Source organism: Toxorhynchites rutilus, chromosome 2 (assembly GCF_029784135.1).
Source record: "Toxorhynchites rutilus septentrionalis strain SRP chromosome 2, ASM2978413v1, whole genome shotgun sequence".
In the NCBI taxonomy this organism is placed as follows: domain Eukaryota; kingdom Metazoa; phylum Arthropoda; class Insecta; order Diptera; family Culicidae; genus Toxorhynchites; species Toxorhynchites rutilus.
The window spans coordinates 177,171,404-177,459,761 of NC_073745.1; the positions used below are offsets into that span (position 1 = coordinate 177,171,404).

The following is a 288,358-nucleotide window of genomic DNA, read 5'->3' on the forward strand; positions in this document are numbered from 1 at the left end:
GAAATCCGCATATATGTCGAGCACTTTTGGATAGTGGCTCACAAATCAATTTCATTTCTGAATCGCTGCTCAATAAACTTGGAGTACATGTGGAAGAGACGAATATATTAGTCACCGGAGTTAGCAACATCAAATCCAAAGTTCAGCATAAGGCTTGCATTCAAGTACTATCAAGGTTTAACAACTTCAGAATAGAATTGGATTGTTTGGTATCGCGTAAAGTCACTGGAATTCTGCCAACTTACGAGATTGATGTCGCTTTGTGGAACATTCCGTCAGAAATGCAATTGGCCGACCCTTCATTCTACAAACCTGGACAAATAGATTTGCTAATCGGAATGGAGTGGTTCGATGATCTCATTAAACCCGGACGTGTGAAGCGTTCAGAAAAATTACCAGCTTTGATAGACTCAGAATTTGGATGGCTTATTGGTGGAAAAGTTTATAGTGACTTTGTATCTGGTTTAATCGTTCATTCGCATACCGCAACACTATCTAAAGAGCCATGTGGTCAACAAATCCAACGTTATCGGAAATTTGATAGCGTGGCATTTGAGCAATGTGTGCCAACCGAGGCTGTACAGTGCGAAGCTCACTCTCAGTCTACATTGCGTCGCAACTTTCAAGGTTATGATATGGTTCAACTACCGTCGCAGAAGACATATAGACAGCTAAAAGATTCTATGCATAGAGTTCTAAAGAAATACAAGCTATACAAGCAACAGGAAGGCCAACAACAATATGATAAGTTCATAGAAGAGTTTGTACGCTCAGAACACTTTTATGAAATAAATGAGAAACCAGGTGCAAGTAGGATTCTAAAGTGGCAACTTTGCAAGCAAAAGTTAAATTTCGAATGATAAAAATAAAAACTTATGTACTATCATGAGATGCTAGGAGTAATAAACGCAAGCGAAAAACTAGAGCAAAAGAATGGACATCCTTTCCCTCAAGTGCGCCTCATTGGGAGGCCAAAATTTAAAGTATCAAAGTATCAGAATCACATTTATCAATCAACTCAATCAAGAATGATGTAATTTACTAATTTTTAGATCAAATCGAGGTAATTTGGAATTCAAGACCCCTATTTTTCTATTGTTCTGACTCAAAGACCCAGAAGTTTTGATACCCCTAGACACATGATAATTGGCAGGCCTCTAATAATCATAACCGAATTCTCTTTCAAAGACTTTCCCATAAATCGATCGTACCAATGGCAACGCATCCAGCAGCTGAGACAGTATTTCTAGAATCGCTGATCTCATGAATACTTGGTAGAGCTTCAATCTCGAGCAAATTAGTCTGAGAAGAAGATCACGTGGCAATATTTACAGTCGTCCTCTTAAAAGAAGGCAAGGTTCCAACTCAACAATGGAAGATAGGCCGAGTTGTTCGAACCTACCCTGGTTCTGATGGCCTAGTTCGAGATGTGGATGTACGTGTTGGTGATACTACATACAAAAGACCGATCCATAAGCTAGCGCCGCTACCCATTTTGGACAACGCATTGATTGAGGACAAGGATCAACAAAGTAACTTTCCTTCTACCGTGGGTGTATGTTCAGTCCACCGCTCAGCGCAGCGCACTGAATGTACGATCGACAGGATGGCGGAGGAAGTAAAGCAACGAGAGGACAACGAGCGCAAGAATACAACCAAAGGAAATAAAATTCAACCACCAGCATGAACCCCACCCGTGGGCGCGTGGGAGCGGCACACAGCGAAAGAAGAGTGCATTGCGAGCGCAAGCAACCTGCTCTCAGTGCAGAGAGAAGACTTCTATTTCAACCGCCAAAGGAAGAGGTTTATTTCACGTGCTAAAACATTGAAGCAAGAAACTAAAAAGAATGTTTGAACTTGTTAAATATTGTAAATTTGGTGTAAATAAAATGTGTACAAAGGATTAAGTGACTTATTTGCTACCAACCGATTAATCCCTCATTCGGTCCGTGGTATAGTTTTTGGTTTTGGATTGGTCCTTAACAGGACCAAAGAAGCGAATGGAATTTTCCATTTGCTTCGCATCGCACGCGGCACTGGGCCGCTCGGAATCATTTCCGTGGAAACGCATTCTCTCCTAAGTAGCATAACTGCTACTTTGGTTGAGATTGCCATATTCGTTGACCTTGCGTGTCAGCCGCATGGGCGGCTGTGGAAAAGTTTGGTTCGAACACGCACAAACATGATCGCAGCAAAATACAGTCCACTGCTTGGTGAAACAACAGTGACGACATTGAAAATTCCGAGGTAAATGATGAATCATTCGAAATAGTAAGAAAATATATCATTGATATCTAACTTTGGGCCTGATTTTTAAATATACTTCACGATGAAAACGAAATGAATTGTATCTGTGCGATTTTAGCCACCAAAAAACCAGCCAATTCGGAGATGCTTTATGCTTTGTCCGCGGAGCACACGTCTTGCCCACACCGCTGACAGAATGCCGAAGGGCGAGAGCTCGTGCTGTGTAAGGGTAAGGTGACATTGTCTCGGAGTACCCAGCAAACATTAAATCGCATAACAAGCGTATATATAACATCATATGCCCTAAAATTTGGTTAGCATATAATGCGCCTAACTGGCATATGCATGCAAAAGTGGAGGCCATACCCAGCAAACATTAAATCGCATAACAAGCGTATATATAACATCATATGCCTTAAAATTTGGTTGGCATATAATGCGCCTAACTGGCATATGCATGCAAAAGTGGAGGCCATATACATACATGGCAAATGCTTACCGAATTTGTTTGGATGAATATGCAACTTTGACCGGCTATAATAGCGATTATGTTGAAATTGAATTGCGATCTAATATGAATATATTCATGAATTGTCAAAGCACCAAATTAGACTTTTGCCATACTCATATACGATTTATTACAGACATAGAAAAAAACAAATGGCGCAAAATATTTTCGTGAAATGTTTATTATAGCCTCACGAATCGCCATTTTTATATATGAGTATTTATGTTTGTAGAAATTATAATTGTTTGATTGACTTGTGTTGGGAGTGGAATATGAATGTTTAAAATGCCACAGATTGATGTTTGGTGAAAACTGCTCCGATGTGAGTTCCAACTCCGGTCGTCTGGATTATCATCCACCAGCTATCTCGCGCGGCTACCTGAAATTTAATTCAACAGCGGTTAAAAGTTTCGAGTGCATCAGCATTTCATTGACATTTCAATATGATGTAATATATTCTTTATTAGGATCTAATATGATTTACTGTTTCATGATTTTCTTCAGCATGCAACACGATTTACTGCAGTACTGAATCGATTTAAATTATACGCTTATACGACACACAAACTACATCAGCGTAGTATACGCATATGATGCGGATTAATTATATTTTACGACAATATACATAATAAAATTGATGTTTATTATACCGAATTGCAACTTAATTTGATAATGGTATATAAAATCGAGTTTTTACATTTTATGCGATTTCAAATATACACGATACATACTTTGATTGATATTATATGCGATTCTGATTTATTCGGATTTCTTGTAAGACTTGGCACGTGCAAAATTATACGATTTAATGTTTGCTGGGTATACATACATGGCAAATGCTTACCGAATTTGTTTGGATGAATATGCAACTTTGACCGGCTATAATAGCGATTATGTTGGAATTGAATTGCGATCTAAGATGAATATATTCATGAATTGTCAAAGCACCAAATACAACTTTCGTCATACTCCTATACGATTTATTGCAGACATAGAAAAAAACAAATGGCGCAATATATTTTCGTGAAATGTTTATTACAACCTCACGAATCGCCATTTTTATATATGAATATTTATGTTCGTAGAAATAATAATTGTTTGATTGACTTGTGTTGGGAGTGGAATATGAATGTTTAAAATGCCACAGATTGATGTTTGGTGAAAACTGCTCCGATGTGGGTTCGATCTCCGGTCGTCTGGATTACCATCCACCAGCAATCTCGCGCGGCTACCTGAAATTTAATTCAACAGCGGTTAAAACTTTCGAGTGCATCAGCATTTCATTGACATTTCAATATGATGTAATATGTTCTTTATTAGGATCTAATGTGATTTACTGTTTCATGATTTTCTTCAGCATGCAACACGATTTACTAAAGTATTGAATCGATCTAAATTATACGCTTATACGACACACAAACTGCATCAGCGTAATATACGCATATGATGCGGATTAAATATATGTTACGACAATGTACATCATAAAATTGATGTTTATTATACCGAATTGTGACTTAATTTAATAATGATATATAAAATCGAGTTTTCACATTTTATGCGATTTCAAATATACACGATACATACTTTGATTGATATTATATGTGATTATGATTTATTCGGATTTCTTGTAAGACTTGGCACGTGCAAAATTATACGATTTAATGTTTGCTGGGTACGCACGAAAATTTGATTGTACGAATAGAAACAAACAATTGTTCGATAGAAGCTGACGAATTCGAACAAAGCAAGGGGGAAGCAATGTAACCACACCAATACAACTCAATGTGGTTGTTTACTTTCACTATTGCATACAATTCGTACGACCACTTTTCTGCATCCAGTGTCACCGCCGCCTAATTCGGTTGGACGATGCAGGGTTGGAGCAAACCGCAAAGTGGGCGAAGTATGGGCGGCAGGGCTGCGTCGCATAGGCACGGTATCTATAAAAGGGAAGACAACACATTGCGAGCGAAATACATTGGATGTAAAGCCGGGTTCAGACGGTGCGAGCAAGCATACGAGTCGGTCTAGTCAGTTACTGCAGTGCAGCTACTCACACCGTGTGAACACATCATGCCAGTTATTGTCATGTGTGATCCGGCGTGCGAGCTACTTCAAAGTTTTTTGAATTTACTCGCACTCGCATGCTTCAAAACGTCAAAAACAGAATTTAGCGTTCGAATCAGGGATGCCAAATGTAAAGAAATGTCTCTATTTTTAAGATATTTGAAAATATGCGAAGATATTTATAGACTTGAAAATTATTGGAAAAACAAATAAAACCCTCATAGTTTCTTAACGAAATCATTGTTATTCTGTTTTGCACGCTGGCGGGGCACGCTTTCTTTTTGAGATAGTTTTCTGGAGAATGTCTAATATAGAATCATTATCAGGCACAATTTTCATTCAAAATTCACTCACAACTTGCGAAAAAAAGTAAGGTTCTAAGAAACAGAATACATATTCGATTTAAAAAAGTACATTTTCATTCATTATTTTAATTTTTGACGCGTGTGAATAAAATTTTAAAAAGTCTTCTAGACTATCATTTAAAGCATCACATACTTCCGGAATTATCTTAGCTATGGATGCTTTCGAGATTCTAAAAAATATCGACAACAATCTGAACAATATTCCAGAAGAAAGGCATATCAATGTCATTTATATTATCACTCTTGCAGGTACAGCATCCTTCATGAGTGTATCTTGGCGTTGTATTTGTGGAGCAATTAAATTCAACAGTTTTTCCACTTGTTCAGGTGTTATTCTCAACACTGCTCTGTAATCTCTATAAAATTGTGTAATGATACATTCAACTGAAAACCTAAGATGAAAACTACCAATAAAGAAGTCGATTTCGGACCAATCATTTGACAAATTCGGACCTGATTGCTGTTTCTGACTATTTGATGGACATTTGAAAAATCGCCTGGCATCCCAGGTAAACCCGTGCCGTAGTATCTAGTTTCTCGCCAGCAGCTCACACTATGTGAACGGACAAGGCGAGTCAACCAATTGTCAAGCGAGTCCACCGGGTCAGTAGCTGCTCATTGTCAAGTCAGCTACTAGCAACGTATAAATGGGCCTTGATGGTGGTGTGGTGTCCAGGGTTGCCAACTATAATTTGAAAAAATTAGGAAGAATGAAAACAAAAATCAGGATAAATCAGGATAGCTCATATTGGGTTGTCCGAAAAGTTAATGTCGTTTTTTGGGAAAACAAAAACATCATTTTCAAGCAAAGCATTACAATTTAATGTCATATTCCTAGTTCTGTTTAACAATCTTTCGCCATGTTTCACATAGCTAAAATATTCTATCCTCCATGTATCCACATGTTTGCTTCCTCGTCGAAAACTGCTGCGAGCCATACATGTAAAAAACTGGTTGCATGGTAGTAGCTCATAATACAGAATTCATCCCAACTCCCACCAGAAACAGAGTATATCTTGCTTCGGGCGAAAACCGGATAAGTAAAAGAATTAATAAGCATAGTATAAATCCTCGCATCAGCGGATATGCTAGTGTTTCGCCTGATTTTTTTATTTTTTTATGAAGACATTATGAAATATTTGAAGACATTTCAGTATGCTAACGTACGTGGTACGAATGTATTCAACAACAAAGCGACTTTCATTACAAATTCTGAAAAATTCTGAAAATGAAGTGGTCTTCATACATATTGTTTCTAGAAGACATTAGCTCATTTGCGCTTGAGAATTCGAATGATTGTGACATTGTATTTCTATTATTTTGGGTCTATATTATACAATAGATTAACCTAGATTTTTCAAACGATCACTTCACAAATCGAAGGAATTCTGATTACATACCGTCTCACTAATTAGTTTTATGGAAATGTTTTGAATTACAATAAAAAGTTCAAAGCTTAAATAAACTAATTGATTTCCGTTTTCGTGGAATAACTGGGGCTATATTCACTCAGTGAACGGTTTATCAAGCCAATTATCATTTCTAAACTCATAAAATTCAGTTCGCAGTTGCGCAATATATCCTTTGTTCAAATTTATTGAAATAAATTTAAAAACCTCAAGGTAAGTTTAATAACAAGCGCTATATAACCCCATTTAGAATAAACATCGAAAAAAATATCAAACTTTGTCCAAAAGTAAGTTATGAATTTTAGTTTCCTCCGTTATGATGATGAAGATATTCGAAGACATTTTTTCGTACCATGTGAAGACATTTGAAAAAATCACCTAGCATCCCTGTTTAGCGCTCGAATCAGGGATGCCAAACGTAAAAAAATGTTTCTATTTTTGAGATATTTGGAAATATGCGAAGATATTTATAGACTTGAAAATTATTGGAAAAACAAATAAAACCCTCATTATTTCTGAACGAAATCGTTGTTATTTTGTTTTGCACGTTGGCGGGGCACGTTTTCTCTTTGAGATAGTTTTCTTGAGAATCTTTACTTATCAGGCACAATTTTCATTCAAAATTCACTCACAACTATCAATAAAATTATTGTTCTAAGAAACAGAATACATATTCGATTTAAAAAAGTACGTTTCCATTCATTATTTAAATTTTTGACTCGTATTTATTCCACCTGCAAATCTACTATCATTTTCAATTCACAAATTGGTACACGAAGCTGCTGGCAAGGCGAAATAAATAAAATAAAAAAAATCTTTCAGACTGCCATTTATAGCATCACATACTTCCGGAATTATCGTAGCTATAGATGCTTTAGAGATTCTCAAAAATATCGCCAACATTCGGAACGATATTCCAGAAGAAAGGCACATCAATGTCATTTTTCAATTCCTTTTTTTGCATCCAATTCCTGGCCCAAATCCTTTTGCTTTTCTGCTTTTTTGGATAGAACCTCCAGTTCGAAGAAATTCAGCACGAAATATTTTAATACACGGTCAGCGTGTATTTCGCGATAGTATTATATAATGATAAATGCAACTGAAAACTGCCAATAGAGAAATCGATTTCGGATCGATCATCTGTCAAATTCGAACCTGATTACCGTTTCTGACTATTTGATGGACATCAGAAAAATCACCTGGCATCCCTGGTAAGCCCATGCTGTAGTATCTAATTTCTCGCCAGCAGCTCACACTGTGTGAACGGACAAGGCGAGTCAACCAATTGTCAAGCGAGTTCACCGGTCCAGTAGCTGCTCACTGTCAAGTCAGCTACTAGCAACGTATAAATGGGCCTTAAAGGCCCATTTATACGTTGCTAGTAGCTGACTTCACAACGAGCAGCTACTGACCCGGTGAACTCGCTTGACAAATGGTTGACTCGCCTTGTCCGTTCACACAATGTGAGCTGCTGACAAGAAACTAGATACTAAGTACGGGTTTACCAGAGATGCCAGACGATTTTTCAAATGTCCATCAAATAGTCAGAAACAGCAATCAGGTCCGAATTTGACAGATGATTGATCCGAAATCAACTTATTTATTGGCTGTTTTCGGCTTAGGTTTTCAGTTGAATTTATCATTACACAATTTTAAATTTTATCGCGAGACACACGCTGGCCGTGTTTACAAATACTTTGTGCTGAATTTCTTTGAACTGAGGGTACTATCCGAAAAAAGCAGAAAGAAAAAAGGATTCGGGCCAGGAATTGGATGCAAAGAAAAGGAGTAACAAATACAATACTGGAGTAACTCCACGATGATGATCCCCGAGAGTACAGAGCAGTGTTGGAAATAACACCTGAAAAAGTGAAAAAACTGTTGGATTTAATTGCTCCACAAATACAACGCCAATATACACTCATGAGTGAAACTAGAAATGATGTGCCTTTCTTCTGGAATATGGAATATATATCAGATTATTGTCGCTATTTTTTAGAACCTCGAAAGCATCCATAGCTCAATTAATTCCGAAAGTATGTGGTGCTACAAATGGCAGTCTAAAAGATTTTTCAAAATTTGATTTACTTCGCGTTGACAGCAGCTTCGTGTACCAATTTGTGAAATGAAAATGATAGTAGATTCGCCGGAGGAATAAATACGTCTCAAAAACTAAAATAATGAATGAAAATATACTTTTTTTCAAATCGAATATGTATTCTGTTTCTTAGAACAATACTTTTTTTTGCAAGTTGTGAGTGAATTTTGAATGAAAATTGTGCCCGATGATGATTTTATATTTAGATTCCCAATAAAACTGTCTCAATAAGAAAACGTGCCCCGCCAGTGTGCCAAACAAAATAACAACGATTCCGTTTAGAAACTATTAGGGTTTTATTTGTTTTTCCAATATTTTTCAAGTCTATAAATATCTTCGCATATTTTCAAATATCTTAAAAATAGAGACATTTGTTTACATTTGGCATCCCTGATTCGAACGCTAAATTCTGTTTTTTGACGTTTTGAGGGATGCGAGTGCGAGTAAATTCAAAAAACTTTGAAGTAGCTCGCACGCCGAATCACACATGACACTAACTGGCATGATGTGTTCACACGGTGTGAGTAGCTGCACTGCAGTAACTGACTAGATCGACTCGTATGCTTACTCGCACCGTCTGAACCCGGCTTAAGGCTAGGCGCAAATTGAGAAGCGTATAGCGCTTGTAAGCGAACGCGAGTCTACCAACACGACTCATACGTGCCACGAACGTAGCGTGGTGAAGCGCATATTGAGTCGCAGTTTGGTGTAAATAACATGCCACTCGCATACAATGACTGATTAACACAGAGTTGCGCGATATATTTATTTACTAACACAATCACCCGACCAGTACAGCCATACAGTGTCAAACCCACGGCGCTATATGATTGTTCACCAACACAACTACCACAACCGGCATGACCAGCACGAGAAACTGTGGTTCAGCCACAGCGTCGCGCGAGTCGTGACTCACGAGCGCTCCACCATCTCGCGTCATTTGGCCAATCTGCGCGGTTCTATCTGTTTTCATTAGCCACAAAAACAGGCGCTATATCGCGCCAAGTTGCTCGCACTATATGCGTCTCAATTTGCACCTTGCCTAATAGGAGGATCACATTCACCCTCCACACATCACCACTCTTTCGAAAAAAAAAACGAAACTCAGGGATAAATAGTTAATTATGTTGTCAAATACATGATCAAATATGTGTGCCATATCATTCCGTTCTTTCGTCACAGTATACTTACGAGGGTCGAATCGTGATCGCACAAGTCTGACGTTCAACAACGACTGTCTCGCCTAATTCAAAACGACATTGGCGAGCTCTCCACCTTGCGTCTTTTCGAGCCTTTGCGTCGGTTTTTGGGTTTCGATCCCTCGGGTCGAGCGAATTATCATCGAAAGTTATTTTTTTCACAGCAAATCAGGGAACACTCATCTGCATTTCCGTTACCTCTGGCGTATACTTTTAACGGAATGCGCAGCAGCGTTATATGCATGAATTGCCGCGTTCAATTCCTCCCGGTAGTTTATTCCACTTGCAGACACTGTGATCATGATTTTTTTCCCTTAGCTTCCGCGAGTTCTACACAATGCTTCCTGAGCGGGATTCTCAACCAACCAATAGCAGATGTCAAAACCCGATTGTCGGAGTTCCTGGGTTTTTCCTGTTAATCCTGACATAGAGGCGAACAGATTCGGCGGATTGCGATATCCGGTCTTTCCGCCTAGAGCTTTAATCGGGAATAGAAGTGCGCGTTGTGTAGAATTCAAAATTGTAATTGTTCCTTGTGGTTTTTGTATTGCATAGTTTAACAGAAAAAGTTTTGTTCTTGGTTGTAACCGTTCGGTTTCATAATTGGATGATTACTCAACATATATACCCAATAGACACACTAAAGCTACCACACACCACACTGTGAATAGTGCATCAGCATGTCAGCCCCCTGCTCATTGGCTCCGAAAAGCTAGGCTGGTTTGAGCTATTGTGTCTCCCCGTTTAAATGTTCTACACAATGCTTTATGAGCAGGGTTCTCAACCATAAGCAGATGTCAAAACCCGACTGTCGGAGTTGGGTTTTTCCTGTTCATCCTGACAGAGACAGACTCGGTGGATTGCGATATCCGGTCTTTCTGTCTAGAGCTTTAATCGGGAGTAGAAGTGCGCGTCGTGTGAAATTCAAAATAGTAATTGTTCTTTGTACTTTTTATAGTTATTAGTTTCAATAGTAGAAGTTTCGTTCTAGGTATAAAATATGTGATAATCTATGTGTTTCATGATAGATACCTACCTCAGAAATTATATGAGGTATTCGCCCGCAACTTGAAAAGAAAAAAAATTATATATAAAACGGGTGGGTAATGTCGGGGACATAACCGGAGTGACGTAGGACTATACAAAGGGGACAGCTTTTGTTAAATATATATTTTAAATATATTGTTTTATTTTGAATACGTGAATACCTATACCTGAATACCTATACGTGAATACCTATCTACCTGAAAAATGGATTAGTTTACTGTTTACTCTTTATGAATATGTTGATGGTTCTGAAAAGAACCTTTGGTGTTGTGTTTTTGTTATCACTCGATATTCCAATCTTGTTCGGTTAAACCTTCCTGTTTAGCTATTGCGTTTGCCACTCGCCACAGCTTTCACAGTTGGAAAATTTCTTCCCATCCAGCTTGTGACATGTTGTTCAGTAAATTACATTTAATGCGACGTGCCGGAGAAACACTTTGCCACTCACTGAAACTAATTGTTGCCTTGATGAGCGCCGAACCGAAGCTGCTCTGTTCTTGATGCGGGTTTTCTGATTGTCGTAAGCAGCTTTGCAAGCCAACTCGAGCACTCCGACGGCCGAAACTCTATAATCGCTGTTAGGTATACTGGTGCTCCGGCACCAATCCGTTCGGCCTAGTTACCCTTGCGGAGCAATCAGTGAATGCGACCAACAGGGAACTGGAGACCTGCACGGTTCGAGTGAGACTTTGTCTTTCCCTTAACTTGTCCTCCTTTGTTACGTCCACGATGCCGATGCCGTATAACCACACGGGTTTGCGGTTTGAAAGAAAATAAGATATTTTTTTGGCGAATATACTCTTTTTTGGCGATATACTCTAGCGGTACACACTCACAGGATAGAGACAAATCGGCAGACTCAGCCAGAGGGGCGAGTCCAACGAGACGAACGAATGAGCGTTAAAAGGGAGCGATGGCAAAAAAATACATTCATTACGATTTGTTCGCTCGTTGGATTCACATGCAGGCTAAAAAGGGTCCTTTTCAGGATCACAAAATTATCTTCAATCTAAAGAGTTTATTGTTTTGTTATCACTCGATATCCCCATCTTGTTCGGCTAAACCTTTCTGTTTAGCTATTGCATTTGCCACTCGCCACAGCTTTCACAGTAGGAAAATTTCTTCCCATCCAGCTTGTGACATATTTTACAGTAAATTACATTCAATGCGACGTGCCGAAGCGCCACTCAGTGTCGCATTGGAGGCGATTTCAACCTGTAATTGAACATTTACGATAACAGTGGTACAGTGTCGACTTTCAATGTGGGGTCATAATTTGGATCTCGATGTTTACAAAAATGTCCAACTAAATAAGTCGCATTACATGTCCGTCCAATTAGCTAAATGTCGAACTATTTGTAAATTAATGTACTTTCAATCTGGAAACAATTTAAAAATTAGTGAAAATTGAATAACCAGGAAAGTCCCCAACTATCAATAAGCTCAGAACAACTGCCAAATTCACATACTCATCAGATCCTGGCAAACAAATTATGAAAAAAATCAATTTGTGTTTTATTATTATTTTGGATAATGTTTTAGAAAGCATTGAACTGTATCTCCTAAACTCTCTTTTGGAAGGTTTAATGGAAAAAAAACCATTTCGAACGCCCTCGATGCCGCCTTGTTCTGGATTTGCCACCAAAGCAGTTTGTATAAAGAACAAACTTTTTGCTTCTGCTACCTGATGCCGTTTTGCGATTGCGTTTGCCACTCGCCAGTCGCTGCAACTGCCTGTTGTTGTTTTGATGTGTTCTGTTCTGAATGCGGTTTTTCTTATCATCGCGAGCAGCTCTACCAGCCAACTCGAACACTTCGGCGGCCAAAACTATATAACGCCGGCTAGGTGGACTGGTGCACTGGTACTAACGCGCTCGGCCTAGCTACCCTTGCGGGGAACTCCAGATCAACACGGTTCGAGCGGGATTTTGCCTTTCCCTTCACTTTTCCTCCTTTACCATGTCCAGACATGGCTGCTTGGGTTGGTTTGTTGATGTGTTGTGTTGTGAAACAATTTAAAAATTAGTGAAAATTGAATAATCAGGAAAGTCCCCAACTATCAATAAGCTCAGAACAACTGCCAAATTCACATACTCATCAGATCCTGGCAAACAAATTATGAAAAAATCAATTTGTGTTTTATTATTATTTTGGATAATGTTTTAGAAAGCATTTAACTGTATCTCCTAAACTCTTTTTTGGAAGGTTTAATGGCCCTGAAAAGCGCCTTGTTTTATGGAATGGTTCCAATTTAGAAAACTTAGTACTCGTGGTTTGGAAAAAAAACCATTTCGAACGCCCTCGATGCCGCCTTGTTCTGGATTTGCCACCAAAGCAGTTTGTATAAAGAACAAACTTTTTTCTTCTGCTACCTGATGCCGTTTTGCGATTGCGTTTGCCACTCGCCACTCGCTGCAACTGCCTGTTGTTGTCTTGATGTGTTCTGTTCTGAATGCGGTTTTTCTTATCATCGCGAGCAGCTCTACCAGCCAACTCGATCACTTCGGCGGCCGAAACTATATAACGCCGGCTAGGTGGACTGGTGCACTGGTACTAACGCGCTCGGCCTAGCTACCCTTGCGGGGAACTCCAGATCAACACGGTTCGAGCGGGATTTTGCCTTTCCCTTCACTTTTCCTCCTTTACCATGTCCAGACATGGCTGCTTGGGTTGGTTTGTTGATGTGTTGTGATGCGAACCGATGTGGTGTACGGTTTGAATGAGAATGATCGTTACGGCAGCGGAGCGGGGATTTTTAAGCTGACTGGCTGGCTCGAGAATTACGCTTGTGTGAGACTGCGACCAATGTTTCGTTCATTTTTCCTTTTTCCTTTCCAATCGTGCTTCATTCTATTTCGCTGCTGCTCTGGTTGCCCGTTTTGGTCGGTACGATTTGAGGAGCACAAAATGGACCAATCAAAAATGGGCACATAGTGCATTTTGACAATGCTTGATATTTCACAATTATTCAATTATTTATCTCAAGAAAAATGAAATGTTATTCGTTATGATAGATGCGTAGATATATTTCCTATCAATTGATGCAAAAACCTTTGCGATCTATTGAGAAATGCTCGAGTTATAAGCGTTCCAAATCTTGCATTTTTTCCTACTTGTTCAGCGCCTGGATTTCCATTTCACTCCCTATATCTTCCGGTTAGACGTAGTCCTACTTCAAAAAAACAGGAAGTGGGTTATATCTATGGTATAACCGCAAGGGTGACGTAGGACTCTCGTTGATATAGAGATCATTTGTATGAAGTTGAATCTGAATTCATTCTGAATGAATGAATATTTGGAGAACTTCGAAAACGAGAGCGTTACGTTGGAGGCACAAGGTTTTATGCATCCAATATTGGATACGGAAATATCCTACTGATGGGGAAGAATAATCTTCAGAAGCTATCCTGTTGATTGCGATTGATTGAAAAACCACAAAACCAAATGTATTTGGTCACAGTGTTACATGGATAGAAAACATTCAATTAAACTCTTTCACATGAATATATTTTGAAAATTCCCAGAGGAACTGGCAGATTATTTTCAGTAACGATTAGATATTTCCACATTTTCCTCGATACTGGAAGCCCACCAGTGGTTAATGCCAACTCGATAACCACCTGTTAATAGCACTTGATTGAAACATATTTGGTCACAGTGTTACATGGATAGAAAACATTCAATTAAACTCTTTCACATGAATATATTTTGAAAATTCCCAAAGGAACTGGCAGATTATTTTCAGTAACGATTAGTTATTTCCACATTTTCCTCGATACTGGAAGCCCACCAGTGGTTAATGCCAACTCGATAACCACCTGTTAATAGCACTTGATTGAAACATATTTGGTCACAGTGTTACATGGATAGAAAACATTCAATTAAACTCTTTCACATGAATATATTTTGAAAATTCCCAGAGGAACTGGCAGATTATTTTCAGTAACGATTAGTTATTTCCACATTTTCCTCGATACTGGAAGCCCACCAGTGGTTAATGCCAACTCGATAACCACCTGTTAATAGCACTTGATTGAAAAACATATTTGGTCACAGTGTTACATGGATAGAAAACATTCAATTAAACTCTTTCACATGAATATATTTTGAAAATTCCCAGAGGAACTGGCAGATTATTTTCAGTAACGATTAGATATTTCCACATTTTCCTCGATACTGGAAGCCCACCAGTGGTTAATGCCAACTCGATAACCACCTGTTAATAGCACTTGATTGAAACATATTTGGTCACAGTGTTACATGGATAGAAAACATTCAATTAAACTCTTTCACATGAATATATTTTGAAAAATCCCAAAGGAACTGGCAGATTATTTTCAGTAACGATTAAATATTTCCACATTTTCCTCGATACTGGAAGCCCACCAGTGGTTAATGCCAACTCGATAACCACCTGTTAATAGCACTTGATTGAAACATATTTGGTCACAGTGTAACATGGATAGAAAACATTCAATTAAACTCTTTCACATGAATATATTTTGAAAATTCCCAAAGGAACTGGCAGATTATTTTCAGTAACGATTAGATATTTCCACATTTTCCTCGATACTGGAAGCCCACCAGTGGTTAATGCCAACTCGATAACCACCTGTTAATAGCACTTGATTGAAACATATTTGGTCACAGTGTTACATGGATAGAAAACATTCAATTAAACTCTTTCACATGAATATATTTTGAAAATTCCCAAAGGAACTGGCAGATTATTTTCCAGCAATGATTAGATCTTTCCGGAACTTTCTCGATGCTGAATGGCATCCTAACGGAAAGAGTTCTGCGCGTGTATGTGTCGATCCTTCGCCGTCCACCTCCTCCAGCACGTTAGGCAACGATGTTGTCTTGTCGATGTCCTCACGAAAAATGAATGTGTCTCACCACCAGAATATCGCTTAAGTATGCTTTTTGTGTGTGATTGAACCGAGAGAAGGTGTGGTTTACGATGGCAATTTGGAAGGCAAACTAGAGGGGAATGAACTCTCTGAGCTCGGAACTTTCGGCGACTGAGCAATAATCGATTGCGGGCGCATACAATATTGGATACGGAAATATCCTACTGATGGGGAAGAATAATCTTCTGAAGCTATCCTGTTAATTGCGATTGATTGAAAAACCACAAAACCAAGTGTTTTTGGTCACAGTGTTACATGGATAGAAAACATTCAATTAAACTCTTTCACATGAATATATTTTGAAAATTCCCAGAGGAACTGGCAGATTATTTTCAGTAACGATTAGATATTTCCACATTTTCCTCGATACTGGAAGCCCACCAGTGGTTAATGCCAACTCGATAACCACCTGTTAATAGCACTTGATTGAAACATATTTGGTCACAGTGTTACATGGATAGAAAACATTCAATTAAACTCTTTCACATGAATATATTTTGAAAATTCCCAAAGGAACTGGCAGATTATTTTCAATAACGATTAGATATTTCCACATTTTCCTCGATACTGGAAGCCCACCAGTGGTTGATGCCAACTCGATAACCACCTGTTAATAACCGCGCGTGTATGTGTGTTTAGCGATGTCTTCCCAGGGAACCGTTTGTGGCATCACTCTCCTCCTGATAGATTCCCTTCTGGCCAAGGGTGCACAAACAGGCTCTTGGTGACACCGTTCATCCGCGCTTTCATGATAAATAAAGAGCTTCACCGCAACAGCGACAACATGCTCCAATCGCTGTTCAATTAGAACTGAGTGGATTTCCGAGCGCCGCTCGCTTATATACCGATTGGTGATTTCAATAGCCTGTTTTGAAAGCAATTTTAAGACTATTGAAACAAGTTTTTGGATCAAAAAGTAACAAGTATAGAACGCGTAGACATTTTATCTTTCGAATGAAGTGTTTATCATACCATTTCGTTCAGTTGTTTAGGAGCTATTAACGCTCAAAATCTCGGTCTCCGGCGTAACGCTTTCGTTTTCGAAACTTTGATTTTACACCCCGGTATAGAAATGAAAGACGTAGTCCTACGTCAAAAATACTTACCAGTGTAACGCAAACGTACCTGAAAATGTGTTTAAAAACCTCAAAGGTAGAATATTTAATAGAAAAGGTAAAAGAAGAGTACATTGAGCATGTGGTCAGCATATAGCGGAAGTTCGATCCATTTTGCCTAAGCTCACATGAACCGACAGTGGGACATGGCAGTTGTAACAAAAAATGTTTCCAAAAGAATACATTTTGCTATATACCATAACGAAAATTTCTTCAATGTGTAAGTTATCTTCCCTGACGAAAACAAGTTCAATTTGGATAGTCCTGATGGTTTCAACGGGTACTGGTGTGATTTACGGAAGAAGGAACAGTATTTTTCAACCAGGAATTTTGGTGGAGGCTCGTGCACATCATTCAAGGATTACACAAATGTTCTGGAATCATCTCTCCTACTGTTTTTGCGTGGATATCGTCACAAAAAAAATTCACATTCCAACAAAACAATGCTTCTATTCATACCAGCAAGTAAGCTAAGCAATGGATGAGGGGTAGAAACCAAATTTTTGGACTGGCCAGCTCGCTCTCCAGACTTGAATCCTGTTGAAAATATTAGGGGGGATCCTTGTACGCAGAATCTGCACTGAGGGAAAATGGTATACCACGATTGAAGAACTCGAGGTCGCAATTTCGGAAAAATGGAAAAATATCGAGAAATCCGTTCAGCAGAAATTGGTAAATTACCCTTATTCCGGTTCACGATCGGATTTGAAATTAGCACAATGTTGCATTGCGTAACCCGAACGAGATCGACTTGTGCATTCTAAAACCCATCCAAAATTCAAACCCAATCGACATATGCAAAAGTGGCAACATTGTCTTGACGCGAAACAAACGTCAAAATATTTCGAAATAATGTGCGATTCACATAGAACGTTACGGAAAGAACGTCCACGTTCCGTCACCGTCTCCACCAATTCACACATGCAATCTATGCTTGCAGCAGCACCGTCACGTCCAATGTCAAACGAATGATTTATTTAATGTTCATGATGTCGTATTCGATGAACGGTCGCTGACGCGTCGTTACGTTGCCGGTTTAGGTGAATATTTTCATAAGAATTGCATGGCAGAATAATTGACGCAACGTGGCACGACGGGACGTGGCGTGGATGTTGTATGTGAATCACCCTTAATTCGTTCGTATTCGTGAAGCGATTTACTCCCTATTATAATGGCGGGTTTACATTAGAGAGATCTATAGCTATAGATGGATTCATTCACGTGAAAATAGGTGTAAACGGGTGAGAATAAATATGATACACTTATTCGAGGTACAGGCAAACCTGTTTTTGTGCGGTCCATTTCCGTGTGATTCCCCGTTTGTGCGACTCTTTTTGTGCAATTTAGTTATGAAATCGAGTCTTGAATCACACAATCTAATCGCACAAATAATAATATCGCACCTAAACAGTCACATAAATGAGAAATCACACGAAAAGCAACCGCACAAAAACAAGTTTCCCTGTATATATAACTTGAATAAATTCAGCATATGTAAACGTTTGTGAATCTCTCACTGGTGAGAAATCACTAAAGTTGGATGCAGTTCTACTTCAGGTGAAAATATGAATTTATATTTATTAAAGAAGCTCACGCTAATGTAAACGGTTGATGCGATTTCTATAAATCGCATCATATTTCTTCACATGAATATATCACTAGTGGGGTGGGTTTAGAACCCAACAAGATGCCAGAATGCTGTTTTAAATTGTTGAAATATGAATGAAAATTATCGCTTGGTGTTGTTCAAATATTTTGAACACGTATTTCTCACCCTAACTTAAACATTTCTTATAATTTTCCTAGCATTGGCCGGACTTGCGTACTCTGGAACCATTCCAAGAGGAGTGCAAGCAGTGACGAATGTATCGAAGAAATACAGAAATGCATTGCACATCAGCGCATAGTCAAACCACAAAAGTACTGAGCAAGAAGAATTAAGTGCGATTCACATACAACATCCACGTCACGTTCACGTCCCGGCACGTCACGTTACGTCAGTTATTCTACCATGCAATTATTATGAACACATTCACATACACCGGCAACGTAACGACCCGTCAGCATACGTTCAACGAAAACGACCGGCAGGATTTGTAGAAAAGAATAATTGACGGAGACGGACGGCTCGTTTGGTTTTTGTCTGGGCTTTGTGTCACGGCTTTTATTTTGATTTTGGTTGTACAGTAATTTACATCTAATTCGACATTTAGCTAATTGGACAGACCTGTGATGCAACACGTTTAATTAGATATTTTACCTCTAATTGGACATTTTTGTAAACATTGAGTTCGGGGCACAAATTATAGCCCAACTTTGAAAGTCGCCACCTGTCGCAAATGTCCAATTACTGGTCAAAATTGCCTCCAATGCGACACTCAATGGTGCCTCGGCATGTCGCATTATAAGTAACATACTGTACTTTTTATGGCAACATATCTCTTAGTTCCAAATTTCGGAGTGAAAATCATTCGCGCCTAGCTGAGAGAAATAGTCTATATATTATTAGTGTTGAATAAGGGTCGGACTATGGGGTTCAAGCATTTTAATTCAATGATTTTCATTGATTTTTTTAAAATTTAGGACTGATTCTAGGCATGCTGATTCGAAAGAGGGCATTGTAATTTAAAATTGTTGTAGATGGCGACACCATGAATAACATTAAATAAATCATTAGTTTGACATTTGACGTGACGGGTTGGTGGAAGTATTGACTGCATGTGTGAATTGGTGGAGACGTTGACGGAACGTAGACGTTCTTCTCCGTAACGTTCTATGTGAATCGCACATTAATCGTTAAGAATAAATACACACACTCAACCCCAATAAAAAGTTGTCAAGAAATAGAAATGTTCATTTTTTACTTTCAAGGTGAATACCATTAAAGCTGAATGTGACCGGAACTGCGTGTTGTCCTTCTTTTATAGGAAAAACTGAAGTTATATTTGAAAATTCGTTTTTTACATCTTAGGCTGTCAAAAAAGTCCTGCGGTATTTCCGCGAGGTGTCGTTGTAAGCGCGTAGTTCTAGTTGTATTCATTGTATCGAGTCATACTATAGCTTGTTGGAAAGGTATTTTTGCGCGCTATAATATAGTCCTAGACAGTGTTTTGTTTGGTTAAGTCGTTCGTGAGTTATAGTGTCGCAAATATGGAGCAAAATAAAGAGAAAATCCGACATATTTTACAGTACTACTATGACAAAGGCAAAAATGCATCTCAAGCTGCCAATAAAATTTGTGCAGTTTATGAACCCGATACAGTTTCCATTTCCACCGCACAACGATGGTTTCAACGTTTTCGTTCTGGTGTAGAGGTCGTCGAAGATGCGCCACGTTCCGAAAGGCATGTCGTCGAAAATTGTGACAAAATCGCTGAATTAGCCGAAAAAGACCGGCATAGTAGCAGCCAAGAGCTGGGGATAAGTCATCAAACCGTTATAAACCATTTGAAGAAGCTTAGATTCACAAAGAAGCTCGATGTATGGGTGCCACACACGTTGACGCAAAAAAACATCTTTGACCGTATCGACGCATGTGAATCTGTGCTGAATCGCAACAAAATCGACCCGTTTCTGAAGCGGATGGTGACTGGCGATGAAAAGTGGGTCACTTACGACAACGTGAAGCGCAAACGGTCGTGGTCGAAGCCCGCTGAAGCGGCTCAGACGGTGGCCAAGCCCTCATTAACGGCCAGGAAGCTGTGTGTTTGGTGGGATTGTCAAGGAATAATCTATTATGAGCTGCTTCCCTATGGCCAAACGCTCAATTCGGACCTGTACTGCCAACAACTGGACCGCTTGAAGGTAGCACTCATGAAGAAGAGGCCATCTTTGATAAACAGAGGCCGCATTGTCTTCCATCAGGACAACGCCAGGCCACACACTTCTTTGGTGACGCGCCAGAAGCTCCGGGAGCTCGGAGACTCACATCAGACTCACACAGTACAGAGAGCACAAATAAAGAATCATATATGTGTCAGAGAGCGAACGGTGTTAACGTCTGTGCTTTGTGATCCTGATTGACGCTCTTCTATACTACATTGGCGACGAGGATTATAATGGAGAATTCTTTGGGTAAGCAAAAAAAAACGGCATTGTAGGAAAATAGAATTGCCAGAGAAATAAGTTGATGATGGTCAGCAAGGACAGTTTATAATCTGTGGAAAAAAATGAGTGAATAATAAATTCGGACCTAGACCAGGCGCTTGAATGCGGATGAAAAACAGGAAGTGGGTTATATCTATGGTATAACCGCAAGGGTGACGTAGGACTATCGTTAATTTAGAGATCATTTGTTTGAAGTTGAATCTGAATTCATTCTGAATGAATGAATATTTGGGGGACTTCGAAAACGAGAGCGTTACGTTGGAGGGAAAAGGTTTTATGCATCCAATATTGGATACGGAATTATCCTACTGATGGGGAAGAATAATCTTCAGAAGCTATCCTGTTAATTGCGATTGATTGAAAAATCGCAAAACCAAATGTATTTGGTCACAGTGTTACATGGATAGAAAACATTAAAATAAACTCTTTCACATGAATGTAATTTTAAATTCCCAGAGGAACTGGCAGATTATTTTCAGTAACGATTAAATATTTCCACATTTTCCTCGATACTGGAAGCCCACCAGTGGTTAATGCTAACTCGATAACCATCTGTTAATAGCACTTGATTGAAACATATTTGGTCACAGTGTTACATGGATAGAAAACATTCAAATAAACTCGTTCACATGAATGTATTTTTAAATTCTCAGAGGAACTGGCAGATTATTTTCCGGATCTTTCTCGATGCTAAATGGCATCCAAACGGAAAGAATTCCGCGCGTGTATGTGTGTGTGTAGCGGCCGCTTCGAGATCTTCCCGGGGAACCGTTTGTGTCATCACTCTCCTCCTGATGGATTCCCTTCTGGCCTAAGGTGCACAAACAGGCTCTTGGTGACACCGTTCATCCGCGCTTTCATGATAAACGAAGAGCTTCACCACAACAGCGACAACATGCTCCAATCGCTGTTCAATTTGAACTGAGTGGATTTCCGAGCGGCGCTCGCTTATATACCGATTGGTGATTTCAATAGCCTGTTTTGAAAGCAATTTTAAGACTATTGAACAAGTTTTTGGATCAGAAAGTAACAAGTATAGAACGCGTAGACATTTTATCTTTCGAATGAAGTGTTTATCATACCATTTCATTCAGTTGTTTAAGAGCTATTAACGCTCAAAATCTCGGTCTCCGGCGTAACGCTTTCGTTTTCGAAACTTTGATTTTACACCCCGGTATAGAAAAGAAAGACGTAGTCCTACGTCGAAAAAAAATGGCTGATTCTATTCTGCTACGAGCAGGTTGGATTTTGAATTGAAATAGATCAGATGCTTAAATGCGGAGAACAAAAATTTGACTGATTCTATTCTGCTGCGAGCAGGTGTGAGTTTTCTGAAATAAATCAGATGCTTAAATGCGGTTAAAAAGACGGGTGGGTAATGTCGGGGACATAACCGGAGTGACGTAGGACTATACAAAGGGGACAGCTTTTGTTAAATATATATTTTAAATATATTGTTTTATTTTCTTCTCCTACGTGAATACCTACCTAGCTACCTGAAAAATTGATTAGTTTACTGTTTACTCTTTATGAATATGTTGATGGTTCTGAAAAGAACCTTTGGTGTTGTGTTTTTGTTATCACTCGATATTCCCATCTTGTTCGGTTAAACCTTCCTGTTTAGCTATTGCGTTTGCCACTCGCCACAGCTTTCACAGTTGGAAAATTTCTTCCCATCCAGCTTGTGACATGTTGTTCAGTAAATTACATTTAATGCGACGTGCCGGAGAAACACTTTGCCACTCACTGAAACTAATTGTTGCCTTGATGAGCGCCGAACCGAAGCTGCTCTGTTCTTGATGCGGGTTTTCTGATTGTCGTGAGTAGCTTTGCAAGCCAACTCGAGCACTCCGACGGCCGAAACTCTATAATCCCTGTTAGGTATACTGGTGCTCCGGCACCAATCCGTTCGGCCTAGTTACCCTTGCGGAGCAATCAGTGAATTCGACCAACAGGGAACTGGAGACCTGCACGGTTCGAGTGAGACTTTGCCTTTCCCTTAACTTGTCCTCCTTTGTTACGTCCACGATGCCGATGCCGTACAACCACACGGTTTGAAAGAAAATAAGATATTTTTTGGGGTCCGCGTGTTTTATACTCTAGCGGTACACACTCACAGGATAGAGACAAATCGGCAGACTCAGCCAGAGGGGCGAGTCCAAAGAGACGAACGAATGAGCGTTAAAAGGGAGCGATGGCAAAAAAATACATTCATTACGATTTATTCGCTCGTTGGATTCACATGCATGCTAAAATGGGTCCTTTTCAGGATCTTCAATCTAAAGAGAGTATTATTTTGTTATCACTCGATATCCCCATCTTGTTCGGCTAAACCTTTCTGTTTAGCGATTGCATTTGTCACTCGCCACAGCTTTCACAGTTGGAAAATTTCTTCCCATCCAGCTTGTGACATATTTTACAGTAAATTACATTCAATGGCACGTCGCATTACCACCACTCAGTATCGGATTGGAGGTAATTTTAACCTGTAATTGAACATTTGCGATGACAGTGGTACAGTGTCGACTTTCAATGTGGGGTCATAATTTGGACCCCGAACTCTATGTTTACAAAAATGTCCAACTAAATATGTCGCATCACAGGTCCGTCCAATTGGCTAAATGTCGAGATAAGTGTAAATTACTGTACTTTCAATCTAGAAGCAATTTAAGAATTGGTGAAAATCAATAAGCTCAGAACAACTGCCAAATTCACATACTCATCATATCCTGGCAAACAAATTATGAAAAAATCAATTTGTGTTTTATTATTATTTTGGATATTGTTTTAGAACGCATTGAACTGTATTTCCTAAACTCTTTTTTGGAAGGTTTAGTGGCCCTGAAAAGCGCCTTGTTTTATGGAATGGTTCCAATTTAGAAAACTTAGTAATCGTGGTTTTGAAAAAAACCATTTCGAACGCCCTCGATGCCGCCTTGTTCTGGATTTGCCACCAAAGCAGTTTGTATAAAAAACAAACTTTTTTCTTCTGCTACCTGATGTCGTTTTGCAATTGCGTTTGCCACTCGCCGCTCGCTGCCTGTCTGTTGTCTTGAGGTCCACCGAACCGTGTTCTGTTCCGAATGCGGGTTTTCTTATCCTCGCGAGCAGCTTTGCCAGTTAACTCGATCACTTCGGCGGCCGAAACTATATAACGCCGGCTAGGTGGACTGGTACTAACGCGCTTGGCCTAGCTACCCTTGCGGGGAACTCCAGATCAACACGGTTCGAGCGGGATTTTGCCTTTCCCTTCACTTTTCCTCCTTTACCATGTCCAGACATGGCTGCTTGGGTTGGTTTGTTGAGGTGTTGTGATGCGAACTGATGTGGTGTACGGTTTGAATGAGAATGATCGTTACGGCAGCGGAGCGGGGATTTTTAAGCTGACTGGCTGGCTCGAGAGTTACGCATGTGTGAGACTGCGACCAATGTTTCGTTCATTTTTTTCTTTTTCCTTTCCAATCGTGCTTCATTGTATTTCGCTGCTGCTCTGGTTGCCCGTTTTAGTCGGTACGATTTGAGGAGCACAAAATGCACCAATCAAAAATGGGCACATAGTGCATTTTGGCAATGCTTGATATTTCACAACTTTTCAATTATTTATCTCAAGAAAAATTAAATGTTATTCGTTATGATAGATGCGTAGATATATTTCCTATCAATTGATGCAAAAACCTTTGCGATCTATTGAGAAATGCTCGAGTTATAAGCGTTCCAAATCTTGCATTTTTTCCTACTTGTTCAGTGCCTAGATTTCTATTTCACCCCCTATATCTTCCGGTTAGACGTAGTCCTACGTCAAAAGAAATTCGACTGATAGCAGATTGCGAAAGAAAAAACAAACGAATTGAGGTTAGAGATTCGGTGATATTTTCTTCTCGGTTGCACATTTTTAGATGAACATAATTGGTTGAATCGTACGATACGAAGAAGTAGTTATATTCACCACTGGTCAAATATCATCCAACTTTAGATGAACACAATTATTCCATTCTTCACGTCAGAGGTGGTGAATACAAGTGTTGATTGATTTAATACATTTTTTTAGACGAACAAAAGTGTCTGACCAGTGGAGGAAAATACCAGTTCAACTGAGTTTGTTTTGTTTTATCGCGAAGATACAATTAGTTGCAGGTTGAACTGAAACGAAAATGTGCAGAAATGAATGAGAGAAAAAAATGAACGTGTTTGTGTTATTTGTAACTTGCAGATATGATCCGGACATTGGGATTGCAGCTGCAATCGTTCCAATACGAATCACATTCTGATGATGTTGGAATCGAGTGGCGCAAATGGCTGCGATCATTTGAGACGATGATTCGTGCAAGTCGGATCAGCGATGACGAATGGAAACGAGATTTATTGCTCCACTACGCTGGTGCTAGTGTTCAGCAGTTGTTTGAGACGCTGATTTGAAACGGTGGCGCAGCAGGAGAAATCATTCTCAAACGATGGTATCGATAGCAAATCCAAACTACCAGTCGATGAAGTGAATAAAATCGATATAGCAGCAAATAGCAGAAGTCGATTTTCTGCAGGATTGCGCATCGAATGTCATCGATGTGGATTTTATGGACATCTAGCAAGAGTGTCTGTTTGTTTGTTTGTCTAACAAAAGTGTCCTGCAAAAGGAAAGGCTTGCAACAAATGTGGCGGTCGTGATCATTTCGCTCGAAAATGTCGGAAGCGGAAATCTTCTGGAACATCCGCTATTAAGTGCGATGGGGAGCGCTCAGAAAAACCTGATGTAGACAATGGTCGAGGGCGTTAAAACGATAACGTAGTTAAGCACATAGTTGAGGAATCGCCAGATTACGTGTTTAATGTGACGACAGCTGACAACGAAGGTGATATGAGATGCGAGATCGGAGGTATTTCAACTTCCGCAGTAATCGACTCAGGCTCCAAGTACAATTTGCTTAGCGAATCGATGTGGACGTTGTTGAAATCAAAAAACAGGAAGTGGGTTACATCTGTGGTAGAACCGCAAGGTTGACGTAGGGCTATCGTTGATTTAGTGATCATTTGTTCGATGTTGCATCTGAATCCATTGTGAATGAATGAAGGAATATTTGGGAGACTTCGAAAACGAGAGCGTTATGTTGGAGGCACAAGGTTTTATGTATCCAATATTGTATACGAAAATATTCTATTAATGGGGAATAATAATCTTTAGAAGATTTCCTGTTAATTGCACTTGATTGAAAAATCACAAAGCGAAATGCATTGAGAAAACATTAAAATAAACTCTTGAATGTAATTTTCAATTCCAAGGGGAATTGGCAGATTATTTTTCAGCAACGATGGCATTTTTCCGGATTCTTCCACCAGTGGTTCAACTCGATAACCACCAAACTAAATAAGTTGCGCGCGTGTATGTGTGTGTGGCGGGACCAATTTTCGATGCTGGTACTCTCTTGGTCGCCTTTTCTTCTCCGCCTGATGGATTCCTTTTTGGCCTTAAGGGGGCTTTACACGCAACGATAACTCGTAACAATTCATTGAACGATTTATCGCTCCAACAAATCGAAAGAGTAGAGCACTGTTTACACGCTACGCTAAATTGTAACGATTTCTTGTCAAATGTCACCCTACATCGACCCCTTAGCCTTACTTACGTCTTGTTGTGTTACTGCATCCACATCACTCATTGTGTTTCTACTAGGTCTTGCAAAGTCCTGGTCGTTCAAGAAATGAAGAAGGTCGAAATACCACAAACTAGGTTTGTATATATCATCCACACCAGCCCCAGATTTCTCCGAACTCTTAACTTTCGAAAGTTCTTTCTTGTAAACCGTACGCAACGCGTTAATTTTTTTTACGACAGTGTTCCTATCTGCCGACGGATCAAACTCCTTGAACTTTTTAACTAGCTCAATATAAGCTAAGTCTTTTTTGTTCCTGTCGGAGTATTCTTTGCTCTCAACGAGCCACAAACAGGTAAAACTTCTATAAAGTTCTATAAAATCAATTAAGAACTCACGAGGTGTTTGTTTACTTGCATTTTCTGCCATGATTACCTACAACACTCACGAAACAACCCTACAATACAAACACCTCAGCGCAAAAACAGAATGGACACTGAGTGAAATCGTAGCGATGAATTGGTGCAACTGTTTACACGTTCCACATGTCGTTACGATTCCCAGAAATTGATGCCGGCCGGCATCAACCATCCACTCCAACTCCAATCCCAATAAATCGCTACAATCTCCCGTTTACACACAACGATAAATTGTAACAATCTGATCGTTACGATAAATTGCTACAACGTATCGTTGCGTGTAAAGCCCCCTTTAGGGGGAATTTTAACTATGCCGAAGTAAAAATCGGCCCTTCTGCACTCCCTCACAGCGCTTTCATGATGAACGAAGTTAGCTTTACCACAACAGCGACAATATGCTCCAATCGCTATTCAATTATATTTGAGTGGATTTCCGAGCGGCGCTCGCTTATATACCGATTGGTGATTTCTATAGCCTGTTTTGAAAGCAATTTTAGGGCTATTGAAACAAGTTTTTGGATCAAAAGGTAACAAGTATATAACGCGTAGACATTTTATCTATCGAATGAAGTGTTTATCATACCATTTCGTTCAGTTGTTTAGGAGCTATTAACGCTCAAAATCTCGGTCTCCGGCGTAACGCTTTCGTTTTCGAAACATTGATTTTACACCCCGGTATAGAAATGAAAGACGTAGTCCTACGTCAAAAGGTTACTGTAATACAACAGACACGAGAAGTATCGAAGGTTTTTAAAGCGTATGGCGGTCAGGAATTGCCGGTGCTGGGTGCATTTACGACTACAATCAAGCTCGGTAATGAGAGTAGATCAGCCGAATTTTATGTGATCAAGGGAAGCGGCAAAATACTAATTGGTCGTGACACAGCTACATCAATGGGCGTTTTGAAAATCAGTACGACAGTGAATAAGGTTGATGCAGAGGAGTCAACTATGCGTTTAGCAACTATCAAGGATATAATCGTCGATATTCCAATCAAAGCTAATGTTGTACCGGTGATCCAGCCGTATCGACGCATTCCAGTAGCTTTGGAGAAGCTTGTCGATATGAAGATCGATGAATTACAAGCTCAAGGTGTCATCGAGAAAGTCAATGAACCATCGAAATGGGTGTCTCCGGTTGTCGTCGTGCTCAAAGGTGACGATGTACGTATTTGCGTAGATATGCGACGGGCAAACGAGGCGGTTGATAGGGAGAACTATCCGCTCCCAACGATCGAGGATTTCCTCCCATGTCTCGCCAAAGCGAAGGTTTTTTCAAGATTAGACTTAAAGAACGCCTTTCATCAGGTGAGCTAAATTTCATTTATAGATGCGTCTCATCTTTATTATTCTGAATCGATTAGATCGATGATGTGAATTGATTTTTGTTAATGAATTCTAATATTATTCTATTTTGTTTGAAATGTATCGATTCTAGATCGAATGACTTATAATAACTTGTCAGTTTGCTAGCGCCATTGATAGTATGATTAAACGATTTAAACGATATATGCAATGTCAAATTTCATTTTAGGTCGAAATATCCCAGCATTCTCGAGCAATAACAACATTTATCACACGTAGAGGTTTATATCGGTATACTCGTTTGATGTTTGGCATCAACTGCGCTCCGGAGTTGTTCCAGAATGTTGGGAACATGGACATCCCTAACAACCGGTATCAACATCAACACTGCTGAGCTCACTGGTGGCAGCTAAGCTGTCACCCGTAGATGCGCGCAACAGCATAATAGAGAGTGCAAGTCCGTCATCGTTCAATGTAGATAGTATGTTTTTAGTCCGTTCAGTAATATAGTTTTAATTTGTTATGTTTACGTCCGTCGTGTTTTATTTGTACATCATGTACACGGCCACCCCGAAACCGCGATCGTAAAAGTGGCGACGAGGAAAACGGAAAAAAATTGAGAACATTTTGCGCGAGTGAGTGAGGGTTTTTCACTATAGGGAAGAAGAGGAAAATTACCGACGACGGTATGTTTTCGCCCGAGAGTGACCTGCAACAACAGTCAGTGTCGGGAAATGGATTGCAACAGGATCCAGCAGTGCAAAATCAGCAACAGCAGCCGCAGCTACCGACATTCATTCGTCCACAGATGTTTCCGCCAACACAACCTCAACCTAACCTCCCGCAACAGCAGCAGCAACAACAACAAAATCTCACGTCGATCGATGCAATTTTTGCAACAAATGCAACAGCAAATGCAGCAGCAGATGCAACAGTCATTGCAACAGCAGATGCAGCAACAATTTCAAGCGCAGGTACAGCAGCAGCAAGCATTTTTGAAGCAGCAAGAGCAGATGTTTCGAGCGGTGATGTCGGCCATCAATGTTCAGGTGCCGACGAACCCGGAGCAGATACTTGATTCGCTGGCGAGCAATATCATCGAATTCCGGTACGATCCGGATCAACACATTACATTTGCTGGATGGTACGTGCGATACCAGGATTTGTTTGCGAAAGATGCCGTTCGACTCGACGATGAAGCAAAGGTGAGATTGTTGCTGAGAAAACTGGGGCCGTCAGAGCACGAGCGATATACCAGCTATATCCTACCGAAAAGCCCCAACGAAGTGAAGTTCGACGACACGGTGAGTAAGCTGAAGAGTTTATTCGGCATCCCAGAATCCGTGATCAGCAAACGGTATGGTGCTTGCAAGTCACGAAGCAAGCCACCGAAGACTACAAAACGTTCGCATGCCGGGTGAACAAGCTGTGTGTCGAATTTGAACTGGGGAAGCTTTCGGAGGACCAGTTCAAATGCATCGTGTTTGTATGTGGACTGAAGGCAGAAAGCGATGCGGAAGTCAGGACCAGGTTGCTGAGCAGAATCGAGGAGCGGAACGACATTACGTTGGAGCAGATTTCCGATGAATGTCAACGTCTTCTGAACCTTAGGCACGATACGGCGATGATAGAGGCAGCGTCTTCGTCAACAGCAGTGCAGGCAGTTAGACGAAAGCAGTTCGATGGGAAGCATTCCCGCGCAGGACGGGGATCGCCAGAGTCAAGATCTTCAAATCAGCGGGGTGCCGGTCCAGCAGCGCCTTGTTGGAACTGTGGTGCAATGCATTATTCGAGAGACTGTCCTTTCATCAGACATCGGTGCAAAGATTGCGGTCAAGTGGGCCACAAAGATGGGTATTGCGCTAGTGCCAAGAAGGTGAAGTCTCCAGGCAAGCGCCACCCATCCAAGCTGATGATAACGAGAAGTGTGCAAGTAAAGAACGTTCGAAAGCGAAGGAGATTTGTGAAGGCGGAAGTAAACGGCCGGCAGATCAGTCTTCAACTCGACACTGCCTCGGACATCAGCGTCATTTCCGAGCAGACATGGAGGCAGATTGGAATGCCAACAACAGGCCCTGCGACAGTCCAAGCTGCCACAGCCTCGGGCAAGCCCTTGAAGCTAGAATTCGAATGCTTATGTGAAGTTGTGATCAAGGGGGAGAGGCGTCATGGTCGATTCTTTGTGGTTAAGCAGAAACTCAATCTGCTTGGACTGGATCTAATCGACACGTTCAACCTCGGATCGTTGCCTATGGATCAGTTTTGTAATCAAATCAACATCTATCCAACATCAATCAGCGCGCTCCAAGCAGCTTTTCCGGTATTCAGCGACGATCCAGGGTTGTGCTCGAAGGTGAAGGTGAAGTTCACGTTGAAGGAAGGTAAATCCCCAGTGTTTCGTCCGAAGCGACCAGTGGCTTATGCCATGTGCAACACAGTCGACACAGAGTTGGATCGACTTGAACGAGCCAACATTATTACACCGGTCGATTTCTCGGAGTGGGCAGCCCCAATCGTCGTTGTTCGCAAGGCAAGTGGCGCGATCCGTATATGTGGGGACTACTCTACAGGCCTCAATGACGCTCTGCAGCCGCATCAGTACCCACTTCCTCTGCCGCAGGACATTTTCGCTAGGCTGGCGAACTGCAACGTCTACAGCCAGATCGACCTCTCAGATGCGTTCTTGCAGGTTGAGGTGGACGAAAGTTGTCGCGAGTTGCTCACAATCAACACACATCGAGGTCTATCGTTTCGTCCAGCAAGGATGGCCGCAGTCAAAAACAGCCATTCGAGATCGTTCACTTCAGCAGTTCTTCGATCGGAGTGGTTCACTGTCTACGGTTCAAGGGTGCGTGATGTTTGCTGAACGTTTAGTGATCCCGAGCGAGTTTCGGGCGCGTTGCCTACAACATCTTCATCGAGGTCATCCTGGCATCCAGCGCATGAAGGCGATCGCGCGCAGCTTCGTCTACTGGCCGTCGATTCACTAGTGCCGATTTTGCACAGTTTTGTCTTGAGAACGGTGTCGACCACGTGACAACCGCACCGTTTCATCCGCAATCCAACGGGCAAGCTGAACGGTTCGTAGACACATTCAAGCGAGCGATCAAGAAGATTCGAGAGGGAAGAGGACCAATCCAGAACGCTTTGGATATTTTTCTGATGACTTATCGAACAACACCAAACGTGTCAGCACCAGAAGGCAAATCTCCGTCCGAAGTTATGTTTGGGCGCAGAATTCGTACCAGTTTAGACTTACTTCGTCTACCAGCTGTTCGGGAAACAATTAGTGAAACTGTTCCGAGGTCGTTCAAGAAAGGTGATGCGATCTACGCCAAGGTGCACTCCAAGAACTCATGGAGATGGGCACCAGGGGTCATTCTAGAGCGGGTTGGACAGGTGATGTTCAACGTGTGGATTGAGAGTAGCCGGATGATTCGTTCACATATCAACCAGCTTCGAAGCCGAACAGAATCTGGCGCCAAAACTTCTAGCTCGATGCCTTCCAAGGTGGATACATGTCAGTTGCCTCTGGACATCTTGCTGCGAGCATGGAACCTGCACAAGCCGAGCCAATCACAATCAACGGGTCCGTCTACACCACCAGTACCATTGCCGCAAGCCGAGCCGGTTGCATCAACGCCGTTCATGCTCACAACTCCGGCTGAACATTCAACACCATTGAAGAGCTTGCCATCCACGCCAATTTCACCAAGCTTAGTCTGGGTTACACCAGAATCAACAACAGATAGTCGTCAGCCTTCTTCCACCATGCCTACATCCAAATCTGTAGTTCCTTTGTCCCCTGCAACGACTGCTCTATCATCCAGACCTACTGAAGTGGAAACAGCTCGTCGCTCTTCACGTCGGCAAAGACCGCCGATAAGGTTTGACCCGTACCAGCTGTATTAAGAGGGGAGATGTTGGGAACATGGACATCCCTAACAACCGGTATCAACATCAACACTGCTGAGCTCACTGGTGGCAGCTAAGCTGTCACCCGTAGATGCGCGCAACAGCATAATAGAGAGTGCAAGTCCGTCATCGTTCAATGTAGATAGTATGTTGTTGTTGTTTCTTTGTTTTTAAGAGGCTTTAAACTTTGCAGTTCATTCGCCTCTATAGTATGTTTTTAGTCCGTTCAGTAATATAGTTTTAATTTGTTATGTTTACGTCCGTCGTGTTTTATTATTTGTACATCATGTACACGGCCACCCCGAAACCGCGAACGTAAAACAGAAAATCATGGAACTGATCTTGAGCGAATGTGATGGATGCATAAATTTTATCGACGATGTGATTGTTCATGGGGCCGATCGACAAGAACATGACACAAGATTAGATAAGGTACGTCGGAAACTACGTGAGATGAACATTGTATTGAACAACGCTAAATGTGTCTACGGAGTTTCTGAGCTGAAATTCTTGGGGCATATTTTATCTGCAAATGGTATCAAACCCGATACAGATAAACTTGAATCCATTCGAAATTTCCGAAGACCGAAAACTGCAGAAGAAACGCGAAGTTTTTTGGGATTAGTCAACTACGTAGGCAAGTTCATTCCTAATTTGGCGACCCTTACAGATCCTCTCCGACAACTTACAAAACAACAAAACAAATTTGTTTGGAGCCGGGAGCATCAGCTCGCATTCCAAGAATTAAAGAGACACATGATGAACCCTATGACATTAGGCTATTTTGATGTGGATGACCGCACTCAATTGATTGCGGATGCTAGTCCCGTTGGATTGGGTGCTGTTTTAATCCAGATCAACAAGCAAGTTCCAAGAGTGATTTCGTACGCGAGTAGAAGTTTATCCGATGTCGAAAGGCGGTATGCACAGATTGAGAAGGAGGCACTAGCATTAGTCTGGGCAGTTGAAAGATTCCATTTTTATTTATACGGTCGTTCATTCGACCTGATTACTGACCACAAACCTTTGGAGACCATTTTTGGCCCTAGATCAAAGCCCTGCGCTAGGATCGAGAGATGGGTGGTTCGGTTGCAAGCTTACAAAGGAAAGGTTATTTACCGTCCAGGAAAATCGAACATCGCCAACCCTCCTTCTCGACTAGTTGTTCAACCTGAATCAGATACTAAAGCGTTTGAAGATTTCACGGAACATTATGTGCAGTGGGTGGCCACAAATGCTGCTCCTGTTGCGCTGAAAATATCCGAGATTGAGCAGGAATCAATGGTAGACAAAGCAATTCAAGCGGTTAGAATTGGTTTACAGCAGGACGTATGGACTGAAGATGCATCGTCATATAAACCATTTGCTACTGAGCTATGTTTTTCGGGAAAGATTTTACTACGAGGAACTCGTATGGTCATTCCTAAGAAGTTCAGGTTCCGGACTCTTGAATTGGCCCATAAAGGACATCCAGGAATGTCACTCATGAAGCAAAGATTACGCGCAAAGGTATGGTGGCCAAAATTAGACATGCAAGTCGAAAAATACGTCAGAAACTGCCGGGAATGCATGCTTGTGGCAGCTCCAACAGCGCCAGAGCCTTTAAAACGACGAGAGCTACCATCAGAACCCTGGCAACACGTGGCTATGGATTACCTCGGACCTCTTCCTTCTGGACATTATCTATTAGTGGTAGTAGATTATTTCAGCAGATATATTGAAGTGGAAATTTTGAAGAAGATAGACTCTAACGAAACAATTAAGCGGTTGATCACGATCTTTGCACGGTTCGGTTTGCCAGTGTCCATTACATCTGATAACGGTCCGCAATTTACCAGCGAGGAATTCCGCGATTATTGTCGATCAAACAACATCATGTTGATAACCACGACCCCATATTGGCCACAACAAAATGGAGAAGTAGAGAGGCAAAATAGGTCAATACTAAAAAGGCTATCCATAAGCCAGGCTACAAAAGTTGACTGGGTGAATGAACTCAATAAATATCTCCTAACTCCACATTCAACAACCGGGAAAACACCATCGGAAATGCTCTTTGGTTACAATATACGCGATAAAGTCCCATCCATTACCCAGCCAAAAGCTGTTGATGAAGAGGTAGTAGATCGAGATAAAGAGAAAAAGGAGAAAGGAAAACAGTATGCTGATACGCGGCGGAATGCTAAGCCTATTCATATATCTGCAGGAGACAAAGTCTTAGTGAAGAATATGGCAAAATCCAACAAGCTAACACCAAGCTTTGAACCAGAGATATTTAGAGTTGTTGAGCGGAAAGGCGGAGATGTACAAGCTTTGTCAGAAGAATCTGGAACAACCTATCGTAAACATGTGTCACACTTACAGCGAATTGACGAAGAATACGACAAATCACCGAGTACGGGAATAGATACGAGCGGGCTGAATCGTATCGCATCGCGCGGCATAGGTAGTAAGAGGACGGCAGAGTGCGAAGATCATGATGCAGCTGATTCGGGATCCAGAACTAAACGAGCAGCGCGTCAACCGATGTACCTGCAGGATTACGTGTAAGATTATTAGTAAAAAAAAAGAGGAAAGTGGTGTAGTATCGTAACACTGTAAATGTAACGCATAACGGATATCGACTTCGGTGTCTAGCACATCAGACTCACACAGTACAGAGAGCACAAATAAAGAATCATATATGTGTCAGAGAGCGAACGGTGTTAACGTCTGTTCTTTGTGATCCTGATTGACGCTCTTCTATACTACAACTACCACCTGTTTTTGTCCATGGCGAACGAGCTAGATAGTCAGAAGTTAGCCACAAAAGAGGCCTGTGAAAATTGGCTATCCGAGTTTTTTGCCAATAAGGAAGCGAGCTTCTATAACAGGGGTATTATGAAGTTGGCATCTCGTTGGGAACAAGTCATCGAACAAAACGGCGCATATTTGACTTAAAACAGATGATTGTAACTAATTTTATGAACAAATGAAAATTCAAAAAAAATACCGCAGGACTTTTTTAACAGCCTAATATTAAACTTGTAGAATGTTATCAATTAATGGACTTAACTGAAGCTAATTCTTCAAAAGTACCAATTTAGCATAGCGCTTTGCGGCCTTCTGTCTCGTTAATTCAGCCCTGATTCCTTCAATATTTTCTGAGCTGCTTCCATATTAGTACCTTCCAGTCGTACAGCCAGTGGTGCTTTGAGTCCGATCGTTTTGGAAGCATTACCAATTCCGTTCGCAATGGTGGCACAGTTTACAATCCCATCGAAAACATTCACCAAAGTCGGTTTTACGTTTTGACCTGAGGTTAAAATTTGGAACGGCTTTAATACTTGCTCCTCCTTCACATTACCACATCACATCACATTATCGGATTGTGAAATCCAATCGCCGATCGTGAACCGGAATAGAGGTGATTATTCCCTAAGACAAGACCAGACAACTGGCTTCTTACTCTTCTTCGTCGTCCAAAAACGAAGCCATGACATGAAGATGCCAGAGCTGCCAAATATTATAAAATATCGGATTTTTCAAATTTCTATTTTAATGAATCGTAACATTTGGTTGGTGCGAATTCAATGATTATTGCATATTTTCAAATAGACAATCTCAAAAATATGCTTTAAAAGGATAAAATAAGTCTTTTAAATACCCATATCTATAATATAATCGTTTCCAAAACAAATTTGGGATTTTTTTTTAGCAAATAAATCTAATCTGACAACCGTTACAGCGTTATGCAGATTCTCATTGTCTGAACCAAAACATTCTATCTTATTATATGAGCAGGAATACAACCAAAACAACGTTAGGAAGCCATTTTATTTATACAAAACGTAATTCAAAAATAAAAATGAAGTGTAAAGCCTTAAATTGTGAGCGAAGGACGGATACTCATCCTGAGTATAAATTTTATCGGTTCCCTCAAGACAAAAATATTCGGAAAGAATGGATTCGATTTTGCGTGAACAGTGAATTAGAAGTTCCATTCTTTGAAATCAAATCAAGCACAAGAATATGTAGCGTAAGTATTAAAAACTAATTCTAAAACATATCCTAATACTAGTATATATACAGGCTCATTTTGTTGATGGGAAATACAATGAAAATGGAGTTACGAAAATTCCGACCTTAGCTGCATCCGCGAATGAGGAATGGGAAGAGATACAAAGTATTGAGAACAATTATGATTTGGTTGACGTATATGAAGGAGATAAACAATTACAGGAAGAAATATTTCGTTTGAAACATCAAATTTCCAAGCTTAAAAGGTAGTGTGTCAAAAAATATGTTATTTTCTAATATTTTATATTGATGTAACCGTTAATAGAATTGTAAAACAATGGAAGAAAAAATGCGGATATCTGACCTCGAGAATTCGTGGAAAACAACCCTTGAAGAAGCTTTTCAGAGAAGATCAAATTAAGCTATTAACAGGAGAGGTTAAAAAAGTGAAACATTGGTCCAATGAAACGATTACGGAAAATTTACAAATTCGGTTTGCATGTCAAGGTGGATACGACAAGCTTATTCAAAAAGGCTTCCCGTTCCCATCCACGAGGACTCTACTACGCCAAATTGAAGGAGTTCGTTTCAGTCCTGGTATGTAATTATAATCATATGTCTCATCGCATGTTAATATATGAAATGATATTTTGTAGGTATTCTTGAAGATATATTCGAGCTGCTACAACATAAAGTCTCCACAATGTCGGTTGAAGAAAAGGACTGCGGATTGGTTCTAGACGAAATGAGCATAGACGAGGCAAATGAGTTTTGCCAAAATACGAAGCAGTTTGTTGGAACAACAACGCTTCCTATGTCCCAAACTTTAGCCTGTAAAGCTTTGGTATTCATGCTAGTTGGAATCGCAGCGCGCTGGAAACAGGTGGAGTACACCGGCAACTCTATACAAAAAGAGTTTTTGAAGAATGCTGTATTGTCTGCAGTTTCAAGAGCAGAGGGAATCAGTTTGCGTGTCCATTTTATAACAACAGATTCCGGGTCCGAAAACCAGCGCATGTGGAAGGATTTGGGGATCGATATTCGTCGCAAAAATGAGACATTAAATGCTGCGATACCTCATCCAAACGCTGAGAACAGAATGCTAGAGATCATACCCGATCCCGTACACGTATTTAAAAATACAGTACATGGCTGGTTGAACAATGTCTACCTGAAAGTTCCGGATTGGTATGTTCGTGAAAAAAAGCTAACATCCAATATTGTTCATCGAGACCATTTAACCACAATCGTGAACTCCGAAATAAACAACACGTTGCGGCTTTGTCACAGACTAACGGCCTCGGATGTGTGCTTTGACAACAGAACATCTTCAATAGATAAAATGAAAGTATGCAACGCAACAAAATATTGCAACAGGACGGTGGCTGCAGCATTGAAGTTTCATGCGGAAATACGAGAATTACCGGAGCTTCTTACTACCGCATGCTTCATAGAAGACTTTGCTCGATGGTTCGAGCTTATCAATAATAGGGCAGAAGAAAAAGTATTTTGTTTGAATGATCCTATGAAATATGACGAGGATATCGCTCATCTGAAGACCATGGTGCGGTTAATGTATGATCTCCAAGTAGGACACGGACATTGGAAACCATGGCAAACAAGTGTAATCGTTTGCACGAATGCAATTGTGAGGTTGACAGATCGGCTTTTGCATGAAGGACACCCACAAATATTTACATCGCGGTTCGTCCAAGATTGTCTGGAGAGTCTTTTCTCATTGATTCGTGCAAAGCAACGACGCCCAACTCCATTGCAATTCAGCAATAACTTGAAAATTGTGACTCTTTCGCAATACATGACCGTAGTACCGAATGCTTCGTATACAGCCGATACACAACAACATCTTATTGGATTGATAGATTTGCTATCAAAGCGGCGTGAAGAATGTTCAGCCCAGAAATTGATGGACAATGAAGCAGCATCGACATCATATCGAATTTCAGCTTCATCTAATTCTAGTGATAATGTGGATGATATGAATATTGAATTCGACTATGAGTACACCGTCGATGAAGCGAAAACTTTTCTCGACAGAACAGAACAAAATTCGTTGTTCTATATAGCTGGTTTCATCATCAACAAAATTATTCAGCGGGAAAGAACATGTCAGCAGTGTAACAAGAGATTGGTAGTCAGCAAAACACAACCTAGATTGTATCAACCGTCTCTTTTTTCATATTTGCGAGCTACAGCTTCTAACTCTCCCATCTGCATAGTGAATGATGAGACTTTTAATTTCTTCTTAGCAATGGAAATTCTATTCCGAAATATGAAATCGCATTTGGAACCTAACGAAGCTGATTTGCCGAAGAAAATGGCAGGAGAAATGTATGTTTTGCCATCCACTTTATTCCATTGTGAAAAAACAAGGAATGACATTATAAAAAAATTTATATCTTTTCGTTTAAAAAGCGGAGAAAACAAAAAGATAGGTGGGTAATGTCGGGGACATAACCGGAGTGACGTAGGACTATACAAAGGGGACAGCTTTTGCTAAATATATATTTTAAATATATTGTATTCTTTTCTTCTCCTACGTAAATACCTACCTATCTACCTGAAAAATGGATTAGTTTACTGTTTACTCTTTATGAACATGTTGGGGGTTCTGAAAAGAACCTTTGTTGTGTTTTTGCTTTTTTTTACAAACTTTCTCAATTTTTTCTCACTATCTCATAGTTGATTCTTGATTTTTTTTTCTGAAGGCTTTGTACTTATTAAATGTTCAACGCCAGGCATCTTTTGGCGTATGTACATATCGTACAATCAAAATGATGGCTGTGATAGGGAATGCATAGGTGGTCATCAGCTCATTCACTGTTTTGCCACCCAACTCGATCACTTCGGCGGCCGAAACTATATAACGGCGGCTAGGTGGACTGGTGCACTGGTACTAACGCGCTCGGCCTAGCTACCCTTGCGGAGCAATTGGCGAATACACCTACGCGGAACTAAAGACCAACACGTTTCGAGCGGGATTTTATCTTTCCCTTCACTTTTCCTCCTTTCTCATGTCCAGACATGGCTGCTTGTGTTAGTTTGTTGATGTGATGTGATGCGAAACGATGTGGTGTACGGTTTGGATGAGAATGATCGTTACGGCAGCGGAGCGGGGATTTTGAAGCTGGCTGGCTCGAGAATTACGCATGTGTGAGACTGCGACCAATGTTTCGTTCATTTTTTTTCTTTTTCCTTCCCAATCGTGCTTCATTCTATTTCGCTGCTGCTCTGGTTGCCCGTTTTGGTCGGTACGATTTGAGGAGCACAAAATGGACCAATCAAAAATGGGCACATAGTGCATTTGGACAATGCTTGATATTTCACAATTATTCAATTGTTTATCTCAAGAAAAATGAAATGTTATTCGTTATGATAGATGCGTAGATATATTTCCTATCAATTGATGCAAACACCTTTACGATTTATTGAGAAATGCTCGAGTTATAAGCGTTCCAAATCTTGCATTTTTTCCTACTTGTTCAGTGCCTAGATTTTCATTTCACCCCCTATATCTTCCGGTTAGACGTAGTCCTACGTCAAAAATACATTCATTACGATTTGTTCGCTCGTTGGATTCACATGCAGGCTAAAAAGGGTCCTTTTCAGGATCACAAAATTATTTTCAATCTAAAGAGTTTATTGTTTTGTTATCACTCGATATCCCCATCTTGTTCGGCTAAACCTTGCTGTTTAGCGATTTGTTGCCACTCGCCACAGCTTTCACAGTTGGAAAATTTCTTCCCATCCAGCTTTGTGACATGTTGTACAGTAAATTACATTCAATGCGACGTGCCGAAGCGCCACTCAGTGTCGTATTGGAGGCGATTTTAACCTGTAATTGAACATTTGCGATAACAGTGGTACAGTGTCGACTTTCAATGTGGGGTCATAATTTGGATCTCTATGTTTACAAAAATGTCCAACTAAATAAGTCGCATTACATGTCCGTCCAATTAGCTAAATGTCGAACTATCGAACTAAATGTCCCCAACTATCAATAAGCTCAGAACAAATGCCAAATTCACATACTCATCAGATCCTGGCAAACAAATTATGAAAAAATCAATTTGTGTTTTATTATTATTTTGGATAATGTTTTAGAAAGCATTGAACTGTATTTCCTAAACTCTTTTTTGGAAGGTTTAATGGCCCTGAAAAGCGCCTTGTTTTATGGAATGGTTCCAATTTAGAAAACTTTGTACTCGTGATTTTGAAAAAAAACCATTTCGAACGCCCTCGATGCCGCCTTGTTCTGGATTTGCCACCAAAGCAGAACAAACACAAACACAAAGAACAAACTTTGTTCTTCTGCTACCTGCTGCCGTTTTGCGATTGCGTTTGCCATTCGCCACTCGCTGCAACTGCCTGTTGTTGTCTTGATGTCCACCGAACTGAATGTGTTCTGTTCTGAATGCGGTTTTTCTAGGTGGATTGGTGCACTGGTACTAACGCGCTCGGCCTAGCTACCCTTGCGGGGAACTCCAGATCAACACGAGCGGGAACTCCAGATCAAGGTTCGAGCGGGATTTTGCCTTTCCCTTCATTTTCCTCCTTTACCATGTCCAGACATGGCTGCTAGGGTTGGTTTGTTGATGTGTTGTGATGCGAACCGATGTGGTGTACGGTTTGAATGAGAATGACCGTTACGGCAGCGGAGCGGGGATTTTTAAGCTGACTGGCTGGCTCGAGAATTACGCATGTGTGAGACTGCGACCAATGTTTCGTTCATTTTTTTTCTTTTTCCTTTCCAATCGTGCTTCATTCTATTTCGCTGCTGCTCTGGTTGCCCGTTTTGGTCGGTACGATTTGAGGAGCACAAAATGGACCAATCAAAAATGGGCACATAGTGCATTTTGACAATGCTTGATATTTCACAATTATTCAATTATTTATCTCAAGAAAAATGAAATGTTATTCATTATGATAGATGCGTAGATATATTTCCTATCAATTGATGCAAAAACCTTTGCGATCTATTGAGAAATGCTCGAGTTATAAGCGTTCCAAATCTTGCATTTTTTCCTACTTGTTCAGTGCCTAGATTTCCATTTCACCCCCTATATCTTCCGGTTAGACGTAGTCCTACGTCAAAAAAAAACAAGGAAACGAAAATTTGATAGCAGGAGCATGGCATGGTAGAAATAAAATATATTAGTATCAGAAACCAAATAGATTATTATTAAACTAAACTTATGTCCATTTCCATTTTAGTGTTGTCCGAAAACTCATTTTTTCCACTTTTTCCCAAAAATGACTTTTTCAAAAAATCATAACTTTTGAACCTCTGAACCGATTCAGATGATCAATAAATCTAATTGAAGCCAATGAGGTAGATTTTTAATAGAAAAAATATTGAAAAAAGTATTGAGTAAGAGGGTTCTAGAGAGGTGTTTTTTTCGTTTTAGAGTCATTATTTTGTAAATTTAACATGTTTTAAGTCTTCGTTCAATATTCTTATGTGACTAGACTAGACCTATGCGACTAGAATCCTATCTTTCCGGTAAGTGTGATATTTTTTCAAAAAAGATTGGCTTATTGGCTTCAATTTAATATGTCGATCATCTCAATAAGTTCAGTAGTTCAAATGTAATAAATTTTTGCAAAAAATTATTTTTAGATAAGAGTGGAAAAATGATTTTACGGACGACCGGTTAACTTTGAAAAGTCACTCAAAAACACAAAAAAGCCTATCTGATATCGAGATATGTTATGTAATAAATCCTCAGCTTTCAAGAAAAAACATAAAATATAAAAACATAAAAACAAAAAACATAAAAATAACAAAAAACAACTACAATCAATAGTTACGAAAACAAAATTCGATTTCTTGGCAAGCCTAATATTTTTCCAAAAAAGATTAATTGGCTTCAATTTGATATATCGATCATCTAAATCGGTTCAGTGATTCAAAAGTTATGAATTTTTAAAAAAGGCACTTTTAGGAAAAAGTTGAAAAAAAAGATTTTTCGGACCACCCTAAAATAAGAAAAGGTCACCCTAACGAAAAAATAAAAAATACGGGTCTAATATTTTGCAATAAAGAAAGAAACTACCACTTTTCATGGAAATCTGAGGAGCACTATATCGGTTTGACATGAAATGGATGTATATATATATATATATATATATATATATATATATATATATATATATATATATATATATATATATATATATATATATATATATATATATATATATAAATTTTTCAATTCAATCAAAATATAGTAACAAAATAATTAGGTAAAACGTGTATACAATTCCTTCACATTTCCTCTAAACTAAGTATCGTAATATCAATTAAATTCATTTTTTTTCTAAATTCAATACAAACCCAACGTAATTTATTTTTATTGGCAACACTGGAAAAATCGACTTTGTTTACAAAATTTATCGAAATCGACCAATCAGAAATCAGAACGACTGACAGAAATTTGGTCCGTATCTGACAGAAATTTGGTCCGTAAAAGACCCCCTATTGTCTGATCTTATCTTAGATTATTCCAACACGGATTCTCAAGGTTGTTAGTTGAAATGGCAAGATTACCAATTATTGACATGTAAAACAGCCTATCAGTTTTGAATTTTTCATTGATAATACTTATGAATTTTGAAGCGGTCTTATACATACTGGACAGCTGAAATTATCATATTTAAGCAAAATAAATAAACAACTCTTTTGAGCGGAATTGACGTTAAGTATACTTTATTCTAAGCAGTCTACAATGTTTGAATGTATCTTGTTGAAATTTTGTTTGTGTTGCAACGAAATAGAATCAGGGTGGTCTTATAGAAGTTGGACATAGTGTATATTCGAGATGTAAAATGAAAGGTGGGAAGATTTTTAAATCTGTGACGTCACAGATTTTGTTTATGTATGCTACTTTTCTTATAATAGTCCACTACATAGGAAAAGTGTTGTTATTAAAAGTAAAAATAAGCAGATGAAATGAACAAATTAGTATTTTTTCTTAAACCAATGCTAGCGTTCAAAATCATAGGGGCCCAACTGAAATTTTAGTATTGTTAAGGTGTTCTAGACGGCGCCAGTGGTTGTATGGTTAGCGTAACAGCCTCACAATCCGATCGGCCTGGGTTCAATCCCAGCTGGCGTCGTTGGGATTTTCTGAGGCGAAAAATCTCTGGTTACGTCTTCCTTCGGAGCGGAAGTAAAAGAAGTTGGCCCGGCTCATGAGTTGTTGAGTCTGATAGGTAGGAACAGGTGGAGTCGCCTCCCTGATGTCGGTGATTGGCACTAAAGTGGCGGAAATAGGCCGACGAAAAATAAGCGAAGATAAAAAAAAAAAAAAGGTGTTCTAAACTTTATTTCAATATTATTTTACTTCTCGTTACATCGACCAAAAACGTAAATGAACAAAGTCAGAGTTACAAAATCGTTTTTTCGTTTGGCGGAAAACATTTTACAGCGCATGAGAAAAAAGGAGCAAGTTTTTTTCCGCGTAAAATGCACTTGAAAAATAAATTGAATAGACTCCATATGACCTAAATTGAGACGAAAAGTTGTCTGCTTCCGTCCTAGTTTTAGACGAATGAAGTGTTCAGCACCCTAATTGTGGAAAAAGGAATTACAATTGCTAACAAGAGATAAACTACCATGAAGATGCTCTAAAATCCAAAGATAGTAAAAATTAGAATACTAATTCTGATATAAGAAGAAATAACAAAAATGATACATTTTGGTTCGTGACATGTTCTGTTTATTTTTCAAATGATGAATGTAACGCGAAAAATATTTTTTGGAAATATGTAATTATTTTCTGTATATCCTCTTTCAACGTTATTCGTTGACACATTCAATTTTGTACAATTTGAGTAACTGACTGTTATGCCTGATATGTGAACTTCTTATCTTCCTGGCTACTAATACGATCAAAGTTTAACACAAGCAAAACCCGTGAATCTTCCCACCTTCTATTTTTCATCTAGGTGTATATTAGCATCAATGATGCAATGATGCCATCACAAGTGACGTTTTCAGTTAGCCCTAAGTAAGCTTTAGTAACGCTTATTTATAGCTGTAACTAAAGCCGCTCTTTAACCCTATATCTCGCCTTTTTAGCATTATATCCACCCTATATTGGTTTATAGAGCGTAATAAGCAATTATTCAGTATTCTATATGTGGATAAAGTGCTGATTTAAGATCATTTATTAGTGTTTACTGGTTACATGGACATGTCGCCTTTTTCGGTGTAAAAATATTCCCATTGTTCGAATATTCAATTTTGTGTTATTAATAGTACCAATTACCGAAGCTGCAGTCCATAATGTGAGCGGTAAGATGATGATTGTTGCGTGGATGTAGTAGCTAGAATAACACACAAAGATGGTCAGTTTAGGGTCCTGAGTGTAATGGTTTCGGATATCGATGGATTCACTAACTAACTTGTGTTAATCCTTTGTCCGTGCTTATAGCTGTAATGGCGGTAACCGAATGATCCCCCTTTTCGCTCTTCTCTCACCTTGTTCAGAGCCAATCATCAGACTCTCTCCCATTGCCTGTCCACCAAAGTCTCTTCAACCGCACGAGGGGTGTGCCACTACATCCCCCTCGACACTTCTTCAATTAATGTGACATATAGCTTTCAAACCAAGATGGCTCTTTCCGCTGCCGCTTAGACTTTACCCGATCATCGATGGATCCACTAGTAGAATTCGATTCATTAGAAAATTCACTCTCTATGTTCCTGTTGGTGTCATTTGCAGTTGCTGTCTCGGGGCTGTCGATCTTCTTCACGTGTGCTGTATTCCTTTCCGGTAGTTAACGATTTCACAGTTATATCTGCCCCGCGTTTACTCAGTACTATAAACTCCTCGTTAATATAGTCAGTGCTGAGTTTGTTGTCCTTCTTCATCCTTTTAAGTAACACGAAATCTCCCACAGAAATGTCTCCTATTCTCGCACGTAGTTTATTGTCACTATACTCCCTCCCTTTCTCTTTCTGGATTCTATCACGATCTCTCATCGCTCAAATTAGAGTACGCCAATCGAGGGAGCTTCGTACGAATTTTTCGGCCAAACATCATTTCGTCTCGGTCCGGTTTGTAGAGTGAATCGGAGCGCGATACGTTAGTAGAAACCTTTGAAGCTCGATCTTCCAATCTTGTCCAAGTTCCTGAGAGAGTCGTAGTCGTTTGAGTATTGTTCGATTCTGCCGCTCTACTTCCCCGTTCATCTGATACCAGTAAGGTACGGTGTTAATGAGCTTAATACCATTGCTTTGACAAAATGCGGAAAATACTTCACAATCTCCACTTAACTGAGAAGCGTTATCGGCAGTGAGAGTAGCAGGAGTCCCAAAACGACTGAATGTTGTTCTTAGTTCATTGATTGTACTCTCCGCTGTGATACTGCTCATCTCACATACTTCAAAGTACCTACTGTAATAATTTATCACTACGAGCAGAAACTGTCCTTCAGGAAGTGGCCCTAGGAAGTCTATTGCGACATCTTCCCACGGTCCAGACGGTAAATCACGACGAACCATAGGTTCAGGAACTCCAGGAGCAGAAACTAGTGTACATCCCCTGCACTTCTTTACATACGCTTCAACATTTTTATCCATTTTGGGCCACCAAACAGATGCACGTAAGTGAATTTTCATCATTTGTGTTCCCGGATGACCTTCGTGCGCTAAACACAATACCTTCTCTCGCAGACATTCAGGAACAACGATCCGATTTCCACGCATTAAAATATTTCCGACCTGGAACAGTTCCTGGGCAATAACGCGATATTCTATTGGAAGCTCAAATAAACGATCGCAAGCAATAGTCTCTAGAAGTTTCTGTAATTCATCATCTTGTCTGGATGCAATCTCAATTTCTTCCCATCGTATGGCGGCATTATCAGCTGCTGCACTAGCAATTTCGTTAACGTAAAGCTCTTCCGAATAATCGAAAGGCGTTGGCTTCAAAGTGGACAATCATGAAAGTACGTCTGCTACTTTTTTTTCTCCTGGTATATGCTTAACTTTATAATCGAAAGCTTGTATTCGTAATACCCACCTTTCTATACGGGCGCATGGTTTTGAACGTGGGGCAAATAGAAATTGTAATGCTTTACAGTCTGTCACTTAGACAAACATTTTACCAAGAAGATACATCTGAAATCTTTCAACTCCCCAAACTGCCGCCAACGCCTCCTTTTCCGTCTGGCAGTACCGTTTTTCAGTTTTAGTAAGAGATTTAGGTGCATAGGATATTACGTGTTCATCATATTCATTAGTTCGAACCAGTATAGCCCCTAAGGCAGTGAGACTTGCATCTACAATCACTGATGTATTATGTTCAGTATTAAAATATCCTAGGCTCGCGGTATTCTAAAGTGCTTCCTTGATTGCATCGAAAGATTTTTGGTGCTCAGATTTCCATTAAAAATTCACTGACTTTTCTTTAAGCTTCCTTAGAGGTTCATCTAATGTCGCTAAATTTTCGATAAATTTGTTAATATAGTTTGCAAGCCCTAGAATGCTTTTAACTTCAGCGGAATTCATCGGACATCGAAAAGATACCAATGATTCTGTTTTAGATGGCGAAGGTCGAATGCCGTTTGCGGAAATTACGTGACCAAGAAATTGGACTTCAGGTGCGCCAATCACACATTTCTCGTGTTTCAGAACTACACCTTGATTTTTCAAACGTTCATACACCATGTTCAATCGAGTATTATGCTGCTCCGAATCATTTATATCTACATATATGTCATCTAAATAACATACTGTACCTTCACTTCCGGCTAGTATCTCTTCCATCACTTTTTTGAATACTTCGGGGGCTGATACTAACCGGAATGGGAGTCTTTTGAACCTAAAAAGGCCACGACTCGTGATAAACGTGGTGATACTTCAATGATGTCCTGTGCTAACAATTGGTCTAATTTCAGGTTCACAGCAGTCTCATAGGGAAGTTGAACGCGACGAACTGGCTGGAATACTGGTTTGAATGCGGGGTCCATGTGGATTTGAACCTGCACATCTTTAATTTTACCAAAAAACATACTCTGCTGCTCTTTATTCAGCTGATTTACTTCTACTCCAATCTTCAGAACACCAAGCGCCTTCGCAGTAGCATCTCCCAAGATACAGCGTTCTCCTTCATCTTCATTGGCGACAAAAATGTCGCCAATTCACGTTTTCGTTGAACTTTAATCTCGGCGCAGAATGAACCCATAATATGCAAGGGTACGCGGCTTCCAAATGCTTTGATCACTGCACGGCACCCTTTCTGCATCTGTTGAACCTTTATTTCTTACTGCTTAAGTTTCTTCCACGCTGATGAGTGAATGAAGTTCACGTCCGATCCGGAATCCATAAGCATATTTAATTGAACACCACCAACCGTGCAAGCAAGAACGTTTGATTCGTTCCCGAAGTGGAATCAGTAATGTATTCTTATATTTAAACCTGAAATTTCGTCCTGCGATCGATCTACAACAGAATGCACGCTTGTCTCCAAGTCATCATGTTTAACAAAACGTACCTGCTTCGTCTTTGAACCGGAGGCCGCTGATCTTGATGAGGATCGCTTCCGGCATACAGCCTCAAAATGACCCGGTTTGTTGCATCGACATGTCTGATTGCGGGCCTTGCATTCCGTAGATGTAGCTAGGTGTCCTTTGATGCCACAGTTGAAGCATGTTATCTATGGTTTTACGATTGAATTCTTTTAAGTTACGATTCATACCTTCGCGAGCCTCTACTCGAAACACCTTTTCTGATAATTGTTCCTTCTCATTAAGGGAAGACAGATCAATAACCTGTTGTTCCACTCCTTCCACCATGGCACCCATTCCTTCTATTTCCGCCAAACTAACGTCCTTCTGTAAGATTCGACGCCACAACTCTCCCGAAGCACAGCCTTCCACAATCACGTCAATCATGAAAACTTCCGTCAATACTTCACGAACATCTGCATTATATTTTTCCAGTCCGCAATCAGCTAGTTGTTGTCTAATACGGAGAACAAAATGAGCAAACCCTTCGTGCTTTTCCTGGCGAATTATTCGCAAGCGACAACGTTCCAGAATGTACTGCCGACGGTAATTTGTCAACGTCAGGTAAGTTTTCGTACACCCGTTGTAGCTGCTTTCCTACGAAATGCAACAGCTTGGCTCTCATCTTCTTCTGGTCGGTAACATCGTACGCATCAAAATAAATTCCTAGCGAAGACTTCAAGCTCTTTCATTCCTTTGCCAGTTGATTCCTCCCTAATTCCTCGCATCGAAAAGGAGGGATCGGGCGAGTTTCGTCAATCTGTGAATAATTGAACATATCGTAAATAGAAATACTAGAAATGTCACCGACCAATAAACATTTGGTAACATCGAATGTATATATAATGTCTACGCAGTATGTTTCTCAGAACGCACGTCACATAATTTCGAGCTTCTCAAAGCTACGTTTTTTTAACTCAACCATATATAATTTCGTATCATTTTATACGAAAACCCAACAAGCCGGCTTGCGATCACAATTCGTATAGACCGATTGCAATGTTATCCTGTATTCGTAAATTGTTAGAGAAAATGATTCTACTCCGTTTGGACAAGTGGGTCGAAACTAACAATTTGCTGTGAAATACGCAGTTTGGCTTCCGCCGAGGTAAAGGGACGAATGATTGTCTCGCGCTGCTATTTTCTGAAATCCAAATCGCATTTGCTCGCAAACAACAAATGGCTTCCGTTTTTATCGATATCAAAGGGGCATTTGATTCAGTTTCCATGGAAATTCTCTCAGAGAAGCTTCACAATCGTGGACTTTCACCAATTCTCAATAATTTACTGTACAATTTACTGTCAGAAAAGCACATGATTTTCTTTCATGGCAGCTTGAAATCTTCTCGTTACAGTTTTATGATCCTACCGCAAGGCTCCTGCCTAAGTACAGTTTTTACGTCAATGGTATGTATGATTGTCTAACTAGAGACTGCACGCTGAGACAACTTGCAGACGATGGAGTCATTTCCATCACGGTTACTAATCCCGTGGTTCTGCAAAAGTAGTTGCAAGATACCCTGAACAATCTGTTCACGTGGGCCCTTAAGCTGGGTATCGAATTCTCTAAGGAGAAAACTGAAATGGTCGTTTTCTCTAGGAAGCACGAACCCGCCCAATTCCAGCTTCACCTATCCGGCAAAACGATCATGCACTATAAGTTTTTCAAATACCTGGCTGTATATTTTGATTCTAAATGTACCTGGGGAAGACACATTGTGTATCTGAAACAGAAATGCCAGCAAAGAATCAATTTTCTCCAAAAAATTACCGGAACATGGTGGGGTGCCCATCCAGGAGACCTCATTAAGTTGTACAAAACAACTTCCGATCAGCCGCCAGGATTCATATTCTCAAGCTGGAGAGGATACAATATCGTTGCTTGCGTATAGCCATGGGGTGTTTGCATTCGACACATACGATGAGTCTCGAAGTCTTGGCAGGAGTAACCCCACTTAATCTTCGGTTCGCAGAATTATCCTACAGATTTCTCATCCGTTGCAAGATCATGAATCCATTGGTGATCGATAACTTCGAAAATCTACTCCAACTGACTCCTCAGTCAAGTTTTGTCTTTATATCATGAGTACCATACCCACGACGTGCACCCTTCACCAGGCATCTCCAACCAAGTTTGCTTCCAATACTTTTGCAATTCTTCTGTCATTTTTGATCTGTCCATGCGACAAAAAATCCATGGAATCCCAGATCACCTACGCTCCGATTCTATTCCGCCAATATTTTCGGCAGAATATGGGAATGTTAGATCTGATAAAATGTTCTTTACTGACGGTTCATACATAAACGGGTCCACTGGCTTCGGCATCTTCAATGAAAATTCCAGTGCCTCTTTCAAACTCAAAGATCCATGTGATTGTGGCGATGGCTACCACGACATCGAGCATGTTGTCTGGTCGTGTATCCGGTTCCATGCTGCCCGCTCTCAGCTCTCCAGAGCATTGAGCACAAGGCAGACAATCGGATATCCCCGTCCGGGATATCTTAGGTAGCCGTGATCCTGATCGTCTGCTCCATCTATACCTGTTCCTCAGAAACGCCGATGTCAAAGTTTAATGATGTTTCCTTCGTTGTGTCCCTGTTTCATATCCCTCCTATCCGATCTATAAACTTTTACTTAGTCGCGGCAATACATACACAAACTCTTTACAGATACACGGGCCGAAGGTTGTGCAGTCCACTGATGATTCAACAAGAGCCAAAGGTTGTACCGCTCATGACAACTCTACACGAGCTGATGATTGCGCCGGCTAGTGATCATTCTAACCTGGATTCCTCGAGTCGAGAAAGACACACCACGCTAGATATGGGGTACAGACTAGGGGGGCGTTGCTGATTAACGGTCAGCTGCATCCCAATAGGAAGTATCCCATGTCTGGCACACGTACAGAGCACTGAAGACTGCAACATCCCAATTATGAGAACACTTGTAATACTAACCTCGAGCCAACCGCGAGTAATCGGTTACATATTACTAACATACAATGTACTGGAGAAAAGGTAATGAAGATGGTAGAGTTTCGAGCGACATAGCATGCGCTGCCATAACTATTCCTCAAATAGTGACGTCAGTCGTTGTGTTTATCTTTGATTGCTCACCGCATCCATGTGAAAATGCTATTTTCAGGAAGTAGTTTATCAATTAAAAACGTAAAATGTATTAGTGTTTCCGCTGAATATAAGGCTAATGTGATAGCGTGCAGTGAACATTTGTGAAATCACGTCGGAAAAAAACGGATAATAGTGATATTTCCATGTGCCATTTTCACTCCCCCACGTTCATAGAAACAAACGAATTTTCATCATTTTTACGTTATGAAGTGGATGTATCGAAGGCTCTCAGTGTCGGTGTGTATGATGTGAGATAATAATCGCCAATTATTCAAAATTTCGCCGAAAATGTTACTGCTTTCGAGAACTAAGCATACGACAGCTCTCTAGACCTTTTTACCATATAAATAATCGAAATAAGCCACGATACAATTGTTATTTGTTAAAAAACCAACAGTTGAATAATTTCATGAGAATTTTGGCTCAAATTATCATGCAACCGTGAGTACTTTCAACATTGTTTTGTATCTTCCATATAAATTTCATATTGAATGCAAATAATTACGACACGATATTTTGCTTGCCAATACAGATATACTTCGCCTACTGCTCCACCTCTATATGTACCTCATTGACTAACATAATTGTAAGCAAACATTGTCAAAATATTGAACTCCCAGCCCCGTTATGGGCACCTTACACGATCAAACTGTTTGACAATAAGTGTCTTCAATATCGTGACAGCTAGGCTTTCGACATCCGATCTAACCTCAATCAATATTTTGCCACCTTACACGGTCAATATCGCCCTCAACCCGAGACATCGAAAATATCCGCGATGGCTAGTGGCGACATTCGTGTTTGGGATCCAAACTATTCTCCATCAGATTAGAAGGCTAAAAGGCAATTTTCAATTGGTAAAATTTGAATGAAAATATCTACTTGGTATTATTTAATTAGTTGAAGCGCGTAGTCCTAACTCTAACTTAACCTATTTTCTATGAATTTTCAGATATTCCTACTAAAATTTATTATTTTTATATAACGTCAGTTTCAGATACAATTTTTGTATGGGATTTTCTCACCACTTGCAGAAAAAAAGTGATTTGCATTCACATAGAATACTAATTGATTTGGAAAAGTTAATTTTCATTAATAATTTACACTTTAAAACTCGTTTTTCCTTCTCAAAAACACATCATAATACTCGCTTCACAAATACAGACTGATCCTTTCAGTTTCAGGGATGCCAGATTATTTTAGATTGCGAAAATATAAAATATATTATCTGCAAGCAAATGTTTTTATTCGATAAATAAGACTATGACAGTAGAACCCTGATTATCTGTATCTGTATCTGTACCTCGATTATCTGTATCTGTATCTATTTCTGTATTGATAAAATATAGTTTCTATGTTTAAATATCATCCCGACTATTCGTGGATAATCGGGATTCTACTGTAACTTCAATTAACACGTGATTTTTTTTCACCTGTGATTTTCCCAGATCTTCTCATTCTCCAAATTTTATAGCGGAGTGTGAAGAAACACACAACTTAGACCCCGCTCGCTAGCGCAAAGAATGACATTCACTCTCTCACCATCACATTGTCAGTTTACTTTGAGGTTTCGATTTGTATCGCGAAAAGTACTGTATTTTGCTATTTTAGGTACAGTAATTTACATTTAATGCGACATTTTTCTAATTGGGCAGACCTGTATGCGACACGTTTAGTTAGACATTTTAGTAAACATCGAGTTCAGGCCCAAATTATGGCCCCACATTGAAATTCGCCGCCAGACGTCGACGCTGTACCACTCTCATCTTCAATGTCCAATTACAGGTCAAATCGCCTCCAATGCGACACTGAGTGGTTCCTCGGCATGTCGCATTAAATGTAAATTACTGTATCAGTTTTCCAAACCAAAAGCTTTCATTTATGATTCCTACAATTTCAGAAGTTTATAAATTTTAATTGCAATCGCAAAAAAGACTAACAAACATTAAATGTCCGCTTGCAAATCTGGCAACTCAGTCTGGAAGTCCGTGAGGTAAAACGTCATCATCATGCATCCATATGAGATGTCACGATATTGATGCCCGAAAATCAGAAAATCCGGATTTCTGCGTTGTCGGCCATGTTCAGCTGTCATTATGCTCTCAAATGTCATCATATTGTCAATAAATTTGACCGTGTAAGGTCCGCTTTATGGACATCTTACACGATCAACCGGATTGACAATAAGTGTCTTCAATATCGTGACAGCTAGGCTTTCAACATCTGATCTAACCTCAATCAATATTTTTCCACCTTACACGGTCAATATCGCCCTCAACCCGAGACAACGAAAATATCCGCGATGGCTAGTGGCGACATTTGAGTTTGGGATCCAAACTATTCTCTATCAGATTAGAAGGCTAAAAGGCAATTTTCAATTGGTAAAATTTGAATGAAAATATCTACTTGGTATTATTCAATTAGTTGAAGCGCGTAGTCCTAACCTTAACTTAACCTATTTCCCCTGAATTTTCAGATATTCCTACTAAAATGTATTATTATAATATAACGTAAATTTCAGACATTATTTTTGTATGAGATTTTCTCACCACTTGCAGGAAAAAAGTGATTTGCATTCACATAGAATACTAATTTGATTCGTAAAAGTTAATTTTCATTCATAATTTACACTTTAGAATTCGGTTTTTCTTCTCAAAAATACATCATAATACTCGTTTCACAAATACAGACTGTTCCTTTCAGTTTCAGAGATGCCAGATTATTTTAGTTTGCGAAAATATATGCAGGTTATTTTATCTGCAAGCAAATGTTTTTATTCCATAAATGAGACTATGACAGTAGAACCCCGATTATCCGCGAGCGGGTGATCCGCCCTGCGGATTATTCGTGACTGCGAGTTCCATAGTAAATCAATAGGCCTTTCCGGAATTTGTTAGTGAGTGGTAGGCCCATGCTCTTTTGTTGTGGTCATGGCTTTTACATTATTTAGCCACTGGTGTACACGACCTTATAGATGGATAGTTGATTGATTTCTGTATTGATAGAACATAGTTTTTATGTTGAAACATCTCTTTTCGTGTTTGCATTTTTTTATCCTTTAATGGGTCATCCGCGATTTTCTTTAATCGCGGTGAGTTTGCCCTACTATTCCGCGGATAATCGGGATTCTACTGTAGCTTGAATTAACACATGATGTTTTTTCGTCTGTGATTTTCCCAGATCTTCTCATTCTCCAAATTTTATAGCGGAGTTCGAAGAAACACACAACCCGCTCACTAGCGCAAAGAATGACCGAGTTCAACGTTAAAAAATTCCTAAAACGTTGTTAAGTTTCATCCACTCTCTCACCATCACATTGTCAGTTTACTTTGAAGTTTTGATTTGTATCGTGAAAAGTACCGTATTTAGCTATTCAAAGTATCGGTTTTCCAAACCAAAAGCTTCCATTTATGATTCCTACAATTTCAGTAGTTTATAAATTTTAATTGCAATCGCAAAAAAGACTAACAAAAATTAAATGTGCGCTTGCATATCTGGCAACTCAGTCTGGAAGTCCGTGAGGTAAAACGTCAACATCATGCATCCATATGAAATGTCACGATATTGATGCTCGAGAATCAGAAGCGGACCTTACACGGTCAACTTTATTGACAATATGATGACATTTGAGAGCATAATGACAGCTGAACATGGCCGACGACGCAGAAATCCGGATTTTCTGATTTTCGAGCATCAATATCGTGACATTTCATATAGATGCATGATGTTGACGTTTTACCTCACGGACTTCCAGACTGAGTTGCCAGATATGCAAGCGCACATTTAATTTTTGTTAGTTTTTTTTGCGATTGCAATTAAAATTTATAAACTACTGAAATTGTAGGAATCATAAATGGAAGCTTTTGGTTTGGAAAACCGATACTTTGAATAGCAAAATACGGTACTTTTCACGATACAAATCAAAACTTCAAAGTAAACTGACAATGTGATGGTGAGAGAGTGGATGAAACTTAACAACGTTTTAGGAATTTTTTAACGTTGAACTCGGTCATTCTTTGCGCTAGTGAGCGGGTTGTGTGTTTCTTCACACTCCGCTAAAAAATTTGGAGAATGAGAAGAACTGGGAAAATCACAGATGAAAAAACATCATGTGTTAATTCAAGCTACAGTAGGATCCGGATTATCCGCGGAATAGTCGGGCAAACTCACCGCGATTAACGAAAATCGCGGATGACCCATTAAAGGACAAAAAAATGCAAACACGAAAAGAGATGTTTCAACATAAAAACTATGTTCTATCAATACAAAAATCAATCAACTATCCATCTATAAGGTCGTGTACACCAGTGGCTAAATAATGTAAAAGCCATGACCACAAAAAAAGAGCATGGGCCTACCACTCACTAACAAATTCCGGAAAGGCCTATTGATTTACTATGGAACTCGCAGTCACGAATAATCCGCAGGGCGGATCACCCGCTCGCGGATAATCGGGGTTCTACTGTCATAGTCTCATTTATGGAATAAAAACATTTGCTTGCAGATAAAATAACTTGCATATATTTTCGCAAACTAAAATAATCTGGCATCTCTGAAACTGAAAGGAACAGTCTGTATTTGTGAAACGAGTATTATGATGTATTTTTGAGAAGAAAAACCGAATTCTAAAGTGTAAATTATGAATGAAAATTAACTTTTACGAATCAAATTAGTATTCTATGTGAATGCAAATCACTTTTTTTCTACAAGTGGTGAGAAAATCCCATACAAAAATTATGTCTGAAATTGACGTTATATTATAATAATACATTTTAGAAGGAATATCTGAAAATTCAGAAGAAGTAGGTTAAGTTAAGATTAGGACTACGCGCTTCAACTAATTGAATAATACCAAGTAGATATTTTCATTCAACTTTCACCAATGGAAAATTGCCTTTTAGCCTTCTAATCTGATAGAGAATAGTTTGGATCCCAAACTCGAATGTCGCCACTAGCCATCGCGGATATTTTCGTTGTCTCGGGTTGAGGGTGATATTGACCGTGTAAGGTGGAAAAATATTGATTGAGGTTAGATCAGATGTTGAAAGCCTAGCTGTCACGATATTGAAGACACTTATTGTCAATCCGGTTGATCGTGTAAGGTGCCCAAGAAAATCCGGATTTCTGCGTCGTCGGCCATGTGCAGCTGTCATTATGCTCCCAAATGTCATCATATTGTCAATAAAGTTGACCGTGTAAGGTCCGCTTAAGGTCCGCTTTAAGTGCGATTCACATACAACATACACGTCACGTTCACGTCCCGTCACGTCACGATACGTCAATGATTCTACCATGCAATTCCCATGAAAACATTCACATACACCAGCAACGTAACGACCCGTCAGCATACGTTCAACGAAAACGACCGGCAGGATTTGTAGAAAAGAATAATTGACGGAGACGGACGGTTTTTGTCTGGGCTTTGTGTCTCGGCTTTTGTTTTGATTTGGTTGTACAGTAATTTACATTTAAATCGACATTGAGCTAATTTAACCGATCTGTGATGCAACACGTTTAATTAGACATTTTTACCTCTAATTGGACATTTTTGTAAATATTGAATTCGGGGCCCAAATTATGGCCCCACATTGAAAGTCGCTAACAGTCGCGAATGGCCGATTACTGATCAAAATCGACTCCAATACGACACTGAGTGGTGCCTCAGCATATCGCATTATAAGTAACTTACTGTACTTTTTATGCCAATATATCGCTTAGCTCCAAATTTCGGAGTGAAAATCATTCGCGACTAGTTGAGAGAATTATTCTATTTATTATTATTGTTGAATAAGGGTCGGACTACGGGGTTTAAGCATTTAAATAATTGAATTCAATGATTCTCATTGAATTTTCCAAAATTCGAAACTGATTTTAGGCATGCTGATTTGAAAGAGTGCATTGCAATTCAAAATTGTTGTAGGTGGCGACACCATGAATAAAATCAATTGAATCATTCGTTTGGCATTTGACGTGACGGTGCTGGTGGAAGCATTGACTGCATGTTTGAATTGGTGGAGACATTGACGGAACGTAGACGTTCTTCTCCGTAACGTGCTATGTGAATCGCACATTAGGCTGTCGCCATATGAGCCTTAATACACTGAGAGAAATCATTAGTAATTATTACTAATTTTTTGGTACATGTTACCAATTCCCGAGTGATTTTCTACCCTACTAATCATTGGTACATTCTACGAAAACAGATTGGTAGGTTTATATGTCAAACGAAACTACGATCCGGACTGTACTACTGGTCCAGTGTTGGATCAATGAAGGTGATTTGACGGTTCAATAAAGGGCGTTTGTTGATTAACCTTTGGAACGATATCAGTAGAAATGTTGTTTCTCAATTGTAAGAGTTAATCATCAGGGTTAAAATAATATTTTTTTCCTTTTTGTTTTATTTAAAATCCTGTGTTTGATAACATGTTATTTTAATATAATATTTCACTAATAATTTATTCTATATACAATTTCAATAGTTCTACAATAAAAAAAATATGAAATATGAAAACAACAATAATTCTCGTCGCAATAACTCCTTCTACTGCATCACTGTCTCTAGAGAATGGGGCGCTGATTAGCAGGAAGTCGATGACACCAGTACCCAGTACTCTTAGTTCGTATTTATTCCTCTCGTGCTCTGAAGAAGAAAAGAAATATTGATATATTAATGGTATTAAAAATATAAATTTAAGATTTACAGATTGTGTCTACTTACGATCTTGTCGTGGATATTTATGAAGAAAACGATTACGTCTCCGACCAGGTATCGCCTACCGAAATCTTCGACCCTGCGCAGGTGTAGTTTACTTGCCCATTTAATTGTGACGCTCTGGAATGCCCCAGAGTTCGAAGAAGGGGGTTCATATAAACTTACATTTGAACTTTTTCGGCAACCATCTATGTGATTTGCTCTTGGTGAGGCAGTGGAAATGTGTCTTCAGTAGGAATTTGGGGCTTGTTTTCTTGTAACAGAACGACTACATTGGATTGAGGGGTCGTGATTGGTCGTATTGAACAATCGGATTCGATATTTGTGCTCATGCTTATATTGTAGCCATCAAAAGCACACGATGGATCATCATTCCCCAACATCGTTTCGGAATTGCAGTCCTGCTGAAACAAAAAAAAACTAATTCAAACAGATTGTTAACAAAAAACTACTTTTACAAACCCTCATCAGTCCCACAGTCCGTACCTCAAACTAAAAGTATGTCTTTCTTGACATAACAGCATACGTCTTCTCCACTAGGTGCGTTCTGATGGTTGCGAAGTTCTGTCTGAATGCTTCCGCCGCAAGGGGCTCATTCGTCTCACCAGTTTGTTGGTCCGAATTGTATCCATAGATCAACAGCTTTCTGATAGTCGCCATAGCCGTATATGCTGTACGGAACTGAATGGGAGCTACGATGGTTTTCGTTGTCTTTGTTTAACTTTGTTGAATTCGCTCTTTGTCTCACAAGTTGTGAGTGCTCTCGACCAGCAGATCGCCGAATTCTTCCATGAGCTGCTCGTCGAAGCTAAGTTGTCAATTTTATTTTGGTTTCCGCGTTTCTGTCTGCGATATTGAACCCTAAATATCGCAGACAGAAACGCGGAAACCAAAATAAAATTGACAACTTAGCTTCGACGAGCAGCTCATCACCGGAAAAAAAAATTCCAGTAAGATTAAAATCAAACATGCATTGGCTCTCCATTGAACATAAACCGTATCACCGAGACGCTGAGATCTAGCGTGCAATTCCATTCCTTTTGCGATGAATAGTTTTGCCACGTCCGGAATCATGAGTATGCAAATTATTACCAACGTCATTTTCGCCCCATTTTTACATCCTCAACATATTCAGCAGTATTGGTCCAATTAATTTGCAAACGCGGTGTCATGTTTGTCCGTTATGGTCCATAGTAATTTCAAAGTAACACTTCTGGTACACCCCAGATTCCTCAACACGATGAACGAGGATATTAGGATTACCGACCAACCATACCGACCATTACCAACGCACAGTGAACACAACACATACAAAATCATCGGAGCACGATTATGGTTCTCGAGAGGCGAGATATTTACAAATCGATCCGGAGTCCTTACTAGATGCTTGCGTTCCAAGATGGGGGATGAGCCAATTAAAATGATTTGAGTTAGCAAACTGAGTTTTCCTTGATGACAACCGCTAGTAGTTGGAACAGATATCCGGATATCGACTCCCAACTTTTTCATCATTAGCCAGAAGGAAATCATGAAACCTAGTGACGATATGACATTGATTTTGTCGATGCTTTCCAGTATCAAATTCAACACTCTCCTCCTGGAACAGATCCTGATGATTGTACAGAGCACGTAGTCGGTTCTGACGTTCTTCGTGTTCCATGTCATTCTCCGGTTGAGAAAAGCAGTTGATTGGATCTTCCTGACACATCATTATCACGCAGAGGTTATCAGTTTGTAGAAAAAACGAATGACGACACTTTTCCTAGAGAGTTTCGATACATCTGGAAAACGAATGAAAAGATGATCGAAAAATCTACTTTCGTTCATCGGAAGGCCATACTTTGTAAATTTTATGAGCAAATGACTATACTTGCGGTAGCGTAGCTTGCTCCTCCTTCATTGATTCTTGCCTGCACCTGAGCCTGATAGGGATTTTCGATGCTCCAGTGAAGAAACAGAAGAGCTATTCATGCTGGAATCAGCTGCACTTGTTGATTCGCTGGTCGCTGCCGTTGGTCGACGAAAAGATACGCTCATTTGATACCGTTTGCACGGACCGATGGTGGATCGTTATTGGTTCTTCCTTTCCCTAGTTTGTATCGCCAAATATTAGCATCGAATCATGGCTGTTGTAAAATGTTCGTTTACGATTGATCGCAATTGGAAATGCTTCTATCAGTAGTAGAATAGAAGAAACGTCGTCCAAAATGAGTATATTTCGGAATATCTAGAATTTACCAACATAGAGAAAACATTAGATAAGAACGGAAACATAACAAAAACAAATGCTTACCTCCGAATTGCTTCGCTTCCACAAAAAAATGGCGATTACGAAGTGCGCACTTCACAGTCGCTAGGAATGAAAACATTGAAGGTTACAAATGGCATGAAGTAAAATGTACGAATCTCTGGTAGGGATGTACATTACATCTGACATCAGTTTTACCGGATTTTGGTAATATGTACAAAAAATTTGTACATTTTACCAATGTTTCAACTACTAAAGATTTGGTAGCTTCATTTACTAATGTTTGTCTCCAGTGTAAAAATATATATTTTGGATAAAAAAAAATATATATAAAGTTCCTCAGAACAAAACATTCTCAAATTATTTTCCTATCGAAATGGTACTGGGCTCCTCAGAGCATATACTTCTCGAAGTATGTATAATTCCTCAGAACAAATTAGTACTCCTCAGAGTAATTCATAACCTCACGCATAACTGAAATCCATTGTTTCTCGAAGCAATTTTCCTCATGATACTTCACTCAGTTCCCAGTTCCTCAGAACTCTATACTCCTCGGAGTCACAAAACCTACCCATTTTTTAACATACATTTCGTAACATAATTTCACCACAACTGATCAACATATCACGCTAAATTATTTTATAAGCAATAAAGCACATTCGTAACGGAATAACCTCTTATCCAAGCAAAATAGAGTTACGCCCCGCAAGCCTTTTTCTTTTTGACGTAGGACTACATCTTTCATTTCTATACCGGGGTGTAAAACCAAAGTTTCGAGAACGAAAGCGTTACGCTGGAGACCGAGATTTTGAGCGTTAATAGCTCTTAAACAACTGAACGAAATGGTATGATAAACACTTCATTCGAAAGATAAAATGTCTACGCGTCATATACTTGTTACTTTTTGATCCAAAAACTTGTTTCAATAGTCTTAAAATTGCTTTCAAAACAGGCTATTGAAATCACCAATCGGTATATAAGCGAGCGCCGCTCGTAAACCCACTCAGCTATGATTGAACAGCGATTGGAGCATGTTGTCGCTGTTGTTGTGAAGCTAATTTCGTTTATCATGAAAACGCTGATGAACGGTGTCACCAAGAGCCTGTTTGTGCACCTAAGGCCAAAAGGGAATCCATCAGGAGGAGAGTGATGCCACGGTTCCGCTTGAAACATCGGAGCAGCCGCCACACACACACACACACACACATACACGCGCGGAATTCTCGTTGCTATCATCGTTGCTGAAAAATAATCTGCCAGTTCCCCTGGGAGTTGAAAAATACATTCATGCGAAAGAGTTTATTTTAATGTTTTCTATCCATATAACACTGCAACCAAATACATTTGGTTTTGTTATTTTTCAATCAATCGCAATTAACAGGAAAGCTTCTGAATATTTTTTTTCCCCATCAGTGGAAATTTTCGTATCCAATATTGGATGCATAACCTGAAAAACGGAAAATGTTTCACATCGCGAAAATCAAGTCATTTTCAAGCGATTATTTGCTTTCTACTCATATAATGCTGCGACCAAATACATTTCGTTTTGGATTTTTTCAATCAAGTGCGATCAACGTAAGACCATGTCTTTTGGCAATTTATTAGAGGTGCAATGAATCTTTAGGAATTCCTGCTCTACGTGCACTGGCAAACAATGTTTACTCAACAATTTCTCAAACGAGAAATGGGTGTTGTGAGAAAGGATTAGCGAACGCGAAAACGACAAACGGGAGAAAGATACGTTTGGAGGTTGAAGGAAATTGGCAGAAAACTTCTTCATTCTATCATTCAAATAATGTGATTCATACCACATCGTTTTGCCAGAAAAAGATTATTAATGTTCAAAGGAGGAATCGAGTCCTCCGAGGAAATTACCCAGCGCAAATTAGAGTCGACTATCGATTGCGGCATTCGTACACAAATAATTTTATAATGCAGTTTCACCAAAGTGATTTCTTCGGATATATTCACTACATCATGTCATGTATTTCATATTCTTCATTAAGAAATCCATATCCATGGCACCTATCGGTAACGAATTATTATCGAAACCACGATTTTCGCTAAATGCTCCTTTCAGTTCGGCCTGTAAAAAACTTTTCTGTACTCTAATCCATCAAATTTGGAGCCCTGCAAAGGGCCGTTGATTATATGCTAAGCTAATATAGCACGCTCTCCTCGGATACGATGGGCCAGCTGGATGTCCTTGGGCATGATGTGACGCGTTTTGCATGGATAGCACACAAATTGGTATCTTCGAATAAGCCTCCTGCAGCGTCATAGCCGCGGAACTTTGGAAGCGCAAGTCGGTTTTGAAGTCCTGAGCAATTCCACGATCCAAATGCTGCAAAGGTAGCTGCGGATCAGCAATTCGATCGACTTCTGATAGCGATGAATTTCACGCAAAGTTCCCGGTCGATAGCGATGTGGCTTCTCCACCTATCCTGCTACTGGTGCGCTTATCCGAGCTGACTTCGTGTGCCTTACCACCAAATGACTAACGAGCTGTCTGCGAAAGACTAACGAGCTCGAGTCCTCACGGTGCGAGAGTAGAGTAAGAAATGAACGAAAGCAAAGGAAGCGTCATTTTATAAACCATAAAAGTATAGAATCTAAATCCCACCCTTATTATATTCGTGAGTATACAGTAAGCTTATATAATAAAGAGGGTGGGGTTTACATTCGATTCTTTTATGTTTTATAAAATGACACTTCCCTTGCTTTCGTTCATTTCTTACTCTACTCTCGCACCGTGAGGACTCGTTTCATCGGGACTAAGCAGACAGCTCGTTAGTCCTTCGGTGGTAAGGCACCACGAAAGCAGCTCGGATAAGCGTACCAGTAGCAGGATAGGTGGAGAAGCCACATCGCTATCGACCGGGAACTTTGCGTGAAATTCATCGCTATCGGAAGTCGGCCGAATTGCTGATCCGCAAGCTACCTTTGCAGCTTTTGGTTCGTGGAATTGCTCAGGACTTCAAAACCGACTTGCGCTTCCAAAGTTCCGCGGTTATGACGCTGCAGGAGGCTTATTCGAAGATACAAATTTGTGTGCTATCAACGTAAAACGCGTCACATCATGCCCAAGGACATTCAGCTGGCCCGTCGAATCCAAGGAGAGGGTGCTATATTAGCTTAGCATATAATCAACGGCCCTTTTCAGGGCTCCAAATTTGATGGATTAGAGTTCAGAAAAGTTTTTTGCAGGCCAAACTGAAATGAGAATTTTTGTTTGGATGCCATACAGCATCGAGAAAATTCCGGAAAGATCTAATCGTTGCTGAAAAATAATCAGCCAGTTCCCTGGGAATTGAAGAATACATCCATGCGAAAGAGTTTATTTTAATGTTTTCTAATTATATGGCGAACACAGCGACCAAATACATTTGATTTCGTAATTTTTCAATCAAGTGTAATTAGCTGGAAAGCTTCTGAAGATTATTCTTTCCCATCAGTAGGATATTTTCGTATCCAATAATGGATGCATAACATGAAAAACGGAAAATGTTTCGTATCGCCAAAATTATATAATTTTCAATCGATTATTGCTCAGTCGCCGAAATTTTCATACTCAGAGAGTTCATTCTCCTCTAGTTTGCCTTCCAAATTGCCATCGTAAACCACACCTTCTCTCGATTCAATCACGCACGAAAAGCATACTGAAATGATATTCTGGTGGTGAAACCCATTCATTTTTCGTGAGGCGTCGTGCACAAATTACGTAACGCGATAAGGGGGGAGGGGTTAGATGTTGCGTTACTTTCTGTTTATTAGGGATAGGAAATTGCGTTACGAAAGTGGGGGGGAGGTTCAAAATCCGGATTTTTGCGTTACGTAATTTGTGCACGACGCCTGAGGACATCGACAAGACAACATCGTTACTGAACGAGCTGAACGGCGAGGGATCGAGGTATTCATTACCTGGCTTGACCTGACCTGAAATGCAATCAGTTTGTTTTAACTGTGAGGGAGCGCAGAAAAGCCGATCGATCAGAAGGAGAAGAGAAGGTGACCAAGAGAGTATCAGCATCGAAATACGGTTCCTCGGGAAGACATAGAAGCAGCTGCCACACACACACATACACGCGCGCAACTCTTTTCGTTTGCTGGTTATCGAGAGGAAACCTGGAAAGAAATGATCGTTGCTGAAAAATAATCTGCCAGTTCCCCTTGGAATTGAAAATTACATTCAAGCGAGTTTATTTTAATGTTTTCTATCCATATAATACTGCGACCACATACATTTGGTTTTGTGATTTGTCAATCAAGTGCAGTTAACAGGAAAGCTTCTGAAGATTATTCTTCAGAACAAGGTTTTTTGTATCCAATATTGGATGCATAAAACCTTGAGTCTTCAAAGTAACACTCTCGTTTTTGAAGTCACTCAAATATTTATTTATTCATTCATTCAGGATGGATTTAGATTCAACATCAAACAAATGATCTCTAAATCAACGATAGTCCTACGTCACCCTTGCGGTTATACCATAGATATAACCCACTTCCTGTTTTTTTTCAACACTTTTTTTCTCCATATTTTCACAAAAATATGCGTCAGTATACGTTTACTTACTAATTTTTCCATTATCCTCGTCGCCAGATGTAATGGTTTCGGATATCGATGGATTCACTAACTAACTATATTCTGGTTTAAATATACTTTTGACGTAGGACTACGTCTTTCATTTCTATACCGGGGTGTAAAATCAAAGTTTCGAAAACGAAAGCGTTACGCCGGAGACCGAGATTTTGAGCGTTAATAGCTCCTAAACAACTGAACGAAATGGTATGATAAACACTTCATTCGAAAGATAAAATGTCTACGCGTTATATACTTGTTACTTTTTGATCCAAAAACTTGTTTCAATAGTCTTAAAATTGCTTTCAAAACAGGCTATTGAAATCACCAATCGGTATATAAGCGAGCGGCGCTCGGAAATCCACTCACTTCTAATTGAACAGCGATTGGAGCATGTTGTCGCTGTTGCGGTGAAGCTCTTTATTTATCATGAAAGCGCGGATGAACGGTGTCACCAAGAGCCTGTTTGTGCACCCTAGGCCAGAAGGGAATCTATCAGGAGGAGAGTGATGCCACAAACGATTCCCTGGGAAGACATCGCTACACACACATACACGCGCGGCTATTAACAGGTGTTTATCGAGTTGGCATTAACCACTGGTGGGCTTCCAGTATCGAGGAAAATGTGGAAATATCTAATCGTTACTGAAAATAATCTGCCAGTTCCTTTGGGAATTTTCAAAATATATTCATGTGAAAGAGTTTATTTAAATGTTTTCTATCCATGTAACACTGTGACCAAATATTTTTCAATCAAGTACTATTAAAAGGTGGTTATCGAGTTAGTATTAACCACTGGTGGGCTTCCAGTATCGAGGAAAATGTGGAAATATCTAATCGTTACTGAAAATAGTCTGCCAGTTCCTTTGGGAATTTTCAAAATATATTCATGTGAAAGAGTTTAATTGAATGTTTTCTATCCATGTAACACTGTGACCAAATATATTTCAATCAAGTGCTATTAACAGGTGGTTATCGAGTTGGCATTAACCACTGGTGGGCTTCCAGTATCAAGGAAAATGTGGAAATAACTAATCGTTACTGAAAATAATCTGCCAGTTCCTTTGGGAATTTTCAAAATATATTCATGTGAAAGAATTTAATTGAATGTTTTCTATCCATGTAACACTGTGACCAAATATGTTTCAATCAAGTGCTATTAACAGGTGGTTATCGAGTTGGCATTAACCACTGGTGGGCTTCCAGTATCGAGGAAAATGTGGAAATATCTAATCGTTACTGAAAATAATCTGCCAGTTCCTTTGGGAATTTTCAAAATATATTCATGTTAAAGAGTTTATTTGAATGTTTTCTTTCCATGTAACACTGTGATCAAATACATTTGGTTTTGTGGTTTTTCAATCAATCGCAATTAACAGGATAGCTTCAGAAGATTATTCTTCCCCATCAGTAGGATATTTCCGTATCCAATATTGTATGCGCCCGCAATCGATTATTGCTCAGTCGCCGAAAGTTCCGAGCTCAGAGAGTTCATTCCCCTCTAGTTTGCCTTCCAAATTGCCATCGTAAACCACACCTTCTCTCGATTCAATCACACACAAAAAGCATACTTAAGCGATATTCTGGTGGTGAGACACATTCATTTTTCGTGAGGACATCGACAAGACAACATCGTTGCCTAACGTGCTGGAGGAGGTGGACGGCGAAGGATCGACACATACACGCGCAGAACTCTTTCCGTTAGGATGCCATTCAGCATCGAGAAAGTTCCGGAAAGATCTAATCATTGCTGGAAAATAATCTGCCAGTTCCTTTGGGAATTTTCAAAATATATTCATGTGAAAGAGTTTATTTGAATGTTTTCTATCCATGTAACACTGTGACCAAATATTTTTCAATCAAGTACTATTAAAATGTGGTTATCGAGTTAGTATTAACCACTGGTGGGCTTCCAGTATCGAGGAAAATGTGGAAATATCTAATCGTTACTGAAAATAGTCTGCCAGTTCCTTTGGGAATTTTCAAAATATATTCATGTGAAAGAGTTTAATTGAATGTTTTCTATCCATGTAACACTGTGACCAAATATATTTCAATCAAGTGCTATTAACAGGTGGTTATCGAGTTGGCATTAACCACTGGTGGGCTTCCAGTATCAAGGAAAATGTGGAAATAACTAATCGTTACTGAAAATAATCTGCCAGTTCCTTTGGGAATTTTCAAAATATATTCATGTGAAAGAATTTAATTGAATGTTTTCTATCCATGTAACACTGTGACCAAATATGTTTCAATCAAGTGCTATTAACAGGTGGTTATCGAGTTGGCATTAACCACTGGTGGGCTTCCAGTATCGAGGAAAATGTGGAAATATCTAATCGTTACTGAAAATAATCTGCCAGTTCCTTTGGGAATTTTCAAAATATATTCATGTGAAAGAGTTTATTTGAATGTTTTCTTTCCATGTAACACTGTGACCAAATATTTTTCAATCAAGTACTATTAAAAGGTGGTTATCGAGTTAGTATTAACCACTGGTGGGCTTCCAGTATCGAGGAAAATGTGGAAATATCTAATCGTTGCTGGAAAATAATCTGCCAGTTCCCCTTGGAATTGAAAATTACATTCAAGCGAAAGGGTTTATTTTAATGTTTTCTATCCATAAAATATCCATATATAACATTTGGGTTTGTGATTTGTCAATCAAGTACAGTTAGCAGGTTAGCTTCTGAAGATTATTCTTCAGAACAAGGTTTTTCGTATCCTATATTGGATGCATAAAACCTTGTGCCTCCAACGTAACGCTCTCGATTTCGAAGTCCCCCAAATATTCATTTATTCATTCATTCAGAATGGATTTATATTCAACTTCGAACAAATGATCTCTAAATCAACGATAGTCCTACGTCACCCTTGCGGTTATACCATAGATATAACCCACTTCCTGTTTTATTTTCACAAACTTGTGTTAATCCTTTGTCCGTGCTTATAGCTGAAATGGCGGTAACTAGAGATGGGCAAACCGTTCACGAACGGTACGAACGAACTTGTTCGCCGAAAAGAGTGAACGAACGGTCGTTCTTTTTCAAAGAACGGTAGTTCTCCCCACAAACTGATTGCGAGCGAACGGTTTGTGAACGAACTGATTCCGAAAGAACGGTTTGCGAGTGAACTGTTTGAGAGTGAACTGATGGAGAGTGAACTGCTTGTGAACGAACTGTTTGCGAGTGAACTGTATGGGAAAGAACTGATTGAGAGTGAACTGTTTGGGAACGAACTGTTTGAGAACGAAGTGTTTGCGGGCGAACTGTTTGCGAACGAACTAGTGCAGCAGAACTGATTTGCGCTGGACGGAATGAACAAATATAACGAGAACGCTTGTAAAGAAAATAAAACGATATTGTCATGATGAGCAAAATGCATCTAACGCAGGGTTTATTTTGTTAATGTATACTCAATTTTGTGTTAAAAATTAAATTAGATTTTCGTAGTTTTAAAAGCAAAAATATATATTTTCAATTACATGTATTCTTTCAATTCCGCCTAACATTCATATATTTCGTGATTATCAGAAAAAAATCTGGGGGAAGCTGGGGCGATTCATGGATTAGGTAATTTTATAGTGAGGGTATGTTGAGAAAAAAGTTTTTTCGTGGCTTTCAATTCATTGATTGGCCTATTGCGTGTACGTGTTATTGTGATTATTTGTATGATTGATTGTTAGTGAAAATCGCTGTTGATTTTTTTCCCTGAATGAACATTATGAAATATGTAATCTTACATGGAACCAGTGTGTTGTTCAAAAAGAGAATATGAAAAATTGCACATATTTTGTGCGGATCAAATTATTACATAAATACCATACGTACACTATCCAATCCAACGATATCAATTAATAGCTGTCTATTGATGTTGGGTTCCAGCCAACATTCTATGTTGTTCTTAATACTTATGACAGACATACAGCTGTACTACCGTTGTACGTGTACAGCGTTGTACAGGTACCATCGTAGCATGACAGACATACTTTGGTTGTACATTGCAGACATTGCAGACAGACATACGTCCCTGGTATAATACCGCTGAACGAAAGAACGGTTCAAAAGAACTGATTCACGTAGATGAACGGTTAGTGAGTGAACCGTTCATCAAAGTGAACTGTTTTGCCCATCTCTAGCGGTAACCGAATGATCTCCCTTTTCGCTCTTCTCTCACCTTGTTCAGAGCCATTCATCAGACTCTCTCTCCCATTGCCTGTCTACCAAAGTCTCTTCAACCGCACGAGGGGTGTGCCACTACACTGAGTTATAAGCTCATGATTGATCGCTCAGTAGCAGACACGCAACCAATTAGGCTACGAAGACCTCCTTGATAACTTAACCTGTTTTGAGCTGTGCAATTCTCGGAAGGAATTCAACTCCCAGCACATACACGTATACACGTGGCTTAAAATATAAACGAGAGTATTTCGTCATCCATCAACATTTTTGTGAACGAATTGACTCCTTCATAATGAGTGCTTCGTATATTCATGCAGATAGACAGATAGACGAACTCATAGCTCAAGTGAAATTCTTGTTCATTGTTGGATCCAGTGAACTCCTCGTTGCCGTCAGAAGAAAACGAATTTAGCATCTAAAGTTATTTATGCTAATCACTAGATTTAGTACTAATTTCTTGCACTGATTTGACTGATGAATAAAATAGAAAACATTTATCAATTTTTTACATTATTAATAAATTACCGATGGATTAAATTTTATGGATTCAATTTTTTACATTATTAATAAATAACCGATGGATTAAATTTACCGCATATACGGATTTTTTTTTTTTTTTCCCAAAATATATTTTTTATTAAGGCACATGTGGCGTTAGCCTGACGGGGCCGGGAGTCCAATATTTTGACATATTTTGTCTTACAACTATGTTAGTAATATGTAACCGATTACTCGCGGTTGGCTCGAGGTTAGTATTACAAGTGTTCTCATAATTGGTATGTTGCAGTCTTCGATGCTCTATACGTGTGCCCGACACGGGCTACTTCCTATTGGGATGCAGCTGACCATTAATCAGCAACGCTCCCTAGTCTGTACCCCATATCTAGCGTGGTGCGTCTTTCTCGACTCGAGGAATCCAGGATAGAATGGTCACTAGCCGGCGCAATCATCAGTTCGCGTAGAGTTGTCATGAGCGGTACAACCTTTGGCTCTTGTTGAATGATCAGTGGACTGCACAACCTTTGGCCCGTGCATCTGTAAAGAGTGTGTGTATGTATTGCCGCGACTAAGTAAAAGTTTATCGATCGCTAGGAGGGATATGAAACGGGGACACAACGAAGGAAACATCATTAAACGTTGACATCGGCGTTTCTGAGGAACAGGTATAGATGAAGCAGAAGATCAGGATCCCGGCTACCTAAGATATCCCGGACGGGGATATCCGATTGTCTGCCTTTTGCTCTCAGTGCTCTAGAGAGCTGAGAGCGAGCAGCATGGAACCGGATACACGACCAGACAACATGCTCGATGTCGTGGTAGCCATCGCCACAATCACAAAGATTGTTTGCTGCGAGCCCAATGCGATGTAGTGATTGGACATAAGCCGAGATATCACGCGAATGAAATCACGACCTACATTCAATCCCTTAAACCATGCACTCGTCGAGACCTTAGGGATAATCGTGTGTAACCAACGACCGAACTCATCTTCACTCCACATGCGCTGCCAACTAACGAGTGTGTCCTGACGAGGAATGTGAAAAAATTCATTATAGGCAATTTGCCTTTCAAAAAGTGTGCCTTCTGAAGCGCCCACCTTAGCTAGCGAGTCCGCTTTCTCATTCCCCGGAATCGAGCAATGAGAGGGAACCCATGCTAAGGTAATCTTGAATAATTTTTCGACCAAAACACTCAATAGATGTCTTATTCTTGTTAGGAAATAAGATGAGCGTTTATCAACTTTCATTGAGCGGATTGCCTCTATTGAGCTGAGACTGTCTGAAAAAATGAAATAATGGTCGATGGGCAGTGTTTCAATGATCCCTAGAGCATAGTATATCGCACCCATTTCTGCGACATACACGGAACAAGGATCTTTGAGTTTGAAAGAGGCACTGGAATTTTCATTGAAGATGCCGAAGCCAGTGGACCCGTTTATGTATGAACCGTCAGTAAAGAACATTTTATCAGATCCAACTTTCCCATATTTTTCCGAAAATATCGACGGAATAACATTGGAGCGTAGGTGATCTGTTATTCCATGGATTTTTTGTCGCATGAACAGATCAAAAATGACAGAGGAATTGCAAAAGTATGGGAAGCAAACTTGGTTGGAGATGCCTGGTGAAGGGTGCACGTCGTGGGTAAGGTACTCATGGTATAAAGACATAAAACTTGACTGAGGAGTCAGCTGGAGTAGATTTTCGAAGTTATCAATCACCAATGGATTCATGATCTTGCAACGGATGAGAAATCTGTAGGATAATTCTGTGAACCGAAGAGTAAGCGGGGGTACTCCTGCCAAAACTTCGAGACTCATCGTATGTGTCGAATGCAAACACCCCATGGCTATACGCAAGCAACGATATTGTATTCTCTCCAGCTTGAGAATATGAATCCTGGCAGCTGATCGGAAGCAAAAACTGCCATATTCTAACACTGACAATATCGTTGTTTTGTACAACTGAATGAGGTCTCCTGGATGGGCACCCCACCATGTTCCGGTAATTGTTTGGAGAAAATTGATTCTTTGCTGGCATTTCTGTTTCAAATACGCAATGTGTCTCCCCCAGGTACACTTAGAATCAAAATATACACCCAGGTATTTGAAAAACATAGAGTGTTGGATCGTTTTGCCGGATAGGTGAAGCTGGAATTGGGAGGGTTCGTGCTTCCTAGAAAAAACGACCATTTCAGTTTTCTCCGTAGAGAATTCGATACCCAGCGTGAGGGCCCACGTGAACAGATTGTTCATGGTATCTTGCAACGACTTTTGCAGAGCGACGGGATTAGTACCCGTGATGGAAATAACTCCATCGTCTGCAAGTTGTCTCAGCGTGCAGTCTCTAGTTAGACAATCATCCATATCATTGACGTAAAAACTGTACAAGAGGGGGCTTAGGCAGGAGCCTTGCGATAGGCCCATAAAACTGTAACGAGAAGATTTTGAGTTGCCATGAGAGAAATTCATGTGCTTTTCTGACAGTAAATTGTACAGGAAATTATTCAGAATTGGTGAAAGTCCACGATTATGAAGCTTCTCTGAGAGAATTTCCATGGAAACTGAATCAAATGCCCCTTTGATATCGAGAAAAACGGAAGCCATTTGTTCTTTGCGAGCAAATGCGATTTGGATTTCAGAAGATAGCAGCGCGAGACAATCATTCGTCCCTTTACCTCGGCGGAAGCCAAACTGCGTATTTGACAGCAAATTGTTCGTTTCGACCCACTTGTCTAAACGAAGTAGAATAATTTTCTCTAACAATTTGCGAATACAGGATAACATTGCAATCGGCCTATACGAGTTGTGATCGCAAGCCGGCTTGTTGGGTTTTCGTATGGCTATCACTCTCACTTGTCTCCAGTCATGCGGGACAATATTCAGCTCCAGAAACTTGTTGAACAAGTTCAGCAAACGCTGTTTTGCCAAGTCGGGAAGATTTTTTAACAAGTTGAATTTAATCTTGTCCGACCCCGGAGCTGAATTGTTACATGAGAGGAGGGCAATTGAGAATTCTACCATCGAAAAATTCTCATAATCGCATTGGAGCGGAATATCGCGTTCGACGCTTTGTGCAGGAACAGAATCGGGACAAACCTTCCTTGCAAATTTGAAAATCCAACGGTCAGAGTATTCCTCGCTTTCATTGGTATGGTTCCAGCCACGCATTCTCCTAGCCGTATTCCAAAGAGTACTCATAGCGGTCTCCCTTGACAAACCATTGACGAATTTCCGCCAATATCCACGCTTTTTTGCTTTAATCAGACCTTTTAGTTTGGCTTCTAGAGCTTGGTACTTTCGAAACCATTCCACTAATCCAGTTTTCCTGAATTTTTTGAAAGCGGATGATTTTTCAAGGTAGACCTTTGAACATTCCTTGTCCCACCAAAGTGATGGAGGACGACGTCGGAAAGTGGTAGCCGGTACACGTTTCTTTTGAGCTTGAAGTGCGCTATCGTAAATCAAACTTGATATAAAATTATACTCTTCAAGGGGAGGAAGTTCATGCATCGAAATGATTGCTTCAGATATTAATTCTGCAAATTTTCTCCAGTCAATATTCTTCGTGAGGTCATACGCAATATCGACTGACTCACTAGATTTTGATTCATTGGCGATCGATAAAATTATTGGTAGGTGATCACTACCGTGGGGATCTTGGATTACCTTCCATGTGCAATCCAGGGATAATGAAGAAGAGCAGAGAGATATGTCTAGCATGCTTGCCCGTGCAGGAGGGTTGGCTATCCTAGTTGCTTCCCCAGTATTTAAAACTGTCATGTTGAAGTTGTCGCACAGATCATAATGGCTCGGTTGTCATCGTAGAGTGACCCCCATGCTGTTCCATGGGAGTTGAAGTCACCTAAGATTAACCGCGGCTCCGGCAATGCCTCGATAATATCAAAGAACTGATGGCGGCCTACCGTAGTCCTGGGAGGAATATATATCGAAGCAATGCAGAGTTCTTTGCCATTGATTTGTATCTGGCAAGCGACAACTTCAATGCCTGTAATCGATGGGATAGTGACTCTATAGAAGGAGTGACGTTTTTTGATCCCCAATAGTACGCCACCAAACGAGTCGTTACGATCTAGGCGAATAATGTTGAAATCGTGAAAATTCAGCTCGTCGGCTGAACAAAGCCATGTTTCACAGAGAGAAAATACATCACAGTTAGAACTGTGAACTAAAAATTTAAATTGGTCTAGTTTAGGGATGATGCTTCTGCAATTCCACTGTATGACAGTGGTCAAATCCTTGACCTCTTGTGCTGAATTAGGCATCGAGGGAAATGAACGCTGCTAAAAAGCCACATTTTTCTTTCAAAAATGTTCTCACAACCGGAAGCAAACATAATACTATGCTTTTAAGAGGATCATTTATATTTAAAGCATTTAAAATGTTATCCACAAGGTCTGAAAGCGCAAGCAGGCCAGGTAGTGGCTGTTGCTTCGACCGCGAAAATGGAACAGACGTGTTCGTTGTTGTTCCGGGAAGTGCTGAGGACCCCTGGTTGGTAGCATGACCACGTAAACCGGGAGGTACTTGCTTCGGCCTATTCTCAGCACGTTCAGTTCGAGGCTTCATTCCAACTTGGGAAGTTTCGGTATTCTTTCTGGGGAGTGATGGAAAAGAAGTAATTTTTCTTTTCCTGATGGCACCCTGCGATGTACCGGAACATCCGGCATTGGGAGCGTCAGCAACAGGCTCGTCGTTCTGCAGAATGGAGTAGGGATTGTCCTGTGTCGTTGGCACGGAACTCTTAAGCATTTCTGCAAAAGTCCGCTTGGAACGTTCCTTTAAGGAACGCTTGAGTTTTTCCCCTCGTTGTTTGTACACCGGGCATTGAATAAGATCATGAGGAGTCCCGCCGCAATGAAGACACTTGTGCTCTTTCGCGCAAGGATTCTCATCATGGCTCTCTCCACAATCTGCGCAACGTTTTTTATTGCAACAATAGGCGGCCGTGTGACCGAGTTGCATACATTTGTTGCATTTCATTACCCGGGGTACAAACAATCGAACAGGTAAACGAAGTGCCCCTATTGCAACGTAATTTGGAAGGGCGGAACCCTCAAAAGTCACACGAAAAGAGTTTGTCCGATTGAGAATTCTTTTGTCATTTTTATGTGACACAGATTTCAGTCGATCGCATGCAAGAATCTTCACAGTTTTTAGTGTGGAGTTCTTGAAGCGACCGACACCATCAATTATCTCTTTTCGGGTCATACCCTTTTCGGTTATTACGCCGTCTATTTCGACGTTGCAACAGGGTACGTATACACGATACTCAATCGCAAAGAGGTCGCAGCGCGTTATTTTGTTCGCTTGGGTCCTGCTTGAGACGACAACTCGTAGTTTGTCTGGCCCCATCCGTGTAATTTCGGTAACGTCAGAAAAATGTTGAGTTAGTTCCTTCGAGATGCGAATGACATTGAGAGGTTTGGATTTTCGTCTAAAGTACACAATGAATGGGCCTTTGGAGCCTTCAGGGTATTCTTTAGGACGAAAATCCTGTTTCTCGTCGATTTCCTCATCTTCGGAACTATCAACTTCGTAAACAGAATTTTCTACCTCAATTTCTGCTTCATCCTCCTGCTCTTCAGGAGGAGGTTCGGTATCAGAAATATTCAATTGCGTCAACGGGGGGTCCTTCCCGCCCTCAGCCATATTAAAAAAAATCGGCCAACTGTTCGATATGAACAGAAAATAATAATTATCAAAATGAATAAGTAAAAAAAATAAATATTATAAGGTTATGCTGCGGATAATATTTATATTAATTTATTTTATTTATATAAACTTCTAAAATGAAAAAAAGTTCCAATAAAATTTCAACGGTAATGTAATCAAGAAAAAATAGACACCCCTAATGCCAACGTTTGCCGATTTGGTGTAAATCAATGGTGTAAATCGAGCACAGATGGTAGAAGGAATGATAGGAGGACAAAAGAAAAATAAACTTATACTTGCCGCTGCTGTGTGGCGTGTGTGATGAATCTGTATGAATTGTATCCTCTGCGTCTCGGTCGCGCACCACTTTGAGCTTCGCTCTACTCACAAGCGCAACCGATGAAAAAAAAACACAGTCTGATTCGATGTGAAAAAAAAACACCTTTGTTGGATCGTTTCGAAAACCTATCCGATCTACTTGCGAGTTATCGAACGAATGGAATTTATGTTTTGTGCGAATTTAGAAACAGTTTTGTGCAGTCATCTATATAAATAAAAATGAAAAAATGTATGTGTTGCTAAGCGCGAAACCCGAAGAAGGAATCGCCCGATTTGAGCCATATTTATTTTGATGTATTCATCTCTGCCCGTAGTTCAATGTTATGGAAACTATCGGAAAACTCTGGAGGAAAATCGAAAAATTCGGAAAATTGATTTCCCATATGTTTTACATTTACATCATAATAAGCGTTGTCGGTTCATTCGATGTTTGCGCTATCAAAATTGATCTTTGTTTGAAATTGTTAATGGATTTTCAGGTGAAATAATGCACTCCTATATCTTCTATCTATCTATCTATATAAATAAAAATGTAAGACCAAATGTGTTGCTAAGCGCGATACCCGAAGAAGAAATCGTCCGATTTGAGCCCTCTTAATTTTGATGTTTCGTCTCTGCCCGTAGATCAATGTTATGGAGAGAAAAATGGGAAAATTTTCGGAAATATGTGTTTAAATAACATCATGATAAACGTTGTTGGTCCATTCGATGTTTGCGTTAATGAAATTGATATTTGTTTGAAGGTGGAAATAGATTTTCAGGCGGAATAACACATTCCTGTCTATATAAATAATAAAGGAAGGCAGAAAGGAAGTATTGCTAAGCGCGAAATCCGAAGAAGGATTTTTTTCTGCCTGTAGATCAATGTTATGGACAGAAAAATCGGAAATTTTTCGGAAATATATTTTTTAAATTACATCATGATAAACGTTGTTGGTCCATTCGATGTTTGCGCTAGCGAAATTGATCTTTGTTTGAATGTGGAAAATGATTTTCTGGCGGAATAAAGCATATATAAATGAAAAAGGAAGGCCAAATGTATTGCTCACGCAAAATCCGAAGAAGGTAAAGCCCCTGTTGAGCCGTCTTCATTTTGTTGTATTTGTTATACTGGCTATAGAACAATGTTATGATGAGAAAACGTTTAGAAATTTGTTCTAAAGAATTCATATAAAAACATTTTGGGCGGGATGAAGTTCGCCGGGTCAGCTAGTATAAGATAAATTTAGTGAGTGCAGCTTGTGCAGCACTTAATAGTGGCTATTATTACTCTATTTCCAGTTTCTCTTCAATATTTGAAATAATGAAAAGAACGTTACCAAGTGTTTTGATTCGGTTTGTTTATGCTACAACTAACCGTCTATGGCGCTGCGCTCAGTACAACTGTAGCCATGTAGAGCGGTAAAATAGGTCGGTACAGGTACAGCGATTGTACCGAGTTGCTTGCATGGTTCTAGCGCTGTACATGGTGACAGACATAAAATTTTCGAAGTACAGCGCAAGTACAGTTGTATGTCTGTCATAAGTATAAGGGAGTAAAAAATGCCCTCAAACCAAATCACTATGGCAAATATTGTATAGGATATTAAATAAGAAATTTTGGCGGCTTTTTTTGAACCCCTATGTGGTTTAACATAGGATCTATAGTGAAAAACGTAATTTTTCGTTTATTTCACGCCATCCTCAAAAGCTTCGAGATAAAGATTTGAAAAAAAATACTGAATGTGCATCTCACTACGGTGTATGAAGAAAAATTGTCAAAAAAAAATCATCAAAAATTTAAGTACTACAAAAATATTGAAATATTGAATTTTTTTTGGGATTTAGAGATTCAGTACTACCCTAATTCATATTTAAATGTGTTCCTACGGCTTTTCTATATATGTGTGATTTTTTTCAGCTTTTTTTCAATGTTGCGCGGTATAATTTTTTTTATATACCCAAAGGGGCTGGATGGGTAAGGGAGTAAGAAGTGCCCCCAAAACAAATCATCAGCTGTATGGAAAATATTGTATAGGGTACAGAATAAAACATTTTGGCAGTAGTATCATATATTTGAGTCCTTATATGGTACACCATAGCACCTTTTTTTTCACGTCATTCTCAATAGCTTTGAGACAAAAATAAGAAAAAATACTGAAAGTACATCTTACTAAGGTTTATCGATAAATATCTTCAAACAATTGTTTCATCAAAAAATTTAATAATAAAATAATTAAATATGCGATACAAAAAATTTTTATATATTTTCTGGCATTTCGAAATTTTGAAAAAAAAATTACTTGGAGACCCGCTTCTGCTCTAATTTTTATTTAAATGCGTTCGTGTGTGTATTTTTTTCTACGTGTGGCGTAATTTTATCCTGAATTTTTGGAGAGCATTTCGTGACACAAAAATAATTTTCTTCATCGTCTGCGTTATTATTTTTATTTTCTTGAAATCGATTATTTTATTGTATTCGTGGTTTTAAATTGTAAGATTAAAATGAAAAAAAAAAAATATAATAATTTGAATTTTTCAAGTGTTCTTCTCATAAATTCGAAAGATCTTTCATCAAGGACTTTATTTTTCTCACAGAGCTCTATCGTACTGCTGACTCCTTTGATTTTGGTAAACCTTCTAAATCTAATGTAAAGATAATCTCATATACTTTAAAATACGAGAAAAAAATCTTTGTACAGCGCAATGCTCCAAATATACCGACAAAATTTAGACATATAAAAACAAAATTTAAATAAATATTAGAGCAGTACTGTGTCTCTGAATTCAAAATAAATAAAAAAAAAATTCGCGCAATCCGGACTTAAGATTTAAGAAAAAATTACATTACATGTGGAAGAAATTTGAATACAAACTAGAGCAGTACTGAATCTCAAAATAAAAAAAAAGTAATTTAAAATAAAAATAAAAAATAATTTAATTTTTTTCCAGTATTTGATTTTTTGATGAAAAAATTGTTTGATAATATTCAACGATACACCTTAGTAAGACTTTCCGTATTTTTTTTTCATATTTTTTTCTCAAAGCTATTGAGAATGGCGTGAAAAAAAACGAATAGGTGCATTTTTCACCATAGATCCTACCCAGCAAACATTAAGGCCATCTACACACTAGGCAACCTAAGTTGGAAAGCAACTTAACGAATCTGTCAAAAAAGTTGAGAACATGTGTAATCAAATGGGAGCACACTGTGAGAAATAATTAGTAAATATAACGAATTTTTTGGTAAATACTACCAATCTATAGTCATTTTCGACCGTACTAATAAACACATATGTCAAGCAGAACCATGATTCGGAAGCCCAATATCGGCTACATTTTCTCGCCGAAAATGCACGTATCAGAATTATATCCTTATTATACCTCCGTATTGCCTTATGGGAACAATGAAAATGGTTAATACGCGCATTTCTCACCAATTTGCAGATATGACAATATCCAAGCTTACTAATGTTATCGAGTAAAATATACTAATCTCTTGTAGGGATGCGGGTTTGTTGACAATATGTACAAAAAATTTGTACATTCTACTAATTTTGCATTACCAAATGTATTTAGTAGTTTTCGACCGAGGATTTTTCTAAGGGCATACACACTAGGCAACTGGCAACTTTGGTCGGACCAACTTTTTCGATTCAACCTAGCATGTCGAGTCGCGCGCGATGTGTGTTGGCAACCTTTTCGTTCAATTGATGTTGACATTTCGATTTCTGCGTTCGTTGAGTTTCGGTATTTGTCAGTTGCAATACCAAACATTGTTTCCAAAATTGAACTAGTTTACAAAAACACGAATGAAATGTAAGGATTTTACTCATTTGATATACAATTTCATATATTGTTTTATTGTTTTCAGGTGAAAATATTACGGAGCAAGACGCAGTTATTGTGGCGGTCGCTCTTCATACATTCGTGTGTATGTATGGATTCGGGGTAGTCGGTCACTTTAAAAACAATGAATCAGATCGTGAATTACGAGAGAGCACTCCGGTGAAAACATTGTTTCATTAAATAACTCGCAACTTTCCTGCCTTCTAGACCCGCATGACACGATTCACTAGAATGATGCATCTTCAATTAACACCGGATCTACGATTGAAATAGAGGGAGAGAGAACAGAACCATAGCTGAGCACAGTCCCGGTGATGCTTCAATGGATGCTGATTTAACCACTACCGAGATCATGTCGGAGGTGATACATGAGAACAGTACGGCACTACTGCGAGAATTTAACAAATATTCGAATTCGCTAGCGATAAAATGTTCAACATGAATGTTTCAATTTCATCATTTGTTTTTGTTTTATGTGAAATATTATTAAAGTCGCCTGCCCAAGAGCAACACGTTATATTTTCTTGTCTTTTTCATGCAATCACTAAATTTGTAGTGATGATGATTATCTGTTTCATGCAGTTGATATGAATATTGGACTGAATTGGAAGCATTTTTCTACACAAATGTTGTACTATAAAGCTGCTCGTTTTTATATTAATGAGAGTGTTGAAAAGTTACGTATATATTGATGCGTTTGATTTTATTGCTTTTCGTTCGAATTAAGGAAAAATCTAAGCAAAACAGATTTTTTGAAAACAAACTGTTTTATTAATAATTCGCTTTCCATATGATTTCCTGGGGTAATTGAAGAAATGACATCTCAGCTAGCGTAATGACGTGTGATGCATGATGACGGATGAAAACTTAACGATTTTATCACCTTTGAGTTGCCTCAATGTGCAGAGCTGAGTTGGAGATCCGATTGACATCGCCAACATAGATCGGGTTGCGGTTGCCCAATGTGTAGATGGCCTAAATCGTATAACTTTGCACATGATAAGTCACATATAATTTCGTATCAAATCACAATCGCATAAAATATCAATCAAAATATCGATCATATATATCTAAAATCGCATAAAATGCAAAAACACGATTTTCCATGTCATCGATGGATTGAGTGGTAACGTTGTCGTATCAAATCGCATATCAGTCCAAAAAGCATCGCATATCGTTATATACGGCTTTATATGCGTACAAAATATGGCATATACGTATATCGCCTCCACTTTTGTGTGTATATGCTAGTTATCTGCATCATATATCATACAAATGTGTCTTGGTTGTATGTATATCGCCTCCAATTATAGCTATTCATACGACTTAATGTTTGCTGGGTATGGTATAGCATATAAGGACTCGAATATATGACACTACCCAGCAAACATTAAATCGCATAACAACCGTATATATAACATCATATGCCCTAAAATTTGGTTGGCATATAATGCGCCTAACTGGCATATGCATGCAAAAGTGGAGGCCACCCAGCAAACATTAAATCGTATAACTTTGCACATGATAAGTCACATATAATTTCGTATCAAATCACAATCGCATAAAATATCAATCAAAATATCGATCATATATATCTAAAATCGCATAAAATGCAAAAACACGATTTTCCATGTCATCGATGGATTGAGTGGTAACGTTGTCATATCAAATCGCATATCAGTCCAAAAAGCATCGCATATCGTTATATACGGCTTTATATGCGTACGAAAAATGGCATATACGTATATCGCCTCCACTTTTGTGTGTATATGCTAGTTATCTGCATCATATATCATACAAATGTGTCTTGGTTGTATGTATATCGCATCCAATTATAGCTATTCATACGACTTAATGTTTGCTGGGCATATACATACATGGCAAATGCTTACCGAATTTTTTTGGATGAATATGCAACTTTGACCGGCTATAATAGCGATTATGTTGAAATTGATTTGCGATCTAATATGAATATATTCATGAATTGTCAAAGCACCAAATACGACTTTTGCCATGTGAGAATTGAACTCGTGATCTCTGCGTGAGAGGTATGGATGTTACCACTACGCCAGATCGCCTCCCGTTGTTTATTATACCGATATGCGACTTAATTTGATAATGGTATATAAAATCGAGTTTTTACATTTTATGCTATTTCAAATATACACGATACATACTTTGATTGATATTATATGCGATTATGATTTATTCGAATTTATTGTAAGACTTGGCACGTGTAAAATTATACGATTTAATGTTTGCTGGGTACTTCCAAAATATTTTATTCAGTACTCTATACAATATTTTCCATTTTATGTAAACGGGTCGTACATTTATTATAACGCGCTAGTGTAAACGGTCGATACGATTTCTATAAATCTCAGCATATTTCTTCACATGAATACATCGCTATTCTAAACCCACCGTAATACAATTTTCTTCATATTCCACACAAAATATAGTCAAGCATTACCTTCTTTGCATTTAAGTAGCAGAAGAAAAAATAATCTTCTGTGTGGTTCCGAGAAAAAACCAATGAGTGATGTCGAAACGACTCCAACACAAAACAACCGCTCAGAAAAAGTGTAGTAGGTGTAGTGTAGTATGCTTGCTGAAGTATCGTATTCTATGTGTCAAACTAACCGGGCAGTTAATGGAACACAGATCTGCGTGCGGAAGACTGCCGCTTCCGATGGCGGGTCGGCGGTCGACTTGGATCGCGTCACACTCGATTCCTTATCCTCGTTAAATGGGGACTTCGCCCCCATTACATCAACCCTATAAATTAGAAGTTTAAATCATGTGAGATTTTGTACCCATGATGTTTTTCCTTCGCTACAATATTGATAGCCTACTACACTTTTTTTTTGTTTCTGTTAGAGTTGTTTTATGAGGCGATTTATTGCGGTCACGCGGAAACAAGTTGATGGATGAATATAATAAATGTAGCACATTAAAAATTCTATAGAAAATTAAACTCTGTGAAATAAATTTGTGAAATGATAATATACAAAAGGCGGTCAGCATTCGCATTGATAGGTTTATTCCAAAGTGCAAAAATTGTTTCATTCACGACAAATTTCCGAAAATATGGCAACTCTGCATAAATAATATTTTTATTGACGTCATGAATACAATTTGTTGAGCAGAAGATATTTACGTTTGCCACACCTCTATATTTATCATAACCATATTCATATTGAACATTGAGCACCAGAATCTTTTGCATTTAGTGTTGTTTAGTCTGATTTAGCTGTGAGAACATTGGTAAGTGTCGGCATGAAAGAGATTCAGTTATTTTTATGTGATTGTATTAAAAAAAACGAGTCGTCAGAGGAATTGGTTTTATTTTTAGAATAATTGTCAATGAAAAAAGTAAGGTAGTAAGAAAAATAATATCTGAGTTCTATTAATAGACATATCAATGAATCTGAGATTTGATAATGAATGATATCTGTCAGCATTATAACCATTAATTGTATAATATGTCTCGATTATCTAATCGTATAGATTGCTTATAGGTGATTACTAAAATGATATTGAGTGAATTACGTTATGAACGCATTTTGCATGGAAATCATTTGTGTATAATTTGAGAAATCGTGTATAATTGCATAGTTTCATTTGAAACTATAATGGATTTTATTCATTTGCAGTCTTAATTCAAACTTCAATGTTCGGTTGACCATACAATTATGCCGATTATTGCAAGGTACATATCAAACATGATAAAGTATACAACACAAGGATGTCGATTTGTGCTAGAAGCTGTTTTCCAAAATCAAATCGATAATCTATACAAGAAAACAAAAAAAGTTTCAGTATTGCTATTATTGATGCGTAGACTGAAAAAAAGTTGAAAAATGAGATCAATTTAATTAATTTCATATAACGTGTATGATTATTGCAAATAATACATCTCTTTTAAATATAGTTTTACGTGGTGCACGACATTGCCTCTTAAGAGCTCATCAGGGCACCGGTTATGTTTGTAGCATGAATATTACGGTATTGAACATATTACCGATCCAAAACGAACTTCACCGTTTGAAGTATTACGAGCGTCATTCCTCATTAGCAGTTAGTTGAAACTGTATGCTAAATAACACCCCTAAAAGCAATCTAATTTATATTTTGATCCACTTCAGACGAAACCATTTGAAATTCGGATTGGGAGCTTAAAAGTTCGGGTTCGATTTTCATTTTGCCTGGTGGATTTTTTGTCAAAGAAATTCCGTCTTGTAGTGTCCAGTATTCTAGAGTTTCCCACTCAGAATACATCCGAGGCGTGTTGTTATTTGGCCTAAGAATTCTTAACTTGAGTACCGATAAATAGACGAAAGGAGTCGTGCACAAATTACGCGACGGAAAAATACGGTCTGCGAAGCCTAACGCCGTAATTTATAAATCCACAAAACAAGCCTCATGGAAGGAAGCTGATCGATGAGTGCTTAGAATTTTGAGGCGTTATTTACTGCGTTCAATACTTGGCGATTAATCGGAAATTATTGGCGGATAAGGTGGAACAATCGGACTGGAGTTGAAAAAGACACAACTAAAAGTTTAAACGACTGTATTTAACGGTTGTAGTTCTCAATGTTATAGAGAATGAATGAATTGAAAAGGAATGGTTGCTTGGACTTGAAGTTGCTACTCACAACAGAAATAAGTTTGGCGCAGAAGGTACAAGGCAATGAGGTACATATAGAGGTGGAGCAGTAGGCGAAGTGTATCTCTATTGGCAAGCCAAATATCGTGTCGTAATTATTTGCATTCAATATGGAATGTATTTGGAAAAAACAAAACAATGTTGAAAGTTCTTACGGTTGCATGATAATTTGAGCCAAAATTCTCATGAAATCATTCAACTGGTTGTTTTTTTAACAGATGACAATTATATCGTGGCTTATTTCGATTATTCATGTGGTAAAAAGGTCCAGAAAGCAGTCGTATGCTTACTTAGTTCTCGAAAGCAGCAACATTTTCGGTGAATTATTATCTCACAACATACACACCAACACTAAGAGCCTTCGAAACATCAACTTCATAACGTTAAAATAATGAAACATCGTTTGTTTCTATGAACGTGGGGGAGTGAAAATGACACATGGAAATATCACTTTTATCCGTCTTTTTCGACGTCATTTCACAAATATTCACTTCACGCTATCACATTAGCCTCATATTCAGCGGGAGCTCTACAAAGAATATGGTGGGTGAACAACCAATCAAAATGATGGTGATACTACACATCGATCACACCAGCGCGGTATGTATACTTTTCAGTGCTATGCTCCATTCAGCGGTAGCACTCCGACGGAGCACAGTGCCATAGAGAAAGGGTTGAGGGCGTATGCGACATTGGGTTGTCGTCATAGTACAAAACTTTTTTCTTCGCTATATGGGGCCGTATTTTCTTTATTTCGTCGTTCAGATTGTCCAATAACGCTGCATAGTACTTTCCGGTAATTGTATTTTCATTCTGCAGGAAATCGATGAAGATATGCCATGCGCATCCCTAAAAATGGTGGCTAAGACCTTCCCGGCCGACCGTTTGTCTTTTGACCGCTTTGGCCAGCTTTTGTGGCTTGTCAGCCACTCTGCCTGTTGGATTCAGGAGTGAGGCAATGGATCCAAGTTTCATCCAATGTCACAAAACGAAAAAGAAGTCCACTCGATTACGCTACAACAACCGGCTGTTGAATCATCAACGCGCCGCTGTTTTTGGTCGGCGATCAGCAAACGCGGTACCCATCACGCGGATAGCTTTTTCGACACTCGTTCTTTTGAAATGTCTACGGTCTAAGCTAACTTCACTTTACGATCGTTCAAAACGAGTCGATGCACTTGTTTTACGATTTCTGGATTCGTAACCTCTTTTGGCCTTCCAGAGCGAGGTGCATCTGCGGTGCTTGAACGGCCCATTTTAAATTCACTAAACCACCGATAAACTGCTGTTCTCGAAGGGGTAGAAATGGAATAACATTTCTTCAACCACTGCATTGAATGTTCAGAAGTTTTTCCAATCAAAAAACAATGTTGGATCAAAATACGACATTCCGCTTTTCCCATTCTCTAACAACTTAAACAACTGTAGCCTCTCGAAATGAATCTTGTTTATTTTTTAGTGACGCCATCTGTTGAAAAATCCCGGGATTTTTTAGCCCTTGTACTGTAGAGCACGGGTTTGGTGTTCAAAGCGATTGGTAAATGCCTGCTCAAAATCGAAGATACTGAACAGTTATTATTCGTTCGGTGCTGGATCGGTAAGAACCCCTGTTCATAAAAACAGAAATAATCTGAAGAAAGGGGTTGGGTTAAGGATTTTTCCAATCCGCCCCGTTCTCACGATAGTACTGAAACACCTCTCGGGATAAGTAACAGGTGGCAAAATTTGGCCAAAACTGCAGGTACTTATTGCACAATTAAGTGATCAATTGCAACATAAGCTGGAGGTGCCAACATAAGCTGGAGCTCTTGGTGTGAATACGGAACAGTACGCGCATTCTGTCTTGTCTTGGAGCGTGGTTTTACCTGTCATTTCGTACTTAGTAATGTTATTCATCCTATGTTCCAGATAATTACCCCTATTCTGTATTTCGATCGATTCGAAATATTTCGTATGACTTTATATAATTCCATTCTGTATTCCGTTCGAGTTGTTGTTGCATTTCGTTCGATCTGTTCCTCTTTCAACATTAAATGGGCAAAACGTTTGAAATAGGGAATGCAAAATTATAACTCGAACGTAATAACGGTTTCGAATGAAATAGATATCAGTCGGAATACAGAATAATGCTGAATATTTTCTGTAACATAGAAAGCAGTTTATAGAAAAACGGAAAAAATAGCCAAAACCACACACTTTCGCTTTAGTTGACAGTCGGTGAAGAATACATACAACTTTATAATTTTATCGTACCTGTCTTTCTGCTTACGTTAACATATCTGCCAAATACCAGCAAAAACAGCGCAATCGTAGTAGTCGTCTACTTCAGCGTTGTTTGCGCTCCTGAAGGACTAACTTCACCTACAGACAAGAGCAAATAACATACCGATGAACCTACGAGGAGTAAAAAAAATCAGTTCCTTTTTTTTTGTATCATTTACTAATTCTAATTACCGCAATAATCAAAATTCTAGTTGGCGGAGTTCCATTTTTTCCAGATTGGTGACGAATTCCCTGATATTCCCTGATTTTCGACACCCTGGGTAGAATACGTTTTTCAGACATTTTCTTATGCATAATCGACTCGATAGTTCGACAAATTTATCAGTGAGAGTTATTTGTCGAACTTATGAACTATGAACTATGAACATTGCCTTATGAATCTTTTGGTCTCATACTGCAACCAAAAGATTTGCATTCGAAAAATACATTTCTTAAAGAAATCTGGAATTTGGATCAAAATGTTAAAGAAATCTGACCACTTTAGTAAAGCAGATGAACTCGCAATATAATGCCAAACTATATTCGCTGTGTATCAGTGTCGCGTCTTTTCGCACAGATAGCAGGTTCTCCACATGCTCGATTTACAATTACCTCTTTTTCCAGATTCAAAGGTACATCTCAACCATAAACTTATAATGGACGTAGACCATGAATAAAATTGAATTTTACATGTATATAATTAATAAACAGAACTTAAAGAATTTCACATGCACATCCCTTTTTGGTGTTTATAGCTATTTTTCATTTATAATGTCATTACGTTCTTCTTTGAAGCTCACGAATCTCGGGCTTACGAAGTTTCTCATATTAGATTGAAGAGATTGGGATTTTCCGATACACAAATGATGGTTCAGTTAGAATTCGTACACACTGCTCATTTTAATACATCGGGCCTACTGGTCAATCCTGGGATGTTAAGACAGCAGATTATTTGGGAAGCTCTGCTCTTTCGATGGACAAAGTTTTGTTACGATTGTCAGATTTGTAAAGGTGGTGGCAGATGAAGGCCAAAAAAAAATTAATCCAGGTTCAAAAATTACAAAATCGTAGAATTTGGATCAACCGCAAGTCAACCGTGTATAGCAATACAATTTCAACCAATCAATCCGAAAAACGTTGAAGCAGAATCTAGTGGTAAAGATACGTGCTCGTAAGTTGTGAAGTTTTGGACGACAAAACGTACGAGAAGATGGATTGTTCTTACCATTTTGTTTCAAATTCCGTACACTTCATTTTTAAATGTAAATTTACTGAACTTTAAATTGTTATAAGGTAACTGCGTATTATAATGACAGTAGTATTAACATTCAAACATACATAGAAACAGGTCAAGCTGAATGAAATCATTTAAAAAGTAATTAGTTGTTTGGGGACTGCGGCCATCTTGGAATTGTATTTTTCATTATCTGCTATGTTCTACTAGTCGAGAACTTTCTTTTGATACCCATATTGATGAGGTTTTTAAAAAAAATCTAGCGCCATTTTGTGGTGGCGGCCATTTTGGATTTGAATTTTTCATAAATAACTGTGTTCTACTCGTCAATCCCTTTCATTTGATATGCATGTTGATGGGATTCTGAGAAAATGTGTAATTCGCCATTTTGGATTTACATTTTTCATAAATAACTGTGTTCTACTAGTCAATCCCTATCATTCGATACCCATATTGATGGGGTTTTGGGAAAATCCATATTGATGAGATTTTGATAAAATATGTACATAATCCGCAATTTTGTAGCGGCCGCCACCTTTGATTTTCAAGATCATGGAATACACAGTTTTATAATGACACCAAAGATAAAGATGTGTTCCAAATTTCAAATCAAACGGTCAACAGGAAAGGGGTTAAATTTATATTAATGTGGTACAGCGCTATAGAAAAAGTTACAAAGTCACAATGTCGCAAACATAGAAACGGGTCAACCTAGATAAAACCGTTTAATACATACAGGCAAACCTTTTTTTTGTGCGGGGTATAGTAACCCCATAAAAAAATCGTGCAAAACTTCACTAGTAGCTTTAAAAAATCGTGTTCGGTACACATTTTGAAAAAAAACTTTTTTTGTGCGGTAGATAGGGACCGCATAAAAAAAGTTTCCCCCAAGAAAATAACTCGAATCCATGACGTTCACCGTTCAATTTCCTTTTGTTTCCCTGCTTTGCAATGGGACAGTTTGCCTTTTCGGTTGCGCGTGGCTGTTTTGTACTTTAAGTTGCATGTCGAAACGTGTTGCTGTTAGAAATCATGTCATACTTAGAATAACTTTTGATGGGAGAAGGGGTATGATTTCAGAAGTGGATAATTGAGACGCAAATAGGCTTTTTTCGCACTGAAATGCATATAAACTTTCGAAAAAAACTAAATGGAACTAATGGATAACTTCGTCAAATATGCTTCTTTTCATATACCGCACAAAAAACCACACAAGAACAAAAAACCGCAAAAAACACACAAAAAAAATTCGTACAAAAAAAAACCGCACAAAAACAGGTTTTACTGTAAGTGCAATACATTATTATATTCCGTTTACCGAGAGAAAATTCGTTTATTTTATGACTCGATTATCCGGAAGATTCGATTACCCGGAGTTAAAAAAATCAATACGCCAGATAACGAGTCCGACCTGTAGTTACAAGTTGATGAAGTAAGTGTGTTAACCAGGGAAACTAATTCCCTGGATTTATGTTAATGTTTGGACTGGCTCCTCCTCTCTGGAGCCACCAATGTTAACCAGGGAAAGTAATTCCCTGGATTTATGTTTAAGTTTGGAGGTCTCTTAAGGGCTAAGTCCGGTCAAAAACACCCCGTATACGCAAATATGTTTCAGAATCAGACGGCTCCAGATTGGTCCGTCCGAGTGAAACTTGCAATCACTTTTCGGAATTGGGATATTTTTGGGTTTTGTATACCTTTTTGGTGCGTGGCGCCTGGTTGCCAACGCTCTGAGTGGTGCTTCCTTGGATTCCTTTCGGATCAAATATCGATATCTTAGAAGCAGACTTTACACACTGATTTATTATTAAGAAAACTTGGTCCAATGATTTGAACTTAACCTTTTGCTGAACGAATTTGAACTTATGAATTGAACTGACTTTTCTAGACTTTTTTTTTCACTCAAATTCTGCACATTGCACATTGTGCCATAAATTTCATATGTGCTTCAAATAATATTTGCATTTGTTATTGCCGGCCCTGCTATCTGGGTCCGTAACAAAGTGGGTTCCAAAAAAAGTTGAACCATGGCGTACACGATTTCAACCCTTCTGGTTATCTGAAACAAAAAGAGATCGAACATTTTTTGAATCAGTAGAGATGCCGCTATCGCATGAACCTCGGACAAATCAAAAACATGTTTTTTGAAAAAATGGCGGTCGTTTGAAGAGAAAAATGCGGATAATACTTTTTTTCTTACAATTCCCGAATTTAAAAAAAAAGTAAAATTAAAAAAAATTATATTTTTTATTGGTTCATGCGATAGAGAAATGCATTCAGATTGTATTCATATTAATTCGACATGAATCGGTTCAGAAGAACTTGAGATATCATGTACGCCAGTTTGAAAAAAATAGTTTCGAGAACAATTTGAAGCTCATAATTATGGACGTATCAGGTTAGATACCGCATCACTAAAATCTCTAACTCGGTAAGTAATAGGATTTTCGATAAGTCCTTTCTAGGGTATATGCTAGGGACTAGCACCGTGGTCACGCGTATTCTAGAGCTTGCCACTCCAGAGTACATTCAAGGCGTGTTATTCGGCATAGAAATATCAACCAAGTATTAGGGGAAAGGAAGGAATTTGGACCCCCTAAGCAAATCGCCTAATATTTCCAAACCAATACGGTCTAATTAAAAAAAGTTACATTGTACACTTAGATACATTTGTTTTCTCTCAATCAATAATGTTTAATCATTAATTCTTGGCCTGATTCCTGTCCAGAGAAATTGCATAGAGACCATTTCGAATTCTGCATGGATCTGTTCATTGTTGTTAGAGCATTTTCAAACACTTTCGATGCTTGGTCATAGAAAATCCGTTCTTGATAGCCTGCGTTGCTTTTTCAAGCTCCTAGTTCTTCCAACGACCTATCCTTTTTTTTTAAACATTCAGCGGCATCTGGAATCAATTAGACCAAAGAAGAGCTTCAAGCCTGTAGGACCAATTCACCCGACAGATACGTGTTCATGTCGCCCCACACAACATGTTAAAAACTAAAATGCAATTAATTTCATTTATTGTTATCAAACTTACTGTTTCGCTGCATCAAATTGTTCCTCTTCCTTAGGCGAACAGAACTTTACTGCACAATACACGAAAAGATAGTTTACTCAGCGGAAAAAATCTTAAAAGCATGATCGAAAAACTCACATTTCCTGACAATCAAAGTGCTTGATGTGTTCATGATACCGGTTTCCTCCACCTGGTCAACTTTACCAAAGTTTTCTTACGTTAGCGCTAATTTGGACACTGCGTGCAAGAAAATAATGTTAAACAAAAATAAAGATTTAAATGAAAAAATGCTTCGAAATGATAATAATAAAATTGAAACTTTCGCGAATGTCGTGGCTCGTAAGGCTCGTCCAGTCATTGTGGTAAAGCCAATAGAGTTTGGCAAGAAAAATAATGAAACAAGAAAAGTCTTGAAAACTAAATTGGATCCTAAAATACACAAAATAGAGGATTTCAGAAACGGGAAAGATGGTCCGATTATTGTTGAGTGTGCAGCAGGGGATAAGATTGAACAAGTGAAAAATGGAATTGAGACCAATCTTGGAGAAGGGTTTAGTACTTTTATTCCAAAGTCAATAAAACCGAAATTGAAAATTATTGGGATGAGAGATCGATATTCCTCTGATGTTTTCATTGACAACTTGAAGAGTCAAAATGAAAACATTTCGATTAATGATGTCAAGGTCGTTGCGGAATATCAAAATCCACGCTTGAAATATAATCAATACAACATGATAATTGAAGTTGACCATGATACTTACAGAAACTTGAATAGACTGCTGCTCCGTCGGGTGGGATGAATGTACCGTGGTTGAGGCCTTTAATGTGTCGCTGTTTCAAATGTGGAGAATTCGGACATAAGAGTACAGATTGCGATAAAGAACAAATATGTTCAAGATGTAATGAAAAACATAAAACATCTGAGTGCTCATCAAATTAATTGAAATGCATAAATTGGATCAAATTTAATAAGGAACGGAAGCTGAATTTGGATATAAATCATCCAGCTTATAGCACACAGTGTCCTGTCTATCGGAGAACTGTTGGATAGGAAAAAAGTAACTTTTTCCCAACCAAATAGCAATTTAGAAAAAAAAATATATGTGAGAAGAAGTTAGCAATAATTTATCTGAATATTGCTGGGCTTCCTACAAACTACGCAGAAATGCGATATTTTGTAGAAAACAGACGTCCTCAGATGGTTTTTCTTTCTGAAAACCACATTATTGATGAAGAATCATATGATCAATACAATATTCCTGGTTATAAAGTTGCTTTTTGCTTGTCACACTTCAAACACACTGGACGTGTTGCAATTTATGCAAAAGAATCAATTAAATTTAACATTCGGTTCAACGAAGCTGTTGAAAATAATTGGTTCTTGACTATTTCAATTGAAAGAGGCATGCAGATGGGAAATTATGGAATTTTATATCATTCCCCCAGTTCTAGTGACCAGCGCTTTCTAGAAATTTTAGAAAACTGATGAAAAAGCTTTGCTGATGGCGGTATGATAAATATAATTGCTAATGACTTTAACATTGACTGGCTTAATGTGCGAAATTCGAATCAATTGAAACAATTATCACTTTACCTTAATTTAAAACAATCTGTAAACGAAGCTACTAGAATATCTAAATATAGGAGAACTCTAATAGATCACGTGTATTCAAATTTTGCTACTGTTCATTCTTTTACAGAGGCCAAATTCAAAGTAAAGGGTGTGTCACATCAAATTGCATCACGGAAAAAAACGCTTTAGAAATTTAATTTTTAGGAATTATATCTTCAGCTTTCGCTTATAATCAGATAAGAGTGTATAGATCACGTTGGCCATGCTTCACTGTCAATTTTTCGTAAATTTGGAAAAATATCGTCGAACGAAAAAGAGCGTCGTGAATTAATCCTGTGCACTCATTTCGAGAATCCGAAGTTGTCACATCGGGACATCGGTAAGATGCTGGGAATCGTCCAATCCACGGTCAGCAGAGTACTAAAACGATACTTCGAGAACCTAACCATCGACCGGAAGGTGAAGAACGGCAAAAATGGATGCTCCGTCAGTGAAAAAGATCACAAGCGCGTAGTTAAGCAGTTTAGACGTGATCCGAGAAGTTCGGTCCGGGATGTCACCAATAAGCTGAATTTGTCAAGTTCATTCGTCCAGCGGACCAAGCAGCGGGAGGGCCTGCGTACATACAAGGTTCAGAAGGCTACTAACCGCGACGAAAGGCAAAACATGGTGGGGAAGACGCGAGCCCGGAAGCTGTACACCGAAATGCTGACGAAGCCGCATTGCCTGGTAAGGGACGAAACTATCAGAACTATCAGAAACTATCCAAGTTTGCCAAAAAGTACATGGTGTGGCAAGCGATCTGCTCTTGCGGAAAGCGGAGAGCCCCCTTCGTGATGACCGGCACGGTAACGGGCAGGTTTACCTTAAGGAGTGCCTACAGAAGCGCTTACTACCACTATTGAAGCAGCACGAGGGCCCGACCATCTTCTGGCCGGATCTCGCTTTGTGCCACTATTCAAAGGACGTGTTGGAGTGGTACGAAGTCAACGGGGTCACCTTCGTGCCAAAGGAAATGAACCCGCCCAACGCGCCGGAGCTTCGCCCAATAGAGAAATATTGGGCGATTATGAAGCAGGCCCTCCGGAAGAACCCAAAAGTTGTCAAATCGGAGGCGGACTAAAAGAGAAAATGGATTTCTGTTCAAAAAAAAACTGCAACCACATAAGGTTGTACAGAACCTTATGGACGGGGTAAAGAGGAAGGTTCGAGCATACGGGCTTGGGCTCGAAGTATGAATAAAAAGAAAATGCCAAAAGTTGTTTAATAGTTTTTATTTTACTGTCTAAAATTTTCAAAAAGATCGGTCTACTGGGCGAATTTCTACAGCGTCTTTTCCGTGATGCAATTTGATGTGACACACCCTTTAGGGTTGGGGGAAAAGAAATGTCGTATTTCTGATCGAAATTTGACGCTTTATTTACCATACTTAAAATTATCCAATTTAAGTCAAATATGCGCCGTTTTGTTGGCAAACTTGTTGCCATTTAGAAGGCAACTTCACTCGGTTACAGTCGATTATATCAATATATCTTTGGAACAGCGAGAAAACAACAACAATGACAACACTTGCAAGTATCAAATATCATGCTACATGTTATTTAGTATTGCCTCAGTGAAATTGCACCTCCATCGTTCGTACAACGTAAACCAAGCGCCAAACAAGCGTTCACCATAGCATGCATACAGATTCATACATTGGTGGCTTGAAACTACTAGGAATATAAACACTTCCCATCATTTTGCGCTATTCTCAAAAGAAACACTTCTGTTTATATTACTGGCCTCGAAAAAAGTTGCATTACTTTCTCATACTCGAGATAAGCGCAGCTGTCACCCTTAGTGGAGGAAGTTTTGCTACTGGCAAGCGAAACCTAATCACATACAAAATTCCAGAACGACATTCACTTTCTTGGTGATTAAACAAAGGAAATAAACTCTTTTTGTTAATAACAACCTAGCACAACAGTATCAATGCTTCATTATGATCAAGACTAGTGCAAATGCAATCCTAGTTGAAGGCAGTTTTGCGACTGGCACGCGAACCCAAATAACTTATAACATTTCAGTACGACATTCAAGATGCTTGGTATTCCCCAGATGATTTTTTGGCGCACAACTTAACGCCTGCTTTGCCATAACGTCAGTTTAATACATTCATGCAATGTCAAAAGCACCATCGAAGCCCTTATGATGACGGAAAACAAACTATGTTCACTGCTTAGAAAAAGACTGAATTATGCCACACAGCTTGTACTCTGCTGTAACACCCATCGATGCGAATTCGCTGATGAGTTTGTCAAGAGCAACCGCCTTCACCACCAACGGGGGGAGCTGGTTGCTGCCTGGGTAACGGCGTTTACATTTTCGACCGACGCGCCGAAGTCTCCTACTTCGCTGTTGTTCGATGCGAAGGCTCGGTTCAGTGCGAGCGCTTTTCACTGCACCAACATCGCGTGCATCATTAGATGACGCTTGCCTTCAAATTTTATTGCCCCTGGCAATGCGTTCGTTTTTTGCAGGGCTCGAGCCAGCCTTCCTCTTCTTCTTGCTCATAACACACTATGCGAAGCGTCCAATTTATGACGCGGAAAGAAAAACACACGATACGAATAACGCGAAAAACGAACTGGAAAAACCACACGACGATATCCAAGTTGAATTACCACTGGTGGGGTCCAATCTTAGATCGAAGCGCAGCGAAAGCAAAGTGAACTGGATTGCTCAACAGTCCGATGCCGAATGAAAGTTTGCCTCAGCGAGATCCACTGTTTGTACTCTAGGCAAGTATTCCCCTTCATTCTTCTTTTCCTTTGTTCACGGTGACTTTATATCCTACGATTTCCCCTTCGTTGCACGTCGATAAGTTGCTCGGTATTGACAGCTCTGTTCGGGAAAGCACACAAATGGACTGAACAAATGCACGGGAAAATAGAAACGCTTAAAGTTTTCATGAATTTTAACCATTTACAAACCAAGGGATTCTAATGTATAGCATATTAAACAAATCTTAGGGAATTTCCGATTCGTTTAGTATGTAAATCGCCGAAATCCGTTCGCGGCAAAAATAGTTATTAACGTTAACTTTATTTCATAAAAACGTGACCTGTTTTCTGATTTGGCACCCTTAATGAAAGACGTAGTTCTACGTCAAACAAAAAACAGCCAGATTTTGCAAGCCTCTTTTGAGGCCAACTTAGTATCACCAAGAGCGTTTTGCATGGACCGGAAGAGATGATAATCACTTGGAGCCAGGTCCGGACTATACAGTGGGTGCAATAGGACATCTCATCTGAGCTCCCGTAGCTTCTGGTCATCAAAGATGTGTGAGGCCAAGCGTTGTCCTGGTGGAAAACAACACTATTCTTATTGATCATTTCTGGCCGCTTCTGGTCAATCGCCTGCTTCAAACGGTCAAGCCGCTCACAGTAGAGAACCGAGTTGAGGGTCTGGCCATAGTTGAGCAGGTCATAGTGGATAATTCCCTTCAAATCCCACCAAAAATACAGCAAAACCTTCCTGGCCGTCAATCCGGACTTGGCGATGGCTTGGGCCGGCTCACCGCGCTTCGACCACGACTTTTTTCGCTTCAGGTTGTCGTACGTGATCCACTTTTCATCACAATCTTCTTCAAAAATGGGTCGAGTTCGTTCCGTTTCTGCAGTGCATCGCAGGCGTTGATTCGGCCTAAAAGATTTTTTTGCGTCAACTCGTGTGGCCCCCATACATCCAGCTTTTGTTGGAACCCAATCTTCTGCAAATGGTTCCAAACGGTTTTATGGTCTATACCCAGTTCCTGGCCAATCGAGCGAGTGCTCACATGCCGGTCTACTTGGATGATTTCAACGATTTTATCGGTTTCCACGACGATTGGCCTACCAGTACGGGGTGTTTCTTCGACAGCCACTACACTAGAACGAAATCGATCAAACCAACGCTGTGCTGTGCGAATCGTTACAGTATCGGGTCCATAAACTACACGAATTTTTTCGGCTGCCTTCGTTACAGTTTTACCTCACAGGTAGTAAAAACGTAAAATATGGCGAATTTATTGCTTGGTGGACTCCATCTTTGACGCGCTATAACTTAAGACTAAAAAGAACAATCACAACACTGTCAAAACGACACTTGTAGCACAGATTGTCGTCTTTAAATAGCCGTATAGTATGACCCGATAAGTACAACACAAGATATGTTTAAGTGTAGCCATATATTGACAATATACGACATTTCTTTTTCCCCAACCCAATTTATCAAAATATCACTCAAGTGTTGATTTTTGACAAAACTTTTTTCGAGATGACAGTAGATCTCGACGTTTCATGCAATTTTCATAAATTTTCAAAAAATTCATGTTCTATTCAAACATCTGGATTTTGAGTTACGATTTTTTCGAATAAAGATCAATGATTTTGAATTTGAAAAATCTGTCGTAATTTCAGATGATCATATGCTAATAAAAATCGTGATTTTAGGCAGTTTCCATCATGAGTACCAAGTTTCAAAAAAGATGGGTGGGTAATGTCGAGGACATAACCGGAGTGACGTAGGACTATACAAAGGGGACAGCTTTTGCTAAATATATATTTTAAATATATTGTTTTATTTTCTTCTCCTACGTGAATACCTATCTATCTATCTGAAAAATGGATTAGTATTTGTTTACTCTTTATGAACATGTTGGGGGTTCTGAAAGGAACCTTTGGTGTTGTGTTTTTGCGTTTTTTCTACAAACTTGATTCTTGATTTTTTTCTGAAGGCATTGTACTTATGAAATGTTCAACTCCGGGCATCTTTCGGCGTATGCACATATCGTACAATCAAAATGATGACAGTAATAGGGAATGCATAGGTGGTCATCAGCTCATTATCATATATTTCACTATTGAGCACATTACCGTACCTTAAACTGTGGTTTCGGATACGAATGAATTGTAAGATTTGTAGTATCCGCAAACAAAGTAAATAAAAATGAAAAAGAACTGAGGTTTTGGAGACGAACTCTACGATCTGTTGAGAAATAAACAAGCTATAAGCGTTCTGAAAAACCAACAGCAAATACAGGGACGGATGACCTTCGGGTTAAAGTCCTTCAAAATAAGAACAGAGCAGCAGGAAATACATAGCTCATCATGTTGCACCTTAGTTATTTTTCTATACAATGCAGATGTAACGTCAGTCAATCAATCAACAATCAGTTATCAACCGAAGAAAGCAGTTCTTGCTACCGAGAAAATTCGTTAATGCGATCCTGCATACAACGTGTTGTAATTTGAAGCCACTTTTAATTCGGAAACCATGTATGGGTTTGTGAAAACTGAATGATCAATTTAAAAGACCCCAATAAATTCAAGAACAAGCATAAACAAAATAAATCAGTTTATATTATATGTCATATTATGTCACTTTAGAATGCATTGGTATTGTGACAAACTTTTAATAACTCTTCTTTGAAAGGTTTAATGGCCCTGAAAGCGCCGTGTTTTACGATGGCTTGTTTTGCCACCAAAGCAGTCTGTATAAACAAACTTTTTCCATCTTCTACCTGCTGCCGTTTTGCGTTTGCGTTTGCCACTCGCTAAAACTAGTTGTTGCCACCGAACCGAATGTGCTCTGTTCTGTAGGCGGGTTTCCTTATTGTCGTGAGCAGCTTTGCAAGCCAACTCGAGCACTCCGGCGGCCGAAATTCTATAACCACAATTAGGTATACTGGTGCTCCGGCACCAATCCGTTGATACGATGTGATGTGAAACGATGCCATACAACCACACTGATTCACGGTTTGAAAGAGAATGATATATTTTTCAGCGAATCCGCGCGTTTTATACTCTAGCGGTACACGCTCACAGGATAGAGACAAATCGGCAGACTCAACCATTGAGCGTTAAAAGGCAGCGATTGCAAAAAAATACATTCATTACGATGTGTTCGCTCGTTGGATTCACATGCAGCCTAAAAAGGGTCCTTTTCAGGATCACAAAATTATCTTTAATCTAAAGAGTTTATTGTTTTGTTATCACTCGATATCCCCATCTTGTTCGGCTAAACCTTCCTGTTTAGCGATTGCGTTTGCCACTCATCACAGCTTTCACAGTTGGAAAATTTCTTCCTAACCAGCTTGTGACATGTTGTACAGTAAATTATATTTAATGCGACGTGCCGAAGCAGCACTCAGTGTCGCATTGGAGGCGATTTTAACCTGTAATTGAACATTTGCGATGACAGTGGTACAGTGTCGACTTTCAATGTGGGGTCATAATTTGGACCCCGAACTCTATGTTCACAAAAATATCCAAATAAATATGTCGCATTACAGGTCCGTCCAATAAGCTAAATGTCGACTGTACTTTCAATCTAGAAGTAATTTAAGAATTGGTGAAAATTGAATAATCGGGAAATTACCCAACCATCAATAAGCTCAGAACAACTGCCAAATTCTCATACTAATCATATCCTGGAAAACAAATTATGAAAAAATAAATTTGTGTTTTATTATTATTTTGGATATTGTTTTAGAAAGCATTGAACTGTATTTCGTAAACTCTTTTTTGGAAGGTTTAATGGCCCTGATAAGCGCCTTGTTTTATGTAATGGTTCCAATTTAGAAAACTTAGTACTCGTGGTTTTGAAAAAAAGACGAGTGGGTAATGTCGGGGACATAACCGGAGTGACGTAGGACTATAAAAAGGGGACAGCTTTTGTTAAATATATATTTTAAATATATTGTTTTATTTTCTTCTCCTACGTGAATACATACCTATCTACCTGAAAAATGGATTAGTTTACTGTTTACTCTTTATGAATATGTTGATGGTTCTAAAAGAACCTTTGGTGTTGTGTTTTTGTTATCACTCGATATTCCCATCTTGTTCGGTTAAACCTTCCTGTTTAGCTATTGCGTTTGCCACTCGCCACAGCTTTCACAGTTGGAAAATTTCATCCCATCCAGCTTGTGACATGTTGTTCAGTAAATTACATTTAATGAGACGTGCCGGAGAAACACTTTGCCACTCACTGAAACTAATTGTTGCCTTGATGAGCGCCGAACCGAAGCTGCTCTGTTCTTGATGCGGGTTTTCTGATTGTCGTGAGCAGCTTTGCAAGCCAACTCGAGCACTCCGACGGCCGAAACTCTATAATCGCTGTTAGATATACTGGTGCTCCGGCACCAATCCGTTCGGCCTAGTTACCCTTGCGGAGCAATCAGTGAATGCGACACACAGGGAACTGGAGACCTGCACGGTTCGAGTGAGACTTTGCCTTTCCCTTAACTTGTCCTCCTTTGTTACGTCCACGATGCCGATGCCGTACAACCACACTGGTTTACGGTTTGAAAGAAAATAAGATATTTTTTTAGGGTCCGCGTGTTTTATACTCTAGCGGTACACACTCACAGGATAGAGACAAATCGGCAGACTCAGCCAGAGGGGCGAGTCCAACGAGACGAACGAATGAGCGTTAAAAGGGAGCGATGGCAAAAAAATACATTCATTACGATTTGTTCGCTCGTTGGATTCACATGCAGGCTAAAAAGGGTCCTTTTCAGGATCACACAATGATCTTCAATCTAAAGAGTTTATTGTTTTGTTATCTCTCGATATCCCCATCTTGTTCGGCTAAACCTTTCTGTTTAGCGATTGCGTTTGCCACTCGCCACAGCTTTCACAGTTGGAAAATTTCTTCCCATCCAGCTTGTGACATATTTTACAGTAAATTACATTCAATGGCACGTCGCATTACCACCACTCAGTATCGGATTGAAGGTAATTTGAACCTGTAATTGAACATTTGCGATGACAGTGGTACAGTGTCGACTTTCAATGTGGGGTCATAATTTGGACCCCGAACTCTATGTTTACAAAAATGTCCAACTAAATATGTCGCATTACAGGTCCGTCCAATTAGCTAAATGTCGAGATAAGTGTAAATTACTGTACTTTCAATCTAGAAGCAATTTAAGAATTGGTGAAAATCAATAGCTCAGAACAACTGCCAAATTCACATACTCATCAGATCCTGGCAAACAAATTATGAAAAAATCAATTTGTGTTTTATTATTATTTTGGATAATGTTTTGGAAAGCATTGAACTGTATTTCCTAAACTCTTTTTTGGAAGGTTTAATGGCCCTGAAAAGCGCCTTGTTTTATGGAATGGTTCCAATTTAGAAAACTTAGTACTCGTGGTTTTGAAAAAAACCATTTCGAACGCCCTCGAAGCCGCCTTGTTCTGGATTTGCCACCAAAGCAGTTTGTATAAAGAACAAACTTTTTTCTTCTGCTACCTGATGCCGTTTTGCGATTGCGTTTGCCACTCGCCACTCGCTGCAACTGCCTATTGTTATCTTGATGTCCACCGAACCGAATGTGTTCTGTTCCGAATGCAGGTTTTCTTATCGTCGCGAGCAGCTTTGCCAGCTAACTCGATCACTTCGGCGGCCGAAGCTATATAACGCCGGCTAGGTGGACTGGTACACTGGTACTAACGCGCTCGGCCTAGCTACCCTTGCGGGGAACTCCAGATCAACACGAGCGGGAACTCCAGATCAAGGTTCGAGCGGGATTTTGCCTTTCCCTTCACTTTTCCTCCTTTGCCATATCCAACCATGGCTGCTTGTGTTGGTTTGTTGATGTGAGGTGATGCGAAACGATGTGGTGTACGGTTCGGATGAGAATGATCGTTACGGCAGCGGAGCGGGGATTTTTAAGCTGACTGGCTGGCTCGAGAATTACGCATGTGTGAGACTGCGACCGATGTTTCGTTCATTTTTTTCTTTTTCCTTTCCAATCGTGCTTCATTCTATTTCGCTGCTGCTCTGGTTGCCCGTTTTGGTCGGTACGATTTGAGGAGCACAAAATGGACCAATCAAAAATGGGCACATAGTGTATTTGGACAATGCTTGATATTTCACAATTATTCAATTATTTATCTCAAGAAAAATGAAATGTTATTCGTTATGATAGATGCGTAGATATATTTCCTATCAATTGATGCAAAAACCTTTGCGATCTATTGAGGAATGCTCGAGTTATAAGCGTTCCAAATCTTGCATTTTTTCCTACTTGTTCAGTGCCTAGATTTCCATTTCACCCCCTATATCTTCCGGTTAGACGTAGTCCTACGTCAAAACCATTTCGATCGCCCTCGATGCCGCCTTGTTCTGGATTTGCCACCAAAGCAATTTGCATAAAGAACAAACTTTTTTCTTCTGCTACCTGCTGCCGTTTTGCGAATGCGTTTGCCACTCGTCACTCGCTGCAACTGCCTGTTGTCTTGATGTCCACCGAACCGAATGTGTTCTGTTCTGAATGCGGTTTTCTTATCGTCGCGAGCAGCTTTGCCAGCCAACTCGATCAATTCGGCGGCCGAAACTATATAACGGGGGCTAGGTGGACTGGTGCACTGGTACTAACGCGCCTAGCTACCCTTGCGGAACAATTGGCGAATACACCTATGGGGAACTGCGAACAACACGGTTCGTGTTAGTCGAACACCAGATGATATCCCTGGTCATTATGCACAATGCTACAGTGCGTGTGGAAACCCTCTGTTGAGACAACGGTACTCCTTATCCTAATCCCTAACCTGTCATGTCCCACAGAAATTGTTGCCCTTTTAACCTCGAGTAAACCGCGAGTATTCGGTCGAATCCTACTAAACATAGCAATTAGTTGAAACTTTGTATAAACAAAACTTGAATTAGCGGCTCCGCAAAGCTTATGCGATTGAGCCTGAATGAATTGGAAAAAAAACACGGTTCGAGCGGGATTTTGCCTTTCCCTTCACTTTTCCTCCTTTGTCATATCCAGACATGGCTGCTTGCGTTGGTTTGCTGATATGATGTGATGCGAAACGATGTGGTGTACGGTTTGGATGAGAATGATCGTTACGGCAGCGGAGCGGGGATTTTAAACTGACTGGCTGACTCGAGAATTACGCATGTGTGAGACTGCGACCAATGATTCGTTCATTTTTTTCTTTTTCCTTTCCAATCGTGCTTCATTGTATTTCGCTGCTGCTCTTGTTGCCCGTTTTGGTCGGTACGATTTGAGGAGCACAAAATGGACCAATCAAAAATGGGCACATAGTTCATTTGGACAATGCTTGATATTTCACAATTATTCAAATATTTATCTCAAGAAAAATGAAATGTTATTCGTTATGATAGATGCGTAGATATATTTTCTATCAATTGATGCAAAAAACTTTGCGATCTATTGAGAAATGCTCGAGTTATAAGCGTTGCAAATCTTGCATTTTTTTCTACTTGTTCAGTGCCTAGATTTTCATTTCACCCCCTATATCTTCCGGTTAGACGTAGTCCTACGTCAAAAAAAATTATCAATGGAACAAACCACATATACAACTCGTTCAAGTCCTTCATCACTAAAGCATGATTTCCAATAAAAAAAATGGTATCGATTATGACTGATGGAGCTAAGTTGGAGGTCATAATGCATTTATGAATCATTGCAAAATTGATGATAATATTCCAAATTTTCTCAACTACCATTGTATCCATCAGCAAATACTGTGCGTGAAAATATTGAAATTCGATGATGTGAGGGATTTGGCACTTAAAATGGTCAATATATATATATAGTTAAAATAGTTAACTACGCATAAAAAGCAGTTTGCAGAAACGCAAATTCAGGGCAAGAGAATGGATCAAATATCGGAGAATTATTATTACACCCCGAGGTGCCAAGTTAAAAAAAAATCATATCATCTTCATCTTCAATTCATGGCGATATATTTTTCAAATCAAGAGAGATGAAGCTCTTGATTTCAAATGTATTTCAATTTCAAAAATATATTTACTGTATTTATTGGAATTTATTTTGCGAGGAAATGTGTTGTTGATAACTTGTTTCGGATGTACTTATACCCGAAAACAATATTTTATACTATGAATACAATCGAAATAAAACTTCATTCTCCTTTGACAGATTACTATTTGGCAGCTTGTTTACAAATAAATTTGAGTGCATTTGAACAAAAATATGAAAAACATGTCGAAAATATACAACTTAATGTTTCCAGCGCTTTATCAGATACAAAACAAACATTCAGGATAAAATGTGTTCAAAATGAAATTGTGCGCAATAGAAATAAAAACATTAAAAATAAAAGAACCTATTGTTATCATAACTAACTAGTTTTTGAGAAGAAATCATTATTCTCTATACCTAAAACAATATTTTACAATCAAACTACTTCTTATTAACGATGACTTAAAAAATATATTGTATTGGTAGGAAGGGGTGGTGAGAAGTTTGGTCACCCCTGCTATAGCGGATATAGCATCAGATTTTTCATTTATAACGAGAGACCGACTAACATCTTAAGCATGAATCATTTGGATCAAAATCATGGATCAGATGTTGAAACAGAGGAACTTGTATCAGAGATGGACGTGTTTAAAACGCAGATAATGGACAATTCCCTGACCTGAACTCCTCGGTGCCTTTAGGCATCTTGGACATTATTCTCAGATATTCTCTCGATGCATTTTATCCTAACATCGAGACGGCACTACGAATTTGACTGACGTTTCCAGTTACAGTGGTATCGTGCGAACGCCGTTTCAGCAAGTTTAAATTCATTGAAAATTATCTCCGCTCTAAAATAAGCCAACGCCGACTCAATGGCTTGGCCATTCATTCGAACGAGAATGATTTGGCTAGATAGTAAGCGAAGCTGGTAATGGTATTTCTAGAAGGCTATAATACGAATAAACTGCTCAAAGTGAACATTGGTATAAGTGAGTAGTTTTCCTCATATTTATACAAAATATCACAATCTTAAAACTAGTGAAAAAATTTAAAAAAAGTGGTACTTCTTGGGGCGTCATTTTCATCGTTTGCCGGGGCGCTGTCTACCCTCACTACGCCGCTGGTTGTTTTGTACTTGAAAATTGAAAGTAGCACACAGATATCATTGTTATGAGCATTGAGTCTATGCTTCAAATCTCAATTATTAGATTAGATTAGATGACAAGGAGAGCAATGATCAGTTGTTCAAGAATTTTGCCATTGTATCATACTATGAACGTTGTCTTGAAGATTTGATAAAAAATATTGTCATCGACAACTTTGGTCTTGGACGAATCGTGATGATTGCGCGTAAAGTTGAAGTTTGTGGAACAGTGTACAGTACACTCTATTCTAGGCGATTAGCACATATGTTCTAACCACGCGCTCACGAGAGCCGTACAAAGCAATGTTATCTCAAATCTTCTGATCGTTAACACATATGCTGAATGCGCTATTAGTTCAATTACGACTACGTTATTGTATTTTCAGATCTCCCAAAATGGCACACTCATCAAACGATGCTAACGCTAAACAGTTTTCGTAAGTTTTTTTTGTTCTTGAACATGATTCATATACTATATTTATGTGACATAATTTATGGTGTACATATTTCATATACTTCCAGACTTGTTCCTAAAATAATCAACGGAGGAATAGCTGGAATTATTGGAGTTTCATGTGTATTCCCTCTTGATTTAGTAAAAACACGCCTACAGAACCAACAAATTGGACCTAATGGAGAGAAAATGTATAGCTCAATGTAAGTATACTTTCACAATTCTACAAGTGATCAAGAAATTATCAAGAATATCTCAACATTCAGATTACGATAAAAATGTTACAGAAACAGTGCGGTGGACACAATTGATATTAATCTCAGCTGAAAACTATGTACACAGACAGCGATAGATAAGCCATTATGATTCAAATTGGCTTATTGATTGTATTTATTCTTCCTTGGTTCTTAAAATTTTCCGCTCTAATAGACGTAAACATCAATAATTCGGAATCACATTTCAGCCACGCATGAAGATCGCACGTCATTGCATTATCTTTGAATTGAAAAAAGATTATTTTTCGTTGTTGTTGTTGATCTGCAAACAGAATGGTCACTGGAAAAAATACAGTAGTGTTTACAAGACACGCCGTAGAAGTCTGAAGGTCTGTATGTATCAAGTAACAAACCTCTAAATATGTTATGAAATTCGAAGTAAGTTTGAGGGTTTGCGCCATAATTTGAATGTGTGTCTGGTCCTACCGTTTTAACAGGATACATTCCTGTTTTCATATTAAAAACAACAATTATACAAAAAAACAGCATATAAGTGAATAACATATTTGTTCATTTATGTGCCAAGCTGTTTTATTTACAAGGAATCCAGTTTCTTTTTGAATGGTTGTGGCTTCCAAGTTTACTATTGACGATAGACGGCAAGAGGTGATCTTTGACAGAATTTTATACACACTATTCAGAATCATAATTGCACGGTAGCTTTTTTTATATGTGTGGCCAATAATCCTTCTTTTCACTCCTCCGGTAGTTGTTATGTGTCTCAGATTCTGCATATCAACCGGTGCATACACTGTATCGCCTGAGCCTCCCTTGAAGAGCTCCGCTGCGAGGCCATCCTAATCAGCTGCTTAATGTGCGATTCACATAGCACGTTACGGAGAAGAACGTCTACGTTCCGTCAACGTCTCCACCAATTCACACATGCAGTCAAGTGCGATTCACATACAACATACACGTCACGTTCACGTCCCGTCACGTCACGATACGTCAATGATTCTACCATGCAATTCCCATGAAAACATTCACATACACCAGCAACGTAACGACCCGTCAGCATACGTTCAACGAAAACGACCGGCAGGATTTGTAGAAAAGAATATTTGACGGAGACGGACGGTTTTTGTCTGGGCTTTGTGTCTCGGCTTTTGTTTTGATTTGGTTGTACAGTAATTTACATCTAAATCGACATTAAGTAAATATTGAATTCGGGGCCCAAATTATGGCCCCACATTGAAAGTCGCTAACAGTCGCGAATGGCCGATTACTGATCAAAATCGACTCCAATACGACACTGAGTGGTGCCTCAGCATATCGCATTATAAATAACTTACTGTACTTTTTATGCCAACATATCGCTTAGCTCCAAATTTCGGAGTGAAAACCATTCGCGACTAGTTGAGAGAATTATTCTATTTATTATTATTGTTGAATAAGGGTCGGACTACGGGGTTTAAGCATTTAAATAATTGAATTCAATGATTCCCATTGAATTTTCCAAAATTCGAAACTGATTTTAGGCATGCTGATTTGAAAGAGTGCATTGCAATTCAAAATTGTTGTAGGTGGCGACACCATGAATAAAATTAATTGAATCATTCGTTTGGCATTTGACGTGACGGTGCTGGTGAAAGCATTGACTGCATGTGTGAATTGGTGGAGACATTGACGGAACGTAGACGTTCTTCTCCGTAACGTGCTATGTGAATCGCACATCAATGCTTCCACCAGCACCGTCACGTCAAATGCCAAACGAATGATTTATTTAATTTTATTCATGGTGTCGCCACCTACAACAATTTTAAATTGCAATGTTCTCTTTCAAATCAGCATGCCTAGAATCAGTTCTAAATGTTGGAAAATTCAATGAGAATCATTGAATTCAATTATTTGAATGCTTAAATAAATTAAATAAATAGAATAATTCTTTCAACTAGTCGCGAATGATTTTCACTCCGAAATTTGGAGCTAAGAGATATGTTGGCATAAAAAGTACAGTAAGTTACTTATAAAGCGATATGCTGAGGCACCACTTAGAGTCGCATTGGAGTCGGTTTGACTTTCAATGTGGGGCCATAATTTGGGCCCTGAACTCAATGTTTACAAAAATGTCCAACTAGAGGTAAAAATGTCTAATTAAACGTGTTGCATCACAGATCTGTTCAATTAGCTTAATGTCGATGTAGATGTAAATTACTGTACAACCAAATCAAAACAAAAGCCGAGACACAAAGCCCAGACAAAAACCAAACGAGCCGTCCGTTTCCGTCAATTATTCTTTTCTACAAGCCGGTCGTTTTCGTTAAACGTATGCTGACGGGTCGTTACGTTGCTGGTGTATGTGAATGTTTTCATGAGAATTGCATCAGGGGATAGTAACTTCAAGCAAAAAAGTGGGACCGATTCGAGATTGCTTTTATGTAAACAGTGAACTTTTTTTACACTCTAAAAATCGAACCGACTTGCACTGACAACTGAATGGTATTGTCAATTTGTGCGAGATGCCTCAAAACAGCTGGGAATAAATATTGTTTAAGTAAGTTACATTTAATGCGACGTTTAGATTATTGAACAGACCAGACCTTAGACCTTATTTTACAAAAATGTCCAATTAAACGTGTCTCATACACGTTTAATTGGACATTTTTGTAAACATCGAGTTCGGGGACCAAATTATGGCGCCACATTAAAGTTGCCACCAGACGTCGACACTGTACCACTAACAGGCCAAAATCGCCTCCAAAGCGACACTGAGTGATGCCTCGGCATGTCGCATTAAATTTAAATTCCTGTATTATGTTGTTATTTATGTCATAATGCATATTGTCATAAGCAATGAACACACATTTATTTTCCACTTGCAACAGTATTCACGATGATTGGATGGATGAATATACGACTCCTACATGCATCTAGTACGACTATTGTCATGCGTATATACGATTCACTACAGACAACCCAAAAACGAATGGTGGAAAACGCTCTTGATAATTATGATAATGATTATAGATTTTTGTAAATACATGTATGTTTGGAATATTAAGTTAAAAATTATTCTTAAGTCAGAATATTTCCGGTTTTGAGAAAAGTGAAAGTTAAAGTTGCTTTTTTTTTATTTTTAACTTTTAAGAACGAAAGATTATCTGTTTGCCGGTCTTTTGAGTTCTGATAAACATAGTGACAAAAATAAATTAGTTCAACTTCGTCATTCAATTGCACTTAACTCAAAACTGTAGACATGAGATTATGAACTTGACAAACCAAGCTGCCAAGTATGCCAACCCAGCAAACATTAAATCGTATAACTATCGTATATAGAGCATCGAATATCTGATATTTTGGGTGGTATATGATGCGCCCAAATAGCATATACAGTAGGTTACCTCTAATCCTCGACATACCGAGACACTACTCAGTGTCGCATTAGAGGTGATTGGCCTGTAATTGGACATTCACAATGATAGTGGTACAATGTCGACGTCTTGTGGCGACTTCCAATCTGGGGCCATACTTCGGGTACCAAACTCGATGTTTACAAAATATCCAATTAGAGATGGAAAAGTCCTATTATTTGTATCTTATTACAGGTCTGTACAATTAACTAAATGTCGAATTAGATGTAACTTACTGTACATGCAAGGTTATTAGGCAATACCTAATAACATAATAAGTCTGTTGTCATACGAATATACGATTCATCACTGCCATAAAATGGCGGAAAATATTAAAGTAAAATGTTCGGCCCAGAGAATCACCATTTTTGTATGTATATAGAACCTTTATAAACATTATGTTTGTACAAATAGGAATTAATCAATTGACTTTCAGGGATATAAATGTTTGATATGAGTGGGGACACGCTTATAAAATTGCTTCGATGGGATTTGAACTCCGGTTGTTTGGATTATCAAGCCGTAGCTATCTCGTACGGCTACCTGAAATATGATTCTAGGGCAATTAAAGTTCTTACATATGATACGAAAGAGTTGCACTCGGATACTTCATTCCTGATTGTTTATTGTGCTTTAGTGGAAATATCGCTAAATTTATATAGAAATGGTTAAATAAAATTCAGTACTACATGTTTCAAGTAATCAAATAACATGAAGTAAAAAAATTCATTCATATTTTAACAATTTAAAACTGCCTTCGGGCCTGCCCAGCAAACATTAAATCGTAAAAAAAAATCGAGGGGTTGTATCAGAGACACGACCGCTTAGAACGTAGGACTACGAAATCTTTTTTCTTTTGAAATTTGATGGTTTATCATTTCGAATATTATTTGCGAATACGTCGAAATTTCATAAATAACTTTTTTGTAAAAAGTTCCGGGGACCCTGAAAATGTTTAATGGCTTGCGTAATTTTGTAGACTCATTTCGAGAAGTAACGGTCATTTTTTGCCCTTGCGAGAACAATACGCTATGGTCATATGTCGCAATTCGTTTCTTTATATCAATGCACGCATTGCACTGAATATTAACGAGTGGCATCTTCCGTGCATCGCCATCGAAGACGAATGAACTCTCTGAGTTTCAAGTGTCTATAATTCAAAAAAATAAGAAGAAGTGTATCGCCATTCAACAAGCATCAAACACGCATCTAACAGATGCATACAGTTGCAGTGCTAAAAATGAAACATCGCAAGAATGACCGTTTATGAAAAATCGTTTCTCGACTCTCTGTCGATACCGTCAACAAAGTTTATAAGTTCTATGTTTTGCGCAATGAAAACAAGCTACACACAAAAAAAACAAACACTGATGTTTAGAAGCGACCTAAAATCATTTGTACTCTTCTCTTTTTTCGCCTGCTTTGCCATGTCTCGGATGGTTGTGTTAATTGCAATGCCAGATGCACTTCAAGTGAAATATTCACTAACGTTCACAGCTCGAAGGGATACATTAAACACAAAACGAGCAGAATAAGCGACCTTTGTTGTTTCGGGTACAGAAATATTCTGAGAATTTTCCTCAGAGGAGATGCAATATTTATACGCTAGCAACAGCTTACATACTATGCAATTTTTTTCTTTCCGCTATCCCCCTTCGTTATTTTTGTTCTAGCGGTTGCATAAGTTACCCGTTATTGACAGCTCTGTTCGGGAAAGCACACAAATGGACAGAACAAATGTATGGAAAAATTAGAATGCTTCCATTTTTCATCAATTTAAACCATATACAGACTATGGGATTGTAATGTATAGCATATCAAACAAAAAAAATCTTTGAAAAATTTCCAATTCGATTGGTATACAAAACGTTTAAATCCGTTCGTAGCAAAAAATAGTTATTAACGTTAAGTTTATTTAATAAAAAAGTGACCTGTTTTCTGATTTGGCACCCTTAATGTAAGACGTAGTCCTACGTCAAAAATCTAAAATTGGAGGCGATATACATACATCTAAGACACATTACTTGTATAATGTGTATAACTGGCATATGCATATGAAATTGGAGTATGGGGTATATGATGTAATATAAACGATAATTATATGATTTATTATTTTCTAGGATGTATGTATATCGCCTCCACGTTTGCATGTATGGGCTGGCTAGGCACATCATATACATGCAATATATATTAATCATACTTGTATGTTTGTGAATATAATCCTCAAAATAAAATAATTACACTAAACCTTCATTTCAAACAATTTATACAGTTACCAAATCACGCAATAAACATCAAGAATTGCTGGGAATCTCTTAACAATATTTGTTCCAATTTAAAAATGTGCTTAACTCCAGTTTTGTTGACAACTTTTATGCATTCAATTAAATCGTACGATAAATCATATATAAACATAAACATTCCCACCTTTCATCCTTCATTAAACACCTCGTAGTAGAAATCTGTCAGTATGCATACACTCTCCTACGAAACATAGTGGAAAAAAATATATTCGTCGATGTAAACAAGCAGTGAAAAAGGAGACACTTTTCGACGAGTGATTTGTATGAAGTTCCACTGCCGTGATTGCATGGTAGAATCATTGACGTATCGTGACGTGACGGGACGTGAACGTGACGTGTATGTTGTATGTGAATCGCACTTAATGGCTTCCTTAACTCAACCCATCACAGAAGGTGGTATATCGTTGTTGTTCACCACACCAGTGTAGTCTCCTTCAACGTCGTCTTGTTCTCCTGTCTGTGCGGTGGTTCAGGTGGTCACAATGACTCAATCTACAACAATAACAATGTGAACAACAACAAAATGATAACCACATTAAAATACATGTATGCATGCGTTTATCATGGGTATGACTAAAACGTCAAATCCCTTATATTGCCAGTGTACCCAATATTGCTGCGGTTGACTGACATTTTGGTTCCATCAATTACTGTTGTTTACAACATGGTCCGGTTAAATAGTCGAATAGTGGCTAACTTGAAACTCCATGTTAAATGTAAACAGCTCCATGTGAAACCGAAATATGAAAATCGCTCATGCAGTTAGCAATAAAGCATACTATCTCCGTGATTTCAACGATTTCAATCCTCGCAAATGATATGTTGGTAAACAAATGACGCCATATTGATTTTGATTTTGGGTAGCCTATATTCAATTGATGTCTAACCCCTGGCGTTTATGACAAGATAGTCTGGACTGACTAGTGCATCAATAGTAGTAAGGCAGTGACGTGTTAGTTTTGCAAGTATCATGGGACGGTATTATAAATTTGTCTAAATTAGTTTATTTCTATTGCATTTTAGCTTAATGTATACATTTATTCATTGCAGCGTAAAGATAATTCGATTAGGGTTTCTTTCTAATCAAAACCTAGGGGAAATTGAGGTTCGGCAATACGGATTTTAGCTTCCTGAAGATTTCTGTAGCTCTCCGATACCTCTTGTCGCAGTGTTTGAATTAAGGTATCAGAACCGGCCTATCAGATGATGGTGCTGCTCCCGATTTCCTTTGATGGAATATCCCTCTCGAGATAGTCATGTTTTCTCCCATTAGAAAACTGAACCAAACAATCCGGAATGAAGTGAAGCTAGCAAATGTACATGTTTTTAGTATTGCTGTTTAGGTCCTGTCCGAAGAATCGAAGCCATTTCTTCTGAATGGTCACATCCATCGGGAATCGATGAAATGATAATTTGTTGGATATGTTTTCATAATTCTGTTGAACACGGGCCCGGGCATCGATGACCGAACACTCACGCATCGAGCCATAGAGTTGTCTTAAAATAGAAATATTGGTTTCAAAAAGCAGCACAGAAACAACACATCATGCTGTGAAGGGATTAACTGGAATCTGCGTTGCCTTAAATGATCACTACCATGTGGACACATGTGATATAAATTGAATGAGCACTGACACAACATGCATACTGTTTAACACTGTATATTCATAGTTAAAAATTACATCAACTGTATGATCGTATGATGAATTATATCTAACAGTGTTTAGTCGAACTGACTTACTTGAATCGATGTCCTGAACTTGGCTCTTACATTCTACATCCTTTTGACGTAGGACTACGTCTTTCATTTCTATACCGGGGTGTAAAATCAAAGTTTCGAAAACGAAAGCGTTACGCCGGACACCGAGATTTTGGGCGTTAATAGATTTTTAATAACTGAACGAAATGGTATGATACACACTTTATTCGAAAGATAAAATGTCTACGCGTTATATACTTGTTACTTTTTCATCCAAAAACTTGTTTTAATAGCCTTAAAATTGCTTTCAAAACAAGCTATTGAAATCACCAATCGGTATATAAGCGAGCGCCGCTTGTAAACCCACTCAGTTATAATTGAACAGCGATTGGAGCATGTTGTCGCTGTTGTGGTGAAGCTCTTCGTTTATCATGAAAGCGCGGATGAACGGTGTCACCAAGAGCCTGTTTGTGCACCTTAGGCCAGAGAAGAATCCATCAGGAAGAGAATGATGCCACAAACGGTTCCGCTTGAAACATCGGAGCAGCCAACACACACACACACACACACACAACAACAAAAAAATTTATGAATTGCTTTGCGATCGCTGCTTTCCGTCAAAGCTAAGATATCATAGTTAAAAGAGTGTATAAGTGAATCGTGTCGTTACACACTTCGAGTCCAGGTTATCTTGTCATAAACGTACCCTGATGTATGCGCATCTTTAGCATTACTCAACGACAGTCATGCTGTCATGCGCGAGCCCTGCGGGTTTGAGCTGCGACGGATCAACACGGTGATCGATTTGTGTTTTCGTTTGCTCCAGCTGTAGCGACATTACAGGCTGTGCTGGAAAAAGGTTTTTATTTATTAGTGACTTTTGACACTTTTGGCTGGTTCGTCACTTTACTTCCATTTCGGAAGAATGTCGGGAGTGAGAATTGAACTCGTGACCTTAAGCGTGAGAGGTATGGATGTTACCACTACGCCAGATCGCCTCCATCTGGAAGAAGGTGCTACGAATGACCTTGTTCTTACAGGCAACAAAGTCGATAAGGCTTAGGCTGGTCTGAACTCCTTTTTTTGGCGGACCTGAGCATTCAAACACCGGTGACGATTTTGATGTCGTGTTTTGAACATCGATCGTAGTGATCTAGACACGCGTTCTTCTTTATCGTCATTGGTGCTACCTAGATGTGGGTTGTGGACGTTGATGATGCTGGTGGTGAAGAAGTGGCCTCGCATCTTTCAATCTGCACATCCTTTCTCTGATTGGTCATCAGCATTAGAGCTCTAAACTCCCCGCCAGACATATAGCGTAAAACATTTCTATGTGGATCACTCAGTTGGCTACTATGATTGATGCCAAGATGTGTATATGAAACTCGTCTGGGAGAACACAAACGGAGAATGTCATTGGGAACACGATTTGTTGGCTCCTGTCAGTTCAATGGAGACGTCACCTACGTAGGATTACTGCAGTCTTGACACGGTTGTTCAGTGTAACGCTAGAAAACAATAGCCAATGTTACACCCTGTAGTCAGTAGCCATAAACAAAAACAAGAAACCCCAACTGTCTAAAAAGATGGTCAAAACCACCTTTTGATGATTCGGCAAAACATTAAGAAAATTATAAAGTTGTTCTCGAATATAAAAAGGAATACTAGATTGTAAGTTAAATGAATTGATAATAGAGATGAATTATAAAAATAAATTTATTGCAGCTTTAGTTGATCAATCGGAAAATTCGAGTGTCTGCTTAAATAATTCCGAAACAAAACTTCGACGAACAAAAACTAAAGAATCTACCATACAAGATGGATTCAGAGCAGAGATCGATTGTTCGACAAACACGAGCTATGACAAAAGTCGCTGCTATGAAGGCAATGTCTAACCCGTCGAATAACAAATCGACTCACGAAAAGGATAATATTGATGATGTTGATCGAGGTAACGAGCATGATTGCGCCGTTTGTGATCGACTAAATAATGCCGAATTATATATGGTCCAATGCAAAGATTGTGACCGATGGTACCATTTTTCGTGCGGCAAAGTGACAACCGCATCCGTTCATGCAACCGTATTTTCATGCGAATCATGCACCCCGCGAGTACCACCACCAGTTTCGTCAACGGGTCAATCTAATAGATCTAGCGCGAGGAAAGCGCAAATTGAACGAGAACTCGAACGGCTCGAGGAGGAGAAAATGTTGATGGACGATATGGAAAATGAGCAGCTAGCTCAGGAGTAAGCTTTGTTGCAAAAGGCTAAATTGGACAAAATTGAGCGGACCAAGCTGTATATCGCAAAGAAATATGACCAGCGGGGTCAGCAAGTGGAACACGATGGAGGTGCAAGCGTACACAGTCTTCGTTCAAACCGAACAAGCAATCAACGAGTTGGAGATTTGATTCAAACTCAGCGAGAAGCGGCCGACAAAACTGGCCTTGGTATGGTAGGAAACATATCCGAGCTTCCGTCAGCTGTTTCCATTCCTTCACCAATTGCAAATCCGGTCGAAAGACTCGACGATAACTTCACATCGACTCCGTTAGCAGATAAAGCAAAAACGAAAAATGTTCCTACACCAGTTGCAATGATCTCATCAGTGAATGTGGATATAAGCTCCAACATTAGCTGGACCGCAAACGACGCTAGGAGAGAGAATTTGGAAGGCAATTCAAATGTCGGAGTTGGCAAATCAGATTTAGTGAATTCTTCCATAATACCACCAGTGAATGTGCAACCATTTTTAGCGATGTTAGATGAAGCGAGGGCCGGTCCGTCAACACAGGGCATCGCTTATGAGTACTGGCGACAGCAAAGGACGAAGCGAGAGTCAGCATTAGTTGAGCAAGTACGAGAGTTGGAGAACCAGCGAGCTAAAGCATTGCTCGATCAGCAACGTAAAGAAGAGGAACTGAATTACATGCGGCAGATGCAAGTTTGTGCTCCCGTGGCCGAGTGGTTAGCGTCATAACTAACATGCCGGGTGTTCGGGTTCGATTCCCGTTCTGGTCGGGGGAATTTTTCGTCAAAGAAATTTCCTCCGACTTGCACTGTGATCACGCGTATTCTAGAGCTTGCCACTCAGAATGCATTCAAGGCGTGTTATTTGGCATAGAAATCTCAACTAAGTACTAATAAAAATGACGCAAGTAATACTACGTTGAGACGGCGAAGTTCCTCTAGGAACGTTAGTGCCATTGAAGAAGAAGATGCAAGTTTCGTTTGAGCAGAAACGGCAGCAAGAGTTGGCGAAACAAGAAGGCGAGCTGAGACGTCTCCGCGCTTTGGAGCAGGACTTCAAGGAACAACTTCGGCTACAGGGCGAGCTGAAAACATCTGGTCATCTGATTCCACAGGAAGCGGCTGCGTTTGGTGAGATATTCTCACTGGACCAGAGGATTTACAAGGTTGGTGGTGGAACAGGTGAACGCAGAGTGCTGACACGTTCTGAAGAAGGTATAATAGATTCCCATAAGGACTGGTACATTTCGGAAATGGAAATGCTATAGCAATCACGTAGGGAAAATTCTAAATTGCATCCAGTGAGTGAACAATTTAAAAATATTATCCCACTTCGTGAAATAAATTGTAGCCCCTCTTACTCTTATCGACAACCCATTGAAACGACTGTTCAAACCCCAGTTGGTGGACGTACTGATTGTACAGGGTTTTCCAACTTTAAATTCCGAAAGTAAATTGAAATAAAACACACTTAGAATTCGAATTCCGATGAAACTTTTATTTCAAATTGAAGTTTGGTTGATGCCATTATGTGTGAAATACAACATCATTGAAATATCCACCTAGGGCTTCCTCGCACACCTTGATCCGGAACAGGTAATTTTCGATGACTTTTCGGCACATATGGGGCGGTATCTCGTTCATAACTTCACGAATGTTGTCTTTGAAATGTTCAAGAGTTGGCGGAGAGTTGGCATAGACACGGTCTTTCGCATAACCCCATAAAAAAAGTCTAGCGGGTTCAAATCGCATGATCTGGATGGCCAATTGGCATCACCAAAACGCGAAATTATGCGTCCCTCAAATTTCGTTCGCAATATGGCCATGTTCGGTCGTGTTGTGTGGCACGTTGCGCCGTCCTGCTGATACCAAATGTCATCCGTATCCATATCTTCAATTTGTGGCAAAAAAAATCGGTTAACATGCGGCCATAGCGTTCACCATTCACAGTTACCGTCTCGTCGTCCTCATTTTCAAAGAAATACGGCCCGATGACTCCACCAGACCATAATGCGCACCAAACAGTGACTTTTGGCGGATGCAATGGCCTCTCAACAATCACGTGTGGATTTTCTGAGCCCCATATACGGAAATTTTTAGTGTTCACATAGCCACCGAGCTCGAAATGTGCCTCATCGCTGAAGAAAATTTAATTCGAAAATTCAGCGTTTTGCTGCTGTTGTTCGTTCACCCAATCGACGTATGCCCGACGCATTCCATGGTCACCACGCTCTAATTTTTGTACCAGTTGGACTTTATATGGATGTAGGTGCAAGTCCAAATGCAAAATTCACCACAATGATGTGTTTGACAAGCCCAATTGCTGAACACGCCGTGGAATCGAAACATTCGGGTCATCCTCCACACTGGCAGCAACAGCAGCAATATTTTCGGCCGAACGCACATTACGATGATGCACAGGTTTCACAATATCCGCTACGGATCCAGTTTGTTCGAATTTTCGCACTACATTAGCGATTGTGTGCTCTGTAGGCCGTCCATGACGACCAAAATCCGTTCATAATGCTCGAAAAACATTTGCCGGTTTTTCATCATTTTTATAGTATAATTTAACAAAATTAACACGTTGTGCGATGCTAAAACTATCCATATTGTAAAATGGCAGACATTCAACTAATGATATGACGCTTTGGTTGACAGCTATGCCCGAAATGGAAAACCCTCGATTGGCCATTGTTTATTAGCAGTTTCCGACATTCAACTGAAACTTGTGGCTACTCTGATTCGGAAAACTTGTTAAGACTTCAGAGATGCCTCAAGGGAAGTGCTAAGGAAGCGGTAAGCAGTTTTCTACTACATCCGTCCATTATATCCACTCTTCAAACACTGTATGATCGTCCTGAGCAGATTGTGAAGGTTATGGTTACGAAAGTAAGAGAAACTCCGGCTCCGAAAGCAAATCGAATGGATACGTTGGTGAAATTTGGGTTGACAGTGCAGAATTTAGCCGCTCATTTAAGCTGGTGGATAAGTTACCAGATGCAGTTAAATTTAACTGGACCTTGTATCAACAACAATTACCAGTAGTGGATCTAAGCACATTCAGTGACTATATGGCAAAAGTTGCTTCGGCTACAAGTACAATAGTGGCATGTGACATGGATTCGAAACATGTTCATCGAGATGATTGTAGACCTATAAAGAAGGGATATGTCAATGCACATGCAGTGGAGACGGCACAGTTCTCCCATGAAACGACAGATGAAAAGCAGCGGATTCATCCTTCGATCGAAATAGTTAAAAAGTCATGTTCTGTTTGTAGCGGTGACAATCATCAAGCAACCAACTGTGCTACATTTGAAAAGCTGTCTGTTGATGAGAGGTGGAAGATCGTCAAAGATCGCAGGCTGTGTCGACGGTGTCTCATATCACATACTCGATGGCCTTGTAAACGATAAATCTGCGGTGTAGGAGGATGTCAAAAGCGCCATAATCGGCTCCTGCATTATGACCCGTCGTCAATTGGATCGATACCTGGTGTATCAGTGAATGCCACAGTCACAATTCATCGTCAGTCAGCAGCATCCACTCTGTTCCGTGTGATTCCTGTAACCTTATATGGTGAGAAAAGACAAATTAACACATATGCGTTTCTAGATGACGATTCTTCGGTTACGTTGGTAGAATAAACGATTGTGGATTCGTTGGGTGTGGAAGGAAAGACCGAATCGCTCTGCATTCAATGGACAGGTGGAATAAACAAAAAAATCTCGAGTGCTCAACGTGTGAAAATGAATATCTCGGGGATTGGTAGCAGCAAACAGTTTGATATTTCTGACGTGTATACAGTAGCGAGCCTTGGTCTACCGGAGCAGACGTTAGATTTCGACGGTATGGTGAATCAATTCAAACATTTGCGAGGACTACCGATAAAAAGTTTCAAGCATGCTGTTCCCGGGATTCTCATTGGTTTGAGTAATACCCACCTGTTAGCTACACTGAAGTTACGCAAGGGTCTTCCTCATGAACCGATTGCCACGAAGACTCGCCTAGGTTGGACGGTATATGGAAGTGTAGTAGGAGCAGAAGCACCGTTTAACCATCGACAGATGCACATTTGCGCCCGAAATAATGATCAAGATCTTCATGAGTATGTACGCAGCTTCTTTTCTGTAGAAAGCCTCGGCGTAGCGATAGCTCCAGAAATCGAAGGATTGGAAAATCAAAGAGCGCGACAGATTCTCGAGTCAACTACAGTACGCACAGCGAGTGGGAGATTTGAGACCGGACTCCTATGGAAGCAAGACGAGGTGGAGTTCCCTGATAGTCGACCAATGGCTGAAAAACGTTTACGATGCCTTGGAAAAACGATTTCAAAAGGATCCATTTCTGTACGATAAGGTACGACTAAAGATCGAAGAGTTTCAGTAAAAGCGATATGCGCACAAAGCAAGCGCAAATGAACTGGCTTCATTCAATCCTAACCGTACATGGTATTTACCCATTGGAATTGTTTTGAATCCCAAAAAAAGACGGGTGGGTAATGTCGGGGACATAACCGGAGTGACGTAGGACTATACAAAGGGGACAGCTTTTTCCAAATATATATTTTAAATATATTGTTTTTTCTGAAGGCTTTGTTCTTATTAAATGTTCAACGCCGGGCATCTTTTGGCGTATACATATATCGTACAATCAAAATGATGGCTGTGATAGGGAATGCATAGGTAGTCATCAGCTCATTCACTATCATATATTTCACTATTGAGCACATTACCGTGCGCCGTGTTTTACGGTGGCTGGTTTTGCCACCAAAGCAGTCTGTATAAACAAACTTTTTCCTTCTTCTACCTGCTGCCGTTTTGCGATTGCGTTTGTCACTCGCTGGAACTAGTTGTTGCCACCGAACCGAATGTGGTATGTTCTGTAGGCGGGTTTTCTTATTGTCCGGCGGCCGAAACTCTATAACCGCTGTTAGGTATACTGGTGCTCCGGCACCAATCCGTTCGGCCTAGTTACCCTTGCGGAGCAGTCAGTGAATGCGACCAACAGGGAACTGCAAACCTGCATGATTCAAGTGGGACTTTGCCTTTCCCTTAACTTGTCCTCCTTTGTCACGTCCACACGTCCACGTTGCTGCTTGTGTTGCTTTGTTGATGTTATGCGATGCGACGTGAAACGATGCCATACAACCACACTGATTTACGGTTTGAAAGAGAATGATATATTTTTCAGCGGGTCCGCGCGTTTTGTACTCTAGCGGTACACGCTCACAGGATAGAGACAAATCAGCAGACTCAGCCAAAGGGGCGAGTCCAACGAGACGAACGAATGAGCGTTAAAAGGCAGCGATGGCAAAAAAAAATATTCATCACGATTTGTTCGCTCCTTGGATTCACATGCAGTTGTTTCTAACAAACACGAAGGCACCGAAGACTAGTGGAATAGTGGAAAAGCCGCCAAAAAGTTCGGCACGGCGCAGAAGAATATCTCGGAAACCGACAAGAAGAAGGAGAAGGAATCATATGATATCTACATCATAAGGTGCTGAATTAGGATCATTCCGACATCGGTTTCTCATCGAAGGCCATGAGCGTCATGGCCTTCGTCAATGCATCTTTGAGCGTATCGTAGCGGAAGCCTCGCGTCTGACCCACTACAATAAGCGGTTAACCATTACGGCGTGGGTAATTCAGATCACAATCAGTTTATTGCTGCCCGGTGAACTTGCATGCGGTTTCCGAAGGTACCAAAGCGGTGAAGAAGTATACTAGCACCAAATAAAGATTCGGAAGCAAACCCAAAAAGGGTCCTTTTCAGGACCACAAAATCTAAAGAGTTTATTAATCTAAAGAGTTTATTGTTTTGTTATCACTTGATATCCTCATCTTGTTCGGCTAAACCTGTTTAGCGATTTCGTTTGCCACTAGCCACAGGATTCACAGTTGGAAAATTTCTTCCCATCCAGCTTGGGACATGTACTGTAAATTACATTTAATGCGACATGCCGAAGCACCACTCAGTGTCGCATTGGAGGCGATTTTAACCTGTAATTGAACATTTGCGATGACAGTGGTACAGCTTTCACAGTTGCAAAATTTCTTCCCATCCAGCTTGGGACATGTTGGGTCATAATTGGCCCCCAACTCTATGTTTACAAAAATGTCCAACTAAATATGTCACATTACAGGTCCGTCCAATTAGCTAAATGTCGAACCAAATGTAAATTACTGTACTTTCAATCTGGAAGCAATTCAATTGGTGAAAATTGAATAATCGAGAAAGTCCCCAACCATCAATAAGCTCAGCACAACTGCCAAATTCTCATACTCATCATATCCTGGCAACAAATTATGAAAAAATCAATTTATGTTTTATTATTATTTTGGATAATATTTTAGAATGCATTAAACTGTATTTCGTAAACTCTTTTTTGAAAGGTTTAATGGCCCTGATAAGCGCCGTGTTTTATGGAATGGTTCCAATTTAGAAAACTTAGTACTCGTGGTTTTGAAAAAAAACCTTTTCGAACGCCTCGATGCTGTCTTGTTCTGGATTTGCCACCAAAGCAGTTTGTATAAAGAACAAACTTTTTTCTTTTGCTACCTGCTGCTGTTTTGCGATTGCGTTTGCCACTCGCTGCAACTGCCCGTTGTTGTCTTGATGTCCACCGAACCGAATGTGTTCTGTTCTGAATGCGGGTTTTCTTATCGTCGCGAGCAGCTTTGCCAGCCAACTCGATCACTTCGGCGGCCGAAACTATATAACGGCAGCTAGGTGGACTGGTGCACTGGTACTAACGCGCTTGACCTAGCTACCCTTGCGGAGCAATTGGCGGATACACCTACGGGGAACTGGAGACCAACACTGTTCGAGCGGGATTTTGCCTTTCCCTTCACTTTTCCTCCTTTGTCATGTCCAGACATGGCTGCTTGTGTTGGTTTGTTGATGTGATGTGATGCGAAACAATGTGGTGTACGGTTTGAATGAGAATGATCGTTACGACAGCGGAGCGGGGATTTTTAAGCTGAATGGCTGGCTCGAGAATTAAGCATGTGTGAGACTGCGACCAATGTTTCGTTCATATTTTTTCTTTTTCCTTTCCAATCGTTCTGCGTTGCATTTCGCTGCTGCTCTGGTTGCCCGTTTCGGTCGATACGATTTGAGGAGCACAAAATGGACTAATCAAAAATGCTTGATATTTCACAATTATTCAATTGTTTATCTCAAGAAAAATGAAATGTTATTCGTTATGATAGATGCGTAGATATATTTCCTATCAATTGATGCAAACACCTTTGCGATCTATTGAGAACTGCTCGAGTTCTAAGCGTTCCAAATCTTGCATTTTTTCCTACTTGTTCAGTGCCTAGATATTGATTTCACCCCCTATATCTTCCGGTTAGACGTAGTCCTACGTCAAAACCAGAAAAAGTATAAGTAATTTGGGATGCTGCAGCTAAGGTTAAAGGTGTGTGCTTAAACACAATGCTCCTTGAAGGGCCAGATTTATTGGCGCCATTATTGTCTGTACTGTTCCAATATCGTCAGCGGAAGGTGGCAATATGCGCCGATATCAAGGAGATGTTCCACCAGATTTTAATCAGAGAGGAAGATCGTAGTGCGCAGCTTTTCCTATGGAGGAATAATCCTGAAGACGAAATAGAAACGATGGTTACAGATATCGCAATTTTCGGAGCTACCTGCTCCCCATCTCAATCCCAATACGTAAAAAATTTGAACGCAGCGGAGTACGAAAATGAATATCCCAAAGCTGTGGAAGCTATCAGAAAGAGGCACTACGTAGATGACTATTTAGAAAGTGTAGACACACCAGATGAAGCTGTTAAAATAGCTTTGGAAGTCAGTTACATACACGCCATAGCTGGATTCTTGATCCGTAATTGGATTTCTAACGATCGATCGGTATTGAGAAGAATTGGGAAATTGAATCCAATAGCTGTTAAACACTTTGTCCCTGACAAGGAGAGCACATTCTCATCCGAACGTCTCCTTGGAATGGTCTGGTTACCGGATACCGATGTTTTTGCTTTTTCGTTGAACTTTTGTGAAGATGTGCGACGACTGATAATAGGAGAAATTGTACCTACGAAAAGAGAGATGCTACGAGTGGTCATGAGCATCTATGACCCACTCGGTCTTGTGGCATCATTCGTGATTGAAGGAAAAGTGATAGTTCAGGAAGTTTGACGAGCCAAAATCGACTGTGATGAAAAAATACCGGAGAAGGTGTTTTGTCGTTGGAAGCAATGGCTTGTTTTTTTTTATTTAAGTCATTTATTTTTACAGGCTCAGTTACATAGGTTTAAAGGAGCCGAACTCTTAGCTATACTTTTATTAGTATATATCAACATGTTTCCTTAAATCTAGGGTTAATAAAGTAGGAAACCGATTACTCGCGGTCGACTCGATATTAGAAGGGTGACATAGTTTCTTTTGGAAAAGGAGGGGATATAAGGATATTGTACAATGTTCACACTCGCATTCACACTCACGCTCATACACTTAAATCTATTATTATATCTATTATGTATATACATTTCAGCTTATTCTATAGTTAGTCAGAAGGGAAACAGTCGCTCGCGAAGGAAAAAAAAGGAGAGGATAGGGGTGTACGGACAATCACACACGAAGATCGATAGTTGGAGCGATCCTCGATCGTTGGTAATCTGAATATCCATGGATATCTTGCTTCATGGACAGATCAAAATGCACAGAGGAATTGATGTAGTCAGGGAAACAAACACGGTTGGGAATATACGAAGAAGGATCAACCTGCATGGAGATGAATTCATGATATGAACTCATGAATCTGGAGTGAAAATTTAGCTCGATCAGCTGCTCAAAATTTCCGATCACCAATGGGTTCATAACCTTACACCGGATGAAGAACCGAAGAGATAATAAATTGAAACGATATTTTAGTGGGAGTAGGCCTGCCAAAACATCGAGACTCATGGTATGCGTTGAGGGCATACATCCCAACGCGATACGGAGACAAAGATACTGAATTCGCTCGAGTTTAATGAGGTGTGTTTTGGCAGCTGATTGAAAACAGAAACTGCCATACTCCATCACTGAGAGAATAGTTGTTCGATACAACATTATAAGATCTTCGGGATGGGCTCCCCACCAGGTGCCGGTAATTGTACGGAGAAAGTTTATTCTTTGTTGGCATTTTGACGTAGGACTACGTCTAACCGGAAGATATAGGGGGTGAAATGGAAATCTAGGCACTGAACAAGTAGGAAAAAATGCAAGATTTGGAACGCTTATAACTCGAGCATTTCTCAATAGATCGCAAAGGTTTTTGCATCAATTGATAGAAAATATATCCACGCATCTATCATATCGAATAACATTTAATTTTTCTTGAGATAAATAATTGAATAATTTTGAAATATCAAGCATTGTCAAAATGCACTATGTGTCCATTTTTGATTGGTCCATTTTGTGCTTCTCAAATCGTACCGACCAAAACGGGCAATCAGAGCAGCAGCGAAATACAATGAAGCACGATTGGAAAGGAAAAAGAAAAAAATGAACGAAACATTGGTCGCAGTCTCACACATGCGTAATTCTCGAGCCAGCCAGTCAGCTTAAAAATTCCCGCTCCGCTGCCGTAACGATCATTCTCATACAAACCGTACACCACATCGGTTCGCATCACAACAAATCAACAAACCAACCCAAGCAGCCATGTCTGGACATGGTAAAGGAGGAAAAGTGAAGGGAAAGGCAAAATCCCGCTCGAACCGTGTTGATTTGGAGTTCCCCGCAAGGGTAGCTAGGCCGAGCGCGTTAGTACCAGTGCACCAGTCCACCTAGCCGGCGTTATATAGTTTCGGCCGCCGAAGTGATCGAGTTAGCTGGCAAAGCTGCTCGCGACGATAAGAAAACCCGCATTCGGAACTGAACACATTCGGTTCGGTGGACATCAAGACAACAGGCAGTTGCAGCGAGTGGCGAGTGGCAAACGCAATCGCAAAACGGCATCAGGTAGCAGAAGAAAAAAGTTTGTTCTTTATACAAACTGCTTTGGTGGCAAATCCAGAACAAGGCGGCATCGAGGGCGTTCAAAATGGTTTTTTTCAAAATCACGAGTACTAAGTTTTCTAAATTGGAACCATTCCATAAAACACGGCGCTTTTCAGGGCCATTAAACCTTCCAAAAAAGAGTTTAGGAAATACAGTTCAATGCTTTCTAAAACATTATCCAAAATAATAATAAAACACAAATTGATTTTTTCATAATTTGTTTGTCAGGATATGATGAGTATGTGAATTTGGCAGTTGTTCTGAGCTTATTGATTTTCATCAATTCTTAAATTGCTTCTAGATTGAATGTACAGTAATTTACACTTATCTCGACATTTAGCTAATTGGACGGACCTGTAATGTGACATATTTAGTTGGACATTTTTGTAAACATAGAGTTCGGGGTCCAAATTATGACCCCACATTGAAAGTCGACACTGTACCGCTGTCATCGCAAATGTTCAATTACAGGTTAAAATTACCTCCAATCCGATACTGAGTGGTGGTAATGCGACGTGCCATTGAATGTAATTTACTGTAAAATATGTCACAAGCTGGATGGGAAGAAATTTTCCAACTGTGAAAGTTGTGGCGAGTGGCAAACGCAATAGCTAAACAGAAAGGTTTAACCGAACAAGATGGGAATATCGAGTGATAACAAAAACACAACACCAAAGGTTCTTTTCAGAACCATCAACATATTCATAAAGAGTAAACAATAAACTAATCCATTTTTCAGGTAGATAGGTAGGTATTCACGTAGGAGAAGAAAATAAAACAATATATTAAAAAAATATATATTTAACAAAAGCTGTCCCCTTTGTATAGTCTTACGTCACTCCGGTTATGTCCCCGACATTACCCACCCGTCTTTTTTACTCAGATACCTAATATGAGCCCCCCAAGAACATTTGGAGTCGAACCAGACCCCAAGATACTTGAACGACATAGCATGAGTGATCGGTTTACCCCAAAGTTGAAGCTGCTGGTCTATGCTTCCTAGAAAAAACCACCATCTCTGTTTTCTCCGTGGAGAATTCGATCCCTAGCCCAATGGCCCAGGTTGAAAAATTGTTCAAAGTATCTTGTAAGGGTCCTTGCAGGTCGGATTCGTTAGATCCTACGACAGACACCACTCCATCATCTGCAAGTTGTCTTAGGCTGCAATTTTGTGTAAGGCAATTGTCGATGTCGCTTACATAGAAGTTGTACAAAAGGGGGCTTAAACATGAGCCCTGGGGGAGGCCCATGTAAGAGAACCGACTTACTGCAGAATCTCCGTGAGAAAAGTTCAAATGTTTCTCACAAAGCAAGTTATATAACATATTATTCAATAGAGGCGGCAGACCCCGAGAGTGTAATTTGTCTGACAAAACCTCTATTGAAACAGAATCAAAGGCCCCCTTTATGTCCAAGAATACTGAAGCCATTTGTTTTTTTTCGGCGTAAGCCATTTGAATTTCTGAAGAAAGCAATGCAAGACAATCATTCGTCCCCTTGCCCCTGCGGAACCCATATTGTGTATCTGAGAGTAGGCCATTCGTTTCAACCCATCGATCAAGGCGAAACAAGATCATTTTCTCCAACAATTTCCGTATACAAGACAGCATTGCTATTGGGCGGTACGAATTGAAGTCGGACGCGGGTTTTCCGGGTTTTCGAATAGCTATAACTCGTACTTGTCTCCAATCATCTGGAACAATATTATGCTCCAGGAACCGATTGAATAAATTCAACAAGCGATGTTTCGCCACATCAGGGAGGTTTTTCGGCAAGTTGAACTTAATTCTATCCGATCCCGGAGCAGAATTGTTACATGAAAGGAGAGCAAGAGAGAATTCTACCATCGAAAACTCGGAATCAAGATCGCACCTATCTGTGAAATATCTCGAACAATTTTTTGTACGGGAACGGAATCGGGACAAACCTTCCGTGCAAAATTCAAAATCCATCGATGTGAATATTCCTCGCTTTCATTCGTTGAAGAGCGATTTCTCATGTTTCGAGCCACTTTCCATAATTTTTTCATTGACGTTTCTCGTGACAAACCTCCCACGAAATTTCGCCAATTAGCACGTTTTTTCCCTTTGATCAAATTTTTGAACTGATTCTCAAGGGCTAAATACGTTTGAAAATTTTCAGGGGTTCCACGTTTTCGAAAAGCTTTAAATGCATTTGATTTATCCTGATAAAGCTTGGAACATTGGCTATCCCACCATGGATTGGGAGGCCTTCGACGAATAGTGGAACCTGGGATGGGTTTCGTTTGAGCGCGAACCGCGCTGTCATATATCAAACGAGAAAGGAAGTTATACTCCTCCAATGGAGGTAAACCATCTCTGGAATTGATGGCTAGAGCAATCGCGTCCGCATATGTTTTCCAGTCAATGTGTCTTGTGAGGTCATATGCCATGTTTATAGATTCAGAAGAACTCGACCCAGTGGTGATGGAAATTTTGATTGGCAAATGATCACTACCGTTGGGATCCTGAATTACATTCCACTTACAATCTAACGATAGTGGATTCGAGCAAAGCGAGAGGTCAAGAGCACTTGGGTTAGCAGGAGGTTTAGGTACACGTGTTGTTTCCCCAGTGTTCAAAACGGTCATATTGAAGTTGTTACAAAGGTGAACGATTGTCGTCGTACTGTTCCCCCCAGGCAGTTCCGTGAGAGTTAAAGTCTCCCAAGATCAATCGTGGCTCATGAAGGAGTGAGCACATGTCATCAAGTTGTTTGCGGCTAACCGCAGCTCTCGGAGGCCAATACAAGCTGACAATACAGAGGTCTTTGCCTTTAATGTTTGCATGACAAGCAACAGCTTCGATCCCTCCAATAGGTGGAAGGTCAATTCGAAAAAATGAGTGGCACTTATTGATCCCCAATAGCACCCCTCCGTATCTGTCATCACGGTCCAAGCGTATAATATTAAAATCGTGGAAAGAGAGATCATCTCGCGAAGAAAGCCAAGTTTCGGACAGAGCAAAAACATCACAATTGAACTTATGAATTAAAAATTTGAATGCATCCAATTTAGGGATAAGACTACGACAATTCCACTGTAAAACAGTGATATCTCCGACCTCTCTATTCAAATTAGACATCAAGAGAGATAATCATTGCAAGGAGGGGCCATGTTTGCATCAATTGCTGTAAAATTGTCTTTAATACTGGAAGCATTGAGATGACAAGGGTTCTGATGGAGTCGGAAACATTAAAACACGTGAAGATTTGATCCAAAAGTTCAGACAACTTTATAAATCCCGATTGGGAAGTTGAGCTTGACGGCGAAACAGGGACAGTTGGGGTTTTTGATGTCCCCTCGAGTGCTGGGTCGTTCGAAGGTGAACTATTCCCACGGAAGCCAGGAGGAACCTGATTTTGCTTGTCCGCTGCACTCGATATTTTAGGCATGCTAACAGGGGGTATCACCGATGGAACTTGTCGTTGATGTTTGGGAGTGGACACATTTTTGCGCCGGGGATTCCCTTGGAAAATGAACGGTGTGCCCTCTTCAGCTGTGTCCGCTTCTACTTCGTCAACTGGCAACGTGGAGAAGACATTGTGTGTGGGGATTGGTTGTTCTTGTTGTTGTTCGGCCGGTGGAGAAGCGCCCTTTAAAATTTCCGCAAAAGTATGCTTCGAGCGTTCCTTTAAAGAGCGTTTCTGTTTCTCCCAGTGACTCTTGTAAGTTTCACAAGCCGAGAGCACATGTGGAATTCCTCTGCAATATGGACACGTTTGCTCAGTCGCACTGCAAGATTTACCCACATCTGCAAGTGGCACAGCGCTCCTTGTTGGCACAATAAGCTAAAGTGTGACCAACTGACTTGCATTTTTGACAAGTCATGGGCTTTGGCACGAAGAGTCGCACTGGCAGCCTCAATTTGTCCACCATAACGTAGTCAGGGAGAGCGGAACCAGCAAAAGTTACTCGAAACGAGTCGGACGGCGTAAATTTAGAGTTTTCCCTTTCCTGGGAGACTTTGCCGAGTTGTCGGCATTCTAAGATTTTGATTTTCATCAAAGGTAGTTTTTTAAATCTACCATCTCCTTCTATAATTGATTCGCTCGTCAGACCCGTTTCGGTTATCACTCCCGAGATTTCTACGTCATGGGAAGGCACGTAGACACGATACTCTAGGGTAAATCTCTGGTCGACGACAATATCGTTTGCTTCTTTCCGATTATCCACGACAACACGCAGTTTGGTCGGTCTAACTTTTCAAATTTCTTTCACGGAGGAGTATCTTCTCAGATCTTTCAAGATCTGAATAACATTAAGCGCTTTTCCGTTTGGCTTAGGCCTGAGGAAAACAACCCATGGACCAGTTCCAAGTGCATCTTCCGGATAGACCTTGACACGTGGAGAGGTGATAACATGAGAAGGAGATGACGTGGATTGGGTGGGATCGAAGGAAGGACGGAAGTGCTAGGGGATGGAGAGGAGTGAGTGGCAGACTTTTTAGAGGGGGGCTTGGTGGAGTTAGCTGACTCGTCCCCGGACGAAGCATCTCCTGTTAAAGTAACGCGTTTAAGTGTTTTCGCTGTTCTTTTTTTTGTTATTTTTTACTAACATTGGGGAGTCATCGTCAGAGATCTCCATATTTGGAGACCCCCCTTCTGACATTCTACATTTTGTACTTATAATCTAATGTATTTAAAAATAATAATAAAAAAAAATAAAATAGAAAAAAAAGAATTAAATATATTAATTTCTATTCACCCGATTGTACACCAGTGCAGATAAACTGGCAACCGATGCTTGCTTCCCAATCGGTTGATCGCGCTGAATGTGTCGCACACTACCACACACAGTCGCCGGTGGGTCGTTGAATCGCACTGTATGCGAATGAGTTGTAAGTGCGACGAGGATGGCGGCTCCTCCTCAATCGGATGATCACGCGCAAAGAATAGCTGCGATTATGAGTCGGCCAACGGCACTTCACCACACTATCCACGGTATGCGCAATCACACTGGTATTGGTGTGTACAGGCGCGATATTATGCCAGCAATGGCGATGATATTGCAGAAACCAATCACATGGAATAATGCCAGCAATGGCGATGATATTGCAGAAACCAATCACATGGAATGAATGGCTTGTTGTACTCCATGATCTTGAGCGTGTAAGGATACCTCGTTGATACTTCACCTCATACCATGTTGGCAGCTTTGACACACTCCAGCTCCACATATTTGTTGATGCCAGTGAAGAAGCATTTGCAGCAGCAGCATATTTTCGAAATATGGATCGATGACATGTGCGATGCACTTTAGTTACCTCTAAAACAAAAGTAGCGCCTCTACAACCGCTGTCATTTCCGCGACTAGAGCTCATGGCAGCCGTTATCGGAGCTCGACTGAGAAAAACAGGAAGTGGGTTATATCTATGGTATAACCGCAAGGGTGACATAGGACTATCGTTGATTTAGAGATCATTTGTATGAAGTTGAATCTGAAATATTCTGAATGAATGAATATTTGGAGAACTTCGAAAACGAGAGCGTTACGTTGGAGGCACAGGGTTTTATGCATCCAATATTGGATACGGAAATATCCTACTGATGGGGAAGAATAATCTTCAGAAGCTATCCTGTTAATTGCGATTGATTGAAAAATCACAAAACCAAATGTATTTGGTCACAGTGTTTCAGGGATAGAAAACATTAAAATAAACTCTTTCACATGAATGTAATTTTAAATTCCCAGAGGAACTGGCAGATTATTTTCAGTAACGATTAGATATTTCCACATTTTCCTCGATACTGGAAGCCCACCAGTGGTTAATGCTAACTCGATAACCATCTGTTAATAGCACTTGATTGAAACATATTTGGTCACAGTGTTACATGGATAGAAAACATTCAAATAAACTCTTTCACATGAATGTATTTCTAAATTCCTAGAGAAACTGGCAGATTATTTTCCGGATCTTTCTCGATCCAAACGGAAAGAATTCCGTGCGTGTATGTGTGTGTGTGTAGCGGCTGCTTCGAGATCTTCCCGGGGAACCGTTTGTAGCATCACTCTCCTCCTGATGGATTCCCTTCTGGCCTAAGGTGCACAAACAGGCTCTTGGTGACACCGTTCATCCGCGCTTTCATGATAAATGAAGAGCTTCACCACAACAGCGACAACATGCTCCAATCGCTGTTCAATTAGAACTGAGTGGATTTCCGAGCGGCGCTCGCTTATATACCGATTGGTGATTTCAATAGCCTATTTTGAAAGCAAATTTAAGACTATTGAAACAAGTTTTTGGATCAGAAAGTAACAAGTATAGAACGCGTAGACATTTTATCTTTCGAATGAAGTGTTTATCATACCATTTCGTTCAGTTGTTTAGGAGCTATTAACACTCAAAATCTCGGTCTTCGGCGTAACGCTTTCGTTTTCGAAACTTTGATTTTACACCCCGGTATAGAAATGAAAGACGTAGTCCTACGTCAAAACTATTGAAGCAGGACACGCACTTTCTGTTAAACGTACCTATTTCTGGAGTGATTCAACTACTGTGAGATCATGGATAAAATCCGATCTGCGACGTTACAAGCCGTATGTGGCTTTTAGAGTATACGAAATACTAAATCTATCAACTGAGCACGAGTGGCCACAAAATGGGGTAAAGGTTCAGCTTTCGATAAGAATTGCCGATGGTACAGAGGTCCCGACTTTCTATACGACAACGAAGAAGAATGGCCGAAGGACCCTCGTGATACCCATGAAACAGCAGAAGAATTACGTCCTGCTTATGTGTTTGCACATTTCATTCTTAAACCTATTATTGTCTACGAGCGTTTCTCGAAGTAGGAAAGGTTGCTGCGATGTGTGGCATATTTGCCTAACTGTCAGAGCTGTGCACCTTGAAGTCGTTACAAATCTTTCCACCGATTCATGAAAAAAAGCTATACGTCGTTTCATCTCTCGCCGAGGAGCCCCACAAGAGATATTTACCGACAACGGTACCAATTTCGTTGGCGTGAGTAGAGAACTGAAGGAAGAATTATAGAAAATGAATACAGAATTAGGTGAAACCTTTACAGATGGCTATACACAGTGGTGTTTCACACCCCCACATATGGGGGGATGCTGGGAAAGAATGGTGCGTTTGGTGAAGGAAGCGATGGGTTCACTCCCAACCGAGAGGAAACTTGACGAAGAGTCCTTCGTAACGCTGTTGTCTGAAGTAGAGCACATGGTGAATTCCCGCCCTTTGACCTTTGTTCCACTGGATACAGAAGATTCAGAATCGCTTAGTCCTAACCACTTTCTTATGCTTCGTTCAAATGGGGTGTACAGTCGGTAAAGAGTCTAATCGATGAGGGTGCTACAATTCGGGGGAGTTGGAATATGATCCAAAATACTTTAGATAAGTTTTGGCAACGATGGATCAAAGAATATCTGCCTACCATCGCAAGAAGAACAAAGTGGTTCAACAACGTGCGAGAGATCAGAGAGGGAGAGTTAGTTCTTATAGTGGTTGAAAAGATCAGGAATCGTTGGATTAGAGGGCTTGTACTACGTACCTTTCCAGGGCGAGATGGAACTACTCGTCGGGCAGATGTTCTCTGCTCAAGTGGTGTTTTGCAACGGCCTATTGCTAAACTTGCTTCGTTAAATGTACTAGGTGACGCCGAAGTCAAGATTCTGGCGACACAGGGGGGAGAATGTTCAGTGTTACGCTAGAAAACAATAGCCAATGTTACACCCTGTAGTCAGTAGCCATAAACAAAAACAAGAAACCCCAACTGTCTAAAAATATTGTCAAAACCACATTTAGATGATTCGGCAAAACATTAAGAAAATTATAAATTTGTTCTCTAATATAAAAAGGAATACTAGATTGTAAGTTAAATGAATTGATAACGTACAGAACCGTGTCAACAGAAGCGGTCTACGTCATAGCCAGCTTGGTGCCCATAGACATCATATTGGCGGAGGACAGCGAGTGCTATAGGAGGAGGGGAACCAGAGGAATCCGGAAGCTAACGAGTGCAGAGTTGATGGCTAGGTGGCAGCAAGAGTGGAGTGCGACGCAAAACGGCAGATGGACGCATAGGCTCATACCGACACTAATGGGCTGGGTGAACAAGAAACACGGAGAGGTGAATTTCCATTTAACGAGGTTTTTTCTGGTCATGGCTGCTTCAGACATTATCTGCGGAAGTGGAGGACCGACCAGCGTGCGAATAACGCCTGATCATAAAAGATGAACAACTGCGAGGGCTGTAGCACCGGATAATACCCCCCCAGAGCCGCCGTGACGGAGTGCGCGTCATGTTGGAGGGCACTACCTAATCGGCGCTCAGCTGGGATAAGAAATCTGCGAGGGTGACTGTGACGGGGCGCGCGTCTAGTTGGAGGGCGCTTCCTAATCGGTGCACGTCTCGACAGGTAAACGGATACTGCCGCGAAGAACAGCAAAAATGCCTGCCTGGATACGCCTGATCATGGCCTGAATGGAGGAACACTGCGAACGTTTCGAAGGAGCAAGAATCAAGGAGGAAGCCATCATCGGTGCATACCCCATGAGAGTAGCTGTGATGGAGTGCGCGTCATGTTGGAGGGCACTACCTAATCGGCACTCCGCTGAGAAGAGAAATCCTGCGAGGGTGACTATGACGGGGCGCGCGTCAAGTTGGAGGACGCTTCCTAAAAGATGCACGTCTCGACAGGTAAACGGATACTGCCGCGGAGAACAGAAAAATGCCTGCCTGACAACGCCTGATTGTGGCCTGGAGGGAGTAACACTGCGAACGTTTCGAAGGACCGAGCATCAAGGAGGAAGCCATCATCAAATTGGTGCATACCCCACGAGAGTAGCTGTGACGGAGTGCGCGTTATGTTGGAGGGCACTTCCTAATCGGCGCTCCTCTAGGAAGAGAAATCCAGCGAGGGTGACTGTGACGGGGCGCGCGTCAAGTTGGAGGGCGCTGATCGGTGCACGTCTCGACAGGTAAATGGATGCCTGTAAAACGGTCATAAGCGCAGCGGAAAGCAACGAACGGTGAATAAGTACATAGAGAAAAAAAGGGAAGGATCAACGCTAGTCAGCGTTGAAGACTCGTGAAGTGCATGAGCACAGCCGCCCCCTGAAGTAGTCGCCTAGATGTTGTCCCAGGGGGAATGAGGCTGCGAATAGAGGGCTTGGTTTTTGTGGTGAGATCCCCACTCGACGTCGGGGTTATCCCTTCCCAGACAGGGCTGGTAGAGCGTTCCTCACCTCTATAAAAAAAGACGTTCAGAAGGCATTAACCATTATAAACCAAATAAACTTATTCTCACTGACTCGAGTTTGAATGTACTTAAAAATTTGCATAGGTTACTCAGAACATCATAACTAGCTTGAGATTTTGATGATAGATAATAGAAACAACATAAACGAAATTTGGACACGCTATTATCTACAAAGTGTGTGTACTAATTCATTGATGCCGCTTAACCATCTTCAGTTGTTTTAGTTCAGAAGACTTTTCTAATTTTTTTCAACTAAAATCCTTTTTCAGATAAACTTAAACTCAACAACTTTTTACAGAATGGTAAATAAACTGTTTTTTTCGATAGAATATGTTCGTCGAGTGGAGGCATGATTCGTTACTACTTTTTTCCCAAATCTAACTAAAATATGCATTGATATCAACATCATGTGATATAATCCGTGGTGAAAATGCATATAATTATACTAAAATATTTCTGTATCACACTTGAATTCTTGGATGAAAAATCTAAAATTATTTTTCTGTTCATTTCCAGGCTCGATTGCTTCAAAAAAACTTATAAAGTGGAAGGATATTTCGGCATGTATCGGGGATCAGCCGTGAATATTCTGCTTATTACTCCAGAGAAAGCAATAAAACTAGCTGCCAACGATTTTTTCAGGCATAAGTTAACAACTAAGAAAGGGTAAAATAAGTCTCTATCTCTTTAGTGTTTCTAGTATTGATACTGGTAGTCTGTCATTTCTGTGTATATAGAGAGCTGCCTGTAACGCGTCAGATGGTAGCTGGAGGACTTGCTGGTTTCTGTCAAATAGTTGTAACAACACCGATGGAATTATTGAAAATTCAAATGCAAGATGCCGGTCGTGTTGCTGCACAGGTAGATTGAGACATTTTTATATTTGAATTTTATGATATTTTAACAAACAAAAACTTTAAACTTTGATAACAGATGTAATTCATTTATTTACGGTGGATTCAAGATTTCTGGTTGAAGTTATATTGTATGTATTTACAAAAGTTATGAATGCTCACGCTATATTTTCATCATTGTCAGTTAGATTAGAAAAAAAGGATACTTATTTTGAACGTTCGTGCGCGGAAAACTCTCTAATTTATGGTGCGTCTGATATAAGGCATTACGTTACCGATAGTGATTAACTGGTGCAAACATATAACTTAATTACTATTTACGGTGTGTTGATTCAAGCATTTACTTTCACGGTAGCACATTTATGTAGAGTGTCTCAATTCCGCAATCGCAAATGGTTACATTACAATTACTCAAAAGTTATTGATGTTCCTCTACAGTCTTCTGACACCAATCCCAGTAAAAAAACTGAAAAAGTTTTATGTGTAGGAAATTTAGAAACCATGAAATTTCTTAAAATAACGATGTTTAAAATCACTCGATGAAAACACTGATAAATATTCCTTTCGAATATACCAAAAAACTCGTAGATAAGTCCAAAGACAGCTAAAGATAGTTGCAATGAACAAGGGATACCATACTAATGATGGAATTCGGAAAATGGCCAACGCTTTCGAAATCGAGTAGAGATTTCAACCAGCGTACAATTATGAGTTTGAGTCAATTTTCATACATTAGCACATACTTTTCGCCATTTTCAGAGATGTAAAAATCTAAACTGACCAGACGTCCCGCGTTACGCGGGACAGTCCCGCATTTCAACAAAATGTCCCGCGTAAGATTATGTCCCGCGACTGTGCACTCATTTCGAGAATCCGGAGTTGTCACATTGGGACATCGGTAAGATGCTGGGAATCTTCCAATCCACGGTCAGCAGAGTACTAAAACGATACTTCGAGAACCTAACCATCGACTGGAAGGTGAAGAACGGCAAAAATGGATACTCCTTCAGTGAAAAAGATCACAAGCGCGTAGTTAAGCAGTTTAGACGTGATCCGAGAAGTTCGGTCCGGGATGTCGCCAATAAGCTGAATTTGTCAAGTTCATTCGTCCAGCGGACCAAGCAGCGGGAGGGCCTGCGTACATACAAGGTTCAGAAGGCTCCTAACCGCGACGAAAGGCAAAACATGGTGGGGAAGACGCGAGCCCGGAAGCTGTACACCGAAATGCTGACGAAGCCGCATTGCCTGGTAATGGACGACGAAACCTACGTCAAAGCGGACTTTCGTCAGCTGCCGGGCCTGTTGTTCTTCTCCGCAGAGGACAAATTCAGCGTTCCGGAGGAGATTCGCAAGCAGAAACTATCCAAGTTTGCCAAAAAGTACATGGTGTGGCAAGCGATCTGCTCTTGCGGAAAGCGGAGCGCCCCCTTCGTGATGACCGGTACGGTAAACGGGCAGGTTTACCTTAAGGAGTGCCTACAGAAGCGCTTACTACCACTACTGAAGCAGCACGAGGGCCCGACCATCTTCTGGCCGGATCTCGCTTCGTGCCACTATTCAAAGGACGTGTTGGAGTGGTACGAAGCCAACGGGGTCACCTTCGTGCCAAAGGAAATGAACCCGCCCAACGCGCCGGAGCTTCGCCCAATAGAGAAATATTGGGCGATTATGAAGCAGGCCCTCCGGAAGAACCCAAAAGTTGTCAAATCGGAGGCGGACTTCAAGAGAAAATGGATTTCTGTTCAAAAAAAAACTACAACCTGACATTGTACAGAACCTTATGGACGGGGTAAAGAGGAAGGTGCGAGCATACGGGCTTGGGCTCGAAGTATGAATAAAAAGAAAATGCCAAAAGTTGTTTAATAGTTTTTATTTTACTGTCTAAAATTTTTAAAAGGATCGGTCTACTGGGCGAATTTCTACAGCGTTTTTTCCGTGATGCAATTTGATGTGACACACCCTTTAAGTGGGGGAAAAGTGGTCACCCTAAGGAGCATACCCTTTTCCTGTGTCCACATACCACTACAATTTCTGTTTTTCAAAGAATATTGTAGCTCAACTGATTGTTGTTCTTGATAGCAAGCGGTTTTTATTATGAAAATGGAAAATAGTACAGTTTTCATGTTTGAAAACAGTACATTTTCAATATTAGAAAAAAGTTCTAAAATCGAACATTTTTATAAAGTAATCATCTGTGGGGGACAAAGTGGTTATTCGCGTTCGCATGGTTATTCATGTTAGAAGGGACAGATTTATGCGTGTCTTTTTGTTCAAATTTATTAAAATCATTATTGGAATAAAGGGTGTGTCACATCAAATAGCATCACGGAAAAAACGCTGTAGAAATTTAATTTTTAGGAATTATATCTTCAGCTTTCGCTTATAATCAGATAAGTGTGTATAGATCACGTTGGCCATGCTTCACTGTCAATTTTTCGTAAATTTGGAAAAATGTCGTCGAACGAAAAAGAGCGTCGTGAATTAATCCTGTGCACTCATTTCGAGAATCCGGAGTTGTCACATCGGGACATCGGTAAGATGCTGGGAATCGTCCAATCCACGGTCAGCAGAGTACTAAAACGATACTTCGAGAACCTAACCATCGACCGGAAGGTGAAGAACGGCAAAAATGGATGCTCCGTCAGTGAAAAAGATCACAAGCGCGTAGTTAAGCAGTTTAGACGTGATCCGAGAAGTTCGGTCCGGGATGTCACCAATAAGCTGAATTTGTCAAGTTCATTCGTCCAGCGGACCAAGCAGCGGGAGGGCCTGCGTACATACAAGGTTCAGAAGGCTACTAACCGCGACGAAAGGCAAAACATGGTGGGGAAGACGCGAGCCCGGAAGCTGTACACCGAAATGCTGACGAAGCCGCATTGCCTGGTAATGGACGACGAAACCTACGTCAAAGCGGACTTTCGTCAGCTGCCGGGCCTGTTGTTCTTCTCCGCAGAGGACAAATTCAGCGTTCCGGAGGAGATTCGCAAGCAGAAACTATCCAAGTTTGCCAAAAAGTACATGGTGTGGCAAGCGATCTGCTCTTGCGGAAAGCAGAGCGCCCCCTTCGTGATGACCGGCACGGTAAACGGGCAGGTTTACCTTAAGGAGTGCCTACAGAAGCGCTTACTACCACTATTGAAGCAGCACGACGGCCCGACCATCTTTTGGCCGGATCTCGCTTCGTGCCACTATTCAAAGGACGTGTTGGAGTGGTACGAAGCCAACGGGGTCATCTTCGTGCCAAAGGAAATGAACCCGCCCAACGCGCCGGAGCTTCGCCCAATAGAGAAATATTGGGCGATTATGAAGCAGGCCCTCCGGAAGAACCCAAAAGTTGTCAAATCGGAGGCGGACTTCAAGAGAAAATGGATTTCTGTTCAAAAAACAGGAAGTGGGTTATATCTATGGTATAACCGCAAGGGTGACGTAGGACTATCGGTGATTTAGAGATCATTTGTATGAAGTTGAATCTGAATTCATTCTGAATGAATGAATATTTGGAGAACTTCGAAAACGAGAGCGTTACGTTGGAGGCACAAGGTTTTATGCATCCAATATTGGATACGGAAATATCCTACTGATGGGGAAGAATAATCTTCAGAAGCTATCCTGTTGATTGCGATTGATTGAATATATTTTGAAAATTCCCAAAGGAACTGGCAGATTATTTTCAGTAACGATTAGATATTTCCACATTTTCCTCGATACTGGAAGCCCACCAGTGGTTAATGCTAATTCGATAACCACCTGTTAATAGCACTTGATTGAAACATATTTGGTCACAGTGTTACATGGATAGAAAACATTCAATTAAACTCTTTCACATGAATATATTTTGAAAATTCCCAGAGGAACTGGCAGATTATTTTCAGTAACGATTAGTTATTTCCACATTTTCCTCGATACTGGAAGCCCACCAGTGGTTAATGCCAACTCGATAACCACCTGTTAATAGCACTTGATTAAAACATATTTGGTCACAGTGTTACATGGATAGAAAACATTCAATTAAATTCATTCACATGAATATATTTTGAAAATTCCCAAAGGAACTGGCAGATTATTTTCAGTAACGATTAGATATTTCCACATTTTCCTCGATACTGGAAGCCCACCAGTGGTTAATGCCAACTCGATAACCACCTGTTAATAGCACTTGGTTGAAACATATTTGGTCACAGTGTAACATGGATAGAAAACATTCAATTAAACTCTTTCACATGAATATATTTTGAAAATTCCCAAAGGAACTGGCAGATTATTTTCCAGCAATGATTAGATCTTTCCGGAACTTTCTCGATGCTGAATGGCATCCTAACGGAAAGAGTTCTGCGCGTGTATGTGTCGATCCTTCGCCGTCCACCTCCTCCAGCACGTTAGGCAACGATGTTGTCTTGTCGATGTCCTCACGAAAAATGAATGTGTCTCACCACCAGAATATCGCTTAAGTATGCTTTTTGTGTGTGATTGAATCGAGAGAAGGTGTGGTTTACGATGGCAATTTGGAAGGCAAACTAGAGGGGAAAGAACTCTCTGAGCTCGGAACTTTCGGCGACTGAGCAATAATCGATTGCGGGCGCATACAATATTGGATAAGGAAATATCCTACTGATGGGGAAGAATAATCTTCTGAAGCTATCCTGTTAATTGCGATTGATTGAAAAACCACAAAACCAAATGTATTTGGTCACAGTGTTATAGAAAACAGTGGATAGAAAACATTCAATTAAACTCTTTCACATGAATATATTTTGACAATTCCCAAAGGAACTGGCAGATTATTTTCAGTAACGATTAGATATTTCCACATTTTCCTCAATACTGGAAGCCCACCAGTGGTTAATGCCAACTCGATAACCACCTGTTAATAGCACTTGATTGAAACATATTTGGTCACAGTGTAACATGGATAGAAAACATTCAATTAAACTCTTTCACATGAATATATTTTGAAAATTCCCAAAGGAACTGGCAGATTATTTTAAGTAACGATTAGATATTTCCACATTTTCCTCGATACTGGAAGCCCACCAGTGGTTAATGCCAACTCGATAACCACCTGTTAATAGCACTTGATTGAAATATATTTGGTCACAGTGTTACATGGATAGAAAACATTCAATTAAACTCTTTCACATGAATATATTTTGAAAATTCCCAAAGGAACTGGCAGATTATTTTCCAGCAATGATTAGATCTTTCCGGAACTTTCTCGATGCTGAATGGCATCCTAACGGAAAGAGTTCTGCGCGTGTATGTGTCGATCCTTCGCCGTCCACCTCCTCCAGCACGTTAGGCAACGATGTTGTCTTGTCGATGTCCTCACGAAAAATGAATGTGTCTCACCACCAGAATATCGCTTAAGTATGCTTTTTGTGTGTGATTGAACCGAGAGAAGGTGTGGTTTACGATGGCAATTTGGAAGGCAAACTAGAGGGGAATGAACTCTCTGAGCTCGGAACTTTCGGCGACTGAGCAATAATCGATTGCGGGCGCATACAATATTGGATACGGAAATATCCTACTGATGGGGAAGAATAATCTTCTGAAGCTATCCTGTTAATTGCGATTGATTGAAAAACCACAAAACCAAATGTATTTGGTCACAGTGTTACATGGATAGAAAACATTCAATTAAACTCTTTCACATTAATATATTTTGAAAATTCCCAAAGGAACTGGCAGATTATTTTCAGTAACGATTAGATATTTCCACATTTTCCTCGATACTGGAAGCCCACCATTGGTTAATGCCAACTCGATAACCACCTGTTAATAGCACTTGATTGAAACATATTTGGTCACAGTGTAACATGGATAGAAAACATTCAATTAAACTCTTTCACATGAATATATTTGGAAAATTCCCAGAGGAACTGGCAGATTATTCTCAGTAACGATTAGATATTTCCACATTTTCCTCGATACTGGAAGCCCACCAGTGGTTAATGCCAACTCGATAACCACCTGTTAATAGCCGCGCGTGTATGTGTGTGTAGCGATGTCTTCCCAGGGAACCGTTTGTGGCATCACTCTCCTCCTGATAGGTTCCCTTCTGGCATAGGGTGCACAAACAGGCTCTTGGTGACACCGTTCATCCGCGCTTTCATGATAAATAAAGAGCTTCACCGCAACAGCGACAACATGCTCCAATCGCTGTTCAATTAGAACTGAGTGGATTTCCGAGCGCCGCTCGCTTATATACCGATTGGTGATTTCAATAGCCTGTTTTGAAAGCAATTTTAAGACTATTGAAACAAGTTTTTGGATCAAAAAGTAACAAGTATATAACGCGTAGACATTTTATCTTTCGAATGAATTATTTATCATACCATTTCGTTCAGTTGTTTAGGAGCTATTAACGCTCAAAATCTCGGTCTCCGGCGTAACGCTTTCGTTTTCGAAACTTTGATTTTACACCCCGGTATAGAAATGAAAGACGTAGTCCTACGTCAAAAAACTACAACCTGACGTTGTACAGAACCTTATGGACGGGGTAAAGAGGAAGGTTCGAGCATACGGGCTTGGGCTCGAAGTATGAATAAAAAGAAAATGCCAAAAGTTGTTTAATAGTTTTTATTTTACTGTCTAAAATTTTCAAAAGGATCGGTCTACTGGGCGAATTTCTACAGCGTTTTTTCCGTGATGCAATTTGATGTGACACACCCTTTAGTAGGTGCATGTATGAAATGAGCTAGGCATATTCACCTAGAGTCTTATTTGATATTTTATCATGCGTGCAAAAACGTAGTAGGAAACACATATAGGTTTTTATGATGAGGTATGGTCATGGTTTGGTTGGCATATTTTTCCTAGGCAGAAGGTGGTAAGGTATATCAGCTTTTGAAAACAGAACATTGTCAGTAGTAATCCTCCACTTACCAGTTGCCCCCGAACAACAAAGTAATTTCTACGCGAAATAATCACTGAAATTGAACAAAATATCTGTTCACCTCTTCTAAAATGTGTGAACAGTCGACTGTTGATTCGACGAAAATATCAGGTCAAATAAACTAAATTTCACTAAAAATTCCTTAAATTCGAAATGCACAAAACTACGGCCAAATGACTACCGAGAGAGCGATTTTAGTTGCGACATGCGACAGCTCCACTGATGTATAGAGTGACTCAAAAATCATGAAAATCTTCGAACATAAGGTGACTATCAATATGATGTCAATAGTCAATAGTTATACTACCAAACAAGCAGGTGTCCACTTTACCCCACATGACCACCTTGCCCCCACTACATCAATTATTTGGAAGTTCATCTTCTAGTTAAACAAAAATTGATAATTTTTTTTCAGTTCATTGTGTGATTTGGACGCACAATGGTCTCATAAGTATCCGGATGTCTCTGGTTTCCTTCCACCTATAGCACTCGCTATTCTCCCTCGAGATGATGTTGATGGGAACCATCCAAACCATTATCGAGTATTTTCCAAAGGTAATTTCCATTCGTGCACCTCCTTGTGATAATTGACCATTAGCTTTTCTGTCTTGTGATGGGTTATTTACGGTTTCACGCTTTGCATCCAGCATCCGATCATGTTTATCGACTCAGTTGTCAGCGTTTCAATCCGTTCCAGTGACATTCCTGTTACCAGGATAACGATGACATCCGTGAAGCCAATGATCTAAACGTCTCTAGACAGATAATGGCGTTCCAAAGCGATGGGACCAGGATAGAGCCCTGGAATTCCTGCCGTAGTTGTAATCTGCGTCAATTTGTTGAGGATGATTCTCTCCAGAAGTTTCCCAATAGTGTCTAGCAGGCACTTGGTCTATATGATGATCCAACAATCCAACGCCGTGTTTTCCCTGGTTTAGGTATCGGTATTACTTTTTATAACTTCCATCGATTGTAGCATACGTCCATACCAGGGGTGGCCAAAATTTTGGACATTACGGGCGACCAATTGTGTAAATGATAGCCTGCGGTCTGCCAACGTTGACTGTATCAAAAAGTCATTACAAAAAAAATATAGTACTAGACAATAAAACAATTTTTATTCCTGAGCAAAACATCAGAAATTGTTCAAGCTATATTTGAAGATGTATTTTCCATTTTTTTTTGAGTGCACGAATAATGATTATTACGCTGTTGACATCTGGATGCGTAGATGTGGATGCCGGGTGCGGGGTGTCGCGGAATCAATTCCAATGAATATTCTGAAACGTTAGGACAATACCTAAAGTGTTACATAAGGCTTTTGGAAAATTTGAAAAATTGCCAAAAAGGGGAGCCATTTTTGTTAAAAATGAGTTATTTTAAAAGAAAAATCGCTGTTTGGGAGGTCATAACAAATGGAAAAATAGATATCAAAAAACAGCTATGTAGCGTTTTAGATAATCCATTTTTATATTCTGAAAAAAAAAACAACCAAATCGGTTGAATAGATCCTGAGATATCGATACTACCAGTTGAAAAAAAAACATGGTTTCGAGAAAAAACGCGTTTAAAAATTCGTACAGCAACACTATATCCCTTAAGGTGACTTCATACGAGGTCTGTTCAAAAAGTATCGCGACAAAAAGTATTCGCGACTCATGTCTTTCACTTATGCTGATAAGTACGGCTATTTTGAATTTTCAGTTAGTTTTTGACAACGGCTTTTCTTACACGTGTTTTGGTTCATCTTCGATTTTTGCCTATTGCAAAAATGGGTCAAAGAATCTGTATCAAATTTTGTGTGAAAAACAAAATTGAGTGCGCGAACACATTCCAAATTGATTTCTGTCTTGAACATACCAGAAAATGTCATGGTTGTCGCTTTTAGAATCAGAGTAGGGATTCCATCTGGTCCATGTGCTTTCTTCGTATTGAATCTTTTTACAGCTGCTACTAGACACCTGTCTTTTCAGTATTATCGAATCCATCCTTTCTGTATGGCATGGATGGCCAGGTCGCCGGATCGGGCTGCGTCACGTCAACCTTTAGCTTATCAAAACAAGTTTCGGCAGGAGTCGATGGGCTCCTGTGCTTCACCATCACCTATCGTTAAGCATTGCTTCATGGATTGACGTCTACGTATCGACATAGCTTCCAAAAACGATTAGAATTGTTTTGCTTCATCGCATGTTCAAAAGCGGACATAGCCACTCTAAATTGAACTGGAACTTCTCTGGTGTCCTTGTTGATGGTTTTCATCTTTTTATTGGGCGGGCATGACTTATTTCTTTATACTGCTACGGAATTTCATTGACGGTGATCACTATGAGTGTTCCTCTTGCAGCTCCTTCCAGCTCATTCTAGTCATTAACGACGGACTGTAGAAGGTCAAGTCGATGATGGACTCATGACGATCTCTGCGGAAGGTGCTAGTGATGTCCTTGTTGTACAGCGCCCCATCCAATTTGGTCAGGCTTATACTAAAACAAGTTCCTCTCGCGTTGGTGCTTAAAATGATTATGAAACGAAGCACAGGCGTTGCAGTCGTTCATACACTCTAAATCAGGGTTTCTCAAAGTGGTCGATATCGAACCCTTGGGGTCGATCTCGGTTTCCAAGGGGTCGACACAAACGAAAATGAAATTTGGGGGTCGACGAGGTCTAAAAATCAACCCCTATTAATTAACACTTGTTCTTATTTGAAACTTTCATGATACTGTATAAGCTGTATTACGTGGAGCAATTTGTTACAATAATGACTAATATTTTAGTAGAACGACTGAAGCCATGATCAAATTCAAGTCCAAACAAACATAACAGGCTTGCATTTAGGTTGCAAGTTGTTTGCAAAATAAGATGAATTCATTGTGAACAATGCGCTGAGCTACTCTGGTCTCTCTTCAATTGTCGAGTAAATCTTTCGCCTGTTACTAAAGATAAATGCGCTGAACTACCAAGTTCGGATAATTTTGGTTTACCACCAAATATACTTTGTTCATGGAGGACCTCGCCCAATGTAGCATTGCCATGGGACAGAATGAGGATCTCTTTGATCAGACAAGTTTGTATATTCTTTTCCCGCTGCGCCTATGAGTTTCTTCACCCACAAAAGGTCCAAACGTTCTTCTTTTCAACAATAGTTTTTTAGCATATCGCACGAATCCAAAGTATCACGTTTATACTCTCTAACTTCAGTAACTTGTTCGCTGCGTCCGTTGAGAGACGAATCGTTGCGGTCTGCGTCCCGCGATACGCCTTTCGTAGTCGGATTTTCATCGGAACTTTGCCCAGGATGTTTTCCTCCTCCAACTTCTGACGTAGGTCTATCTCGGTGGTGAACAGACTGAGGTTCCTGCATTCTATCGATGCCTCGGAGGATAAGGCCCTTACGTTCGCTCCATCGCCGAGAACCCTTTCTACAAGATCCTTGAATGCTGAGCTCCTGATTTCTGGGTCTCTCTTCAGCTCGAACAGCATTTCGCCGTTCTGGGTGCGCCTGGACTTCACCACGCTCTCCTCCAGTTTCTTGAGGCCAGGGTCCTCTCGCATTTTTTTAAAGTTTGGCCATTTGGCGTTTGGCCATAGGGAAGCAGCTCATAATAGATTATTCCTTGACAATCCCACCAAACACACAGCAGAACCTTCCTGGCCGTTAATGAGGGCTTGGCCACCGTCTGAGCCGCGTCAGCGGGCTTCGATCACGACCGTTTGCGCTTCATGTTGTCGTAAGTGACCCACTTTTCATCGCCAGTCACCATCCGCTTCAGAAACTAGTCGATTTTGTTGCGATTCAGCAGCGATTCACATGCGTCGATACGGTCAAAGATGTTTTTTTTGCGTCAACGTGTGTGGCACCCATACATCGAGCTTCTTTGTGAATCCAAGCTTCTTCAAATGGTTAATAACGGTTTGATGACTTATCCCCAGCTCTTGGCCGATGCTACGGCTGCTACTATGCCGGTCTTTCTCGGCTAATTCAGCGATTTTGTCGCATTTTCGACGACAGGCCTTCCGGAGCGTGGCGCATCTTCGACGACCTCTACACCAGAACGAAAACGTTGAAACCATCGTTGTGCGGTGGAAATGGAAACTGTATCGGGTCCATAAACTGCACAAATTTTATTGGCAGCTTGAGATGCATGTTTGCCTTTGTCATAGTAGTACTGTAAAATATGTCGTATTTTCTCTTTATTTTGCTCCATATTTGCGACACTATAACTCACGAACGACTTAACCAAACAAAACACTGTCAAGGACTATATTATACCTTTCCAACAAGCTATAGTATGACTCGATACAATGAATACAACTAGAACTACGCGCTTACAACGACACCTCGCGGAAATATCGCAGGACTTTTTTGACAGCCTAATATTTATCTTATAAACTTGATTGTTTCCACAACACTGTGGATTGCAATTTTTACTGTTGATTACTAATTCAATGTTAGCCTCTGCTTAGCAGAAACGAATCATCGGAAAGATCGACGTATATAAGGGACTTCAGATTCCCTCTCAAAAGTGTTGGCTTGATCAATTTATTCATTACTGGTTTAAAAAACAGGAAGTGGGTTATATCTATGGTATAACCACAAGGATGACGTAGGACTATCGTTGATTTAGAGATCATTCGTTAAATCCATTCTGAATGAATGAATAAATGAATATTTGGGGGACTTCGAAAACGAGAGCGTTACGTTGGAGGCACAAGGTTTTATGCATCCAATATAGGATACGAAAAATCTTGTTCTGAAGAATAATCTTCAGCAGTTTTCCTGCTAACTGTACTTGATTGACAAATCACAAACCCAAATGTATTATATGGATATTTTATGGATAGAAAACATTAAAATAAACTCTTTCGCTTGAATGTAATTTTAAATTCCCAGAGGAACTGGCAGATTATTTTCAGTAACGATTAGATATTTCCACATTTTCCTCGATACTGGAAGCCCACCAGTGGTTAATGCTAACTCGATAACCATCTGTAAATAGCACTTGGTTGAAACATATTTGGTCACAGTGTTACATGGATAGAAAACATTCAAATAAACTCTTTCACGTGAATGTATTTTTAAATTCCCAGAGGAACTGGCAGATTATTTTCCGGATCTTTCTCGATGCTGAATGGCATCCAAACGGAAAGAATTCCGTGCGTGTATGTGTGTGTAGCGGCTGCTTCGATGGTCACCTTCTCTTCTCCTGAAGGATCGGCTTCTCTGTGCTCCCTCACAGTTTCAAACAAACTGCTTGCGTTTCAGGGCAGATCTCGATCCTTCGCCGTCCAGCACCCTCAGCAACGATGTTGTCTTGTCGATGTCCTCACGAAAAATGAATGCATCTCACCGCCAGAATATCGTTTAAGTATGCTTTTTGTGCATGATTGAATCGAGAGAAGGCGTGTTTCAAAAAGCAGTTTCAAACAAACTGCTTGCGTTTCAGGGCAGATCTCGATCCTTCGCCGTCCAGCACCCTCAGCAACGATGGTGTCTTGTCGATGTCCTCACGAAAAATGAATGCATCTCACCACCAGAATATCGTTTAAGTATGCTTTTTGTGCATGATTGAATCGAGAGAAGGCGTGGTTTACGATGGCAATTTGGAAGGCAAACTAAAGGGGAATGAACTCTCTGAGCTCGGAACTTTCGGCGACTGAGCAATAATCGATTGCGGGCGCATACAATATTGGATACGGAAATATCCTACTGATGGGGAAGAATAATCTTCAGAAGCTTTCCTGCTAATTAAACTTGGTTGAAAAATTACAAAATCAAATATATTTGATCGCTGTGTTATATGGTTAGAAAACATTAAAATAAACTCTTTTACATGAATGTATTTTTAAATTCCCAGAGGAACTGCTAGATTATTTTCCAGAAATGATTAGATCTTTCCGGAACTTTCTCGATGCTGAATGGCATCCAAACGGAAAGAATTCCGCGCGTGTATGTGTGTGTAGCGATGTCTTCCCGGGGAACCGTTTGTGGCATCACTCTCCTCCTGATGGATTCACTTCTGGCCTAGGGTGCACAAACAGGCTCTTGGTGACACCGTTCATCCGCGCTTTCATGATAAACGAAGAATTTCACCACAACAGCGACAACATGCTCCAATCGCTGTTCAATTAGAACTGAGTGGATTTACGAGCGGCGCTCGCTTATATACCGATTGGTGATTTCAATAGCCTGTTTTGAAAGCAATTTTAAGACTATTGAAACAAGTTTTTGTATCAAAAAGTAACAAGTATAGAACGCGTAGACATTTTATCTTTCGAATGAAGTGTTTATCATACCATTTCGTTCAGTTGTTTAGGAGCTATTAACGCTCAAAATCTCAGTCTCCGGCGTAACGCTTTCGTTTTCGAAACTTTGATTTTACACCCCGGTATAGAAATGATAGACGTAGTCCTACGTCAAAAGATTCATCAGTTCGAATAGAGCTATAGGCTCGTCACTCTGAAAGCTCATCATAAATGGTTGAACTGCAGCTGATGTTAAAAAAGCCCCCAACGATTTATCCTCAATAGCCTCTGCAACTACTCTAAACGTGAAAACTGGCTGTGAAAACAACAGCAAACCTCCTACGGAAATCTGGATGTGTATCTTTGTACTTAGGAACGTAAGTTTGTTTGTGCTTAGACTGCGGATACGTAAGTTTTAAAGTACGGCAGCACGTCAAGAACTATTTATACCATCGGTTGGTTTTCGATCCATTTTACTCCACTTACTCACTTCAGCCGATCCAATAGTTCACGAATACTCCTCACATCTTAACGGAACGTTCTCAAACAGGCTGTACAAGCACTGGAGGAATTCATAAATTTTCCAAACAGTCCTTTTCTATTCCTTCTTTGAATGAATTGTCAAAACTTGCAAACTGCAGCTGCCTATATTCGTGAGCTCGTAGTTTTGGCTGATTCGGATTTCACGAATTTCTTCATCCAACTGCTTCACTACTCTCCAATTAACAACCGACAATGCTGAGTTGATCCTCATCAAACTTGGTTTAGGTATAAAAAATATCTCGAATCCGCCGAACAAGTCCAGTGCACGCGTTGAGCTTAGAAAAGCTGAGTCAATCTACCTGGATTCCACCCGTTCCCTTCGTTACATTCCAGTAACGGACGCTAACATCCATCTGTTGTCTTTGTGAAATCTTATTTAACGTTTCGTCGAATCCGATAACGATATCCTTGCAATTTTCGAGTAAACGAAGGATGCCATTCAAATAGTATGGCTGAATACCGTATGTGATCAGGTAGCTCATTCTAGTTCTGCTGAGCTGCAACTTTGGTACCATTCCACTGTCCGGAAACATATGCGGAAAGAGCTTAGCACTAGAGCACTAGAGCTCCATGGGATCATGTCTACCACTCGCTGAGGAAGATTGTCCAAGTGAGCTCACGGCCTTACTCGTGCGTGTATTCTGCGTTTCAGTGGAAATGAACTACTCACAGTTGTCTTAAATTGTATCAACGACTGCGATTTTCGTTGAATATTCTTTGGCAGCGCCTATTCTCATTTTTATTATTTTTAGTAATTGATTTCTTAATACTTACGTTTTCCAACAGCCTGAATTATAAATCAATCGGAATAAATGGGGTAATTTTTTATGTTTGAGTTTGACTCTGACTCTAGACGGGACTCAAATGTCGACGAAAACTCCGTTGACTCTCTGATTGAAGTTCAAAGTATATAAAACATACAAGAGCACTACATTAAATAACAATTGAAAACATTCATCCATCTGATTTTCCTGGTTTTGAATGAAAATTCCTGGTTTTACTGCTTTTCTTGGTTGAGTTTCCACCATGAATGATAATACACTCATCGACTAATTTGATTCAAGAGATTACAACGTGATTACACAGTGAAAGTAAACTTAAATGAAGTGATTAGAAATAATTTAAAAGAGCGTAGCGTTCAGGATACTTGTCACCGAAAATTATGAATGTTCGGTTTTCTTGGTTTTCGTTTTTTTACGTTGATGGTGCCTAATGCAAATTTTCTATACAATACTGTTCATTCGCCACATTAATTTGATGCAAGCTGCAACTACTTGATGAGTTTCCCTCGACACAGATTTCAATGGGCTTGGGGAAATCGGTATTGCGAAATAGATGCAAGATGCGGGTACTTTTGTACTCGCATGCGATTCTGCAGACCGGAATGAGTTCCCCAACACAGACTTCAAAACCAAGGAATCTGGAGAAATCGGGATTGCAAATATATGCAATGTGCGGTTACTTTTAGACCCGCATGCATTTTTACACTTGGGAATATGTGCAGACTTCAAAAGCGGTATGAACACAATGCTTTGGCTCGGTTATTCAAGACTGCATTGGAAGACATTCATTGATGTCTTCAGCTAATTGAACTTCTACGTATACCGTTTGGCAAAATTCTGATAACAATTTACTGCGATAACGTCGATTGAACAATATGCGTTTAACTTACATGTCAAAATCAAAACTGAGTGCTTGGAGTTCAACAAATCAAGCAAATTTGCGGTTCAAGAAGTACGTACACTTGGGAGCTGCAATAAATTCAGAGGTAAATGTAAGATACATTGATCGTTTAGCCATTCTTTCGTTCACATATTTTGGAAGTCCACGAGAAATGAATGAAATGAATAAGGCATCATGCCATACGACTTTCAGCAAAGAAAGTAATCTTTTTACAATACATGAATTGGCCTAAATTGGAATTCGTTCGCATCCGAATTCGGAAATTGTTTCATTTAATCACTGGTTTAATCAATAATTTAATCAATACACTCAAATGTCTACTAAGCCAACGATAGTCCTACATCAACCTCGCGGTTGTATTTTAGGTATAACTCACCCATAGTTTTTGACGTAGGATTAAGTTTTTCCGGAACATATTTTTATCTTTACTTTAAATAATTTATTTTACACTTAGTTTCAAAAACTCATTACCTACTTAAGTATTTGTAAGTAATGTGTATTTAAAAACTCTTAGTTACATTTAACAATTACTGAATTTCATGTATATATTTATTTTGTTGAATAAGAAAATAAGGTCAAGTTTTCTCATTTCATCAACCGCAAAGTTTTTAAATTGGTAAGTATTATGTATGAATAAGAGAAAAAAAAGCTAGAGATTTTTAAATCAATTTTGCTATGGGGGTCTTTGGTACCACTTCATTCTGGAAAAGGGGTCTCTCGCCCAAAACAGTTTGAGAACCCCTGCTCTAAATCATCCATATAGCTGATATATGATAGCTAAATGATATATTGGAGAGTTTCTTACTGACTAAAACGTAGTTTCCGTTATTACGCTATGTAATGCACCTGAAAGGTGGAATCTCAGAAATGGGGCGTGTGTTTCTGATGACCATGTGCAGACTCGTTTGTGCGATTCTCCTTCTCTTCAATCGAACAAAATATTCTCCCCCAGTTCCTTAAGACCAGCGTCCTATAGGATCTTTTCAAAGAGTTGCATATGACACGTCACTTTTATAGCGAATTCGTTTTTAAAACTGAGTCAGTGCCAAACTGACTCTGTAATAAAAAAAAACGTTTTCAGTTTCACGAATGCGGTGATTTGTTGGTGTGCGTTATATAGTCTGATTTGTTTATATTTGCGACGACAAATGTACAGTGTCGACGTTTGGTGGCGATATTAGTGCTTGGGAGGTAAATTATTCTCTATCAGATCAGAAGGGCCAAGTGCAGTGTAAAAATATAAAAGTTTGATTGAAAATTTTTACTTCATATTGTTTGATTACTTAACACATGTAGTTCTGACACTCACTTAACCATTTGTCGATGCATTTCCTGCTTGTTCCATAAATAATTACTATTATAATGGAAAATCATCGTTAGACATAGTTTTCGTTCAATATGTTTCGGTGATATCGGAAAAAACCTCTTATTTCATCACATAAAATAAATATTCTATACGTTAAAGTAAATTTTCATTCATAATTTTGATTTTGAAAGCAGATTTATTCCACCTGAATATCCATCATTATTTTCGTCTCCCAATGAAATCACACGTAGCTTAATGCCGTCTACTCGAATATATTCTTAAAAATCAGAATCCGAATTAGATTACGATTCCAATAATACAAAAGCAAAAGCAGCAGGTTTTCCATTTTCATAGTTTTTATTTTTAGATTTTCCAAAACAATACTCGGAACTTGACAGTTCAATATAGTTGTATTAGTGAACCCGAGTGCCAACCCGTGAAACATCTCAGTGCGAAACTAACAGCTTTCGGGGCGAACTAGTGCGAAACTGAGTGAATAAAAAAACGTTTTGACAGCAGTTAGTGCGGCACTGGGATTGAAACTGAACAAAAACGAATTCGCTATTAGCTTCGTCGATGAGTACTAACCCAAAAGGGATCTCACCCGCCGAGAATTAGATTTCTTGTCCTTTAATTTTAGCTTATTTTTCTTCTTTTCCTTGCCCCTCTCTTCTTCTTCTCCATCTTCTTTTTCTCCACTTTCTCCATTCGTTTTTTTTGTTGCCGGTGTCATCGTTGCCCTGGTCGCCATAATCGATTTGTTTCTTCCGTCCATTTGTGCAGCAGCTTCCGGGTTAAACAAAGGAACAGAGGATTAATCCTGGACTGAGATATTCCTCCAGAGGGATTACTGCCTCTGAAACCTGACGTTTCCACTCGGTTGAGTTCCTACTACTTGCAAACTTGATCGCTTGATCGCCTATCGGATCCATCGCACTACTGCTTCTTTCCTCATAATATCTCCATTCCGTTCTCCTCTATGTCATACAGGATTTTCTCTGAGATATCGTTTGGCTATACCTTGTTAACATTCCCGCCAGTCTTTTCTTCAAATTGAGGAACAAATCCTGCAAAATACAAAAAAAAACAAATGTTTGCAAAATACAAAAAAAAACAAATGCAAATATTTGGCTGATATTTGGTGTGTTTTTCCAAGAGATGCTACTAACACGCGCCTGTTGTACCATTTCGTACTTCAATAGGGTCAAACGACCCTATTAAATGATGATTTATGTCATGATGCCATATAGCATGACAGCAGGGGATAGTAACTTCAAGCAAAAAAGTGGGACCGATTCGAGATTGCCTTTATGTAAACAGTGAACTTTTTTTACACTCTAAAAATTGCACCGACTTGCACTGACAATTGAATGATATTGTCAATTTGTGCGAGATGCCTCAAAACAGCTGGGAATAAATATTGTTCATATACAGTAAGTTACATCTAATTCGACGTTTGAATTATTGGACAGACCTGTAATGTGACACGTTTAATTGGACATTTTTGTAAACATCGAGTCGGGTCCCAAATTATGGCGCCACATTAAAGTTGCCACCAGACGTAGACACTGTACCACTCACATCGCCAATGTTCAATTACAGGCCAAAATCGCCTCCAAAGCGACACTGAGTGGTGCCTCGGCATGTCGTATTACATTTAAATTACTGTATTATATTGTTATTTATGTTCGCATCATAGGCAACGAACACACATTTATTTTCCACTTGCAACAGTATTCATGATGATTTGATGGATGAATATACGACTTATACATGCATCTGGTACGACTATTGTCATGCGTATATACTACAGACAACCAAAAAACGAATGGCGGAAAACGTTCTTGATAATTATAATAATTATTATAGATTTTTGTTAATACATGTATGTTTGGAATATTACGTTAAAAATATTTTTAAGTCCGAATATTTCCGATTTCAAGAAAAGTGAAAGTTAAAGTTGATTTTTTTTATTTTTAACTTTTGAGAACGAAAGATTATCTGTTTGCCAGTCTTTTACGTTCTGATAAACATAATGATGAGATTATGAACTTGACAAACCAAGCTGCCAAGTGTGCCAACCCTGCAAACATTAAATCGTTTAACTATCGTATATAGAGCATCGAATATCTGATATTTTTGTGGTATATGATGCGTATACAGTAAGTTACCTCTAATCCTCGACATACCGAGGCACTACTCAGTGTCGCATTATAGGTGATTGGCCTGTAATTGGACACGATGATAGTGGTACAATGTCGAAGTCTGGTGGCCTTATTTTTGGTACCAAACTCGATGTTTACAAAATGTCCAATTAGAGATGAAAATGTCCAATTATTTGTGTCCCATTACAGGTCTGTCCAATTAACTAAATGTCGAATTAGAGGTAACTTACTGTACATGCAAGGTTATTAGGCAATACCTAATAACATAATAAGTCTGTTGTCATACGAATATACGATTCATCACTGCCATAAAACAAATGGCGGAAAATATTAAAGTAAAATGTTCGGCCCGGGGAATCACCATTCTTGTATGTATATAGAACCTTTACAAACATTTATGTTTGTACAAATAGGAATTAATCAATTGACTTTTAGGGATATAAATGTTTGATATGAGTGGTGGCGACGGCTATAAAATTGCTCTGATGGGATTTGAACTCCGGTTGTTTGGATTATCAAGCCGCAGCTATCTCGTACGGCTATCTGAAATATGATTTTAGGACAATTAAAGCTCTTACATATGAAAGAGTTGTAATCGGATACGTCATTCCTGATTGTTTATTGTGCTTTAGTGGAAATATCGCAAAATTTATATAGAAATGGTTCAATAAAGTTTAGTACCACATGTTTCAAGTAATCAAATAACATGAAGTAAAAAATTTCATTAATATTTTAACCATTTAAAACTGCCATCGGGCCTGCTCAGCAAACATTAAATCGTAAAAATGATCGAGGGGTTGTATCCGAGACACGACCGCTTAGAACGTAGGACTACGCAATCTTTTTTTTTTTGAAATTTGATGTTTTATCATTTCGAATATTATTTGCGAATACGTTGAAATTTAGTAAATAACTCTTTAGTAAAAAGTTCCGGGGACCCTGAAAAGGTTTAATGACTTACGTAGTTTTGTAGAATCATTTCGAGATGCAACGGTCATTTTTGCCTTTGCGAGAACAATACACTAATTGGTCATATGTCGCAATTTGTTTCTTTATATCAATGCACGCATTGCACTGAATATTAACGAGAGGCATCTTCCGTGCATCGCCATCAAAGACGAATGAACGCTCTGAGTTTCAAGTGTCTATAATTCAAAAGAAGAAGAAGAAGTGGATCGTCATTCAACAAGCATCAAAAACAGGAAGTGGGTTATATCTATGGTATAACCGCAAGGGTGACGTAGGACTATCGTTGATTTAGAGATCATTTGTTGAATCTGAGTTCATTCTGAATGAATGAATATTTGAGGGACTTCGAAAACGAGAGCGTTACGTTGGAGGCACAAGGTTTTATGCATCCAATATTGGAAACGGAAATATCCTACTGATGGGGAAGAATAATCTTCAGAAGCTATCCTGTTAATTGCGATTGATTGAAAAATCACAAAACCAAATGTATTTGGTCACAGTGTTACATGGATAGAAAACATTAAAATAAACTCTTTCACATGAATGTTATTTTAAATTCCCAGAGGAACTGGCAGATTATTTTCAGTAACGATTAGATATTTCCACATTTTCCTCGATACTGGAAGCCCACCAGTGGTTAATGCTAACTCGATAACCATCCGTTAATAGCACTTGATTGAAACATATTTGGTCACAGTGTTACATGGATAGAAAACATCCAAATAAACTCTTTCACATGAATGTATTTTTAAATTCCCAGAGGAACTGGCAGATTATTTTCCGGATCTTTCTCGATGCTGAATGGCATCCAAACGGAAAGAATTCCGCGCGTGTATGTATGTGTGTGTGTAGCGGCTGCTTCGAGATCTTCCCGGGGAACCGTTTGTGGCATCACTCTCCTACTGATGGATTCCCTTCTGGCCTAAGGTGCACAAACAGGCTCTTGGTGACACCGTTCATCCGCGCTTTCATGATACGAAGAGCTTCACCACAACAGTGACAACATGCTCCAATCGCTGTTCAATTAGAACTGAGTGGATTTCCGAGCGGCGCTCGCTTATATATCGATTGGTGATTTCAAGAGCCTGTTTTGAAAACAATTTTAAGACTATTGAAACAAGTTTTTGGATCAGAAAGTAACAAGTATAGAACGCGTAGACATTTTATCTTTCGAATGAAGTGTTTATCATACCATTTCGTTCAGTTGTTTAGGAGCTATTAACGCTCAAAATCTCGGTCTCCGGCGTAACGCTTTCGTTTTCGAAACATTGATTTTACACCCCGGTATAGAAATGAAAGACGTAGTCCTACGTCAAAACGCGTCTAACAGATGTGTTGGCGCGTTCCTAAGCGCCAAGGCAGTGGACTGTAAAGCGGAAAGAACGTTTCAACTGTGTGGAAATAAACTCCTTTCCGCCTTGAGAAAGGCAGGTATTGGTTTCCACAGCAGTCTACTAGCCAGATATCGATGGTGCGAAGGTTTCTCCTGGAAGGCAAGAGTGCACTTGGAAAGTAAAACACTTGTTACTTTTTACTACTAGGTTTTATTCGAAAGATGTTGCACATACAGCGTGTGAAAACAGAATAACTTCAATCCGCGAATGGCATCCTTTTTTATGTGCATGGGAACGTGTGACACTAGCGATGGCTCGTTGGTGCAAGGTGCTGTCGGTGATGTATAAAAACTACGCCGCACATGCGCTCAATGTGCATCGAAGACGTCATGCCGGAGCGGTCGAATCGGCCGCGAACAAGATGCACACAGTTTCAGTGCTAAAAATTGTACTTCGCGAGAAAGACCGTTTATGAAAAATCGTTTCTCGACTCTCGGTCAAAACCATCAACAAAGTTTCTAAGTTATAACTTATTTCGCGCAACGAAAACAAGCAACACACAAAAAACCAAATATCGATGTTTAGAAGCGACCTATAATCATTTGCACTCTTCTCTTTTTTCGCCTGCTTTGCCATGACTCGGATGGTTGTGTTAATTGCAATGCCAGATGCACTTCAAGTGAAATATTCGCTAGCGTTCACAGCTCAAGGAGAACATTGAACACAAAACGAGCAGAATAAGCGACCTTTGTTGTTTCGGGCACAGAAAGATTCTTAGTAGTTTCCTCAGAGGAGATGCAATATTTATACGCTAGCGATAGCTCACTTACTATGCAAGGGTTTACTTCGCAAATTTTCTCTTTTCGCTATCCCCCTTCGCTGTTTCTGTTCTAGCGGCTGCATAAGTTACCCGTTATTGACAGCTCTGTTCGGGAAAGCACACAAATGTATGGAAAAATGGGAATGCTTCCAATTTTCATCAATTTAAACCATATGGCTATGGGATTGTAATGTATAGCATATCAAACAAAAAAAATCTTAGAAAAATTCCAATTCGATTTGTATGCAAATCGTTTGAATCCGTTCGTAGCAAAAATAGTTATTAACGTTAACTTTATTTCATAAAAACGTGACCTGTTTTCTGATCTGATAATGTAAGACGTAGTCCTACGTCAAAAATTTAAAATTGGAGGCGATATACATACATCCAAGACACATTACTTGTATGATGTGTATAACTGGCATATGCATATGAAATTGGAGACCGTATACATGTATATGGGGTATATGATGTAATATAAACGATAATTATATGATTTTTTTTCTAGGATGTATGTATATCGCCTCCACGTTTGCATGTACGGGCGGCTAGGCACATCATATACATGCAATTTGTATTAATCATACTTGTTTTGTAGCACTGGTTTTGTCACCTGTCATTAAAAAGACAAACGCGGTATAATATTATCCAGCATACTAAGCATACTGCCCCTGGCCCGACTGGCTCAGTACTTTTTATTTCATCTTATGTTTACAATTACATTTTCTTATTTACTAACTTAATTTTTCGGGTCGCGCTAGAATCGTACGCACACGTTTCCGTGGTGCTGACTGTGCGCGAACCCCTGTTGTATGACCAAACCGCTATGTAGAACAATCACAATTTCTTATTTACTAACATAAAATTTTTCCGGTCGCGCTAGAATCGTTCGCACACGTTTCCGTGGTGCTGACTCTGCGCGAATCCCTGTTGTACAATCAAAACCGCTATGTTGAACTTGCCCCTGGAAATTTGACGAATAAACAAAACTAAAGTGGGGCCGGTTCGACATAAGCGGGACTTATAAATTAAATAAGGGCGCTATATCTCCCCCTACTCAATGAGTTTTAGGGTTTCCTATTTTTGGGGGTTCCACCTGGGACCCATTTACTATTTGGTCACTTTTTTTCCACTATTGAAAACACTTCTCTTTTGTTTCTATAGAATAACACTTCCGTTTATTTAAGTAGGAAAAGGTAGGAAAAGGACCACGCGACCGTTCGCGCGAAGTGTGTCTCTAGAACTAACTTAATATTAAACATGAAAGTCTTAAGGTAATCTTTTTTCCAATAATTGTGTAGAGTTCTTTAATTTGTTGGGAGGAGCCAAGGCATAGAGAAATAGCCAATCAATCGAATGCAGTGTTCGATGTGATTGGGGTCAAGAATAAAAAATGCTTACTGCGTGTAAGCGCGCATATCGCCTAGTGAATATCGATTTCATGGGAAATCGTAAAGTGTTACGACTTTGTAAACTGTCGCATATTTCATCGGAACAGAACTAGGTCTGTTTTGGTTTTAAGTTTATCGCCATCAACTGCGCGCGATATGATGTAAGAATGCATTCATACCGCTAGCGCATGTGGCTAGTTTTTATGGGTGATGGATATTTGTGGGAGAAAAGTAATTAACGAAGTTATGCAGTTATGCTTGTGGGAATGGTAAACATTGAAGTGCTTGCGCATGAGTCATTTGTTAGAAAACAATTAACTGCTTATGGGAATGAGTTGACAATGGAATTTGGTATGGGATTTAGAATGGGTTTTGAAATGGGTTAGGAATCGGATTTGAAATCATGCTACACCATCCCTATTTAGGAGAATGATGTAATGCAATGAAATCATTCATGGTATTCAGGTAAATTCATGGTAAATAATTATTCCTTGGCTTCTCTCAACATTACAAAATGTTTGCTTACTACTGAAGGTATACAGTTTTTGAAGTAAACAATGTATTCAAAATGAGAAAGTTTCTGTTGAATATATTTTGGAATGAAATACAAATAAAAAGAATTTTGTTTAGATTTTTGTTACTCTATTTTTGTGTACTACTGCTGTATGGTTTGTTCTGGGGTTTAAAGTTTTACAGTTTGGATCTAATAATTCTTGAACTATATATGGTCCATCGTAGAAAGGATCTAATTTTCTTCTGTTTTCTACTTTCAGATAAACGTTGTCATTAATATTTCAATGAATTGGGTTACTATTGTTTTCTGAGTTGCTTGCTCTTTGAATTTTCTGCTTAATTAACTTGTCTTTTGCTATTTCGTTAGATCGTTGTATTTTAAATTTTAATTCTTTACTATATTGTTCAAAATTATATATTGGTTCTTTTCCTTTTTCGAATAATTCATGTGGTAGTTTAGCTTTATTTCCAAAAATAAGTTCATGAGGGGTAAATCCATGATCTGAATGTGGGGTTGTATTATAATTGAAAGAATAGAATTTTAACCATTCGTCCCAATCAGTTTGATGTTCGTTAACGAAAGATCTCAGGTATTCATTTAAACACCTGTGATTTCTCTCCAACGATCCTATCGTCTGAGGGTGATAAGCTGTACTAAATTTTTGTTCGACTTTAAGCATTTTACAGATCTGCTCAAAGACTTCATTATTGTATTCAGTTCCTTGATCAGAGCGTAAAATTAAAAATGTTCCGTAAGTTAAAATAAAATTGTCTACTAACGCCTTAGCAATTACGTTAGCTTCTTTTGTGGGTACCGGAATAAATACGACATATTTTGTCAAATCGCATTGAATACTAACTGCATATCTATTGTTGTTGTGACTTCTAGGCAAAGGTCCAACAGTGTCTATGGAAATAACTTCGAATGGGTAGGATGACGTTGTGGTTACCACTTGTTTTTCCTTGGTATGCTTTATGATTTTGTTTCGTTTGCATAATTCACAGGCCTTAATGAATTCTGCAATCGATCTTTTCATATTGCTCCAATTGTACATTTCTCTTACTTGAAGGTATAATCTATGTTGACCAATATGTCCTCCAGTAGGGGTATTATGATAGTTGTATAATATTTTTTGAATATCTTCCTTTTTTGTTACAAATGTTGATGGGTTGTAAATAATAATTTCAATTGAATACACTTGTGCATTTGCTAATATTTTAAAGTTTTCAATTGATATCATTTTAAAAATTTCATCTTTAGTTGACAGCGCTAATTTCCTTTGGTTCATTTTAATCATTGATTCTTCGACTTTTAGAAGTGCAGATTCTAATGTCTGACTTCCATTGAAAATTTGTTGCTGCACTAGCGCAAGAATTTTATTATTTTTCTTCAATATAAATTTCATTTCATTTTTGTCAACTTTTGTTTCAAGTTTGATTAATTTGTTGGTTTCTGATGGGTTGTTTGTCATGTACGTAGAGAAGTGATCAAGTTCTCTTGGTACAGAAATCTCTTTATCAGGTGATGTTCCTATACTATCGTCGTTTTTTATGTTACGAGTCATTGCTCTCGTGCTTACTCCTAATATGTTTAATTTCTTTAGTTCGTCAGAGGTTGTTATTATTCTTGACAAAGCATCGGCTCCTACGTTAGATTTTCCTGATATATATTCAATTGTAAAATCATATTCTTCTAAATCAAGACGCATTCTGGTTAATTTTGACGTTGGGTTTTTCATTCCGAACAGATAAACCAATGGTCTATGATCTGTTCGCACTAAAAATTTGCTACCGTATAGGTAAGGTTTGAAATAATTTATAGCCCAATGTATGGCTGTTAATTCCTTCAGAATAACTGGTTTATTTTTCTCGCCAGGTGTAAAAGTTTTACTTGCAAATGCTATTGGTAAATTTCCGTTTGGTGTTTGTTGTGACAATACAGCTCCACAACCTATGTCTGAAGCATCTGTTGTTAATATAAATTGCTTCGTAAAATCTGGATATTGGAGTAATCTAGGTGACATTAATGAATTTCGTAATATGTTAAATGCATTTTGGCAATTATCTGTCCAAATAAATTTTGAATCCTTTTTCAGAAGTTGGTTAAGAGGATTTGCAATCAATGCAAAATTTGGTACAAATTTTCGATAATAATTACAAAATGCAACGAATCTTCTAACTTCATCTGCATTTTTTGGAATTGGATAATTTTGAATTGCTGAGAATTTAGTATCATCCGGTAACATGCCATATTCTGTTATTTTATGACCTAGGAAGGTAACTTCTGTGCTAAAGAATTCCCATTTTTGAGCGTTGAGCTTCAAATTATAAAATCTTAATCGTTCAAAATCTTGAGTCAAATTTGAAATGTGATTAATCCCGTGACGATAATGTCGTCGATATAAATGAAAGATATTTCTGAAGTTAAACCGGCCATTGCTATGGTCATCATGCGTTGAAAACTGTTTGGACTTATATTTAATCCAAACGGTAATCTCGTAAATTGATAATGTCCGTTTTGTGTTGAAAATGCTGTAAATTTTCTAGACTCAGTATCCAAAGGTATTTGATGAAATCCTGACATGAGATCTAAAGTTGAAAAATATTTTGCTCTTCCAAGTTGGTCTAAAATATCATCAATTCTTGGTAGAGGAAATTTGTCTGCTAAAATTTTCTTGTTTAGTTGTCTGAAGTCGACAACTAAACGCCATTTCTTGTCATTATCACAAGATTTTTTTGGTACTAGAAGAATTGGTGAATAATATGGTGAAACCGAGGGTTCGATTATATTACTCTCTAACATTTTATTCACCTGTCTATTTATTTCATTATGTTGAGCATGAATTGTCTTGTAATTAGGAATATATACTGGAACTTTGTCGTTCAGAACGATATTCTGCGAATAGAAATTGTTTTGGGTCACTTCCTCTTCCGGAAGACAAAATATATCTTGATATCTACTAATTAAATTTTTAAACTTGTCTTTAGCATATATGGGAATTTTTCCTGTATCAATGGTTTTGAAAATTTCATCGAATCTATTACTATTATTTTTTTTGTTATTACTATTAAGTATTGAGTAATTATTTAAAATACTTAAAGTAGGTTTAAATTCTGAATAGTGTATATACAAAGGTTTGCTTGTTATATTTACAAATTTTACATAGGGTTTTGCTGGGGAAATTATAGTATTTCCACAGAAAACTCCTGGATAATTTTTTTCTGAATGAACTACCATATCTTCTATAATATTCAAATACGGTATCCTTCTAACTATTTCACTTCGGCTTGGTAACATGAAGCCTTCTTTTAAATTATCTTCAATTGGTATTGAAATTTGTACATTAGCTATATTAAAGGTAAGTAGCCAATGTTCGTAATCTATTAAGCACTTATAATTTGTTAAAAAATCTCGTCCTAGTATACCGTCTGCTTGTATTGGTAAGTCTGCGGTATCTAGATGAAAATCATGATTTAAAGTTAAAGTATTATTAAAACACATAGCTGTAGTTGTTATTCCTATAGTTTCTACGCTATTTTCCGTAATTCCGGTTAATTTTATTTTATTATTAATATTTACAGGTTGATTTGGGAGAATATTTCGTGCTTTAAACAACGAAATATCTGCACCGGTGTCTATGATCAGATTGCATACTTTGTTTCCAGTCATGTGCACTTTGACCTGAATAAAGTTTGATGCATTTCAATTTATTGTCAAAATCGGTGAGCCTGACCGTAACAATTGCCCAGTTAGTCGACATCTGTGCTCAATTGTTACTGGTTGGCTAAAAAATAATCGGGATTGTAATTTCCTGATTGTGTCGGTTGATTGTTATGGTTATTTGTATTATTGTTGTTGAACGGTATCAAAGCTTGGCAATTATTATCTGATTCGTTCTGTGGATAAAATCGATTATTGCTTGTATGATTATTCAGTCGAGGAATGTCATGCTGATTAGCAACGTACATTCTTGTTGGAATGCTGTTTCTATTGAAAGTTCCGTTAGGGTTTCTATTAATATTTTGGTTGAAATTTCTTTGAGAAGGGTATTGTTGTGAGCCTTGGTTGAAATTTCTTTGAGAAGGGTATTGTTGTGAGCCTTGGTTGAAATTTCTACTAACGGGATATTGATGCCAATTACGATTGAAGTTTCTGTTGTTATTTGGATATCTATTCTGATATCTGCCTTGAAAATAATTTCTCTGGTTAAATCTGTCGTTCATCATCGAATTTCTATGGCTAGAATTGCGATTTATATATTTGTTATTATTCTGACCATAATTGTTCGGTTGACCGTTTTTAGTCGAATGCAGTACTACTGCATTTGTGTCTCTATTTTCCGTTTTCTCATTCTCCACCATGACATTGATGGCTTCTTGGAGATTATCAAATTTACCAATCTTCAGCATCATTTTTGTTTCCTTATTTGATGTTTCTTTTATAAGGGTCTGAATGGCTGTCTTTTGAGACATTTTCTTAGCCACATTGTCAGGAATTTGTTCTCTAATATAAGTGTCTTTCAATTTATCTGTTAGAACCTCGAGTTGTTTTGTAAAATTCTCGATTTCATTAACAGATTTCAATTTCAAATTTTTCAGATTAGCTACTGCTAAATCAGAAGTCCCTTTTTCTTCTTAATTTGATTTTATTCGCGTTGTGATTTCGTCATAATCAGTTGGGGTGGCGGAGAATAAATTTCTCGCTTTACCACTCAATTTCGTCAAGATTATTTGAATAGCTGCAGCCTTATTTTCCTCTGGTACTATTGTACTAGTCAGATTAACTGCATCTATAAAACATCTTACTCCACCTGGACTTCCATCATAGGTGGGTATTAGTGTTGCTAATTCAGCAGCTGTTTTAATGCTTAATGCTATTTTGCTTGGTTTACGTGTTTTAAAATACCAAATTAAAATTTTTACTAGTATTTTTAATTTGATTCTCCTTTTAATCAAATTAATTTCGCTTTTTACTCTTAATAATGAGTCTTCAGTGTTTAATTTAAAAGGGTGTAACGAACAACTGGATTTTCCATATGTTTCCGGTTCACTATCGTATTCCCTTTGTATTACTTCTGATTCATCTAAAATCTTTATGGCTTTCTGGTATATTTGTTTCAGTGCACCATAAGTTTCAACTTCATCATTCCAAACTGATGCTCCAAGTCGATAATCAAACGATTTTAATACAGTTCTATATTTGGCTATATTTTCTTGCAATTGTTGCCTTTTAGATTCTATATTATGCAATGTTCGTGGTCTGTTTTTATTTTTATTTAAATTCTGGTATTCCTTTTTAAGATATGATTCAATTTCCTTCAGTTGGTCCATTTAACACACAATTCCAACAAATTTCATTATACGACTCCAACACAACTCATTATATATTTACTTCGTATAGTATTTGTTCTTTCATAATAATAAAATACAAGATATTGCGATTATAATGCCTTTTCTGTTTATTAACTAGTATTTCTTTTGATTCTTATTTTGTTTGTTAGCTAATCTCTGCTTTCTTCTTTCCTTTTGCCCTGGGAGTTTTAACCAAGTGATTGGATCATCTCCAGGTAATTCATCGATACTATCTAGTACATCTTCCCATGTATTAGGATTATTGCAGTGTTCAAATACTTCATTATCGGGTGCGAAAGGTCCTTCGCCTTTGCCCTTGCTAACCGCATCCAATAATTCTAGAAACTCTTGGAGCTCGTCTTTAATCATTTTCGTATTCGTACTTTTATCAGAATTACAAAAAAAATTACAATAAAAATAAGGTTTATATATGTATATTTCAAGCTGTCTCTTGTAATCCAGCAACAGATCTTGCTGCTCTCAGAGCTTCCGATCGGGTACAATTTTTATATGATTTATAAATTTTTGCAATCGCAAGCAATAGTACGATAACTAGAACTACACACAGGATAGTCTCATTAGTCTCGTGAAACTGCGAATGTTGTTCAAGATAGTTAAGGACCGTAACCTGAGGGTCTCCTGAATTTGTGACCTTCTTTGTATTAAATAATCCCATGTTAGTTTGTTTCCTTAATATTCGTTTTTAGCGGAAAAAAATTCGTATTCGTATTTCATTAATTACTACTGCAATTTAAATGATAACAATTATTTAATTGTATATGATCTACTTGTATTTCATTTATTAAGTCTTCCCCTTTTGTGTTTCTTTTGTGTAAATCACTCTTATTTCATCATATCATTTTTGTGTAATAAAAAAAATTCTTGAAGTTAACTTCGCTCAACTGCGCGCGATATGATGTAAGAATGCATTCATACCGCTAGCGCATGTGGCTAGTTTTTATGGGTGATGGATATTTGTGGGAGAAAAGTAATTAACGAAGTTATGCAGTTATGCTTGTGGGAATGGTAAACATTGAAGTGCTTGCGCATGAGTCATTTGTTAGAAAACAATTAACTGCTTATGGGAATGAGTTGACAATGGAATTTGGTATGGGATTTAGAATGGGTTTTGAAATGGGTTAGGAATCGGATTTGAAATCATGCTACAAGGGGAAACTTGAAGAGTTTTCCCTAAAACTGGGTCGTGCGGGTTAATACTCCTATGTCCTATATTTGTTTATTCACAACAAACAACAAAAAAAAATATTGGCTTACTGTTTACATCACTTTTTTTTCCTTTTAATTAAAACATTTGTTAAAACAGGAATATAGGAATTTATGGTTCTTTATATCAATTCATACAGTCGTTCCTCTCGTTCCTCAGCTGCTCCCGTCTTCCGTTGTGACTCATCAATTGGTTGGTCTCTGATACTAGGTGTGGGTTGCTGCTTGTCTTCTTCCGTGTTGCGCAGTCTCATCCTTCTTTCTCCACCAGATACGTGTATTTGCGGTCCTTCCTTGAACATTCCAACGGCCCAATAGTTCAACCGACTCATAAAGTTTTATTTGATTTTATTTTTCGGTTGTAGTGTTTGCGTTCATTTTATTCCATGTCACCATTTTTGCCCCATTGGGTTGCATCCTTTCCTTCCCCAGCTTTTTCTTCAATCATACTGAACTTTAGGTATATCGGCAGCAATCTTAACTTTCAATATAATGTTATGTCATCTCTTCTAGTTCAACTTCGATCCTCATTTTAGTATCATGTGATTTCTGTTTATCTTCAACTTCAGATTTTTCGGCGATAAATAATCGTTATGGAGGTAGTTGTAGTCTTATTGCGTCAACCTTTGCATTACCTCATTTATAGAATTTAGTTGTATCACGTTCTTCACAGCTTTTATTCCAGATTTGTTAGAGCCAGATTGATCACTCCACGTTTCCAATACTCTATATTCTCGAATTGCTTATTGTTGTTTTTTTTCTCCATCATCCTACAACCTTCGATCATTGACCTTCCGCATGACTCGTCGTCCTCTCCCTTCCTGTGACTATCCGGCTGGGATGCCGAATCACTTCTCTCCCTTTCAGCGGTATGCTGAGTTTTGACCTTGACTCGCCTAGCCATGTATCGCTCCTCGTCGACAATCCATCTCCGTCGTTCCAGGGAGATCATTTCACACTTTTTTTTTAACATAATTTTTTTTTTAACCATTTTTTTTTCTTAGAAATCGTTTCTTAATTAGAAAATTTTCGTTCGTTTTTAAACATTTTTTTTTTATTTTTTAAATCGAACTTCTGTTCTGCTATTTAGTTTGCTCTTCTTCCCTAGTTTGGGTATTCCTCTTATATTTTTTTCTAAAATGATATATTTGAATAGAATGTTCTCTTCCACACATGACCCTTGTATATTTAATCTGAGTTTAATCTTTTTTTTTTTAAATGATAAAACCATAAGTTATGATAAAACCATTGAAATAAAGCAAATTAAAATCATTAATCATAAAATAATGATGAATAAAATCATAAACTAAAAAAAAATCATAAAATCATAAAATCTTACAGGTGTGTGTGCCTGTGCCAAAAAAAATCTGTGGATAGTGCCTGTGCAGGTGTGTGTACCTCCCCTTCTATTGACCAGGTTGAGGTTTCGGTTGTACGGTCTTACTCTCCTTCCATTCTTGCATCTGTATCACTCTAGCGCGTTTATTCCGTGTCATGACTCCTTGTCCATTCTGTCGTTCCGCATTCGAATACCTGTAAATATACTCTGTGGATAGAAAAACTCGCGAAACAAAAAAAAAAACACGGAAAAGAAAAGAAAAAAGAAATAAATTACTATTTTTTTACCGCAATTCTGCATAACATTACATCTTCAGTCCCCTTATTTTCCTCTCCTCTTTTCTGCTCTATTCTTCGATTTTAATTATTCTTTGATATTTTTTCCATGTTCATGTATTTATTTATTTTTTTTCGTATTCCATTACTCGCATTCCTATTATATATTATTCTTTATCAAGTTTACCTTCGTTTTTCTCTTTTTTCTCTTTACATTTATTTTTGTACTCCCCAACAAATAGATTCTTCTTTTATTCAATTCCACCCTTTGTTTTTTTCTTCATTTAGTATCGTAACCCTTCATATCTTTTTTTTTATATATTGCCTTGCTTTTCTCTTACATTCTTTTTTTTATATAATCGATTATTCTTCAATTTTTCTTCATTATCTCTTACTTTTTCTTCTTTATTCTTCTTCTTTTTGTTTTTACTCTGTTTACTCGTTTGTTGTATTTCCCACTTTAGAATGAGTCCAGTGCCAGCTCTTCGGTTAACTCAAAAGTTAATTGCTAACGATTGGAGAACACATTTATTGTTATATCATTAGCTGTCGACTCAAAAGTTATTTGGGTTGTTATTTCCTGTTTTTTTCTCTGCCATAATTTCCCCTCTTAATATTCCCTTAAGCTCTTCGGTTCATTCAAAATTGTTCTGCATATTAATGCCAAATTGATGAACGCATTAATTGTTATAAAATAGCTGTAGGCATAACGGTCTCCTTATTCATTTTTTCCTTTATTTCATTTTCTTCTCATTCTGTCTATAGATTCCTCTTTTTATTCCCTTTGTCTTTTATCGTTTTCTCTTCAAACATTTTAATACTTTGTATTCATCTTTATATCCTTCTCTTATTTGTTTTCTTAAAATCCTATTATTGTATGATTTCTATACCCATTTTTCCTTCCTTCCTTTTCTCTTTTTCCTTTAAGTCTTCCATCTTAATGCAGAAAAACATTGTTTCATTATTTATTTATTTTTTTGTTGCTTTACTATTTCTTGGCATATTCAGTTCGTTACTCGTGCTTTTTTTTGTTCATCTCTTTGTATTTCAATACTCTCCTTAATTTTCTTTTCATTATAATTTTTTTTGTTCCCTTGCAAAAAAAAAGTTTCATTTGTTTTTTTAATGTTTTATCATCAAACATTTTGATACTTCATTTTTTTCTTTTATTTTGGATTACACATTTCTAGTTGCTATGAACTAGTATGCAACTATTGAATTTAAGTGTTGTTAGAATCCCACATTTATAAATTCTTGTTATTTTTCATTTGTCATTTATCTTCTTCTGTATAAGCTCGACTTGTCACAAAAAAAACGAAAATTTAGGTTAATTTTTTTTGTACAAAATATCGTAAAAATGTAGTTTCAGTTACTGTTCTTTATTTCCGGTTGTAATTAAAAATTAAATTCCTTCAACTCTGTAATCCCCCAATTCTAAATGGGAACAAAAAATGGTCATATCTCCTTAAAGCTTCCCCAAAAGTCTTATCGATCATTATTGATGAGCTTTCACAGCTTCATTAAAATTTTTCTTGGTGCAATATGTTTAGTTTCATCATTCTTGCTGAATATATCTCCCTCTCATCATCTTCATTATCATCATCTTCATATTCTTTTAATCTTTAATCTTTCATCTTCTTCAATATTTAGTTTTCTTTATTTATATCTTTATTGTTGGAGGTAAATTCATCTCCCATGATTCTTCTTCGCTTTCGTAGCGCTACTTCGTTTTATTTTTCTTTATCATTCGTTAATATCATCTTCATTTTGTTTTATTTAATTAATTGCTATCATCGGTATATCCCACATTTCTAGTTTCTCGTGAACTTTTATGTAAATATCGATTCATACATGCCCTTACAGGAATTCATTCCTGAATATAATCCTCAAAATAAAATCATTACACTAAACCTTCGTTTCAAACAACTTATACAGTAACCAAATCACGCAATAAACATCAAGAATTGCTGGGAATCTCGTACCAATATTTGTTCCAATTTAAATAGGTGCTTTACTTCAGTTTTGTTGACATTTTTTATGCATTCAATTAAATCGTACGATAAATCATATATAAACATAAAGATTCCCACCTTCATTAAACTTCATCCTTCATTAAACACCTCGTAGTAGAAATCTGTCAGTATGCGTACACTCTCCTACGAAACATAGTGGAAAAAAATATATTCGTCGATGTAAACAAGCGGTGAAAAAGGAGACACTTTTCGACGAGCGATTTGTATGAAGTTCCACTGCCGTGATGACAGCATCACATCACAGTTTGCTTGGATTTCTACTTGACAGTTGTGGCGGGCCATTTGTTAATACGTCAATTTGTACAGTCCAGGTAAACTAATTTCCCTGGCATTGGTGTCTGGATCAGGGCTTGGAAATATTGAGCTTGTTAAGTAATATTGAACATATATTTTTATCGCGTTTATTTTGCTTGTCGATGCTGCTGTCATTCATTCGACGGCAAACAAATTAACAACTGTGTTCATTCATATTCATTCTGTGCTATCTGAGCTTTCATTAAAATTTGAGTCATGAGAATTCATTCACATTTATTCATTGCCATTGAATTGTCAGGAATGTTGTGACTGTTCATTTTCAATATTATATGTGTGTGATTTTCTCATTGAGTCAGTGCCTTGCTTTTTGAAGTTACTCCGAAATGGCATCGCAAATCGGTGGCGCAAGCGGAAACGCCAAAAAAGAGCAAGATCTGCATGCACACTCACAGCTAAGGATTGCATAGGCTTGGACGGCGAGGAGGCATTCTGCAGAATCGATCCGAGTAGCGAATGCAAACTTTGTCAGCCAAAGCTGGATGTTGGCAATTCATCCGCTTATCCTATAGCACAATTTGATCCGTTTGCAAAAGGAAGTTCGAAATATTCCCATTGCGGTCGTGTCTTGAACACCACCATTTTATGTTTGTTTATTCGGAATTTGAGTCAAAAATTAAATGTTTGAAATTTAAGTCAAGACGGTATTTTTTTACATCGGAAGAACTTCTGACAAGTGGAATTGGAATTGCATTTTTACTATGTAAAATGAAAGCATTTTAACTGAGACGGAAACCTTGCATTTTTATTTATTTATAATGATATTACATCCCATTGAGAGATTAGATCTTCTTCACAATTTTTCGCCAATAATCCCGATCCATGGCTGCAGTTCTCCAACTCCCGGCTGCACTTATTCTTGCCAAGTCCTGCTCCACCTGGTCCAACCACCTCGCTCGCTGGGCTCCTCTCCTTCTTGTTCCTACCGGATTCGATGCGAACACCATCTTTGCAGGGCTGCTGTCCGGCAATCTTGCAACATGCCCTGCCCATCGCACTCGTCCAGCCTTGGCGACTTTCTGAATGCTGGGTTCACCGTAGAGTTGCGCCAGTTCGTGGTTCATTCTCCTTCTCCATACTCTGCTTTCCTGTACACCACCGTATATTGTTCTGAGCACTCGGCGTTCGAAAACTCCAAGCGCTTGTGAGTCCTCTTCAAGCATCGTCCATGCTTCGTGCCCATAGAGAACAACCGGTCGAATTAGGGATTTGTACATGGTACACTTCGTACGGGGTCGGAGTTTGTTGGACCTCAAGGATTTGCGGAGCCCATAGACAATGCGTCTTCGAATTTCACGGCTGTTGTTGTTGTCAGTTGTTATCAACGAGCCAAGGTAGACAAATTCCTCTACCACCTCGAGCTCGTCGCCGTCGATCACAACACTACTACCAAGAAGAACTCTGTTGCGATCAGTCCCTCCTGCTAGCATGTATTTAGTCTTAGACGCATTGATCCCAAGCCCAATCAGCCCTGCTTCGTGTTTCAGTCGGGTATACAAGTCGGCTACCGTCGCATGTGTTCTTCCGATTATGTCCACGTCGTCGGCGAAGCAGATAAACTGACTAGACTTGTTGAAAATCGTGCCCCGCATGTTGAAGCCCGCTCTCCGCGTTATTTCCAGAGCCACGTTGAAGAGCAGACAGGAGATTCCATCGCCTTGTCGAAGTCCCCTGTGAGTCTCAAATGATTCCGACAGCTCACCTGAGATCCGCACACTGCACCGCACACCGTTCATCGTTGCCTGAATCAGTCTTGTCAGCTTTCGGGGAAAGCTGTGTTCGTCCATGATCCTTCATAGCTGTCGTTGGTCGATTGTATCATATGCGGCCTTGAAGTCGACGAAGATGTGGTGTGTAGGGACCTGATACTCGCGGCACTTTTGGAGGATCTGCCGCAGTGTAAAAATCTGGTCCGTCGTCGAGCAACCGGGCATGAATCCGGCCTGATAACTTCCCACAAATCTACTTACTATTGGTGACAGGCGGCGGAAGAGGATCTGAGACAAAATTTTGTAGGCACCATTCAGGATTGTGATGGCACGATAGTTCCCACAATCCAACTTGTCGCCTTTTTTATAGCCCACCGGGCTCTGTGGTTCTTGAGCTGATTAATGGCCTCCTTAACTTCACCCATCGTCGGGGGTGGTACGTCGTCGTTGTTCATTGCACCGGTGTAGTCCTCCTCAACGCCGTCTAGGTCTCCTGTCTGCGCGCTGTTCAGGTGTTCGTCAAGATGCCTCCTTCCTTGTTTCTGCACATTTCGGCCCGCGGCACATAGCCTTTGTGCGAGGCGTTTAGTTTCTTGAAGAACTTCCGCGATTCTCGAGAACGATAAAGCAGCTTCATCTCCTCACACTCTTTCTCTTCCAGGCGGCGCTTTTTTTCCCGAAAGAGATGTGTTTGCTGCCTTCGTTTCAGTCTGTATCGTTCCACGTTTTGTCGAGTCGCTCGTTGCAACATGGCTGCGCGTGCTGCATCCTTCTCGTTCAGGAGCGCTCGGCACTCGTCGTCAAACCATTCGTTCCGTTGTCCTCGTTGTTCATACCCGATGATGGTCTCTGCTGTGCTGCTAATTGCTGATTTTAAGGAGTTCCATCATTCATCGAGGGGAACAGCATCCAGTTCGTCTACCCCCGGTAACGCAGCTTCAAGACGCTGCGAATATGTTGCAGCAACGTTCGGCTCCTGTAGTCGTCGTAGGTGGTACCGTGGTGAGCGCTGGTGTCTTATGTTATTGACGACTGACAGTTTAGAACGCAGTTTGACCATCACCAGGTAGTGGTCTGAATCGATGTTAGCGCCACGATAGGTTCTGACGTCTATGATATCCGAGAAGTGCCGACCGTCGATCAAAACGTGGTCAATTTGTGTTTCTGTTTGCTGTGGTGATCTCCAGGTGTAACGGTATTGGAGGCTGTGCTGGAAGAAGGTGCTACGTATGGCCATGTTTTTGGAGGCAGCGAAGTCGATAAGTCTTAGGCCGTTTTCGTTGGTTCGCTGATGGGCGCTGAACCTACCAATTACCGGTCTGAATTCCTCCTCCTGGCCGACCTGAGCGTTCAAATCACCGATGACGATTTTGATGTTGTGTTTTGGGCAGCAATCGTATTCACGCTCTAGCTGCGCGTAGAATTCTTCTTTATCGTCATCGGTGCTAGCTAGATGGGGGCTGTGGACGTTGATAATGCTGATATTGAAGAAGTGGCCTCTCATCCTCAATCTGCACATTCTCTCATTGATCGGCCACCAACCAATCACCCGTTTTTGCATCTCCCCCATCACGATGAAAGCTGTACCCAGCTCGTGTGTGTTGCCGCAGCTCTGATAGATGGTATATCCACCATGGAACGATCGCACCATCGAACCTTTCCAGCACACCTCCTGCAGCGCTACGATGTTGAAATTGCGGGCTCTAAATATTTCCGAAAGAATTCGGGTACTCGCAAGAAAATTGAGAGACTTGCAGTTCCATATTCCGAGTTTCCAATCTCTAGTCCGTGTTCTTTGCGTGGGTCTAGTCCGATTGTCCTGTCTCGAATTTCTTTGTGAATTTTCCTGTGTGTTTTATTTTTACGGATGGCTTGCAGGGCCTGCACCAACCCCCTGTCTCGCCGGAGGACCGTCGTGCACAGCTCTTTTTAGAGTCCCCGCTGGCACGAAGACAGTGATCAGCCGCCCCTAACATGGGGATCAGACGCTGTTTTGAGCCGCACTTCCATGGTGAACAGACGCTCGGATAGGCCCCCTTCCCTGTCAGCATACGACCAAGATCCCACCGGGGTTGGTTACCCGATCTTCACTATGGTTACTCGTACCCCAGCCGGCACCACGGGGAGGTAGGGATAGGAGTTACTGGACAGGAAGCTAAGGACCACGAATGGGGTCTATTTTATGCCTGCAGGTACGCGAAGTACCGATGGTACGCTTAGTCCAGTCATTTACCAAACCTTGCATACTTGAACAATTTAATTTCTTGTCACTATTATGAGCATTCTGTACTTCGTTATCTTCCTCAACGAATTTCTCCGTTTCGTCAGTGTCCGAGAATGATGCTGATAGTCAATGAACTGGTATATTAATATCAATGAATGACAAAACTAGGGATATTTTCTTTTTCTCACATTCCGTGAACGCAAAACAGAACGAAAAAGAGAATGAACAAAACTGGATGAATCAACTGTGAGAAGCTTGCTGTGATTGTAAGGTTTGGCATTGGTTAATTTTCGGGATCCCGAAAGCAATGGTATAGTGATCGAATGAGGTCGGAAATTCAGCTGAAAAGATTGATGTGATACAGATATTTCCAAGCACTGGTCTAGATACAACTGGATCTGATAATTCTAAATACCACGCGCCCGCCTGACATAGTTCATTGTAACTTACGTCTATTTCTGAAACTGAAGACAAAAATCGAAAAAAAAGACGTTGACATGAAGATTAAATTTCTGAAGGAATTGAACAGTATTCAAGGAACTGAAGATAAAGATGAGAATTGATCAAAATCAAACGCGATCGGACGCATTCTTCAGTCGATCCGAAAGAGGTATTCTTTCACATCGATTCTATTGTGTTTTTTTTCATCCGGCGCGCTTGCAAGCGTGGTGAATCTCAACCAAATAAGTGGTGTACGATCGAGACACTGAGGATCCACTCAACAGATCACATACGTCACACCGCAGCGGCAAGTAGAAGTTTATTTCTTTTTTTCTCCTTTCTATCATTTCTTCCACTTTCTGTGCATAACAAATACCATTGTTTCGCTTGGTGTTTACGTAATCATCAAGCGTTGGCATTAGGGTGACCATCTTCGAATATATTGCACTTGAACATTTGTTGGAACTTTTTTCATTTTTGCATTTAATTTAATAAAAATTAGTTTGAATAACTATAATTTTCTACTGTAACTAAAATAGAAGTTTATCTTATTATATTTATTTTTTAATTTTTTTTTATTACCAATAAATTCTGTTCATATCGAACAGTTGACGAAATTTATTACTATGGCTGAAGGCGGGGAGGATCCTGCAACGACGCCAACGTACATCTCTGATACGGAACCCCCTGAAGAACCGGAAGGTGAAGTAGAAATTGGAAGAAGAAAGGAAATAGAAAACGTAATTTCTGATGATGAAGAGGATGAAGAAAAACTGGATTTTCGTCAAAAAGTATACCCTGAGGGCTCCAAAGGCCCATTCATTGTGTACTTTAGGCGAAAATTCAAACCCCTCAATGTTATTCGCATATCTAAAGAGCTGACAAAAAACTTCTCAGATGTTACCGAGATTACTCGGATGGGGCCAGACAAATTACGAGTTGTCGTCTCCAGCCGGACCCAAGCAAATGATATAACCCGTTGCGATCTCTTTGCGATTGAGTATCGCGTATACGTGCCCTGTCGTAACGTAGAAATCGACGGTGTAATCACCGAAAAGGGTTTGACCCGAAATGATATACTCAAGGATGGAGTCGGTCGCTTCAAGAACTCTTCGCTTAAAACTGTGAAGATTCTTGCATGCGACCAACTGAAATCCGTATCTATTATAAATAATAAGAGAGTTCTCAGTTCGACAAATTCTCTTCGAGTAACCTTTGAGGGCTCCGCCCTTCCAAACTTCGTTTCGATAGATGCGCTTCGTTTACCTGTTCGATTGTTTGTACCCCGGGTAATGAGTTGCAACAACTGCAAGCAACTTGGTCACACGGCCGTCTACTGTTGCAACAAAAAGCGTTGTGCAGATTGTGGAGAGAGTCATGATGGGACTTCTTGCGCAAAAGAGCGCAAGTGTCTTCATTGCGACGGGGCCCCCCATGATCTTTCTCAATGCCCGGTGTACATACAAAGAGGGGAAAAAATCAAGCGTTCCTTAAAGGAATTTTCAAAACGGACTTATGCAGAAATGCTTAAGAATTCCGTGCCAACGACACAGGACAATCCTTACTCCCTCCTGCAGAACGACGAGCCTGTCGCTGACGCTCCCAACGCGGGAAGTTCTGGTACATCGCAGGGTGCCATCAGGAAAAGGAAAATTACTACTTTTCCATCACTCCCCAGTAAGAAGTCCGAAATTTCCCAAGTTGGATTGAAACTTCGAACCGAACGTGCTGAAAATAGACCGAAGCAAGTACCTCCTTGTTTACACGGTTCTTCTACTAACCAGGGGTCCTCAGCACGTTCCGGAACAACACCCAATACGTCTGTTCCTTTTTCGCGGTCAAAGCAACATTCACAACCTGGCTTGTTTGCGCTTTCTGACCTGGTGGACAACATTTTGAATGCTTTGAATATTAATGACTCTCTTATAAGCTTAGTATTATGTTTGCTTCCGGTAGTGAGAACATTCTTGAAAGAAAAATGTGCTTTTTTAGCAGCGTTCATTTCCCTCGATGCCTGATTCAGTGCAAGAGGTAAAGGAATTGACCATTGTAATACAGTGGAATTGCAGAAGCATCATCCATAAACTAGATCAATTTAAATTTTTAGTTCATAACTCTAACTGTGATGTATTTTCCCTCTGTGAAACATGGCTTTCTTCAGCCGACGAGCTGAATTTCCACGATTTCAACATTATTCGCCTCGATCGAAATGACTCGTTTGGTGGCGTACTATTGGGGATTAAAAAATGTCACTCCTTCTATAGAGTCACTCTCCCATCGATGACAGGCATTGAAGTTGTTGCTTGCCAGACACAAATCAATTTCAAAGACCTCTGCATTGCTTCGATATATATCCCTCCCAGAACTACGGTAGGCCGCAATCAGTTCTTTGATACTATCGAGGCAATGCCGGAGCCGCGGTTAATCTTAGGTGGTTTCAACTCCCATGGAACAGCATGGGAATCACTCTACGATGACAACCGTGCCACTTTGATTTATGATCTGTGCGACAACTTCAAATTGACAGTTTTGAATAGCTGGGTATCGAATTCTCTACGGAGAAAACTGAAATGGTCGTTTTTTCTAGGAAGCACGAACCCGCCCAATTCCAGCTTCACCTATCCGGCAAAACGATCCAACACTCTATGTTTTTCAAATACCTGGGTGTATATTTTGATTCTAAGTGTACCTGGGGGAGACACATTGCGTATTTGACACAGAAATGCCAGCAAAGAATCAATTTTCTCCAAATAATTACCGGAACATGGTGGGGTGCCCATCCAGGAGACCTCATTCAGTTGTACAAAACAACGATATTATCAGTGTTAGAATATGGCAGCTTTTGCTTCCGATCAGCTGCCAGGATTCATATTCTCAAGCTGGAGAGAATACAATATCGTTGCTTGCGTATAGCCATGGGGTGTTTGCATTCGACACATACGATAAGTCTCGAAGTTTTGGCAGGAGTACCCCCGCTTACTCTTCGGTTCACAGAATTATCCTACAGATTTTTCATCCGTTGCAAGATCATGAATCCATTGGTGATTGATAACTTCGAAAATCTACTCCAACTGACTCCTCAGTCAAGTTTTATGTCTTTATACCATGAGTACCTTACCCACGACGTGCACCCTTCACCAGGCATCTCCAACCAAGTTTGCTTCCCTTACTTCTGCAATTCCTCTGTCATTTTTGATCTGTCCATGCGACAAAAAATCCATGGAATCCCAGATCACCTACGCTCCGATTCTATTCCGCCGATATTTTCGGCAGAATATGGGAAAGTTGGATCTGATAAAATGTTCTTTACTGATGGTTCATTCATAAACGGGTCCACTGGCTTCGGCATCTTCAATGGAAATTCCAGTGCCTCTTTCAAACTCAAAGATCCTTGTTCCGTGTATGTCGCTGAACTGGGTGCGATATATTACGCATTAGGGATCATTGAAACATTGCCCATCGACCACTATTTTACTTTTTCAGACAGTCTCAGCTCAATAGAGGCAATCCGCTCAATGAAAGTTGATAAACGCTCATCTTATTTCCTAACAAGAATAAGACAACTATTGAGTGTTTTGGTCGAAAAATTATTCAAGATTACCTTAGCATGGGTTCCCTCTCATTGCTCGATTCCGGGGAATGAGAAAGCGGACTCGCTAGCTAAGGTGGGCGCTTTAGAAGGCACACTTTTTGAAAGGCAAATTGCTTATAATGAATTTTTCCACATTCCTCGTCAGTATAGGCTCGTAAGTTGGCAGTGCATGTGGAGTGGTGATGAGGTCGTTGGTTACACACGATTATCCCTAAGGTCTCGACGAGTGCATGGTTCAAGGGATTGAATGTAGGTCGTGATTTCATTCGCGTGATATCTCGGCTTATGTCCAATCACTACAACCTAAACGCGCATCTCTATCGCATTGGGCTCGCAGTAAACAATCTTTGTGATTGTGGCGATGGCTACCACGACATCGAGCATGTTGTCTGGTCGTGTATCCGGTTCCATGCTGCTCGCTCTCAGCTCTCTAGAGCACTGAGAGTACAAGGCAGACAATCGGATATCCCCGTCCGGGATATCTTAGGTAGCCGGGATCCTGATCTTCTGCTTCATCTATACCTGTTCCTCAGAAACACCGATGTCAACGTTTGATGATGTTTCCTTCGTTGTGTCCCCGTTTCATATCCCTCCTATCCGATCGATAAACTTTTACTTAGTCGCGGCAATACATACACACACTCTTTACAGATTCATTCAACAAGAGCCAAAGGTTGTACCGCTCATGACAACTCTACACGAGCTGATGATTGCGCCGGCTAGTGACCATTCTATCCTGGATTCCTCGAGTCGAGAAAGACGCACCACGCTAGATATGGGATACAGACTAGGGGGGCGTTGCTGATTAATGGTCAGCTGCATCCCAATAGAAAGTACCCCGTGTCGGGCACACGTACAGAGCATCGAAGACTGCAACATACCAATTATGAGAACACTTGTAATACTAACCTCGAGCCAACCGCGAGTAATCGGTTACATATTACTAACATAGTTGTAAGACAAAAATTGTCAAAATATTGGACTCCCGGCCCCGTCAGGCTAACGCCACATGTGCCTTAATAAAATATATATTTTGGGAAAAAAAAACGTGTGTATGGTAGTGGCACCACGATTTTTACATAACCTCTCATATTACTACTTTATAGGCTAAAGAAGCGGGCAAACATGTGTCTAAAACCTCTGCTACCAAAATAGCACTAGAGTTGATAAGAACAAAAGGAATCACTGGACTATATAAAGGTACTGGAGCCACCATGCTCCGTGACGTGTCATTCTCAGTGGTGTACTTCCCGTTATTTGCAACTTTGAATGACTTAGGTCCCAGAAAAGCCGATGGGTCCGGAGAAGCAGTATTCTGGTATGGCGCACATTGAGACTCTGTTTTAAAACAAATTACATTTCTGTTTATTCTAGGTGCTCTTTCCTTAGTGGATGCGCAGCAGGGTCTTTCGCGGCATTGGCTGTAAATCCATTTGATGTCGTCAAAACTAGGCTGCAAGCTCTCAGAAAAGCTGAAGGTGAAATTCAGTTCAATGGGCTAGCAGATTGCATTAGGTATGTTCGTGAGACGACTTCATATAAGGGTACTATCAGCAAACTTCGGACTCCAGTTAAATTTGCTCTTCGTGCATGTTCGTGGCGAACTTGTCTTGCCACAAGAATGATCGCACTGAATACGGCAGCTTGGCAATTGCCTCGATGTTGGTTGGGTGCAGTCCGCGACTTTTGATAATGTGCCCCTAGTATCAGATTTGCTGCTTGCGAAACGATCACTTCGAACACATTGTAAGGAATTGGCTTTTTATTACGGTCAAGCTCTAAATTCGGACGCAATTGTACCGTCTGAAGGAAGCAATCATCCCAATGCGGGTGCTTGACTAGGAGGTTCTTATGCATTCAACTTATGGTCCCGGTCTGAATCAAACGATAACAACCAGTTGTTCTTCATGGCGAATAATTTAGCTGTTAATGAATTCATTTCAAAAAGCCTGTGAAAATCGATTGTTTCAGTATTTCGCCGGTAGCGTCAAGGGTTTCTATAAGGATGCATGAAACAAGTTATCAAAAACAATAGTGCCATATGATTTTATTTTAGAATAATTTAGATTAAACCATAGTGTTCATATTTATTGATGTTTTTTTTGCTTCTAGGAAAACACTTACCAATGAAGGTCCGCAAGCATTTTTCAAAGGAGGACTCTGTCGAATGATAGTTATAGCTCCGCTTTTTGGAATAGCTCAAATGGTGTATTTCCTTGGAGTAGCGGAATTTTTACTCGGAGTGAAACAAACAAAAGTGTAAATTGTTACCTAAGCATGTTATGCAATAATAGGACAATACATAGAACTCAGATATAAAGTTTGCGCAAAATAGTGATACGTTATATTTCTAAAACATCCACATGCATGTATCATATCGTCCAAGCATTTCTGTATGATGAAATAACCATTGTGTACTTCAAATGGAATTGTGGTGTTCAACCGAATTGTATTAGTGATAATAGAAAAAGTTATGTCGTTCTGACGTTTTGGGACATACATTATACAAGCATTTTCAAAGTTGGATGTAGACATGTACAGTTGTTGATGTGCAGTGTTTGATAATGAGATATTAATGTGTATGAAATTATGGTATTAATGAAGAGATCACATTGATGTGGATGCATTTTAGCCTCAAATTTAATATACACGTCTATTATTTGTATTTTGTCTATGATATGGCATCGAATTCTCTACAAAAATCTTCCAAAATTACATATCTTCCAGTCCTTCCAATGTTTCGGAATACGCAAAATTTTCGAAAAATGAATTCATAATTTCATTAAGTTATTTTGCTTAAATTATTTAGTTTTCAACATTCCATAATATGAAATAGTTTATCGAATTATCCGTCTACTGAAACTGTACGAGTATGTCATTTGTTTTGTTTACTATGTGGATTTGGTGAATTACTTTTGAAATTGCGTTTTAACTGAAACTGCGTCAACTAAAACTGAGCATCAATTAGTAAACAGTGAAATGTTACAATTTCGTAGGTGGAACAAATATAACAATAAAATATTCCCAATTATAACGTGTTCTAACATTTTAATAACAAGATGACAGCACATGATTTGAATGCACCGATGACCAACAACAAAATGTGATACCCTGTACATACCTGTAACTTTTTTTTCGAGCATCGATCTACACCTGCACTTGCACTTCGATCTTGAATGTGATCATGGTAGACATACAAGTGTGCTTTGTGCTGTGATTGTTGAAAAAATTGCGTGTGAGATACTGTTGTGTGCAGCGAAAGCATATTTCGATAGCGTGCCTGTTGTGTATTTTTATCAGGCTAAGTAAAGGGGTGGCATATTAGCTGATTCTTGTTTATTTCAATTTCCCCAGCGTGCTATTTTTCTCGTATAGCAGACAGCATAGGCAGGTGGCGGTATTGTTTTACTTCTCTTTTCTGTATGGTGTTCGTTGTGTTGTGTAATGGCGTCCCGCTTTAATCTGTATTGGAATTGGCAATGGAATGTTCTCTGTGTAAATTGGGGATTGTAATAAGCAATTTGCCGGTTTGCTGTATCGGTAAGTGTAGCGGTGTGTTCCACTACCGCTGTACTTCTCTTACTAAAGCGACGGGAAAGCTTATCACGGTGAATGTAAATGTATTGTTCAAATGCAATGACTGTCTATCGGAACCGGATTGTGGTGAGCAGAGCAATCTTATTTCGGACGTGCTTAAGATAGAAAAAGAGGTGATGAAATATCTTCACTCTCTGACTCGCTTACGGGCATTTGAGATCAGATCGCTGCTCAGATAGACAGCGCGTTAAAGTGCGGTATGGAAGAATTGAGACAAGATGTAAATGGGTCACGTGAAAAAATGATTTGTGAGAAATTGGAATCTATGGCTAGTTCTATTTTAACAATTAACGCACAAAACAATTTAGCTGCAAAGGATGACTTGTTCATTGAACCTACTACAGTTCATTCTGAATCGTACAAGAATATTCCGAAACGTAAGAAACGAAAATTTCAAAATAATGATGATGATAATGGACATCAGAATAAGATAAGTTTTGAGGATGTTGTAAAAAGTGCGAGCACTTCTTATGACAATAACACAACGGGTTATAGTAATAGTATTAGTATCAAGCAAAATAATCGTACGACTCAAACGGTTATTGTAATCAAGCCTAAAGAGTCCAAACAAGCTTGCGAGGATACTCGGAAGCATTTGAAGATAAAACTAGATCCAAGAACACACAAAATTAGTAATTTCAGAAATGGCTCCATCATTGTTGAGTGTGCAACTGGAGCCAATATAGACGATGTGAAAAATGACATCGAAAGCAATTTGGGTGAGAAGTATAGTGCTGTTGTTCCCATATCGGTGCCCAGATTAAAAATTGTGGGCATGAGCGATCAGTATTCCTCCGATGTTTTCATTGATTACCTCAGAAGTCAGAATGAAGGCATCGAAATAAAAGACGTAAAGGTTTCAAATGTGTACGAACATCCACGCTTCACCTACTATAAGTTTAGTGCTGTAATTGAAGTAGTTGTTGACACATATAACTGTTTATTGAACACGAAAAAAGTAAATTTGGGGTTCGATCAGTGCTCCGTAGTTCTTGCGATTAATGTATTAAGATGCTTCACATGTGGGGTTCGATCGGTGCTCCGTAGTTCCTGCGATTAATGTATTAAGATGCTTCAAATGCGGAGATTTTGGACACAAGAGAACGAATTGCAAACAAAATTGTGAAACGTGCTCTAGGTGTAGTCAGAAACACAAAACATCTGAATGCAAGTCAACTATGTTGAAATGTGTTAATTGTATGAAAATGAATAAAGAACGGAAATTGAATTTGGAGGTCAATCATGCCGCATTAGTATATTAGAGACTGTTTGATTTGAAACAGAACAGTTTGCATTTCAATAAATAGCAACCAGGTTCCAGAAGAATTGTGAGCCAATATTATATTTTGTACATTGCGGGACTGTCAACAAACTACGTAGCGTTACTTCAGATTGTTGAGGAAAAGCGTCCATTTTTAGTCCTCTTGTCTGAAACACACATTGTTGAAATAGAATCATTTGATCAGTATAGTATTCCGGGATATAATGTTGCTCATTTTAGGCATACTGGCGGTGTTGCTATTTATGTCAGAGAATCAGTTCAATTCAATCTTCACCTCAACGAAGTTATTGATGGTAACTGGTCCTTGGGCATTACAGTTGAACATGGAATGAAGATTGGTAATTTTGGTGTTTTGTAGTCCCAGCTCAAGCGACCTGCGTTTTGTTGAAATTTTAGAAAACTGACTTGAAATGTTCCTTGACTCTAGCAAATTAAATATATTAGCTGATGATTTTAATATTAATTGGCGTGATGACTACAATTCAAACCATTTGGAGCGTGTATCCGATTTCTTCAATTTGAAACAAACAGTACATGAATTTACGCGCATTTCCAGGCACAGTAAAACTTTAATTGATCATGTTTATTCCAATTTTGATACTATTTATACAGTCACGGATACCAATTTGAAAATTACCGATCATGAGACTTGGTAAACGAAGATGTTGTGAAATTAAAGTGCTGGAGGAAATGCTGTTTCGAATCTCGTAGTGAGAACCCCGGATTTTTCACTCGAGGTCGGTAATTAGTAGTTGTAGATTTGAAAATTTTCACCCAATTACATTAAACGAACTTAGAACTATTTGCTTTTCTTTAGGAAGAACGGCTGGAGTGGAAAATGTCTATGCTAGAGTTATTCAAGATTGCTTTCATGTAATCGATCACATCTTGCTGGACCTTTTTAATAAATCTTTACTAACTGGGCATGTGCCTAAAGTGTGGAAGGAATCTTTAATAGTTCCAATTCAAAAGGTTGCTGGAACTATTAAAGCCGAAGAGTTCCGTCCCATCAATATGTTGCACACGCTGGAGAAAATATTAGAAGTAGTCGTTAAAGGCCAGCTGCTGGAATATTTAAATTGCAATATTGATGGGACGAAACTCTTCGGCTTTAATCGTTCCAGCAACCTTTATCCAGAACAATCGTGATATTGGGAAGGTCATTCCTGGGAAACCGCATTGAACTTGGTATTAGCAAAATGGAAAGAGAAGCTAGAGTGCAAAGAGAATATCTTTGCTGTTTTCTTGGATCTAAAACGCGCTTTCGAAACAATTTCTAGGCCCTTGTTGTTGAACACGATTAAGCGCTCTGGATTTGCGAGTACTGCAAATAAATGGTTTGAAAGCTATTCAAATGACAGAACTCATCGGACTATTTTTAATGATTCAATTTCCAATCCTCTAGGGAATAATCTTGGAGTACCTCAGGGAAATGAATTAGGGCCCCGTTTATTTTACATCTTATCAATCTTTTTACAGATGATACTCTGTTATTCATTGCAGCTAAGGGTGGGTTTAGACTAGTGATATATTCAAGTTATATATACCTAATAATCTTCAGAAACTATCCTGTTAATTGCGATTAATTGAAAAATCACAAAACCAAATGTATTTGGTCACAGTGTTACATGGATAGAAAACATTCAAATAAACTCTTTCACATGAATGTAATTTTAAATTCCCAGCGGAACTGGCAGATTATTTTCAGTAACGATTAGATATTTCCACATTTTCCTCGATACTGGAAGCCCACCAGTGGTTAATGCTAACTCGATAACCATCTGTTAATAGCACTTGATTGAAACATATTTGGTCACAGTGTTACATGGATAGAAAACATTCAAATAAACTCTTTCACATGAATGTATTTTTAAATTCCTAGAGGAACTGGCAGATTATTTTCCGGATCTTTCTCGATGATGAATGGCATCCAAACGGAAAGAATTCCGTGCGTGTGTGTATGTGTAGCGGCTGCTTCGATGGTCACCTTCTCTTCTCCTGAAGGATCGGCTTCTCTGTGCTCCCTCACAGTTTCAAACAAACTGCTTGCGTTTCAGGGCAGATCTCGATCCTTCGCCGTCCAGCACCCTCAGCAACGATGTTGTCTTGTCGATGTCCTCACGAAAAATGAATGCATCTCACCACCAGAATATCGCTTAAGTATGCTTTTTGTGCGTGATTGAATCGAGAGAAGGCGTGGTTTACGATGGCAATTTGGAAGGCAAACTAGAGGGGAATGAACTCTCTGAGCTCGGAACTTTCGGCGACTGAGCAATAATCGATTGCGGGCGCATACAATATTGGATACGGAAATATCCTACTGATGGGGAAGAATAATCTTCAGAAGCTATTCTGTTAATTGCGATTGATTGAAAAATCACAAAACCTATTGTATTTGGTCACAGTGTTACATGGATAGAAAACATTAAAATAAACTCTTTCACATGAATGTAATTTTCAATTGTCAGAGGAACTGGCAGATTATTTTCTGTAACGATTAGATATTTCCACATTTTCCTCGATACTGGAAGCCCACCAGGGGTTAATGCTAACTCGATAACCATCTGTGAATAGCACTTGATTGAAACATATTTGGTCACAGTGTTACATGGATAGAAAACATTCAAATAAACTCTTTCACATGAATGTATTTTTAAATTCCCAGAGGAACTGGCAGATTATTTTCCGGATCTTTCTCGATGCTGAATGGCATCCAAGCGGAAAGAATTCCGCGCGTGTATGCGTGTGTGTGTGTAGCGGCTGCTTCGAGATCTTCCCGGGGAACCGTTTGTGGCATCACTCTCCTCCTGATGGATTCCCTGCTGGCCTAAGGTGCACAAACAGGCTCTTGGTGACACCGTTCATTCGCGCTTTCATGATAAACGAAGAGCTTCACCACAACAGCGACAACATGCTCCAATCGCTGTTCAATTAGAACTGAGTGGATTTCATTTTTTTGCATAAATTCATTTATATTTCTTATACGTTTTTGGTTAATACAAAGTTCTATACATTTTAATTGGCCAGCTAACGCTTCACATCTTTGTTCATCTTAATTTGCATAATAGAATGCTAGGTACTGTTTGTTTTTACTATATCTAATTTTTTTTTTTAATGATAAACATTTGTATTTTTTTAATTGTTATAATAAAACTACCTACTTAACCTAAGACCTTAAACTACTATATACAAATTCCGTACAATTTCATGCACGGAAGAGGAGCACCTCTCTCCAAATTTTTGTATGACGTTGTCAAACTTTACTTCTAGGGTATCCAGACAGGCTCTTTCATGAACCTCCGTTGTTCTCGTCCAGGGTGACAAATTCAGTATGATTTTAAGAATCTTGTTTTGAACGCGTTGGAGTTTCAGTCTGTGTGTCCAGGCACAGCCCTTCCAAACAGGAACCGCATATTCAATGGCAGGATAGAATATCTGTTTATAGACAGCCATCTGATTCTTTAAACAAAGTTTCGAGTTCCTGCAAATTAAAGGATACAAGAACCGAAGTAAAATGTTACATTTGTTGACGGTTTTATCAACGTGAGATTTGAAAATTAGATGACTGTCTAATGTGAGTCCTAAATAGGTGACTTCTTTGGACCATTCAATAAGGGAGTCTCCGAACCGAATTCTCACGTTGTCAGTGGGAACAAGTTTAGGAGACCTTGAATGCGGGAAAAGGATAGGTTGGGTCTTCCCCGCATTGATTACAATTTTCCAACTTGCGTAATATTCTGTTAAAGCATCCAGACCGCACTGTAGTTTGCGAGTCAGAGCGCTGATTATACGACCCTTAAACATAATCGCGGTGTCATCAGCAAATTGAGACAGTGTTCCATCACCGGGAAGCGGTGGAATGTCTGCAGTGTATATGTTATATAAAATGGGCCCAAGGATACTTCCTTGGGGCACACCTGCATTTATGTTGAATTGCTCTGAACACACATTATACAGGGACACCCGGAATGATCTATCAGAGAGATAATTTTTAATTATCTTTATCAAATACATCGGAAAATTGTATTGATGTAGGTTGAACACCAGACCATCATGCCATACGTTGTCGAAGGCCTTTTCAATGTCCAAGAGCGCCATTGCTGTCGTCTTGGATACCGCTGTTCCGCTGAATGATGTTAACAACTCTAGTGAGTTGATGTATGGTGGATCTTCCCTTACGGAACCCAAACTGTTCCTCAGGAAAGATACCATGTTCATCTGCGAAAGAAAGAATTCGGGATTGAATACACTTCTCGAAAAGCTTGGAGAGGGCAGAGAGTAAACTGATGGGTCGGTAACTCTTGGGGACAGAAGGATCTTTTCCCGGTTTCAGGACTGGGATGACTTTTGCTAACTTCCACACAGAAGGGAAGTAGTTAAGCTCCCAGCATCTATTTAAAATTTTTGCTACAAAAGCAAATGAGCCGTGGCTCAAATGCTTGAGCTCGATGTTAAAAGTGTTGTCAAAACCGGGGGCCTTCATGTTCTTTGATCCTCTGATAAGACCAATCAGCTCATCAGCAGTGACTTCTGACCCCTCCGGAATAAAACTTTCTGATCGTTCGACCACAGAGACTCCCTCAATGACGTCATGCTCGTGAGGACTGATGATGTTATGCCCGAGGTTGTGAGACGACACAAACTGTTGCCCCAACGCATTCGTTTTTTCTGTGGGTGTTAATAAAATGTTACCTTCATGTGGACCTCCAGATGAGAAAAGCGGAGGCACAGGCTTTGGTTTCTTTTTTAGAACTTTAGTCAAAGACCAGAAGGGTTTCGAATGAGGAGGAATTTGACGGAGTTTATCACGAAATTCTCTATTTCGAAGCTCTCGAATCCTATACTGGATTACCCTAGTCAGATTGGTATACGTTATCTTTTTGTTCCGATCGCCAGTACGCTGGTACTGACGTCGATACATATTTCGTAAACGAATGATGTGTTTGGTTGTGCTATCTATTTGGAGAGAGGTACTCACCTGATGTTGTTGAAGCGGAACCGCCCTGTCACGAGCTGTGGTAATCGCTCGTTGAAAGGATTCCAGCGCCAGGTCAATATTCTCCGGAGAATCTAAAGGCTGATTGGGAGTGATGTTGTTATCAACAACATGTTGGAACTCGCCCCAATTTGCTCGGTGATAGTTTCGTCGGGAATGATTGGCCACCGTATCAGCAGAGGCACCCAACTTAAGCACCACCGGGAAGTGGTCGGATGACAGTTCCTCGAAGACGAGTGGATCCTCGGAAATGGCCATGTTGGTCAGGAAAATGCCCAGAATAGAGTGAACTCCCGATCTGGAAATTCTTGTTGGACTGTTCGGCGCCAAGATATTGTAATAACCACTCTCCAAGTCCTCCGCAAGGATGATCCCGTTCCGGTTTTGCCTTCGGTTACCCCAAATCGCATGCCGAGCATTCAGGTCTCCTGCGATGATGTATTTCGCCCGCCGCCGTGTAAGCTTGGCCAAGTCGTTCCGTAGCAGTGCGGCTGAACCGTCCCTGATGTTGACTTGCTTAGGACAGTATGCCGCAATGATGATGATTGGCCCAATCGATGTACGAGCCTCGATACCGATGGCTTCGATGGTTTTGAGCTGAATGTTCGGCAGCAGGCGGCAGTCGATGTTTCGTCTCACAGCAACGGCCACTCCCCCTTTATCTGCGCTGGTTCTGTCGAGTCTTAGGAGCCGAAACTCCGGAAGAAAGATGTTGATTTCCGGTTTAAGGTGCGTCTCGGTGATGACAGCAACATCGATCTCCTTGTTATTGAGGAAATCTAGTAGCTCGATATGCTTGCTTCTCAGCGAGCAAGCGTTCCAATTTGCAATGCTGACAGCTTCACGGGACATATTTGCTAATCAGTGAATAAGCCGCTTGCAGCTGCTCAGGTATAGTTTTGCAGGTACGCATTATTGTGATGACTTCTGACACGAGAGTTAGCATCTCCTGTGTGGTGAATAGCGTACTGTCCGTGGTTGCACCAGCGGCCACATCAGCGTATGACATACGAGGGGTGGAGGAGTGCCCTTGATTCGGTTGAGTGGCAGCAGCTGCGAGGCGGGGCTGTGCTGAACGACGATTGCGGACTGCTTCATCGATTTGATTAGTAGCAGGAGATGTATTGGTGTTACGCTGACTGTTGAGGGGAAGCGGGTGTAAATTTGGGACCTGATGGCGTTGCTGGAAAGCTGGATACTCCGCATCCGAGGTAATCGGTGGTGGACGAACGTTACGCTTGCGTCTACCAGGCTGGTTGGATGTTGTCGCCTTTTGTCGGATGGTGATGAATTCAGCTCGCTTAGGGCAGGATCGGTTGGATGCTTGGTGTTCACCGTCACAATTAGCACACTTCGACTTTTGGTCATCAGCCAGACCACAGGACGCCGTGGAATGATTCCCAGCACATTTACCACAGCGAGCCTGCATGTAGCAATTTTTGGTACCGTGTCCGAACCTTTGGCAGTTCGTGCACAGTGTGACATCTCGGTGCTGGGGACGATACAGCTCCCATGATACAATGACGCGGAATAAATCACTGATGTTTTTGAGCGAGCTGATGTTGGTGGTGCCCTTGGCGAAGTGTACTAGGAACAGCTGGTTCCACGTGTTGTTGTTTGGGCGACGAGTCATCGCGAAGACGTTCTCCGGTTTCAAACCAAGATTGGACAGCTCAGTTTTAACTTCCTCCGGGCCGACAGGCGGTAGTCCACGTAAAACCACCTTCAGAGGTTTCGCCGCTTGCATATCGTGTGTGTAAAACTGCACGCCTTCGGTTTTCAGGTAGGCCCCGACTTGTTGATACTCCTTTAGGCTGGAGCATACGATTTTGATGCCCACGCTACACAGCTTGAATCGCGGCTTGAGATGTTGTTGGGAAAGCTCAGACTCGAGTTTCAGTAAGTCCATCCTAGATGTGAACAGCGGGGGAACGCGCTCCTTTTTGATGACGGCATCGTTGCTTACAGTGTCCTCTGGGAGCACCGAATATTGGTTGGTCTGTAGCAGCTGATTTGTTTCTGCATCCGCTGGGGCAGCGGACTGAGTCCGGACCTTTTTCGAAGGGCCGTCTGTGGCTGAAGTACTGGAACGCTGACGCCCCATATTCCTTTTCTTGGCGATATCCACCAAGCACGCCAAAGCGTGTGACGACGATTCCACCTCCAATGCGGGTAAAAAAAAGAATGGAAAAAACCAAAAATTAAAAACTACCTGTCTTTAGCTATAAGCGAGAGTGGAAAAAATCACGTGTTGTCGAAACGAATGACATACACAGAATGGGAGTGGATTTCCGAGCGGCGCTCGCTTATATACCGATTGATGATTTCAATAGCTTGTTTTGAAAGCAATTTTAAGACTATTGAAACAAGTTTTTGGATCAGAAAGCAACAAGTATAGAACGCGTAGACATTTTATCTTTCGAATGAAGTGTTTATCATACCATTTCGTTCAGTTGTTTAGGAGCTATTAACGCTCAAAATCTCGGTTCCGGCGTAACGCTTTCGTTTTCGAAACTTTGATTTTACACCCCGGTATAAAGGGTGTGTCATATCAAATTGCATCACGGAACATTTAAACGTTGTAGAAATTCGCCCAGTAGACCGATCCTTTTGAAAATTTTAGACAGTAAAATAAAAACTATTAAACAACTTTTGGCATTTTCTTTTTATTCATACTTCGAGCCCAAGCCCGTATGCTCGTACCTTCCTCTTTACCCCGTCCATAAGGTTCTGTACAACGTCAGGTTGTAGTTTTTTTTAACAGAAATCCATTTTCTCTTGAAGTCCGCCTCCGATTTGACAACTGTTGGGTTCTTCCGGAGGGCCTGCTTCATAATTTATTTTATTTATTTATTTATTTTATTTTATTTTATTTAATCCATCTGACATCAAATTGTCTTAATGGACCTAACCAAGTCAGTATCAAATACACGCATTGCGAGTGTCAACTTATTCTGAAATAATCATTTAATCTAATCCGAAGCGCATTGCTAGCGAGATTAAAGTCGAAGATGTGAAAAATCCTATTGAATGTAGCAGACATAAACTCCATCGGATCATGCTGGCCATACAAACTATTCCGGAAATCGAGCCTAAGGAAATCACGATGACGTAGGGTGCGTTCTGGAGCATACATGTTTAGATTAGCTAGCAAGAAAGGGGAGTCAATCTCGTTCCTCAGCAGCTTCGCAACAAACATGGTTTGTGCTGCAGATCGCCTGTTTTCCAGAGTATCAATTCGCAGCAGATTACAGCGTTCCTCGTAAGGAGGCAATTCCCTTGGATTCCGCCATGGAAGATTCCTCAAAGCACGACGTACGAACTTTCTTTGTTCAGATTCAATGCGCGCTTTCCAAATGCTGGGGAAAGAGCACCATACAACAGAAGCAAATTCCAGGATAGAACGAACCAGCGCACAGTATAGAGATTTCAAGCTAAGCGGATCCTTAAATCCATTGGTTACCTTCAGAACAAAACCGAGCTGCTTGTTTGCCCTGGAGATGATGTCGTTGTAGTGGTAGATGAAAGTGAACTCCTTGTCAAGCATTACACCCAAGTCGCGCACTTGTTGAACCCGCTCGATGGCTTTGCCGGATAACATGTAGGAGAAATTGATGGGATTCCGCTTTCTGGTGAACGATATAACTTGGCATTTCTCGACGCTTAACGTCATACAATTTCGTACACACCACGTCTCAAAAATGTTCAGCAAGCTTTGAAGATGATGACAATCATTTATGTCTTCGACAATAACGTAGACCTTAGAATCATCAGCATAGAAGAGTCTCGTTTCACGTGGCAGGATGAAGGACACGTCGTTTATAAATAATGCGAATAGTAAGGGGCCTAAATTGCTCCCCTGAGGCACTCCAGATATGTTTGTGAACGACTCGGACTCATGTGACCCTATTCTCACACACAAAGCTCGATTCTTCAGGTAGGACTCGAACCACTCGACAAAATCAAGGGCTACGCCACATTTCGCTAGTTTTTCGAGAAGGATTTGATGATCAACCCGGTCAAAAGCTGCCTTCAAGTCCAAGTAGACGGCATCCACTTGGTTACCAGCATCCATGGCGCGAATACAACGCGATGAGAACTCAACTAGATTGGTGTTCACGGATCTCTGTGGGTAGAAACCATGCTGATTCGTTGAGATGTACTGCTTGCAACTAGCAAAAAGCGATTCATTTATAATGATCTCAAACAGCTTCGAGCAGGCGCAAAGAGAAGTAATGCCGCGATAATTTTTAGCATCTCGTTTATCTCCTTTCTTGTGGATGGGGAATAGGTACGATTTTTTCCAGCTCGAGGGAAACACACGTTGCTGCAGTGATTGATTAAAAAGTTTCGTCAGCGCAGAGGCCAGTGCAGAACTGCATTTTTTCAACACTGCAGGTGAAATTCTATCCGGGCCTGGGGCATACGAGAATTTAAGCCTTTGAATTGCTTTGACTACATCCTGTTCAGATATTTCGAACATTTCAACGCTATATACATCCCGGGGAGCATCCTGGACAGATAATCTCACCTGTTCAGGTTGAGCTGTATAACTGTTGAAGGCGCGTTTGAACTGTCGTGCAAATAGTTCGCATTTTCCACTGATCGAGTCAGCAGAAAGTTCGTCAAGATACATTGATGTCGGGAGACCGTTTTCATTTCGCTTTGAGTTGACGAACGACCAGAACCGTTTTGGATTCACACGTAGGCTCTCCTCAATACGAATCTTGTATCTGGCATACAAAAATCCATTGTATCTCATGTACTCATTACTGGTCCGACTGAACTGCAGCTTCGAGTGTTGAGAACGTTGACTGCAGTAGGAAAGTAGAGCAGCAGATCGACGACGTTTCAGCAAGCGTAAACGGTTGTTTGACCATGGCGGTTTACACGGAGGAGACTTCAAAGGAACGTGTGCTGTAATCGCCTGAAGTACAGCGTTGGAGAAGAATCCAACTGCTCTATCGGTATCTTGAATCGTGTCCAGAGTATTCCAGTCGACCACTAGTAATGCTGCACATAAATGCTCAAAATTGGCCCGTTTGAAATCGAAACCAGGATCGTTACGTTCTGTTTCGTATGTTACAGCCGTTGGATATGCAACGATTAGCTCGAGTGGTTGATGACGAGGATCAATCCTAGAGAGCGATTCAACGGATTCGCTAATCTGGTAACCAGGTAGCACGATGTCGTTTACGAGGACAAGATCAAGAGTCCTGTTCTCTGCATTCTCCAAGCTGTTAACTTGGGACAAGCCGTGGAAGCAGAAACCATCCAGAAATGAGCAGCTGGCAGCACACGGTCGAGAGCGATCCAGATCAACTGACGCGTAGCCATCCTCGTTAACAGCCCAGTGCACATCACAGAGATTATAATCACCAAACTGTAGTGCAATGTCGTTAGGAGAGAGATTCGAATGGATTGCGCCAATTGAATCGATGTGTTTACGAATAGCAGAGATGTCATTCTTTCTTCTTGGTGGAAAATAGAGAACTCCAATACTAACTATTCTATCCATGGATTCAATCCTGATCCCGAGCTGTTCAAGCGTAACGTCGACCGGTGTTGGATCTATATATGAGCTGTATCTAGACGAAACAGCAATCAATACTCCACCACCCGTTGATTTGCGGTTGTTTTGAGCATTGCGATCCGTTCTGTAAACAGAGTAGCCGTTCCCGAAGAGTTGCGACGAATAGATGCAATCATCTAACCAGGTCTCAGTGAGCACAACCATGTCGTAATCAGCATCGCTGATAGCCAGGAAAAAAAGCATCGATTTTGGTACGTAATCCACGGACGTTCTGGTAATAGATGCGTAGGCTACTGAAAGGTACAGAAGCATCAGGGGAGTAACCGTTGATTTGTGTGTCATACTTGCCGTATGGAGCAAGCTGGAAAATCCCTTCGCCAGACCCTCTAGCAGGACCGGGACGACTGGTGAGCGCAGGCTGGATGGTCACGACTGCAGAGGGCGGCTCGGGAATTTCCAAAATGCTCGATGGCGTGCGTCCCGGTTGAGAAGCCATGTCCAAAGGGCGAGAGGTGGATTTACTTAAGCTGGATGTGCAGGCTGGATGACCATTTTCAGGCGAATCAGAGGCAGAAGGGACTGACAGACAGCGAGGAGTATAAGATCGATGATGAATGTTGGTCCGTTCGACTGAGTCTGAGTGGTTGTGGGCTCTCTTGGTGCTTTGCAGCATGCATCCCGGTTGAATAATATCCAACGTTGAACGGGAACAGTCTAAATCGTTTTGGTAGTGGATGCGTAGGCTACTGGAAGGTACAGAAGCATCAGGATAGTATTTGTTGATTGGTGTGTAGTACTTGCCGAATGAAGCAAGCTGGAAGATCCCTTCGCCAGGCCCTCTAGCAGGACCGGGACGACTGGTGAGCGCAGGCTGGATGGTCACGACTGCAGAGGGTGGCTCGTGGATTTCCAAAATGCTCGATGACGTGCGTCCCGGTAGAGAAGCCATGCCCAAAAGGGGAGAGGTGGGACTGGAAGTGCAGGCTGGATGTCCAAGGTCCAAGGTCCAAGGGTCCAAGGTTGAACGGGAACAATTTAAATCAAGTGAGGAGTTTTTGTAAACCCCTGCTCAACTTTCTTATCTTGATTATTTACGAATTCCCGAAAGTAAACTCCGTCTGGCCACGTGTCTGCACTAAGAGCTACCTCACGATACTTTTCATCGACACCAATTTTAAAAGAAATGAACCGCATAGAAGATAAATCAGCATCCTTTTTTACAAGCTTCCTAACCTCGATGGTTTCGTCGCTGGGGATACACTCACATGCTAATGCGAGAATGTCATCCTCCGTTGCATTCACAGCAATACGAGATAGAAACACCCAGCATTTTTGCGGCTCAGGCGGAACTGTCGAAATTGAGGCAAAAGTTGCAGATGGTTTTTTTGTGCCACATGACAAACTAGGCAAATCAGGCGAACGCAGTTCAGCAGTACCAAATGATCTTTTATTGGTCTTACGTTTCAGCCCAGGCCAGCTAGTAGGAGGAACAGTGACGACAGGCGTGGTCGGAGCAGTAAGAGGTACAGAATTTATCTTCGAGGTAAGAACCTCAATTTTCTCCCTGTTATTTTCTAGTTCTGTTCTGACTCCTTCCAATGCTGATCGATGCGTTTCGCTCAATTTATTAAATGCCTCAGTTAATGAAGTAAATGCATCGCGAAAGTGTTTACAATTCATTATTCCAGTGCAACCGTTGCAAAACCAGAATAGATTCTGGTGCTCATTTATGAAATCCATATTCGGGCGAGATAAAGAAACGCAGTCCAGATGTGCAACTTTATCACAGAATCCTTGGCATTTAATGAACTTCAGATTTTTTATCGGCTCAGAGCACTGAAGGCAGTTTGAATCCATTCTGAGGCTTTGAGCAAACTATCAGCCCGGGAGATATGCAACTAGTGTGATATATGATGATGCGTGGAGAAAGCTTGAAGTTGCGTACAAGTATAGTTCAGCAACGAACACCAGATGTCGCTCCGAATAAAAGTAAACAATAGCGCGGAGGAGAGAAAGAAACTATGGTAGCTACTAGCGCAACAAACACAAAACTTTCCAGTCAATTAAGGGGGTATTCTAGTGTAGAGACACGAATTTCGGACGTTTTTTCGAACTCCGTAAAAATAAAACAAAGAATATTTTTACTATCCATTATATCATTATTCGTTTATCTATCTTTCAACAATAAAACAAAAATAGGACGGAAAAAAAATATTCATAATTAGAATAGTTACATGCTGGTGAAGTGAGGGTGTTCAAAAAAAAGTTGTGCCATGGCGTACACGATTCCAGTCCTTCTGGTTATCTGAAACAAAAAAATCGAACAGATTCTGAATCAGTAAAGATGTCGCTATGGCATGAACCTCGGACAAGTCAAAAACATGGGTTTTAACAAAATGGCGGCCGTTTGAAAACAAAAAAGCTGTTTAAAACGATTTTTTTTGCGTTTACCGATTTTTTAAAAATAGTAAAATTAAAAAGTTATAATTTTTTATTGGTTCATGCGATAGAGAGATGTATGCAGATTATTTTCATATAAATTTGACATAAATCGGTTCAGTAGAACTTGAGATATCGTGTACGCCAGTTAGAAAAAAACTAGTTCCGAGAAAAATGCGTTTGAAGTTCATTGTGATGGCCGTAACAGGTTAGATACCACATCACTAAGATGGCTCTAACTAGGTAAATAATAGGATTTTCGATAAGTCCTTTCTAGAGTATATTCTTGAATGCCTAAACTACAGAAATATGGTAAAAAAAAATTTCGATTTTTTCAGATTTCTAGACTAGAATACCCCCTTAACTGCACTGCCGATTATACAACTAATTCAACTGCACATGCGCGACGAAGCAAAACATCGAATTGGATAACTAACGTAAAAACAACAAATTAAAATAATGGTTTTATGGCGATAAAACGTAAACAAAATTGACGATAAAAACATGGACTATATCAACAGATAGGGTGACCAAGAAATAAAATAATATTTCTCTATTGGGCGAAGCTCCGGCGCGTTGGGCGGGTTAATTTCCTTTGGCACGAAGGTGACCCCGTTGGCTTAGGTTCTCGAAGTATCATTTTAGTACTCTGCTGACCGTGGATGGGACGATTCCCAGCATCTTACCGATGTCCCGATGTGACAACTCCGGATTCTCGAAATGAGTGCACAGGATTAATTCACGACGCTCTTTTTCGTTCGACGACATTTTTCCAAATTTACGAAAAATTGACAGTGAAGCATGGCCAACGTGATCTATACACTCTTATCTGATTATAAGCGAGAGCTGAAGATATAATTCCTAAAAATTAAATTTCTACAGCGTTTTTTCCGTGATGCAATTTGATGTGACACACCCTTTAGAAATGAAACACGTAGTCCTACGTCAAAAATATTGCGGTTGATACTAAAATGTAACAGATTCACTTCCTCATCTTCAACGTTGGACGCTCTGCAATGGTTATCCGTGAAGCAAAGAATTGTTTATTTAACTATGGTGTTTTTTTGACGTGGGACTACGTCTAACCGGAGTATATGGGGGTAAAATGAAAACCTAAACGCAGAACATGCAGGAAAAAATGAAAGATTCCAAATTCTTATAACTCGAACATTTCTTACTGTATCGGAAAGATGTTTGCATCAATTGATAGGGAATATTTTTACGCATTTATCGCAATTAATAAAATGTTATTTATCATTACATAAACAATTGAATAACTGTAAAATGTTAAGCGTTATCTAAACGCCCTAACGACTTTGTTTTGATTGGCCCGATTTACAGTTTCCCCAACACAACTATCATTACCAAGCAGCCTTGGAGAAATCGGCAATGCAAATACATGAAAGTGTGGGTTTTTTTCACACCGAAATGTGTTCCCTAACACAGACTTCAAAACCAAGGTGTCTGGAGAAATCGGTTTTGCAAATAAATGCAAACTGCGAGTACCTTTGCACTCGCTTGCCTTTGTGCAGGCTAGAATATGTTTCCTGAACACGGTATAATTTGAAGTTGTTTATTCATGCAAGCCGGGGGTACTTCTGCACCCGCATGTTTTTTTTTGCACTCCGAAAAGTGTTTTCCTAACACGGATTACAAAAACGGGTACGAACACAACGCTTTGGCTCGGTTATTTAAGATTTCATTGAAGGATATGCCTTCATATCTTCTACTCACTAAATTCCTGACACTGAGTATCTGAAGTTCATCAAATCAAACAGATTCGCGGTTCGAGAAGTACGTACACTTGAGAGATGCAAACTTTAGAGGGAAATGTAAAATAAAATAATCGTTTGATAATTCTTCCGTTCACATATTTTGTCCTAGGCATCGTACCAAACGGAAAAGGACTGTCATTAAATTTACTTGTAACGAAGAACATAATCTATCACAATACATGAATTGACCCTACATGGCATTTATTGAATCTGTTTACTCACAAAGCAAATATATTGAATTCTATTGAATTCGGAAATTGTTTCATTCAATCAAAAATTTAACCAATACAAACAAATGATTGCTAAGCTAACCTAGTCCCACGTAACCTTTGCGGTTATATCCCACCCATTTTTTTAAGTAATTAACGGTCTGCTGCCTCGATATTTGTGTGATCGAGTTGAAAGAGGAAGTGACTTTCATAGTTATAACACTAGAAACGCGAATGAATTAAGAACACCTCATTTCTTGTCATGTGCTTTACAAATTTCGTTGTACTTCAAAGGAATAAATGTGTTCAACTCGATGCCAAGACATATTAAATACGCAACATTTACAAAATATGAGAGGCACTGTATTTCACGCGTAAAAGCTGTGTTTTATTAACAGCCGAACGAGTTTTTTTAAATTTTTATGACGAAGATCTTTACTGACGAAGTTTTATACGAACATTCCCGGCAATTACAGGTACCATATCAGCGACAAGGCATCCACACCCTCCGAAGGAAGTACACATACAAGCATAAGCTTGAGAAGAAAGTTATGCTGTATATTGCAATCTCCGCCAAAGGGATTCCAAAGCCCTGGTTTAACAAGCCGAGCGGACTTGCCATCAACAAGAAGGAATACCAGGAGGAGTACCTGGAGAAGATTCTGGTTCCGTTCTTAGAGGAGCATCATTCTCATGTGAAGTACGTCTTCTAACCGGACAAGATACCTTACGTGCCCACGAAACGGAACCTGACCAACTTCTCGAGTGTCGTCCGTTCGAGGATTTTTTCGGCTCCCTCAGTGCCTTAGTGTACACGAACAATTGGCAGGCCACGGACACCAAGCAGCTGACCACGAGGTTCCGGAATTGCATCCGGAAGATGGATGTCAGTGCCGTCCAGCGCTCTTGTGAGAGCATTTCCACCAAGTTGCGCCGTAATGATGAACACGGCCGCTTTCCCAACAATCACTGATCTTTTTTTTCTGAGAACAACCGTTATATTTGGGGGTCTCCGTAGCCACATTGGTTGCGCGTTCGCTTAGTAAGCGATCGATCGTGAGTTCAAAACTCAGGGCCCTCATTGACCATCTTTGTGTTGTTACAGAATAACTACGTCCACGCAACAACCATCAGCGATGGAGATCGATCCACGGTCGAAATAAGATCGATTCATCCATACAACTGTTCTGCTCTGCAAGAAACATCGGGCTGCTGTTCTATAAATAACTTAACAATTATCAATCAACTGTCTCCGCTGTCCGGTCTAACTGGATAATGGAAGAACAGAACGAAAACTCTTACGCCTATATGGCAACTGTGTAAATGTGTACCATATGCAATGGTATAGAAGGGAATACTCTAACGCCGAAAACATGGCAACTGTGTAATGTGCTAATTATAGATATGATAAACATGTGACATGTACACGATTGAAATTCGGCTCTGTTACAGCTAAAATGCTAATGAGCCTAAAATAAAAACAAAAGGGATAAAAAAACCGTTATATTTTTAATAAAAAATACTGAATTGCTTGAATTTTTTCTACTATATCACTGAAAAAAATTATCATGTTTTATTGAACACCCGTTATATGATGTTTACGACAGACGACAGGCGTTCATAAATTTCATCGACTTCGATGTTCATAAATTTCATTGGCTAATTAAATGTTTTAAAAATTACAATTACAGTACTAATAGAAACTTTGATTGCTAGTCTTCGCCTGGAATTTTTCTGAATAAATACTGGAAAATCAGAGAATATCAGAGTTTTTTTTTCGGATTTTGAGTTGCATCCTTCAAGGGTTCACAAAAATTTCGAATTCCACTGAAGTACAGTCACATAGCTGGAGTAGTGAGAAGATTCCAGAAAGCGTTAACTCCAAATCACTTCCTGTTGTTGATGTTGTTGTGTTTGAACTTATTTAGATGGATCTGGTGCACAACTATATATTGAGGTAAATTTATTAGAAAACCTGAAAAATCTGAAATTTATTATTTATGATCAAATCAATTATTTTTTTTAGTATATCGTTTATTTCTACAGACTCTGTAATAATCTTGACCATAAGCGCAGAGATCGTTGCAGGCAAGATTGATGTGAAAGAGTAGCGCGACTAACGAACAGTGATTGGACATTTGACGGTTTGAGACTAATCTTAAGGATAATCGAGTGAAGCCACCGACCCAAAAATGGTGATTATATAACAACATCTGGATGAAGCACTCAATATTTTCCGTATCTACTCATGGAAGTACGGCGAGAGCTTTCCCGGCCTAACTGAACGGATAACTTCCACAGAGCTAAGACTTTGTACTCTTATGGCGGAATTGCATCTAAAGGGTGTGTCACATCAAATTGCATCACGGAAAAAACGCTGTAGAAATTTAATTTTTAGGAATTATATCTTCAGCTTTCGCTTATAATCAGATAAGAGTGTATAGATCACGTTGGCCATGCTTCACTGTCAATTTTTCGTAAATTTGGAAAAATGTCGTCGAACGAAAAAGAGCGTCGTGAATTAATCCTGTGCACTCATTTCGAGAATCCGGAGTTGTCACATTGGGACATCGGTAAGATGCTGGGAATCGTCCAATCCACGGTCAGCAGAGTACTAAAACGATACTTCGAGAACCTAACCATCGACCGGAAGGTGAAGAACGCCAAAAATGGATGCTCCGTCAGTGAAAAAGATCACTAGCGCGTAGTTAAGCAGTTTAGACGTGATCCGAGAAGTTCGGTCCGGGATGTCGCCAATTTGTCAAGTTCATTCGTCCAGCGGACCAAGCAGCGGGAGGGCCTGCGTACATACAAGGTTCAGAAGGCTCCAAACCGCGACGAAAGGCAAAACATGGTGGGGAAGACGCGAGCCCGGAAGCTGTACACCGAAATGCTGACGAAGCCGCATTGCCTGGTAATGGACGACGAAACCTACGTCAAAGCGGACTTTCGTCAGCTGCCGGGCCTGTTGTTCTTCTCCGCAGAGGGCAAATTCAGCGTTCCGGAGGAGATTCGCAAGCAGAAACTATCCAAGTTTGCCAAAAAGTACATGGTGTGGCAAGCGATCTGCTCTTGCGGAAAGCGGAGCGCCCCCTTCGTGATGACCGGCACGGTAAACGGGCAGGTTTACCTTAAGGAGTGCCTACAGAAGCGCTTACTACCACTATTGAAGCAGCACGAGGGCCCGACCATCTTCTGGCCGGATCTCGCTTCGTGCCACTATTCAAAGGACGTGTTGGAGTGGTACGAAGCCAACGGGTTCACCTTCGTGCCAAAGGAAATGAACCCGCCCAACGTGCCGGAGCTTCGCCCAATAGGGAAATATTGGGCGATTATGAAGCAGGCCCTCCGGAAGAACCCAAAATTTGTCAAATCGGAGGCGGACTTCAAGAGAAAATGGATTTCTGTTCAAAAAAACTACAACTTGACGTTGTACAGAACATTATGGACGGGGTAAAGAGGAAGGTGCGAGCATACGGGCTTGGGCTCGAAGTATGAATAAAAAGAAAATGCCAAAAATTGTTTAATAGTTTTTATTTTACTGTCTAAAATTTTCAAAAGGATCGGTCTACTGGGCGAATTTCTACAGCGTTTTTTCCGAGATGCAATTTGATGTGACACACCCTTTATTCGACTTGATGCATGCTACAAATCAATGGTTCTTGCTTATTGGAGTGTATCATTTTACGACATATTTGGTTTTGTCGAGCAATGATGGCTTTATCCAATGGCCTGCGGATCGGTGCGGCGTGTGTAGCACGATATGTACGACAATATTGGATCAACTACATCAATTATTGACGATTAACATAATTCATCACAATAATGGAACAACAAAATATTTGATCATAAAAACAATGACATCAGAACAGAGAACAGAAAATGAAAATTGCGCAAGTATCATATCCGTTGTTGTTTATCATTGATTAGTAGAATATAGCAGATAGAATAGATTAAATACCGCCTTTAGAATATACTAGTGATCTTCGGCTCGTGATTCACTATCCAATGCCTAGTGAACCGCTGCTTGTTTAGCAGAATATCCTGAGCAAGGAAATTGAAGACTGGGGGAGGTGTCTAAAATTTCCGTGACCGAAATAAATCGCCCAAGAAAACAACTCCAACAGAACAACCGCTCAGAAAAAGTGTAGCAGGCTAGAAATATTGTGGCGCGGGAAAAGCATTATGGGTTGAAGCCTAACCGGAAAAAGCGTTATTTTTATTTCTAATGTAGTGATGTGTCAGTCTAATGAGGACGAAGTCCCCATTTAACGAGGATAAGGAATCGGGGCGGCCGAAGCCGTTCAGATGACGCAGCGGCCGCTGATCCGCCGTTGGAAGCGGCGGTCTTTTACACGCAAATCTGTGTTCCACTGATTGCCCGGTTGGTTTGAAAAATATGATACGATCCTTTAGCAAGGTTCAACCGAGTTTCAGCGAGCGTCGGACGGCATATGTTTGCTTGGTGTATTATGATTTCCCGGTTAATTATAGGTATTTTGGCTTGGACATTTTGCGCGGAAAATCATAACTCGGTTACTCGCGCACGGTATCACAGACCGTCTTATACGCATGATGTTTTTCCCGCGCCACAATATTTCTAGCCTACTAAACTTTTTCTGAACGGTTGTTTCTGTTGGAGTTGTTATCTTGGGTGATTTATTCCTGGGACCAAAATTCCGTTAAACACTTCAAATTGTGTGGATTCGTTCATAGAGGTTCCATCAGTAGAGTACATATTATCGTAATTGATATGATCATACGACTAAATTTCTAAAAAAAATAAATTTCGGTTTTTCTAAAAATATTTTTATTCGAAATTTATTCGAATTTTATTTTATTTTATTCCTGTTTGATTATACACATTTCGCTTATCTCTCAGGCAAACTGTGGATTCATTATATTATGAAACCTTGTATTATGAAAATCCGAAATGCAAGAATGCTTTTGTGGAGTCGGTTCACTACAGAAAATAGAATTGCATTGTGCCAATAACATGTTTCGCGTTATTAGAAAGCATATCTAGAAACACGGATGTTCTAATGAAGCAAAATTGCATAATAATAAAAAAAAAACAAATATAAATATTATTGCATGAGACTTTTTCATGTGCGATGCATTTCTTGAATATCATAAAACAATATTGACATGATGCAAAGTTGAGCTACAAGTTTTAGAAAGATACTAAGCTGGTGCGCTTGCGCGGATAACCTATGTGTATTCTTTCCGACATGTGCGTACCAGCCAGACGGATTTAACTAGTAATCATACTTCGTGATCATTTTCCGTCGAAACAATCTCTGGATTTTTTTTTTACTGTGACATATCGTTGATAATGAATTTGATGAGTTGTAAAATATGGAGTCGTAAATTGTGAATATTTATGATATGAAGATATACAAAAAGTGAGAACTCCTACATCCAATTTGTTCGGCACAGTGCGAAGTGAGATCCATATTCCATTGTGAGAAGTAAAAAAAATCATGTAGGTAAATGGTATGCCAAGAGAGATCTGAACAGACTAATATGACATTTCCTGAAAAATATTGCAATAATCAGTTTTTTGAAGTTCCATTATGTATAAATAACTAGAAAAACCCTTTGTCTATTTATAATTAAATTGACTAACTCTGCAAAACCAGATCTTCGAAGCGCACGCGCGGCTGCTGACTTATTTGCTAAATCAATACAAACGGCAGTAAATACAATTACGGACAACATTGCACCTAATAGTGATAATGACCATTGCTATTACTTCCTTGTAGTTTTCTGGAAAATCATTGTTCCTACCAAAGATTACAGCTAATTTAGGTATTAAATGCACTTATTTTACTGGACCTATGATCGTATTTTCAAGTGATTGTTTAGAAAGTGATCGGAGCAGCGTAAAAACTATTTCTTTTATTTTGTGGTTTTGATAATTCTAAAGGTTTCAATGGATAAGTGAAGAAGATTAGTTCTTAATAAGGGTGCCTTTCATAATTGAGCGTAGTTCCGGATGGTATTTGTGTCAAAGGATTCGGAATATACTAGTGTGTACTTCGATGGATTTCAATGCTTGGACATCATTTATTTCAAATCTACATCGGTTGCAAACCGGAACTGATCAGTCATCACTCGTCATTCAAAACGCAACAGCATCACGCCTGAAGAGTTCGAGAGCCAAGATAGGCTATACATCGACGTTTTATGTTTTTTTTAGAAATTTGACAATGCATCGTTTTCTCAGCCAACACTACAGACCAATATATATATTTTGTAATGTTTACTCTCAATTACTTCAACATGCACTTTGATGTTATAACATAACTTCGTAGGAGTGTTATAGCGGCGTTATTCGCGCCATCAGAAATAATGATCAGAAAGTACCGGGAATTATTAAATAAAACAAAATAAAGTTAAATTTCAGGTAAATTTATTTTATCTCCTTCGGAATATGATCCATCTCAAGAAACACACATGTGCCAACGCTTGATTCAGTCCTCCATGCATTTATGGTAGGCCTCTCTTTAATTCTCTTTGATCTCCTCGATTGACTGAAATCTCTTCCCACGAAGTGGCAACTTCAACTTGGTGAACAAAAAATTGCACGAGGTCATATCAGGTGAATATGGTGCTTGCTCGATGGTATTTACTTGATGTTTGGTCAAATAATTCAGTAAAATTCGGGCTCGGTGCTATTGTTCGTTAACATCATGCAAAATCCAAGAATTATCGGCCCACATTTCCTGCCGTTCGCGACGCACAGGCAGACATTGATGGTCGGATGGCACTAATACCTGTGCACCTTAAGGTCGTACCAACATAAGAAAAAATAAATAAACCGGTTCCCGCATGCATGTACGTTTAAATAAAAAATCGAGGGGTTGTATCTGAGACACGACCGCTTAGGACGTTGGACTACGCAATCTTTTTTTTTTAATTTGTTGGTTCATTATTTCCGATATTATTTGCGAATACGTTGAAATTCCATAAAAAACTCTTTAGTAAAAATTTCCGGGGATCCTGAAAAGTTTTAATGGCTGGCGTGGTTTTATAGAATCATTTGGAGAAGCAACGATTTTTACTTGCCTTTGCGAGAACAATACACTAATTGGTCATATATCACAATTTGTTTCTTTATATCAATGCACGCATTGCACTGAGTATTTAACGAGAGACATCTTCCGTGCATCGCCATTCAACAAGTATCAAACATGCGTCTAACAGATCCACACAGTTGCAGCGATATAAATGAAACATCGAAGCACACTTCATATGGAATATTCGCTAGCTAGCTCGAGGGAAAACATAAAACACAAAACGAGCAGACTAAGCGACCTTTGTTGTTTCCGGCACAGAAAGATTCTGAGAATTTTCCTCATAGGAGATGCAATACGCCAGCGACAGTTTACTCACTTTGCAAGGGTGGAGTTTACTTCCCAAATATTCTCAGAACAGTGAATTTCAGCCCGTAGGATCTTCGCTCCAAATACAGCTTGATTGACAGCAATTTGTAGGGGTTCTATATGCAACAGCACGCATCGGTCCTTATAAGGTGGAAGATTCATCGTGTCACGCCAATGCAGGTTATTCAGCGCCCGCCTCACAAACCTCCTTTGTACGGATTCAATTCTTACAATCCACACTGCTTCTAATGGACACCAGACTACAGATGCATACTTCAGAACTAGTCTGACTAGCGAACAGTGAACAGCACGTAAACACAAGGAATCATCAAAACCTTCGGCGACTTTTAAGGATGAACCCTAATTGACGGTTGGCTTTGTCAATTTTCTACTGAACGCTTCGGGTAAAGCACATACTGAAAGGACTAATGTAGCTCCTGCATGAATTAAACAAAACAGCATTCACAATGGATTCCAGACATTTCGATCCCGCCGACAAAGATGTTATTCCTCGGTAGTTAGCGATGTCAGTTTTGTCACCTTTCTTGAACACTGGAATCATATAGGGTTGGGGAAAAAGAAATGTCGTATTTCTGAACGAAATTAGACGCTTTATTTATTTAAAATTATCCAATTCAAGCCAAATATGCGCCGTTTTGTTCGCAAACTTGTTGCCATTTAGAAAGCAACTTCATTATCCCCCCCTCCTTATTTGCAAACAGCCAGTTTTCGCAAGCCTCTTTTGAGGCCAACTTAGTATCACCAAGAGCGTTTTGCATGGACCGGAAGAGAACCGGAGCCAGGTCCGGACTATACGGTGGGATACGGAGGCCCAGGCAAAACCAGGCCAGGAGGCTGAAAGTCAAAAATAAAGAATAAAAAGACGGGTGGGTAATGTCGGGGGGGGGGGATCTATTGAGAAAAGCTCGAGTTATAAGCGTTCCAAATCTTGCATTTTTTCCTACTTGTTCAGTGCCTAGATTTCCATTTCACCCCCTATATCTTCCGGTTAGACGTAGTCCTACGTCAAAAACGGGTGGGTAATGTCGGGGACATAACCGGGGTGACGTAGGACTATACAAAGGGGACAGCTTTTGTTAAATATATATTTTAAATATATTGTTTTATTTTCTTCTCCTACGTGAATACCTACCTATCTACCTGAAAAATGGATTAGTTTAATGTTTACTCTTTATGAATATGTTGATGGTTCTGAAAAGAACCTTTGGTGTTGTGTTTTTGTTATCACTCGATATTCCCATCTGGTTCGGTTAAACCTTCCTGTTTAGCTATTGCGTTTGCCACTCGCCACAGCTTTCACAGTTGGAAAATTTCTTCCCATCCAGCTTGTGACATGTTGTTCAGTAAATTACATTTAATACGACGTGCCGGAGAAACACTTTGCCACTCACTGAAACTAATTGTTGCCTTGATGAGCGCCGAACCGAAGTTGCTCTGTTCTTGATGCGGATTTTCTGATTGTCGTGAGCAGCTTTGCAAGCCAACTCGAGCACTCCGACGGCCGAAACTCTATAATCGCTGTTAGGTATACTGGTGCTCCGGCACCAATCCGTTCGGCCTAGTTACCCTTGCGGAGCAATCAGTGAATGCGACCAACAGGGAACTGGAGACCTGCACGGTTCGAGTGAGACTTTGCCTTTCCCTTAACTTGTCCTCCTTTGTTACGTCCACGATGCCGATGCCGTACAACCACACGGGTTTACGGTTTGAAAGAAAATAAGATATTTTTTGGGGTCCGCGTGTTTTATACTCTAGCGGTACACACTCACAGGATAGAGACAAATCGGCAGACTCAGCCAGAGGGGCGAGTCCAACGAGACGAACGAATGAGCGTTAAAAGGGAGCGATGGCAAAAAAATACATTCATTACGATTTGTTCGCTTGTTGGATTCACATGCAGGCTAAAAAGGGTCCTTTTCAGGATCACAAAATTATCTTCAATCTAAAGAGTTTATTGTTTTGTTATCACTTGATATCCCCATCTTGTTCGGCTAAACCCTCCTGTTTAGCGATTTGTTGCCACTCGCCACAGCTTTCACAGTTGGAAAATTTCTTCCCATCCAGCTTTGTGACATTTTGTACAGTAAATTACATTCAATGCGACGTGCCGAAGCGCCACTCAGTGTCACATTGGAGGCGATTTTAACCTGTAATTGAACATTTGCGATGACAGTGGTACAGTGTCGACTTTCAATGTGGGGTCATAATTTGGATCTCTATGTTTACAAAAATGTCCAACTAAATGAGTCGCATTACATGTCCGTCCAATTAGCTAAATGTCGAACTAATTGTAAATTACTGTACTTTCGATCTGGAAACAATTTAAGAATTGGTGAAAATTTAATAATAAGGAAAGTCCCCAACTATCAATAAGCTCAGAACAACTGCCAAATTCACATACTCATCAGATCCTGGCAAACAAATTATGAAAAAATCAATTTGTGTTTTATTATTATTTTGGATAATGTTTTAGAAAGCATTGAACTGTATTTCCTAAACTCTTTTTTGGAAGGTTTAATGGCCCTGAAAAGCGCCTTGTTTTATGGAATGGTTCCAATTTAGAAAACTTAGTACTCGTGGTTTTGAAAAAAAACCATTTCGAACGCCCTCGATGCCGCCTTGTTCTGGATTTGCTACCAAAGCAGTTTGTATAAAGAACAAACTTTTTTCTTCTGCTACCTATGCCGTTTTGCGATTGCGTTTGCCACTCGCCACTCGCTACAACTGCCTGTTGTCTTGATGTCCACCGAACCGAATGTGTTCTGTTCCGAATGCGGGTTTTCTTATCGTCGCGAGCAGCTTTGCCAGCTAACTCGATCACTTCGGCGGCCGAAACTATATAACGCCGGCTAGGTGGACTGGTGCACTGGTACTAACGCGCACGGCCTAGCTACCCTTGCGGGGAACTGCAGATCAACACGGTTCGAGTGGGATTTTGCCTTTCCCTTCACTTTTCCTCCTTTACCATGTCCAGACATGGCTGCTTGTATTGGTTTGTTGATGTGTTGTGATGTGAACCGATGGGTGTACGGTTTGAATGAGAATGATCGTTACGGCAGCGGAGCGGGGATTTTTAAGCTGACTGGCTGGCTCGAGAATTACGCATGTGTGAGACTGCGACCAATGTTTCGTTCATTTTTTTCTTTTTCCTTTCCAATCGTGCTTCATTCTATTTCGCTGCTGCTCTGGTTGCCCGTTTTGGTCGGTACGATTTGAGGAGCACAAAATGGACCAATCAAAAATGGGCACAATTATTCAATTATTTATCTCAAGAAAAATGAAATGTTATTCGTTATGATAGATGGGTAGATATATTTCCTATCAATTGATGCAAAAACCTTTGCGATCTATTGAGAAATGCTCGAGTTATAAGCGTTCCAAATCTTGCATTTTTTCCTACTTGTTCAGTGCCTGGATTTCCATTTCACCCCCTATATCTTCCGGTTAGACGTAGTCCTACGTCAAAAAAAACACAGCAAAACCTTCCTGGCCGTCAATCCGGGCTTGGCGATGATTTGGGCCGGCTCACCGCGCTTCGACCACGTCTTTTTTCGCTTTTGGTTGTCGTACGTGATCCACTTTTTATCACCAGTCACCATCTTCTTCAAAAATGGGTCGAGTTCGTTCCGTTTCAGCAGTGCATCGCAGGCGTTGATTCGGTCTAAAAGATTTATTTGCGTCAACTCGTGTGTCACCCATACATCCAGCTTTTTTTGGAATCCAATCCTCTGCAAATGGTTCCAAACGGTTTTATGGTCTATACCCAGTTCCTGGCCAATCGAGCGAGTGCTCACATGCCGGTCTACTTGGATGATTTCAACGATTTTATAGGTTTCCACGACGATTGGCCTACCAGTACGGGGTGTATCTTCGACAGCCACTACACCAGAACTAAATCGATCAAACCAACGCTGTGCTGTGCGAATCGGTACAGTATCGGGTCCATAAACTACACGAATTTTTTCGGCCGCTTTCGTCGCAGTTTTACCTCGCAGGTAGTAAAAACGTAAAATATGGCGAATTTATTGCTTGGTGTGCTCCATCTTTGACGCGCTATAACTTGAGATTAAAAAGAACAATCACAACACTGTTAAAACGACCCTTGTAGCACAGATTGTCATCTTTAAATAGCCGTACAGTATGATCCGATGCGATAAGTACAACACAAGATATGTTTAAGTGTAGCCATATATTGACAATATACGACATTTCTTTTCCCCCAACCCAATATAGGACGATTTCCTAATTACTAACTATTGAACAATAGAAAAACCTCAACCCCTATCCTTACGGAAATACCCACTTCTGATTGTTCGAAATTGATGACACATGCGGCGGCTCATGCACATACGGTTGTTGTTCAGTTATTTCCTGATGGATTTACGAGATATGTGCATCAATCGATCTGAGCACTCCATAACAATTCATTACAATGGATAAAATAATATATCAGATACGGAGAAATCGGCATTGCAAATACATCAAAGTAAAGGGAACTTTTGTTCCCACCGGAGTGTGTTCCCCAACAGAGACATCAAAACCAAGCTGCCTTGAGGAAATCGGTATTGCAAATACATGAAAGCAGGAGGAGCTTTTGTTTTCACCGACATGTATTCACTAACAGAGATTTCAAATTCAAGGTACCTGGGGGAAATCAGCATATAAATACCCTCGTGGTCGATAGCGCGCACAAATGGATAGTGCTCATTGTGACTAGCGTGGGCATTGCTGATTGCATACGTGCTGGCGAATAAGTTGGGAGCGATGAACGAGTTTTTTTTTATTTACGTTCCAATAAGGATCTCTCGATTTATTGATTGAAGAATGATGTTTCAATGAATTGTATAGATCTTATATTTGATAGTATATAAATAAATTTTAAATTTGGAACTTATATGTGGGTTGCTTCGTGAGTTTCGTATCAATGACCGATGAAACTTTTAGCACAAGTGTAAGTGTAAAATTGCATATGGTAGCGGTTGTGTTAAAATGATTTGAAATATAAAACAATTTTTTTTTCTCTCAAGGAAAGTTCATGCTACGAGAAAAATTGGAAAAATGAAGGAGTTCCGTGTTCCATTGGGTTTGTATCGAGAATGAAAATGGGTTGAATAAACACTCAGAAAGTAAAAATTATAAATGAAATTACCTTTTCCATTTCAAATATATATTTTCTCTATAAAAAGTAACCCTTTTTCTCTGGTGGGCGGCTTTCATCATATCTCATTCCACATTGGCATTATGAGAACACTTGTAATACTAACCACGAGTCAACCGCGAGTAATCGGTTACATATTACTAACATAGTTGTAAGCAAACATTGTCAAAATATTGAACTCCCGGCCCCGTTAGGCTGACGCCATATGGGCTTAATAAAAATATATATTTTGGATAAAAAAATTGGCATCTTCTATCATGATACGCACCATTCAATGACTAATCACCATCCTTCTATCACCATCACTCGATTGTGAACAAACAATACCTAACAACCAAACAAAACGGTTTTTTTACGGACCACTAAATTATCATCGAAGAGTTTAACAGTGTAATTCTTCAAACATATTCAAAACAACAAATATCCTAACGGAATCCTACGTCAACTATGCGGTCGTGACTCGGACACAACCCTCCTGTGACTTTCTTGTTGTTGAAGAGAGCGATTGTAAATAGCTTGAAGAGGTCGTGGTGGTCACCCAGGTCTTGCATCTCTTGAAAACGCAACAGGAAATCTTATCCGGCCCAGGATTGTAGGAGAGCTTGATCTTATATATCGCAGACTCTACCATCTGTTCGATAATTTTGAAAACGTCGAAATCAATAACATCTCTAGGGACTACATTGATCGCCGTTTCTTTTTCGCCCCTCAGTACACCCAAAATTGATTTTTAGCTCATGTTTTGTCATCCCGATTTATTACAGAAAATGCCATAACTGCTAAGAAAATGCCACAAATACTGCTAAGCATTTGTATAATATATATGGTACGGCAATATAAGATTAATACGAGCGAGGGAAACAAGAGATACGTTTCAAATAAGCACGCATTACTTGGCCACGGCCCAGACCGAGATGGACATAAATCTCCTTTATGCTGGAAAGTGTTTGATAGGAATAAAAATAGAAAACACTTTCCAACTTCAATTTGTAATGAGATGTAATAAATATTATCATGCTCCTCCCCAACAGCATCATTAGCTATGTGGATAGCGTGATCTGTAAAACAGTATTGCATTCCAGCCGGCCTTGGTTCGATTCCCGTTGTGGTCAGCGTGGTGTTTGCCGAAGCAGCCGTACGTAGGAATCGGCGAACAGTGCACGCTGGAACGCATTGCGTAGGCAACACCCCCGCCGCAACTTGCTATAGGTACGAGCGGCAACCGGACAGCACTGCGGAGGTTCCGCTAACCCATCCAGCGTTGGTCAAATGATGACCACCACAGAAGAAAACCATTGGTGAGTATAGGGTAGAAGAGTGAGTATAAGGGTAGAAAAGATTTTTAACAGAGGTCAATTTTTCGATTCGAACAATTGCGAATCAAGATGTGTTATCGCAGTGCATATTGATGCATGACTGCGACGGATCCACAGAAGCAAACCAGGCGTGCTTGATTGAAATCGCCAAGCAGAACCACAATGATCACATCGTTCTGGGTTCTAAATACCTCAGATATTGCATCAACATGAAGTTGCACAAAAGAGTTATCCTGACTTCTATCTGATGGTATGTATAGTGCGCCAATTAAAATATCTCCTCCCTCTACCGATACTTTCACCCATAACTGCTCGATAGTTATAGCATTACGATAACGGATAGCTATACGCTTGCTTCACTGCAATTAACACACCTCCAGCACGTCGACGGATGTTGTTAGTGTCACAGCGATCAACTCGAAACACTCTGTAATGGTTGCTGGACAGCTGTGTATATTGGATACAGTCGTCGAGCCAAGTTCCGGTGAAGACATATATATCATAGTCCAGTTCAGCAGTAGCGAGGAACACCTGGTCAATTTTTGTCCTCAGGCCACGAACGTACTGATTATAAATCCTTAGCGTAGGAGCCATATCGTGATTCACTGTCAGCACAGGCTAGAAGGCTCTTTAATCGACCACGACCGCAGGGCCAGGACGACTATCAGGATATGGTAAAACGAAGCGTCGTGTTGTCAATAAATCCGCATCACCGAAACAATGGTGAGGGCTGGAACGCGAGGGCGAAATAGAGCAGAAATTGTTTCCTACGCATTTATACTTGCCTAATGTATGTTGTCGTGAGACCCCATTTCCAACCACGATCTCAGGAGTCTACCAGTTATGATTTTGCGCGCGAGCACAGAAGGATTAAAATTAGAAACGGGCACTAGTTTGGCCGGATACCGGATACCAGATATCCGGCAAGCTTCTACTCTTTATTTGCGAATAAGGACTAGGAGTAACTGCATGTGTGCATGAAGCTACTTAAGGATTACATTTTAGGGAGAAATAAGCAGAGTTTAATATGAAAATAACAAACGATGATTAAATTTTCGGTTTAGAATGAATACCCTTTAACACGTTGAGCCCCGAATTGTTCTTGCTACGCTTTTTATTCAGCCCGCATCTAGAGCATTTGTACAATATTAGTGTCGGTCCTCGCTTGCATAGACATTTATTGTATAAAAAGAAAATAGTCAGAAATACGACTAGAAAGTAGTCATATATCGTAAAACATCCGAAAACAAAAACGTTTTTAATACATCATTATTTTGTAACTATCAGTTCTAGTGATAAACGTTTTTCTAATGAAAAGCTTTACATCAGTCACTAGAGACCGACACGGGGCTCCACGTGTTAATAGAGTATCAAGTTTTCTGCAAGAAATCTTGAATATTTTTTTGCCGATAAGTATTTTTTCCATTTAATGATGGGAGTTTTGTGGATATATTGAAAAAAAAAATAATAATGGTCGAATGAGAGTAAGTACTACGCACTTTGAATGAGCAAAGAACATCAATCAGTCATATTCATTCAAGATTAAAAAAACCTAGACCTCAGATTATCAGACTGTCATCATCACTAAAAGGATAAGGAAAAGGTAGGATAAGAACCAAATTACCTGATTGCAACCTTTGTGGACCTGATGTTCAAGGTATATTATTTAGGAGCTCTTAAAACGGAAGTAGCCCGGCACGAAACTCAAAAAAAAAAGACGGGTGGGTAATGTCGGGGACATAACCGGAGTGACGTAGGACTATACAAAGGGGACAGCTTTTGTTAAATATATATTTTAAATATATTATTTTATTTTCTTCTACGTGAATACCTACCTATCTACCTGAAAAATTGATTAGTTTACTGTTTACTCTTTATGAATATGTTGATGGTTCTGAAAGAACCTTTGGTGTTGTGTTTTTGTTATCACTCGATATTCCCATCTTGTTAGGTTAAACCTTAAGATATTTTTTTGGGGTCCGCGTGTTTTATACTCTAGCGGTACACACTCACCGGATAGAGACAAATCGGCAGACTCAGCCAGAGGGGCGAGTCCAACGAGACGAACGAATGAGCGTTAAAAGGGAGCGATGGCAAAAAAATACATTCATTACGATTTGTTCGCTCGTTGGATTCACATGCAGGCTAAAAAGGGTCCTTTTCAGGATCACAAAATGATCTTCAATCTAAAGAGTTTATTGTTTAGTTATCACTCGATATCCCCATCTTGTTCGGCTAAACCTTTCTGTTTAGCGATTGCATTTGCCACTCAGCTTTCACAGTTGGAAATTTTCTTCCCATCCAGCTTGTGACATATTTTACAGTAAATTGTAAATTACATTCAATGGCACGTCGCATTACCACCACTCAGTATCGGATTGGAGGTAATTTTAACCTGTAATTGAACATTTGCGATGACAGTGGTACAGTGTCGACTTTCAATGTGGGGTCATAATTTGGACCCCGAACCCTATGTTTACAAAAATGTCCAACTAAATATGTCGCATTACAGGTCCGTCCAATTAGCTAAATGTCGAGATAAGTGTAAATTACTGTACTTTCAATCTAGAAGCAATTTAAGAATTGGTGAAAATCAATAAGCTCAGAACAACTGCCAAATTCATATACTCATCATATCCTGGCAAACAAATTATGAAAAAATCAATTTGTGTTTTATTATTATCTTGGATATTGTTTTAGAAAGCATTGAACTGTATTTCCTAAACTCTTTTTTGGAAGGTTTAATGGCCCTGAAAAGGGCCTTGTTTTATGGAATGGTTCCAATTTAGAAAACTTTGTACTCGTGGTTTTGAAAAAAACCATTTCGAACGCCCTCGATGCCGCCTTGTTCTGGATTTGCCACCAAAGCAGTTTGTGTGAAGAACAAACCTTTTTCTTCTGCTACCTGATACCGTTTTGCGATTGCGTTTGCCACTCGCCACTCGCTACAACTGCCTGTTGTTGTCTTGATGTGTTCTGTTCTGAATGCGGTTTTTCTTATCGTCGCGAGCAGCTTCATCAGCCAACTCGATCACTTCGGCGGCCGAAACTATATAACGCCGGCTAGGTGGACTGGTGCACTGGTATTAACGCGCTCGGCCTAGCTACCCTTGCGGGGAACTACAAATCAACACGAGCGGGAACTCCAGATCAAGGTTCGAGCGGGATTTTGCCTTTCCCTTCACTTTTCCTCCTTTACCATGTCCAGACATGGCTGCTTGGGTTGGTTTGTTGATGTGTTGTGATGCGAACCGATGTGGTGTACGGTTTGAATGAGAATGATTGTTACGGAAGGAAGGAAGGTATTGTATTATAGAGACTTTAAACTTTTGCAGTTCATTCGTCTCTAGCCTTGAGAAAGGCCCTTTGAAAACTCTACTCTACTTTACTCCAGCGCTACCACCTCCGCCCTCTTGCCTTGAGAAAGGCACTCGATCCCTCGCCGTCCAGCCCGTCCAGCAACGATGTTGTCCAGTCGGTGTCCACACAAAGAATGATCGTTACGGCAGCGGAGCGGGGATTTTTAAGCTGACTGGCTGGCTCGAGAATTACGCATGTGTGAGACTGCGACCAATGTTTCGTTCATTTTTTTCCTTTCCAATCGTGCTTCATTCTATTTCGCTGCTGCTCTGATTGCCTGTTTTGGTCGGTACGATTTGAGGAGCACAAAATGGACCAATCAAAAATGGGCACATAGTGCATTTTGACAATGCTTGATATTTCACAATTATTCAATTATTTATCTCAAGAAAAATGAAATGTTATTCGTTATGATAGATGCGTAGATATATTTCCTATCAATTGATGCAAAAACCTTTGTGATCTATTGAGAAATGCTCGAGTTATAAGCGTTCCAAATCTTGCATTTTTTCCTACTTGTTCAGTGCCTATATTTCCATTTCATCCCCTATATCTTCCGGTTAGACGTAGTCCTACGTCAAAAAAATTTAAAAAAATAATAGTCTGCGTCGTGTTCAAAAAATTCCCATTGCTGACAAAATCGACTGTTATATGAAAAAAATTCAAATCGATTGTAACCACGCTCCTTACATTTGGTTGTTAGTAAACTCTAAGCATTTCCCCCACTTGGCAAAATATTCTAGAGTTTATCTTTCAGCTCCTTACAGTAGTGTTTAAAGCGAAATACTGTCCTCTGAAGCTGGATTGGTGTACGAAGCAAAGCGTAATGCATGTGGGAGTAAACGACCACCTCGTGCAATTTCTATTCTGCGTGTAACCCAGCCCTGATGTTCATCCCTACGTTCACACCAATACCAACGAGACAGCGGCGAGCTTGATTATGCTTACGCCGCCATTTGTTTTCTCACTCTCATTCCGTCCTTTGTAAAGAGCAGACAATAAATCGTTTCAGTCCGTTGCTTTTCATTTCTGCTGGTGTTCTTTTTTCGGACTATTTCGCTTTCCGTTATTTTATCACAGGTTATGTGGCCCAGCAAGTGAAAATAGTGAAAAGGTGAACGATTAAAGAAACTACTTTGTGACGGTGTAAAACGAAGCGTGGACATTTTTTATTCGCGAACTTTCTCGATTCCACGAGGTTGAGCAAAATGGCGGAAGCGGCTAAGCTTTCATTCCTCAAGTTGAACCAGCAAAATTGGTCATCGTGGAAACAGCGCATGGAATGGTTGTTGGAGAAGAACGATTTGTGGGATGTTATAAGTGTCGCAGCGCCGGAGCCTGTCACGGTTGAGTGGCAGAATAAGGATCGAAAGGCTTGTGCGTGTATCGGGCTGTTCTTGGAAGACAGTCAGTATATGTTGATATAAGTGCAACCAGTGCGATGGGAATGTGGAACGCTCTTAGGGAAGCCATGAGAAAGCAACGATGTCCACTATAGTGCATTATATGGGCATGCTTTGTGGTGCAAGTATGAGTGAGAGTGATAGCATGAAAGATCATTTGAATTCCATAGAGGAACCAAGGATGGAAAACAAGGGAGCATGATGTGATTTACGATTAATCACAAACTGCACAGATCACAATCTGTGCAAACTGCGACTAACTATTAATCCTCACCCATCATAACCAAATGATTTTCTCGTGGTAACTCTGAGTTGGCCAAAGCGTTGCTAGACTGAAACTAGTTCGAATAATTGAGTTACTCTCCTTCCTCGTTTTGTTTTCAACTCCTAACAAGAATTTGCTCCATGGGAATGAGTGTCTCTATGACGTACGCTTTTTCGATTCTCGCTCTCTCGTCCGGGCGTTAAATTTTCCTTTCCGAGCGCGTTTACTTCGATGAAACGGGGTAAAATAAAAAAATGCGCTACAGCAGATAGGACGACTTTAATGTTTCATGTTTCACAGAGGATTTCTCAGATGGTGTTTAAATTAATCTACAAGAGACTACAAACAATAATCCCCCTCAAATCACTAATTTTATGAGTTAATGTAAATGCGTCATTGGCCAAGGTTATTACGACATCGAACACGTGGTCTTGCGAGATATATTTTTCCGCCAGCTCAAATACAGACCTCTTTTTTCGGGCCCGAGTAAACTGGTGGCTAGAAAAGACCTTGATTACCTTGAATTAATAAAAAAACATAAATTAGCGCAAATATGTCAACATGTGTTTTTTGTGTAAGCACGTAAATATTTGCTCATATTTTTTTTGGATTGTAGAACTCTACATAATTTGTATGCAGATAGACTATCCACAGTTTGTGGGGGGGAATACTCATACAACTCAAATGGATAATGATTATCTGCTATCACAAAGTTGAGAATTTTTTTGTCGTTTTGTTTTACTAACGATTCATTCAAAAAAAAAGCTTTATTTTTAAATGTTTTCTTATCCTGAGACTGGCTCACCATATTGCACTGCTACTAAAACCGTAGGCTAACTTCAAGGATATTTTTTATTCATTTTCGGTGAATAATCAATAGAGTGCCGTGTTATGAAACATCAGAATAATAGCAAAAACAATATTACGATCATAAGGTGTTGGACAGGTTATTCCAGACGACATTGGAATATATTCCACCTGATCATCTTTAGAAAGGTTAATGATCTTCAAAGGATAAATTTATCTTGGGCACATTGAATTGATGTTCATGACTTCCAGTCGGACGTTTATTCGCTCTGATAATAATTGTGTGGTCCTCACAAAGCATATATTCCAATGCCGTCAGTTCACTGAAATTCTTCGCATACCGTTTGATGATAAGGTAGGATGTTGATAAACATTTGCTGCGATACCTATTGTTCCAACAGTATTCATTCGACAATATGAAGACTGAATACCTGAAATTAACCAGATTCAACCATGCAAATCTGCGGTCAAAGCAGTATGTACACTTGAGAGATGCAACAAGTTTGAAGGGATATAAAAAAAAACATTAGTCGTTCGATAAATCTACTGCCACATATGTCGGAAGTCCACGATATATGAATAACATACGTCCATACTAATTCATTACATTTATTCGCAACGAAGAACGTAACCACACAGAATTGAATTAATCAAATATGTGATCCGTTTTATCTAAAAAATAAAAAAGGGTCTGAAATTCAATCGAATTCGAAAGGTGTTTCGTGAAGTCACTAATTGGATTACAATTGGTAAAATTATTTGGAGAGAAATGTGAATGTTCAGAATTATTGGAATCTATAAAACGATTTTGGGCGGGATGAGATTCGCCCAAATCTGCTGGTAATAAAATAAATCAATTGCATCCATTACCCGTCTGCGGTTTATCGGGCGGGAGACGACAGCAAAATAAAATCGACACGAGACTGAGTCAGCCACTCATTCTTCGCCGATTGCCCGAAGTAACCAGACGAAGGAAAGTCGCGTCCAAGTTCCGTTATCGGTTACCGCGTGATTGTTGTTTTTTTTGCCGCTGAAGAGTTCATTTCGCTATCTGGATAGTGAGTGAAGTGCCCTGCCTGCAAGTGGATAGAGGTTTTCATCCTCGGAAAGCCAAGCATTGGTTTTTGTTTTGTCGCTGCTTCGCCGACATTGGAGATTTCGCCGAGTCATCGTGCCAACAGTGATAGTGCGGGTAAGCTTTCACCGACGACTGTGTGTAGTGGTGTCGTAGGCACATTCCCACCACCAACGAGCTTTCAGCACGCTCCCGTTCATCTGCACTGGAGTGCGTTCATAGGTGAATAAGATTGAATATAGTGAGAGAAAATATTTATTAATTATAAGTTTTTTTTTGTTTGTTTTTGTGAATTATTATTATTGTGAAATATTATTAAAAAAAAAATACTTAGAATATAAGTGCCAATTTTAAAATGGCAGAGGGTGGGGGACCTTCGGATATGGAGGTCTCTGACTCTAGTTCCCTCCTAAGTGATAAAAAAAGTCACTCAAACGCGTACCAAATACGGAAGATACTTCTTCTGGGGACGAGTCAGCTAACCCTACCAAGTCTCCCTCCAAAAAACTAGCAAATCTCCCATCTGCCCTTAACGATCCCACTCTACCTTCAACCTCGTCTTCTCCCTCTGTTCTTCCCGCTCCTTCTCAACCTTCGTCTTCCCACCCTCAATCCCCGTCCTCGCCTTCCCCCCCTGTTATTCCCACTCCCCGTGTAAAGGTCTATCCAGAAGATGCGCCCGGAACTGGTCCCTGGGTTGTTTTCTTCAGGCCTAAGCCAAATGGAAAGGCGTTGAGAGTCATGCAGATCGCGAAAGATCTGGCAAGGTATACCTCCGTTTCGGAAATTTCGAAGGTTAGACCAAACAAATTGCGAGTTGTCGTGAATGATCGAAAAGACGCAAACAAGATTGTTGTCGATCAGCATTTTACAATTGAGTATCGGGTCTACATTCCCTCTCACAGTCGAAATTGAGGGTGTGATAACCGAAACGGGCTTGACGTGCGAATACATTACGAGTGAAGGTACCGGCCGTTTTAAAAAACTGCCCTCGACGACTGTTAAGATCTTGGGTTGCCGCCAGCTCGGAACAGTCTCCCATGAAGGAGAAGAAAAGAAATTTACGCCGTCCAACTCGTTTCGAGTCACCTTCGCTGGTTCAGCTCTCCCTGACTACGTGATGGTAGATAAATTGAGGTTAGCCGTGCGACTTTTTATTCCAAAGCCAATGACTTGTCTAAAGTGCAAGTAAGTTGGTCACACGGCTGCTTATTGTGCCAATAAAGAACGATGTGCCACTTGCGGAGAACAACATGAGGGGAAATCCTGCAGTGCGACTGAGCATAAGTGTCCATATTGCGGGGGATCCCCACACGTGCTCTCAGCTTGTGAAACATACAAGGCTCGCTGGGAGAAACAGAAGCGCTCTTTGAGGGAACGCTCTAAACGCACTTTCGCAGAAATTTTGAAGGGCGCTTCTCCACTGGCTCAAGAACAACAACCAATCAATACACACAATGTCTTCGCTACGCTGCCAGTTGACGAAATGGAAGCGGATACAGCTAACGGGGGCACGCCGTTTATTTCTCAAGGGAATCCCCGGCGCAAAAATGTGACCACTCCCAAAGTTCAAGGACAAGTCCCTCCGGTGATACCCCCTGTTAGCTTGCCCAAAAAATCGAGTGCAGCGGATAAGCAAAATCAGGTCCCTCCTGGCCTCCGTGGTAATAGTTCACCTTCGAACGACCCAGCACTCGAGGGGACATCAAAAACCCCAACTGTCCCTGTTTTTCCGTCAAGTTCAACTTCCCAATCGGGATTTATAAAGTTGTCTGACCTTGTGGATCAAATCTTCACGTGTTTTAATGTTTCCGACTCCATCAGAACCATTGTCACCGCAATGCTTCCAGTACTAAAGACAATTTTGCAGCAATTGATGCAAAAATGGCCCCTCCTTGCAATGATTATCTCTCTTGATGTCTAATTTAAATAGAGAGGTCGGAGATATCACTGTTTTACAGTGGAATTGTCGTAGTCTTATCCCTAAATTGGATACATTCAAATTTCTAATTCATAAACTCAATTGTGATGTTTTTGCTCTATCCGAAACCTGGCTCTCTTCTCAAAATGATCTCTCTTTCCACGATTTTAATATAATACGCTTGGACCGCGATGACAGATACGGAGGGGTACTATTGGGGATCAATAAGTGTCACTCATTTTTTAGAATTGACCTTCCACCTATTGGAGGGATCGAAGCTGTTGCTTGTCATGCAAACATCAGAGGCAAAGACCTCTGTATAGTCAGCTTGTATTGGCCTCCGAGAGCTGCGGTTAGCCGCAAGCAACTTGTTGACATGTGCTCACTCCTTCCTGAGCCACGATTGATCTTGGGAGACTTCAACTCTCACGGAACTGCCTGGGGGGAACAGTACGACGATAATCGTTCATCGTTGATATATGATCTTTGTAACAGCTTCAATATGACCGTTTTGAACACTGGGGAAACAACACGTGTACCTAAACCTCCTGCTAAAACAAGTGCTCTTGACCTCTCGCTTTGCTCGAATTCACTATCGTTAGATTGCAAGTGGAATGTAATCCAGGATCCCAACGGTAGTGATCACTTGCCAATCAAAATTTCTATCACCAATGGGTTGAATTCTTCTGAATCAATAAACATGGCATACGACCTTACAAGACATATTGACTGGAAAAAATATGCGGACGCGATTGCTCTAGCCATCAATTCCAGAGATGGTTTGCCTCCATTGGAGGAGTATAACTTCATTTCTCGTTTGATCTATGACAGCGCGGTTCGCGCTCAAACGAAACCCATCCCAGGTTCCACTATTCGTCGAAGGCCTCCCAATCCATGGTGGGATGGCCAGTGTTCCAAGCTTTATGGAGATAAATCGAATGCATTTAAAGCTTTTCGGAAACGTGGAACCATTGAGAATTTTCAAACGTATTTGGACCTTGAAAATCAATTTAAAAACTTGATCAAAGGGAAAAAACGTGCTTATTGGCGAAATTTCGTGGGAGGTTTATCACGAGAAACGTCAATGAAAAAATTATGGAAAGTGGCTCGAAACATGAGAAATCGATCTTCATCCAATGAAAGCGATTAATATTCACATCGATGGATTTTTAATTTTGCACGAAAGGTTTGTCCCGATTCCGCTCCGGTGCAAAGAATTATTCGAGATATACCACAAGATAGGTGCGATCTTGATTCCGAGTTTTCGATGGTAGAATTCTCTCTTGCTCTCCTTTCATGTAACAATTCTGCTCCGGGATCGGATAGAATTAAGTTCAACTTACTGAAACATCGCTTGTTGAACTTATTCAATCGGTTTCTGGAGAATAATATTGTTCCAGATGATTGGGGACAAGTACGAGTTAAAGCTATTCAAAAACCCGGAAAACCCGCGTCCGACTTCAATTCGTACCGCCCAATAGCAATGCTGTCTTGTATACGGAAATTGTTGGAGAAAATTATCTTGTTTCGCCTTGATCGATGGGTTGAAACGAATGGCCTACTCTCAGATACACAATATGGGTTCCGCAGGGGCAAGGGGACGAATGATTGTCTTGCGTTGCTTTCTTCAGAAATTCAAATGGCTTACGCCGAAAAAAAACAAATGGCTTCAGTATTCTTGGACATAAAGGGGGCCTTTGATTCTGTTTCAATAGAGGTTTTGTCAGACAAATTACACTCTCGGGGTCTGCCGCCTCTATTGAATAATATGTTATATAACTTGCTTTGTGGGAAACATTTGAACTTTTCTCACGGAGATTCGGCAGTAAGTCGGGTCTCTTACATGGGCCTCCCCCAGGGCTCATGTTTAAGCCCCCTTTTGTACAACTTCTACGTAAGCGACATTGACAATTGCCTTACACAAAATTGCAGCCTAAGACAACTTGCAGATGATGGAGTGGTGTCTGTCGTAGGATCAAACGAATCCGACCTGCAAGAATCCTTACAAGATACTTTGAATAATTTTTCAACCTGGGCCATTGGGCTAGGGATCGAATTCTCCACGGAGAAAACAGAGATGGTGGTTTTTTCTAGGAAGCATAAGCCAGCAAAACCAAAGCTTCAACTTTTGGGTAAACCGATCACTCATGCTATGTCATTCAAGTATCTTGGGGTCTGGTTCGACTCTAAATGTACTTGGGGGGCCCATATTAGGTATCTGAGTAAAAAATGTCAACAAAGAATAAACTTTCTCCGTACAATTACCGGCACCTGGTGGGGAGCCCATCCCGAAGATCTTATAATGTTGTATCGAACAACTATTCTCTCAGTGATGGAGTATGGCAGTATCTGTTTTCAATCAGCTGCCAAAACACACCTCATTAAACTCGAGCGAATTCAGTATCTTTGTCTCCGTATCGCGTTGGGATGTATGCCCTCAACGCATACCATGAGTCTCGAGGTTTTGGCAGGCCTACTCCCACTAAAAGATCGCTTCAATTTATTATCTCTTCGGTTCCTCATCCGGTGTAAGGTCATGAACCCATTGGTGATCGGAAATTTTGAGCAGCTGATCGAGCTAAATTTTCATTCTGGATTCATGAGTTCATATCATGAATTCATCTCCATGCAGGTTAATCCTTCTTCGTATATTCCCAACCGTGTTTGTTTTCCTGACTACATCAATTCCTCTGTGCATTTTGATCTGTCCATGAAGCAGGATATCCATGGAACATCAGATTATCTTCGATCGAGGATCGTTCCAACGATCTTCGATGCAAAGTATGGGGATATCAATTGTGATAATATGTACTTTACTGATGGGTCCTCTATGAATGAGTCCACAGGATTTGGAGTGTTCAACGAATTTTTTAGCACCTCACACAGTCTTCAGAATCCTTGCTCAGTGTATATTGCTGAATTGGCAGCGATACACTGGGCGCTGGACAGCGTCGCCTCACGACCTGTTGAACACTATTACATTGTAACGGATAGTCTTAGCTCTGTCGAAGCTATCCGTTCAGTGAGGCCGGAAAAGCACTCGCCGTACTTCCTTGAGAGAATACGAGAAATTTTGAATGCTTTATCCAGACGCTGTTATGTCAATACCTTTGTCTGGGTCCCTTCACATTGCTCAATTCCGGGTAATGAGAGGGCTGACTCATTAGCAAAGGTAGGTGCAATTGAAGGCGATATTTATCAGCGTCAAATCGCCTTCAATGAATTTTATTCTTTAGTCCGCAAAAATACCATAGTTAACTGGCAACGCAAATGGAACGAAGATGAATTGGGCCGGTGGCTCCACTCGATTATCCCTAAGGTTAGCCTCAAACCATGGTTCAAAAGTCTGGACTTGAGTCGGGACTTTATTCGCACCTTCTCCCGACTCATGTCCAATCACTGTTCGTTAGATGCGCTACTCTTTCGTATTAATCTTGCCGACAACAATCTTTGTGTTTGTGGCCAAGGTTACCACGACATCGAGCACGTTGTTTGGTCGTGCGAGCTGTATCTTGTCGCCAGATCGAATTTAGTAGTCACCCTTCGGGCCCGAGGAAGGCAGCCCATGATGCCAGTGAGAGACGTGTTGGCTCGGTTAGACCTTGATTACATGCCCCAAATATATGTATTCCTTAAAGCTATCGATCTTCGTGTGTGATTGTCCTTACACCCTTAGTTTTTCCTTTTCCTTTTTCTTTGTGAGAGATCGGATCCCTTCTTAAGAATAAGATGAAATGTAAATACATATTAGATATAAGATAGGTTTAAGAATTGAGTGTGATGAGTGTGATTGAGAGTGTGAGTGTGATCATTGTCAATATATCCTCATATCCCCTCCTTTTCCTGAAGAAAATATGTCACCCTTCTAAACTCGAGTCGACCGCGAGTAATCGGTTTCCTATATTATTAACATTAGAATTAAGGAAAAATGTTTATATACTAGTAACAATACAGCAAGGAGTTCGGCTCCTTTAAACCTATGTAACTGAGCCTGTAAAAATAAACGATTTAAATAAAAAATTAGTCAGCCACTCACTGCGGTCTGTGCAATAGAGAATTAAAAATCCCTTGATGAGTGTCGTAAGATTTCAGTTGATCGTCTCTTGTTACACTTTCCGATCAAGAACTCATCGTCCGCTCTATGGAATGGGAATAATCGTTTGTGGCTTGTGGCTCACGATAAAACTTGAGTAGTAGAAGTAATGCTTCGAGAGTGCAAGCAGTGGGGATTCCGCTTTCATATTGCTTTTTTGAGATCTTGGTAGCTCACCGTTCCAAGTATTCTCTCTGTGTACATATGAAGAATAAAAGAGCATCGCCATCGGGTGATTAGTGCAGACTGGACTGTAATGTCGGTGAAAGCAAGTTTGCTAGACGAATACAACCAGCGTATTGAGCGCGGTGAATGTTTTTCACGAGATCTGAAAGCGATGAAAACGGATGCGAGTCGTGAACGAAAGGAAAAGTTGTGCTTTTATTGTGAACAACCGGGACACTTCAATAAGTACTGTAAGAAGTGGTTGTCAGCAAAAAGTGAACCGAACGAACATCGGGAAAATAAAGGCTCGAAGGACAAAAATGCGAAAAATAAACAGGTTCACGGAGCTGGAAGTGCGGTTTGTTTTATGGCGGGCGACCGTCTATCGGGTTGGATTATCGATAACGGCGCGACGTGTCATATGACCAGTGCTCGGTCATTTTTTGTAGCGTTGAAAAAGTGTGCAGTTTCGAGTGTAACTCTTGCGGACGGTAAGAAGATCGACGTTGACGGTTTTGGTTACGGTATCGTGTTCGGTGTTGACGGAAAAGGTAAAAGTGTCGAGATTACGCTGAGGGACGTGTTGTATGTTCCGGAACTCGATGGAGGGCTGATATCGGTTAGTCAGCTGGTCGCGAAGAAATTTGGTGTGGAATTTAACAAACAAATATGCGAAGTGAAAAATCAATCTGGTGAAACTATCGTCATCGGAGATAAGGTCTGTTGTCTCTATTGATTGCGAATGGAACAGGGTGCCATGAAGGTTGGCGGTAGCCACGAAAATTGCCAGCATCTGTGGCACAGGAGAATCGGTTATCGCAGTCCCGAGGTTTTGCGTGCGATGGAGAAGACTAATCGGTAAGCGGATTTCATTTTAGTGATTGCGGTATTAGAATCACTTGTGAATGTTGCCTGAAGGGCAAGTTGGCGAGGAAGCCATTTCCTGCCAAGCTCGAGAGAAGCACTGCACGTCCGTTAGAGATAATCTGGTTTTGGCAGTTGCTGGTAAACGGCGAAATATAAAGACCGCATATCTTAACGGAACCTTGGAGGAGGAGGTTTATATGCGGCAACCTCCTGGTTATGAAGCTGCAGGTAAAGAGAATTTGGTTTGTCGACTCAAGAAAAGTATCTATGGGTTAAAGCCAAGTGCTCGTTGCTGGAACCGAGCTTTGCATGATGTGTTGACTCGCTCGAACTTCACGCAATGTCAATCCGATCCGTGTTTGTATTTGCGACAAAATGGTGCGAATACGGTTATAATGTTGATTTATGTCGATGATCTACTGGTGGGCTGTAAGGATGATAGCGAAATATGTATACCTCTCTACGTGATGCATTCGAAGCAACTAACTTAGGACCGGTACGACAGTTTCTTGGCTTAGAAGTTCTACGCAACAAGGAATATTATGGCATCCGTCTGACTAGCTATATTGAGACGTTGATGAGTAAGTTCGAGATGTCCGATTGTAACATTTCGAAGACGCCTATGGAAGCAGGGTATATGCGAGTAGGTGACGATACCGGTCAGCTTACGGATGCCACGAGATATCGCAGTTTATTCGTCGGGTTGTTGTATGTTGCGGTTAATGCTAGACCGGACATTGCAGCGTGTGTCTCTTTTCTTGGAAGATGTGTAAGCCGTCCAACAGAGAGAGAGAGAGAGAGATTGGAAGGCAGCTAAGCGCGTCATAAGATATTTGAAGGGGACCAAACTGCTTCAACTCAAATTCGGACCAGACGATGGATGGAATCTTGTAGGATATTCCGACGCAGACTGGGCCGGCGATCAAAGCAGCAGACGATCGACAACTGGATATATTTTCTTCTTCGGCTCGGGACCTGTTGCGTGGGTTAGCAGACGCCAGTCGTGTGTGAGCTTGTCCTCGATGGAGGCTGAATTATCGTGTTGAGCGAGGCGTCCCAAGAGCTGTGTGGTTACGTCGACGGTTCAACGAAATAGGCGAGGATACTAGCAAGGCAACGACAATATTTCAGGATAATCAAAGTTGCCTTAGCTTCGTGAAAGCGGAGCGTAGCAGCAAACGGTCAAAACATATTGACACTCGCAAGCACTTCGTGAAGGATCTGTGTGATCAAGGAACCTTGAAGCTGGTCTAGTGCCCATCGGATGAAATGATTGCGGATGCACTCACTAAGCCTTTGGGTACTGTGCGCTTTCGAGAAATTTTGGAGCGAATTGGCCTTAGCCAGTGATGATCGGTGCTCATTGAGGAGGAGTGTGGGAGTAAACGACCATCTTGTGCAATTTCTATTCTGCGTGTAACCCAGCCCTGATGTTCATCCCTACGTTCACACCAATACCAACGAGGCAGCGGCGAGCTTGATTATGCTTACGCCGCCATTTGTTTTCTCACTCTCATTCCGTCCTTTGTAAAGAGCAGACAATAAATCGTTTCATTCCCGTTTTATTAATATCCGTTGCTTTTCATTTCTGCTGATGTTCTTTTTTCGGATTATTTCGCTCTTCGTGATTTTACCACAATCCATTGTCATCATCATCTGCTGAAAATGTATAACTTTCAAATTAGGGGAGCCGCGGGTAAGACGGACAGTGGGGGTATGATGGACAGGTGGTTGATTTGTATAGTTGCAACATGAATTTCAAATTTCTGTTGATGGGAAACCCTTCTACATGCTTTTCTAGAATATTTAAACCAACCTATGACAATGAATACTGATCAGAAGTGAAATAGGGAAACAAAAACCGAAAATCAAACATGATTCCGCGTGTGGATGTAATTTTTGCGGCTTCGATATTGAGCGTTTTGAGTGGTTTAATTTCAAAATTGAATTCTCTGATGGTTATATTTCGGTTTGTAAGTTAACAGAGAAGCGATATTAGATATGTACGGAAAAGTAAATTCATTCGTAAGTGGCAAATTTGAATATTTGAAATAATTGCACTGGTGGGGTTGAAATGGACAGCCACATCCAATGCATGATGGAAAGTGAAGGGAAGAATATTGAACTCTTTTTTATATTGCTTTCTCTTTTTGTTCTATTTCAGTTACTGGACGCACAAACACTGAGAGAGGGTGAAATTATTCCTCTCGCGAGCGATAAACCTCTATGCTTCGTATATTATGAACCTGTCCATATCCCTCCCACTACATGTCCATTATATCCGTACCGATAAAAATGTTCTACTTTTCGGTTTGTTCTATTTTCAGTAAAAAAAAATGGAAAAACACATTTTTATAAAACATTTGGCCAGTTATTTCGAAAACCAGTATATTAGACTGTAAGAAACTGCACCCAGCCGGATAGCAAATATTGATCGTATAGGCCGGATACTGGATAGTTTTTTTTTCCAATTCATTTATTTGTAAGGCTCAATCGTATAAGCTTTGCGGAGCCGCTAATTCAAGGTTTGTTTATACAAAGTTTCAACTAATTGCTATGTTTAGTAGGATTCGACCGAATACTCGCGGTTTACTAGAGGTTAAAAGGGCAACATTTTTGTGGGACGGGTCGGGTTAGGGATATGGATATGAGGTATCGTTGTCTCAACCGAGAGTTGCCGCACGCACTGTAGCATTGTGCATAATGACCAGGGATAGCATCTGGTGTTCAATTATCTGTCGAGGGTGGGCGACGGTGAGATGGGGGGACAAGACAAACAAACTAATAACGAAAAAGAAAAACACAAAAGCATTAAATACTTATACTAGATCGTTTCACAAACATATAGATCAACTGCATATAGCAGATGTCGCGAGTTCCCAACAAGATACTGGATAGTTACCGGATATCATTTTCATCTCTAGTTAAAATTATCTCAATTTTCCGAAAAAATGCATGAACATGTCTACGTGGACAAAAGGCGCAGAGATATAGCTTGTCCACGTTGGGGGAGAGGGAAGTCTAAAATCGCACTTCTTGTGTCCACGTGGTATGTGGACAGCCCCCTAGTGTTTTCCTAGAGTATGATACACTGTTATTTTCAGAAAAAAATCGAAACATTTAAAAAAAATTGAATGAAAAGGAATGAACTAAAATGCTTTTGGTGAATTTTGGAATTGCTGAAACTGTGTAGGGCCATCGAAACATACGTATTTTTACAGCAATCCTTCATAAATTGAATATATCATTCAAAAAATAGCAGCACTGATTGTAAGATTCATGCGAAGTACTGCGCATGCTACAGTTCTTGACAGCAAACTGTTCTCTACATAAACTAGCAATTTTCGAGTGTCGAGTTGATTTTGTGATATGTCTATTTAGTAAAAGAAATGATGTCTGTTCAATTCCGAATGTGATCAAATCTTTTGAAAGAGATCACACAACATTTCATTGTTCAGGCTACAGCAACATTTATATGTTATTTTCAAAGAATGTGTCTTATGCGAGGAAAGTTCATAGTAACAGTAACATACAGTACCAGATTCAAACAGTAACAGCATCAATTTATAATAACAAAAATATGATGGTAGCGACTATAACGATAACAAATAGTACGAAGTTAGTTAATTGGTTCTGCACTGTTACTATCGAGAAGGTCATACATAAATGACGATAGAATGAATTGTATATCAATAATGCATCGCATGTTGTTTATAAGAAAGGCATATAATTCAAACACCTCGAGTATGGAGTATCATGTGAATATAAATTAGTAACCTGATTCTCAAATAAACGTTCATAGAAGTAACAAAACTGAAATAATTTCACAATGCATACGGATTCATCGGTTAGCAGTGCTGGTAAGAATCTTGTGTTTGTTCAACAATACCATGAATGGAATTATTATCCATTATTATCCACTAGATTTTGAGTTTAAAATAGAAATATCAAGTGTAACGCATTGTTGAAATATAAGTTATAACTCAGAACAACACTCATTGAGCTGTCTACTAATCACACCTGTAAGGAGAAAAATCTAGATGAAGCAGCGAAGTGGAAACGCTCTGTCGAATCTCATACAAAATCTAAAATGACTTGATTACATTTCGAGGTTGCTGTCGACTTGCTTGTTATGGCAACTATCGATTGCGACGAACTAGCTTTATTACCATAGTAACGTTAGTAAATAAATACGTGACATTCGAGTTTTTCTATAGACGCATATGCGTATTCTATAGCATTGATAACATGCATATGCTTTTTTTAGTAGACTAGATTTTAACTTTATCTTGAATGAGCACCCGTGCAACTCTAAGTTCGCTTCCCGTTCGTAACGACAGATATCTCACCCGATTTTTCCGAATTTTACCAAGGTAGTAAAAAAATCTTCCAACTTGAACACATGTTTATTTTAACTTGTCATTCAAAATACCACTAAGACATTTTATTCGGCTTCGAAACCTTAATTCAATGAAAATGAAATTGAAACCTACGTTGAGAAGTTGAATGTTTTGAAGCAAGCATTTCATATGTCAAATACTGATGAAGAGATAAACCATTTTTTAAAATATATATCTTTTATCGTTATAGTAAAATTACTGTTATAATTTGTTTTCCGTTTCAGATGATCACCAATCCCGAAATGCCAAAGCGGATACTTCGACGAAATATTTTGGGAAAAGTGAGAAAAAATTTGTGCTAAATTCCGTGAAAGGTTCTGAATTATCGGCTAAACTTGATAAAAGAAAACCTTCTAGAAATAAGAATTTTATCGTTGGATTTTTATCCAAGTCCACCACCACCTCTGGGAGTCTTCCAAGGCAGAAAAAATATAAAGGCTCACGTTTCTTCAGTCGTAGACGATACTCACTTTCTGATGTGTGGCAAGCAACGCTGAAAACAACTACTGCCATGAGTCAAGCAGGTGCTCCTATCAACGGTCAAGATGCACCTATTATTGATTTGAATTCTGCAGCCGGTCAACTGAAAGGGTCGACCGCAGCGACGACCGGCAATGTAACACTACCAATTGCACCAAAAAAACCCACAAGGCGAGCGGGGGTCAAACCACAGCCAGATAGACCAGCAAGAGCATTATTTTGTCTGACACTGAAAAATCCTATACGTAAGCTTTGTATAGACATCGTTGAATGGAAGTAAGTATAACTGCGTATTTGACAAATACTATCAAAAGCGGTTGAAGCGCAAATTTCGAAATCCGCGTAAATTTCGAAATCCGCATAAAAATAAAACCGCGCAAAAAGCGACTTCAGTGTACTCTTCGTACGGAGTTGCGTACGGGACCTTAATATCACGGGACCTTTTTTCTGATAGGGTTTTCGATTCCCAAGCCCTATCAGCTCTGCTTCGTGTTTTAGTCGGGTGAGTCCGCTACCGTAACACTCCGTCACATCATTGCCACCAAGTCCACGTCAAGCTTTCGGCTTTCGGCGAAGCTTTCGTCAAATAGACTACCTGAAAGATTACGAATTCGAATGCAACATGAACTGAACTATAAACCCTTTGCTACCTGCCCTAAGTGTATTTATGATCGTTTATTAATCAGCTGAACAATTTCTTTTTTTTACAGACCGTTCGAATATCTGATATTGTTAACAATTTTTGCGAATTGTGTTGCCTTAGCTGTTTACACTCCTTTCCCGAATAGTGATTCGAATACTACAAATGCTGCGCTGGAGAAAATTGAATATATTTTTCTAGTAATATTTACAGCAGAATGTTTTATGAAATTAATAGCGTATGGTTTCATTCTGCATCCGGGATCATATCTAAGAAATGGATGGAATATTTTGGATTTCACGATAGTCGTTATCGGGTAAATATCAAATAGCTAGGAGGTTGTAGGAGGAGATATCGAATAAACAACTTTTTTCGTTTTCAGAATGATTTCAACAGCATTATCCAATTTAATGAAGGAAGGTTTTGATGTGAAGGCATTACGAGCTTTCCGTGTACTTCGACCTCTACGTCTGGTGTCTGGTGTACCAAGTAAGTATATGAACAAATTATGAATTAGTTTTAATTTTTTAAATGAAATTTAGAGTTATACAATATACAGCCATTCCATGCCAAACTGATATAGTAGTTCTCAGATTTTCGTGAAAAGTGGTAGATTTGTTCTTTATCGAAAACAATTAGACCAGTATTTTATTATTTTTTTTGTTAGGGTGACCATTTCCGTATTAGGGTGGTCCGCAAAATCTCTTTTTTCCTAAAACGATTTTTTTTCAAAAAAATCATATCTTTTGAACTACTGGACCGATTCTAATGATCGATATATCAAATTAAAATCAATTACCTCGTCTGTTCAGGAAAAATACTTCAGTCGCAGAAAATTCATTTTTGTTCGTTATTATTTATTGTATTTGTTTTTGAGTATTTTGAATTAACCGAATTATCGGTTAATTTTTCAAAAACTATATCTGAAAAATGAAAAAGAAAACATCTCGGATTTTGAGATATTATCTTAAAAAAATCCTCAGCTTTCTAGAAAAAATATAAAAAGATATAGTGCTCTTGGTCCCGAGACCGTGAAAACCATAAAAAACAAATACAATTAATAATAACGGCAACCAAATTTAAATTTCTGCAATCATAATCATTAGAATCGAACCAGTAGTTCAAAAGTTATGAGTTTTTGAAAAAAATCATTTAAGGAAAAAAATAAAAAAAAGTGATTTTTCGGATCACCCTAAAACGGACATGGTCACCCCAACAAAAAAAAACGGGTCTTATTTTTTAAGATAAAGAACAAATGTACCACTTTTCACGAAAATCTGAGAACTAATATATCGGTTTGGCATGGAATTGCTGCAATAACACTGTGGAGAAATATGGTGTGCAAGTACAAGATACGATTTTTGCTTAATTTTTTTAGTAACTGGGCCTAGGGGACGGATGGAAGCTTTATGTAGAACCAGGGTTGCCAAGAATGTTATTCAATAATACGGGAAGAGTACTTTAAAAAACCGAAAGAAAGCTAGATCCTGTAGAAGATTTCTATTTTGAGAAGATCGGTTTCATTGATCTAAAATGATTTTGTTTAACCATTCCAATGCTTGAGAAATAGATATTCCTCCGATGCTTCGTGTGGTATTTATATGTAGTTCATAAAATGGAGGAAACATAAAAATGTTGAGTATGTAAGAAAAAGAAATGGTGTATTTGTATCGAACGATGTCAAAAAACTAAATTGGTCAAGGGATAGTAAGGTGGAGGGAGGGATAAAACTGAATCATAGATATTAAATTTTGGATAAAACGAGATAATATTTAAAAAAAACTGGTTTTTATTATTCAAATGTTTGACTGAACCGAGAAAATAATGAAAAAACATGTTTAAAACATTGGCAACCCTGCGAAGGACTCCAATTGTTGAGAGTAAATGAATTTTATTGGCGTATTGTTCAGGTATCCTTAAATTTGATCTTTCAATACTTCTTATGGAGGCATTGGAGAAGCCGTTTGCTATATGAACTGGTATCTTTTGATTGGGTTGGAGGAGTTAACTCGTGTTCACATTCTAACATGGACACGAGAAACTCGACACTTTTTTATATTGATGTTCAAAAATGTGCACAAAACACCATTAAAGCCGTTCTTTTCTTTTTTCTTCTTGTCTTCTTTTTTCTATTACTAAAAAAATATTAAAGAACAATAAGTCGTAATTCATCAGTGCATTTTCAAACACAATTTATTTAGCCTGTTTGAATGAAATTAATCGAATGTGATCGATAAAATACTACATAGGATGAAAAGTCCCGGGTTTTTTCAACAGATGGCGCCACTACAAAATGAACAAGATTCATTTCGAGAGGTTAATCTGTCACTAGCTTATGTGTGAAGTTTCGTGACATTTCGTTTATTTGTTCACAAACTACAGTTGCTTAAGTGTCACTATCTGAGCATTCGTATAGAACATGGAAAAAAGGAATATCATATTTTGATCAAACATTGTTTTTTGATGGGAAAAATCCTGAACGAAAATGACGAAATGTTATTCCACTTTTGCTCCTTCGAGAACAACAGTTGGTTTAGCGAATTTAAAATAGGCCGTACAAGCACCGCAAAGGGAAAGCCAAAAGAGGCTAAGAATCCATAAATCGTAAAACAAGAGCATTGACTCGTTTTGAACGATCGTAAAGTGAAGTTACGCGAGTTAGCTGAGGCCGTAGGTATTTCAAAAGAGCATATGGGATACATTTTGCACGACATTTTGGAGTTGTACCGCGTTTGCTGATTGTTGACTAAAAACAGCGACGCGTTGATGATTCAACAGTCGGTTTGACGTTGTTGAAGCGTTGAACGTTCCGTACTACAGAAAAGGAATCGAAATGTTGGAAACTCTTTATAACAAGTGTATTCATTCCTCGTCGATTATTTGCAAGAGACGGACATTGTCCGTCCTCCGCTACAATATCGAAGCTGGAAAGTTTTTTTCCCCTCCGCCAAAGTGATTTTTGGTTGTTTTTTTTTTCTTTCGACCATTGGTGACAAGTTAAGTGCCAAAGCATCCGGAACAGCGAGGAAGCAGCACCTCTCCAGCGACGCTGGACCGGTGTTCTGTCAATTGGTTCCATTGAGCGTCACATTTCTATCTTCACCAAACATCAAACAGAGAAGTACAATAGAATAGTTTTTGACGTCTCGCTATTGTGCTTATACCGTAACGTGCGGCGTTGTATAGCTCCCTGAATAGGGTGGTTCAAGTTGTTCGAACTCATCAGACTAATATTTTTTTTTTGAGTTTTTATTTATTTATTTTTTTACGAAATTATTGTTTTTTTTCAAGAAGATTTTCGATTTGATCTAATTTTTAGTTTAAGTTAGTTTTTAGTCTAAGTTAGTTTTAAGTTGAGTTTTTGCGCGAGTGTGTGCGTGTGAGTGTGTGTGCGTGCGAGTTTTTTTTCGTTTTCATAGGCGGTTGCGCACCGTCTGCGCAACCGTTATGACATCTGCTGATGCCAATGTTGCGCGGACGCGTTATTATCAACAGTCACCATGGCACCATGGGTTGTTTTCTTTCGGCCCAAGGAAAAAGCTTTGAGAACTCTTGATATTTCAAGAGATTTGCTGCGTAATTATAAGGGCGTCTCGATACATAAAGAGAGACCGGACAAACTGCGTGTAGAAGCACCGACTTTTGATGTGGCCAACAAGATTGTTGACCACGAAGTTTTTAATAGGGAGTATCACATCTACATCCCTTCTCGAGAAGTGGAGATAGAAGGCGTAGTAACCGACGCGAGTCTGAGTGTCGATGAACTAAAAAAAGCGTCGGGTTCCTTCAAAAACTCGATGATTGGAGATCTTGTAAAGATCCTGGATGTTAGAAATCTGCATTCAGCATCTTTGGAAGAAAATAAAAAAGTTTATAAGCCCTCGCACTCTTTTCGAGTTACTTACGCAGGTTCTGTTCTCCTAAACTATGTGAAAGTAGAATTTTTTTTTCCCAGTGCGCCTGTTTGTACCGCGGGTTTATAATTGTACCAAATATAAAAAGTTGGGACACTCGGTTAGCCACTGCGGCAACAAATTTCGTTGCGGCAAATGTGGCGATAAACATAGTGAGGATTCTTGCACACAAACAGTGGAAAAATGTATTCACTGTGGCGAGAATCCTCACCCTCTACAAGAGTGCCCAAGGTACAAACAGCACTCCGATAAAGTGAAGCGTTCTATCGCTGGACGCTCCAAGCGGACTTATGCTGAAATGCTAAAAACCGCATCAGCCGCTCAAAATGAAAACCAATTTTCGGTTTTGTCATCTCAAGAATCGGATTCTGATTCTGATGAGGGTCATACTTCGGCTGCACCAGAATCTTCAATAAAGGATGAATCATCAAAAAGAAAGCTCTCTTCACCAATGGTGCACCGTAAGAAAGCTAAAATGACCCTCGGAAGATTGTCTAATTCCAAGGGTAATAGTAGCAAAAAAAAAACGAATCCGGAGGCTCCTTCTCAGCCAGTTCCTGGTTGCAGCAAGGATTTTACGTCATTACCCAGAGAAGAGAGAAATAAAAACGCTGCTCCTCGATCTTCTCGTAGAAAATTTGCGTCTAATCGAGGATTGATAGCATTTTCGGACATTGTGGACTTCATACTAAACACGTTCAAAATTCAAGACCCCCTCAGAAGCCTTATTTCTGCCTTGCTTCCATCTTTAAAGTCTTATCTTAAGCAATTGACTGCTTCATGGCCCCTCTATGCATCAATCATATCTTTCGATGGATAATTCATCCAACGTAGTAGAAGATATGATCAATGTGCTACAATGGAACTGCCGTAGTCTAGTGCCTAAACTAGACTCCTTCAAATTTTTACTTCAAAATTATGATTGTGATATATTCGCTCTTTCCGAAACATGGCTTTCTTTTGACACAGAACTCAACTTCCACGATTTTAATATTATTCGCCTGGATAGAGGTGATTCCTATGGAGGAGTACTTTTAGGGATCAAAAAGTGCTACTCTTTTTATAAAATTCCTCTCCCAGCTCTATCAGACGTCGAAATCGTCGCTTGTCAAATAACTGCAAAGAATAAAGAACTTTGCATAGCTTCAGTATACGTTCCCCCGAATACTTCCATTAGCCGTAGTCAACTTTGGAATCTAATTTCGACAACCCCAGTTCTAATTTTGGGTGACATGAACTCCCATGATACTGGGTGGGGCGATCTTTATGATGACGCTAGGGCGGCTATTTTTTACGATTTATGTGACGATTTCAACTTGACTATCTTGAACACTGGTGAAGTGACACGAATTGCAAAACCTCCGGCTCGGGAAAGTCGACTCGATCTATCTTTGTGCTCAAGTTCGCTATCATTAGATTGTCAGTGGAAGGTCATCAATAATCCCCATGGTAAAAATGGCAAAAATTTGCAACGGCGGTAACAATCGGTGTCGAATCAATAGATATACTTCTACCATTAGAAGAATATCGATTCTTCGTCGATTTATTGTATACAAGCTCACTGGAAGCACAAAAAAGAAAAGTTCCAAGTGCTTCATTTAAAAGAAAACCAGCCACTCCTGGCTGGGACGATGAATGCACAAAATTGTATTTGAAAAAATCTGATGCTTTCAAAGTTTTTGCAGGCATGGAACATCCACACACTTCGAGGAATATTCAAAGCTTGAAATACAGCTGAAACAATTAGTTAAAGCAAAAAAACGCGATTACTGGCGCAATTTCATCGAAGGTCTTTCTTGTGAAACCTCAATACGCACCTTGTGGAGGGTAGCTCGCAACATGCGTAACCGCTCACCACCAACGAGAGTGAAGAATACTCCAACCGATGGATATTCGATTTCGCTAAAAAGGTCTGTCCAGACTCAGTTCCAGCCCAACATATTCTTCGAGAAACGTCTCCTAGCGGTGGACCTCTGGACAGACCATTCTCAATGCTGGAATTTTCTATGGCTCTTCTTTCATCGAACAACTCTTCACACGGAAGCGATATGATTAAATTCGTTCTTCTAAAAAAGAAAAAAAAGAAAAGACGCTTGCTAGACTTATTCAATACCCTACTAGAAAACAATATTGTGCCACCCGAATGGAGACAGGTCAAAGTGATAGCAATTCAAAAGCCTGGGAAACCAGCGTCTGACCATAACTCATACCGTCCGATTGCTATGCTCTCGTGCATTAGAAAATTGCTGGAGAAAGTGATCCTTCGAAGACTCGATCAATGGATCGAGACAAATAATTTGCTATCAAGTACACAATTTGGGTTTCGCAAGAGCAAAGGAACAAACGATTGTCTAGCGTTGCTTTCTACAGATATTCAACTGGCCTTTGCGCACAAGGAGCAACTGACTTCAGTATTCTTGGATTTTAAGGGAGCTTTTGATTCAGTTTCCATAGAAATTCTGTCAGACAATCTGAACAGATGTGGACTTCCTGGAATTTTGAATAACTTCTTGTACAATTTGTTGTTAGAAAAGCAAATGAACTTCACCCTCGGACAGCTGACAACTTCCAGAAATAGTTATATGGGTCTACCCCAAGGCTCATGTCCCGGCCCCTTCTTTATAATATTTATGTGAAAGATATTGACAGTTGTTTGGCAGAACAATGCACGCTAAGACAACTTGCAGATGATGGTGTGGTTTCCGTCAGAGGTCCCCATGCCGAAAACTTGCAAAGACCATTGCAAAATTCCCTAGATAACTTGTCTTCTTGGGCAAGGAACTTAGGGATAGAATTCTCGCCGCAGAAAACAGAACTGGTAGTGTTTACTCGAAAGCGGTCCCCAGCCCAATTGCAACTTATGCTTTTGGGCAGAAACATTACCCAATCATTGACCTTCAAGTACCTTGGTGTCTGGTTTGATTCAAAATGCACTTGGAATACCCACATTACGTATTTGAAGCAAAAATGTCAAAAAAGAGTCAACTTTCTCCGCTCGATTTGCATCACGTGGTGGGGAGCTCATCCGGGAGATCTCAAAACGCTTTATAAATCAACTATTCTATCTATTCTGGAGTATGGCTCTTTCTGCTTTCTCTCAGCAGCTAAAAGTCACCTTCTAAGATTGGAACGAATTCAATATCATTGTCTGCGTATAGCTCTCGGCTGTATGCACTCAACGCATAACATGAGTCTCGAGGTTCTGGCAGGAGTAACTCCTCTACAGAACCGATTCTGGGAACTTTCTCTCAGAATACTTGTGAAATGCGGTGTCACGAACACACTTGTGATTGAAAACTTTGAGAAAATTCTTCATCTAAATATACAATTTCGGTTTATGAGAATTTATCATCACTATATTTCATCAGATATTTGTCTCCCATCGTTTACTCCAGACCGTGCTCACTTCACCATCAGCAGTTCCTCAATTGAATACGATCTGTCGATGAAACAAGCAATACTTAGGATTTTAGATCAGCTTCGACCAACTTTTATTCCCCGTACTTTTAACCGAAAGTACCAAAAAGTCAATTGCATGAAAAGATACTTCACTGATGGGTCTCGCCTCAATGGATCCACTGGCTTTGGTGTTTGAAAATTCGAGCGCCTTCCGTAAACTGCAGAAACCTTGTTCCGTTTATGTTGCTGAGCTGGCAGCAATCGACTTCGCATTGGGGATGATCTCCAACAAGCCTGCAGACCATTACTTCATTTTCTCGGATAGTCTCAGTTCGCTTGAGGCTCTCCAGTCGATGAAAACTAGTAGGCACCCATCTTATTTCCTCACAAAAGTGAGGCAGCAGATGAATGCACTGATCGAAAGATCTTATAAGTTAACCTTTGTTTGGGTCCCCTCTCATTGCTCAATTCCTGGCAATGAGAAGGCGGTGCCCAGGAAGGCGAATTGTTTGATAGACAGATTTCATACGATGAATTTTTCCAATTACTGCGTCAGAGTTCCCTCTTGAGTTGGCAAACCGATTGGGACACTGGAAGTCTTGGGCGGTGGTTATATTCAATTATTCCAAAGGTTTCTTCGAGAGCGTGGTTCAAAGGTTTGGTCGTAAGTCGTGACTTCATTCGTGTAATGAGTAGACTTATGTCCAACCACTACTCGCTAGATGTGCATCTCCACAGAATAAATCTTGTTCAAAGCAACGTCTGTCGGTGTGGAAACGGTTACGATGACATCGATCACGCAGTTTGGCAATGTACGAATAATTACGCAGCCAGAGAGTACCTTTTGTATGCCCTTGAGGTCCAAGGAAGACAACCCTATGTTCCTGTTAGAAACGTGTTGGGAACTCGCGACATCTGCTATATGCAGTTGATCTATATGTTTGTGAAACGGTCTAGTATAAGTATTTAATGCTTTTGTGTTTTTCTTTTTCGTTATTAGTTTGTTTGTCTTGTCCCCCCATCTCACCGTCGCCCACCCTCGACAGATAGTCGAACACCAGATGCTATCCCTGGTCATTATGCACAATGCTACAGTGCGTGCGGCAACTCTCGGTTGAGACAACGATACCTCATATCCATATCCCTAACCTGACCCGTCCCACAAAAATGTTGCCCTTTTAACCTCGAGTAAACCGCGAGTATTCGATCGAATCCTACTAAACATAGCAATTAGTTGAAACTTTGTATAAACAAACCTTGAATTAGCGGCTCCGCAAAGCTTATGCGATTGAGCCTTACAAATAAATGAATTGAAAAAAAAACAAGTGTATTGCCCTCGAAAAAAAACTATGTTGAGGAATGAATACAGCTTTGCTCAATAAACGATTGTTTTCATTAAAAATCCCGGTACTCCATGTAGTAGAATGAGTGAAACGATTTGAACGAAAGTGTGCTTGATGTTTTAGCTGCCGGAGATGGCGGTGCGGATTGTCATTCGATAAACAAACGTTAAACGTTCGTGACTCTTGTGTTCTATCAAGAAGAAAAATGTCACACCGCTATATCGCTATATCGGAGCAATTCGGACTTATCAGTGCAATCAAGCATTTCATGTCGTATCTTCTCGGGTTCGGGATGACGCATGATGATGGTCAATTATTTCAATATTTTTCCCCACTTATAGAAAATGTTTTACTCTGTAACACAGAACACATATGTGATACGGGAGAGTTAGTTTTCATTTACAATTTTGATTTAAAAGCATTGCAAGGTTGCGACATTTGCAAAACTCGATTGGACTTGAGTAGGGATACCAAATATCCTGATTTAGCAGGACATGTCCTGATTTTGTGATTCTTTTGGGGCGTCCTGATTTATTTTACATATTCTAGCATTTGTCCTAATTTTTATAAGATATTCAATTGCTGCATATGGGATTCATAAGGATTGGTAGCAAATAGCGATATGTGCATTTTGTCATTGTGTTGAAACAGAAGTTTTAAATCCGCAATGAACCATTACAGTTAAATCTGATTTGGAAATCAAATCCATACACTGGAACATTGCAAGAATCTTCAATTGGAATCCATTCCCAAATCCATGCTGAATTGTTAGATGTAAAATTCAAATCGCTCAGAAGATTTTAGCTCCAGAAGAAGCTCTTGCGTTTCATATTTCATAAAGGCTTATATCCGTGGATTGTCTTCGGCACTCTATTACTCTATTATTAAACGGCACTCTATTATTAAATCACTCAAAAATCTCCTGTACTCGTACAGAACAGAAGTCATCATCTCCGGAGTGTTATCGCCGCATGGATCGTCCGAGAAATGTGTTGAATGAATAGATTTGAGTATTTTGGTCTCTAGAGTGGCAAATCACATAAAACTTGTTTTTATTTATGTATGATAATAGTTTGGTCATAATCGTAGCTGTGATAGGTGTCCTGATTTTTAACTCCCACCCGATGGTATCCCTAGACTAGAGCCCCATGGATTACAGAATGCAAAATTGTGATAAAGATTTCAGAATACGGCTGAGTAAGTGATCGGTGGACGGATCTGGAATTTCCGAATATTATGCTATCGATTTCCTCAGGGCGTATTTTAATTAAAAATGTGTGTATGAGGTGATCGTGCTGTAATGTCATATGAGTTGTGTTTTGGTCTGGCAATAGCGAAGGCTGTGTCGGCATTGCTCATGATAGCGCCTCGTAAGTGAGTGTATTCTTCCTCATGCTGTTCCCGTTTATCGCGCCGTAGAAATCGCAGTCGTTCGCTTTCTACCTTCGCGAACGTATCAACCACGACATTGTCTTAGCTACGTCGAATCATCATACGATACCCATATGAATCCATCGAGCTCTTTCTATCCTCTCATTTGTTTCGTCTCCTCTGTATCTTCTTTGCATGTTCATAAAAATTAATTTAAAATAAGAAATAACTTTCATAATGAATAATGAACCTGTGGTCGGATTCCGTTGTTTATTGTTGATGCAGTATCCGTCTTGTCCCTTCAGAATGGGTGGGAGATGGTAGATGGGATGGGACTGGGACTTACACATATTCCAAAGCTCGCCACTCAGAATACGTTCAATAGAAATCTCGACTAAGTACTAATAAGAATGACGCAAGTAATACAAGTTATGAAGATGAACGCTAGGAACGTTAGGGCCATTGAAGGAGAGCTTCTTATGAACGGGGTGTGTCGACGATTAATTGTTTCTTCGTCGAATCGCAACTTCCCGCGTCACTGCGCAGTCACCCTTCATGATTCCAGCAACGTGCTTTCCAGCTGGTGTTTTATCAGGATTGATGACAATAACGAGATTGTCCTTTTGCAATCCGAGCATGTGTGATTTAAAGAATTTCAATAATTCATTGTACTCATTCGATAAGACTACCAGCTCTTCCAGCAAATGAGGTTACTCGCGCATTTATCATTCAAGAACGTAAATGAATTCGTTCTGTTTTTTCCAACGATGATTAAATTATTTGAATAAATTTCATACAAAAAATCTTAAATCGCAATTGAAAAATAGAAGATGGGAGTGAGAGGGTGAAAATTTGGGGTTATATGTATATTTTGGAGCTAATTTAAAAACTAAAATACAAAAAATTATGGAAACAAAATTATTCAGAAAAAATAATTTTTTTGACTACTTTTGACTGTTAGGTGTCAAATTTATAATAAACGCTTTTTCATTTTTCAGGTTTACAGGTGGTACTCAACTCAATTCTACGTGCCATGGTGCCTTTATTACATATTGCCCTTTTGGTATTATTTGTCATCATTATTTATGCCATCATAGGGCTTGAATTATTTTCTGGCAAACTACACAAATCGTGCTTCAATAATGTTACTGGTAGGTTCATTTTCGTCGATCATAATGAATGTATGAATTGTAATCGAAGTTCCTGAACAGATGAGATTATGGACGACCCTCATCCTTGTGGAGAAGACGGATTCCAGTGTGATAGTATTTCACCAGAAATGGTTTGTCGTTACTACTGGGAAGGTCCGAACTTCGGTATTACGAATTTCGATAACTTTGGTTTATCTATGCTAACTGTATTTCAATGCGTGACGTTGGAAGGATGGACTGATATGCTGTATTATGTGACTATTACTTCAGCTATAGTTTTTCTACCGAGATACTGATATATTTATTTTGATTTTTACAGATACAAGACGCCATGGGAAGTACTTGGCAATGGGTATACTTCATTTCTATGGTAATCTTAGGTGCATTTTTCGTTATGAATCTGATTCTTGGTGTTTTGAGCGGAGAGTTCTCTAAAGAAAGGACTAAAGCAAAGAATCGAGGCGATTTCCAGAAATTACGTGAGAAACAACAAATTGAAGAGGATCTGCGGGGATACTTGGATTGGATAACACAAGCCGAAGATATCGATCCGGAAAATGATGCCAATGAAGTTCAAGAGGGAAAAGTGATGGCAATCAATGAGAATGATTCTTCCGACCATATGGGAGAAGAAGGGGAAATTCAACAAGAAATGTGGTTCAGCAGAAAAAGAAAAAGTATTGATCGTGTGAATCGACGGTTGCGTAGAGCCTGTCGCAAAGCAGTTAAATCACAAGCATTTTATTGGCTTATTATTGTGCTTGTATTCTTGAACACTGGAGTGCTAGCAACTGAACATTATCAGCAGCCACGTTGGTTGGATGACTTTCAAGGTAAGGATGGTTTTCGTTGGCATAATTTCGACAGCTTGGCTCTTCATTGCACAAAAACAAAAATAACAAGTGTGAAGATAAAAATAATGATATTTCATTAGTTTACTTTCATTTTGACGTAGGACTACGTCTTTCATTTCTATACCGGGGTGTAAAATCAAAGTTTCGAAAACGAAAGCGTTACGCCGGAGACCGAGATTTTGAGCGTTAATAGCTCCTAAACAACTGAACGAAATGGTATGATAAACACTTCATTTGAAAAATAAAATGTCTACGCGTTCTATACTTGTTACTTTTTGATCCAAAAACTTGTTTCAATAGTCTTAAAATTGCTTTCAAAAAATTGAGATCACCAATCGGTATATAAGCGAGCGCCGCTCGGAAATCCACTCAGTTCTAATTGAACAGCGATTGGAGCATGTTGTCGCTGTTGTGGTGAAGCTCTTCGTTTATCATGAAAGCGCGGATGAACGGTGTCACCAAGAGCCTGTTTGTGCACCCTAGGCCAGAAGGGAATCCATCAGGAGGGGAGTGATGTCTCAAACGGTTCCTCGGGAAGACATCGCTACACACACATACACGCGCAGAATTCTTTCCGTTTGGATGCCATTCAGCATCGAGAAAGTTCCGGAAAGATCTAATCATTGCTGGAAAATAATCTGCCAGTTCCTCTGGGAATTTAAAAATACATTCATGTGAAAGAGTTTATTTTAATGTTTTCTATCCATGTAACACTGTGACCAAATATGTTTCAATCAAGTACTATTAACAGGTGGTTATCGAGTTAGTATTAACCACTGGTGGGCTTCCAGTATCGAGGAAAATGTGGAAATATCTAATCGTTACTGAAAATAATCTGCCAGTTCCTCTGGGAATTTAAAAATACATTCATGTGAAAGAGTTTATTTTAATGTTTTCTATCCATGTAACACTGTGACCAAATATGTTTCAAGCAAGTGCTATTAACAGATGGTTATCGAATTAGCATTAACCACTGGTGGGCTTCCAGTATCGAGGAAAATGTGGAAATATCTAATCGTTACTGAAAATAATCTGCTAATTCCTCTGGAAATTTAAAAATACATTCATGTGAGTGAGTTTATTTGAATGTTTTCTATCCATGTAACACTGTGACTAAATATGTTTCAATCAAGTACTTTTAACAGGTGGTTATCGAGTTAGTATACACCACTGGTGGGCTTCCAGTATCGAGGAAAATGTGGAAATATTAAATCGTTACTGAAAATAATCTGCCAGTTCCTCTGCGAATTTAAAAATACATTCATGTGAAAGAGTTTATTTGAATGTTTTCTATCCATGTAACACTGTGACCAAATACATTTGGTTTTGTGGTTTTTTAATCAATCACAATTAACAGGATAGCTTCAGAAGATTATTCTTCTCCATCAGTAGGATATTTCCGTATCCAATATTGTATGCGCCCGCAATCGATTATTGCTCAGTCGCCGAAAGTTCCAAGCTCAGAGAGTTCATTCCCCTCTAGTTTGCCTTCCAAATTGCCATTGTAAACCACACCTTCTCTCGATTGATTCAATCACACACAAAAAGTATACTTAAGCGATATTCTGGTGCTGAGATACATTCATTTTTCGTGAGGACATCGACAAGACAACATCGTTGCCTAACGTGCTGGAGGAGGTGGACGGCGAAGGATCGACACATACACGCGCAGAATTCTTTCCGTTTGGATGCCATTCAGCATCGAGAAAGTTCCGGAAAAACCTTTGACCTCTACGGTGCTGTTTTAGTGGATGGAGTCTCCTTTCTCGGTCTTCAGCAGAATAACTTCATTCGCAATTCTCGGGGCCGTACACTTGATCTGGTTTTTTGCGCAGCCGACATCAACATAACTATCTCCGAATCCGTTTCGCCGCTGCTAGCGGTGGATCTGCACCATCCTCCGTTAGTGCTGTCTTTATCGGCTAAAGGTGGATCTCTGTCGACTGCTCTAAGGATCTAAGCAAAAGCGAACGACCGCTGAATTACGCTAAAATCGATTTCGCTGCACTTAATGAGTTTTTGAATAGCTACAGTTGGAGTGCCCTTGACCAGGACGTTAATGGCATGGCGACACGTTTTTGCGAAATCGTTTGTAGCTGGCTCTTAACAAATACTCCACGGAAAAAGCTTTTGATATCACCAGCATGGAGCACTCCACTTCTTCGCCTCTTACGGCGCAACAAAAATTCTTGTCAACGCAAACTGCGACGTCGACGAACTGCTGAAACTAAGCATAACTTTCAACTTGCGAGCAATGCATACCGCAGCCTTAACGCCTCTCTTTATAAATCGTACGTGCTTCGTGTGCAGACAAACTTACGTAGGAATCCAAGGAGTTTCTGGAATTTTGTCAATTCGAAGCGTAAAACTACAGACATCCCATCTAAGATGTGTTTGGGTGAATCGGAGTCGTCGTCTGTCCCGAAAACATGTGATTTGTTTTCTAAACATTTTGCTTCAGTGTTTGTCGCTGATGCAGCCACCTCATCTGAAGCCGAGAGGGCTGCTGCTAACGTTCCAGAGTATCCAATAGACTTGCGGTCATTCGTTGTTACTCCCCAGATGGTAGAGAAGTCCGTAAAAAAGTTGAAACGTTCTACAGTTCCTGGCCCAGATGGAATTCCAGCAATAGTTTTCTGTCGCTGTGCTTCAGCTTTGGCGTTACCACTCTCCCGCATATACACAGCTTCGCTGGATCAAGGAGTCTTTCCAGATGTGTGGAAGCACTCATTTGTGTTTCCCGTCTTCAAAAAAGGAGACAAGTGTAACGTGAGCAACTATCGCGGGATAACCAGCTTATCTGCCGCCTCTAAGCTATTTGAGATGATTGTGAACGATGTTGTCTTCTTCGAAGTTAAGAGCTATATCTCACCAGTACAACATGGTTTTATGCCAGGACGCTCGGTAAGCACCAATCTTCTCGAGTTCTCATCATTCTGTGTCAACCGCCTAGAAGAACGTGCTCAGGTTGATGCTATTTATACCGACATAAAAGCCGCTTTCGACCGAATTGACCACCGCATCCTGCTGAGAAAGCTATCCCGGCTTGGTGCTTCTGATGGATTCATCAACTGGATGAGGTCATATCTTTCTGGAAGAACGCTCCGTGTTAAGCTCCAATATCACATTTCGTCTCCGTTTGCTGTTTGTTCGGGAGTTCCACAAGGCAGTAATCTAGGGCCACTGCTGTTCTCGATATTCTACAATGATGTGTCCCTTATTTTAGCATCCGGCTGTGTGTCGATCTATGCAGACGACTTGAAGATTTATTTGGCTATCAGAACCCTTGAGGATTGCCGTCGACTACAGAGCTTGCTTGACCAGTTCGTCAGTTGGTGCCAATTGAATAAACTTACCATAAGCATCGCCAAGTGTGTGATCATGAGCTTTCACCGAAAAAAACAGCCAATTATATTCAACTACACGATCGACGATTTGATTTTAGAGAGAGTCAGGTTAACGACTTGGGCGTTGTTCTCGATCATAAGCTAACTTTCGACGCACACCGATCTGCATTGATCACTAAGGCTAATCGTCAGCTTGGATTCATATCGAGAATCTCTAGGGACTTCACTGATCCCTATTGCCTAAAATCGCTGTACTGTTCTCTTGTTCGGCCGATTCTCGAGACTGCATCGGTAGTATGGATCCCTTACCAGCATATGTGGAGTATCAGGATTGAGCGGATACAAAAATGTTTTATTCGAAGAGCGCTCAGGCATTTGCCTTGGCGTGATCCCCGGAATCTACCGCCATATGTAGCCAGATGTCGCTTGCTGAATCTGGATGCACTTGAGAGACGAAGGCGTATTCAACAAGCTACTTTCATTGTCAAGCTTCTTTGTGGTGAAATTGATGCGCCTCACCTGCTCGAGATGGTAATCTTTCGTGCTCCCAGCAGAATTCTACGATCCTCGTATTTGCTGCAACCGCTTCCACATCGATCATCGTTTGGACAACATGAGTCGATCTCGGGAATGATCCGTACGTTCTCGTCAGAAGAGCAGTTTTTTGTTTTTGGAGAACCATCACTACGCTTCAAAAACAGAATTGTGAAATCCGATGCGTTCAATGGTGTGTTTTAATGTTTTAGTTTTAAGTTTAAATTCATTAAGACTATGTCAGATGAGTTTTTTATCCAAATAAAAATAAACAATAAACAATAAACAAAGATCTAATCATTGCTGGAAAATAATCTGCCAGTTCCTCTGGGAATTTAAAAATACATTCATGTGAAAGAGTTTATTTGAATGTTTTCTATCCATGTAACACTGTGACCAAATATTTTTCAATCAAGTACTATTAACAGGTGATTATCGAGTTAGTATTAACTACTGATGGGCTTCCAGTATCGAGGAAAATGTGGAAATATCTAATCGTTGCTGGAAAATAATCTGCCAGTTCCCCTTGGAATTGAAAATTACATTCAAGCGAAAGAGTTTATTTTAATGTTTTCTATCCATAAAATATCCATATAATACATTTGGGTTCGTGATTTGTCAATCAAGTACAGTTAGCAGGTTAGCTTCTGAAGATTATTCTTCAGAACAAGGTTTTTCGTATCATATATTGGATGCATAAAACCTTGTGCCTCGAACGTAACGCTCTCGTTTTCGAAGTCCCCCAAATATTCATTTATTCATTCATTCAGAATGGATTTAGATTCAACTTCAAACAAATGATCTCTAAATCAACGATAGTCCTACGTCACCCTTGCGGTTATACCATAGATATAACCCACTTCCTGTTTTTTATTTTGTTTTTGGGAAACTGGATTGCATATTTGTGTAACATCTGTCACCAGATCTCAGAGTCATATAGGGTTTTTCGGGATGTAGTTTGGTTTTTAGAAGTAATTTTGTTCATTTTTCAATATTGTTTCGCAATTATTACCTATCGGAGTATTTAGCTAGCATTCACAGCTTTTCGCCAACAAACTTTCTTGTTTTCAGTCTTTCAATCCTTGTTTTGGCTGCTCTATTTGCTCTATGCTCTATTTACGCACCACCTACGCTGTTCGTGACCTATAACTCGAACGAAGAGCAAGTTTGCCACACAATGGTTTCATCCCAATCTTTATTTCAACTAATCCAATTTCTTGCCATCAAAAATGTAACGTGTTTTGCATTACACAACTATAGACAACATGGCATAAACGCACACGAACATATACGAAGAATGCGGGTAAATTGAACAGGTGTAAAATGGTAACAAGTGGTAAAATGAACAGGTGTTCAAATTTCGATAATTTAACTAAAACCAATTGAAACTTCTTGACTATCCTATCCCTGGAACATATGAAGCTATTCGAGATACACTGTTATGCGTGATTCTGTCGAATGCTAAACATAATAAAAAAAAAACAGAAATTTCTCTTTCTTGATAACCATTCGGATGTAGTTTTGTGCGCTTCGCATTTGAGGAATTTACCGTGAAATTTAGTTATTCGTCCTGATATTTTCGACAAATTTGGACGACTGTTCACATATTTTATATAAACAGATATTTTGTATGGTTGAAGCTATTAATTCGTATAGAAATTATGTGTGTTGTTGTCTTGAGGCAAACTTATTAGTGGTTGATAGTGGCTTACCAAAGCCAATACATGTAACAACAATTTCAATAATGATGATTACATTATAACAAAAATTAAAATTTTATTTGTACATAGAATGAACGCATAAAGATGGGATTTACTTCATTCAAGCCTAAACTCTAAAGTTTTGGAATATTTGGCGAATATATTTTTATCTTGCTGTGTGTAGATGTAGTGGACAAAAATATCGGAAAGAAATACAGAATCGATTTCTTCCTGGGTTTTCAAAGATTTCGTGGACTAACACAATTTTTAAATGAAAAATTTCCCTTTCATCTTTGAAATAAATAATTATCGCATCGCAAATCGAAAGACCTTTCTTCGAAATTCTTGTAAATTATGTAAGGTATGTGTACCAATTATGGAAGACATATGTCACCAACATGCAGAAATTGGTGGATAAATACTCTATTTTAGTTCAAAATACTTTTTCTAGCAGTTTAAACTCTGTTTTGGAAGATTCTCACTGATATTTCGTAACAAGTGTACCTATTATGGTAATAGTCGGTGTCACATGGAGAAATTGTTAATTGGATTCGAATAATACTTCAATAATAATTTTTAGAACTATGCCTCTAAATCTTATTCCTAGTATGCAATACTATGTCGTTGATTCAACACTCGACAAAAATTATGGGAACAGAGCGTGAAGTCGAAGTTTTTAAGATTTTAGAAACGCTGTAACTTTGTGAATTGGATATACATCATTTCAAAGCTTCATTTAAACCTTCTATCTTTTTGTGTGTGTGAATAACAATACTGAAAAGAAAAAAAAACGATTTTTTCTGTTTTTGTTAAATACTTTTCAGATTAACACAGTGTTTTATTAACCAAATCAATAGTAAATCCAATTAACCTTAACGTTCCCAAGAACGCTCCTGTGTTTTATAGAATGAAAAATTTCCAATACGCAAAGAACATCAACCAATTATTTGTATTCAAAATTTAAAAAATCAAGAACTTCCGGATGATAATCTGAGAGAAGGAACACTTAATTAACTACAAATCAAAAAATAATTAACAAGCATTACAAGTTCTGGTTTATCTTCTGTTAATGAGAATTGTTTTTTTTTTCTAATATCCGGTATCCGGTCGGATACCAAATATTGACCGGAAAGGCAGAATTCCGAATATCCGTTTCATCTCTAGATTAGACTGTTGTTATTTGTTTCCCGGTTGTAAAATAACTACTCCTGCTCCGCGTTGCTAGGACTCTCTGCTAGTTGACAGGAGACTCACAAAGTCGTGAGGGTTGTGGTGCAGGAATGTGATGCTCTTCGGGAACTGAACAAATGATATTAACACATTGAACTAAGATTTAATTTTCCACAAATATGCTTCGGGCGGACACGCATAGTGCTACTTCACAACACTACTGAGCGTTTAAAAGTGCCCTATGATATGCAAATGCACAGCATAAAAATGTGAGGTACAACCAGCGATGCCAACCTTCCTGATTTTTCAGGATTTCCCAGCTTTTTGGAACGTTCCCTGATATCCTGACAAACACTCTATTTTACCTGATTTCACTGAAATGATCCTGATTTATCCTGATTTTCGTATTTACTCCAAAGTTCCCTTGATTGGAACTGAGAAATGCCATAATTCGCGTTGGTGGCGTTGAGCTTCTTTTTACTAATTACGGAAGCGCCAAATATAATAATTGATTTTCAGGAGGAATGAATATTGTTATAAGTAAAAATTATGAATTGAAATTAACTTCTTCTTATCAAATTAGTATTCTATGCAAATGAAAAACACTTTTTTTAAGGTGGTAAAGAAATCGCACACGAAAATTGTGTCTGAAGACAATCTTATGTTATAATGAAGAGTTTCAGTAACGATATCGGAAATGTATAGACAAATTGTTAAATTAGAGTCAGAAGTACGTGTTTGAAGTAATTAAATAGCATGATGCAAAATTTTTCATTCAAATTTATATATTTTCAAACTAGTTTCGTGCCTTCTGATCTGATAAATCAGATTTGGGTCCAATCCTTCGAGTTGAATACGGATAGCCTGCATAGAAAAGCTCTCCGATTCGCACTTGTATAACACTTACTTTTTATTTCGTTTATTATTTATCTAGTCCAAATCAATTCGTGTAATCGAAGGTGCATTGTTGACATTTATAAAAAACTTTAAGTTGGCTAGAAAGAAAAATCAGGTTTGCACCTTTGCACGCTCGAAAGGACATAGGAAAGACACATAGTTTTGAATAAAATTACTCAATGTTTTTTAATTACTTGATGTTTTTTGAAGCTCTCTTGCATTTGTCATATACTTTTTCTCCAGTCGTGGTGATAATACCACTGTAGTAACAAAACACAGCGTTAGTGGTAGTCACCGGAATTACCGAATGGCAAAGTTGTATACATTCGACGGCTTATTTGCAAAAACTTGTATATCTCGCGAGATTCGTAACTCTGTTCGATCTACCGAGCTCAAAGAATCAAGATTGTGTAACACAACTGTGCATATAAAACTGAATAAATGTATGTCTGCCTTAAAAAATTATGCTTTTGTTCTCCCAAAAATCGGCACGAACTTTCTGGACAACCCAATATGAACTATCCTGATTTCTCCTGATTTTTATTTTCATTCATTCATTCTTCATTCTGATTTTTGAAAATTATAGTTGGCAACCCTGGGTCTTCGTAGCCTAATTGGTTGCGAGTCCGCTACTAAGCGAACGATCATGAACTCATAACTCAGGGCCCCTCAACTGACCATCTTAGTGTGTTATTCTAGCAATTATGTCCACGCAACAATCATCATGTGTCGGTAATCCCAGTCCCTTACCGCTCACATTTTCGGTCTGCTGCATCGGTAATTGGCACTATTAATAACGCAACAAAGGAAGCCTCATATCAACAGTCCCGCTGTGAACAGCCCAACTGTGAACATTTGAACAATAGCAATATTCTTTCGCCGAAAAAAGGCGACATGTGTTGTGCATCGATAGAATAGGAATTGTCTTGCGCCTAAATGGCTACTGTGTTATAGATAAAAACAAATGTTTATCGATAGATAGCGATTTTCTTACGCCTCAAAATGGTAACAGTGTAATATACAACAAAAGTTATCTTAAGATAAAAAATGTACACGAATAAATTCGGCTCTGTTACAGCTAAATTGCTAAATGAGCCTAATAAAATAAACTGTTGGGTTAAAAAAAAACCCTGGGTACAACCATAATAGCATAACAACCATAACAAAACAACGTACAACATAGCAGTTCTGCTTTTCAGCTTCGCAGCGATTTCGTACAACCATAATAGGAACAAGGCAGCTTTCGATATTGCGATAATTGGCACGTAGATGTAAAATTGTTCCAATTATGGTAATACAAAAATACATGTTTATTTCGATAAAATTGTATGAATTGGTCGAATCACAACATCAAGAAGGTTGTAATGTATGCGTGTACACTGTGTTTGTATCAAAATAGCCACTTCACGGCATAAAATCTCATTATTTTGACCGCATATTCCTTAGCCAAATGCTAAGAAGCAAGTATCAAAGGGACACACTATTTATATAAATTTTTCAACAAAAGAACAATGTTATGCATGGAATCAAGTACCAAAATCGACAAAGAAGAGATTTCTAATGTTTAAATAAAACAACATTTGAGCCTTCAAGATTAGGATATGTTTTCTAAACTAATAAAAAACTCACTCGTATTATTATTACAATAGGTACTATTGCGATGATAGGTACTTCTACCTTACAAGGAAAATTTGTTAAATTGACGAAAAACATCCAATTTTTTGCTTTCGGGGAGAAAAACGCCGCCTGGAAGAGAAAGAGTGTGAGAAGATGGAGCTGCTTCATCGTTCTCGAGAATTGCGGATGTCCTTAAGGTGAAGGTGGAAGGAAGCCATTGTAGTAGTATAGGTAAAACCACGTGTAAAAATGGGGTAATGGTGATTGTGAGAGAAGAGCAAAGCACAGGTAAATAGATCAATTCAATCATCAGACTGTGTAGCGCTTCACTGACACGAGTCTTAGAAAACATTTGAAAAAAAATAACAATTCAATACTAAGGTAAAATGTATGAACCATGTGTTCCGATGAACAATTGCGAATATAAATACATATAGAAGGTGTATTTGCATTTGAAGTAAAATTCTGATTATACACGAACGTAACATGAGCCAATTTATAACACATGCGAATTGGGACTCTTTTGGTATTAACAAGTTCTTCCGCACAGTAACTCGATGTTGATAATTCCTTAATATTATCCGTATTGTTTTCACATACAGACAAACCTTTTTTTGTGCGGGAGATAGGTACCTAGGGATCTATTTCCTTTTGTTTCCCAATTTGAATTTTCGGTTGCGCCTGGTTGTTTTGTGTTTTTAGTTGCATGTCGAAACGTGTTGCTGTTAGAAATCATGTCATGCAAACACTTAGAAAAACTTAGAGCATGTGATGGGAGGAGGGGAATGATTTCAGAAGTGAATAATTGAGACGCAAATATGCTTTTTTCGCACTGAAATGCATATAAACCATCGAAAAAAACTAAATGGACGATGACTTCGTCAAATATGGTTCTTTTCATATACCGCACAAAAAAAAACCGCACAAGAACAGAAAACCGCGCAAAAAAATCGCACCAAAAAATTCGCACAAAAACAGGTTTTACTGTATTCACGTTGGAGAGCCTTAACCCTTCTCCTCGTTGGTCGAGGCATTTCAATTGAATGTAATACCATTTGCCATTTTTGACAGCATAGGTAGCCGTGGCAGTGTTCCGAGCTCTGCAATACAATTTTTTCACCAATGTTAAAGTTGCTAAAACTTACATTATAGACCCATTAAACGTAAAAATAATAATTGTATTGATATCAACACAATTTAATTTTATTGATTTTCATGACATGAAACGCTATGACTCAGGAATAACATTTTATTGAATGATTTGTATAGCTTTGTCGATGATGTTGTCTGGCATCAGTGTCGAAAAAATAACGATGCTTTCACTAATACAAACAAAACCGGAAAATTTAAAAAATAAAAAGTTTACTTTCAGAGTACCAGTTCGAGTTTTCCGACGTGTTTCACTATACACTGCGACAGCAGATGAAAATTCAATACCTTGTGAGTAATCGATTAGAGTTTGGTTGATATTACTTGATGGGAAGTGTGCGAAAACGATCATTTTCTTCACACTGTTTCTCAAAACTAACGGGTGTTAAATAAAAAATGAGAATTTCTTCAATCACATATAAAAAAAATTTTTTTTTTCATCGATTTCAGTATTTTTTTATTAATAACATAATTTATTTTCTTCAAAAAATGTCAGTGAATGTTTAAGTAAGGGCCGTGGTCTGCTGTTCGACGCAACATTGTCGCGATGCTCTCACAAGAACGTTGTACGGCACTTACATCCATTTTCCGGATACAATTCCGGATTCTTGTAGTCAGTTGCTTCGTGTCCTTGGCCCTCCAATTATTTTTATACACTAGGGCACTGAGTGAGCCAAAGAAATCCTCTATTGGGCGGCACTGGGGCAAGTTTGTTGGGTTACGATCTTTCGGCACGAACGGTATCTTTTTCTCCTCAAGATACGCCAGCGTCTTCTTGGCGTAATAGAAAGACGCCCATCCGCGTGATGCTCGTTCAGGAACGGCAGCACGATTTTATCGAGGCACTCTTCTCGATAGATTTGTTGGTTGAAATGCCCCGATCGGAAATGGCGATGTACAACATAATCTTTTTTTCAAACTTGTGCTTATACTTGTATTTCACTTCAGGCGGTGTGGATGACTTGTCGCTGGAGTAGTAATTATCATTTCCTGGAATATGCGTTTTGGACAGCGGAAAATAGCTTTCGTCGTCCAGAACGAAAGACGTCCCGCAGTATTTTTTGGTCATCCACCGACACTGTGATTTAACCGTCTCAATCTGCTCCTCCGTGTACCCCGGTGACCTCGTCTTCCTCCTGCAGACGATTCCTTCCATCTTGAGGGTCCGATGGATCAATACGTGGGAGCAGCCATATTTCCGACCGGCGTCATGCAGGCTGGTTGCGTCCTTGTTGTCAAACAGCTTCTTTAACGATGTCTTCCTCTGCTTCGTCATTATCGTCACCGGACGATCACTTCCGACCTTCCGCTCTACGTTCAGGGAACCCAGGATACGATATACCGTACTGACAGGTACATTTTCTTCCTTAAAATGTGCCACCGTGAACTTTTTTCCTTGCTGGAAATGCGTTTCGTAGAACCGTACAATGTGTTCGCGGAGCACATGCTGTTTCGACACCATCTTTGCTTTCACTAACTAGCAAAACCAAACACGCCTACTGTTTCTAGGGAGCCCAAAGAGCAATTTTCTTGAATAAAGAAAATTTTATGCTTTTTTTTTTTGAGTTACTGAAAGGTATTGAAAAAAATCTAATTTTTTATTTAACACCCTTTATTAATTTTCGGGTGAGGAGTGAGGGAGGAAGATGAAAAAAATGAGCCACCTTCACCTTAAAGAAACTAAACCAGGCTGTCGACTACCTTGAAAAACATTAAAAATCAGGGAATATCAAATAATGTCAGGGGAAATAGGGGAATGTCAGGTAATTTCGTCACCAATCTTGGAAAAAATGAAATTCAGTCAATTAGAATTTTGATTATAATTGTAATAAGTAAGTTAATGATACTAAAACAATGTACAGGGTCTTTCAGATTAAACGCTGACGCAACAAATGTTAAACTTTTGAATCATTTATTTAAACGAAAATAAAGCTTATTTTATGACATTTTCGATGTGACCACCCCTTTTTCGATAACGCGTTTTTTAAACTGTGAACAAAATTCTTCATGCACAACTCTCACATTACAACTTCGATGTTGTTGAAAATCCGAGTTATTTCTTCTTTAAGTTTCTCCAAATTTGGTGGCTTTTTAACATAGCAACGGTTCTTCACGTACCCCCAGAGGAAGTAATCGAGCGGACTTAAATACGGCGGACAATTCCATACGGCGGACAATTCCATCCACTGTTGAACAGAGCAGGAAAGCGATTGGAGATGACGCGGTCCCTGAAAACTCTACGCAGAAACAACCACGTTCCATCGGCTGTATGGGGCTTCTTTGCGTCCTGTTGGAAGATGAAACGTTCGAAATCGGGCATGGCCATCATGACAGGGAAGATTTCATCTTCCAACATTTCCCGATAGGTAGCGCCATTGACGTTGCTATCGATAAACACTGGGCCGATGATTCCGCGCGAGCTGATTGCAGCCCCAACCGTAACTCGTTGAGGATGCAATGTCGTTGTCTCGTACTCGTGTGGATTTTCAGTACTCAAAATCCGGCAGTTTTGACGTAGGACTACGTTTAACCGGAAGATATAGGGGGTGAAATGGAAATCTAGACACTGAACAAGTAGGAAAAAATGCAAGATTTGGAACGCTTATAACTCGAGCATTTCTCAATAGATCGCAAAGGTTTTTGCATCAATTGATAGGAAATATATCTACGCATCTATCATAACGAATAACATTTCATTTTTCATGAGATAAATAATTGAATAATTGTGAAATATCAAGCATTGTCAAAATGCACTATGTGTCCATTTTTGATTGGTCCATTTTGTGCTCCTCAAATCGTACCGACCAAAACGGGCAACCAGAGCAGCAGCGAAATAGAATGAAGCACGATTGGAAAGGAAAAAGAAAAAAATGAACGAAACATTGGTCGCAGTCTCACACATGCGTAATTCTCGAGCCAGCCAGTCAGCTTAAAAATCCCCGCTCCGCTGCCGTAACGATCATTCTTTGTGTGAACACCGACTGGACAACATCGTTGCTGGACGAGCTGGACGGCGAGGGATCGAGTGCCTTTCTCAAGGCAAGAGGGTGGAGGTGGTAGCGCTGGAGTAAAAGTAAAGTAGAGTTTTCAAAGGGCCTTTCTCAAGGCTAGAGACGAATGAACTGCAAAAGTTTAAAGTCTCTATAATACAAGACCTTCCTTCCTTCCGTAACGATCATTCTCATTCAAACCGTACACCACATCGGTTCGCATCACAACACATCAACAAACCAACCCAAGTAGCCATGTCTGGACATGGTAAAGGAGGAAAAGTGAAGGGAAAGGCAAAATCCCGCTCGAACCGTGTTGATCTGGAGTTCCCCGCAAGGGTGTAGCTAGGCCGAGCGCGTTAGTACCAGTGCACCAGTCCACTTGCCGGCGTTATATAGTTTCGGCCGCCGAAGTGATCGAGTTAGCTGGCAAAGCTGCTCGCGACGATAAGAAAACCCGCATTCGGAACAGAACACATTCGGTTCGGTGGACATCAAGACAACAGGCAGTTGCAGCGAGTGGCGAGTGGCAAACGCAATCGCAAAACGGCATCAGGTAGCAGAAGAAAAAAGTTTGTTCTTTATACAAACTGCTTTGGTGGCAAATCCAGAACAAGGCGGCATCGAGGGCGTTCGAAATGGTTTTTTTTTCAAAACCACGAGTACTAAGTTTTCTAAATTGGAACCATTCCATAAAACAAGGCGCTTTTCAGGGCCATTAAACCTTCCAGAAAAGAGTTTAGGAAATACAGTTCAATGCTTTCTAAAACATCCAAAATAATAATAAAACACAAATTGATTTTTTCATAATTTGTTTGCCAGGATCTGATGAGTATGTGAATTTGGCAGTTGTTCTGAGCTTATTGATAGTTGGGGACTTTCCTGATTATTCAATTCTCACCAATTCTTAAATTGTTTCCAGATTGAAAGTACAGTAATTTACAATTAGTTCGACATTTAGCTAATTGGACGGACATGTAATGCGACTTATTTAGTTGGACATTTTTGTAAACATAGAGATCCAAATTATGACCCCACATTGAAAGTCGACACTGTACCACTATCATCGCAAATGTTCAATTACAGGTTAAAATCGCCTCCAATGTGACACTGAGTGGTGCTTCGGCACGTCGCATTAAATATAATTTACTGTACAACATGTCACAAAGCTGGATGGGAAGAAATTTTGCAACTGTGAAAGCTGTGGCGAGTGGCAACAAATCGCTAAACAGGAAGGTTTAGCCGGACAAGATGGGGATATCGAGTGATAACAAAACAATAAACTCTTTAGATTGAAGATAATTTTGTGATCCTGAAAAGGACCCTTTTTAGCCTGCGTGTGAATCCAACGAGCGAACAAATCGTAATGAATGTATTTTCTTCTTCTTCTTCTTTTTGGCTTTAAGAGGGTTTAAACTTTTCAGTTCATTCGCCTCTAGCTCTGAGAAGAGCCATTGAGCACCAGTCTTGAGGAGGCTGGTGAAAAAGAAGATAAAATCATATTCAGCGGACCTGTCTGTTCAGATGTAAAACCGGGCGAAGGTAGGAAAGAATCCTATGCCATGTAAGATGTTTGATATGAGCTGTAACGTAATTGTATTGTTATTATTGAGTACCAAAGCAGCGACAAAGCATCGTAGAACCTAGCTCTAGATCAAAAGGAAATATTGGGGGAGGGGGAGGTGGGGAGGAAAAGGAAAGGAAAGATAAGGAAAAGGGGTAGGATAGAGTGGGAAGGAATGATGTGATGTTGGATGATTTATAAATGTAGTTAAATTTAATGGTGTTAGTAAAATGCTGGATAAGAATGAATTAGTGTGGTTAAAATAAAATAATAATATGTTTAAAAGGTATGCTGTTTGATTATATAGTACTGCTGCATATGCTGGAAAAAGTTAATTTGTGAGTTATATATGGAAGATGTTTATGTTTATATATTTTTATTTGTTTTAATATTTTGTATGTTTTATGTTTATAGATGCATACACATACATACGCCAATTTATTTGTTAGATTTGTAATTCTGTACATATACCTGTGCATGCATGCGCATGTACATGTATACATATTTATACATTTTATTTATTTATATCTACATGTATATGCATACGCGGCGGTGAAGTGACTAACTGAAATAAGAATGTATTTTAGATTTTACCAAAGAAGCCGGTTTCTTTTAGAAACGCAATTAGATTGGTTTCCTGTGTCTCGTCTCTACTGAGAATGTCTCGGAGACTCTGACCTATATTGTGTCGGGCACGAGCATCTTTGGTGTGTTGGCATTCTAGTAGAAGATGCCTAACTGAAATTTGGGCTGAGTTACATGCGCAAAGTGGTCTTTCGGTTTTCTCCATTAGGTGTGAGTGTGTGAAAAAAGTGTGTCCAATTCGAAGACGGGTTAGCACCCGTCTTTCTTTGCTGTTGTTTTGATCAAACCAAGGAAGCGTGGTATTTTTGATTTGATGGAGATGGGTGGGAGGGCTATTTAACCAGCCTATGTTCCAGCTTTCGCGAATTTGCTTTTTGACCCAGCGAGCTATATCGGTTCGAGGACAGGGTATAATTGGTGGTTCTATTTTGCTACCCTTACCGGCCAGTTTGTCTGCGGCTGTGTTTCCGAGGATTCCGGAATGACCAGGAACCCAACAGTAGGAGACGTTTTTTTCTGAAGCAGCCTCTTCTGTCTGTATTATCCATGGGTGTCTACTGTTTCCACTGAGCAGGTCTTGAAGACAGCTAGCTGAATCGGAGAAAATTACCGTAGGAAGGTGATCATTGGTACATTCTTGTGTAGCTATTAATAGAGCAAAAGCTTCCGCACTGAAGATGGAGCATTGCGGTGGAAGAGAGAAGCTACCGGTGTATCTGTTCTCGAAAATTCCACACCCAACTCCATCGGAGTTAACAGAACCGTCTGTGTAGACCTGGTGTTCGAATTTGAGGTGTGTTGCCGTGAGTTGATTGAAGCAGGCTTTCACTTTTGGTGGAGGGTCTCCCGCACGGACAGACTTGAGAAGATCAAGATTTACGTTCGGCGGTTTGACGTTCCATTTTCTTCCCGTGGCAGTTGAAAGTGCGCATATATCGGGAAGGTCCTGATTTGTGAGGTCTTTGAACCAGTTTTTAGCTCGAATTACTAATGGTACATGGGGGTCATTGTCAGGAAGTGAAAGTTGTCGGATGGCTTTACCTGTGATAATTCTTGTCACAAGGTATTTGAAAGGTAGATGGCCACTTTCCGCCATGACGGCAGAAGTGGGACTCGTGATGAAGGCTCCTGTTGCTAGCTTTATTGCTTTGGTGTAGATGAGTTCAATGGCGTTGAGTACTCTGTCCCCACCACGGCTGAAGATGCCTACTCCGTAAAGGATTTGGGGGACCAACCAGATATTGATGATATTAAGCAGTGTTTCTCTGTGTCCAGAGGATAAACTTCCTGTAATGGACTTGAGGATATTCATTTTCCTGCTGGCGGCTTTTTTGACCAATTGAGCATGATGTAAAAAGTTAAGCCTGGTATCGAAGGTAACACTGAGTGTTCTCTTCTGAGGGATTTCGGATTGATTAAGCTTTAGGACGGATTTCTTTTTGAGTGTTTTGCCAATGTGAATGAATCGGGATTTTCTGGCGAAAATTGGAATCCTATATGTTGGGCCCAGTTTTGTATGAAATCAATTGTACTTTGAAGTCTCTTTCTCTGTGCTAACCCAAAGGCACTGACAGAAACAAGAGTGATGTCATCGGCATAAACAAAAATGTTTATACTGTCGGGAATTAATTCAAAAATAGGTTGCATGGCAACATTGAAGAGTGTTGGAGAAAGGACTGAACCTTGGGGAAAACCGTTTTCAAGAATTTTCAATGAAGACTTGTGATTGTTGATGATTGTTTTAAAGGTTCTGTTTTCCAGAAACCCTTTGATGAAGAAGCCTAATCTACCACGAACCCCCCAGTTGAAAAGATTTTTCAGAACTGGGTACCTCCATGCTCGATCGAAGGCCTTGCTAAGATCGAGTGATACAACATCTGCGTGCAGATTACTTTCAGCGGCGTCGTCTAGGACTTTTTCGAGAGCTACGAGGCAGTCTTCTGTACTTTTACCCGCGCGGAAGGCAAATTGTCTAGGGTCGAGCAGCTTGTTGACTCTAAAAAGGTCGTTAAGCGCCGGTTGATAATTTTTTCCATGATTTTACCGACGCAACTCAGAAGAGTGATGGGACGGAAGTTGTCCAGCAGGTGATTATTCTTGTCTTGTTTAGGCAGAGAGACCATTAGGCCCTCTTTCCAGCAATTTGGGAAAATTCCACTGTTCCATACATTGTTGTAAAGTTCCAAAAGAACTTTATTCCCAAGATAGGGTAGGTTTTTCAGCATTGGGTAGCTGATGTCATCTGGTCCAGTGGAGCCGCGTGTTGCTTTGTTTAAGGCCCATTCTAATTCTTTGAATGAAAGATTTCTATTGAAGTCAAAATCTGCATCGGTGTCAAAATCAATGGGGAATTTTTCGCATTCTGCCTTGCGAGTTTGGAAGGTAGTATCGAAGCTTTGGTTAGCTGAGGTGGAGGCAAAGAAATCTCCGAAGGCCTCTGCTATCGTTTTGCGATCATTTGTATACTGACCGTTAATTAGAAGGTTGTATTCGTTGTTCCTTTTTTTTCCCATGAAGCCTGCCAATTTTGCTCCATAATTCCTTTGACGACGTGTTAGGATTAATATCGTTAACGAATTTAATCCAGCTGTTATGCTTGGCTGTTTTAATAATAGCTCTAGCATTGTTGCGAGCCCTTTGGAATTCCTCTAGCAGAGTGTGCTTAGAAGGGTTATCCGGATGGGCCTTTCTTAGCTTGCGTAAGGCTTTTCTTCTGTCTTTGATGGCTGTATTTACTTCAGGTGTCCACCATGGGACGCATTTTCTACCAGGATTTCCGCTGGTTCTAGGAATGTGCCGTATTGCAACCTCAAGGACGGCTTGGGAAAAGTCCTCGGGTGTCCAATCTTGTTTGGCTGAGAGGCAGCTTTCAATGTCACATTGATAGCCAGCCCAGTTTGCATATTCAAATTTCCATCTCGGCCTTGTTGAAACTTCTGGAGAAGGTTGGCCAAGGGAAATACATATTGGGAGATGATCGCTGTTGCAGCAATCATCGTGGGTGTTCCATGAAAGCTTTGAACAAAGTTGAGGGGATACGATGGTGAGATCTATGGCCGAAGAAGAGCCAGAAGCAGAATCGATTCTGGTGTGTTGGCCGTTGTTCAGAAGAGTGAGAGTATTATCGGAGAGAAAATCCTGTAAAATGGAGCCTCTTCGATTGAGCATTCACCCATAAGGAGAACTGGGGAGGGAAGTTGGTTGAGAAGATGGTTCAGTTGACCCCGTAGAGGAGCCACATCGGACGTAGGAGAAATGTATATGCTGGCTACTGTGATTGGAAACGGAAGGTTTATGCGTACTGCTACTGCTTGTAGAGCGGTGTTAACGGGGAGAAAATTGTGGGGGGTGCCAATTTTTATTGAAGTTGCAACCCCGTTGAATGAAGAGTTGGGTCCTTCATTGAAATAAGTGGTGTAACCTTTGATGGAATCTTTGTGAAAATTTCTCTGCGTCATAGTCTCTTGAAGAGCTATGATTGTGGGATTATATTTATTGATTAATGTTTGTAATTCCGGAAAATTCCTTTGGAGACTTCGAATGTTCCACTGAATAGCTAGTTTGTTCGTTGGAGTGAATGTATTGGCGAGTTAGGTGGATCTTATTTTCCCTTGGAAGGGGTGCTGTTCTTCCCGGATCTCTTGTCATTTTTGTTTGGGGTGGAAGAAGTTAGTGTTTTTGTCGTTTTCTTGTTGTTTTGTTTGTTGTTGTTTTGTGTGTTGTTGTTTTGTGTATTGTTATTGTGTGTGTTGTTGTTTTGTGTGTTGGTGTTTTGTGTGTTTTGGTTTTGTGTGTTGTTTTGTGTGTTGTTTTTTTTGTGGTGTGGTTTCCGTTGATTCCTGATTGTTTCGTGTCTTCTTTCTTTGTTTCTATTTATTTTGTCGAAGTTCATCTTCCGAGGTTTTTAGCTCCTCTGAAGATGCATCTTTGGAAGATATCTTCCTTTTGGTTTTCCTTGGGGACTCGGAAATTGCCATAGAAACATCGGAATCATATTCTGATTCGGTAGTCGAGGTATCGGTTTCCGTGATGGTAGTGTCTATTGAAGATGGAGTGCTTTCGCGACACGCGTCGGAATTTGTCATGGCGGAGGTGCATTGACATTTGCATTTACTGCAGCTAGCAGTGGGTGTTTCAGTTTGAAGGGTGTTCAGCCTGTTTTGCAGAACACTAGAATAAGTTGGTCCATTGTTTTGAATATTGAAAAGATCTTTGGCTTCTTTATAAGAGATGCCTTGATCTATTCTAATTTTTGTAATGTTGTTTTCTTTGAGCCATACAGGGCATTTCCTGCTAGAAGAGGAATGGTTCCCTTGGCAGTTAACACAGTATGCGATATCATTGCACGTCTTAATTTCTGTTTCCGATTCATGTTATTTACCGCAGTTTCGACAAAGTGGGTTTTCACGCTGGCATCGTTTTGATGTGTGTCCAAAACGGAAACATTTAAAACACTGCATCGGGTTCGGGTTAAAAATTCCTAGTTCCGATGCGAAGATATCCGAAGGAAATTGTTTCTGGGACTACTGTGCCACGAATGGTCAAAATTAGTGTGGCTGTAGGTATGATTACGTCATTCTCTTTCCTAGTGATCCGCTTGACTTCGAGCACTTTTTGGTCGGCATGTTCGGTAAGAATTTCGGTTTCCTTTAAATCAATCACTTCTCTGCAGGTGACAACGCATTTGCGTTGATTTAGTGTTGGGTGATAGATTACCTCGACAGGTGTCTTATCAATTAATTGGGTAATAAGAAGGAGCTTACCTATAGTGTCTTCATCTCTGGATGTTAAGACATATTGCATCCTCTTCTTGTCGTCTCGTGAAGGCCTCGCGCTATCGAAATCTTTAACGGCATTGGAGATTGTTTTCCTAACAATGAACGGGTTGGTTGGTAGCACGTTCTCTCCGGTAGCACGTAAGAGCAAAATTTGCAAGTTCCCGTTATGAGGATCGGCCCACTTTGGAGCGGTGCGTTGGGTCGGTTTCCCTTGATACAAATTTGTAGCTCGGCCTCCTAGAGGCCCAGAGCTACTGAATGCCATGGTGTTGCCTGGCTACACCGTGGGTATAGCCGGCAGAATGGTTTTAGTAAGCACAAAAATTGGTAAGCACTATTCGGATATGTGCCCGAAAAATATTTCTAACACACTGGTTTGGGAGATAAAACACTCCGAAGAACGCAAAAAACCACTATAAACCGCAGTAAAAACAAGAGAAATACACTATGGAATTTATGTTGTTTACAACTTTTGGTCTTGAAGGGCTAAATCACTTCACCGTGCGTATTTGCGAGCATATATTTACACTAATTGTATGGTAATAAATTTATTTAGTCACTGAAACAAGCGCGAAGGAGAACAGCGTCGGTGACGCCACAAAAGCGCGCGCTTTTCCGGCTGGCCGGTAAGCGCACACTCTCCACGGTCGAAAACGAGCTGATGCCTTTTTTTTATTCGCCTTCTGCTGCCACGCTAAATGAATCTGCTTCAAAATCGCCAGGGAGAGATGTCCTAGTCTGCTGTCCAAAACGCCAAAACGCCAAAACGCCGAGCTGAAAAAGACGACCTTCTCGGTCGGAGGTAAAAATCAGTATGAATTTTTTGATGAATGTATTTTTTTGCCATCGCTCCCTTTTAACGCTCATTCGTTCGTCTCGTTGGACTCGCCCCTCTGGCTGAGTCTGCCGATTTGTCTCTATCCTGTGAGTGTGTACCGCTAGAGTATAAAAAAACGCGGACCCCAAAAAAATATCTTATTTTCTTTCAAACCGTAAACCCGTGTGGTTGTACGGCATCGGCATCGTGGACGTAACAAAGGAGGACAAGTTAAGGGAAAGGCAAAGTCTCACTCGAACCGTGCAGGTCTCCAGTTCCCTGTTGGTCGCATTCACTGATTGCTCCGCAAGGGTAACTAGACCGAACGGATTGGTGCCGGAGCACCAGTATACCTAACAGCGATTATAGAGTGTCGGCTGTCGGAGTGCTCGAGTTGACTTGCAAAGCTGCTCACGACAATCAGAAAACCCGCATCAAGAACAGAGCAGCTTCGGTTCGGCGCTCATCAAGGCAACAATTAGTTTCAGTGAGTGGCAAAGTGTTTCTCCGGCACGTCGCATTAAATGTAATTTACTGAAAAACATGTCACAAGCTGGATGGGAAGAAATTTTCCAACTGTGAAAGCTGTGGCGGGTGGCAAACGCAATAGCTAAACAGGAAGGTTTAACCGAACAAGATGGGAATATCGAGTGATAACAAAAACACAACACCAAAGGTTCTTCTCAGAACCATCAACATATTCATAAAGAGTAAACAGTAAACTAATCCATTTTTCAGGTAGATAGGTAGGTATTCACGTAGGAGAAGAAAATAAAACAATATATTTAAAATATATATTTAACAAAAGCTGTCCCCTTTGTATAGTCCTACGTCACTCCGGTTATGTCCCCGACATTACCCACCCGTATTTTTTGTTTGTTGATGCACCCGTTTAGCCAGAAATGTGCTTTGTCGCTGAACCTTAATGCGATTTCACTAAAAATACACGTTCTTGTAGATTGTACATCTAGACACTAAAAATCATCCGATCAGACTGAACGAGTGGCCGAATATTATCGTCCCGAAGTGAGGAATGCAGTGTTACCATCGACGGAGCGAACCTTTTTTTTCATAAGGAGCTCTTCGATTTTTTTTTGCGTGAGCGTCTAATCTGAATGATCCTGTTAATACAAAGTTCCACTCTCTAGGTTTTTCAATATATGTTGTTCGCTTTTGTCTGTAGGTGAACTTGGTCTTTTCGAAGGGTAAACGGTGCAACCGTAGCCGACTTTTACTTTCGCGCTGCTTTTGCTGGCATTGGCAGATATATTCCCGGGAGCAGAAAGAGAGGTACGAGGTGTTCTTCCCCGACTGCCAACTGAAGGGAAAGTGTGGAGTTCTGGCAAATTTCATCGTTTTTTATAAAAAGTTATTTCTATGTTACAGAAAATATTACTATTGTCTATAAAACAGGAACCACAATTTTTGGAAAGGATAGATTTGCGGAACTTTTTCCCAAAAATGGTCATCTGCCTCTCGTGTGGAAACCCGAACGTTGAGAGGGCTTATCCATTAATAACGATTTTTTATGAAAATATGTGGGAGGAAATGATTTTATTATGTATAAATTTAAAGATGCTTCACTTTGGAAAGCTAGCATCAATAAAAATGTTGAGCTAGTTAATTGAACGAGTTCGAAATTCTCATTCCCTTTATCTAGAAGACAAAGAAAGTCGGAAGAAAGAAGCTTTTGCGTCAAAAGAATCAAATTTAACCCTTTCCCGTACAACATCGAGTTTCACTCGTGAGTACTTAAATAACATTGGGCGCTAGAACGCTCAGCAGGAAATCACTTGATGTGTGACGTATTAAATAATACGAGAAGGGGTTAATGAAACGGCTACAGGAAGCATAAGCGAAATCTCTGAAGGTGAACGCAAAAATGGGAAACGCACAGAAGGGAGCCGAATGGTTGCAAGATTGCAAACATTTCTTTGAAATCGTCGATGAAACAGTCTCATGAAATTGATCTGAATCAAAATGAAAATGACTCAGGACGTTTCAGTACAACTGCAACCAACATCAGGCTGCTTGCTGAATACCAACAATCCCTAAAGATTTAATGCCTGTACCTCTGTTGCTATTTGGGTGTATGTTTTGCTTGATCTGGATCGACAGAATGAATCGTTTGTTTCAGGCCGAAACCCCTGAATTTACAATGCTACACCCAAACTAGCGTGTTGCAAGATTGATGGACAGCAGCAGGTGGTTGGACCAGATGGAGCAGGAACTAGTGAAAATAAGTACTCTGCAAATTTTAACATATTGCAGACCGCTCACGAGTTTCTCGTGTCTCGCGTTCCGTCTATTACGGATGGACCACGAAATAACCCGTGTTTTCTACACTTGATGGTTAAATCCTTGGTCTGCCTAGAATCTAACAAGGTCTACCGATGGTTCGCCATCGTTTCATCCACACTCATTCGTGGAATCCGAACAAATGAAGCGTACTAGTTTGCCCCAAAACGTGCAGTACTTAATATGTTAAGGACTAAAGCGGCGAATTTCATCTTGAAACTGGTACCGAAAAAGATGACACTTTGTTTACAGTGGGTGTTTATAAATTGTGAAATAAGAATTATTAAATCCACATGTTTAACATAAAGAGTATGTTCTAAATTCGTTTTCATCCTAGATGATGTTTGAGTTACCTATTTTCTAAAAATGATATTTACCCTAAGAATGCAAAAAAAATAATTTTACTTATACTTTTAAGACAAAAATAAATAAATAAATAAATAAATAAATAATAAATAAATAAATAAATAAATAAATAAATAAATAAATAAATAAATAAAATAAAACTGTTCTTGAGACTGTAGGGCGATATACAATTATAGAACAGAGAACTTAGCTTCATCAAGAATGAATAAAAAAATTAATCAAACTTGTATCGTTCATTTCAGAATACACCAATATGTTCTTCGTTGCGCTATTCACTATGGAGATGTTGCTTAAAATGTACAGTTTGGGATTTCAAGGATATTTTGTATCACTCTTCAATCGTTTCGACTGTTTTGTTGTTATCGGCAGTATAGGTGAGATGATTTTGACAAGTACCCAAATTATGCCGCCATTGGGTGTTTCGGTGCTGCGATGTGTTCGACTTCTACGTGTTTTCAAAGTTACTAAGTAAGATCTCAGATATTAATGATAAGAAGATGAAGATAAGTGTGAACACTGGAACATTTTTTTTCTGTTTACAGATACTGGCAATCTTTGTCGAATTTAGTAGCATCTTTACTGAATTCGATACAATCCATCGCTTCCCTATTGTTGCTACTGTTTTTATTCATCGTTATTTTTGCATTATTGGGAATGCAAGTATTTGGTGGAAAGTTCAACTTTAATAGTGAAGTAGATAAACCTAGGTCAAATTTCGACAGTTTCGTCCAAAGTCTATTGACCGTGTTCCAGGTGATGCTGTGATATTGTTATTGAAGAAGAATTGTATTCCATTATGATAATTGTATCTTTTTGTAACTCTACAGATTCTCACCGGTGAAGATTGGAATGCTGTAATGTATGATGGAATTCAAGCATACGGAGGCGTAGCGTCGATTGGAATACTAGCTAGCATTTATTTTATTATATTGTTCATATGTGGTAATTGTATCCTTTATAAATATTCACGTACAGAGAAAACTAATGGCTATGAGTTACATAGTGGTTTCAAGAATACAATACATAGCAATGTCGAGTCCCTTGAGGATATTCTGAATTGTAGCAACACGAAGTTGCGTGTTTTGTGTGGCACAATCGGTTTGTGCCACATACATCTGAATTCTCACTGATAATAGTATTCAAATTAACAAAGATGAATCTTATTCTGAATACATCCCAGCAAACATTAAATCGTATAACTTTTGCACATGCTAGGTCTCATATAAATTCGCATCAAATTACAATCGTGTAAAAAACGATTTTCTATATCATTGATGGATTAAGTCGTATATCGGTATAACTATCATCCTAGTCTTGCGATATGCAGTATTATATACGCACATTCCGTTCATTTTATATAGCATTGTCGGGTGAAATGGCATATCAGTGTAAAAAGCATCGTATATCGTTATATACGGCTTTATATGCGTATAAAAATGGCATATACGTATATTGCCTTCACTTTCGCGTGTATATGCCAATTATATGCATCATATATCATCCAAATGTTTCTTGGATGTATGTATATTACTTCCAATTATGACTATTCACACGATTTAATGTTTGCTGCGATGTTTTCATTTTGTCGTGCAGAACATACAACACAATCGTATAAACATTTCCTTGACTAAACTACGTGCGATTAGATATTCTGTTAAACGTTTTCTTGGCCATCGCTGTCGATAATTTAGCTGATGCGGATTCCTTGACAACTGTGGAGAAAGAAGATGGAGAAGGCGAAGAACAAGCTGAAGATGAAAATCAGCTTTCGCATGATGCAAACCCAGCTGGTATTGCCGATGACGGGTTCATGGAACATGATAAAGATAATCTTGATTCTGAAAATGATCTGAATATGTAAGTGTAATCTGCTGCTACCGAAATATCACGATGAATAGATGAATCATACTTCTAGATCTCGTTTTTTATCATGAAAACATGCACTTGTTCTGAAGTATATATTCATTTACAGGTCTGACGACTACGAACATAACGGATCAGAAATGAAAATAACTTCTCCAGATGATGATGAAGGATACGAAGATCAAGACCCACAAGGTATTTATGATGGGAATAATACGTTCCACAACTACGTTTGCTCGAACGAAAATGTTTTTTGCAAGGTTCGTACTTCAACACCGTTTGAAAACATTTGGGGAATTCAATACCATGTGATTAATGGCAACAGTATTGTACTATAGTACTATACTTTTGGCTGGGATAATTTCGTGATCCATCTCACATGTAATACATGTGCACTATCTGATGATATTGGAGGGGTCTGTGCGGAGGGGGCGGACTAAAATGCGATGAGGGCAATGCGTAGAACGATTGTACGCAACAATTTGCTCTCTCAAACGGCAATCTATTAGATCAAGCAGGAGTAAGAACAGAGGTACAGTGTCGCACAAAACATTAAGACCACTCTTCAAGCAAAACGGGAAGTGAAAAAACTTTAAGAAAAAATAAGCTAATCCAGTGTCTCAATCCATTTATGATAATTTATTTGCATTGTTCGAAAAAATTTATAACATCTGTAGTTAAAACAATGGGCATTAATTAAAAAATGCATTTTAAGCATACGTTTCAACTGAAATGACGCGACAAAAATTAAGACCGGTAGTAAAATTCATGGTTAAACAAGAAAATTCATTCCGTGAAAAGCTTCTAAGGTTAGTACTTAGTCGTATAATCTTTGTTACGCATCACTTCACGCACCCTGTTCGGTATGGATTCCAGTAGCTTCAGGCATGTAGTGACGGAATGGCGTACCAACAAGCTCGGATCCTATCCCACTGTTGCTGCTTATTCTTCGACTTCTCCGTGTCCACCGACCTTTTCACGATCTCCCATAAGTTCTTTATAGGGTTCAGATCCGGTGACTGCGCAGGCCACTCCATGACGTCGACTTTGTTATCCTGGAACTACTTTTTGACAGCCTTGGCGGTGTGCTTCGGCGTTATCTTGCATGAACTGCCATTCCAGAAGCATCTCCCACTCGGCGTATGACAGCATAACAGCGTAGAAGTACTGATCATGATCTTATCTACACAGTACAGGGGGCCAACCCCGTACCAGGAGAAGCATCCCAACAGCATAACAGAACCTCGCAACCCACAATTTCTTATTATTATAGTTATTCTTTTTCCGATTATCTTCCCTAAATAGAGTCACTCGCGTCACTCGTGGGGAGCCTCTCTTGCTATTGTTCCTGAGGCTCCTGTAGTGAAACCTTCTCCCGGACCGACTACGGACGAGGGGTGACGGCTACCTTTTATGAGCCCGGAATGACGGTAAAGAAAACGAATGTTCAGGGCTGTTCGTTAGAAGGGAATGACACATAGGTAAGGGGATTGGAATCTTGTACAGGGTTTTTCAACTTTAAATTCCGAAAGTAAATTGAAATAAAACACACTTAGAATTCGAATTTCGATGGAACTTTTATTTCAAATTAAAGTTTGGTTTATGCCATTATGTGTGAAATACAACATCATTCAAATGTCCACCTAGGGCTTCCTCGCACACCTTGATCCGGAACAGGTAATTTTCGATGACTTTTCGTCACATATGGGGCGGTATCTCGGTCATAACTTCACGAATGTTGTCTTTCAAATGTTCAAGAGTTTGCGGAGAGTTGGCATAGACACGGTCTTTCGCTTAGCCCCACAAAAAAAAAATCTAGCGGGTTCAAATCGCATGATCTAGACGACCAATTGGCATCACCAAAACGCGAAATTATGCGTCCCTCAAATTTCGTTCGCAATATGGCCATGTTCGGTCGTGTTGTGTGGCACGTGGAGCCGTCCTGCTGAAACCATATGTCATCCGTATCCATATCTTCAATTTGTGGCAAAAAAAATCGGTTAACATGCGGCCATAGCGCTCACCATTCACAGCTACCGTCTCGATGTCCTCATTTTCAAAGAAATACGGCCCGATGACTCCACCAGACCATAATGCGCACCAAACAGTGCCTTTGGGCGGTTGCAATGGCCTCTCAACAATCACGTGTGGGTTTCAAAATTCTGAGCCCCATATACGGAAATTTTGGGTGTTCACATAGCCACCGAGCTCGAAATGTGCCTCATCGCTGAAGAAAATTTGATGCGAAAATTCAGCATTTTGCTGCTGTTGTTCGTTCACCCATTCGACGTATGCCCGACACATTCCATGGTCACTACGCTCTAATTTTTGTACCAGTTGGACTTTATATGGATGTAGGTGCAAGTCCAAATGCAAAATTCGCCACAACGATGTGTTTGACAAGCCCAATTGCTGAGCACGCCGTGGAATCGAAACATTCGGGTCATCCTCCACAATGGCCGCAACAGCAGCAATATTTTCGGCCGAACGCACATTACGATGATGCACAGGTTTCACAATATCCGCTATCTTACAGCACACGGTACTTGCGGTCTGATTCTTTGATTTTCTGCGAGTAGGAGGGAAAGTCGGTCGCCTATCCAACTGGTCTTTGGTTCCTTGCTATACTGATTGTCCCTGGTACAGAGTCTCTTTCTGCGGTGTCTTTTCCGGTCTCCTGGCGTCCTCGACTATAGAAAATAATGAAAAGGCTCTCTGGTCGGACCTGACCAGCTGATGCTAACCACCGTGGCGTCCCCATCTAATTCAATTTCCCATTTACCTTTTCTTTTGAAATTTAATGTGTCAACGATGTTCACAATTAAACACAACGTGAACTTTTAACGATACCTAATAAACAAACAACACTTAACATTACTCAAACTACACATATTTAAATCAAAAACCTTCACTATACACGACGCGCACTTCTACTTCCGGAGACGGTCACTAACAGAAAGAAAGACCACATAAAACGGACAAAAAGGAACAATGCCGACAGACCGAGCACAATTATACCCTATCCCTTTGTGCGACGGTAGTCACCCTATTCATGGACGGGACCTTTCATTTACTCAAACCAGTCCATTGTTGAGTACGCGGAGTCCCTCAGATGAGTTTGTGCAGAGCTTATAATGACTCTGTTAATTGACAATTGGCTGATTTTGTTGTCAGCGGTTTTGATTTATTTCCGTGATGGCAGAGTCATCGCTTAAGGCTTAAAGGCGGATGTAACAACTGTGACATGTAAGCGCAGTCAATGGGGCGATGAACCCAAGTTTTTCCGTCCGAGCCGATGAAGTTCACCTTCGTCTCATCCGACCACAGTATATTTCACCACTGTTTTTCTTTCCGATCCAATCGAAGTGGTCTTTCGCGAACTTCATCCGCGTCTTCAGATGCTTCGGCGTCAGCATCGGGACCTTCCCGAGGCTTTTACCGCCTAATCCCTGCTCCACCAGACGCCGCTGAACTGTTCGGATACTCTCGAACAAGTTCAGTTCGTCTCGGATTTTTCCGAGACCTTGAAGGAATCTTTCTTGGAGAATCGCCATAAAGTAATCCTTCGCGGTCGTTTTCCTTGGGCGTCCAGTCGTTTTGGATGTTTTGCGGTTGTGGAGAGCATTGAACACGAAGGTTTTGGATCGTCCCAAGTACTCTGCAATTTCGCATTGGGTGCTGTCTACCTTGGACATTTTGCGGATGACCATTCGCTGTGTTTCCGTGCAATGCGCGCGACCCATTTTTCTTTGACTGCAACTAGAATTCGAGAGTTTAACCTTACATATTTCTTGTTTACATGATTAATACTGATCAGGATACGAAATACATGAAATACCACCGAGAAACAATAAATTTTCTTCAAAAATCGGTCGAACCAACACTCGAAACAGTCGAAACGAGGAACTGATCCTAATTTTTTTCGCGTCATTTTGTTTTTAAGTTCGCTCAAAACGCATTTTCTAATGAATGATTATTGTTTTAACTAAATATATTATAAATTTCTTCAAACAATGCAAATAAATTATTATAAATGGTTTGCAGCACAGGATTGAAATATTTTTTCACTGTAGTGACACTGTAGCTAGTCCCTAGGTACAACAGAGCTCGTGATCTATCGAGTCAAAGTTTAGTACAGTTGAGCAATTACTTCATGGGTAGGGCTCGTGAATCGTTAGTACCAGTGGAGTACGCAGTACAAGAAAGCTCTGTGTCAGAAGATCTAGCCAGATTAACAGCCATTACGCGATCTGGTCTTTTATTACTACGAAACGATCACAGCTTCGCGATAGTTTTCATTTAGTTGATGCTCAGAACATAAAAAAATCCTACAATAACGTCCGTGAAAGGCGCGAGGCGTCCGTGAATACTGATGGCGTATAAAGAAGGCTGCAAATAGGCAATATTATTTGATCAAGTTGTTGTGATCATGCGACCTTTTGAACTTCGCCAGCTGGAAGCTCGGCCGCTGACGGAAAACTCGACACACTGGTGCATCAATTGAGGGTTCGATCGAAATGGCTGAAACGTTACTGTTAGTCTGCAAAACGCCTAAAGAAAAATATTATTATATTGAGCGATTAAGAAAAAGCCTCCTAAAATCACATAAGCCACGAGAAGACGAGAGATAGAGTGAAGGTTTACCAGATATTAGCGATGTGATAAATTTCTGAGCTGGTATTCTAGGAGTCCCTAGAACAACATCATGAAGCGCAAATGTGGTTATGACGGAAAGAGGAAGTTGTGCTGAAACTGGAGAGATGCCGACTATCGTCGCGAAGAAACCGATGTACGCGAAGTCTTGCGGTACCTAAGAAATTAGGCAGCAACGGGCCTCTTTGAAATTCAAACATTTAACACAAAGCCGACGGTTCTTCCCAAGAAAAAAGCGAGATGTCACGGAGAAGGAAGGAGAAACATAGTCCCCAATTTTGACAGACATGCTTCGACCAGTCAAATAAGGAGATAACCAATCAAGCAGGTTGTTGTGAACGTCTAATCTAACATATTTAGCCAAAGCAATTTCGTGATTCATTTTATCGAATGCTGTAGAGAGGTCTGTGAATGTGCACCCGTGGCCGAGTGGTTAGCGTCCCACACTATCATGCCGGGTGTTCGGGTTAGATTCCCGTTCTGGTTGGGGGATTTTTCGTCAAAGAAAATTCTTCCGGCTTGCACTGTGGTCACGCGTATTCTAGAGCTTGCCACTTTAGAGTACAATCAAGGCGTGTTATTCGGCATAGAAATCTCAACCAAGTATTAATGAACGACGCTAGTTAATGAATACGTTGAGACGGCAAAAGTTCCACAGGGAACGTTAACGCCATTCAAGAAGAAGAAGAAGAGAGGTTTGTGTAAACAGCATCTACTTGATGGCCTTGTTCAATTTCACGGATGGTGAAAGAAGTGAACTGTACCGAATTGGTAGTCGTCGATAGCTTGGGTATGAAACCATGCTGGTCCACCGAAATGCAGTGAGCGAAGTTTTGGACCAATTTTTCGAGAATAATTACCTCGAGAAGCTTCGACGTAGCACTTGAAGGGGTCATTCCACGATAGTCCTTCTTCAAACTTTCATGTGAATAGGAAAAACGCGAGAAAAAAGCCCGCACGATTGTCCTACAATTCCAGGGCTGAAAAGCACAAGCATACAGATACGTGGTAAGGCACGAGGATCTTGTCTGATTGTTTTTCTTGTTCGTTGAATGTATTAAAGAGATCTGAATAAACAACGATTCACATACACAGTAACGTCGACATGTCTTCTCTTCGCATCGAATCCGGTGGAGACAAGAAGGTGAGGAGCCCAGCGAGCGAAATGGTTGTACCAGGTGGAAAACGACTTGGAAAGAATCGGTCTGCCTGGAGTTGGAGAACTGCAGCTATGGACTAAACGTTCTGGTATAAACGTTTACCTGGTGCACAAATTACGCAACGTGAAAAATTTTGATTTCGGACCCCTCCCTCTTAAGTAACACAATTCCTATCTCTTATTCACAGTGGGTAACATAACCTTGACTCTCCTCTCCATCCTCTTCACGCGTTATATAATTTGTACACTTTACCTTGCATGTCAGTTCTGAAACGTCAGTTCCGAAAATACGCGTGTTGACTTCCTAGTTTGGCAATTTTAGCGGTATTTAACTTAGCTTACACAAGAAGAGGCCGTTTTAGACCGCAATTTGATTTATTGAATCTGGGTCGTCTTCCCGATGATGTAAAAGATGTATATTTGGGCATGAGAAATGATTCCTTCGCTCGCAGAATCCTATTGGGGTATCGCAAACGCAGGTACAAAAATCGTATTGAAATTGCATAACATAACATTGAAATAAATTTGGATTGACGGCTTTCATTTACCTCAACGTAATTCATTCACGACACGAACAGTCAATGCAATGGTTGTGAGCCACAGGTTTAACGGGAATCGCACTTGCACTGGTTCAGTGCGAAAAAATCGTTCGGTCCAAACGAATCCAATGTTTCATAATATAAGCTGTGATTGTTAATATACAAAAGTAAAACTTTTTTTTACCCAACAGGTTTCACAGGTGAGACCTACGAACAACGTGCCACAGCGCGTCCTCGTCGCTTGTCGGAAATAAGTGTGAAGAAACCGAAGAAACAGATTCCACGAGCTGATGCGTTATTTTTATTTTCTTCTACGAACAGGTATTTTCACGGAGCATCCGAAATAGTGATCAAGATTGGTCTAACTATTTCGTGATGCTCCGGATCACAGATTATTAAAATATTATTGATTTTCTTTACAGATTTTAACTCACAGAATAGAGAATATAGTTCGGCTCGACCGCGTCGTTTGTCTGATCTCAATGTAGCTAATAAAATTATACCAATACCTGTGGGGTCATCATTTTTTATTCTCTCTCAAACAAACAGGTTATTTAAAATGCATTTGTACACTAGCATCCCCCTAACTGATTGAAATAGCGGCGGTTAAAATAGATGCTGTATCCTGTATTAACCTATATAACATTTTGGCATTATGTTTATTATTCGCTAAAGGCATGTAACCTTCAATTGGTAAACTCAAACTTGATTAGTATCTGTAGTCAACATCGATAACCGTGTAGAAACATCTCTTCCTCAATAACGTCTACTCCGTTATCGCGATACCACCGTTGCGTATTCTTCCGACCAAAACATAACGGGGCCTGGGTGTGGCCTGATGAACGGCAATACACGATTTTTCAGGTTTTCGTTGATGTATAGCTGTCCGTTTATACTGTTTGTCGTGATAAAAATCGGTGTTCTTGAACTCTAACAGCTGATTCCCTACCAGATCATCAGCTTACCGACAAATATGTCCACAAAACAATTTCATATTTCTTGGGAACATCTTCGCGACCCCTAGTTACATAAAGCTTCTGTTCCGGAAGCTGTTTGAAGGTCAATTTGACATATGTGTCATCGTCCATAAGAATGCATCCGTTGAATTTGGCCGGCACCTGGTCAAACAACTTTCGGGCCCGCGTTTTTTCCGTAACTGTACTGCTAGCAACACCAGGGTTTTTGGACACAGCCATGCACTGGTTTGACATTGAAAGCCTTGATAACATTCTGACGCGGTTTCGGACCACTGTACCACTCTAACAGCTGATTCCCTACCAGATCATCAGCTTACCGACAAATATGTCCACAAAACAATTTCATATTTCTTGGGAACATCTTCGCGACCCCTAGTTACATAAAGCTTCTGTTCCGGAAGCTGTTTGAAGGTCAATTTGACATATGTGTCATCGTCCATAAGAATGCATCCGTTGAATTTGGCCGGCACCTGGTCAAACAACTTTCGGGCCCGCGTTTTTTCCGTAACTGTACTGCTAGCAACACCAGGGTTTTTGGACACAGCCATGCACTGGTTTGACATTGAAAGCCTTGATAACATTCTGACGCGGTTTCGGACCACTGTACCACTCTAACAGCTGATTCCCTACCAGATCATCAGCTTACCGACAAATATGTCCACAAAACAATTTCATATTTCTTAGGAACATCTTCGCGACCCCTAGTTACATAAAGCTTCTGTTCCGGAAGCTGTTTGAAGGTCAATTTGACATATGTGTCATCGTCCATAAGAATGCATCCGTTGAATTTGGCCGGCACCTGGTCAAACAACTTTCGGGCCCGCGTTTTTTCCGTAACTGTACTGCTAGCAACACCAGGGTTTTTGGACACAGCCATGCACTGGTTTGACATTGAAAGCCTTGATAACATTCTGACGCGGTTTCGGACCACTGTACTGTCTTGATTGAGCCTTCCACGAAACAAACAAACGTTCCTCGAAGCGATTTAGCATTGCACAAATGGCGTTCCTTGCACTCCCTTGCGATCTTTGTAGCCAAACATGTCGAGTTTTCATGAATTCTGTGAAGAATTTTTCATCTTCTTTCTTCTTCCATCACCAATATAATATTCCCTCACCAATATACGAAAACAACAATTTTTTTCTAAAATCGATTTTCACAGTATTTCAGAAGAAAGACCGCTGTGAAAGATTTCAAAACCGATCACGGCGAGTGCTGTACTGAAAAAAACATAACTTCACCAACCATGATGGAATTTCATAGCTGTGAGCTGTGAGCTGTATTTCCATGGGAAAATATTCTTTGTTACGTTACTACACTATCACCCACATTCCGGGATTCGATCAAATTTCGCAGATTCAATCGAAATTGACTCTTGCATTTCGATGGATATGTTTAAATGTGGCAACTTCGTCGTGACGCCAAACAAACGTCAAAATAATTCATCTGCATTTGTGAATCAATTTACTCTCTATCAGACGAGCAGACGGAGGCTGTTTTAAATTATTGAAAATTAAATGAAAATTATTAAATGTTATGAATACGCAGTCCTGACTTTTACTAAACTATTCTTCTATAAATTTTTCGCTAAAGCTTCGTCATTATAATATAAAATCTTTTTCAGACACAATTTCCGTCCAATTTTGTCACCGCTTGCAGAAAATATGTCTTTGAATTCAAGAGATCGAAGCCTGGATAATTATAGGCTGATTCTAGGATGAAATTTTGGCTATGATTGTAGAAAATCTGAACGAATGATTCATGCCCTTAACAAAAAAGCTTGAAACCGAAATATCTCTCGTCAACTTACTGTCAACTCACTAGATTTAGTCAAAACTTAACGGACTTAATACACGGTAGAATACATGTCCTGCTTATCGTACTCGTCCTGCCAGTCTTAGTAAAATTATCTACATTTTTCTCATTTATTCTAATAATATGAAGTGTGTGCTCATCGCAAGGTCGTGTTCTATGGGCAAACCAACTCTTGTATCGATTGTTGTATGTGTAGTATGCATCACATGATTTTGTAAGATGCAAAAAGACACCATAAAAATATACAATACTGTATTTTTTTATATCAAACTTGCAGAGACTTCAAAATTTTTATCACATTTGCAAAAATAAAATTATTTTAAACTGAATGACCAATTGTCTATAAAATTTTCATTTAATATGTTATCCATCAATCATTTTTGAATAAAAAATGGTCAGTTTGGTTCAAGGTTAGATCATTTAGAAATGGGACTTTCGTATGCGTGTATTTTTTACAATTCTTTCAAAAGAAACTGAAACATATGATGCATTAGCGCACACGTTTTTCGGTCACGGTCTTGGCTATCCGATTCCTCAAATTTTACAGCTGACTAATGTCGCTCACATCATCTTCAGCTTCATGATCTTCCTATACTTCTGTATTGATTTTCAGGATTTGTTTCGCCGGCACCTGGATCTCGGATTCTGGCTACTGTTTGTTGTTGAGGGCTTCGGTTGGATAGTCCACTCGCTCGGTAACATTTGTAACCCTCTCTGAGATGTATTCGCCGCACAGCGGTCAGCTTTCAGTGCTTTTCGTCTAATTATAATCCGAAATGTTAGGATCAGCCTTGACGTGCTGAATGACCTTCCATAGCAGTTGACGCTCAAACTCGGTTTGCACTTTGCGGGCGAATGTTTCATTGTACTTCTTGATTACTCGCGCCAAAATACTTTAAGTCTTATCCAGCAGTTTTGTTAGTTACCGAGATGTTCTTTGAAAATCAACATTTCTTCGCCCAAATTTCTCGAATAAGAATGACTCTTCTTCGACGAGTTATTATATTCGATAATTTACTATTCGCCTTCGACTGTTTTGTACCGTAAACTATTTCGCCTGACTGGAATTAATTAAATTTTTTTCCAGAATGTTGAGTGTCTGAAATCATGTAAGAAGTATTCGAAGTTTTCCGTATTACTAATGAAACCCTTACCGAAGATCCTACTAATGAGAATCAAAATTAAAAGTGCAATTGATTTACTTGCATGATAAATGTGACAACTTACCTAGTATTAAAAAAAAAATTCTTTAAAACCATATATGGAAGAATGAATGTATCAATAACCCTCCAACGATTATAAGTTTTATTCGGTACTTGTTGTGCTACAATTTTTTTGATATATTTTGTTATAAAAGTTAATGATTAATAAATTGGCTCATCGATGTAGGATATACATCAGATACAGTATAATGATTAGTTTTTTAAAGTTTGGTGAATTAAGTAGTTCGTTGTCATCTTCCCCAGGATTTGTGTTTATTATTTTTTGAAACATAATAAACAATTACTTATGAACGTTAGAGGGTTCAAACGAAATTTAAAACAATATAACATTACGGATTTTTGAAGTTATTCTAACTCAATTCCTTTATGCTTCCATATTTTCAGATTTCGGGTGTTCTGCCATTGGCTGTGCAACCACAGTACATTTGGAAATATCATACTTGTTTGCATTATGTTTTCATCCGCTATGTTGGCTGCTGAGGACCCTTTGAATGCAAACTCGGAACGCAATCAAATTTTGAACTATTTCGATTATTTTTTTACTTCAGTTTTCACTATCGAGCTGCTATTAAAATTGGTTTCCTATGGATTTTTGCTCCATGATGGTGCATTTTGCCGATCGGCTTTCAATCTACTGGATTTATTAGTCGTCTGCGTATCTTTGATCTCTATGTTTTTCAGGTAAATTACTCAAAATATTCAATCCATCAAAAAATAATTTATTATTGTTTGTAGTTCTGGTGCTATCTCTGTTATCAAAATTCTTCGAGTCTTGAGAGTGTTGAGGCCTCTACGTGCTATTAATCGTGCTAAAGGCTTGAAGGTAAGCATTACCCTTCCATAACTCTTTTTGTATTCATGTAAATGAGATAATTCATTCAAATTTTGGCAAAGTGCAGGGGTTGATCATTGTTCACAAATCACGCGTAATTAACATCAAACCTATTCTGTATAATAAAATTATTATTTTACTGCAATGTGATGAACGGTCGAAAAGACTCATAAGAAAAGAGAAACTAGTTATTTCATATTAATTTCTTTCATTTCTCAGCATGTAGTTCAATGTGTAATAGTAGCAGTTAAGACAATCGGAAATATTGTTCTTGTGACTTGCCTACTACAGTTTATGTTTGCGGTGATAGGAGTTCAATTGTACAAGGTAGGAAGTCACTGGTTTAAGGCGTAAAATGTTTGGGTTTTTGTGTTATTTTATATGGTGGAAACTGTTTTTTTCTTTTCGTTTTAATATTAATCTAAATGCTAAATCAACATTTATATCTAAAAATTAACAATTTCCAAGGAACAAGCTTACCAACAAACAACATATAAAAGTTTGTTCCCTCAAATTTCGAGTGAACGTTTTATCATTTATGATAAACCACGCAATAATTCTGTTGATCTGAGGTGAAAAGGGAAACAAACATTTACAGTGCATCCAGCTCTAAAAAATAAACATACATACGATCAACGAAAAGCATATAGCATGCGTTATTTCAGATTATTCGACTTATCATACATATGACCATACCCACAAACTTCTTTCAAATCATATCAGTCAAACTCAGTTAGATTCCAAAGGCAACGGCAAATGCAATGGATGTGGCATTCGAATCATAAGAATCATTGGAAGAAACTCCCCCTAAACCACTGAAAGTTTTTATTTATCGTCTAAAAAGACGTTGACCTTTTCTATAATATTTTCAACAATAAAAATCTTAAGTTTGTTTTTCAACCCTTCACAATCAAGACAAATTTACGAGAATTTTTCGAAATTTTTGTAGGTAATATGAATTTGTTTCATCAATCTCGTACAACTTTTGGTTGTAAGAACGATAATTTGATGGAGTCGTATGATTTCGTAAATCATTCGAATGACTTTAGCAAAAACATTTCGCAAGAACCAATTTCGCGTCAGAAAAATTCGCTCATTCGAAAACAAGCATTACAGAAATTCTACTGATTTTTTGCCTCCACGCTATGTATTCATAGTATCAGAAACGTTATTTTCTGGATATTATGTAAAGTTTCTCACCACTCTTATCTTCAATGTTCGGTATTTTGATATAATACGTTTTTAAGAAAAATTAATTTTAATATTTAAAATAATTTTTTTTCACCGAACTGCTATCTGAGACGAGTTGGCATGAAATTCGTCCAATACCAATGCCCCACCTTGGCTTACATGAACCGACGTGATCTTTAGCAAAACTCAAACGTCTTCCGATGTGAGATGGTGTAAAGATTAGGAGCCCTCTTTATGTAAGGACTTTTTACCGAAACTCGACGAATTGTCTCCCGGGAAACATTTAAATTCAAAGATTGCTTTATTTTCTTAAATGATCTTAAGGTATTCGAAGCTGTTCTAATTATTTCCCGCTTCTCCCGATCAGAGAGCTTCTATTTACGTGTAGCTCTCTACTTTTACCGTATTATTGAAGATACGCCAAATAATTGAGCACTACTTGATGGGATCGTCAAATCTGACGAGCAATTTCTCTGATACCAACATTTTCTTGATGAAATGTATCGATTTATCTCTCTTCCATTTTTCAGATTTATTGATCAAAACAACTAAAACAACGGAAAATAAAACATGTCTTATACAAACTTGACACCTGCCAATACAAATACATTTGTTTACGCTATGCGCTTGCACACAGATATATGAAAATCATGCAGTGTGTGGAAGTCACCAATATCAATACACTAGAATATAAATTGAAGCATTGTTTATTTACAACCACATAAAGCAGCAAAAGCAGCTGGTCTTATAGAAGTTGGAAAGAGTGTAGCGTAGATTTATTGCTGCTTTGATTGTGCGTTATTAATTCGATTAGGCGATTTAAACAAATATTGGTTGGTCTAGGAATCGGTTAGACCCACTTCTTTCAATGCAAAGTGGTGACATGCCTGATGTTTGTTATTGCGAATGAGAATGGTGCTTGTTTTGATTTTGTCGTCATCTCTTCATATTCTGGGTCACTCGTCTGTGAAGTCAACCGTGATCTACCTTGAAGCGAGGTGTCGATATACTTTTTCATTTTTTACTAAGCCTTGTTGTTTCTTCCTGTTTTTCTTTTCTTTCATTTGTTTTGACAGAGCGTTCAATCTGACATATTCCGATAGCAACATTGTGTCGCTGAAATTAATTTTAGAAGAAAGAGAAGGAATCCGTAAATCTTCTGGTAATTGATACTGACCAAATTGAGGTTCTGCTGATTACAAATCGCTTGTTTATGATTATGGCTGCGTTATTACAGCCATGCGTATTCCTGCCTTTTGTGTGGATATTCAAAGTAAGCAGATATTCTGGCAGTTAATATTCGTTCATACTCGTTAGACAAGTTATCGACATGTTCTTTTATGGTATCGATGTGTTGTTGTCTTTCAGTTGAATCATTCGGCTATCTTTGGATGTACGACGGTGACATCTCTAGCTTAGAAGACGAACTTCTCTTGTTTTAATCCCTTCCCGTACGATTTAATTTTCAAAAGAGCGGACCAAATGCGAACGCTTCGATGGGTAACGCATCGAGTAATTTCAGTACTCTGCTGAGCGTCTTAGCGCCTTGTGCTATACAAGCGCATCACGAGAGAGACTCGATATTGTACGTTTTAGCACAATCATCATTTCATATCGAGTGAGACTCGATTTTTTTTATCCCAACAGTTTATTTTATTAGGCTCATTTAGCAATCATTTCATATCGAGTGAGACTCGATTTTTTTTTATCCCAACAGTTTATTTTATTGGGCTCATTTAGCAATTCAGCTGTAACACAGCCGAATTCATTCGTGTACATTTTTTATCTTAAGATAATTTTTGTTGTATATTACACTGTTACCATTTTGAGGCGTAAGAGTATCGCTATTCTATCGATGCACAACACATGTCGCCTTTTTTCGGCGTAAGAATATTGCTATTGTTCGAATGTTCACAGTTGGTACTGTTGATATGAGGCTTCCTTTGTTGCGTTATCAATAGTGCCAATTACCGATGCAGCAGACCGAAAATGTGAGCGGTAAGGGTCTGGGATTACCGAAACATGATGATTGTTGCGTGGACATAGTAGCTAGAATAACACACTAAGATGGTCAGTTGAGGAGCCGTGAGTTATGAGCTCATGATCGTTCTCTTAGTAGCGGACACGTAGCCAATTAGGCTACGAAGACCCCGAAGGCAGCAGTGAGACTCGATGTTGTACGTGAAAGGGTTAATCACATATACCATTCGTGACCACACACTGGGATCTCTCAGATTCTAGCCTAGAAATAATTTACATCATTGATGTCTGGCAAACCATCACTCGAAACGCGACGTTTTGCGAAGTGATAATTTTGCCGTTCGGATAGTATGGCGGCTCCCGGACCAGCCGAGGGCCATCCTCGGGTAATCGCATTTTTATGATTGTCTGTGAAACTACATAATTCACGAGGGCGGTCCGATAAGTACTTAGCCTCATCGCCCGATGGTGTCAGTATCGCAAGAGAGATTAATTATCGTGTATTACATTCTTGAATCGGACTCGTAGTTTTGTTTTGAACGTGTGTAGGAGCGGGCGTGTCCGCGGATTTTAGAAAAATGGAAAAAAATGGAAATTCCGCCGTTGCTAAGGCCAAATTGGACGAATTGCAGTACGAACTGCTGCCCCATCCATAGTATTCTCAAAATTTGGCCCCGTGCGACTTTTTTTGTTTCTAAACTTGAAAAAGTCACTCGCCGGGCAGAAATTTGAGTCGAATGAGGAGGTCATCGCCGCCACGAAGGCCTACTTTGCAGACCTCGAAAAAACGTATTTTTCAGATGGATTAAAGAAGTTGGAGCATTGCTGGATTAAGTGTATCGAGCTAAAAGGAGACTATGTTGAGAAATATATCGCCACTTTTCCAATTTTTTTAATTTTGTAGGCTAAGTACTTATCGGACTGCCCTCGTAGACGTGAATACTATTTTAATGGTAGAAAGCAGATGTGCGGGTATTCCTATCCTATCAGCAATAAAGTTGAATTTGACAAATTTATGTCGCTAACATGGAAAACAAACAGTCTCTAGCTAACTGCGATGCTCGAGTGAGTGGCACAGGCTGGTTCTTCTAGCCTTCTGATCGTTTCTCAAACAGCAAACGATTCAACAAGAGATTGCTTGATTATTATCAGGATTCAATTACTAGACTCTAACAGTTGCAAATCAAGGCGCTGGTACTATATTGAGTGCAGAATATTACGATTATTGAAATAAGTTTCAAGAAGCTTTTAATGAACATTTCTATATCAACATGTCAAAAGGGCCTATCTTCTATGATCGATTCTCTTCATCGACTTTCTATTTCGATAACGGCCTTTTAAATAGACTTTGCTCCAGTTTCGCCATGTAGTTTAATAAACAAGGTTCCCTTTCACACTCTTTATCGTCGAACACATCAGGAAATGCTGTTACTGTTGAGTTATTAATGAAAGAGAATGTAGATGAAGAGAATCGATCAATGAAGATGGGCCCTTTTGACATGTTGATCTAGATTTAAAATATCACCTGGCAAATGCAAAAAGCGAGAAACAGTTGTTTTTCAAACAGTTTTTTTTTCTGCTGAAGTGTATGTAAACAAATTTATTCATTACGTCATTAAACCTTCCCTTTCTGGTGTCACCAAACACAGCGTCACTCAGTCTTCCCACGATTTTATGAGGTTGTAAATAACGAGATAAATCCACATTTCATTACCAGTAACGCCATGATGCTATGAGTTTCTCTTGTATCGCGTAAAAGTACCTACAAAATGTGAGATCGCAAGCTCATACTCATGATGGATATATTTTTTTATTGGCTAGTTCGTGTTTTGCTACTATATGATCCATTTTTAAATAGATTCGAAAAAGCGTAGGCAATGACTTTCACAATTTATTATTCTGTTTTTGTTCAATAAATCAAACTGTAATATCATAACATTGTTTATTCTGTTTCTAAAGAGGTATACAAATTGTAAGAATAAATATTCCGTACATTATTATCATTTTCATGATGTTCTAATTCTCTTTTAATTTTTTATGTTTCTGTTGGTTTATTTCCTTTCATAACCTTAAAATTTAATTTCATTCATCATCTTTCAATTTTAAAATATAATAATCATTCTTACTTTTCAAAACGCATATGGTTTCTATGTTACTTTAAATTTTAAAGCATCCACAGTTTAAAAAATGAGCGCATTCTTGAAGTCTTGAAGATAAACTAATTGTCTTAGAGTAACATACGATCGAGTTTAAAAAAAGCTTGAACACGTAAATTTCATACACCAAAGTACCTTTTTCATAGTCCTTGTGGTAAATTTGCTGGCTCGTGGGCTCAGTAGTAACGATAGTTTCACATTCAGTACACAACTGCAGATTGATTGACAGGCAAGAAAAAAGCAAGTAGAATTCCGGCCAACCGAGATATAAAATTTCTGCCTTGGAATTTGGTTGAAACGCCAAAAGCTGTTTCCAGCTCATGTGTGTTGCCGTAGCTTTGGTAGATGGTATAGCCACCTTGAAATGATCGCACTATCGAATTTTCCCAGGCTCTCAATATTTCAGAAATAACTCGGGTACTCGCAAGAAAGTTGAGAGACTCGAATTTCCTATTCCGAGTTTTCAATCTCTAGTCCGTGTCCTTGCTTGGGTCCAGTTCGTCCTGTCCAGGCCATCCTGCCTCGAACTTCTTTGTGAATTTTCTTGTGCCTTTCATTTTTATGGATGGCTTGCAGGTCCTGCACCAACCACTCGTGTCGCCGGACGATCATCGTGAACAGCTCGTGCTGTTTAGAGTCCCACGCTGGCATGAGAACAATTGTCAGCCACTTCTGACATGGGGAACGACGGACCGTACCGTGAGCGATTTCAAAGGCGATGAATATGTGTTACGTAGATACTTGATAATCGGTCACTTTGGGAGGATATTCCGCAGAGTAAAAATCTGGTCCGACTTCGGACAACCCGGCATGAATAACCCCATAGAAATCCTCCAACTAATATTAATAAACGAAGAAAGAAGACCGGATTATACGGTTGCTTTCGCAACCCAGAATATCACCTTTTGACGTAGAACTACGTCTTTCAGGAAGGGTGCCAAATCAGAAAACAGGTCACGTTTTTATGAAATAAAGTTAACGTTAAAACTATTTTTACATCGAACGATTTTTTTCCAATTCATTTATTTGTATAGCTCAATCGCATGAGCTTTACGGAGCCGCTAATTCATTATTTGTTTATACTGAATCTCAACTTAAATCTATGTTTAGTAGGTTTCGACCGATTACTCGCGGTTTACTCGAGGTTAGAGGGGCGACAATTTTTGTGGGACGGGTCAGGTTAGGGATATTGATATAAGGTGTCGTTGTCTCAACCGAAAGCTGCCGCACGCACTGTAGCATTGTACATAATGACCAGGGATAGCATCTGGTGTTCGATTATCTGTCGAGGGTGGGCGACGGTGAGATAAGGGGACAAGACAAACAAATTAATAACGAAAAAGAAAAAAAATACAAAAACATTAAATTCTTATACTAGATCGTTTTTTTATTTATTTACACCGTCTTCGACTAGTCGTACAGACTGTAATTTGCTTATACCTATGATAGACATTTTATCCTATTTCTAAAAGCGTTCTTAGTCAAGTTTAAATCATACACATCACAAATAAGATTGAATTGGCGGAGGCAAGAATCGAACGGATTGTTGTAGCCGTAGTTTGTTCTGTGGTATGGTATTGCAAAGAAAGGCGAGTTCCGGAAACGTCTGGGAGGTATGTTGAGCGGGATCTGTGCAAGCAATTTTACAGCATATATATCAACTGCATATAGCAGATGTCGCGAGTTCCCAACACGTCTCTAACAGGAACATAGGGTTGTCTTCCCTGGGCCCTATGGGCATTCAAAAGGTACTCTCTGGCTACGTAGTTATCCGTACATTGCCAAACTGCGTGATCGATGTCATCGGAACCGTTTCCACACTGACAAATCACAGCGAACGAATTGTGATGATTTTCATACCAATCAAATCGGAAAATCCCTAAGATTCGTTTGATATGCTATACATTACCATTCACTAATCCCTAATAAGTTTAAATTAATGAAAACTGGAAGCATTCCCATTTTCCCATACATTTGTTCTGCCAACGTGTGTGCTTACCTTCCCGTACCATCAAAATCGAGCAACTAATACATTCGTTTGTGCCTTGGTATAAATAAGCCATCCGCAATTTGAAACCACACCACTTCTCGTCTGGTAGTCATCGGAGCAGCATCGTTGCTGGCGAGCGTCGAGTAGTATGGAGTAGAGTTTCTTTCCACAAGGGCCTTCCTCAGGGCTTGAGATGAAGGAACTGAAAAGTTTAAAACCAAATATGAAATAGAACGGAATGGAACCACAGTTACGAGCGAGCTATCAAGCAGGTGAAAATTTAATGTCTTGTGAGTAATCGATTAGAGTTTCTTTGATATTACTTGATGAGACATGTGCGAAAACGATCGTTTTCTTCACACTATATCGCAAAATTATTGATTTTCGTGCGAGGAGTGAGGGAGGGAGATAAAAGAAATGAGTGCCATTGTGGAAGCCATTTGTGGAGTTACAAACGAAGAAATGGCGAAACACAAACGGAGGATCTACTGCAGTAAATTTGTGGTCAAACATAGAAAAAGCTGATCGCCAATGCCACGAAAATTCTCAAGAACATACTGATATGCTTGACATTCAGGAAAAATTTGGTCCTTTGAATTATCATTTGTAGTTTTTTTTCATCGCCTTCCGAAATTATCATTTAGTTTTAAAATTGGCCCTGTTTTTGCATACGAGAATCGAAACGCGGAATTTCACGCAGCAGCATAATAAAACAAACACATTGCTTATTGCACGATTCTCGAAAATAATCGTCAAGAAAACAAATGCATCAAAGACAATCGCTCAGAAAAAAAGTGTAATGTCACACGTAGGCTAGAAACATTCTGACGCAAAAACGGTCTGTGATACTGTGCGCGAATATACGAGTTGTTAAACGAAAACAGAAACGAATTATGAGAAGAAAAGATAAGTGTTTGACCTGTATGGAAACTGAGTCAAAAGTTCATTTACATGACGAAAAATGACAACACTGGGCAATTTAAATTACTTTTGGTCTACTTATCAAAATCTGCTCATCAAATTAAAATACATTGGATTGGCCAATTGCCTGTGGTGCATGGCATGCCGTTATTTGAAAATAAAAGTCGGTGTGGTCTTAGCCGACCTCAAAAAGGTGGTCCTAACCCGATTCTCTGTTTTTGCCTCGTAATGTAAAATTTTGTATTTTTCATTTTCTGAATAAATTCCGGAAACTTTTTGATCAAGGTGGTATTCTACAACTGATTGGAATATAAAAGTTGTAAGAAGGTTTGCTGTTTTTTCTCGAAGCAATGGAGTGGACGAAAATCATCATGCTGACCAATTCGAACTATCAAGCATGGTCGTTTTCCGTGAAAGCGTTGCTGCGGAGCGAGCAGCTCTGGAAGCACGTGGAATCAGCAACTCCCCCGGAACCGACGCCGTTCACCTGAAATGACGGCGACGAGAAAACGCTGTCCACGATCCAACTGATGGTTGATGCGAGCCAATACGGACTGACTCAAAGGAGGCTTACCTTGCGTTTGCTTGGACCGGAGTCGTTCAATCCTCTGACAACGGCTTTGGAAGCGCGGAACGAAAATGAACTCACCCTAGAGCTTGCGAAGGTGAAATTGTTTGACGAAACAGAAACGATCCAGTTCCGACGAACAAGTGTTACGGATGAGCGGAAAAAGTACGTCCCAGAAAAATGTCTGCTATCATTGCGGTAAGTCGTGACATCAAAAGCGAGACTTCAAGGCCTTTCTGACGGAAAACAGCGGTAAAGCAGTGCAGAAGAAAGAGAAGGCCAAAGCCAAAACAATGCGCGGAAATGACTCAAAGTCATTTGGTGTGGTCAGGTAGGCATGATGCGAATGCATGGGTGATCGATTCAGAAATCGCCAATAAGATCCGTGAGTATGTAAAGTTTACTGAAACCCAAATCGGCCGGAAACCGAAGATCATCCGTGCAGACAGAAGTGGCGAGTTTGACAGTAATGACCTCGGAAGTTCTATGCAGCTGAAGAAATCAAATCTGGATTCACTGCTCGATACTCTCCACAGCAGAACGGCATGGCAGAAAGGAAAAACAGAATGTTAAAAAAGATGGAATTGTGTATGCTGTTGAATGCTGGCTTACATCGTCGTTTTTGGGCGGAGAATACAGCAGTGTACACTCAGAACCGCCGTGGTTCGGCAGTTCGAGTCAACCAAGATGATTTTCGTTGGGTACGCATCAGACAGCAACGCCTTTCGTTTGCTGAATACATCTACTGGCCAGATAATCTTCAGTCGTGATGTACGATTCATGGAAATCGACGAAGAGAATAAGACCATTCGGAATCTACCAGGTGCGTCCCAACATGAAGATAGATACATTGCGGTGCGATTGTTCGATTGTGCACAAAATGCGCATGGATGCACAAAAAGACAAGTCAAAGATGAATTTTTCAAATTTGATGAAGATGGCAATGATGAT

The 288,358-nt window shown here is 39.7% G+C and overlaps 3 protein-coding genes and 2 long non-coding RNA genes across 7 annotated transcripts in view; 3 read left to right on the forward strand and 2 right to left on the reverse strand.

The window, feature by feature from the left end:
• Positions 1-26,852: 26,852 nt before the first annotated feature.
• On the forward strand, positions 26,853-28,842 carry LOC129771363 (uncharacterized protein K02A2.6-like). The gene is made up of 2 exons (XM_055774925.1): positions 26,853-28,386; positions 28,613-28,842. Exons 1-2 carry the CDS (start codon positions 27,763-27,765, stop codon positions 28,775-28,777), a joined length of 789 nt encoding a protein of 262 aa, XP_055630900.1. The 5' UTR covers positions 26,853-27,762; the 3' UTR covers positions 28,778-28,842.
• Positions 28,843-57,358: 28,516 nt separating this feature from the next.
• LOC129768076 (uncharacterized) lies at positions 57,359-58,529 on the reverse strand. Of its 2 annotated transcripts, none has more exons than XR_008741628.1 (3): positions 58,139-58,529; positions 57,683-58,077; positions 57,359-57,604 (listed from the first exon to the last, which is right to left on the reverse strand). It is a non-coding gene; the product is annotated as an uncharacterized LOC129768076 (long non-coding RNA). The 2 variants fall into 2 exon arrangements; XR_008741627.1 differs by having other exon boundaries at positions 58,163-58,528.
• Positions 58,530-58,542: 13 nt separating this feature from the next.
• LOC129768077 (uncharacterized) lies at positions 58,543-60,166 on the reverse strand. Its single transcript, XR_008741629.1, has 3 exons — positions 59,970-60,166; positions 59,517-59,903; positions 58,543-59,457 (listed from the first exon to the last, which is right to left on the reverse strand). It is a non-coding gene; the product is annotated as an uncharacterized LOC129768077 (long non-coding RNA).
• A 22,019-nt stretch (positions 60,167-82,185) lies between these two features.
• On the forward strand, positions 82,186-179,540 carry LOC129764639 (mitochondrial glutamate carrier 1-like). The gene is made up of 8 exons (XM_055763907.1): positions 82,186-82,293; positions 104,088-104,138; positions 104,224-104,358; positions 133,812-133,961; positions 134,033-134,156; positions 177,613-177,824; positions 177,881-178,021; positions 178,619-179,540. Exons 2-8 carry the CDS (start codon positions 104,098-104,100, stop codon positions 178,767-178,769), a joined length of 954 nt encoding a protein of 317 aa, XP_055619882.1. The 5' UTR covers positions 82,186-82,293; positions 104,088-104,097; the 3' UTR covers positions 178,770-179,540.
• Positions 179,541-227,494: 47,954 nt separating this feature from the next.
• Positions 227,495-288,358, forward strand: part of LOC129771828 (muscle calcium channel subunit alpha-1) — a 156,508-nt gene continuing 95,644 nt past the window's right edge. The window contains exons 1-16 of one of the 2 annotated variants that reach the window (XM_055775899.1): positions 227,495-228,036; positions 228,801-229,332; positions 229,767-230,012; positions 230,079-230,185; positions 240,722-240,874; positions 240,935-241,128; positions 241,194-241,707; positions 265,783-266,008; positions 266,083-266,293; positions 266,368-266,488; positions 267,187-267,397; positions 267,513-267,598; positions 273,946-274,075; positions 278,154-278,450; positions 278,505-278,592; positions 278,821-278,928. In XM_055775899.1, coding sequence (XP_055631874.1) covers positions 228,006-228,036; positions 228,801-229,332; positions 229,767-230,012; positions 230,079-230,185; positions 240,722-240,874; positions 240,935-241,128; positions 241,194-241,707; positions 265,783-266,008; positions 266,083-266,293; positions 266,368-266,488; positions 267,187-267,397; positions 267,513-267,598; positions 273,946-274,075; positions 278,154-278,450; positions 278,505-278,592; positions 278,821-278,928 — 3,255 coding nt within the window. In that variant the 5' untranslated portion in view covers positions 227,495-228,005. The remainder of the gene's footprint in view (positions 228,037-228,800; positions 229,333-229,766; positions 230,013-230,078; positions 230,186-240,721; positions 240,875-240,934; positions 241,129-241,193; positions 241,708-265,782; positions 266,009-266,082; positions 266,294-266,367; positions 266,489-267,186; positions 267,398-267,512; positions 267,599-273,945; positions 274,076-278,153; positions 278,451-278,504; positions 278,593-278,820; positions 278,929-288,358) is intronic. The other variant, XM_055775897.1, reaches the window with a different exon arrangement.

Bases quoted from the DNA above. Each gene is read 5' to 3' on its own strand.
- LOC129771363 (XM_055774925.1), top strand. From the start codon at position 27,763: ATGAAAGACGTAGTCCTACGTCAAAAGGTTACTGTAATACAACAGACA. The intron at 28,387-28,612 runs GTGAGCTAAATT...ATTTCATTTTAG, and splicing joins TAAAGAACGCCTTTCATCAG to GTCGAAATATCCCAGCATTC.
- LOC129764639 (XM_055763907.1), top strand. From the start codon at position 104,098: ATGGCACACTCATCAAACGATGCTAACGCTAAACAGTTTTC. The intron at 104,359-133,811 runs GTAAGTATACTT...GTTCATTTCCAG, and splicing joins GAGAAAATGTATAGCTCAAT to GCTCGATTGCTTCAAAAAAA. The intron at 134,157-177,612 runs GTAGATTGAGAC...ACTACTTTATAG, and splicing joins CCGGTCGTGTTGCTGCACAG to GCTAAAGAAGCGGGCAAACA.